At 59.0% G+C, this 236,508-nt stretch overlaps 16 protein-coding genes, 3 long non-coding RNA genes and 1 other non-coding gene across 89 annotated transcripts; 10 read left to right on the top strand and 10 right to left on the bottom strand.

Annotated features, from left to right (window-relative positions):
- The first annotated feature begins 6,887 nt into the window (after positions 1–6,887).
- SCT (secretin) lies at positions 6,888–8,026 on the top strand. Its single transcript, XM_049713582.1, has 4 exons — positions 6,888–7,286; positions 7,381–7,482; positions 7,563–7,655; positions 7,872–8,026. Exons 1-4 carry the CDS (start codon positions 7,201–7,203, stop codon positions 7,993–7,995), a joined length of 405 nt encoding a protein of 134 aa, XP_049569539.1. The 5' UTR covers positions 6,888–7,200; the 3' UTR covers positions 7,996–8,026.
- Positions 8,027–9,472: 1,446 nt separating this feature from the next.
- On the top strand, positions 9,473–15,392 carry CDHR5 (cadherin related family member 5). Its single transcript, XM_049713581.1, has 14 exons — positions 9,473–9,781; positions 10,142–10,192; positions 11,335–11,427; positions 11,561–11,662; positions 11,748–11,858; positions 11,961–12,131; positions 12,471–12,561; positions 12,700–12,797; positions 12,905–13,105; positions 13,210–13,323; positions 13,400–13,484; positions 13,571–13,879; positions 14,395–14,585; positions 14,857–15,392. The coding sequence occupies exons 1-14, from the start codon at positions 9,473–9,475 to the stop codon at positions 15,292–15,294; spliced, it is 2,364 nt and encodes a 787-aa protein (XP_049569538.1). The 3' UTR covers positions 15,295–15,392.
- Positions 15,393–16,426: 1,034 nt separating this feature from the next.
- On the top strand, positions 16,427–19,680 carry IRF7 (interferon regulatory factor 7). 4 transcript variants are annotated; one of them, XM_033402652.2, is made up of 9 exons: positions 16,427–16,578; positions 16,766–17,084; positions 17,172–17,334; positions 17,429–17,636; positions 17,955–18,016; positions 18,117–18,321; positions 18,651–19,178; positions 19,257–19,375; positions 19,465–19,680. In XM_033402652.2, exons 2-9 carry the CDS (start codon positions 17,065–17,067, stop codon positions 19,630–19,632), a joined length of 1,473 nt encoding a protein of 490 aa, XP_033258543.1. In that variant the 5' UTR covers positions 16,427–16,578; positions 16,766–17,064; the 3' UTR covers positions 19,633–19,680. The 4 variants fall into 4 exon arrangements, with proteins under 4 accessions (XP_033258543.1, XP_033258544.1, XP_033258542.1 ...); XM_033402653.2 differs by having other exon boundaries at positions 16,479–16,578; positions 16,703–17,084; XM_033402651.2 differs by lacking the exon at positions 16,427–16,578 and having other exon boundaries at positions 16,615–17,084.
- Positions 19,681–20,203: 523 nt separating this feature from the next.
- PHRF1 (PHD and ring finger domains 1) lies at positions 20,204–48,398 on the bottom strand. 30 transcript variants are annotated; one of them, XM_049713556.1, is made up of 20 exons: positions 48,057–48,398; positions 46,079–46,159; positions 44,360–44,475; positions 43,963–44,061; positions 40,282–40,496; positions 39,223–39,306; positions 37,498–37,616; positions 31,235–31,404; positions 30,573–30,699; positions 27,857–28,053; positions 27,068–27,195; positions 26,442–26,623; positions 25,930–26,049; positions 25,245–25,399; positions 24,589–24,646; positions 22,064–24,309; positions 21,684–21,829; positions 21,211–21,486; positions 20,982–21,110; positions 20,204–20,556 (listed from the first exon to the last, which is right to left on the bottom strand). In XM_049713556.1, the coding sequence occupies exons 1-20, from the start codon at positions 48,248–48,250 to the stop codon at positions 20,413–20,415; spliced, it is 4,986 nt and encodes a 1,661-aa protein (XP_049569513.1). In that variant the 5' UTR covers positions 48,251–48,398; the 3' UTR covers positions 20,204–20,412. The 30 variants fall into 30 exon arrangements, 28 of the variants coding, with proteins under 28 accessions (XP_049569513.1, XP_033258523.2, XP_033258525.2 ...); XM_033402632.2 differs by lacking the exon at positions 27,857–28,053 and adding an exon at positions 31,678–31,775 and having other exon boundaries at positions 22,064–24,646; positions 31,235–31,410; XM_033402634.2 differs by lacking the exon at positions 27,857–28,053 and adding an exon at positions 31,678–31,775 and having other exon boundaries at positions 22,064–24,646; positions 25,930–26,046; positions 31,235–31,410.
- Positions 48,399–48,595: 197 nt separating this feature from the next.
- On the top strand, positions 48,596–51,005 carry LOC125965199 (uncharacterized). 2 transcript variants are annotated; one of them, XR_007478807.1, is made up of 2 exons: positions 48,596–49,656; positions 50,234–51,005. It is a non-coding gene; the product is annotated as an uncharacterized LOC125965199 (long non-coding RNA). The 2 variants fall into 2 exon arrangements; XR_007478808.1 differs by having other exon boundaries at positions 49,944–51,005.
- Positions 51,006–55,832: 4,827 nt separating this feature from the next.
- RASSF7 (Ras association domain family member 7) lies at positions 55,833–58,661 on the bottom strand. Of its 2 annotated transcripts, XM_012536095.3 has the most exons (6): positions 58,460–58,661; positions 57,765–57,895; positions 56,893–57,605; positions 56,604–56,732; positions 56,446–56,527; positions 55,833–56,363 (listed from the first exon to the last, which is right to left on the bottom strand). In XM_012536095.3, exons 2-6 carry the CDS (start codon positions 57,886–57,888, stop codon positions 56,332–56,334), a joined length of 1,080 nt encoding a protein of 359 aa, XP_012391549.1. In that variant the 5' UTR covers positions 57,889–57,895; positions 58,460–58,661; the 3' UTR covers positions 55,833–56,331. The 2 variants fall into 2 exon arrangements, with proteins under 2 accessions (XP_012391549.1, XP_033258560.1); XM_033402669.2 differs by lacking the exon at positions 58,460–58,661 and having other exon boundaries at positions 57,765–58,447.
- Positions 58,662–59,449: 788 nt separating this feature from the next.
- LMNTD2 (lamin tail domain containing 2) lies at positions 59,450–65,228 on the top strand. 4 transcript variants are annotated; one of them, XM_033402657.2, is made up of 12 exons: positions 59,450–61,145; positions 61,549–61,633; positions 61,745–61,900; positions 62,208–62,279; positions 62,362–62,450; positions 62,740–63,035; positions 63,453–63,564; positions 63,680–63,869; positions 63,962–64,081; positions 64,213–64,362; positions 64,605–64,732; positions 64,958–65,228. In XM_033402657.2, exons 1-12 carry the CDS (start codon positions 60,847–60,849, stop codon positions 65,196–65,198), a joined length of 1,938 nt encoding a protein of 645 aa, XP_033258548.1. In that variant the 5' UTR covers positions 59,450–60,846; the 3' UTR covers positions 65,199–65,228. The 4 variants fall into 4 exon arrangements, with proteins under 4 accessions (XP_033258548.1, XP_033258552.1, XP_033258553.1 ...); XM_033402662.2 differs by having other exon boundaries at positions 59,452–61,145; positions 64,824–64,993; XM_033402656.2 differs by having other exon boundaries at positions 59,453–61,145; positions 64,166–64,362; positions 64,824–65,227.
- LRRC56 (leucine rich repeat containing 56) lies at positions 65,185–83,273 on the bottom strand. Of its 8 annotated transcripts, XM_004278156.3 has the most exons (13): positions 82,983–83,273; positions 81,139–81,209; positions 80,512–80,702; positions 78,370–78,457; positions 77,805–77,865; positions 69,971–70,067; positions 69,701–69,901; positions 68,734–68,917; positions 68,151–68,327; positions 68,008–68,072; positions 67,764–67,906; positions 67,417–67,550; positions 65,185–66,136 (listed from the first exon to the last, which is right to left on the bottom strand). In XM_004278156.3, exons 3-13 carry the CDS (start codon positions 80,686–80,688, stop codon positions 65,844–65,846), a joined length of 1,620 nt encoding a protein of 539 aa, XP_004278204.1. In that variant the 5' UTR covers positions 80,689–80,702; positions 81,139–81,209; positions 82,983–83,273; the 3' UTR covers positions 65,185–65,843. The 8 variants fall into 8 exon arrangements, with proteins under 8 accessions (XP_004278204.1, XP_033258554.1, XP_033258557.1 ...); XM_033402663.2 differs by having other exon boundaries at positions 69,701–70,067; XM_033402666.2 differs by lacking the exon at positions 69,701–69,901.
- On the bottom strand, positions 82,239–85,405 carry LOC105748423 (translation initiation factor IF-2-like). The gene is made up of 6 exons (XM_012536053.1): positions 85,310–85,405; positions 84,547–85,265; positions 84,050–84,148; positions 83,278–83,452; positions 82,983–83,094; positions 82,239–82,321 (listed from the first exon to the last, which is right to left on the bottom strand). The coding sequence occupies exons 1-6, from the start codon at positions 85,403–85,405 to the stop codon at positions 82,239–82,241; spliced, it is 1,284 nt and encodes a 427-aa protein (XP_012391507.1).
- Positions 83,300–87,999, top strand: HRAS (HRas proto-oncogene, GTPase). Of its 9 annotated transcripts, none has more exons than XM_049713577.1 (6): positions 83,300–83,374; positions 86,355–86,516; positions 86,684–86,862; positions 86,953–87,112; positions 87,208–87,284; positions 87,634–87,999. In XM_049713577.1, exons 2-6 carry the CDS (start codon positions 86,406–86,408, stop codon positions 87,695–87,697), a joined length of 591 nt encoding a protein of 196 aa, XP_049569534.1. In that variant the 5' UTR covers positions 83,300–83,374; positions 86,355–86,405; the 3' UTR covers positions 87,698–87,999. The 9 variants fall into 9 exon arrangements, with proteins under 9 accessions (XP_049569534.1, XP_049569533.1, XP_049569530.1 ...); XM_049713576.1 differs by lacking the exon at positions 83,300–83,374 and adding an exon at positions 83,450–83,753; XM_049713573.1 differs by lacking the exon at positions 83,300–83,374 and adding an exon at positions 83,747–85,161.
- Positions 88,000–95,928: 7,929 nt separating this feature from the next.
- LOC117195942 (uncharacterized) lies at positions 95,929–100,203 on the top strand. Its single transcript, XR_004475879.2, has 3 exons — positions 95,929–96,069; positions 97,645–99,555; positions 99,999–100,203. It is a non-coding gene; the product is annotated as an uncharacterized LOC117195942 (long non-coding RNA).
- A 21,772-nt stretch (positions 100,204–121,975) lies between these two features.
- LOC117195941 (uncharacterized) lies at positions 121,976–124,496 on the bottom strand. Of its 2 annotated transcripts, none has more exons than XR_004475878.2 (2): positions 124,107–124,496; positions 121,976–122,454 (listed from the first exon to the last, which is right to left on the bottom strand). It is a non-coding gene; the product is annotated as an uncharacterized LOC117195941 (long non-coding RNA). The 2 variants fall into 2 exon arrangements; XR_007478806.1 differs by lacking the exon at positions 124,107–124,496 and adding an exon at positions 123,184–123,321.
- On the top strand, positions 122,514–130,881 carry RNH1 (ribonuclease/angiogenin inhibitor 1). 4 transcript variants are annotated; one of them, XM_033402682.2, is made up of 11 exons: positions 122,514–122,983; positions 125,187–125,272; positions 125,431–125,536; positions 128,108–128,278; positions 128,516–128,686; positions 129,135–129,305; positions 129,386–129,556; positions 129,649–129,819; positions 130,082–130,252; positions 130,414–130,584; positions 130,674–130,881. In XM_033402682.2, the coding sequence occupies exons 1-11, from the start codon at positions 122,787–122,789 to the stop codon at positions 130,759–130,761; spliced, it is 1,674 nt and encodes a 557-aa protein (XP_033258573.1). In that variant the 5' UTR covers positions 122,514–122,786; the 3' UTR covers positions 130,762–130,881. The 4 variants fall into 4 exon arrangements, with proteins under 4 accessions (XP_033258573.1, XP_004278153.1, XP_033258575.1 ...); XM_033402684.2 differs by lacking the exon at positions 122,514–122,983 and adding an exon at positions 123,043–123,303 and having other exon boundaries at positions 125,187–125,300; XM_004278105.4 differs by lacking the exon at positions 125,187–125,272 and having other exon boundaries at positions 122,848–122,983.
- On the bottom strand, positions 130,832–160,595 carry PTDSS2 (phosphatidylserine synthase 2). Of its 5 annotated transcripts, none has more exons than XR_007478801.1 (12): positions 160,251–160,595; positions 152,959–153,060; positions 145,662–145,744; positions 141,341–141,408; positions 135,665–135,799; positions 135,374–135,424; positions 134,494–134,607; positions 134,247–134,365; positions 133,541–133,873; positions 133,263–133,448; positions 132,525–133,142; positions 130,832–132,008 (listed from the first exon to the last, which is right to left on the bottom strand). XR_007478801.1 is itself a non-coding variant. In XM_004278157.4 (12 exons), the coding sequence occupies exons 1-12, from the start codon at positions 160,430–160,432 to the stop codon at positions 132,983–132,985; spliced, it is 1,461 nt and encodes a 486-aa protein (XP_004278205.1). In that variant the 5' UTR covers positions 160,433–160,594; the 3' UTR covers positions 132,372–132,982. The 5 variants fall into 5 exon arrangements, 2 of the variants coding, with proteins under 2 accessions (XP_004278205.1, XP_033258579.1); XR_007478802.1 differs by having other exon boundaries at positions 130,832–131,507; XR_007478803.1 differs by having other exon boundaries at positions 130,832–131,342.
- Positions 160,596–171,524: 10,929 nt separating this feature from the next.
- Positions 171,525–188,829, top strand: ANO9 (anoctamin 9). Its single transcript, XM_049714369.1, is given in 26 exon segments — positions 171,525–172,312; positions 172,522–172,596; positions 173,851–173,925; positions 174,035–174,160; positions 174,350–174,495; positions 175,625–175,671; positions 175,786–175,844; positions 175,926–175,999; positions 176,234–176,368; positions 176,772–176,868; positions 177,002–177,062; positions 177,149–177,231; positions 177,364–177,410; positions 177,412–177,454; positions 177,544–177,684; positions 177,687–177,707; positions 177,793–177,829; positions 178,061–178,172; positions 185,989–186,046; positions 186,147–186,244; positions 186,387–186,514; positions 186,589–186,741; positions 187,472–187,619; positions 188,171–188,272; positions 188,344–188,437; positions 188,557–188,829. Coding segments are annotated over 25 exon segments (2,367 nt in total). The 5' UTR covers positions 171,525–172,312; positions 172,522–172,587.
- On the bottom strand, positions 183,143–191,215 carry LOC117195903 (uncharacterized). Its single transcript, XM_049713410.1, has 3 exons — positions 191,090–191,215; positions 186,126–190,839; positions 183,143–185,468 (listed from the first exon to the last, which is right to left on the bottom strand). Exons 1-2 carry the CDS (start codon positions 191,213–191,215, stop codon positions 189,886–189,888), a joined length of 1,080 nt encoding a protein of 359 aa, XP_049569367.1. The 3' UTR covers positions 183,143–185,468; positions 186,126–189,885.
- Positions 189,524–198,118, top strand: SIGIRR (single Ig and TIR domain containing). 8 transcript variants are annotated; one of them, XM_049714367.1, is made up of 10 exons: positions 189,524–189,647; positions 193,838–193,997; positions 194,873–195,071; positions 195,581–195,714; positions 195,814–195,954; positions 196,352–196,495; positions 196,785–196,887; positions 196,952–197,102; positions 197,291–197,480; positions 197,780–198,118. In XM_049714367.1, the coding sequence occupies exons 2-10, from the start codon at positions 193,991–193,993 to the stop codon at positions 197,941–197,943; spliced, it is 1,233 nt and encodes a 410-aa protein (XP_049570324.1). In that variant the 5' UTR covers positions 189,524–189,647; positions 193,838–193,990; the 3' UTR covers positions 197,944–198,118. The 8 variants fall into 8 exon arrangements, with proteins under 8 accessions (XP_049570324.1, XP_049570320.1, XP_049570321.1 ...); XM_049714363.1 differs by having other exon boundaries at positions 189,571–189,697; XM_049714364.1 differs by having other exon boundaries at positions 189,571–189,697; positions 192,750–193,997.
- Positions 198,119–198,988: 870 nt separating this feature from the next.
- On the bottom strand, positions 198,989–208,091 carry PKP3 (plakophilin 3). Of its 2 annotated transcripts, none has more exons than XM_033402693.2 (14): positions 207,383–208,091; positions 205,908–206,133; positions 203,656–203,732; positions 202,919–203,550; positions 202,707–202,830; positions 202,092–202,296; positions 201,628–201,802; positions 201,093–201,210; positions 200,848–201,018; positions 200,580–200,765; positions 200,131–200,284; positions 199,726–199,918; positions 199,542–199,629; positions 198,989–199,371 (listed from the first exon to the last, which is right to left on the bottom strand). In XM_033402693.2, the coding sequence occupies exons 1-14, from the start codon at positions 207,461–207,463 to the stop codon at positions 199,336–199,338; spliced, it is 2,466 nt and encodes an 821-aa protein (XP_033258584.1). In that variant the 5' UTR covers positions 207,464–208,091; the 3' UTR covers positions 198,989–199,335. The 2 variants fall into 2 exon arrangements, with proteins under 2 accessions (XP_033258584.1, XP_004278155.1); XM_004278107.4 differs by having other exon boundaries at positions 205,908–206,103; positions 207,383–208,086.
- A 3,378-nt stretch (positions 208,092–211,469) lies between these two features.
- Positions 211,470–211,542, bottom strand: TRNAG-CCC (transfer RNA glycine (anticodon CCC)). Its single transcript has one exon. It is a non-coding gene; the product is annotated as a tRNA-Gly (tRNA).
- Positions 211,543–214,391: 2,849 nt separating this feature from the next.
- Positions 214,392–226,703, bottom strand: B4GALNT4 (beta-1,4-N-acetyl-galactosaminyltransferase 4). Of its 2 annotated transcripts, none has more exons than XM_004278159.3 (20): positions 226,298–226,699; positions 223,261–223,364; positions 222,789–222,884; positions 222,614–222,709; positions 222,448–222,538; positions 222,271–222,371; positions 222,039–222,106; positions 221,767–221,845; positions 220,500–220,566; positions 220,233–220,367; positions 220,036–220,145; positions 219,817–219,917; positions 219,639–219,739; positions 218,667–219,558; positions 216,543–216,844; positions 216,222–216,375; positions 216,025–216,097; positions 215,771–215,924; positions 215,328–215,454; positions 214,392–214,856 (listed from the first exon to the last, which is right to left on the bottom strand). In XM_004278159.3, the coding sequence occupies exons 1-20, from the start codon at positions 226,446–226,448 to the stop codon at positions 214,733–214,735; spliced, it is 3,126 nt and encodes a 1,041-aa protein (XP_004278207.1). In that variant the 5' UTR covers positions 226,449–226,699; the 3' UTR covers positions 214,392–214,732. The 2 variants fall into 2 exon arrangements, with proteins under 2 accessions (XP_004278207.1, XP_033258587.1); XM_033402696.2 differs by having other exon boundaries at positions 214,836–214,944; positions 226,298–226,703.
- Positions 226,704–236,508: the final 9,805 nt, after the last annotated feature.

The raw sequence follows: 236,508 nt of genomic DNA, 5'->3' as shown, positions 1-236,508 counted from the left end.
AATATTGTTTTCTCTCCATAGAACTGCCTTTGAACTTTTGTCCAAAAGCACTTGATCATATTTGTGTGGGGCTATTTCTTGACTTCTATTCAGTTCCATTATCCAGGTGTCTTTCCTTTCAACAATAGTACAGTCTTGATTATTGTGGCTTTATAGTAAGTCATGATATCAGGTGGTGTGGGTCCTCTAAAGTTGTTCTTTCACAAAATTGTTTTGACTACTCGAGTTCCCTTGTATGTATGAATTTTAGAATCAGCTTGTCTATATCTACAAGAAAGTCCTGCTGGGAAGTTGACTGGGGGAAATTGACATCTTAACAATATTGAGTCTTCCAATTCATGAATATAGTATATCTCTCCATTTATTTAGATATTCCTTGATTTCTTTCATCAGTATTTTGTACTTTTCAGCATACAGATCCTGCACATATTTTGTAAGATTTGTACCTAAGTATTTCATGTTTTCTGGTACGATTGTAAATGGTAGTTAAAAAATTTTTGGTTTCCAGTTGTTCATTGCCAATGAGCAGAAACAGTTTTGTATATTGACCTTGTATCTTTTTTTTTTTTTTTTTTTTTGCGGTACGCGGGCCTCTCACTGTTGTGGCCTCTCCCGTTGCAGAGCACAGGCTCCGGACGCGCAGGCTCAGCGGCCATGGCTCACGGGCCCAGCCGCTCCGCGGCATGTGGGATCTTCCCGGACCGGGGCACGAACCCGCGTCCCCTGCATCGGCAGGTGGATTCTCAGCCACTGCACCACCAGGGAAGCCCGAACTTGTATCTTTTGATGTTGCTAAACTCACTATTAGTTCAAGGATTTTTTTTTTCCTTTGGTTTTCTTCAGGATTTCTGCATAGATAATGATCTTGTTCATGAATAGAGACAATTTTATTTCTTCTTTTCTTATCTGGATGACTTTTCTGTCTTTCTTTTTCTTTCTTTCTTCCACTGTAGTTGATTTACAATACTGTGTTATTTTCAGGTTTACAGCAAAGTGATATATCTATATAATCATAGATTTAAATGTAAAACCTAAAACTATAAAAAATTTGGAAGAAAAGATGGGAGAAAATCTTTGTGACAAGGGGTTAGGCAAAGAGTTTTAGACATGACACCAAAAGCATGGATTTACAAATGAAAAAAATAGATAAACTGGACTTCACTAAAATTAAAAACTTTCAGTCATAGGATGGAAGAAAATATCACCAAATTGCATTTCTAGCAAATGACTTGTGTGCAAAATACATAAAGAACTCTCAAAGCTCAACAGTAATGATACTACAGGAAAGAAAACTGCAGATGCGTATCCCTTATAAATATACATATAAAACTCTTCGACAAAATATGATCAAGCCAAATCCAGCAGCACTTTTTAAAGGATTATACACTATGACCAAATGGGGATTTATCCCAGGAATGCAAGGGTGATTCAACAGACAAAACTCAATCAATGTAATACATCACATTAATAGAACGGAGGAATAAATTTAATCATCTCAGTTGATGCAGAAAAGTGCATTTGATGAAATCCAACACACTTTCATGATAAAAAGACTCAATAAACTAGGAATAGAAAGAAATTTCCTCAACACGATCAAGGCCATATATGAAAAACACAAAACATCATACTCAGTGATGAGACTGAAACCTTTCCCTTGAGATCAGGAAAAAGACAAGGATACCCAACTTCGTTGCTTCTATACAACATGTCCTGGAAGTTCTAGCCAGAGCAACTGGGCAAGAAAAAGAAATAAAAGTCACCCAAAATCGGAGAGAAAAAAGTAAAACTATTTCTATTTGCAGATAGCATGATCTTATGTATAGAAAATACATAAGGAAGGAAAAAAAAGGAAAGAAAAAAAAAAACCTGTTAGAGCTAACAAACAAATTCAACAAAGTTTCAGGATATAAGATTGACATATAAGAATCAGTTATATTTCTATACATTAGCAATGAACAATCCAAAAATGAAATTAAGAAAGTAATTCATTTGAAATAGCATCAAAAAGAATAAAATACTTAGTAAAAAATTTAACCAAGAAGGTGAAAGACTTGTACACTGAAAACCAGAAAACATTGCTGGAAGAGATTAAAGAAGGCATAAATAAGTCAATCTAATGTTCATGGACTGGAAGATTTAATATTGTTAAGATGACTTTTCTCACCAAATGATCCCCAGATTCAATACACTCCCAGGTGAAACTCCAGTGACTTTTTTTTTAAGAAATCCAAAACTAAAATTCATATGGAATTGCAAAGAAACCCAAATAACCAAAGCATTCTTGAAAAGGAAAAAACAAAGTTGGCACAGTTGCTGATTCCAAAAATTGCTACAAAACTACAGGAATCAAAACAATATGATACTGGTGATAAGGACAGACATAAACATCAATGGAATAGAATTGAGGGTTCAGATATAAACCCATACATCTGTGATCAATTGATATTCTTTTTAAAAAATATTTATTTATTTATTTTTGGCTGCATCAGGTCTTAGTTGCAGCACACAGGATCTTTTGTTGTGGCGCACAGGCTTCTCTCTAGTTGTGGCGTGTTGGTGTGATCAATTGACTTTTTTTTTTTTTTTTTTTAATGCAGTACGCGGGCCTCTCACTGTTGTGGCCTCTCCCGTTGCGGAGCACAGGCTCCGGACGCGCAGGCTCAGTGGCCACGGCTCACGGGCCCAGCCGCTCCGCGGCATGTGGGATCTTCCCAGACGGGGGCACGAACCCGCGTCCCCTGCATCGGCAGGTGGACTCTCAACCACTGCGCCACCAGGGAATCCCTCAATTGACTTTTAACAGGGGTGTCAAGACTATTTAATAGGGAAAGAAGAGTTTCTTCAATACATGGCATTGGAACAACTGGACATCCACATGCAAAACAATGAAGTTCAATCCTTACCTCACACCACATACAAAACTTAAAATGAATCAAAGTCTAAAATATTTGATCTAAAACTATACAACTGGGAATTCCCTGGCTGTCCAGTGGTGAGGACTCTGTTCTCTCACTGCCGTGGGCCTGGGTTCGATCCTGGTTGGGAACATAAGATCCCACAAGCTGCATGGTATGGTGGAAAAACAAGAGTCTTACAAGAAAAATAATAAAAATTAAAATAAACCTATAAAAATCTTAGAAGAAAGTATAGGGGCAAATCTTCATGACCTTGGATTTGCAATGGTTTCCAAAGAAGGTACACAAATGACCAAGAAGCACGTGAAAGATGCCCTCCGTCACTCATCATTGGGGAATCACGATTCGGAAGCACAATTTCATAGAATTCTAAAATTGATCTAACAATTTGATGAAGTTTTCATTAGTCTCCTAACAGTATCTTTCTGTAAACCTTGACAAGTAGATCCTAGAATTTATATGGAAATGCAGAGGGTCAAAAATTGCTAAAACACTCTTGAAGAAAAACAAGGTGAACAGATTTGATCTGTCAGCTATGAAGACTTATAAAAGTACCGTAACTAAGATAGTGAAGTAGTTGAGGCATTGTGGCTAAGACAGTATGAAGGATGAGAAAATCAGGCTGATGGCATATAACAGGGAGTGTGGACCTAGACCTAAGACGGTTGGTTCACAGTTACAATGACATTGAAGGGCAGTGGAGAAATATGGTCTTTCAGTAACTAATGCTGGACAACTGGACAGCCGCATAGAAAAAATGAAACTTAGTCACTGCCTAACACCATGTGCAACATAAATTCCAGATCTATATCTGGAACATAAAATAATGATGCTTTGGGAGGTAATATATGGGGTTATCGCCCATATATTATGTTGTTATCTTAATTAAGCAGGAGACAAGAAATAGGAAAGCACTGTAAGTTTCACCATATTAAGAATGTTGTCTCCCTGTGTTCACCAGCCCTAAACTATTTACAGCCTTTTCTCAATCCTGGCCAGTTTCCTGCTTGAAAGACCCTTCTTAGAGCAATTGTGTCCTTATCCCAAAGCCTGATAACGACACCCCTTGAGCCATTCTCAGCCCATGCTCTTTCTGGCTTGCGTTTGTTAACTCAGATTCGTTTGATCATCGACAATTGACAGTCCTTAACTTTTTGAGATATATGCTGAAATCCTTACAGGTAAAATGATACAAGTTCTGAAACCTCCTCCAAAATTAATTTGAAAAAAATAGAGAAAATCAACAGGGATAGATAGGATTTATCATAAATTGTTGAATCTGAGTAACGGTACATGGGCGTTTGTCTACTTTTGTATGTTTATAATTCTCTATAATAAAAAAATTATTTTTTTTCTGGTCCTTAAGAGGGGATGTTCATTAAGGCCACAGAAAGGCTGCACTCTATTACTGTGGGTCCCAGGCTCACAGTGTGAAAGCATCCAGCCAAACATAACCTAAGTCACACTGGAGTTTGCAGTTTTGTGGAAGGCGGGGAAGAGCAGTGTGGTGGGAGATCTGAGAGAAATCATTCTTTTCAATACCTGCCTAGGACACTCCTAATGTCGGACCAAGAGTAGATACAATTAACTTAAACTTGACATTTAAATCTTGGTTAAAACAAACAAACAAAAAAAGAGTAGAGAATACTTTCTGTGCTTTAGTATTCAGAGAATAAAACTGTGTCACAGTGAGAGAAATTCTTCTGCTTCGAAAACGCTCCCTCCTATGTTCTACCGTGAAAAAATAAAGCTGCGGGGCTTCCCCGGTGGCGCAGTGGTTGGGAATCTGCCTGCCGATGCAGGGGACGTGGGTTCGTGCCCCGGTCCGGGAGGATCCCACATGCCGTGGAGCGGCTGGGCCCGTGAGCCGTGGCCGCTGAGCCTGCGCGTCCGGAGCCTGTGCTCCGCAACGGGAGAGGCCACAGCGGCGAGAAGCCCGCGTACCGCAAAATAAATAAATAAATAAATAACGCTGCATATTCTTCCTCAGAAACCTGAATCCTGAAATTGGCCATTATGAGGATCCCACACAGAGAGTGATGTCCGATTAGAGGCCTCAAATAGCTATTCACATACGTTGACTGTTTTCTGTGCGTTTGTAATGAGGACCCAGCCAGGGTTGATGTCCTGGAAATCCCTGGGGCTCTCCCTGAAATCTGTGGGTTGAACGTGGCGTTTAGTCATGTAGCTTGTGTTGTGTGTTTCAGAGTAGGGTCCAAACCAGGCAAGGTGTGAGCGGACCCGTCCATTCCTGCTCCAGTTCCCATCAGGGTCCGGTCCTCGTTACCTGTCGCATTTCAGCATGCAACGCTGAGGCAGCCACACGTGGGTGTGGAGGACACAGGCCAGGACCGTCTCTGGAGAGATTCTGAGCGGCAGAGACAACCGGCGACAGCCATTCAGGCGCGATGGAGACAGCTGGTCACAGAGTCCTCTGTGCCGCGCACATGCGGGACACAGCCCGCCTGTCCTTACCTCGGTTCCATCCGGTCTGTCCTTCTATGCTAGTGACTGCTGGGGACCTCGAGCAGGTGCGACTGAAGTCGCTCAGGGCAGTGGATGTGCCCACAAAGGGCAGCAGGAGGGGGCTCTTTGGGGTGATGGACTTGCTCTGTATCCTGATTGTGGTGGTGGCTACACGGACCATACATGTGTTGAAATTCATTTTTTACAGCATGTTAATTTTTTAGAAGTCAATTTTACTGCATGCAAAAAAATTTTTTTAATAGGAAGATCTTTCCTATGAAGATCTGCCTGGTCACTTAAGTGTTTGAGGTGCTAAGACATCTGACTGGTTAAATAACACTACTCACAATTTTGAGTGTTCTCATGAATGTCATTAATCGATCAATGTTGTTAAAGTTTAGCGGTTTTAATTTGCCAAATTTGTGCAAGAAGAGCCCGCAGCAGCTGTTGCAAATACATGTAGAGAAAACAACAATGAGATACCACGACACACGCCCTGGTGTGAATGCAAAACGGTGCGGCCACTTTGGAAGACAGTCTGCTGCTTTCCTGTAAAGCAGACCATAACCTTACCATGGGATCCAGCAATCGTGGTCCTTGGTGTTTACCCAAAGGAGCTGAAAACTTGTTTCCACACAGAAACCTGCACACAGATGTTTACAGCAGCTTTATTCATAACTGTCAAAACTTGGAAGCAACAAAGATGTCCTTTAATAGGTGAGTGGATAAATAAACTGTGGTCCATTGGACAATGAAATATTATTCAGCACTAAAAAGGAATGAGCTATCAGGCCATGACAAGCCATGGAGGAACCTTAAATGCATATAACTAAGTGAAAGGAGCCAATAAGAAAAGGCCACAGACTGTATGCTTCCAACCTTATGACATTCTGGAAAAGGTAAAACTATGGAGACAGTGAAAAGATCAGGGGTTGATGAAGGAGGGGCGAACAGGTGGCGAGCAGGGGACTTTTAGGGCAGGGCCCTGGGTGGTACTGTCTACAATAGCAGACTCGTGTCATTGTACATTTGTCAAAACCCACAGAATGTACAACACCAAGGTGAACCGTACTGTGAATCATGGGTTTAGTTAATAATAATGTACAATACTGGTTCATCAATTGTAACGAATGTCCCAAACTAATGCCTGGTGCCGGGGAGGCTGGGCACGTGCGTGTGTGAGCTCCCGTACTTTCAGCTCCATTCTTCCCTAACCCTAAAACTGCTCTAAAGAAAGTCTACTAATGATCTTTAAAATGCATATAAAGTTTAACACAAGAACTACTGGCTTATAAGAAATCCACTTACTCGATTTGTAATTTACGTGTAAGGATTTCACGGGTGCTGGTTGTAAATGGCCCGAAGCAGGCTCAGGTCTCCCGCCTCCAAAAATGCACCCAAAGGCCAAGGCGCCCCAGGCCCAGGTCTTGCGCGGCAACAGCCCCCGCCCGCCCCCACCGCCCCCGGCCCACCTGCCCGCCGCTCCCCCGCCGCCCCGCGCCCGGCGACTGGGAAAGGTCACTGCACGGGCCGACACCCCGCAGGTCCCGCCCGCCGCCCCCGCGGGGGTCCCCTTGTCCCCGGGCGCCCGACCCCAGCGGGCCCGCCGAGGGGCGCCGCCGCGGCGGTGGGGGCGGGCGGGCGGCCGGGGCGACAGCTGGGGGGGCGGCCCTGACCTTCCCGCGCGATCGATGGGGCGCGGCTCGGGCGGCGCGGAGCCGGGGCGGCGCCGACCCCCGCCCGCCCCGCTCCCACTCCCGGGCGCCGCTATAAAGGGGCCGCGGCCCGACGGCCGCTCAGCCCCCGCCCGGCGCCCACCATGGCCACTCGGGCCCTGCTGCTGCTGCTACTGCTGCTGCCGCCGCCGCTGCTCCGGGGCTGCGCCGCGCGCCCCGCGCCCCCCAGGTGAGCCCGCGGCCCCGGGCCCCACGCCCGCCCGCCCCCACCCCGCCCCGGCCCTGACCACCCCCCCCCGGCCCCCTCCGCGTCCCCTCCGCAGGGCCCCGCGACACTCGGACGGGACTTTCACCAGCGAGCTCAGCCGCCTGCGGGAGAGCGCGCGGCTGCAGCGGCTGCTGCAGGGCCTGGTGGGGAAGCGCAGGTGAGGGGCGGCGGGATGGGGGTGGACCTGCCAGGGCGCTCCCCAACTCCAGACTAATTCTGACTTGGGGTGGGGAGCAGCGAGCAGGACACAGAGAACAGCACAGCCTGGACCAACTCTGCGGAGGGCCACCTCTGCCTGCTGTGGTCGGACGCGCCCACCCTGCAGGCCTGGTGAGCACCAGCCCCATCCCCCATCCCCCATTCCCTGCCCCATAGCCTCCCTCCCTGGGGCACCCCAGGTCCCGGGCACAACTGGACACAGCAATGGCCCAGGGGTCTGGGAGGGTGAAACTGTCAGCGCTGGTGACCAGAAAAGGCCCAGTTTCGCCGGGTGGGCAGCGGTCTCCAGCACCAAGACCCCAACCCCTAACCTGGCTGTCTCTGCAGGATGCCCCTGAGGCCCCCCGAGGATCAGGCCTGGTCTCCCCAGATGCCTCTTGGACTGAGGGCTGGGGTCATGGTGTCAGAGCCGGCCATCCCTGCTGCTGAGGGGACCCAGAGGAGGCCCTGAGGAAGAAGGAACCTCCCAAGGGGAGCCTGGACAGGGGAGGGGGGCGGAGGAGGGGAGTTTGCAGTTGGCACCAATAAAGGAGCAATTCAGACCCTGGCCCTGTGAGCCCGCTCTGTGCGCCGTCTGGGTACCATCGAGGAAGCTGCTGCAGGGCACAGCTGCCAGAGGGAAGGAGAGACCCATCCTCGGGATTCTAGGACGGTGGCTATGCCCAGCTGCCCTTTCAACCTGGGAAGCCAGCAGGGAGCCTCATCTTTCCGCTTCCTTCTCTCCTGCCCCATCCACTGAGCTCCCTGGAAGCCGCCCGGCACCTCTGGCATCCACACAGCAAACATTCAGGGGCTCTGGGAGATGTCCCCTAGATCCTGCCCCGGGGGGCAGCGGTGAGGGGGCAAGGAGGCTCGGCCAAGCAGGAAGAGGCGACAGGCAGGACCCAGGAGGCCACTCCCCAGTGAAAGGACCTGAGCATGAGTCCTGGCTCCCGGTCCAGGCGTGCAGTCTGGATGGGTGGCTTGACCTCCCGGGGCCTGTGGAGCAGGGCCGGTGATGACACCCCAAGTGCCAGGCTGCAGGAGGCCTTGTAGGACCACGGGCTCAGGGTTGCTCTGCGAAGGTGTTTCAGGCGCGCATGGCCTGGGGCCTGGAGGTGCGAAGGGCTCCACCGGACCCATCACAGCAGCCCCTCCCCCACCCAGTGTCCTCTCCCAGCTGCTGGGCTTAGGGGGCTGAGGAAAGATGGAGGTGGGGCAGTTGGGGGCCTCTGCCATGGGCCCCTCACAAGGATGCCCCTCTGTCGGGGCCCAGGGTCCCCCCCCAGCTGCCAGCTGCCCCGAAGCACTGCCATCCTTGTCACTGTGACCCCGCCCAGCCCCCTGGAAGAAGCTGGCTTGTTTCTGGGACAGGCAGGGGAGTCCCTAGGACGCATATAACCTTTCCCCTCCAGACCTGTCCCCTAAACTCGGGGACAGGAGGTGGGCCCGGAGGGGAACACCTGCGGCCTGAGCCTGAACCTCCCGGGCCGCCTTAGGAGCTGTGCCCACGAGGGTTCTGGCAGAGGGGCCCAGCAGAGGGCCATCCCGGGTTGGGGAGCAAGTACAGCAAACACAGAGGCCCACCCCAGCCCCAGCCCGCCCAGGCCCCCAGTGCCCGCCCACCAGCTCTGGGTTCCTCTGTCTTGGGGTCCGTGGGTTGAGCCCCCGTCAGCCCCTGCATGTGGCCCGGTTCCGGCCGGGTAACCACCTGGTCTGCCCCTCCTGGCAGCCGGCGAGGCCTGGCCGGCGGCCGGCGGAGGCCCCCTTGGTGGAGGCCAGTCCTGCGGTTGGTTGGCGGCAGTCGTTGTAAAGGGTCATAAAGTGGGGCGGCGCCTGGCAGGGGCGAAGGTCGCCCCGGCAGAGACTGCGCCAGCAGCACAGCCACTCAGAGGGTCCCAGACGCCAGACGGGCCCACAGCCTCCCCCGGGGCCGCCCGCCTGCCGAGATGGTGACTTGGGCCCTACTGCTTCCTCTGCTCGTGGCCGTGGCCCAGGCCCAGGGTACTGGGGGCAGTGGCAGAGGGGCGGGGTGGCAGGCAGGGGCCTGGCAGGCACCGACCCTTCCTCTCCAACTTCCAGTCTGCTCTGTGGAAAAGAACTCCTTCGAAGTCAGTGAGAACACGAGTCCCGGGCAGCTACTCCTCAACATCACCGTCCCTGAGGGCCAGCAGGTGACCCTCGGACCCTCGCCCACCCGCTTCGCATTTCGGATCCAGGGGACTCAGCTGTTTCTCAATGTGACCCCGGACTACGAGGTGTGGATGGCGGGCCCAGGGCTGGCTGTGCCCATGGGGTCAGCGGGGGTGGCCGACCCTCCATGGGCCCCAGGCGGCCACCCACACTCTTCCCCAGAGAAGGGCTCTCTGGGGATCTTTGGGTCTCAGTTTGCCCAGGGGGCCTCTCGGGCCCCCAGGCTTGGCTGAGGGCTGGCCGTGAGGGGGTGGGGCCCTCGGGGGACGAAGCTGCCTGGGCCCCGCCGCCCTCTGGACTCAGCATGGGTGACAGGGACCCTTGGCCAGCACCTGCTGCTCTCACCCTCTGTCTCCTCACCTGTGGAATGGGGCGGGGGTTGGGCCAGCTGCCCAGGTGATTCCCACACCTGCCCGCCCCCGCAGGAGAACTCAATGCTGGAAGCAGTCCTGGAGTGCAAGAGGGATGACATTGTGGTGAGTCTGCCCCTCAGACCCCCTCCGGCATCCCCACATCCCCACCCTCCCTGTGATGTCAGAGGGCTCCGGCTTGGACCTCTGTGCCCTGCTCTGCCTGGCCCACGGTCACTCCCTGGCGACCTCACCCAGTGGTGTGTTTCAAGTGTCACCTCTGTGCCGGCAACGCCCACACTTCCCCCAGCCCAGACTGTGCCTCGAGCCGCAGACTCACAAACCCGGCCCCGGACGGACATCACACCCCACAGACACCCCCACCCCGAGATCCAAGGCCCCCCCAAAGGCGCCTCGCCCTGCCAGCTCAGTCCTCACTTCCCCCTCCCCACGCCGGTCCTCCAGCAAATCTGCCGGCTGACTGGGCCTGACACCAGCATCTTCCGCTGGTCCATCTGTTCCCCTCTTGGCCCCGCCCACCCCAGTCCACTCTCCGAATGGCAGGAGAACGATCCCATCCGGTAAAGCAAGCAGCGGTCCCTGCCCTCCCAAATAAAGCGAATAAAGGCCCAGCGGCACGCCGCGCCCCCAGCCCCCCACCCCGGCTGCTCCCTGTCACCTCCTCGGAGAGGCGCCCGCCTCCCTGGCCCCTCGCACCAGTCAGCTCTGTGGTCTCCCTGAGCCCTGTGGGTGCCCCCCGCCCGACGTCACAGCACACCACCCACAAATACCTCAGGATGAGCCTCTAGCGGACAAGGCCGCTTCTTCTTAACGCGGTAGTGTTGTCACGTCCGGAAAAGGCAGGGGCTCCTCAGCAGCGCGGCATCCAACGCCCACACCCCACCAGCTCCAGAGCGGTCGTTCACAGTCTCCTGCCAGCAAGGTCCACCCAGTGCAGCTGGCTGATGTTTCTCTCACGTCTCTTTCAACACATGGTGTCCTGATTTTCCGTGAGACTTATGCTTGAAGAAATTCAATTGTTTTGCCGTTTTCCTCATTTGGGGTTTTGCTGGTTGCGCCCCCAGTGCCTGCGTTATTTTTCTCCAGGGCATTCGCACCTTCTGTGCTTTAAAAAAATTGCTTTCTGTTCCTTGTCCGTAACACCTGCTGGAGCGGGAGCCCCAGGCAGAGAGCTGTCTTGGGAACTGTACCCCAGAGCCTAGAATGAGCTCACGCCGCTGGGCCGGGGACCCCCCTCCCTCCCCCAGGTGACCAGCCTGAGGGTGTTTGTGTCAGTGCTGGATGTCAACGACAACCCGCCCAGGTTCCCCTTTGTAGTCAAGGTCCAAAGGGTGCCAGAGGTGAGTGGAAGGGAGCAGCAGTTCACACCATCTGGGGCATCTGGCACCTGGGATGGGGGGCAGAGGGCTAGTGGCTGGGGGTCTCACCCTGGGGACACGGGCGTGGCCAGACCGACCCCCCTCCGTACCCCAGGACACTAAAGTGAATGCCGTCGTCATCCCCGAGACAGAGCTGAAGGCCCAGGACCTCGACAAAGATGACGTCCTGTTCTACACCCTCCAGGAAGTGACCCCGGTCAGTGCCCCCAGCCCTCCCCTTTGGGTATCCCCACCTCTGCGTGTCCTCCCGGGGTCCCAGGCTGAGTCCCCCACCTCCCTAGGGTGCCAGCGGCTTCTTCTCTTTGGTGGGTGCGAACCGCCCAGAGCTGCGGCTGGACCGGTCACTGGACTTCGACAGGTGGCCGAACATGACCTTCCAACTGCTGGTCCGGGTGAGCAGGCCACTCCCGCCCTCATCCCGGACGCCCACGGCCCCACCCGAGCCGCTCCAGCCACAGGCCCCCAGGCCTGACGGCAGGGCTGCGGTGCTGCAGGACACGCGAGAGGAGAACGTGGAGCCCAGCCACACGGCCACAGCCACCTTGGTCCTGGAGGTGCGGCCCGCCGACCTGCGGGCCCCCTGGTTCCTGCCCTGCACATACTCTGACGGTTTTGTCTGCGTCGAAGCCCAGTACCACGGGGCTGTGCCCACAGGCCACACACTGGTACGGGGGCCGTGGAGGACCAGGGCAGCATGAGCACGGGCCTGGCTGCCATGGGGTCAGAGTGGGTTGTGATTTTCAAGCAAATGTGAACGATTTTTCGTAAACCAATCTTGCCCCACCCCATGGTGGCAAGTGGGACACAGGGCCTCTGAAATTCAAATGAGGAAACAGGGTCCAGCTGTCCTCAGGGCAGAGCCAGCCAGGCCCCTGGGACCCAGTGAGGGACCCCAGGGACCGACCTGGGTCCCTGACTGGCCCCTGGGGCTACTCCAGATCTCCTTGAGGGGAGCGGGAGGGGCACCAGCTCCACGGCGTACCCTCCCCTCCCTGTTCCCGCAGTCAGGACCCCTCATCCTGCATCCTGGGCCCATCTACGCCGTGGACGGGGACCGGGGCATCCATCAGCCCATTGTGTACAGCATCATCAGGGGTGAGTGGGCATCAGCCCCCAACTTCTCTCTCCATGCAACACCCTGACCCCGTCCCCACATGGGCAGAACCAGCTGTGACACTGGGACCTCAGGCCTCCAGAGGGGACTGCGGCCAAACCGTCCTGCCGTCCTCCCAGGAAACGAGGATGGCTCGTTCTCCATTGATGCCAACACAGGCAACCTCACCATGACCAAGAGCATCCCCAGCCCCAAGACCTTCCTTCTGCTGGTCAAGGTGGGTGCCCGCACAGGGCCAGGTCTCCACGGGCCCTTCCTGGGCCCCTGGCTACAGGGCTCACCCTTCAAGGACCTGCTGGTCACTGCGGCCTCTCCAACCCCCAGGGCGAGCAGGCGGATCACGCCAGGTACTCGGTGACCCAGGTCACGGTGGAGGCCCAGGCCGCCAGCGGGAGCCCGCCCCGCTTCCCCCAGAGCCTGTACCGCGGCACCGTGGCGCTCGGCTCTGGGGTGGGCGTGGCCATCAAGGATGCAGCTGCCCCCTCCCAGGCTCTGAGGATCCGGGCCCAGGATCCTGAGTTCCCAGTAGGCACTGCCTGGTCCCTGGGTCTGCCCGGCCTCCTGCCGTGGGGGGGTTGGAGCAGTCTGGGGAGCAGCCTGGGCTCAGGACTCACTGGGGCCACGTCCAGGACCTCAACTCGGCCATCACGTATCGGGTCACCAACAACTCTAACTTCCGGATGGACGGGGAGGCCATGCTGACTGACGCTTCGCTGGTGCACGCCGGGGTCTTCTACGCAGAGGTGAGAGGCGGGCAGCATCTCCGAGGGCCAGGGGTCAAGCTGGAGCCCAGGAGGGACAAGCCCCCTTCCTGCCCAGGTTGAGGCCAGGAACACGGTGACCTCAGGCACAGCGACCACGGTCGTGGAGGTTCAAGTCTCAGAACAGGAACCCGCCCCCACAGGTGAGCCTCCCAGGGACCCCGGGTCGGCTCGGGGAGGGCTTCTTGCTAGGAGGAGTGGCGAGCCTGAGCCCTGGCCCTGGCCCCAGGCCCCCCCCCGTCCCCAGAGACAGCAGGAACAACCAGAGCCTCCAGCGGCACCACGTCGGAAGCCCCTCGGCCCCCTGAGCCCTCTTGGGGGTCCTCCACGACCAGCTCTGGGGGCGACAGCAGCCCGCGCCCCTCCTCAGGCACAACTCTGAGGCCTCCGGCCTCCTCCATGCCTGGGGGGCCCCCCAGTGCGGGAACCAGCCCCTCCTCGCCATCAGCCTCACCCAGTGGGGGCTCAGCACAGACCTCAAAGCCAGGAACCTCTCTGCGAATGTCCCCTGGACCCAGCAGGACCACCCGGCCTACAGGTAGCACCACCATTTACCCTAGTTACCTTCATGCTCTCTGACTCAGGACTCTGGGCGGTCGCTGTGGGGTAGGGTCCACCCCAGGTCGGCCCAGCACGACCATGGGGACCACGAAACCCCAAGGGGGGGTCTGGCAAAGAGACAGGTCCTGGGGGGCCCCAGGAGGTAAGCTAGGGAAGATGTGTGGAGGGTGGGGCAGAGGCCAGACTTAGGATCCAGTGACCCCCCCCAATTCCCAGGGCCATTCAGCCCACGGGCCCCGTGCTACCCTCAGCTCCCTGCCTGGCACGTTGGCCCCCTACCACCCACCTGGAACTGGTGGGCACTGACCCCCTCCCCGCTCCCAGTAGCCCGGCCTATCGGGGCTCCCTGGCGGGGGTCAGTGGCGCCCACTCCTCCAAACGTCATCTCCGGTGGCCAGGCCTAGCCTGCTCTTCGGGTGTCCCGAGCTTGCCCCAGGCTGGCCCGGGAGTGCTTGCGGTGGGACAGCAAGCGGGCAGCGGTGTTGCCAGCAGGGACGCCTGGGACCGGAGGAAGCAGCCCGCCAGTGGGTGGCAGGTCAGATGCAAGCCGCTTCTCGGTGGTGGATATGGCGGCGCTGGGCGGGGTGCTGAGCGCGCTGCTCCTTCTGGCTCTCATCGCCCTCATAGTCCTCGTCCACAAGCACTACGGCCACCGACTCAAGTGCTGCTGTGGCAAAGCGCTGGTGAGGCCCTCGGGGTGGGGGAAAGGACAGGAGAGAGGACGGGGGGCGGTGGAGAAGCGGCAGGATGGAGAGAGAGGCAGCGTGGAGGCCAGGAGTCCATCCGGGAGATGCAGGGCAGAGGTGAGGAGGGACGGGGCATACACACCATAGCCCACAGATGGGGGGAAGGGCAGAGAGAGGCAGAGCGTCTAGCCGCCTGTCTCTGGGGGAACAGGGGTGGTCTGAGCCCAGGCCTGGTCTGGTTGATTGCTGGTTCCCGCCTGCCCCCCAGGAGCCCCAGCCCCAAGGCTTTGACAACCAGGCCTTCCTCAACAACCCCGACGAGGCCAGCTGGGCGCCGGCTCCTAGCCCCTCATCCAGTCCCGTCCCGCCGGCTCCCCCAGAGCCTGCACCCCCAGAACCCAAGCCCCCCAGTCCGGAGACCCTCCGCCGAGTCGCCGAGTCCCCTACGGTGGCCTTGGATGGGGACGGCCCGGCCGCTGTGAGGTCCATCCTGACCAAGGAGCGGCGGCCTGAGGGTGGCTACAAGGCGGTGTGGTTCGGCGAGGACATCGGGGCCGAGGCCGACGTGGTGGTCCTCAACACGCCTGCCTCGGAAGTGGACGGTGCTGGCGACGAGGGCAGCGAGGGCAGCGGCGACGAGGGCGCAGAGGCGGGCCTGCGCGGGGGTGCCCAGGACGCGCCTCGCTCCGACTCCGTCTACCTCTAGTGTGGCCGCCCCTCCTCTCCCGGCGAGTCTGGGTCACTGCAGTCGGCTTGGTGGCTCTCCCCCGACTCCATTGCGCAGAATAAAGTGACATTTTCGGATCTGCTGGGACGTGTGGGGTCTGCCCCAAGGGGCTGCCAGTGGGGGCTGTCAGGACGTGGTCCATTTGCTCCCGCCCTGCACTGAGTCCTCCTCAGAGGGACCGCCAGGGGCGCCGTGGGGGCGGAGAGGGGTGGGCGGGGTCGTTCCCTGCCCAGAGCACTGGGTGCCATTTCCCGTAAACCACCTGCTGCGCCCGCGGGGCTTCCCAGGCTCGGTGCCAGCTGGTGGCCAGGAATTTCCTCTCCTTGTCTAACCACAGCTGACCCAACACAGAGATTCTTCCCCTGGGGGAGGCAGAGGAGCCACCTGAGGACACTCATTTGGGAGAGCATGGGCCCGGGGACCTTCCAGGGGCTCACACTCCTGCGTCTGTGGGCTACAGTGAGGGCAGTAAACACGCTGGGGTGCCCTCGGAGGCACGTGGTCCAGGTGGCTGGGCTGTGACGGGCGGTGCGGGGTGGAGGCGGGTGGTTTGGCCCAGTGTGACAGTGGCCTGCAGGCCCTGGGCCCCGGGCAGCAGGTGGGGCCAGTGGGTGCACAGGACAGAGGCTGTGGACGCGACCCAGAGCCACGGAGTTGGGGACCGAGCCCCCTCCACTGGCTTCCTCAGGGGCGACCCTCAGTCAGGACTTCAGCCCCGACCACCGCCACTGTCCCTTATGCATCACTGGCGTTTTTTCCTCACGAAAAGGCATTTCCGATTCCTTTCCAAATATTTTAATCTCGATAGTATTTGAGTATTCTTGCCTGGACAACTGTCACTGGTAAGAACCCAAAGAGCACAGCTGCATTTCCTCCCACGCACCCCCCTCACCCGCTCGTCCGCTCAGGAACCTGACTGGTTTTATTTCCGATCCCGGGGTCCCCAGCTTATCCCACTGCTTCTCCCACCACGTTGGTTGCTGGCGCCCCAGCCCCCCGCAGCGCTGGGTGAGGGAGGGCAGCGGCTGGACTCCGAAGGGGCTGTGCCCTGCGGCAGCCAGGACCCCAGTGCCGCCCCCGCCCGCGGGAGCACGTGACTTCCCCGGCCCCGGCCCCGCCTCCGGCCCCCGCCACCATAAAAGCGCTTGCTCCGGAGCCCCAGCGGAGCCGAAATTTCCCGCGCCGGCGGTGCCACTACCAGGTACTCGGGACTCCCAACCCACGCGGAGCGAGAAAGGCAGCGACGGCCGCGTCGGACCCCAGGTTCGCTCCGCGGAGCAGTGACCAGGAGGGGGCGGGCAGAGCGGGTGACGGCGAGGGGCATGGGTCCGGAACTGGGGGACCTGGAGGCGGAGATCGCGGTGACGCGCGGGGTGGGGCGGGTTAGGTTTCGTTTTCCCGCAGCGCGCGGTTTCGTTTTCCTACGGCCGTTCCCGTCGCGCCCCCGCAGGGCCCAGCCCGGACGCCGGCTCGACACCTGTGGCCCCTCGTGTGCCCGAGGCCCCGCCGCATCTGTAGCCACACCCATCGCCTCCTTGGCCAGGACTCACCTGGGCAACACCGTGGCCAGAAGTCCTCAACTTCCATCTGTGATCCCAACACTTGGGACCCCAACACCCGGGACTACCTGCGGAGACTCACGCGGAACCCTCCTCTCACCTGCGCTATCCCCCGACTGCCCCCGCGACCCCAGCCCTCGCCGCGGAGGGCGCGCCGCTCTCTCTACGCCCAGCCCTTGCGGAGGGAGCAATGGCCGTGGCTCCCGACGGGTGAGCCCGCCGCGCTGCCCGCTGCCGACCCCACCCACGCCCCCGGTGGCCCGCGCGCGCCCTGACGCCCGGCTGCTCCGCCCGCAGGGGGACCCCGCGCGTGCTCTTCGGAGACTGGCTTCTGGGCGAGGTCAGCAGCGGCCGCTACGAGGGACTACGGTGGCTGGACGCGGCCCGAACGCGCTTCCGCGTGCCCTGGAAGCACTTTTCGCGGAAGGACCTGGGAGAGGCCGACTCGCGCATCTTCAAGGTGGGACCCCAGCCCCGCCCGGGGCGGGGGAGGGCCGGTCCAGGCCCAGGCCCGAGTGTCCGGTCCGCGTAATCCACTCAGTCTCTCTCCCCAGGCCTGGGCTGTAGCCCGCGGCAGGTGGCCTCTCCGCAGCAGCGCAGGTGCCCGGCCTACCGCTGAGAGTGCGCTCCGAGCTTCCTGGAAAACCAACTTCCGCTGCGCGCTGCACTGTACGCGGCGCTTCGTGATGTTGCAAGACAACTCGGGGGACCCTACCGACCCTCATAAGGTGTACATGGTCACCCCCGGGCCGGCATGCGGAGGTGAGGAGGCCACGGCAGGGCTGCCGGCAGGGAGACTTGGCTCTGTCCTGGGAGCAGCCGCTGGGTCGGATTTTCGGTTTTAGAAAACTGGCATGAGAGAGGCTGGTGCCAGATTGCTGGGGGATGGCGGGGCCGGGGTGAGGGCGTGTGGCGCGGCTAGCGGGGACTGGGGATTGCTGGGAGGAAGCTCATGGGCCTGTTGGGATCAGTGAAGGAGAAGTGCGGTTGAGCTTTGAGGAGCTGCCCAGGGATTCACACCTAGGTGTCCCACTCCAGAGTCACAAATCCAGTGTTCCCCCAACCCTAATTCTCCCTCAGAAAGCCCAAGCATTATTAGCCAGGGGGAGGACAAGGCCCTTGAAGATGCCCCACCTACAAGGGTAAGGTCACTGCCCTCTTGGATTCCACCTTGGGGCTGCCCCCTCTCACTGGGCTGGGGAGCTGCTGAGTTATGCTGGGACTGTCTGTCCTCTCCTGCAGGATGGGCTTCTGGGGCCATACCTGGCAGCAGATGCTGGCGAGAGGCTGGGGCATGGGCTGGCCGGGCTGAGCCCTGAGCCCTGTGCCCCAAGCCCAGCTGGAGATGCTGGGGACCTATTGATCCAGGCTCTGCAGCAGAGCTGCCTGGAGGACCATGTGCTGAAAGCTGCGTGTGGGGTGGAGCCGATAGCCCCTGGGGCTCCTGGTGAGGGGCTGTTGGAGGGGGATGCTCTGCCCTGCAGAATTCTGTGTGCCAAGGGGAGGAACAGGCAGGACAGCAGAGTCTCCGGGGAGAGAGGGCTCGGGGGAGGGGGGTGCCCAGCAGGGACGGTGCTGGCCAGAGGTGGGCCACCATCCCTGCTGGGCACAGCTGAGCCTCCTCAGGTCCAGAGCTCCCTGCTTGGGAGTTGTGCCCGCCACAGTAAATGTGGCGCCCCAGCCCCAGGCCCAGGTGACAGGAGCTAGGGGACATGTGGAAGGAAATGGGAGGAGCTGGCGGCTCGGGTGCCAGCTCAGGCCTGCCTTCCTCTCCAGACACAGGCCCACCCCCAGCCCCCTGGCAGCCGCGAGAGGCGGAGCCCCGCACCACAGCCTCCCCCAGTGCCTGCACCCTGATGGCAGGGCATCTACACGTGGCTGGTCCCACCTGCTCACAGCTCGGTCTGCACACACTGCCCAGCTTGGGGGCCCTGGACTTGACCATCACGTACAAGGGCCGAACAGTGCTGCGGGAGGTGGTGGGGCGCCCGAGCTGTGTGCTCCTGTATGGCCCCCCCGATGTAGGTGGTGGGGCTTCAGAGCACCAGCGAGTAGCCTTTCCTAGCCCCGCCGAGCTGCCCGACCAGAAGCAGCTCCACTACACAGAGAAGCTGCTGCAGCACGTAGCCCCCGGCCTACAGCTGGAACTCCGGGGTCTCAGGCTGTGGGCCCGGCGCCTGGGCAAGTGTAAGGTCTATTGGGAGGTGGGAGGGCCCCTGGGCTCGGCCAGCTCCTCCACCCCCGCCCGCCTGCTGCCCCGGAACTGCGACACCCCCATCTTTGACTTCAGCACCTTCTTCCAAGGTCAGTGATGCACCTGCCCTGGGGCTGAGGGCCTCCCCGCCTCCCCCCACCCCCCCTCACCAAAGCCCTGTCCTGCAGAACTGGGGGAGTTTGAGGCCTGCCGGCGCCGGGGCTCCCCTCACTACACCATCTATCTGGGCTTTGGGCAGGACCTGTCAGTGGGAAGGCCCAAGGAGAAGAGCCTGGTCCTGGTGAAGGTGAGGTGGAGGGTCCCTGGGGTGGGGGTGGGGGGAGGGAGGGAGGCTGCACACAGCCCTCCCCCCACCTGACCGCGCCCTCCCCACAGTTGGAGCCATGGCTGTGCCGGGCATACCTGGAGGGCGTGCAGCGCGAAGGCGCGTCCTCTCTGGACAGCGGCAGCCTCAGCCTCTGCCTGTCCAGCTCCAACAGCCTCTATGATGACCTGGAGCACTTCCTGGAGCACTTCCTGATGGAGGCGGAGCAGCCCGGCTAGGCTGGGTCCCCAACCCCTCCCAATCTAATAAAAAGATCCCAAGAACCAGTGCTGGTGTCCTGACCAGGGGCAGGCTTGAGACTGAGGCTTGGGAGGGGCACTGTGGATGCGAGGTTCACCCCACTTCACGGGAAGCCCGTGACTTGTGGGCCCAGGAAGGGAGCCCCCTGCCCCGCCCACGTTGGCCTCCTGTGCACACCCGTTCTCCTGACTTCACAGTGAAAAAACTCAGGGCATGCTTTAGAGCCAACAAACTGCTCCAAGAGCGCAAGGGCCCCTCAGGACACGTGTTCCCCAGAGGGGGCAGCACCTGGGGCCCCTCTGCCGTGAACAGGGCTGCCCATCTGTGCTGCGCCCAAGGCCTGTCCCTGGCCTTCGAGACCCGCCAACACTGCTGTGCCTGGGAGGTGGCGGACCTAAGTGAAAACCCGAGCGATTACTTATAAAACACAACGAGCAGACGAGGGAATCCTGGGACCAGATGGTTGCCCGTGGGAGAAGCGCCACCTGCCCGCCCGCCTTTGGTTTCTCATCACCAAAGGCTTCGCCTTTCAAGTACTGAGCCAATCAAGACATTTCTAAAGATAATCCGTTTTTGATAAATTAGAACACAATGGGAACAGTGTGTGTCTATAATATACATATAAAAGTCCAGTTTTAAACTGTGAGCAAGACAGGTGCACAGACCACGTGCGATCACAGGAACCCTGGAAACGGGAGGGCAAGTGGCCCGGAGTTTTCTGCTTCGGCTACTCCAGCCAGAAGGGCCCCGGGCAAGCCTCAGCCCTCGGCACCCTGGGCAGGCGGCTCCTCACCGGCCTCGGCCCGCCGGTGTCTGCGCATATGCCTGTACTTGTCCACGTAGGCCTTCACCAGGTTGCCCACCTTCACGGGGTTGATCTCCCCACTCTTGCTGTGGCAGATCTGGGGGAGTGGGGCACAGTTACCCGGATGTCCCTGCAAACCCGCGTGGTCAGGGATCATGGGGATGGAGCGCTGGGGAGCACGCCATGAGGGACAGCAGGCAGCCTGACGTGCGCCTGCCTGCTCTGCCCCCCTTAAGGGCTGCTGAGGGTCCCACTGAGATCAGCTGGCATGTCCATCTCTCATGTCCATCTCTCAGGGTCTCACTTCCTACCCATGAGCTGGGTTAAACATCTTGTGTCATTTAGCCTCTTTAACTAAAGTCACGAGGACACAGTCGTAAGCCCCTCACAAACACCAGCATTTTATACCCCCGAAGCATCAATGAGGCGTGGCTACAACTGGCCTGAAGCTGCGCCCAGGATGTGGCCGAGCGACCCTGGGGCCGGAGCCCCTCTCTCTGGGCTCACGGACCCCACACCCACCTTCTGCACGGCCTTGCGCAGAATGTCCTTGTACTCGTCCTTTGTCACCTCCCTCTTCTGGTAGAAGGGCTTGATGGCCAGCTTCACCTCCTCCACAGCCCGCTCCTGCACGTGCAGCTTCTTCATGTACTAGGGGGGAGGACACTTGTGAGACCACTGGCCCCTGGCTTCCCACCCACCCACCCACCCACCTGCGCCAGTCCCTGGAGGAAGGAGGGGCGGGACTCACCTCCTCGTTCTTGGTCTTCTCCGAGGCTGGCCTGGGAGCAGCTGTTCTCTCCTCGGAGCTGTTGGCAGCGGCGGTGGTCACAGTGGCAGCATGACCAGCCGGCTCTGAGGCTGCAGTCAGGACGGTGGGCACCGGGGCCGGGCTCTGGGCCACCCCGCAGCCCATCAGGGGCAGGCTCCCCTGCAAGAGGAACTGGACCGCGGGCTGGCTGACAGGTGCGTATGGTGGGACACTCGAAGGCAGAGCCGGGGTGGGGGGCAGGTTCAGGCTCTGTACCTGGGCGAGAGCACAGCCCGCTTAGCCCCTGCAGAGCTCGGTGCCCCAGTGCCCAAGGCAACGTGCTCCCAACCCCCACTCCCGAACCACTAAAAGCCCCGGCAGAAAGGGGCTGGTGCATGAGGCCCTCAGCCCCAACCCGGCCCAGCTTGAGTGGCCTGAGCCCAACGCCACATCCCTGCAGGCCAGGCGCCCACCTGAGAAGGGTCAGCATCAGGAAAGCCAGGCTCTGGAAGCACATAACCAGGGGGAGGGGGCTCAGAGAAGGGAGCCTGCTGGAACGCAGCCACGGGGCCCGCGTCCTCGGTTTCCCGGGGCTTCTGCGGCCTGTGAAGCGGCGTCCCTGAGGGCCAACACAGGGGGGTGGGTGCTCTGTGGCCACGCCAGAAGGCTGTTTCCTGGCTGGAAAATTCCAGAAAAGCATCCCAGCAGCAAGGACCACAGGTCAGGCCGTGGCCATCTCCCTGCATGACCAAGGAGGCCCGTGAGCCATCCAGGGAGAAGACTCCGTGGTGGTCGCTCTGAGCCATCCTCGTATCCCACCCCATTGCCCCACCCCGCCCAAGCGCCTACTCACGCAGGCCTCTGTCCTCAGCCGGGGCACCGCTCTCCACCTCCTGGAGGTCCCAGGTGACTCTCTTCACCAGCGCCTTAACCCGCAGCAGGGGGTTCTGAGAGGGACCCTCCTCCTTCCCCGCAGGCGCCCCGCCCATGGCTTGGCCTCCCAGAGCGCAGGGAGCTGTGGCTGCCTCGGCCGCGTCCTGCTGGAGCAAGTGCTCCTCTCGAGGGCCCTCCATCCTGGGCAGGGGCTGCGCCACATCTTCACCGTGGATCCGAGACACCTCCCTGCGGATGATGGCCACGGCCAGGCCAGCGTCATGCTGCTGGCCAGCCGGGGGCCCAGTGGGCTTGGGCAAGAGGCCTCGCTCTGGGGAGGAGTCCGTGCTCTCCGGGGAGGGCGGGGAGCTCATGTCATCAAGCTGCATGAAGATGGCTTCGTTCGAAAAGTCCTCGAAGAGGTGCCCCGCCTCCACGGAGTCACCGTAATCCAGATCCTCAAGGGGGTACTCGGCTGGCACCTCCAGGACTGGGGGGACCTTTGTGGGGGGCTTGTCGGCCTCGGACCCCTCCAGCAAGGCGTCTGTTCCTGCCAAGGCCAGGGGCCTGGCCGGGGGCTCCCTGTCCGGCCTGGGCTCCCCCTGGGGAAGGGGTGCCGGAGAAGCCTCTTTCGGAGCCAACTTCCTCTCCGGGGGGCGGGGCCGTGGGCGCTTCTCACGGGACCGAGGCCGCCGGTGCTCCCGGGGCCTGTGCTCGGGGCTGGGTGACCTGGACCTACGCCGCCTCCTCTCCCAGGAGCCTCGCCTGTCTCGGAGCCGCGCGGCACTCTCCCTGTCGGGCCGCTCCCTCCTCTCCCAGGGGTGCCTGGGCCTCCGGGCTCTCTCCAGGCTGCTGTGGGGTGAGCACTCCCTCCCCCGAGACCGGGACCCCGACCTCCGCCTCTTCTTCCTCCTGCCCTCGCGATGCTCGTGGGAGGAGCTGCCGGGGCTGCCGGAGCGGGAGCGGGACCTCCGCCGGCCTCGGCCCCAGGAGCCCCTCCTTCTCTCCCTGCTCTTGTCCTTGGCCTTCCTCCGCTTGGTGCGCTCGCGGCTGCTGGAGCGGTCGCTGGAAGACCTCCGATCCCGGGCCTTGGGCCGGTGCCTCTTGGCCTGGTCCTCACCTGCCGGTGGCGACGCAGACCGCGAGCTCCTGTCCCCCGAGTGCGACGAGCGGGACCCTGAGCGGGCCCTTCGGTGCTCCCTGGTGGCGACCCTCGGCCTCTGGGCTTTCTTCCCACCGCGGGAGCTGGACCTGGAGCGGGAACGGGTGGGGGACCGCAGCTCCACGACCCTGTGGGTGGTCGCGGGCAGGGCGTCCGGACTGGGTGGGGCGTCCGGCTCCACCGCAGTCACACAAGTCACCGTCCGCCCCTCTGAGCCAAAGGAGATGCGGGGTGGTGGGTCCTCGTCCCCCCAGGGCTCTGGTGGGGACGGCCTCTGTGCTTGTGCCACGGGCTCCTCCTCGCCCTGGAGCTCGGGCAGGCTGCAGGGCCCCTGGGGGGGCTCGGGCTCCTTCCCCATCCCGGTCTGCACCGTGTAGGAGGTGACGCAGCGCACGGGCGGCAGCACGGGGGCCTTGGGGCTGTCAATGGAGATGGTGCGCGTGATCTCAGAGGGCAGGAGGCCAGAGCCCGGGTGCTCGGGGCTGCTGCTGGCCGAGCTGGAGTCAGAGCCCGTGGGGTTGAAGGGGTCATAGATCTCGCTCTTGAGCTGCTTCGTCTTCCTGACGGAGAAGAGGGGCACAGGGCTCTCTCTTCTCTGCACCTTGCTGTCCACAGGCCGGAACGTGTTGCAGAAGCCGGGGCTGAGGACTCTGCCGGAATGGGCTGTGTTCCCAGGAATGTTGATCCTGAAGCTCTCAAAGGTGGAGCCGACACCCTTCCCCCGGGAGGGGCCCAGCGGGGCAGGGGGCTGGGGGCCGCCCCCCGAGCGCGTGCTGGGCTCCTGAGCGCCCCTGCTGCTGGGCTCACCCTCCGCCCTGGCGCCACAGCCAGGCTGCCCGGGGCCCTCCCTGCCCGTCAGCCGGCTGATGCAGGAGCTGGGAATCTCGACTCTCTGCCCGCCGGCAGGGACCTCGCCCACCCGCCTGTCGTCTCTCCTGATCTTTGGTATCCTGGGGAGCTCGGAGATGTCCGTCCTCCTGGGAGCTGGTCTCGGGGCCTGTCCCAGCACCGTGCTCTCGGAAGGCGAGTTAGAGCTACCATTCGAGGTCTTCAATGCCGCAGACCTAAGAGGCGGAGGGTGCTTGCTGTCGCCGTTAAATCGGGGGCCGTCACTTTGTTTTAAGCTGGGTCCGCTCACGCTGGACAAGGTCTGAGCCTGGCCTGACTGAAGGGTCACCAAGGAGTCCAGTCTCACAGCTGCCCCCAACGTGAGCGCAGGGACATGGGCGGGGGTGGGCGGGGCCGGGGGTGTGCCTGGGGTAGCCCTGCCTGGACAGCTGGACCCCAAGCTCTCTGGCCCGCTTCCTGACTGAGTCTCTCTGGGCTGCAGGCAGGCCCCAGACCCGGCGCCTTCTGCCCCTCTGGATGGACCAACTGAGTTTCGCTGAAAAGAAACTGGCGCTAAAAGACAAAAGGCAAACAGCCATCAGTCCCCACCCCCATCCTTAAAAAGCCCCACCCTTCTCAGAACACCCTCAGAACACTCCCAACGGTTACAGGGCACAGGGACGGGGCTGGAGGCTCGCTCTGCTGCTGCCCACCAGCCCCTTCTGCTTCATACACTATCTTCACGCTATCTGTGGATCAGAAGGAGCCTGAGCCCGTGATGGACACTTGAAAACAGGGTAGCACCCCAGTCTACCAATGACCACGCCCATGCAGCCTACCCTGCCCTCCATGGCCAGATCCCCCAGGCCCGAATCCCGCTGGGGCCCAGATCCGTGGAGAGGGCTCCACGCTGGTTCCTGGGGCTGTGAGAACAGACGGCAGCTGCTGACAGCAAGGAGGGCCTGTGGGCTGCCTGGTAACTCCCCCAACAGATGTGTTATCAGAAAGCGATGGGACAGGCATCTTCAGTCCCTCAGCACCCTCACCTACACTCGGAAGCAAACCCTAGAACCGCTGGGTCACACCACACGACTGTCCCTGGAGGAACGCGTGTCCCCATCTCCAGGCGCGCAGAGGTGGGGACGGCGGGCCGTGCGCAGAGGCTCCTCACCTGCCCTCTTGGCGCTGAGGGAGCCATCGCGGTGGATGACGATGTCGGCGCCGTTCATCATCAGGAAGCTCTGGCCCGACAGGATGCTTCCCAGCAGGTCAGGGCCGGGGTCTGCATCCACTTCCGGCTGGGGCGCCATGGCGGGAGCGCTCCTCCTGCAGGGCAGACCCGGGGCAGGCCCAGCGGTCATGGCCCTCCTGCCCACGTGCCTCCACACCCAGGCAGCAGGCAGTGTTCCCGAGGGGAGGGGTGAGACCCACCCGGCAGCTCGGACTAAAGGAAGATGGGGTGGGGGGGGTGGAGTCGTCCGAGGCTTTGGCCCCGGCTCCACTCACTGACAGGCAGGAGCTCGTGAGCAACGCCGACTGGTAGAGTTGGTTAAGTCTTTCTTTTGGAGGGTCAAACAGAGAAAAAGCTTGGCTCCCTGCCCGGCCCCTCCCTGCTGTGGGTTCTGCAGCAGAGCTAGGCACACGGAGGCAGCCTCTGGGGTTGTCACCTCATCCCTGTGCCCTTGGCTTGGGACTGGCCGCAGCACTTCCTCAACCAAGAGCCAGAGGACAGGCCACAGGAGAGGCCGTGGGTGCCAGGTGGCAGAGCGCCAGCCCAACATGGAGCCTGCGGTCCTTGTACGCCTGGGGACCCACCCCGCACCACCGCCCCGGCCATCCTGTCCCCCAGGACACACCTGGAGAGCCCCATGGAGACGGGCCTGGCCACAGGCTGGTGCGACCGCAGGGCTGACCGGGACAGGATCCTCCTCTTGATGCTCAGAGGGGAAGCAGGGCTCGGAGATGCCTCTTCACTGCTGGAGGAGGACACATGCCAAAGGGCACGGGGTGACCCTGCACATCGAGGCCCAGGGAGCCACCCCCCAACCTCTCAGCAGCGCGTGGCACAGGCGGGCTCAGCACTACCCCCACGGCAGCCCTTGTGACTCAACAATGAACCCAGGCCCCGTGCAGCGGTTTTCTGTCAGCAGCTGCCCGAGTCTCTGAGCGGGGACGGGGTGGGGGACAGGCGTGTGAGTTAGATCTTTCTCCAAATTAGGGGACGAGTAGGTACAGAATTCTGAGAACAACTCGGAAGCAGGAATTTCACAAATGCGAATTCTGAGGGTGAGCCATGCCTCCACCAGGAGCGACATGCCCACGGGCCTAGGAAAAGAGTGAGCCCCGCCAGCTCCCCCTCTGCAGTCACCTGTCGAAGGGGTCCAGCTCATAAGGGTCTCCAAACAGGGAGAGAGAGGCTGCCCCGATGTCTGCACGCATCAGCCCCAGAGAGGGGTCTGCAGGCTTGTACACCGAGGGGATGCAGGCTCCATGGGCTGGCCTGCGGAGGCCCAGCGTCCGTGCGATGCGGGAACGAGCGGTGGCTTCGTTCTGAACCCAGGGGACAGAGGGAGAAACACTGATCCACAGGGCTGAAATCTACAGCCTCCATTCCAACTAGGAATCCGCAGCACCAAACACGGCCGACCGAGTAGCCCAGTCCTGCAGCCTGAGGGTCACGTGTACTCATCACACGTGAGGACCCCGCCTGGGCCTCACCCCCACCCGGCTCACACCGGATGCCGGCACCCCAGGGAACAAGCGCCCTGACGGGTTGTAGCCCAGCCCCTTGCGCCCCCCGCGGTCCCAGGAGCCGCTCTGCGGGGCCCAGAACACATCTTGTCTCAGCCCCACCTTCAGTCCGTGCTGCAGAAACGTGCCTATTTATCTGTGAACCTCTAAGTAATTATAAAAAAAGGGTCCTTCTACGACTCCCACTATCTACCCACACACAGGACTGAAGCTCGCCCAGCGTGATCCCCCATCCGACGCTACCTTTATCTTCTTCCCTTTACTCTTCTTCACGCGGCCCTGGCGTTTCCTGGACCTCGTCCCCGAGCTCCTGCTCTTCACAGATGATCTGGACTGGGTTTTCTTTCTTCCCGACACTTTCCTCCGTCTTCCTACAAAGAGCACATTGACAGCGCACACTTCACTGTGCGCCCCACCCCAGGTGTCCCCCCCCCAAGACCCAGCGGATGACAAGTGTCCATCCCGGCCTGGGGCCTTCCTCTTTTTATTTTTTTTTTGTTATAGGGTTTTACATACTTCGCCACAGAGGAGGGGAGGGGGAAGGCAGTGCAAAGCAAAAACAGAGTAGGTCTGAGCCTACTTTGATTTGTAGACCTCATTATTAGAACCAGCAGATTATTTTACACAATTATGAAACAAAATTAAATTAGAAAACACAAACCCTAATAATCAAAAGTAAAAGGAAACACTGGCTCCCAGCTCTGTATCCACTTGGTGGTCTCACCCCGGAGAAGCACTCTCCCAGAGGCCTGGAAACAGACGACCTCACGGTACGTGTCCAGTAAAACGTATCCTGAGGATTACATTGCAAACCCAGCAGCGTTCCGTCCCCCTCAGCCACCCTGGGGCGCTACGGGCTGACTGGGGACGAGCCATGGCAGCCACAGGGCGCCCTAGTTCTGTGATGCTCCAGCACCCCCGAACTCTCAGGAACCCCAGCACAGAAACAGCAGGTTCCGAGAAGACGTGTGCTGTTAAAGCACTTCCGCTACACTTGAATCTGTGATCTCGCGATGAAGCTAAAAGCCCTACCTGATCTCCACTGAAGGATGCTACAAGCAGCTCGGGGGTTCTGAGAACTGCTCAACAAAGGAAACAGACGGAGGCGCCAGCGAGCCCGTGCTGTCCACGGAAACTGCACTCCTGGAAGCAGCCCGTCAGGAGGAAGCCTCTCCTTCACCTCCTCCGTCACTTCATGGATCTGAGACCTGAGCCCCGGGGCTGCCTGACTGTGAACAGAGAGCCTGGCGGAGCTGCCCGCTGGGAGGACCCCCAACCCCAACCCAAGCAACCCTTCAAACACCCCACCAACCCAACGAAACGCCCACCTGCACCTGAGCCAGCCTCGGGGCTCCAGCCGCCCAGCCGGAGCAGGTGAGACCTGCCCGCGAGGGATGCGCCAGGATAGGAGACCCCGCATCAACCCCAGTCAAGAGGACACAGAGACACTTAACAGGCAGCCACTAGTGCAACACAGACCTCCTTTGGCTTGAGATGCAAGTAAACTATTTTTTTAAAATTCCATCACAATTTGTGACACAATTAGAACTTTCAACACCGACCAGCTATTCCACCGTGCTGCGCAATTATTGCTCATCTCCTTGGGTGTAACAACGGCCTCATTGTTAAATCAAAAGAGAGACTCCCTCTTCCAGAAACATATTGTGAGACACTCAGAGGTAAAATGAGGATCTGCTTCAAAATAACAGAGGGGGAGGGGGTGGAGAGAGACGAAGCAGCCCCGGCCAGGAGTCGCTAGGCCATGGCAAGACGGTCACAGGGTGCTGTTCCGGTCTCCCTGCGCTTCCACAGTGTGACTACGTCTGTAAAAAGTGCGAAACATTGGGCTTCTCTGGTGGTGCAGTGGTTAAGAATCTGCCTGCCAATGCAGGGGACCAGGGTTCGAGCCCTGGTCCGGGAAGATCCCACATGCCGCGGAGCAACTAAGCCTGTGCGCCACAACTACTGAGCCTGCACTCTAGAGCCCGTGAGCCACAACTACTGAAGCCCGCGCGCCTAGAGCCCGTGCTCCGCAACAAGAGAAGCCACCGCAATGAGAAGCCTGCGCACCGCAACAAAGAGTAGCCTCCGCTCGCCACAACTAGAGAAAGCCCGCGCGCAGCAATGAAGACCCAAAGCTGCCAATAAATTAATTAAATAAATAATTTTTTTAAAAAAAGTGTGAAATATTCACAGCAAAGATGTAACAGCCAAGCGTGGGGGCCACTCGGGACAAAGGGAGAAGTGAGCCCGTCTCTCCAGGAGCTGTAGCACCTCCAGCTCTTATCCTGGGACGGGTCTGTGAAATGCAAGGGAGCAACTGCTGGGACTGAGAAGTGAGACCCTGGACATGAGAGGAGATCCAGACAGAAAATACGAGAAGCAAAACCTCTCTCATCCTGAACTTCAAGGCAGTGATCAGCGTGACCTCGGGGTACAGCTCCTGGCTCCATCCACTACACGGGGTTGCGAACCAGGACCGCCCGCCGGCGGCCCTCGGGTGTCTTCTCTGTGCTCAGCTCTTCGGGGGCGAGGGCTCTCCGGGAGCACATATGCGCTCGGCACCTGGCGGGGCCACGCAGGGCAGCGGAACCTGACACACACACGCCCGCTGGGGGTGGGGAGGACGAGCGTGGGCAAGAACGCGGCGCAGCTACAACGCACACGTTGCTGATGGGAGTGCAGGGGGTGAGTCACCTCCAACACACGTTCACTGGTTGCACCAACTAGTCTACTGCTCTCTACCGACCCAGAGCAGCGGAAACACCTGCCTGCAGGAAAGATACTCACAGCAGCTTCATTACAGAGCCAACCCAAATGCCCGGCACAGGCAGGTGGACAAGCTGGGGTGGTTCGTGCCGTGGCATGTTCCTCACCAATAAACAGAAATTAACCCCAGACACCCACTACACAGGCCCCCAATCACTCTGCTGAGCAACAAACCAGAGCACACACTCAAGACCTCATGAGTGAGAACCGAGGATGGCACAGCTAGCGCCAACGACAGGACGGCAGGTGCCTGGAGGGGCTGCCTGGGGAGTGGGGGCAGCGGCTGGAAGCCTCGTCGGTCTCACCGGGAACCATATGCCCAGAGTGGGTGTGCTCATCACAGAAAACGCATGTCTCAATAATGTTGATTTTTAAAAGACCACAGATTCAGCAACCCGCTGAAAGAAACAGGAAACCACATCTACTGGTTTAAATGAATAGTCAAGGAGAAAAAGGAAAGCTCTTCTTTGGAGAATTCCAACCCATGAATATAAATGGAGCACAGACCCAGAAATCGCCGAGGATGTTAAACTGGGGTGAAAGCTTCTCCCCAGGCAGGGATGTCGACTACCAAAGAAAAATGGAACTTACTGGGACAAAATTCCCGAGACTAACACAGAAAAGGACTAGAAAACGTGAACAGCGCCCAAACCAGCAAAGACACTGAATTAATCATTTTAGCTGTTCCCACCCAGAAAAGCCAGGCATGGGGCTTCACCTGTGTGTTGCCCAATTTAGAGAAAACATCGCGAATCTTCCACAAGGTCCTTGGGGACTCTTCCCCGATCAACTTCGGGGAGGCTGTGTCACCCTGATGCACATGCAGGGCGCTGCTGCATAAACAGCACCCTGGGGGGTTCAGAGGGAAGGACCAGACCCAGACCCCTGGGCCTGCAGGGCCTTCTGCGCGATGGTCTGCGGAAACCAGGCTACAGGAATGGCAGCCACCACTGGAAGCCAGAGACCGAGCCAGGCCTACCTGCTTTCCTCCTCCGACGGGCAGGGGCTCGCGGCCCGGGGTGCTGGTACACAGCTGTGCTCAGACCAGCGGCCACAGCTTCGATGGTCTCGTCCAGCAGAGGAGACATGAGGTACCTCGGGACGTGCTGCACAGCACGGGACGGCGCTGGTCAGGGGGGCCGGAGCCGCCTCAGGCCCCTTGAGGGAGCCCCAAGGAGCCCCCTGAGCCCCCGGGAGGCTGGACGCCTCAGCCTGGCAGCAGCAGACATCAGGCAGGCTGCTGGGGGCTCCCCAAGGGCCCAGTGGGAAGTGGGGTCTGGGAAGGCCTCCCGAGGAGCAGGCCGGGCAAGGATGCAGAACAAGAAGGGCTTGCGGGCCTCAGAGTGGAGGGCGGAGTGCCAGGAGGGACTGTGGGCATCTGTGGTGGGGTCCCGGGACCACGTTCCCCATGAAGTCCTCTCAGCTCCTCTCAGTTCAGTACTACGGCCTTGGCAGGTGACAGCTGCAAGGCAGGGGACCCCCGGCAGCTTCCACGATGCACCCACGGGCCGGGCCACCGACCACTGGCCGGACCCGACTGTCCAGCACCCCCAGGGCCAGTTCTCCACTGCTGCCGCCGCCTCAGGCCCACTTGGCTTTGTTCCCTGCACATGGCCAGGATGCGAGGCCACCAGCACCCACCTGGATCCTCCTGGCTGTGGAGATCCGGTTCCGGTTCACCGTCGCTCGGACCCTCTCGCTCTGCCGTGTCCTGGCGATGGCCCGGGTCCTCCCTGCGTGTGGCTGAAGCCGGCTGGTGGTGGGCACTACGTCGGCCAAGAGCAGGGAAACCTCCTCCTCGCTCACGGGACCTGCGTCTTGGAAGAAAACACCCTGGGCTGACGTGCACTCCGCTGAGCCCTGGCCCTGGTAGGAGGACTCTGGGAAACGGGGCACAGGGGGTGTCTCCCTGGAGCTTGGGCTCCTAGACCCCCATCAGCCAACCCCCTGTCTCCAGCCCGTGCCCCGCCCAAAGAGTGCAACCGAAAGCCGCCCCTGCTGGAGAGCCGGACGCGATCTCCCTGGGACGAGGGGCCGGCCCCACAGGAAGGGTCCGGACCACCTGAGGGGGGGCAGTGTGTTACCCGCAGCAGGGGCGGCCCCGGCGGCAGCACATTCCGGACAGAACCACTCGTCCACTGGCACCTCCTGGAGAGGGGGGTCCAAACACTCCATGTGGTACCTAGGAAACGAGACGGTGTCCCCAGCCTCACTGTCCCAGCCAAGCGAGCCCTATGACAGGTCTCCTGACAACACACCCTGCTGTGATCTCGTGGCCCCCCAATCCACGTGTGGAAGCCCTAACCCCGCAACGTGACGGCACCTGGAGACGGCCTGTGGGGGTGATGAAGGTTAAGTGAAGTCATGAGGGCGGGGCCCTGACCGACACAGCGCCCCCTCCCCGACCGTGAGCTCTGCCAGGACTGACTTGGATGCCCCCACCCGAGGCCAAGGGGGAGTCCGCCTGCTCAGAGGGCCTGCGCGCTTGGAGCTGCAGACACCTGTCTTCTCACTCTCCCACCGGCATTCTGGGTGGACGGACCCCCACCGCAGGCTTCTGGGCATCTCTGCCCTCCAAGGGGACCCTGACGGCCGCCGAACTCTCCCCAGGGGACGTACCATCTGGAGGGACAGAGCTAAGAGAGCGGCAGCTGGACCCTGACGGCGGCGGGGTGGCAGCCACCATCCTGGGAGGCCAGTCTCCGAGGAACTAACACCCCGCACGGCAGCGCCACCCAACAGCGTCTGCTCTTCAGCTGCTGGAGGAGCCACCGCTGGCGTGGGCCGCCGGTGCCGGAACCCTCCAAACTCCATCCCAGTGTCCGAGATGGCGCCGAGCCAGGCCAGGTGGAAACCAGCACCGAGCCCACACTGAACACCCGAGCCCAGGCTGGACTCGGCTTTGAAACCCAGAACAGCCCCATGATCGCCCAGTAGGACCGGCCTGCAGCGCTCACTTGAGCACAAGGATGACCTCCTCCCACTGGGAGAGCCACAGCCATGCGGCACAGAGAGGTCCTCCCTCGAGAATAAATACCGCTACATAAAACACAAATGGGGGAACTCCATGGAGGTCCAGTGGTTAGGACTTGGCAATTTCACTGCCAGGGTCCGGGTTCAATCCCTGGTCGGGGAACTAAGATCCCAAAAGCCACGAAGCACGGCCAAAAACAAAACCAAGGCAAAACCCCCCACAAATAATCTGTACCTTGCTTCATATAACAGTGAAAGAACCTGGCATATTCATGTATCTATGGACAGGCTTGTGAGTTACTCATTTAAAAATGAGTAACAGGGCTTCCCAGGTGGCACAGTGGTTAAGAATCCGCCTGCCAATGCAGGGGACACAGGTTCGAGCCCTGGTCTGGGAAGATCCCACATGCTGCAGAGCAACTAAGCCCGTGCGCCACAACTGCTGAGCCTGCGCCCTAGAGCCCGCGAGCCACAACTACTGAAGCCTGTGCTCTAGAGCCCGTGCTCCGCAACAAGAGAAGCCACCGCAATGAGAAGCCCGCGCACCGCAACGAAGAGTAGCCCCCACTCGCCGCAACTAGAGAAAATCCACGCACAGCAACCAAGACCCAACACAGCCAAAAATAAACAAATAAATAAATTTATATTAAAAAAAATTTCAGTTGCAGCTCCCATTATTAAAGAAAAATGAGTAACAGTGATCTTAGACTTGTAGACTTGTGACTTTAGTTGAAAGACTTAACTGTAAGAAAATTTAGCTAAGGGCAAATATTAGCAGTGAGGATATTCAGAAGCATACGAATCACTATATTTTTTATCAGTTTTAATGTTTTAGGTCTATCACAATTTTTATGTACTTGTTTTATCTGTTAAATTCAAGCACATAAAAAAACAAATAAGTTCATAAATATACTTTACAACAAAAAATATTTTTGCAGAAGTTGCAAAAATCCCCAAGTCACTGTTAAAACTACTAAAATTGGGGCTTCCCTGGTGGCGCAGTGGTTGAGAGTCCGCCTGCTGATGCAGGGGACACAGGTTTGTGCCCCAGTCCAGGAAGATCCCACATGCCGTGGAGCGGCTGGGCCTGTGAGCCATGGCCGCTAAGCCTGTGCGTCTGGAGCCTGTGCTCCGCAACGGGAGAGGCCACAACAGTGAGAGGCCCGCGTACTGCAAAAACAAACAAACAAAACACTACTAAAATTGAAACAATTTTTTTTTTGGCCACACCACACGGCATGTGGGATCTTAGATCCCTGACTAGGGATTGAACCTGACCCCCTGCACTGGAAATGTGGAGTCTTAACCAGTGGACCACCAGGGAACTCCCTGAAACAGAACCTGATATAAAGAATTAACATAATCAAGGATTGTAGGCTCAGACAAGGCAATCCCAAGAAAGAACTGAGCTGGAGGTATCACCCTCCCTGACTTCAGACTATGCTACAAAGCTACCGTAATCAAAACAGTACAATACTGGCTCAAAAACATACACACAGAAAAATGAAACACAAAAGAGAGCCCAGAAATAAACCTACACTTACATGGTCAATTAATCTACAACAGAGGAGGCAAGAATATACAATTGAAGAAAGACAGTCTCTCCAATAAGTGGTGCTGGGAAAGCTGGACAGCTTCACGTAAAAGAATGAAATTAGGATACTTTCTCACACTATATACAACAATAAACTCAAAATGGATTAAAGACCTAAACGTAAGACTGGAAACTATAAAACTCCTAAAAGAAAACAATAACAAAACACTCTTTGACATAAGTCACAGCAATATTTTTGGGGATCTGTCTCTCAAAGCAAAGGAAATAAAAGCAAAAATAAACAAATGGGACCTAATTAAACTTTAAATCTTAACTTTTGCACAGCAAAGGAAACACTGACAAAACGAAAAGACTTCCTGAATGGAAGAAAATATTTGCAAACTACATGACCAACAAGGGAGCAACATCCAAAATATATCAACAGCTCATACAACTCAATATCAAAAAAAGTGATTAAAACATGGGCAAAAGACCGCAGACATTTTTCCAAAGAAGACATACAGATGGCCAAAAGGCACATGAAAAGATGTTCAACATTGCTAATCATCAGAGAAATGCAAATCAAAACCACAATGAGACAACACATCACACCTGTCTGAATGGTTTTCGTCAAAAAGGCCACAAATAGGGCTTCCCTGGTGGCGCAGTGGTTGAGGGTCCGCCTGCCGATGCAGGGGACACGGGTTTGTGCCCCGGTCCAGGAAGGTCCCACATGCCACAGAGCAGCTAGGCCCGTGAGCCATGGCAGCTGAGCCTGCGTGTCCGAAGCCTGTGCTCCGCAGCGGGAGAGGCCACAACAGTGAGAGGCCCGCGTACCGCAAAAAAAAAAAAAGGACCACAAATAACAAATGTTGGCGAGGACGTGCAGAAAAGGGAGCTCTCTTGCACTGTTGGCGGGACTGTAAATTGGTGCAGCTGCCACGGAGAGCAGTATGGAGGTTCCTGAAGAAACTAAAAATAGAACTACCATATGATCCAGCACTTCCACTCCTGGGTACTTAACTAAAGAAAATGAAAACACTAATTCAAAAAGATACATGCACTCCAGTGTTCACAGCATTATTCACAAAAGCCAAGATATGGAAGTAACCCAAGTGCCCATGAACAGACAAATGGATAAAGAAGATGTGGTGTACACAAACACACACCCTCAGCCATAAAAAAGACTGCAATTCTGCCATTTGCAAAAACATGAATGGACCTGGAGAGTGTTACATTTAGTGAAATAAGTCAAAAGAGAAAAACAAATACTCTACGTTATCGCTTATATGTGTAACGTAGAAATGAAACAAACCACCGTATATAATAAAACAGAAACAGACTCAAATATAGAGAACAAAGTAGTGATTAACAGTCAGTAGAGGGGAGTCGGGGAGCAAGACAGGGGTATGGGTGGGATTAAGAGATACAAGCTACTCTGTATATAACAAAGTACAAGAATACACTGCACCGCACAGAGAAGTAGAGCCAATATTTTATAATAACTTTAAATAGAGCATAACTGATAAAAATTTTGAATCACTGTGTTGTACACCTGAAACTAATATAACTCTATAAACCAATTATACCTCAATTTAAAAAAAAATGCATGCTATGTTCCACTCAATTTTGTTATGAACCTAAAATTGCTCTGAAAGATAAAATCTATTAAAAAAAAAAAAAGGACTGTAGGCTCCATTTAAAAGCTTAAGGGTGTGTGGGGGCTTCCCTGGTGGCACAGTGGTTGAGAATCTGCCTGCCAATGCAGGGGACAGAGGTTCGAGCCCTGGTCTGGGAGGATCCCACATGCCGCGGAGCAACTAGGCCCGTGAGCCACAACTACTGAGCCTGCGCGTCTGGAGCCTTGTTGCTCCGCAACCAGAGAGGCCGCGATAGTGAGAGGCCCGCGTACCGTGATGAAGAGTGGCCCCCACTCACCGCAACTAGAGAAAGCCCTCGCACAGAAACGAAGACCCAACACAGCCAAAAATAAACAAATAAATATTAAAAGAAAAAAAAACAAAAAACGCTTAAGGGGGGAACTCCCTGGCAGTCCAGTAGTTAGGACTCGGTGCTTTCACTGCTGAGGGCCCGGGTTCAATCCCTGGTCAGGAAACTAAGATCCCACAAGCCATGCAGCAAGGCAAAAAGGAAAGGAAAAAAAAAGGGAAAAAAGCTTAAGAGAAAATCGAGGCTTTGTGAGTGAAAGCTCCGACAGCCTCATCCAGGGCTCCCCAGCGTCCTCAAGGCCACTGGAAGGCACACAAGCTCGTCTGGCACAGGGAACCCAGGCCAAGAAGGCAAGGCTGGTGACGAGGGCCAGGCCAGGCCAAGGGGTGTGGCGGCCAGTACCAGGCCTCTCCTCCCCACCACGTGTGGGCTCTCAGGCAGCATCCAGCTGTCCCAGGCCCCTCCTTCTCAGGCCCCGAGCAGCCACCATCACTGGGGAAAAGGGTGCAGTCTGCGTGTGAGCAGCGTTCTGAATGCTGCCACCCCCGTGGCCCCACTCGGTCATGGAGTGTGACAGCAAGAGCCGTGAGCTGGACACACGGGTCTGCAGGACACCCAAGGCTCTGCTTCTGCCCTCTAGCCCCAGACCGACAACAGGCTAGAGGGGACCCGCTCAGACATGGCCAACTTCCGGGACTCCAAAGGGGCAAGGAGCAGCAAGGTCAGGCAACCGTGTCACCAAACACGGATGCAGGCTGAGACTGGTGAGAAAGGAGGGAGGAACGCATTGCATTCTCAGCTGTGTGAGCACCGAGGGCGGGGCTCGGAGGAAGGTGGGAGATGCTGCCAGGCCCGGGGAGGGTGACCTGCTGTCTCAGTGCAGGGAGGTGGCAGGTAGTGGGCCCCGGTGGGCAGCCCAGGAAGTGTCTGCATTGGGACAAGCACAGGCCCCACAGGCGCCCGTCCTCCAGGGCTTGTGCTGCTCCAGCACAAGGAAAGGGCCTGACGAGAAGCAGGGGACCCAATGGTGTTGCAGAATGACAATGAAAGGGGCTCCACGGACACAGGGGTGGCTGGCAGCCTGGCTGGAAGCGCGTCCCACTGTCCTGCCGTGTGAAGCTGCCCCGGCCCCTGGCCTCGCACAAAGGGTGGGTCCTGCTCGTGTCCGCCCCCGGCCCAGCCAGCCCACGCCCCCATTTCTTGCCTCTCCCCCTCGTCCTGAGATACTAGGTACATCTCTGCAAGCGGCCTCAGGATATCATCTGGAAACAGGTGGAGGATATAAACAACGATGGGGGGGGGACGAAGCATGCGGAGCCCAGGACGCAGCAGATGACCCTCGAGGGGCAGGTGGCGCTGAGCACAAACACAGCTGGGCAGGTCCCTCTAGCGGGTCAACAAGACCAGCTCTGAGCCGAGCTCAGGGCACCCAACGGGAGGGGCTCACCCAGCGTCGCAGCCGTCGCAGAGCAGCAGACGGTCCTCCCGGTCGCTCCTGCCGCACACCCCACAGAAGGTCGGGTCTTCATCGTCATCCTCCCCAAGCCTGGCGCTCTCCACTGGGATCTGGGGACAGGACAGCGTGCTCAGCACATGGCAAGAGGGACCCAAATCCCAGAGCCGTTTATATCACGGTTTGCAACGGACCCAGAGCAGATTCACACGGGCTCCATGGGCCCAAAGCTTCTGAATTAACAAGCACCAGTGACTTTTATGTTTTCTAACCATCTCAGGGTAGTTAGCCCTGAGAAAAAAAACGATTCAACAGAAAAAGTCTGACCCACGGAAGGGCTCCAGAGCGGAGTGGCAGGTGAGACAGCCAAACATGAGGGCTACGTTGCACGGACCACGCGGGTGGAGAACAGGGAAGCGCCGGGCTCTCGTCCCCCGAGAACTGTCCCAGGACCAAGCAAAGCACAGAAACGTGACTGCCAAATGACACTCAAACATGTGCTGCCCCACGACGATCACAGCTACTCCTCATCGCTGCCGCCAGCCCGAGCCACCTCAACAGGCTGCCTCGGTCTCCTGCCCATGAGTCCCACTGAGAAACAGCCTCTGCAGCTCACTTCCCCACGGGTGACTCGCCTGAGCCACACTCTCTGCCTTTGTTCCTGCACCAGCCAGGGACTCGGGACCCTCCCGCGGCCTCCTGGACTCTGTGCTGGGTCTGAGCCGCTCTCAGATCTCCTCCAATTGGACCTGCTGGCGTGTAAGTGGGCCCTTCACCCACCTCCCCTTCCCACACAGGAGGCGCTCGGGGCCAAGGACTCAAGAGGCAGGCACTCAAGGAAACAGAGCTTGCCTGCGGGGAAAATGCCGGCGCTCCCCAGAGACCTCGGGCAGAAGAGCAAAGCGCCCGGGGCAGGCCACAGGAGGCTCCACCAGCAGGACGGGACGGGAGCTGCCGGCCCCGACCAAGACTCCAGGAGAAGTCTGCTCACCCAGAGCCGGAGTCCTCACACATCCCTGGCCCCGCAAATAAAAAGGCACATGTGCGGCTGTAAGCCTCGCTGAGAAGACGTAAGGCAAATCTCTACGAGTCTCTCTTTTTCTTCTTTTTGGCAGAGCCGTGTGGCTTGCAGGAACTTCCCCGACCAAGGACTGAACCCAGGCCATGGCAGTGAAAGCGAGGAAGCCTAACCACTAGGCCACCAGGGAACTCCCTCAACAAGTCTTTCTAATGCTGCTCCTCAACAGAAGTCGACGTATGGAGGCCTCCCAGTCCCCAAACAGCAGGTGAGCAAAAGCACGCTTTTAAGAGCAAGGAAAACACCTTGTCCCCAGCCCTCATGCTCCTGCCACGCGCCTTCCCAAGTCTGGTCCTGAGAGAGCTGGCCCCCTCTCCCAGGGCTGGGGTCCACACCCTGACCTTCCCTGCCTGCTGTGGCTGCCGTGGCTCAAGAGGAGAGAAGCTCGGAGATGCAGAAAAGGCGTGTGGGAGTGGAGAGGAGGAAGTCTGGGAAACCGCTCCCATGCAGAGCCCAGGCTGGCCGGGCACACAGCACCACCTCCAGCACCGGGTTTCACGTTCATGGCCGCAAACGGCCTTTTAGTCGATTTCTAAAACACACGTAACTAATACTTCAGGAAAGCAACTTGCCTTTTGAAGGCATGTTTTCCCATGAGATGGGGACCAATGTAATACACAAAAGGGGGCGCCTACACTTACCTTCTTCAAGATTTTACCGCCAAATTGAGCTCGAATACAAATACATTTAAATATAGTTCGATCAACTGGACAGGAATTGGCATTCTGTAAGAAAGAAAAATCATACTTCAACCTTATAGAATCACTTTCACTATTAATACCATCTGAAAATAATTTCATTTAGAAGTCAAGACTTCCTTTTACATTAAAAATCTAATTTGCAGAATGCCTGTGTAGGCTAGGCCCTGTGCTAGACGGCTGGGGATACAGCAGTGAAGAAAAGAGACAGAAATCAAATCCCTGCCACGTGGAGCGGTTCTCTTGGAGGGCCAGTCAGTGCTAAGAAGACAAGAGGAGGGCAAGGGGTGGCAGGACAGCTGGGTTACTGGCCAGCAAGCAGGGGGCAGAGGAGAAGAGGCTGGGTGCTTGAGGCAACGCCGTTACTGTCACCCTCGCTGGGTAAGGGCAGGCACAGTGCGGCGAGGCCGGCCGCGTTCCCGGGGTCCGAGTTGGTGAGGGTGGGAATAGAAAAGAATCAGGCAGGGCCGCTGGTCCTCGAGGACGGTGAAAGGCACGGGGCTGTGGGCCACGCGTCCTTTGACTCATTACTTCTTTGAGGTTTTTCACAAAGTTCAGAAAGTAGGGAGGGGGCAGTGCTTCTAAAGCTCACCCTGCAACACTGCACCATCTGGTGAACCCCATGTGCTTTTACTGCTAATCACACGACTCAGGCTTTCCTGGGTCTATGAGATGACCCCTCAGCATGGGAGCACCGGCCAACTCGGCCTGAGCAGGCTGCCCCTGGGCCACTAAGGATTTCTGGTTCCCGAGGGGCACCGGCCCATAAACAACCCTCCTGATCCAGCGCTCCATGAGCATATCACCCCACAGTGAGCTTCACCAACCACCCCGAGGGCCTAGAGCTCGAACGAAGCAGAGATCAAGCTCGGACACCACCTGGGGCTCCAACTCCTGTTATAGAGCAGAGACCCAGACCCTTGAGAGGCCGGCCACAGGCTGGGTCACACACACACAGAGGCTAGCCTGAAGGGAGGAAGTGCCCGAAGAGAAGCCACGCACCTTGGACCACTCCACGATGCAATCGAGGCAGAAGTAGTGGGCACAGTTCTCGGGTGTCCCCACAGCCTGGTCCCTGAAAGCATTAAGACAGATCGGGCAGCTCTCCGAATCATCATCAGAGTTAAATGCACCGCTGGCTTCCAGCGCCCCCCGAGTAGCCGCTGCTGCTGCTAACGTGTCCACATCGTCGCCGTCTTCTTCGGAATCCTCGGAACCTTGACAAAGAGGCAATGTTACAAGTCCACAAACCGGAGTACAGGAGGCATGCAGGCCGCAGCCGCACTCGGGTGAGCAGGGTCCCGAATCCCACACACGAGGGACAGACCCGCTCCTGCGGCCCCACCAGGACAGATGTCACCGGGCATTTTAACCCGAAGCTGCTTCCAAGCTCAGGGGACACCAGCCCCACCCCCCCAACTTGGAGCCGAATCAGAACCCTCACGAGGCAGGCAGCCTCCCGGGGCCAACCCGCCTCTCGGCTCAGTGCAGTGGCCTCCAGAGGGCGCCACGTGCCGTCAACACCCTTCTCAAAACAGTGTCAGTGAGCCACGGCCCTCAGGAAAGGCCTCTCCTACAGGTCTTTCATTTTTCTTGCTTCAGGGATTAGAGAGCATAAATTCCTAACCCAGCAAGCTGGCCACAACAGTCCTGATCAATTTCTGAAAGCTTCTGAAGCTGGGGTTAGGCCAGCAGAAAAGGAAGGAGACACTTTCAGTTCACCAAGGCAGCGTCAACAGGTGCATTAGTTTTCTCTCCCCACTGAACTCCACTGAAATAACGCTACTTCACATGGACAGGAGAAGCAGGCTAGGGGTGTGGCAGGCAGGGTTCTTACACACCCCCGAGACCCCGCTGTCTCAAGGCAAAGGGAAACTAGAACATAACCAAATGAGCTCTTTAAAAGTAGTTTTCTCTGGCTGGTTGTAGAACGTTGCGGCCTATCCACTGAGGGGTGACTCCCAGGAGCTGAGTGACGACGGCCTCCCCTGGCAGCCGGCCAGAGACAGGACTGGAGCCCCATGCCCGCAGGGATCTGAAATCTGCTGACAAGCCGTGACCTTGGGGAGCACCCTGAGCCTCAGACGGGAACGGCAGCCCTGTGACCCCTTGATGTCAGTCGGGTGAGAACCAAGCAGAGGACCAGCCACCGGTGTCTGGACTACAGACCCATGGAACCACTGAGCACGCGGTTCTCAGCTGCTGTGTTCATGACAATCTGTTACAAACCAAGAGAAAACTAACAAAACTGGTGTCCACAAAATTTTGGAGAATGACTTTGCTCAGCTTCCTGCTTGGCTAAGGGCGTGGAGGCTGGAGGATCTGGTTCTTCCTCCGGAATTCCAGAAGGCTCAGGAACTGAAGGGAAGGCAGAGAGCTGGCCATCTGAGGGCCACCTGACCCCTCCGCGGTGTCCCACCCACGGAGGACGCCTTTGAAGTGCCTGAGGGGCAGCGACCACCAACGGAGAGGCGGCTAAAGACACAGGCAGGTGCCAAGACCCTGGGCCACCCGCCTCCCCACCCCGTCTCAGGGGCGGCCGGACCAGGCCCCAACCAGACGAAGGACCAGGCCAAAGGAGGTGCAGACATGGGTGCCAGCCCGGCGTGGCAGCTGGCAGCACAGCACGCCTGGGAACCCAGTGCAGGTGAGGGCACGGCTCACACGAGGAGGGCAGGACCACACTGGAAAGAGCTGGGAGCAACTGAGATGAGGCCGAGTAGGGAGGGGCTGCGAGCTGAGCAGACCAGGACGCATGTGCACCGCCTGGAGAGCGGGCTGAGGCAGCGGGTCAGAGTCCCAAGTCCTCATGTTTCGTCCTAAGACTTGAACAGATAATACCTATCTAAAGTTGAAAACTTAGCAAACAGCGACACAAGCAAATGACTTTCAGGAATCAACACTAGCGCAGGAAAAGCAAAAAGATGAGTAGAAAGAGCTGCGGAAAGAAGGGGGACGTGGCAGATACCAGGCCCGTAAGGATGCAGGTAACTCCCTTTGAAGACACTACGTTTGAGATCTCTTAAATTCTCACCAGCCAGAGATACGCTCCCTGCCTGTGAGTTTCACTGACCGGCGCGGAAAACTAGGGGTGTCTGGTGGAGTCTTACTGCCCATCAGCTATGGCCGTAGCCTCCAGGTGCCTGCCCGCCACTGGGCACCTCCTCATCACCTGCGGGCCTGCTGGGCACTGGGCTCTACGCCAGCTGTCCCTGCACGGCACTCCCCACCAGCCCATGTCCCCCATTACCCGGCTAACCCTCCTGCCCTTCAGATCACAGCTTAGATGTGTCTTTCTGGAAGCTTCTCCTCACCAGCCCAGGCCCACAGGGGCTGAGGCCTCCCCATTCCCATGATGTCCCCATAAACACATTCTTGGCATCTATCACCTGACCTAACTGCTCCTTTACACCGTTGTCTCTGCTGCTAGGCAGTTAGCTCGGGCAGAGAGCCCCGGCTGGGCTCCTGCCTGCCCTCCAGCCTGCAGCCCCCGTCCTCTGGCCTCCAGTAGAGCCTCAAACCTCTGCTCGAGGGATGAAGTGACAAAGACCTGATGTCCTCTGCCTCCAGCCTGGTCAAGGCCACATGCCTGTGCCCAAGCCCCAAGCCCATCTGCAGAAACAAGCGAAGAGCCACAACGTGACCTGCAAACTCAGCACAGAACTTCACGTGCCTGCACAGAAGTCAAAATCTAACTCTGGAAGAATATGTCACCAACACACGCGCAGTAGCAAACTCACACTGATGTGCTGTGTCAGTGCTCTTCCTTCACAAGCACTGTCCCACACGTGAGGGGTTACCTTTCTGAAACATTCTAATGTTCATAAACACAGGAGTCCAAGGACTGTGATAAAAAGACTAGGCAGATGCTTCAGGACCACACACGTCCTGAGTGGACGGCTGTTGTCAGAAGGAAAAGAGCCGTAAGTCAAGCTTCCAAAGCCCGGTGCCACATGGGGAGGGGGCTGAGCGCACCTCCCTCTGAGGGGCTGGGACAAGGCAGTCCAGCCTGGGGACCCCACAGGACACGTACCAGCCAGGATGCCCGGGAAGGCCAGGGAAGGAGGTGCCGTGAGGTCCTCAGGCGGCACTATCTCCCCGTGCAGGAGTTCAGAGGCACAAACGTCAAGTGATGTAAACATCCTGGGAATTTCTTAATAAAGTCATTCCGTGCATCTGCCAGTTCTCTCAGGGGTTCCATCAACAGCGAGAGAAGGAGCCACAGGAGGCACCGCCATCCTGCCCAGGTGGTCCCTGGGGTCAGGTGGCTCCCTGGTCAGGTGGTCCTAGGTCCCGGCAAACCTCGGCTCATGCTACCCCTGCCCTGCAGCAGGGGCTGGGGGCCTGCTCTGCCCGCAGGTCCAGTCCTGCGTTCTCCCTGGCAACGCCCTTCGCACTGCTCCCTGTTCTCAGGCATTTTAACCTCCTGCCGCCACCAAGGAAGACACCTACCCACTGTGCCATCAGCCCAACTACATCAATGCGAGCCAGCTTCCCAGCTGAAGACGAGCCCCACTGCAGGGGACTGCCAGACTGCTGTGCTAGGGAGTTTCACCCCCAGTGTTCACAGCCCCAGGTGGCCAGCGCGGTTAAGACAGCAACTTCAACAAGGCTGTTTTATAACAGCAATCCCTGTCACGAGAGAGGGGACACGCGGGGCCGCTCGAACGTCAGCGTTCTCACCAGATCCGTCTTCCAGGTGCCCCTCCTCGTCGTCGCCATCACTGTGCTCAGTGCACGTGTCGTCCTCAGAGCCCCCACTGTGGGCATCACTGCTGTCTTCTAGATGGACAGGTAAACACAGGCCCGGGGGGCAGCGTCATGGCTGAGGCAGGTTGGAAGATGCACAGAGGTGTTCAGAGGACACCTGCCCACAGGGCGCCCAGCGCTGCCCCCAGGGATGGGGGGGTGGGGCCGCATGGGGACGTGGGGAGGGAAAAGCAGCATCTTTTGCTCAATTTACATCTGTATTGATTGCATTAAAAATAAACACCAAACAATGTGCCGCTTGTGCACTTGAAAAGCAAAGCATGAACACTTGCTCCCCAGCTCCGTGTGGAGCGGCGGGAGGGCGGCTCACCAGCATCGCTGGTCAGGGCGGCAGGACGGAGTCTCGGGTGGCCATCGGGCCCCGGGCTTCGGTCCACAAGCTCGTCCAGGCTGTCGTCATCCATTGCTGGACATTGGAGTTCAGCTCTGAAAGAAACCAGGGTCAAGTAATTTCCCGCTGTCCCAAACGTTACGTAAAGCTCCCTGCCGAGAGCAATAGTCACTCTCTACACGTCACGTCCTGGTGACACGTGTCCACCCGTAGCACAGGAGATATATAATACGCTCAAAACTGTGCATACACACAAAAGAGACTGGCTCCTATCTACAGAGCCACGTTCAAAGTCAGATCCCAATTTATAACGAACCTAACTGAGCCTCAGACTGGCCACCTTCTTGTTCAGTCAGGCACCTACCACACCTCAACACTCCCCAGGTACCACGAGGCCAGGCTTGAAGGAAATGGCTTATCACAAGCTGAGGCAAAGCAGCGCTTTCAATGGGGGATGGTCACCAGAAGGCCCCGGTGCCAAGCAGGGCCCTCTCCCTGCACTCCCCTGGCACCTCCCTCTCAGCCCTGGCTGGCCAGCCCAGGCTCCACGCACCTGACTATAGCTGGGAGGCCAAGGTACCAGCTGACGTTCCTCTGACCTCGCCCCAGTGCATCCACAGGGCACCGCCAAGTCACCTGACTGCCCGGGGGCAGCACGGGGCCACAAGGAGCAGAGGTCAGGTTCTGCCTCTTGGCTGCCAAGTCCACCTGCTCTTGGGCTCCTGATCTCCAAGTGGGGATGCCTGTCGTGCCTACTCTGCAAGGCCACTGCCAGGATAACACAGAAGATCTAGACCAATGACCTCACAGACATAGTGGGACACAATTACCCTCCCACACCAGGGCCTCTGACTTTGGTCTCCAAATAAGGGCTCCTTTCCCATCAGTGCTACTCACTTCCCAAGTGACCCCGAGAGGAAACACCTCAATGACACACAGTGAGGAAACACTGCCCCCATCCAGGTGGCACAGTGTGCTTCCAACCAAGTCCAGTCTACATGGTCAAAGGAAAGGGGTCACAGGAAAGACCGGAAGGCAGAGGCACAAAGCAAGAACCAGGCGCAGGGGGTTAGGCTGACAGCAGCGTGCCCAGAAGCCAGGAAAGGCTCTCATTCCTGGATCCTACATGCAGGCTTCTCTCCCGTGGGCTGTGGGCCACACACTGTGTATGACACATGCATCACAGAAACAAGGGAACGGGCTGTCACTACCACCATTGTACAGATGCTCCCAAAGAATGATCCCCTGATGGGGCTGAGGCCAGGTTCAGACCCCAGAACGCCTCACTTCCCATACAAAGCCCGATTCTGGGACGATGCTTTCTAAAATAGTGAGGGCATGTTAATGTCATGAAACTGCCACATGATGCTTCTACTGCAAACAGGCAACTGAAATTTTTAACCCCTGAAAGCCACCACCTTTCTTCTACCTAACATGCCAAGGTTAAGAAAATCAGCAACAGTCCTACTCAACTTAAGGGTCTGCACCCCACTTCTTGGTGAGTCAGCAACACAGCAGGGACCTTCCCTGTCCTGTACCCACGTCCTGACCATGTCTTCTGCTGGAGACGCACAGACCATGGTGCCACTGTCCGTCCACCTTTCCCCTGAGCATGATGGCTGCAGCCCATTGCAGGTAAGAAGACCTATTATCCTCTGGCTATAGCTGTCATTCTGGGACACCTGCTCTCATACTTACCCTGCCCCTACTGTGTGCAGCACGGGTCCTGCCCTGGAGAAGCACAGCCTATGAAGGAGGTAAATACTCACACCCAGGAACCTACCGAGGAAAAAAATCAGAAAATGTAACCCCCCAAAGAGACGACAGAGCACAGCCAGGGACAGTTCACACGCAAAAGGTCAAAAGCACAAACAAATAACCCCTGGCCTCTCCCTTGGTGACTGAGACCTAGGCCTGCCTGCCAGGGGCAGTGGCAGGGCCTGGCTCAGAGAGCTGTAGGAGGTCAGTGCGGCCACGATGGGGTCTGGCTTGCCTGAGACACCAACTCCGGAATCAGGATGACTGACTCCCCGTGTCCCTGCACCTGTGGGGATCAGTCCCGAGAGCCCTGTGCTTCTCCATCACAGCTGCGAGGAGAACCTCCAGGCCTCCCGACAGCCCTCCCTTCCTGCATCATCGTACACAGTAACTTCTGGCAGCGCCCAGGGAAAAGAGCCGGCTAGCCTCTGAAGGTGCTTTCCAGGGCAAGTGCTGTGCGACCACGAAGGAAGAGACCACCGTTAGCAAGCCCCGGGCCCCCCCTTCCTCTGTAAGGAACCCTGCACTCAGAACACTGTGCGAGTGGGACCCTGGCTTAGCACCTACTGGCCCCACCAGCAGCCCCAGCTCAGACACGCCTGCTCAGATCCACCATCCCCACCTCTGTTCATCTGTCCCAGACCAATGGCCAGGAAGCCCTTTCTGCGGGAAAGCCCACAGCCCCCCGGCTGCTGGCCGCCTTCGGCAGCGCCCGCAGCACCGTGGTGCTCCTGCCGAGCCTTCAGATTTAAGGGAACCTGGGGAAAAATTTAAACCAGAAAGAGTATTTCCCTCTCTTTTCAAATTCAGGGACTCAAAGCACCTGCAATCCCAACCATCACTAAGGAACCAAAAGACCTTCCGGTATGGTCACCGGCAGCTATGCCAGGACCAGAACCTGACTGCCCATCACCAGGCCCTGAGCAAGCCTGCCCGGTCCAACGTCTCATACGGGGCCAACTCTCAACTTTCATTCATCGTCTGCCACAAAGGATACAAGACCTCGAAACTGTAAACTGCAACGGAAGTCAAAAAGCTAGGGCCCAGCAAGGTCTTGGCAGGGTTGAGACAGATACCAAGAGTCCATGCTGGGAGGCTGCTAAGAGAACCAAAGCCAGGCTGGCCCTGTCACGGCCTTGCCACCAGCCTAGCGCAAAAAAAGGAACCAGCTGTTGTCATTCTGACACAACATTCTTCTCCTAAGAAAAAATACTGAGTGGTCCAGGGAGAGGGAAGGTGTGCTATGTCCCAAGTCAAACCTCACTTCAGCCTCAGGTTCTGTCCAAGTGACCACTGGCCAAAATGTGGCTCACAGGCTGACTACCATCTTGCTGCTGCTGCAGAAACAAGATAAGTATATAAAAGCCAAAGTTGACAAAAATGTAAAACAATCCTTGTTATTAAAAAAAAAAACATGGGCCAGGAATCAGGGCTAGGGTTAACACAGTGCCCTGGCTCCGCACTCAGGAGCTGTGTGACGTTGGCAAGTTACTTAACCTCTCCGGGCTCCATTCTATGTATGTAAAACAGGAAGGCCAATACCTAGTCCCGAGAGACTGCTGTGACGACTACGTGAGTTAAAGAACGGGAAACCATCCCGTCAACCAAACAGGCCTGTCGAAACACTGGCGAAGCCAATGAAAGCAAAGACGACCAGGAGCTGGAAACGAGTTAGCAAACGGTCACACTTCGCTCTAGGAAGGCGCCCCCCCGGAAACCCGCCTGCAAGCCCGGGGCCTCCCAGCCTCTGCGCGAGGCCTCCCGCGCCCGCAGGCGGTCACCGCCGCCCGCCAGCCCGGGGCCAGTGCGGCGCAGGCCTCGCACCGCTGGGCAGGCCGCAGACAAAGCGCGAGGCGCCCGGGGCGGCCCTCCGGCCGGGGCGCAACAGACACCCGGGAAGCTGCGGCCCAGCACGTACCCGGAACCTCGCGCCCCGCCGGCCGCTACCGGGCGCTCGCCGCCACTGCCGCAGCCGCCGCCCAAACGAGAACCACGACTAGGCCCGAACGCCGCCGCCACAGCCGCCGCCGCCGCCGCCGCCGCCGCCGCCGCCGCCACAGCCGCCGCCGCCGCCGCCGCCGCCGCCGCGCGCTCCTCGACCCGGAAGTGCATGGAGCCGGCTTCCGGGGTCCTTCCACCCCGCCCTTGGCGGAAACCACTGGGACCAGGGAGGGGAAGAAAGGCCTGAGGTGGAAGAGAGAGCCGCTCCCTGAGCTTGGGGATCTCGAGGCTTTGGAAACACTGTTTAATGCGTTATCACAGTCCAAAGAGACAAGCTGCTTGGAAGAACTTGAGGTTTCTAAGTTCCTGCCTTTGGGCTGTTATGGGACTGCCCCTCCGTCGGGAAGCTGGCACAGTCCGACCCTCCGCCCGTCGCCCAGGGCGAATGGGAGCGGAAGCCTGGCACACCTAGGGTCCCGCCCCCAGCCAGGGTCCCGCCCCGTGCGATGGCCCCGCCCCCAACCCGGGTCCGGCTCCACGCGGCGCCCCCGCCCCGCCCTCCCGCCACCCCCCTCCCATCCCTCAGATGTCAAGCGTGAGCTGCGGAGAGCCGTGCCGGGACGGCCTGGTGGCGCTCCAGGGACGAGCAGCTTTGTGCCGTCCGTTCACTCCGACCAAACACTGATGGACCCTCTGCTCGGGCTCCGCCAGGCGCTGAGCACAGCGAGGACGATTCCCCAGTCCCGTGTCCCATCTTGTCCAGACACAATAAACAATGAACGTTGCGAATCACTGCGCCGCGTGGTGTGTGAGAAGCTGATTCGTGCTCTGATAAAAAGGGCAGAGTCCGGGGCTCCGGAGGCAGGAGGACTGGCCAGTGGTAGTTAGCGGGTGAGACGTGATAGCGGAGGGAGCAGCCGTGGGGAGAGCTCGGAGAAGCTGCCGGGACCACAGAAGGGAGGCCCGCGAAGTGGGCCCGGGCGGGGAGCGGCACGGGAGGGTCCTGAGCAGGGTGACAGGCGCTGGCTGATAGGATCCCCCGGGCGGGAGCGGGTGAACAGAATGGAGCAGCGGGGGCGGGCCCGGGGGACCAGTGGGGAGGCCTCTTTGGCCAACCCCCCTTCAGGGACCCCCGTGGTGCCGGCTGGGGTGGGGCAGCGCAGGTGCGGGAAGCGATCCGCTCCTGGTAGATTATGAAGACAGAAGCGAGGGGGGCGCGGTTGTTGAGGAGTTGGATGTGAGATGCCAGGTAAAAGGGGAAACCAGGAAGGGTTCCTGGAAGCCAGGGGAAGAAGGCGCATCCAGGAGGACGCCTGTGTGGAGCGAGGTGGGAGTCACCGGTGACCCGGAGGATAGCAGCGCTGGGGGGCGGGGCAGCTGGAGGCGGTTTAACGAGAAGGCGAGCTGAGTGACGGCCGGCGAGCACCAAGCGGGAAACAAAAGTGGAGGCAGCTGGGAAGAAGGCCACCGAGACAAGGTTGTTTTGTTTTTTCTTTTTACGAGGGGAGAAATAACCCGCGTGTTTACAGGATCCGGAAAGGACTTTGCAGAAAGGAAGAATGGATGGTGCCAGAGAGGTGAGGGACTCTGGAGGGAATCTTCTCTGTGGGCGTGTGTGTGTGTGTGTGTGTGTGTGTGTGTGTGTGTGGCGCTGGCACAGCATAGTACCTCTTGGGTGTCACCCAGGCCAGGTACCCAAATCCGGACACTTTAGCTCTCAGCGTAAGTATGGATCTTGTGACCTCGGAAGAGTTTCTCAATCCCTCTGTGCCTCGTTGGCTATAAAATAGTGATGTGGAGGGCTGGATGGGTGGGGTCCAGCATGCTAAACACCCTGCACCAGACACCTTCCCCTCCCTCTCAGCTTGGTCTCAGCCAGTGTCGGCCCTTCTGCACACACATGCCTACCTGCCAAAGACCACTAGATATGAGGACACCGCCCAGCAGAGGATCCCAAATCTGGGTGGGTGGGAGCACGCCACTAAAGCTCCTGGGAAGGAATTGGACAAGCAGCTTGGAGCCCCCTTGGAGCGGGATCAGCCCCTCCTACCCTCATCTGCAGCTGCTCTTGGGGCCTGCTGGAAGATTGTCATAATAAACACATGCAGGGCTTCCCTGGTGGCGCAGTGGTTAGGAATCCGCCTGCCAATGCAGGGGACACGGGTTCAAGCCCTGGTCTGGGAAGATCCCACATGCCGCGGAGCAACTAAGTCCATGCACCACAACTACTGAGCCCGCGTGCCACAACTACTGAAGCCTGCACGCCTAGAGGCCATGCTCCGCAACAAGAGAAGCCACCGCAATGAGAAGACCGCACACCGCAACGAAGAGTAACCCCCACTCGCCACAACTAGAGAAAGCACGCACGCAGCAACGAAGACCCAACGCAGCCAAAAACAAATAAATAAAAAAAGAGAGAGAGAGAGAAAAACCTGTACCTTGCAGCCCTCACTGGGCCCTGGTGCATGCTGGCACACCCTACTCCTGCCCCTCGCAGGCCCAGGCAGGCCCAGACACAGGATGCATGCTCCTCTCCTCGTGTGCACAGGAGGGTGGAGCTGGACAGGGAGCTCCCTTGGTTCTGTCCAGCCCAGGTCAGCCCCGTCCCCTGCCATCAGTCCTGCACAAACACACAGGGCCAGAGCCGGGGAAAGGAAACAGGCAGGGCTGTGATCCCTAACTTAGGAAGGCAGGTGTATCAGTGTCCTAGGGCAGCCACAACAAATGACCACAGACTGGGGGGCTTAAAACCACAAATTTCTTCTCTCACAGTCCAGGAGGCCAGAAGTCCAAAATCTAGGTTGACAGCTGTGCTTTCTCTGAAATCTGTAGAGGGAATCCTTTGTTTCCGCTTCTGGTTTTTGGTCCTTCAGTCTTCCGTGGCTTATGGCAGCATCACCCCAATCTCTGCCTCGGTCTTCTTATGGCCTTCCTCCCTGTGTGCCTGTACCTTTCTTAAAAGCACACTTGTCTTTGGATTTAGGACCCACTCAGATAATCCAGGATGACCTCATCAAGCTGCAAAGACCCTTTTTCCAAGTAAGGTAACATTCACAGGGTCTAGGCATTTGGATATAACATAACTTTTTGAGGTACCACCATTCAGTACACTTCAGAGGGTGATAAAGGGTGCATTTGGAACCAGCAGGACTGAGGGGGCACTGCTGGAGGTCGTTCCAGCAGGGCAAGGCAGGAACTGGGAGTCACCCTGATTTCTGGCCTGTCCCTGTCCCCGAATCCCAGACTTCTCCCCTCCAAACCTCTGCCTGTCTGCCCGCCCCAATCACGCCCAGTCCTGAAGGTGCAGGCCCTGCCCACAGGGGGCCACACCCAACACCCTGCACTTGAACTTCTATACTCAGGCTTCATGCTCCCAAGGTCCCAGGCAGGGTCAGATGTCTCCCTGGAGGCCCACACTCGGCCACCTGGGCAACACTTTTGAAGGAAGAAATGAAATGACCAAGATGGTGGGAAGGGTGCAGGAGGGGCCCACACTGGTTTTGTGGCAACTGGTGGGCTCCGGGGAGGACAAGAGTGGGGTAGTGAGCTGGGGGGCAGGAGGGCTGCAGGAGAGCAGCCAGGGTGGCTGATGCTGGGGAGGTACTGTCCCTGGGCCAAGTCGGGGGCAGAGGGGCCCTTTGTAGCTGCCTGGAGCAGGGAGAATGGGGTCCTCCAGGGAGGGCCAGGCTCTGAGGCAGGTGCCAGAGACTCTGGTTGACTTGAGGGAGGTGGGCAAACGGGAGAGTTCTTGCTTACTTTGGAGGGGACACAAAGGTCTTAAGAGGACCTTAACCCTAACCCTAACTCTCCAGACTGGATGGTGGAGAACAGGAGGGGCTCGGGCACCTCTCTGCCTGATTAGGGGTCCGGATGACCCATGATTCTGCCTCAGGGAGGCTGCGAGGGGAGTGTGAAGAGAAGGGGCCAGGGCCACGACTCCCCTGGCTGCCACCTTGGGGCTACACCAGAAATGGATGACTCCAGGTCTGAAACGCTCCGTTCCCTTGGTTTCTACAATTTTCAATGCCCGGACAGGACAGGTCAGAGGACGGGGGCAAGCTGCCGAGGGCCCTGCGCTCCGTGCCGTGGCCCCTCCGGACAGGAGTGACCAGGAGTCCCCAGGGCCGGCCCGCGGGTGTCGCGGGTCAAACCAGGCAGAAGCGGAGCCCCCTCAACGCCAGCCAGGCCGCCCCGGAGTGGGTGCAGGAGGCGCAGCCAGTAGGTGGTCGCGAGGGCACGGGCCGGCTTACGTGTGCCGGAGCCCGGCCTTCCCGGGGAGGGGCCCGGCTCGCGCGGGCCGGGGGTGCTGAAGCGCCCGGGCTGTTCCACCGCCGGGGCCGGCGTGGGTAGCGCCTCGGGTCGTACCAACCGCACCGGCCGGCGGGGGAGCTGCCCCGGGCGCCAGGCGGCGACGCGGCGCCCGCTGGCCCCGCCCGGCAGGTGGCGGCCCCGCCCAGAGGCCGACGTGCGGAGAGGAACGCGCCGGCCGCGCCCGCGAGGCGCCGCGCGACGGTGGGCGTGGCGTCCCGTCCCCGGCTCTCACACAGTGGCTGCGGCGCGGCAGGGCGGGCCCGGCTCGGCCGGCCATTGGCTGCGGGACCTGTACATTTGCATACGGGCCGGGCGCGGAGTGCGGAGCCGGCGGGGGCGCGAGGGGGCCGCGGCCGCCGCCGAAGTTGGGCAGAAAGCCGGCGACGGCCCCGTGCCGGGGTCGCAGGTGACGCGCGAGGGGTCCCAGGCCGGCGGGCGGGAGCTCGGACCGGGCAAGGGCAGCGGGATCGGACAGCCAAGTTGGAGGGGAGGGAAGGGTCGGGGGCTCGGGACGACCCTTCCGCCCGCACGGCGGTCCCTCCAGGCGCAGGGCAGCCACTGCCCACCGCACACTGCGCTGCTCCGGACCCACTGTGCGTGTGACAGCGGCTGATCTGTCTCTGGGCTGCGCGACCGCCCCGTCCCCTCTGTGACCCTGCAGGGCAGGGGACGGACACATCGGGTCAGAGGGCGCGCGCCAAGGCGGGTGGTGGGCAAAGGCGCCCCGTGGACTGGGTGTGCTTTTCTGCGACCAGCAGTGGGCTGAGGGAAAACGGGGGGCATTCAGGGAACTTCGCTGTCCTCCGCACGAGGAGGCTCAGGTTGGACCAGATGCCCTCTTGGAGGGAACTCTCTTTTCCTTGTGTGTCTCAGGGTGTCAGGATGTGCAGGGTTCCTGGGACGGCCTTCCCGATGTCGCCAAGCTTAAGGCAGTCCTGGGCAGGCACGGGTGCCGGGGTTCGAGCCTTGGACGTTGGAACAAGGACCTCCAGAACCAGCCTCTTGAGGGCTACCTCTGAGGACTTCCTTGAGGACAGTGGTGACAGATTTGACTTTTCTGTGCACTCTGCCACTTCAGCGAGACCGCTAAGGGAGGCGGGGCTCTGAAGACCCTTTTGTGGCACCCCTGACACACCCTCCCAGGGGCGGGGGCTCCTGGAGGCCCGCTTTCCTGTTAGGGATTCTTGAGTTCACCGTGAAAATCCTATGGTTGTGGAGCCGGCCCAGAGCAGCCTCTGGGCCTGCAGACGCCAGGAGGCCAGCAGCAGGCTCTGTCCCCTCTCCCAGGTGGTGGGGGCTGATGGCTGGGGCAGCCTGGGGGGAGGTAGGCTTAGTCGGGGCCTTGTGTGGACTCGGACTCCCCTTTGGAGGGACCCTGTCCTAACTGATGGTCGATGTGGTGTGCTGAGTGTCACACCCAGCAGGCTTGGCAGGGCCAGGTTCTGCAGGTGGCAGGGAGGCTGTTGGTGGCTTTGGGGCTGAGAACCAGCAGAGCTGATTTGCTGCCACTGGGTGATGACTTACTCTGGGCAGCCGTCTGTGAACCCTGGTGTTCTCAGCCAGCCCTGGAGGGCCCTGCTGTGCGGGGCGGGGGGCAAGCAGGAACTCTGAGGCCAGTCGGGGCACCAGTGCCTTCCCCCCAACCCAGTCTGGCCCTGCGGAGCGACAGTGAGGATAGCTGCCCGGTACTCACAGCAGGCAGGGTCCTGCCCTGCCATCCACTGGTTTGATGGGAGCTGGGCCTTTCCTCACCTCAGCACATTTCACATCATTGTTTTCAAAGTACAGTTTAAAACTCAAAAGTAAACTTTTCAGCAACTCAAGGATTTGCTTAGTGATCTGAAGCACTTCTGGCAACTTTCGGGGGGTGTGGAATTTTGTTCACCTGGAACAGCCTCAGAGGAAGGTTCTGCCTGAGGACCCTCTCTGAGCTGGAGAAGAGGGCTGTCAGCATCCTCAGAGGCAGCCTCAGGCCAGGGGCAGGTCCCTGCCAGTGACTTCAGAAGGAACGGGTGTTCCCTGAAAACAGACACGGAGACCAGGGGGCTTAAGTACGCCCAGTTCTGTGTCTGCCGCCCTTTGGGGAGTGGGGAAGCCCACGACACTAGGAAGGGCATGGGCTGGTCCTCCCCTTTCCCCTGTGTGTGTAGGGTGGTCCCTGGATAGCACCTGGCCTTGCCCTCTGCTGGCCTACGTGCTCAGCTTGGGAGATGACGCCGTGCTAAGGCTCAGGGCTGGTGCCCAGCGGCCCATCCAATCCTCTGGAGCACAGGTGGGGGCTACAGGTGAAGGGAGCAGGCCCCTCAGACAGTCCCCAGTCCTCCCACCCAGGGCAAGGCCTTACTGGCCCGTGCACTCCAGGCTGCACCCTGTGTGGCCTGTGCTTGGCCCTATCTGGAGTCACAGGTCAGGCAGGCGTGTGGACAGGTGAGGGGATGTGCTGGGGGCTCCACAGAGGAAGCCAGGGCCAGATCCCTTTTGCCACCAGGCCCGTGCAGCCACTCCCATCCCTGCTGCAGCTCAGGCAGGAAGTACCGGCTCCTGGTTACTCCCATAAGCTGTGCGCTTGGTGGTTTCCTTGTTCCTTGCACTCAGGACTTCACGTCCCCTACTGTCGGCCCCAAAGGAAGTGGGGAATGCCAGGCCCGGCTCAGGGGCCACCCCAGAAGAAGGCTGAGTCCATCCCAAAGTTGCCCGCCCCCAAACTAAGCACGAAGACCCCTGTGATCTAGGCTGTCCCGTCCCCTGTTCCTCAATACACGTGGCTGCACCCAAGCCTCAGAGCCCCCCAGGTTCTGACCGGCAGAGCTCTCCCATCCCAGCCACAGCTCTCTGAGCTGGGAGCCTGTGGCCCAGCCCAGGACCAGGGCTGTGATTTGGACCTCGCCCTGCCCCAATTTCAAGGCTGCAGGCATGCAGCTGAGGCTTCATGCCCACCTGGGGAGTGGAGGTGGGAGGCACACCCTCCAGGGGCCAGCAAAGCTCCCTGGGCCTCGCAGACCCAGGAGTCCCCACAAGCTCTGAGACTCAGGAAACCTGATGGACGGGTCTGGCGTGTCCTTGAGTCCTCATATCCAGGAGCCACCCCAGAGCGGGCAGCGACCCAGGTCAGTGCTGAGGCTGCTTCAGGCGCCCGCCGCCGCCGCCGCCGCCGCCGCCGCCGCCGCCGCCGCCGCCGCCGCCGCCGCCGCCGCCGCCGCCGCCGCCGCCGCCGCCGCCGCCGCCGCCGCCCCCCCGCACAGCAACAGGGAAGGGCCACCCCCCCAGGGGGTGGGTGGACACAGCAGCCTGAAATGTGAGCCCCTGGGAGCTCCGGCTTTAGACCAACTGATGACTGGTCCCTGGGAAACCCCCATCTCAGGATCTTTGGCTGCTGCCAGCCCCAGGCAGCTCAGGGGACTACGCAGGGACCCCACAGACCCAGCCCATTGCAGCCTTGGGACACACTTAAGCCACGTGGGGCAGTTTATTGAGGTTTTAGTGTCGGGGTAGGAAGGCAGCACACACACGTGTGTGCACGCACCTGCACACACACGGACGTGGGGAAGGATGCCTCCCACACGCAAGCGCATACCTACAGGCTGAACACAGGGTGGTCCGTGCACCTCTCTTCCCCAGCAAGGAGCTGTGGCCTTTGGGGCCTAGTGATTTCTGGGCTGGCCATGCCCCGTGCTTCTCCAGGGGTCTGCGCAGATTTGACAAGGACTAGAGCAAGAGTCCTCAGCCTTCCCCTGCCCACTGCAGCAGAAACCCTAGGGCTCCAAGGAGTCCCATCTCAGACCCAGGGTACCAGGGCTTCCCACTGCATGGTGGAAGGAGTCCTCTGTGACCCCGAGCTCGCCTTCTGTCATCCAGGCTGGGCTGGCCTTGGCTGCCCTTGCTCATGTCATCAGAGCCCAGGGCTGGGCTGGCACTGGACGTCCACTCTGGGGCGAGAGCTGCTACCTCCAGGAGTTCTGCCTCATGGGGGTGACTGTGGGGAAGACATGGGCTGAGAGGGCTGCGGGGGCCACAGAAGGACCTCATCCCACCCAGAGTGGGGGAGACAGACATACTCTCTGGGCTCAGGCTGGACACGAGGGCTGGACTCGGGGGGGCTCCCAGCAGGGGCTCTTCTCTGGACGGAGGCAGAAGATCCTGTGGGAAGAGCGGGTCAGCATGGAGCTGGGCTGGGCCTCCCGCCAACCTGGCCACCCTCCAGAACCGCTCTGACCTGCGTGCCAGGGGGAGCCCCGTCCGGCCGTGGGGACGGGGACAGTGCAGCCCCCGTCTGCCGGATGAACTGCTGCAGGTTACACTGACGCAGCTCCCGGTTCAGCTCCTCCAGCTCCTGGGCCTGGGCCTAGGGCACACGGGACCCTCAGAGGCACACGGGACCCTCAGAGGCGCACGGCCATGGAGCCGCACGGCCTCATGCTCTCCCTCGTCTGATCCTGAGACCAACACCCAAATCCACCCTGCGATGGAGGAACTGGCAGGGGTGCGGGGTCCAGCGGGCTCACCTGCAGGGCGTGCTCAGCAGCCTCCAGAGCCCTGCCCACCAGGGCAAGGCTGCCCTGCACCTCCACACTCTGCCGCTCCTGGGCGGCCAGGTCCTGGCGCAGGCGTTCTGCGACAGACGCTGTGGGTGAGGGGGGCCCAGGGGCCTCTGCGGCCATAAGTAACTCGGCCTCCAGGGCGCGGGTCTGGGCGTCCAGGGCCTGCAGCCGAGCGGCATGCTCAGCCGTGGCCGCGCTCAGCGCCTGCAGGCGGGCCTGCCCCTCGTGCTCCCGGGCCTGCTCCCGCCGCAGCTCCTGCTCCCAGAAGGCCTCCTGGCCCAGCTCCGCTGCGTTCCTGCGCACCCTTCGCTCCAAGCCCTGCAGGTCTGCGCAGCAGCCCGGCATTGGTGCTACGGGACCCACAGGCTCGGGGGGTACAGGGTCGGGGGCCAGCCCAGGGAACCCCAGGCTGAAGGCCAGCGCTTTGCAGGGCTCACGGTCCAGTGCTGGTCGAGGCTTTGGGGGAAGGCTAGCTCGGATTGGGCAGCGCTCAGGGGGAGGGCAGCTGTCTGAGGAGGGCCTCCCAGCGAGGCTGGGTCCTGTCCGCCTCAGGACAAACTGGACATCGCTGGCAAACTGTCCACAGGTCGCCTGCGCACCCACGGGACACTCCTGGGGTAGCAGCTGCCGTTCCTTCTCTCTGAGACGCTGCACAAGCACGAAGCGGCCTGTCTGGCCTGGAGTAGGGGGGAGGGGTCAGTCAGTCCACATCCCTTACCGTCTGTCCACCTGGCTTGTGCAGTTGGGGGCAGGCAAGAGGGATCAGCAGCAGCCCCACCCTCCTCGGGGCACCCCAGGTGCACCTGCTGGGCCCATCCGTGCTTCAGGGGACTCACCTATCGCTTGGGCCAGTGCGATGACCACTTCCTGACAGGTGGTCTGCTCTGAAACCCCACAGACCACACGCTGGATGCCATCCACCCACACCTTCAGCTCCATGGCCGCCAGCCCTGAGAGCATCCCTGTCCTGCAGGGAGGGTGAAGGCCACAGGGTCAGGCTCTGCCTGGCCCCAACACAGCCTGGCCCCGCTCTTCCTCCTTGAGGCCTGCCCCTCACCCCCTGAACTGGCTCAGGACTGCTGCCCCTCAGCGTCTGCTGCCCAGCCCCACCTGCAGGCCGCGCATTCCTGGGGGTGGGGTAGCAAAGACCAGTGCCCCCCAAAGGGGGAACCAGTGTGCCCTCCCGCAGCGCTCGGAGGCTTCCCCACTTCCCAGCCTGCTCTCGCCCCGCCCCACTCCCGGAACAAGGCAAATCATTAACCAGACCCAGCCACCTGGCTCGGAGGGTACAGCCCCTCCCGCGGGGCGTCCGCCCGCAGACCTCGGCCCTCCAGACCCACCGCACCCGGCACGGGCGGCCCCTCCCCACTCCCGCCCGTCCCCGCGATCGCCGCGAGGCCGCTGTCCCCGCCCGGGGCGGGTGCAGGTGCGGCGCGGCCCCCACGCCGGCCTGGCTTGCGCCCCTCCGTCGGAATCGCCGTCCGGGGCCGCTCCCTGCGCTCTGGAAGTTCCGGGACCCGGCGCAGCTCACCTGGACGCTCGCCTGCCTCCGGAATCCGGACGCGAACTGGCTGCTGCCAGGCGCCGGGCGCCGCCGCAACCTGCCGCCTACAGCGCCGCGGGAGCGCCCCGGCCCGCCACCCCATTGGCCCACGGCCGGAGAGCCCCGCCCCACACACTTCCATTGGCTCCGCGGCGCGCACTGCCCGCCCCATGCCGACGCCCATTAGCCACCTACTCTGAGCCTCGCCCCTGGCCCTCCCCATTGGCTCCCCGTCCGTCCCGCCCCCGGCGGCGCCCAGGTGTGGGCGGGGCTCCGGGGAGCAGCGGGGCGGACAGAGCCCGGGTCCACGCACGCCCCAAGCCCGAAAGCAACACGGAAGCGCGTCCCAGACCGCGGTGGCAGGCGGCGCGTGGGGCAGGTGCCTGGCCGCGCTCCACGATTGAGTTCCGCAGAAGCCGCCCAGTCTGAGGAGCCTCCTGCCTAGGGAGGGGGCGCCGGCCTGGGACCCCACGAGCCCGGCCTGCGCCTAGCGGAGCCGCGGAGCCAGAACTGCCCCTCCCCCGGCCTGATGGGCCCGCGTCGGAACGCACAGGGGTCGGGGGCTCTTAGCGGGAGGCAGTGGAGCTGGTTGCCCGCTGCACCTCTCTGGCTGCTGCCGGGCTGACAATCCTGGTGGGTGAGGGGGCCGCCCAGAGGTTGCCTGGGACAAAGGCCCTGGACTCTTTGAGGTTCCTTCCCCTCACCCTTTCCTGCCCTCAGTGGGGCCCAATGCCTGCCCAAGCTGTGGACACGCTCCTGCACCAGGCCAGTCCTGCTCTCCTGCCAGGAGACCCCAAGCCAGCGCAGCAGCCAGGGCCCCTCGTAGCCTCAATGCTATCTGTGTGGCCCAGCGGCAAGGGCATCCAGAGGCTGTACTCGCCCAATCAGACGGCCACGGGCGGGGGTGGGGTGGGGGGTGGTGTCCTCCCTCCCACCACAAGCCCTACCAAGAGCAAAAGCTGAAAGTCTGAATGAATGAATGGTGAAGGAATGAAGGTGGGGTGGGAGTGGGGCAAATACTGGAGGGCGTGAGTCTAATGGGCCAGGTCTGGGGCCTCACTTTTGTCCAGAGGCGCGGGTGAGGGGACCATTGTCATCGTTATATAAGTGTCCCCAGGCCTCCCTGCAGTTGCTCAGTGGTGGAGGTGGATGGGGGAAGGGGAAGGGGAGGCTTCTCTCTCGGTCAGGTAAATGGGCACCAGCCGCTATGGGCACAGAGGCCGTAGGAGGAACTCAGGAGGGGTTCCACTGCTGGTTAGAGCTCAGCAAGCCCCTCCGCCAGGTTCTCCGAGCTCTCACCTGCCTCTCCCTCCTCCCCGGTCAGCTCAGGCCCCAGTGAGGGCCACATTCTCACGAAGGCTGTCCTGCTGGCCTGTGGACACACTCACAGGGCAGCAATGCCACCAATACCCACTGATCACCATGGTCAGGCTGGGGAGGGACGGTGGGAACCTGCCCCAGGGTCGGTTGGAGGTGTTGGGCTGCGCTGGGGACCATGGCAGACCCTACTGGTCACTCTGTGTCCTCTGGGCCTGCGGAGGTTAGCTGGGCTGTAGCTCAGCCTCTCACAGCTTCTCCTTCAGGCTGGACAAGGAGGGGGCCCAGGGTCCACTCAGGGCCCTGGTCTGGGGTCTCCCTGGAGACTCCTGGTAACAAACGGCCCCTCCCCTTCTGGGTGCTGGTATCCATGGCAACACTGTAGAGCCTTTCTCTCCCCAGGCCTGCTTGGATTTCAGGCCTCAGGTGAGTGTTGGCGGGAGGGCCCTGGGTCTGAGGGGGACAGGGACATCACCGGCAAAGGACTAGCACCTTTGGGGACACTTGCACTAGGCTGGGGGGCAGGATTACAGCTCCTGGAGGGCAAGGGTGACTGGGGGGAGATGACAAGGAATGTGTGAACACCCAAGTGATATGGTGCCAGGGGTGGGGGTGACCTGCTGCCCTGGCCTGGTGAGAAACACGCAGGTGTGGACACCCACGTGACTGGCAGTGTGCTGTCCTGTGGGGCAGACACACACACACACACACACACACACACACACACACACACACACACACACACACACACACACACACACACACACCTTCTTGGAGAGTGACGCCCTGTGAGCCAGCGGTACCATCTCGGGGCTGCCATACACACGCACGTGCGCTGGCCATGTAAGGAGAGCCCTGCAGGGGTGCCCACACACGGGACCCAGGGCAGCCCTACCATCCTTCCTCTGAGCTCCCTCAACATCAAGAATGGACCCTGAGTCTTGTCAGGAGGCTGAAGATGCCGAGGAAAAGGCTTTCCCATCCCTGGTGGACCGAGAACTGGTCAGCGGCCACGTGGGGCCCCCAGCCAGCGCCTCTCCTGACCGTGGGGCTCCCGCATGCCCTCAGGACACCAAGCCCAGCTCCACCAGGATGGTCTCCTCTGTCAACCCGCAGTAAGGAGGGGAGGGGGGAGGTCAGCCGCTTGGGCCAGGCCAGCCAGAGAGCAGGGCCTGATCAAGTGGAAGGAGCGCTGGCCTTTCAGGTCTGCCCCGGAGTCTCTGGACCCCCGCACTCTGCGGCTGCTGTGGAGGCAGCGAGAACTGGAGATCCAGGCCCTGCGGTGGGCGATCGAGAACCACCGGGAGGCCCGACACTGCCGTATCCTGCAGGAAGTGGCTGGGCTTCCAGCTGAGAGGTCAGCAGCATATACTGCTGGTCCCCCGCCTGCCCAGTCCCCGTGCTGACCCTAACTCCGAGTTCATGTCTGACTCCAAAGTCCACTGCCAAGATCGCAGCCCTGACCCTGGCCCTGATCTTCGCCTCTAGCCCCTGTCCTTACCTGGTCCTGATCCCCCACCCCAGCCCTGAAGAAGTTAATATACTGTAAAGCCACCCAGACCCTAATCCCGAACATGTCTGTGGGTGCTGAACCCAACCTGGACGCCACCTCCAGCCCAGACCTCTTCAGGGCCTGACCTGGCCTGGCCCAGTTGCACTCTGTGCCCTCAGGCCCCTAATGACAGTGAAGAGGAGCCCCTCCTTCTCTCCTTGGCTGCCGACCCAGAGGTGGGGGCTGCTGAGATTGCCCTTTCCCCCAGGAGCTCGTGCAGCCGGAAGCTCTTGCAAAACCAGGTCCAAAAGCTGACTCTGGAGTTGGAAGAGCAGAAGGGACAGGCCCAGCTGGTGAGGGGCAGGTGGGATCAGGGAGTGGGGTGCGGACGGGGGGCGGAGGGGGCAGGCAGGGGTTGGCCTTGGCCGGCAGGGTCTGCAGAAGGCCCCGCCCTCCCTGAACAGGAGAAGGCACACCTGGAGGAGCGGCTGCTGCAGACCAGAAACACGCTGCGGCAGCTGGAGGCAGAGTTGCAGGCCTTGCAGAAGTCCTGCCTCCTGCAGCTGGCCCGCTCCTCCTGGGTGGGCCGCATGCTGCGGTCTTCCACGGGCAGTGTGGAGGTGAGTCGGGCCTCTGGGCACCCCCGCCCCCCAAGTCCGCCCTCCTCGGTCTTCCCTCCGACAGCTAGCATGTCCCCTTGAGACTGGCGCTTCCGCCGCGGGTCCCTGGGCTGCCTGGGAGGCCTGCCCCCCTCAGGCTGCCTCTGGAACCAGGACCGAGGCCTGGGGCAGGGAGGAGCTACAAGCCCTGTAGTCCCTGACACCTGGTACTTAGCAAGTGTGTGCCTCAGGCACTGGGGAGGTCAGAGGGGAGAGTGACCTTGGGCAGAGGGGAGCGCTTCCCCCCAGCCTGCTGCCCCTTGTGCAGGTGGTGACGGCAGAGACCCTGATGGACCCCAGTGACCTCTCTGAGAACGATCGGCCCCCCACTGCTGAGGAGGTAAGCGAGGCCCTCCAGGTGTGTTCTTGGCTCTGCAGTCCTGCGGGAGGGTCAGGTCATGTGCTTCTTGCTCCCTGGCCAGGGTTTCCGGCTGGAGAGTGTGGACTGGAACAGCGTCGCCCACCGGTACCCCAACCTCTTCACCAACCTCGAGTCCAGCTCAGATCAACAGTAACTGCACTGGGTGGGGACTCCCTAGGGGGGAGGGGAGGGGAGGGCTTGCCTTGGTTGGTATGGACCAAACTCCAAGTTCCACCCCTTAGTGTCCCTGGACAGGTCACTTAGAAGGGAAAGGGCTCTGGGGCCATATCTGTCCAGCCATGAGCCCTTTGCCCAGGCTGGATCCTAGGGGCTGGGGCCACAACTTGGTGTGCCCTGCCCTCCTTATGGAGGCTGGATGGGGGCAGGGCTGGGGTCCACGAGCTGAAGCCACGGGCAGCGAGCTGATCTTGGCCTGCAGGCACCCCTGGGCCCCGCCGCTCCCGGAGCTCCCACCAGCCACACAGCCTGACCAGTGGAACTCAGAGCTGTACTGCCGGCAGAGTGAGCATCGTCTCAAGAGCGTCGAGTGGAGCTCCCTGCCCCTGGTGGGCACCAGCAGCTCCGGGGGTGCCGACTCTGAGTCCAGCAGCTGCCTGCTGGCTGCACGTTACCATGTGCAGAAAGTGACAGAGGACCCTCTCCAGGCGCCAGGCCACATTGCTGAGCAGAAGGGGGCACAGAGCCTCTGCGGGGACAGTCGAGCAACATGGGAAGGTGGAGTGGGCGGGGCTCCCCTGGTTTCTCCCCCTCCCACCCCCGCGGGACTGTGATCTCTGCCCAAAGTCCTAAAGGGTGTCCCCCACCCTCTGGGCTTTCACAGTAGCCCAGTTTGAGGCAGTTGGGGCCTTTCCAGCCACATCCCTAGGGGTTAAGGTGGTCTTGGAGGACGGCTGCCACCGCCTTTGCGCTCTGGCCTGAATCCACATCCCCCCACGCCCCAGCAAGTACTGCCAGGCGCTCCTCTGCTTCGCGCAGCCTCCTGGGTCCAGCCGTCTCCCCTTTCTGCGATCCGACCCTCACCTCATTGCTGCTCCTCTCCCACGTGGAGCCTCAGGGCGCAGTGGGCCAGGTCTGGCCTCACCGGAGATGTCCCCAGTGGACCCTCCATATTGGGGTTCCCCTCCTGGACAGGCCGCCTCTCCCTGGATCTCCGGAAAACCCACTCGGACAGGCAGGGCAAGAATGGCCAGGAGCCTGAGTCCCGTGCGGATCCCCACCCCCGGCATTACGGGCGCTGTCCAAGGTGAGGACGGGAGGCAGCTCCGAGCGCAAGGGCGGGAGCAGGTCTCCTAGCGGGACCACGGTGGGAGGGGCCCGAACGTCTCGGCACAGCTCCCCTGCCCGCGCTCCCGCCCCAGCCCCACGGGCTCCTGCCTGAAGATCATGGCGGTGAGCCACCGCCGGGGGTTCGTGCGCATCCTCAACCAGTCGCTGGAGGAGACGGCCGACCTGGGTGGCTTCGTGCTGCAGCAGCTGGTGCGCGACTTCCCCGTGTGCATGTACCGCTTCCCGCCCAGCACGCTGCTGGAGCCAAGGCAACACATCACGGTGCGCCCTGCTCCCCGCGCCCCTCGCGGCCCCGCCCCGGCCCCCCCGCCGCCGGCCCCTCACCCCTCACTGGCCGCCGACGCCGTCCCCAGGTGTGGGGCGAGGCGCCCAGCAGCACCAAGCGGCAGCCACCCTTCTCCTTGGGCCAGGAGCCCGTCCACTTCCACTCCAGCCGGGGCTGCGTGACCCTCCTCCTGAACCCCCAAGGCGAGGTCAGTGCGGGTCCCAGCGGGGGTGGTGGGAAGGGCGGGCTTTGCGGGGTGGAGGTGACCACCGTGTCCCCCACGGCCCCGCAGGTCCTCAGCGAGCACCAGGCCGCTCACTGCGTGACCCCCGTGTGCAGGATCTTCGCCGACAACACCGACTTGTCCATCGACCGTTTCCCGCTCTCAGAGGCCCGGCCCGGTGCCGACCTCGCGGAGCGGCAGCCCCTGCCTCGACCCCCGCGCAAGGGTCGGGTGCAGGAGGCCCGGGCCGGGCGCCGGAGGCCGGGGTGAGAACCTCGGGTCCCCCAGTCCGTACCTTCTCCCCAGGCCCAGACTCGACAAAGACCCCAGACCCCCTGCTAGGACTGTCCCCCACCTCCCCAGGGCCCGCCCTTGCCAGGACCACCCGCCAGCTATTCAGGACACCCCTCAGGTCCTCCACCTCCCCTGGCCCCGTCCCCTCCGGAACCACCCCTTCCCGCGGACAGGCTCTGTCTCTCACGAGCCCCCTCACCGCCCTTCCCCCCAGGACGCGGGTTCAGTTGCCCCGCCTGAGCACCAGAAAGCTCCTCCGCCAGCGAGAGGTGCCAGGGCGGCCCGAGGGCGCCGCCGAGACCCACCCAGAGCTCCTGCCCTCCAGCCCCATCCCCGTCCCCGGTGAGTGCGCAGCAGGGAGGGACGTGGAGGGAGGGGCGGACAGCGAGAAGGGGGCGGCCGGCCGACCCCACACCCTCACTGTCCCGCGCAGAGGCCGCGCTGGGCCTCGAGGACTGCCAGGCTAGGAAGGAACACAAGGTCCGGGTGAGTGCTGGCGCGGGCGTCCGGGCAGCCCCCGCCCCGCCCCGGCCCCGCCCTGCGGCCACTCAGGCTCCGCCCCCCCAGGTGGGCCGGAAGAGCGTGGACCGCGGCTGTCCGATGGTGGCGCTGTCGGTGCAGAGCACGGCCGAGAGCAGGTTCGGCTTCCGCTTCCTCAGCTGCCCGCCCATCACCGCGGACTCGCGCTGGCCGGTGTAGGGCCGGGCGGGGCGGCGGCAGCGGCGCCTGTGCTCCCGCGTCTCCACGACGGTGGCTGCGGGGCGGGGCGGGGAGAAAACGCCGGAGACAGGCGGTGCCAGCTGCATAGTTTATTGAACCAACGCCGCCTACCAAGTAAACCGCATTTCTGTACACCTGGGAGTCGAAAATGATTCGCTTGGTTTCCGGGTATCCGGCCCCAAGAGGAGGGAGCTGGCCACCCCATCCCCGCGCGGGGAACCCCACAAGTCCACCAGGGATGGGAGGCGTGGTCGCACCCTGGTTGGCCTAGGGCAAAAGCCTCTGCTCGGGACCACGGCAACCCAAGGGTGGCTCAGAGCCCTGGGGCGGCTGGAGGGCTGGCCAGGGGATGGCCAGGGCCCAGCTACAGCCACCTCGGCCTGGGCCCAGTCTGCTCTCTTCCAGGCCTGCTCCTCCAGGGGAGGCCAGGCCACACGGAAGAGGTGGGCAGCTGGGCCAGCGGTGGTGAGTTGGACCATCCTCTTCTGGGCTTTCCCTCTTCCCACCCTTGGTGGTCCCAACTCCTAACTTCCCTCTACCAAGAGGGTCCTCTCCTGTACCAGGCTCAATTCCCACCCCCCAACACACCCGCCCAGGTCCTCTGGCTTCTGTGAGGCCAGAGTTCACACGGGGGCTCCCACGATCGCCCTGGGGCCCTTGCCTACCGCCCGGGCCAGCCTGGCAGTGGGTAGTGGTGTACACTAGGGGTGGGGCTGGGCTGGGGCGATGAGGTTCAGGTGCGGCATGCACTGGAGGCTGGGGGTCTGCCTGCTGGATCTGGTGCTGGCTTTGGGCCTGGACAGCCTTCGGCTCGAGGGCTGGGGCCTGAGGCCACCTCTAGGGCTCTCAGAGCAGTCACTGCAGCCAGCCCCTGACCCAGGCCAGGCCCCAGACTACCCAGGGCTCTGAGGTGACGCCCCCGAAACTGCAGATCTGTGGACCCCCAGGAGCTGCTGCCCCTGTCAGATGGCATGAGGGACTTGGGAGGAGAGGGGGTCAGGTTGTAGCCCAGGGTCCTGGAAGGCTCTGGAAAAGAAGGAAAAAGACGGCATGTCAGACAAGGGCCCCCAAGGAGTCACTTGGGGCGGTCACCATGGGCAGGGCTGCAGTGTCCACTGTGGCTCCTCCCCTTAGCCCTTCACCCCCCCCCCAAGGCAGCACCCCACTGCCCCACTTCCTGTGCTTCCCAGGGAAGCTGTGGCCCCTCGGCCCTGTGACCTCTGACCTTTGCTTGAGCTGGACCCACCTCTGGGGAAGTCTGGGCTCTAGCTTTGGGTCACTGGGTCCTGTCCCCTAGGGCATGCTCACAGGCTGGTGGCCCTGGGGCAGTTCCCAAACCTCCCCTACAGAGCGAGGCCCTGGCACCTACCTGAGGGCAGGCTGGGTGGGTGTGTCCGTGGTCACCCAGAGCCCACCCGGCCCCGGACTGTAGTAGGAGGTCCTGGCACCCCTTTGTCCCTCACTGCCTGTCACCCCTCCAGCCACTCCTCCTGGCTGCCTGCCTGCTCCCCCTCCACCTTTCCACCCCTCCTGGCTGTCTCATGGCCCACCTTCCCCAGCCCCTCCCCGCAAGCCGCAGCCAGCACAGGAAGTGCAGGGCTTTGACCTGCCCTATCCCTGCTCCACCCTGGCTTCCTTGATGCGCACCCGCCCCCAGTGCCACGCCACCCCGGAGGGTCATTGGGCCAATCTTGCAGCCTACATTCTGTGGCCCCTGCTTACAACGCCCCCTCCCCGGGTTTGCCCACCCAGCTGTTCTGCCAGTCGGGTCAGACCCTTCCTCCAGGAAGCCTCCCTGGGGCCTGCTGGGTGAGGGGTCTCTCTGCCTTAAGGCCCTGCATTTGCTCCTTTCAGCCATGGTCACTCTGAAGCCAGTGTCCCTGAGGGAGGGCCTCGCCTGGCTTAATTCTGTGTCCCGAGCCCAGCACAGGCCCTGTCTGCAGAGGAAGGGCAGTCCCCCTCCCCGCCTTGGTCTCCTGCCCATCTGGTGGCCTTGCTCCCTTGGCTGGCCTTGTGCCATGCTCCCCGCAGGACTTCTGGTGGGTCTGTCCTGCTTGCTGTCCCGGCCCCTCACTGCCCCCACCCCTGGGGACACTTGCTCTTTCATCCAGGACCCCTCTGGCCGCTGCTCACACTGCGCTTCTCTGGAGGGCCTTCTCTCTCTCTCTCATCTAGCCCCGGTGGCCACATGGTCCCATGGGCTCAGGGGAGGGGGACTTGGGGTTGGAACCCCTTGGTCGTGAGGCCCCACCCCCAAGAGAGGACCTCCCCGTCCAACCCATCTCAGAGCCGGGGTCGCGCGGTACCTGGGGCCAGGCTCGGGGGGCGGGGGCGAGTCGTGGGCCCAGCCTCGTCCTGCTCTTCCTCAGGGCCCCTCTGTGGGCCCCCAGGGGCGGCAGCCACCTCCTCCCGGGACTCCAGGCACCTACTGGGGAGGGGACTGGGGTGCGGGGAAAGAGAGAGGCTGCAGCCCTGCGCCTCCTTTGGAGCCAGTCCCAGATGAGTGTGGCTCGGGCTGGTGCCCCAGCCTTGGGCTCCCGTGACCAGCCCCTCCAGCCACCAGGAGGACCAGCGAGCACTCAGCTAAGGCAGGTCTCAGCCAGAAGGGACACACAGGGTGGCGGGGCCAGGCTGGGGGGCAGGGAGAACCCACCGCAGGCGCAGCTCCCTCAAGGCCGGAAGGCTGGCCGAGGCCAGGAGGTGGCGGCTGTCTGCAGGGTCAGGCCCTGGCGCGGAGGCCCGGGCGGCCAGGTCTTCGGGCCCGGGAGGCGGCAGCCTCTCTGGGTGCGCCCCAGCCTGGGGAGGGACAGGCTGGTTCAGGGGCACGGCCTTCGGGGAGGTGCTAGGGCAGGCGCCGTCAGGCCGGGGCACGGCCTGCTGGGGGGAGCAGGCTGTACCTGGCACTGGTGCCGGCGCTCCTGCAGGCCTTTGGCGGGGTTTCCACAGAGGACCCGGCCGGCACCTGAAGAAGAGGGTGCGGCTGGGCCTAGTTCGGGGCTGAGGGGCTACAGGCAGCTTCACGCCGAGGTGGGTCGCCTACCGTGGGTGAGGCTGCTGGCGTCGTCCTCTGGGGCTGGGCCCTGGGGAAGAAGGCCTGCAGGCAGGGGGCCCCCGGGGACCAGCAGGGAGCGGGGCCAGGGCCTGGGGGCCCTGCGCTGGGTCTCAGGTGAGCATAGCTCGGGGCTGCGTCTCCAAACGGGGGATCCGTGGGGAGAACCTGCACAACAGTCAAAATCAGAGGTCATCAAAGCCCACGCCAGCCGGCCACCCAGGATCCCCCCAGCTGAACCCTGTCCACGGAGCAGGGCCCCCCACCACCCAGCATCCGTGTGCCCGAGGCCCAGCGCCACCAGGGGGCAGGTTTGGCCCTCCTTTCCCCCTGAGGATGGTTGGGGAGGCCCCCACCAGGGCTGCTCACAGGGAGGGTGTCCTGGCCTGAGGGTGGGTGTGCAGGGCTCTGGGGACGGGGCAGGTCGGGGTGGGTGGAGGGGTTCGTGGCTGAGAAGGGACACGAGGCGGCTCTCCGGCTCTGAGAGACCTGTGGGCGGGGCCAGGGGTGGGGGGGTGGAGCCCTCTCCTGGGGCAGCCCCAGCCCGAGGCCCCTGGACGGCTTCCGTCTGTACCCAGCCCGGGGAGCAGGCTGTCCAGGACGCTGCCCTCCTTGATGGCCTCCTTCACCACGAGCCAGTCGTGGTCCAGCTTCCGGGAGGTCGTCAGGCGTGTGTGTGTGGCCGGCAGCTCATCCAAGACCTGCAGCTGGGGGACGAGCTTCCTGACCTCTGCCCGGTAGTTGTAGCCCTGGGGCACCTGCGGTGGGGGTGGCAGGCCTGAGTCTGGTGGGCCTGTCAGGCCAGCATTGCCCTGTAGCCGCTGCCCCCAGACCTGCTGGGGGGCAGTGCAGGGGAGCTGGGGGTTGGGGATGCCATCTCTCTCTGCCCAGGCGGCCAGGCCAGCCTGGGTCACTCTGGGAGAGCAGGGACTGCAGGGACCCTGGGCTCTTACCCATGCATGATCTCACTCTCTGGGCTCACTGCCAGGGTCCAGGGGTGCCCTCTGGCCTGCGGAGCTGCCCTGAACCCAGAGCTCTGGCCCAGTGGGCGGCCGCTGTGCACAGGCACCATGAGTAGCTGGGCAGGCGTGTGAGCTCTGGGAGTGCACGGGCAGTGCGGGGGTGTGTGCAGCCGCGGGCGGTGTGCACAGACCCCCGGTTTACGAGCAGCGCTGCAGGGGGTGGGGCTGCCTCTGCACGGGGCCTGCGTGGGTGTGTGTATGTGAGCGTGTGTGCTTGTGTACATGACTCTGTGGAGACTGTACAGAACACGCGTGGTTCCCCATGGCGTGTGCACAGACCTCTTGGGGTGTACGCGTGGCCCTTCGGAGTCTGGTCCCGGCCTAGGAGGACAAGCTGGCAGCCGCCGGGCCTCCAGCAACATGGGAATGAGCTCCTAGTGAAGAAGCCCCGGCAACAGGCGGGTGTGCCCTAGGCGTGTGTCCTGGGATCCCCTGCGACCCGGCCGGAGTTCAGGTGGACAAAGCAGTGCCCGGGCCGAGAGGCTGGAGCTACAGAGCGCCTCCCCGCCCGGTGCCCACCTGGTGGGCGGGGCCGGGGCCGGGCCACAGGCATAGCGGGTTGCCCTCCAGGGTGAGCGTGGCCAGCTGCGGGCACAGCTGCAGGTAGCGCAGCTGCCCTGGGTCCTGCACACAGTTGCCCTCCAGGTCCAGCACCTCCAGCTGCTCAAGCAGGCACAGCGGGCTCAGGTCCGAGACGTCGTTGTAGGAAAGGTAGAGCTCCTGGGGGGCACGGGGGGGCTCAGTCAGGGCCCCCCTCCCCCCGCACTCCCCGGAGCGCCGCAGACCCACCTTCAGGGCCGGGAAGGAGCCGATGCCATCCAGGTCAGCCAGGCCGCAGCGAGCCAGCCACAGCACCTGCAGGCGGCCCAGGGAGGTGCCCAGGTCCCTGCAGAGGGTAGGGTTGGCTGGTCAGTGCGGTCCTGGGGCGGAGGGTCATGTCTCGGTGGCCGTGAAGGCCCTGTGCCATGCCTCCTGCCCAGCCGCCACCCACATCTGGCTGTCTCCAGGTTCAGGGACAGCTGTGACTGGCTTGGGTGGCCTCCAGGCCGAGGAAGGGGCTCCAGAGCCCCCGGGCCCCTGTCTTCCCTCCTGGCTGCAGCCGCCTGTCTTGGGCACCTTATCCAACACCTGCAGGGTCCGGGCCTGGCCGCGGGAGCTGCCCTCGTGCTAGACGGCCGCTGCCCGCTGTAGTGGGTGTCCCCTCCCCAGCGGGGTCAGCCGGGGTGTCCTCCCTCCCTCTTTCCTCCCGGCCTTTTTTGTGGATGATTTCCCTGTGTCACAGCCCCTCCCCCTGCCCCCACCTGGGACTTGTTTGTGCCACCCTCCCTTGGCGGCCACTCCCCTGCCAGTGGGCAGGCCGGGGCTCTCCCATCTGCCCCCGACCTCAGTGGGCCCCACCTCTGCCCGCGGGGTCCTCTCAGCCTGGGTGACCCTCGTCTCCTGTCCGGGCACCGGCCCACTGTTGCACATCCTTTCTGTCAGCTTCTGGGATATTCCCTTTTGTATTTTCTCTCCTCGCAGTCTCTGCTCTCATATCTGGAGCTCAGCCTCTCACGTGTGGTCTCTGAGAAGGAGCTTGTTCTCATCCCTTCTCTCTCCCATTTCCATCTCTTTGCCTTTCCTCTGCTTTCTGGGAGATTCCCTTCTCTTCCAACAATGCTGGCAACATTTTTTGTCAGCCCTCATACATTTAATTCCCAAGCGCCCTTCGTTGTTCTCTGATCTTATTTCATGGCATTCTGGTTTTTTTTTTTTTTTTTTTTCTGGTACGTGGGCCTCTCACTGTTGTGGCCTCTCCCATTGCGGAGCACAGGCTCCGGACGCACAGGCTCAGCGGCCATGGCTCACGGGCCCAGCTGCTCCGCGGCATGTGGGATCCTCCCGGACCGGGGCACGAACCCGTGTTCCCTGCATCGGCAGGCAGCCTCTGAACCACTGCGCCACCAGGGAAGCCCTCTGTTTTTGTTTTGAGGGTGCAAAGAAGCCAGTCTTCTTCCGTGTCTCTCAGAACATTCACTGAAGGTGCCTGGACGTTTTACTCCCCTCCTGGCATTGTCTGCTTCCTCTGGGGTCCTGTGGGTTTGTCCTGACTTCCCTTTCATGCTGGGGGTATTATACTATTAATAGCTTCTTGGGCATTCAGATTGGGAGTGAGGGTCTGAAATGCTGCCTGGAAATGCTGACTCACTGGAGATGCTGAGGTGAGGGGCTTCCCTGCGGTGATGAGGTAGCACACGTTGGTCCTTGCTGGCTGCCCTGCCCTCCCTGCCCCGGCTCCAGCAGCTCTGGTCTCCCCATGGTCTTGAATCGCACCTGCACTCTGGTGCCCCTGGTCTTGGCATCTGCTCTTCCTCCTGCTTTGGGGGCTCTGCCTGCTCCCCTGGTCCAAGTGAAGGCGCCTCCTCACCTCTGAGGTGTTCCTGGCCCGCCTCACCTTTCTGCGTCACTGGGGCCCATCTTCCGGTTCACAAATTCCCCTTCGGTTATGTCTCATCCACCGACTAACCTGTATGTTGCGTTTTTTAAGTTTTGTTCTGTTACCGTAATCTCCACCTTTAGTTACAGAGATTCCATGTTTCTCCCCAGTCTACTGCCTTCAATGCATTTTCCAATCATCTTTTAATTGGCTGAAATTTGCGTCTCATGATTCCTTCAAGAGGGGCTAATCAAACTATTTTCCTTAATTTCTTACTCATTCCAAAATGTTGGCTGGGTATGAACTTCTTGATTAATACCGTCTTTCTGCTGGGCTGTGTAGACATCATTCTACTGGCTTCTGGCTTTGAGTGTTTCTATGGAGAAGTCTGAGGAAAACGTCCTTTTTTTTCTCTTCTTAAAGGAAGACTTGATCTCTTTCCTTGGCTGCCCCCAATATGATCTGTGTCTTGAAGTCCAGGAACTTTATTAGGATACGTTTCAGGGTTGCCAATTCAGTTTCAGTTTTTTATTTCAATCTGTAGATGAAAGTTTTCTTTTATGTCTGACAAGTTTTCTTTATCCTTTAAACAACTGTTAGGTTCTATTGTTTCTCTTCACTTCTGTAAAGATTACAATTCTGCACATGCCAAACCTCTGCTAGTTGCCCTTCAGGATTCTTTTTTATTTTCTTTTATTTTAAAAAATTATTTAATTTTTGGCTGCATTGGGTCTTTGTTGCTGCATGTGGGCTTTTCTCTAGTTGCGGTGAGTGGGGCTTCTCTGTTGCGGTGAGTGGGCTTCTCATTGCGGTGGTTTCTTTTGTTGTGGAGCACGGGTTTTAGGCGCATGAGCTTCAGTAGTTGCAGCATGTGGGCTGAGTAGTTGTGGCTCACGGGCTCCAGAGAGCAGACTTAGTAGTTGTGGCGCACGGGCTTAGTTGCTCCGCAGCATGTGGGATCTTCCCGGACCAGGGCTGGAACCCGTGCCCCCTGCATTGGCAGGTGGATTCTTAACCACTGCGCCACCAGAGAAGCCCTAGAAAGTTAGATCTTTAAATATATTTATCAAAAAACTGGAAGGAGTAGAACAATTAAGCTAAGCATTCAGCTCAAGGAGCCAGAAAAAGAACAACAGCAAATAACAAAAGAACATGAAGGAAAGATGTAATCAAGATTAGAACAGAACCAGTAATAACTAGAAAAAACATAGAGAAGATGAACAGAGCCCAGTGCTGATTCTTTAAAAACTTAATAGACAATCCTCTGGCAGGACTGATCAAGGATGAACAGAGGGACAATGCAAATAAATGTATGGAACTTAAAAAGAGGAATAATTATGGCTATAGCAGCAATTTAAAACAACAAAAACCATTATGAACAAACTATATACCAACATTCTTGAAAACTAGACAAAGCTGGTGCCAAAAGAAAGAAAACTAGACTAATAACCACTAAAGAAATTAAACAGTGATTAACACCCCTCGCCCCACCCCCGCCAAGTCCCCGGATCTGGATCAGTTTTAAAAATAAGATCTATCATGGAATAGACAATCTCTATCTTCCACAATAATTTCCTGTACAGGAAGTTTCAAAAAATTAAGCAGTTGAAGAGAACAATAAAAGGGAGGGCCCCGTCTGAGTCAGTCCTTGATTCCAGGACCAGAGAAGTACAAACTGGGGCATTAAAGCACTATCACTCATGAAGACTGATGTGAAAATTGCAAAGCAAATATTATTTTAAGGTTACAGTGATTTAAAAATAACTCATCAAGTAGTGTTACTGCAGGAATGTAAGGATGAATTACCATCACAAAATCTGTCAGTGGAATCCAGTGCATAAATAGACTAAAGGAGAAATATCATTTTATGATCATGTCAATAGATGCAGAGGAACCCAGACACATAACCGTTAAGATCAGGAACAAACCAAGGATGCCTGCTACTGTCATTGCCGCTGTCTAACATCGTACTGGCTAGTAGATCCTGGCCAAAGCAATAAGACAAGAAAAAGGAGCAAGAGGATTTGAGTGAAAGATAGCACTCGTAACTTGCTGATAACATCACCATCAGTATGGAAACCCATCTGAATTAACAAATTATTTGAATTAATAGGACAGTTTGGCAATAATGTTAAATACAAAACAAAGGTACACTATTGCCAGAGGTAATAGACCCATTTATAAAAATCAATTGTTTTATTGATTTAAAAAATCTATTCTAGGAAATCCAAAAAAGAGGGCATACATATATGTATACATATAGCTGATTCACTTTGCTGTACAGTAGAAACTAACACAATATTGTAAAGCAACTATACTCCAATAAAAGTTAATAAAATAAAAATTTTAAAAATCTATTCTAAATCAGCATAGTGTTTCTCTAAATTTGCAACAATCAAACAGAATACAGCAGAATCAGGCCCTCATCCATGATTATAAAAATACTATAAGTATGTGGGAATTAATTCAGTTCTGGTTTCAGGGAGCCCTGCCTTCAGAGGAGGCTGGTGTCCTGCCCTGTCCCAAGTGGCAGCAGGGTGCACAGGTGGGGGTCCTGGTTAGCCCACTCCAATCATAATTCCATTCCCTTGCTAGTGGTTGGTGTAAGAGAGTGTATACATGATACAGTTCTGGCCAAAGAAACACAGAAGAATGCTGGGAACCTTCTTGTTCTTACTGATGGACACAGGAAGGCACATCTCCTGTTATGGGATGAATTGCATCCTCCCCCCGCCCGAAATTCATATGTTGGAGTCCTAACCTTCAGGACCTCAGAATGTGACCTGACGTGGAAACAGGGTCTCTGAAGATGTACTTGGTGGGGGTGGGGTGGGCCCTAATCCAATATGACTGGTGTCCTTACAAAAAGGGGGAATTCGGATCTGGACGCAGGGAGAAGAAGGCCACGTGAGCTGAAGGCAGAGATTGGGGTGAAGAGTCTACAAGCCAAGGAATGTCAAAGGTGGCCAGCAAACCCCCAGGAGCGAGGAGTGAGCTGGGTTCTCCCTCTGGCTCAGAAGGAGATACACCTTGATCTTCACTTGTGGCCTCCAGACCTGAGGGAGTCAGTTTCTGCTGTTCAAGACACCTGGTTCATGGTGCTTTGTTCAGCAACCCTAGAAGACTAGCTACCACACTCCCTCAGCCCACCAACGTGGCTGCAGCAGCCCCAGGCATGGGGATGGGGGCCACATCCTGGGGGGCCACCAGCTGCGTGAGCCACCACCGGGCTACTTGTGTGCCCTCAGAGACAGGGATTCTCACCTGTTCTGTTCCCTGACATATCCTCTGTGCTTAGAACAGGGTTTGCCCCGTGGTCCTTAGGCACTTAAGGGATAAACAATTTCTCACTGCTCAGGCCGGTTGGCTGCAGGTTTCTGTAACTTGCAGCTGAAAGCGTTCTAACCTATAAACTTTACAGAAGAAGTTTAAAGACTCTATTAAAAACATTAAAGCACACATGAATGGAGAGCTATACCATATTCATGGATGTATATAACATAAAAATTAACCCAAATAAGCATGTGCCTTTTTAAAATTCCAAAACAAAACAAAACAAAATCCTGAAAGATAAGGGTGTGTGAAACCCAGCAAACTGATCGTAAAACTCAAATGCAAGAATAAGTGCTCAGGAATAGCTAGGTCAGTTTGGAAAAAGGAAAACTACGAGGAGGGTAACAGATGTTACAGATTAACACAAAGGCGCACCAATGAAGACTGTGATGACGGAGAGCTCCTCACTCCGCCAGCGTGTCCGCGTGGGCCTGGGGTAGACGATGCTGGGAAAACCAACTCACCAGGTGGTGCTAAACAGAACTGGGTCTCCATCTCATATCAGGAGTGGAAGCAACCTCACAGATAAGTAAGATTAAAGACCCCAAACTGAAAAGTGAGACCATAAGTGAATAGAAGAAAAAGAATATCTCCAAGACCTTGAGGTGCAGACAAACCTCCTAAAAAACACCCACAATACCAGCCAGAACTGATGGGCTGGAACAAATCAAAATGAGGGGTTTCTGTTTAAGTGAAAGCCACCATGGTCTGAGATCGCGGGAGGAGGAAGGGTGGAGAGTCTTCAGGGGACACACACACGATTAAGTTGTAGTGAGAACTGTCCCTTCAATCATTTTAATGATCTCCAAGTTAGTTGCTGAGTTTCAGAGATTGTTACTGTGGTTTCCCCACACAGTGGTCCTGGTGAAGGATGCTCTTGTCAGATGCTGGCTGGCCTGGAAACCAGCCCCATCTGTCCTCACGTCAGTGACACTTTCAGGGGCTGAATTCTCTCTCAGCTTCGGATGAAGTGACAGCCATCACATGAAAATTACTTTCCAGTCCTCATAACACTGCCTGACGTTTTAATGTCTTGACTGTCTCTGTCATCAGCTAAGCTGTAATACTACTTCATTGCACTGTCATATTGAATTAGCTTCCTTTTACAAATATTTGTTTACTGTCACTCCGTGGAGATTTGCAAACAACATTTGGCCAAGTTTCAGGATTCGCTAACAGACAACTTAAACATTCCTTACAGTTTTCACTGTCGTTATCAAGGAACAGAACACATGTTTTATATAAATAATGATTTAATTTTTTCTTGGAATTGATTTTTTTTTTGAAATCAAATATTTTGTTTTGTTACAAATGGTAACAAATACTTAATTTTATACCTTCCACTTCTCTTTGTAGTTTCCATCCTTTATATGTTTTCTATATATTTTATTGTTCTTTGAGCTAATTTGTAAGCCTTAATAATGAAGGAGTAAATATGATTTTTTTTGTCTTTGTTAACTTAAAGTATTGACGTCTCTGTCAGAATATTGCTGAACCATGTATAGGTACTAAACGCAATTCTGAGAACCTGCTTTCCAGACCCTTCCTTGCAGGCCCAGGAGCCATGCAGGAGCCGTGGAAGCTGGCATCCGCCTGCTTGCCCCTGCCTACGGGGGCCACGCGGCCTCTGATCTTCTTTGCTTCCACTTCTAGGCTTTCAGGTGTTTTTCAAATTCTTTTTGATGTTTATTCGACAAACAGCAGTACAAATAGGGAAAATCGTGCAAGGCTGCTTAATGAATACCTTTATCATCTCCTCTGGAAATGACTGGATACTTACAGCCCATTTAAAACATCAGGAGAACTTTCTAGAATTGGGACTTGCCTCCCACTGCCCCAAGACGGCTGTCTGGCCGCATAAAACCAGCAGGGCTGGGCTTCCCTTGTGGGGCAGTGGTTAGGAATCCGCCTGCCAATGCAGGGGACGCAGGTTCGAGCCCTGGTCCGGGCGAGTCCCACATGCCGTGGAGCAACTAAGCCCGTGCGCCACAACTGCTGAGCCTGAGCTCTAGAGCCTGTGAGCCACAACTACTGAAGCCCACGTGCCACAACTACTGAGGCCCATGCGCCTACAGCCCGTGCTCCGCAACACGAGAAGCCACCGCAACGAGAAGCCCACGCATCGCAACGAAGAGTGGCCCCCACTTGCCACAACTAGAGAAAGCCCGTGCACAGCAATGAAGACCCAACGCTGCCAAAAATAAATAAATAAAATAAATTTATAAAAACAAACAAACAAAATCCCAGCAGGGTTTTCCTGACACCCATTTTGTTCAAACACCAATAAACTCTGATATTACCTCAGCTTTGTTCTTTCCAGCCCGACGAAGTAAGCAAAAACCTTAATCTGTCCTGATTTTTGCATTTTGTCTTTTAAGCTATTAAGATGCTGTTGTGTTTCACGTGGGGCCTGAGGTCCGGCTGGGCAGTAGCGGCCATGCTCCTCTGCTCGTCTTGCTGCGCTGATGGGGGCCGGCTCAACCCCCAGCTACGGCCCCACCAGCACGGGGACACAGCCCTGGGCTGTGGTGAGGGGTGGGGGGATGCCCCAAATCCAGAAGCTGGTCGGTGATGAGCCGCCCAGGCTCGCGGGTTGGGGGTCCTCTGCCAAAGGTCAGTGGGCGCCTTCCGGGCACCACAGGGAGGTCCCTGGAGACCTCGTCAGCCACAAAACCTGGTGTAACCAGCCTGACCCTGACTGCAGGCTCCGGGTGGCTGGCGTCACCCTCAGCGGGGCCTCCAGCGGGCCAGGGGTGGGCGACGTGACCGGGGTGGGCGTTAGGGCCGGGAGCTGGCGATAGTGGGATGCCCAGGACCCCACCCAGGCCGGCAGCACGCCCTCCCCCGTGACCACCGCGGGGGGTGGACACTCACCTCAGGGAGCCCAGGCAGCTGCCGTTCAGCTTCAGCTGGCTGAGGTTGGGCAGGTGCAGCCCTGTGGGGCCACAGGAAGAGAGGTCAGCGCAGGCCCTGCTGCCCTTGCACCTTCAGAGGCGTCAGCGCCCTTCGGCCCCTGCCGCCCGACGGCTGCTCCGAGGCCCAGGGGCAGCCTTGGGCCACATGCTGTGTCTGAGGCCCGGTTTGAATGACGCAGGCCAGCAGGGGAGGGTGCAGGAGGCACCCCGTGGGGGCAGAGGCACACAGGAGGCCACGGGGCCATGGGACTCTGTGGGGTCTTGCCCCCAGGCCGCTTCCCATGGGGAACTGCAGGCATGGCCAGACCACACACTGGGCTCCAGAGCACAGCCCCCCCAGCCAGTGTCCCAGGCTCCCAGGGCCCCGGGAGAGGGTTATCAGTCCCTGGAGAGCGGGGTGCAGGGCAGGTCTGTGGGTGCAGTGGTCAAAGACCAGATCCTGGTGGGCAGGGCCCGAGCAGGCCGAGCCTTCAAGCACGGCCTGGCCATGACAGTGGAGGGTGTGCATGGGCAGGGGCTCTCACCAAAGTTCCCCAGGCTGTTCTCGTGGGTGTTGACACACAGCTCCAGCACGCTCACCAGTCGGAGGTCATCCACCTGGGCCAGGGCCTGCTGCAGGGGTCGGTGGGGAGTCAGCCCTGAGAGCTGGACAGAAGTCACACACACCCCGCCCCGCCCCCCAGTGAAACTCCTGCTTTTGGCTGCAAGCCTGGAGCAGGTGGCAGGCGTTTCCCTGCCTCACCCATGTTGACTGTGGCCACGATTGGCTCCAGCTGGACGATAAGTGTGATGTGACAGGAGTGGAGATTGTGATCCTGTGTGGCTGGTGGGGCCGTTGCCAGAGAAGGGTGTGACCTGAGGTGTGCTGGTGTCCTAACGAGACCCATGGAACAGACCCAGTGCAGCTTGGGGCCTGGAGCCCAGCTCTGCTCAGCATGGCCGAGCCCCAGCCTCCTTCAAACTCATGGACGGTACACCTGCACTGTAAGCTGATGAGTTTGGGGGTTGTTCGTTACGTAGCATCACTATAGCAATAGCTGACTCATACAAAACTTGGGATCTAGGTGCAGCTCCAATAGCTACCATAACACAAATGATGAAATGATGTGACACTGGATGGGAACTGGTGGGGGGCGTGTGACGTGAGTGTTACTGAAGCTGGAAAGATGGAGACCCAGGTCATGTGACAATGGAATTTTTGGTAAAAGGGTCTCCTGTAGTAACCTGGATGGCAGAAGACACACACAATGAACCTGTGATGGGGGTGGAGAGGTGCCAGGCAATTGTGGGCAGAGTGAGCTGGCCACAGTTCACTGCATTTGATGAGGTTTTACACAAGGCAGAGTTCAGAGCTGGTGGAGAGAGCCCAGGGGTCCTGGAACTCGTGGCTTGGAAAATAAAATGGCTTCTCAGCTCAAACCAGTAAAAGAAGAAATGAAGAAGGGCTTGGAGTTAGGATGACTCAGTAAGACTCAGCCTCAGGGAGAAACCAGTTGCCACATGCTGACTACATGCGAGAGGGTCTGGGAGGACAGAGGCCTGAGACCCCCGGTTCCAGTGACCGAGGGAAATGCTTCAGCAGCCACGCTTTGGCATGGTGGGCACTGGACTCAAATATGTTAGGAAGCAAGGGTGGTCCTGGGGTGCTTGGGCCACGCTCACACAGGCAGGCTCTCTCCCCAGCCAGGAGCTGGGTGGGGGAGGGGGAGGTCCCAGGGTGGACGGAGTAGCTCTGATCAAGGCGTGTCCCCAGCACCCAGCCCGTGCAGCAGCGGGGGCCGGTGGCCTGACGTGACGGGTCCACGCTGGACCAGGACCCTGGGTACTGTGGGCGCTGCAGGCCTGGCTGGAGGGTGGACACACAGGGGCTGCTGGGGGGTGTGGGGAGGGGGCCAGCGGGAGTGTCCTGTCCACCTGCAGTGACCAGACCTCGTGGACCCTTCTCCGAGTTGGTCAGGAAAGTGCGTGGGGACCTCAGGCAGCCAGGCTTCCTTCTGTCGAGTGTTGGTGGGTGCGTCACCCCAGGGTCTCCAAGGGTCCCTCACCTGGCTGCAAGTGTTTGTGCGGGCTGGAGGGGTGCTGGGGAGTGCCTGGCCCTTAGCGTGGCTAATGACGGGCGAGAGCAATGGCCAGAAAGGGAAGGGGTCCGGTCACCAGGAGGTGCAGGGCTGCTCTCTGGGGTCACTGGGCAGGAACCTGCAGGCGAGAGGGCTCTGCAGAACCTGCTGGGCCCCAGTGTGGGGGTGGGAAGCAGCTGCCACCGCACCCCAGGTTTGGGAGAGAGGCTTCAACAACTGCGCCAGATGTGGTCAGTGGGACCCCAGGATGCCCCGCCCTGCAGATGGCCTGCTCCCTCCTCTGCTCATGGCTCCCTGTCTGTGCGCCACGCGCTCGGATGGGCTGTCACCCTGTTTCCCACGGGAATGAGGGGCCTTCTCTCTGGTTCACGGAGGGGTCCCTGGAGCCCAGCGCACGGTAGGGGCTCAGCAAATCTGAGGCTGGGCCTGGCTCGGGCCCTTCTGCGGCCTGAATGCCTGGGGGACGTCTGTGTCACCAAACACCTGGGGTCGGCCCAAGGGTGGAGCAGGCGCAGGGGCCCCAGCGGGCCGAGGGCATCTGTCAGCCATGCGGGCCCCTGCGCCCGAGCCCAGCCCCCCGGCACTCACCAGTCGGGCAGGTGACAGGTGCTCCTCCGGCAGCCGCCCGCTGTGGCTGCCCCCTCGGCTGCCCGGGGCCTTGCTCTGGGGGCGGGGCTTGTGCCGGCCCTGCCAGCTCAGCGCCCGCACTCGGACACTGGCTATGCTTGGCTGAGGCCCGTGGGCTCTGTCCCAGGCCTGGTCCATTCACATCCAACCTGCTGGGTGTAGGCAGAGGGCAAAGCTGCTCAGCCTCTGCTCTTCCTCTGATCCACAGCCCAGCCGAGACCCTGTGCAGCCCTTGATGTACGCATGCACACAGCAAGCCCCCAGAGCCCACCTCTGGCCCGGAGAAGGCTGTAATGGTGAAGCCCCAGCCTGCCCGGGGGCCTTGCCGTCTCCTCCCTCAGCCTGGGCTGGCCTGGGCAGGCCACCCTCCCTGTGCTTCTGCCCATCCTTCAGGGTCCACGCGGGGTGCCAGCTCCGGCCTGCCCTCTGAGGCCCCGTGTAGGCCGGGGAGGGGGGCTGCCTCGAGGTCCCGTTTGCGCATTTGCCGCTGTAACCAGCAAGCCTGTGCCTCGGGCCTTGTGCTGTGTGTCCTTCTCCACCTGATGGTCTCAGGCACCCCCCCCCCCGTGCCCATTGAGACCCCCTCACCTGGAGGCTGCTTTTTCCCACCGTGGGCCAAACATCTAGGCAAGAGGGCAGCATGTGGCCCCAGGCGGCACCTGCGGGAGAGACAGTCAGGTTGACCTCCTGGCCAGGTCACCATGCTCGAGGGACCTGGGACAGGCTGGGCCAAGGCCACAGGGCCCAGAAGTGAGCAGATGCCAGCCTGGGGGCTGGCCCTTAGGTCCTTTCAACCATCCTGATGGGGCACCTGGCCCGGCTGACTGGAAAGACAGCCATATGGGTGACCGACGCTAGGGTGCCTCTGGGTCCATCCAATGCAAATGCTTGGTCTTCAAATCCCCACTTCCCTCCATCCCCAACTTTACACTCTCCAAAAGGGGTCCCCAGCCTGTTGCTCTGGACCATCCCCTGTGGGCTGGCCTCCCAGGCACCCTGTCCCTCTTGGGCGTTACCCCCAGGGCCACAGGAGGTGGTCCACCTGCACCAGGCTCACCTGGCGTTGCTCCTTAAAGACACAGACGCCTGTGCCTGGCCCCAGACCCTGGAATCATCTCTGAGGGTAGAGCCAGAAGTCTGTATGGAAATCCTGGCTTCTTCCCTCCACCTTGGATCAGGGCCTCGCCAACCCCTACCCCTGTGCTCCCTCCCGACCTTCCTGGACTTACTACCTGATAAGACCGACCCCCTTCTACAGCCCTCAGTTCAGTTGAGTGAGTGCCTTGCCTGAGACAGCAAGTGAGCTCTGTGTGGGCAGGACACTCACCTGCCATGTCCAGTGTGCAGAACAGGGGCTCAAGAATATCCCCCAAAATCAGTGAATGTGGCAGATGCAGCTTCTGGCCACTGTTCTTGTCTATCACCCCCTGTGGATGGTCAAGATTCATCCTCCCTGGGGCGGGGGTGATCAGCTAGCCTTTGACAGAGAGGGTGGGAGGGAGTGCTGGGCCTTGGGACAAGCTGCCCGGGCTCCACGTGCCCTTGTCTGGAAAATGACCACACACCAAGGACCCAAGGAGGTGAAGGCCATGCAGGGGAGCCTCACGAAGAGCCTCACGGAATTTCTGGCCAGGATTTCTTTCCGAAAGTTCCTCTGCTGCCTGCCTTTCTCCGGCTGGTGAACGGCCCTAAGCCTCAAAGGAGGACCCCAGCACCAGGTCCCCTAGGAAGATGCTGCCCCCACCTACCCCAGGGCTGCTAGCCTTGGGCTCTGGGAAAGGGATGGGCTGGCCAGACTGTGGCCTGGGACGCCAGTGGGCCACTCTCTTCCCTTTGTGCCTGAGAACAGCTGACCTGAGGTCCTGCCCATGACTAGGCCCAGAGTATGGGTCTAGATTAGCCAAAGGTCTTGGTGTCCAAGGAGCAGGGCCTGGGTTGGAGGCTGAGGTTCCCATTGAGACACTATCCCTTCACATCTACTCACTGGCCTGGAGCCGTCCACACTGTTCATGGCCCTGATCCCATCCTGCCCTGCCACTCCATGAGTCCCCGAAGTTGGAAATGTGGTGGCCTTTCTCTCTCCACGGCCCAGACTAACACCAGCTCCTGGCCGGGCTCATCACCTCTCTGGGTCCCCTCCACCTGCTATCCCTTCTGAGGGTAGGGCCTCTCCCCTCCTAGGTCCCCATCATGGAAACTCCCAGAGTGGGTCCCTAGGCAGGGCTTGGGGTCCCTCCTGTCCCGGTGACCACGAGACCCTTAGCAGGGCCAGGGGTTGTGGGATGGGCCCCCAGGGGACCAGATCTGACAATTGGGGCATCACTGGGACCTCACTGTCTTTCTGCTCCATCCGCGGCCTCAGTTTCCCCCCCGACACGGGAGGAGACAGCGAGGCCTGAGGCCCCGGACCCAAAGGCGCGCTCGGCTCTCACCTGAGGGGTCGGCCCCGGTGCCCCAGCCTCGGGGGCTTGGTCCCGGGCGCCCTCCTTCGCCAGGCGCTCTCTTCGACTTGGGGTTGTTCTCCCGGCCGCGGGGTTGAGGGGCCTGGGCGCCAAGGCAACGGGGGCGGGGCCTTCTCTGAATCTGCAAATATTCATGAGCCGCGGGAATCTTCCAGCTCCGCGAGGCCGAGCCACGCCCCCTAGCAACGGTTGCTAGGGCGGGCGGGAGGGCGGGCGGGGCGGCGGCCAACCAGATTGGGAGGTTCGCGCGTGTCCCGCCCCGCACGCGCGGGAGCGCCCCTGGGGCCGGTAGGCCAGCTGGGGAGGTGAGACGCGGTCGAGACGGCGGGGCGCAGGCAGGCCAGGTGTCGGCTTCCGCAAAGGTGGTCTGGGGTGGAGACTCGCGCCCACCTTTCTCAGGTGGTAGGCGCCCGTGTCGGGTCGTCCCTGAGGCCAAGGCCCTGCGGGATTTAAAGGAAGCGCTTTGGGAAAGGACCCTCAGAAGACGAGGGAAATGCAGACCTGGACTCCTGGAGGGGAGTCCAGAGTGTCCGCGCCGGCGAGAGGCGCCGTCACCCGTTTTCACTTATCCGCCTTTACTTCGCGTCTACGCGCGTCAGGCGCGAGCCGGGCTTCGTCGTGGCCGCGGCGCAGTGCGCGGGACGGCCAACCGGACACAGCCACGGCACGTGGGGTCGGCGCCGTGCCTGGGGCGGGGGCGGCCCCCCCCAGGGGCCCGCCGAGGTCAAGGCTTGCAGTGGGGTGAGCTCCTGGGGAATAGCACGGAGCCGGCACGGGAGGGGGCCGAACGGCGCGGAAGGGGTAGGAATGGAAGGGGGTGCCGGCTGAGCAGAGGGGGAGGTTTGGCCTTACGTGTAATGCACCATTCTTTCTTATAAACAAGGAGAATGTGTTTATGCGTTACTTTGAAATTTTTTTAAATGTTAAATCATGTACTTCTGAGAATCTCTAAAGGAGATACAATGTGCATATTTATGCTTGGGGTGGGGGAGTCTTCAACCCCCTATGGCAGCTTTTGGGTTGGATTTCCTGGGTACCGTTTGGGCCTCAGGGTGAGCTCCTGCAGGGCTGGGCTCCGGGCTTTGGGGAAGCTGGGTGGACGGGTAGTCTGCAGGGCCTGCCGAAGTTGGGGGAAGCTGGAGATCAGGGAGCGCGGGACAAGGGCCCTCTGCGGAGCTCGGGGCGGGGCTGCGCACTACGTAAGTGAAAAACAAGACCCCCCGCACTGGGTAAAAAGATTGAGCCGGACTCGCTGCTCTGCGGGCTCAGACGTCCCCGCCCAGCCGAGGCGCCCTGCGCCGCCTGGCCCTGGGCGCATGGCTGAGCCGCGCCCAAGGACCCCGCCGAACCTGCCAGGCGTCCTGGGAGCCGGGAGGAGCCCCTTCCGAAGCCACCTGCACCTGACCCGCGTCCCGGCAGCCCCTCCGCTTTTCCCCGGCCTCGGGTCCGGGGGAGTCTGCGGTGCTGACCCCGCGGGCTCCACCCTCCCTGAGGCTCAGCCCTCGGGCTGTCCCCTCCGCTCCGGAACCCCTACGGTGTGCTGCGCGGCACGGCGCAGGGACGGCCTAGGGGGGCGTGGGCGCAGCTGTGCGCGCCGTGAAGGTGCCCAGGGGCCCGGCGCTGGGCTCTAGGAGCGGCGCAGGGGCTCGAGTCGGACATCGGCGACCCCGCCCCAGTCCACACCCGGCCGCGGACCCGCTTCGCCGCGGGGTCTCTATCATCCCGCGAGTCCCGCCTGTTCCCGGGAGAGTCCTGGCAGTTTCCGGAGAAGTTGTCTCCCCCGGACCCCGTCCCTAGCGGAGCCAACCCCTCAGGCCGCGGCCCACGAGGCCCAGCCGGGCGGGAACCGCCCTCCGCGCAGCTCCCGGAAGCCCCGCCCGGCCGAGGCCTCTGACGGGCGGGCCTCTCGGCCAACCGGGGTGGGGCAGAGCGGGGCCCGGCGCGCGCGGCCAATGGCAGGCTGTGCCGGGCTGACGGACGGGCGCGGGGCGGGGCGTGCGCGGCCCGGTCGGGTGTCCGCCGCCCGCAGCCCGAGCCGCACCCGCCGCGGACGGAGCCCATGCGCCGGGCGAGCCAAGTGCCCCGACCCCAGCCCCCGCCGCCGCCCCCGCCCCGGCCCCGGCCCCGGGGGCAGTCGTGCCAGTGAGCGGTGAGTGCGGCGGGGGCGGCGAGGGCCGGGCCGGGCGGGGGGCCTGCTGTCCTCGCAGGGCGCGCGGGGGCGCAGGTGAGCCGCGGGCGGCGGCGGGCGGGGCGCTGCGGCGGGAGTTGCGGGCGGCGGCTGGTCCGCTCTGCCTCACCCAGGCCAACCCCTTCGGCTCCGTGTCCCGGGCCCTGTCTTCCGGGGCCCCACAAGTGCACTGGGTGTCCCCGAGCGGAGGCCCGCCCGTGACCATGGCGCTAGGCGGGGTCTCCCACCCGCCAGAGACCCAAGGACCCCTGCGAAGAGCTCGGGCACCGGGCGGCCATCACATACACCAGACGAATCTGAGGTTTAGGAAGTCACTGCCCACTGTCCCCACAAGGGCATCCCTTCTTTAAACGTCACAAATTGGGGGCACCCCAGCTAGGGGCCTTGGCCCCAAGCCTTTTTCCTTTCTCACCTGTCTCCTTATTTCCACACCTCCTTTGGGTCTTTTCCTGTGATCGGCTTCTGCTTCCTGGAGCCCTGGTCCCCTGCTCACCTCCTCACCTTCCTTATGCTCTCCAAAGTTCTTCTGGCAGTGGGGCCCCGTGGGTTTCCCTTTATTTTTCCTTTATGTGGATTTTTTCTTTGGAGCGTAGCCCGAACCTGCCAAGGCAGGGGTACTTTCTGTCTGCTCGTTATCGTGTGCCTGGAGCAGTACCTGGCATGCAGTAGGTGCTCAGTGAATACTTGTCAAATGCACCAGCATGCCCGGGGGTGGGGGGGCCTGGAGCTGGTTGTCGGCTGCCACCAGCCTGTCCGGGCACGCTGCTGTGCCCGCCACCGTGGCAAGGCCTGTTCTCATGGGGGCGCTGGTAACGTCAGCCCACGGCGCTTCCAGTTCAGGCTTCTTGCCTACCCAGCAGCTTCTAATTCGGGTGCATGCTTGGGAGACGCTCTCAGCTGTCAGCCCTGCCTCTGGGGGACCGGCTCCCTGCTTCTCTCACACAGTCATTAAATGCAGCTGGAGGCAGGACCCCCCTCCCACCTCTGGGCTGGAGGTGCCACAGGTGAGCGGCTGGGCCACCATTCTGGCTGCCGCCCCTGTTACCTGGATGTCCAGGCCCAGAGGGCAGGCTGGGCCTGGGCAGGCTGGGCCAGGCAGCTCAGCGGGCCTGCCCTGCGTGGTCTGGCCGTGCTGAGTGCCGCTTCCTCGGCAGGTGGGACAGGCGACCACTGCAGTGCCTTGTGCTGTGGTCCTTTGAGGAGCAATGACGGAGTATAAGCTCGTGGTGGTGGGCGCTGGAGGCGTGGGGAAGAGCGCCCTGACCATCCAGCTCATTCAGAACCACTTTGTGGATGAGTACGACCCCACCATAGAGGTGAGCTGGCCCGGCCCCTGTCCACAGCCTGGCTCCTGGCGCGGGCTCGTCTTCTACCCGCTCTGCAGGAAGGGGTCTCTTCGTCGTAGGTCCTGGGGGGCACGAGGGGAGCGAGGGAGGGTCCCGTCCCCGGAGGGCCTGCTGTCTCTAAGCAGTGTCCTCCCCAGGACTCCTACCGGAAGCAAGTGGTCATCGATGGGGAGACGTGCCTGTTGGACATCCTGGACACGGCGGGCCAGGAGGAGTACAGCGCCATGCGGGACCAGTACATGCGCACCGGGGAGGGCTTCCTTTGTGTGTTTGCCATCAACAACGCCAAGTCCTTCGAGGACATCCACCAGTATAGGTGAGCTGCCCGCGAGCCCTCAGGGGCCTCCTGTCCTCCCTCAGGGGCCGCGGGCAGCCTGCCCGCCAGCTCACGCCTTCCCCCTTGCAGGGAGCAGATCAAACGGGTGAAGGACTCGGATGACGTGCCCATGGTGCTGGTGGGGAACAAGTGTGACCTGGCCGCGCGCACCGTGGAGTCTCGGCAGGCCCAGGACCTCGCCCGCAGCTACGGCATCCCCTACATCGAGACGTCGGCCAAGACGCGCCAGGTGAGCAGGCCCCCGGCCCCCGCAGCCAGCCAGGGCCCCGCCCCACCCCGCCCGGGAGCCGCACTCACTGCCCCCTCTCCCTTGACGCAGGGCAGCCGCTCTGGCTCTGGCTCCAGCTCCGGGACCCTCTGGGACCCTCCGGGACCCCCGTGACCCAGCAGCCCCTCTCGCTGTAAGTCTTCCCGGATGGCAGGGCAGCGAGGGAGGCCAGGGCCCGGGTCTGGGCCGACACAGCTCCCGGGGGAGGTGGAGGTCCCCGGAGAGAGCTGCCCTGAGCCAGACCGGAGCGGTGACCCTGGGGCCCCCACCCCTGTGCCCCCAGATTGCCCCACGGGTCCTGGTCAGCCCCAGCCCCTCAGTGGGCCGTGGGGGAGCTGCTGAGGACAGGCCTCCACGGGGTGGCCCCTGGGGCCGGAGAGGAGCAGGGTCCAGCTCCCCGTGTGCGGGGTGGGGTGAAGGGGCTGGGGTTCTGCTCGAGGCCGAGGCAGTGGTCCCCCCCTGAGCTGGCCTCCTCTTCCCAGGGCGTGGAGGATGCCTTCTACACGCTGGTGCGCGAGATCCGGCAGCACAAGGTGCGCAAGCTGAGCCCGCCTGACGAGGGTGGCCCGGGCTGCCTGAGCTGCAGGTGCCTGCTCTCCTGACAGCGGCATGGGTGCGGGCTGTGGAGGTGCCGGATGAGACGCGGGCTGAGGATGCAGGGAAGGAAGGAAGTGCTGCCAGAGCCTGGCCAGCCCAGGTCGGTGGACAGAGTGACCGCGGGCCTCCCGGGACGCTTTGCACAGACTGTCGTGAACTGACGCCGGCGGCCCCCAGTTGTCACTCTCCTCCAGCCCCGTCCTGGCCCACTGGGCACAGGCTGAGTCGCAGTAAATTATTTCATGTCTTGACCCTGGCATTTGGCTGAGGTCGGGAGGCTGCGGTGCGAGTGACGCCCCAGGAGGCATGCGGGAACCTCAGCTTCGTGCAGCCGGCAGCTTCTCTGCCTCTGGGGGCCCCAGGTGCGTCCTCCGGAGACCTCTGGGTGCTGTGAGAACCAGCCCGTCTACCACTTAGCACACGAAAATTTATTCACCTTTAACCGGCAAGAGGGGAAACTGAGACCAAAGACTGTCCCTTCCCTGGGAGGGAGGCCTTCACAGGGAATGGCTGGGGGGCGGGGAGCTTCTTCGGACTCCCGGTGGGGTCGATTCTCCTGAGTTTTGGGGACCCTGGAAGGCAGTAACTGACTTTGGCAGAGGGAGGAACACAGCCTGTCGGGTCCAGTGGCACCCTCTGCTCTGCCCCGTGGGGACCAGGTGGCTGCGTGGGGTCCAGCGTTTCGCTGGCCCTGCCTCCTTATGTGTGTGAGGGTGGCCCGCTGGCCCCTGCCGTCCCCTCGTTGGAGGTGGCCTGTTGCTCCCAGGGCCACCTCAGGTCACCAAAGCGGCCTGTGGTGCCCATCCAGGCCCCAGGTGGCCACATCCAGCTCCGAGAGGGCTCACCTTGCCTTGGGCAGAGCTCTGGACTGGCCAGGGCGGGCCCTTTAGTCATCATTCCAACTGTCGGGGTGCTCACAGCGCCCCTGCCTTCCCGGGGCCCAAGTCAGGCCAGGCCAGGCGCTTCTGGGTCAGGGCCTTGTGCTGTGTGAGGGGGTCCTGTCCTCAAGGAAGGCCAGCGTGAAGAAGTAGGGCGTGTCACTGTGCTCACAGTCACCTTGTTCTCTGGAGGCCCCTGAATGTCCAGCTTCCTCGTGGACGCAGAGGTTGGGGGTTGTGGGGACGTGCGGGGCTTGCTCTTGGGGCACTGCCCCGGCCCCATCGCGGCCGTGCTGGTCACTGCCCCAGGAGGGGTGCTGGTCACTGCCCCAGGAGGGGTGCTGGCTGCAGTCGTCACAGGGCAGGAGGGGTGTCGTGGGCCTGGAAGTGCTCTCTTCAGTGGGCTGGGCAGAGCCAGTGGCTGGGACCTCAGTGGGTTTGCAGGGCCGTGCCTGTCGTGTGGCCCTGCGGGTGGCCCAGGCAGGTGTTGAAGCAGAGAGTACCCAGCATTCCGGCTCAGAGCCGATGTCTGGGGGCCACTTGCCTGTGGCCTCGTGGTTCACTGAGAGGCTCGGGAGGGAATTCCATCACTGTGGCTGCACCCGATCCTGAGGACTGTCCTGGGCTGGGGACAGGCAGGCCAGACTCGGAGCCTCCGGGGCCCCCAGCGGGAGGCCTGAGGCCGTGGCCCCCTCGTGCCACTGCTCCTTGGCTTTCAGGATGGCCGGGCCGGGCGAGGGGCTGGGCTGCTCGTGCTGGGCAGGTGGGCCAGGGAGAGCCAGCCCATCTTCTCCGGGGAGCGTCTTGATGCTGGGAGGGGTAAGGAGAGGCCTGGGGGCTGGGGCAGGTCGCTCCAGGCCCAGGGGCCTCGTGGGGAACTCTTCAGGTTTTGCTGGAAATGTACAGACCAGGTCAGCTTCTCGACCAGGCCGTTCGGCCTGCGCAGGATGGGCCGGTGGGACCCTGCATGGCGGCCCCAGCCCAACACTGAAAACAGCTCTCCAGGCTGCTGACCCCTGGCTGTCCTGATGCCCAGCCCTGGCCTGGTCGGCCGAGTCTTAGAGCAGAAGAGCAGATGGATGGGGGTGAGGAGGAAGGCCTGGGGCTCGCCCCACCGCTCACTGCCCCAGAGGGTGACTCCGGAGGAGACTGCTGCTCAGTGCCCCTGAGGGAAGCAGGTCCCACTTCGTCCTGCGTAGCTTGGCCATCGAGGCCTGCAGCTGCCTGAGCACCACGTCGTCCTCCAGGGCCCAGGCCCGGGACAGCGTGTCCTGCAGGAACTCCTGCAGGCCTTCCAGGGGCAGCTTCAGGAGGCGTTCTGGGGGTGCGGATGCCATCAGGCCAGCGGGGGCCCCACCGGGAAGACTCAGCTCCCCACCCTGGGGCACCTCCCGTGGGCGGCGGCTGTGTTCCGCTGGGCACCACACCTGTAGGTCTGCTGTGCCCGGGAGAGCCATGGGCAGGGCCACTGCCAAGGGCGTGCTCCGGAGGGCGGCCTCTGGGCTCCTGTGTTGGCCAGCCTGCCTCCTCTGCAGCCTGCACACCACGCTCGGGGACCTTAAGGACTGTGTACACCATGGCCGTCGGCATGTGCTTGCTCTCCAGGATGTAGGCATCCCAGAGCTTCAGGGTCAGCGCAAAGGGGGTCTGTGGGGACAGCAGGCCCAGGAGGGGCAGCTTGAGCAGGGCACGGTGGTGGTCCCAGCACAGGGTAAGAACCCGCCACCGGCCTCCGGCCCCTGCAGTCGCCCGGGCTGCATCAGACAAGCTCCTGCAGCTCCTCATCTGGTGGGGCTCGTCCCGGTGGGGCCGTGGCTCCTGGACTCAAGGTCCTGAGGATCTGGCCAGCACGACCCCTAGTCTGGGGGCAACAGAGCCTGTCCACGCTCGGTGGGAACACCGCAGTGGAGCAGAACGCTGGCTTGCCCACCCCCGGGCTGACCCAGCCTTCTGATGGCAGCCAAAGCAGAAACGGCTGGGACTTCGAGATGCCCTGCGCCCACCAGGAGGGCTCTGGGCTGCTCCTGGACGCCCCGCGGGAGGGGCATGGCATGTCTGGGGTGTGGGGCTGGGTCCTCCCCAGGCATCAGGAGGGGTCAGGGAGCACCTCTGGGACTCAGCCTCCTGGGCAGCCTTGCCCGGTCGACGGAGCACTGCAAGAACCACCGGATGGTGTCAGTGCCCGTGGACGTCTGCTCCTCACCCTGATGGAGGGCACGGGCTCGGGGCCTGCGTGCTCGGCTGGAAACGCGCTCGCCGCTCACCCCCCCACCCCCCCTCGGGAGAAGGAGAATGAAGCCTGAATCACTGGATGGTGTCAGTGCCCGTGGATGTCTGCTCCTCATCCTGATGGAGGGCACGGGCTCGGGGCCTGCGTGCTCGGCTGGAAACGCGCTCGCCGCTCACCCCCCCCAACCCCCGCCTCGGGAGAAGGAGAATGAAGCCTGAACCACTGGATGGTGTCAGCGCCCGTGGATGTCTGCTCCTCATCCTGATGGAGGGCACGGGCGCAGGGCCTGCGTGCTCGTCAATGCCCGTGGACGTCTGCTCCTCAGCCTGATGGAGGGCACGGGCGCAGGACCTGCGTGCTCGTCAATGCCCGTGGATGTCTGCTCCTCATCCTGATGGAGGGCACAGGCTCGGGGCCTGCGTGCTCGGCTGGAAATGAGCTCGCCGCTCACCCCCCCCAACCCCCCCTCGGGAGAAGGAGAATGAAGCCTGCAGGAGGCCAAGCCCCTGCGGTGGCTGTGGGACGGCGCCTCTGTGCGGGGGCGGGGGCGATGCATCTACTCACCAGGTGTCCTTGCAGCTGGGGGAGGGCTCTGCCTAGAATGTGCTCTTCGTGGGCCTGGAGTCTCAGCAGTTTTGGGAACCCCGGGATGGAGAAGCCCGAGGAGCCCCCGGACCCCCACAAATCAGAGCCGTGTCCAGCGAGGGTGGAGTACCGCAGGCGCCCCCGGCGGTGACCCCAGCGTGCAGGGCCCTCCTGAGCCCTGGCTGGACACGCCCTTCCCAGGCAGGACAGCCTGTGAGGCCGGGGCGGCCAGGGCAGAGGCCCTGCTCCCGGAGGCCCAGCTTGGCTGGCACCCTGGGCTGAGGGGTGGGCAGGCGTCCGGCCCTGGCGCTTGCCCTGGCCGCAGCAGGGGGTGGGGGACCCGGTACAGAGGGACAGGGAGTGCAGCCCACGGGGTGGGTGACGGGGGTGTGCCTGGCCCTCTCCTAGGCTTGGCAGCCAGGCTGGGGGCACGGGAGGGGGTGTTGCTGCCGCCGGGGCTTCGTCTGGCCGTGGGCTCGGAGGGTGCTGGGGGGTGGCAGGTGTGAGGCAGAAGGACCAGCAGGGAAGGGAGAGTTGCCTGGACGAGGCCGGGATTGAGGGCCGTGGCTCTAGGACCCAGAGGGCAGCACGGGGAGCCCGTGCCCTTCGCTGATGGGGACATAGACTGGGCCCAGGTCCCCGCCAGCCCACTGCTGGGGGAGCTCTGCAGGGAGACCCCTGGCCCTGATGCACTCCAGCTGTCCTCGGTGGTCACCTACCATGCATGGCATGTTTCTCGTCAGTCATCAGCTGGACCAGCGCCCAGAAGGCGTCCTCCTCACCCAGGAACGTCAGCAGGATCGCCACGACCTGGCTTATGCCCTGGCAGTGTCCACCTCTTGCAAGAGCCAGATGTGCATGGAGGACCCACCTGGAGGCCTCTTCTGCCCCCTCCACACTACCGCCTCAGCTCCTGGATGGGCTCCCGCCTGGCCGAGCTCACACTGCCCTGGAGGGGCCCCCTGAGATGCCCTGTGGGCTGGAGAGCCCCTGAGCAAGCTAGGCGCCAGCACCACAGCAGCCCCAAGCCGGAGGCTCTGGGCGCCGTCCTGGGTCCCCTTTCCCAGACGAGGCGAGGGAGGCGATGGGGCCCGGCACAGTCTGGAGGTCCTGCCGTGAGGTCAGGCTTGGGGGGCCTGACCTGGGAGAGCACAAGGCCAGGGGGCTGGCCCAAGACCCCACTGTGGGCAGCCCGTGGGGTCCTCTCAGCTGGTATTCCTCGAGGGAATGTTCTGGAAAGAGCAGGTAGAGCAGAGCTGCCTCCCTGGGGGCCCCACAAGAGTTCTGATTACTGGGAACCTTCATCCCTGCCAAGTTTCTGATTAATAATACAGCATTTTTAGGATCAAAACTCGAGTTTCAGGGGTAAAGTCTACATGCAATGAAATATAAATATCCCAGGTGTACAGTTTGACAAGTTTTTATTTTCTTTATTTTTTCTGTTGGCACACATCACAGTTCAGTCTCGGGGATGTACAGCCCCTTGGGTTTTCACACACGGGCGGGGCCGCCGCATCCGTGCTCCGGCCTAAGATCCCACCCCGTTAGCCCTGGCGGCCGCTGACCCTCCCCCTCCCGGGGCTGTGCTTTTTCCAGAACGCCCTGTGAGTGGAATCACATGTGGGTCTGGATTCCTTCACTTGGCAAAATATGTCTAAGACTCATCCATGCTGTTGAGTGAATCAATAGCTTCTTCCTTTGTGTTCCTGAATTAAAGTCCATTTCATGGAATCCCCCAGTTTATCCATTCCCTTGATGAAGATGATCTTGGTTGCTTCCAGTTTTTAACGATCACGAACAGAGCAGTGAATATTGCATGCAGGTTTTATGTGGGTTTAAGTTTTCAGCTCATTTGGGTAAATACCAAGGAGCATCATTGCTGATCACATGGTGAGAGTATATGTAGTGGGGTTTTTTTGACTGCATTGGGTCTTCATTGCTGCAGCACGTGGGCCCTAGAGCACACGGGCTTCAGTAGTTGTGGCTCGTGGGCTCTAGAGTGCAGGATCAGTAGTTGTGGTGCACAGGCTTAGTTGCTCCGCGGCATGTGGGATCTTCCTGGGCCAGGGATGGAACCCGTGTCCCCTGCATTGGCAGGTGGATTCTTAACCACTGCGCCACCAGGGAAGTCCCAATATGTGTAGTTTTGTAAGAAACCACCCAACTGTCCCCCACAGTGGCTACACCATTTGCATCCCCACCAGTGCTGGATGAGAGTTCCTGTTGCTTCACATCCTTACCAGCACTTTGGTTCTTATTCTGCCTGAGTCCTTAATTAGATATATGATTGGCAAATATTTTCTCCCACTCTGTAGCTTTTTCATTCTTTTAACAGTGTCTTTTGCAGAATGAAAGTTTTACATTTAGATATAGTTCTTTCTCTCATAGGTGTCTTCTGTCTCACCTAACCGGCCTCTTTCCCAGTGTCCATGGCCTCACCCCATCCTGGCGTTCTGGTTTTCTAATGCAACAAGTGAGTTGCCCTGCAAACAAGCCAGAGGTTTAAGATGGAACCAGAAGTTGGGACACAGCCGTGTTTCCTCATTTGTGTATCCAGTAGGCTGTGTTCTCAGACAGCAGTGGCTGGGCCTGAAGCCTAAGATATTTACGATGTGGTGCATTATAGGAAACCTCCCTGATTCTGTGCCCAGGCCTGCAGATGGGCAGGGGTGGTGGGTTGGTGGGGCCCACCAGGCTTATCCTCACACCCTGGGCTCCTGTCTGCGTGAGGCCTGCAGCCTGGGGGCTGTGGGGTGTTGGAGGTTCTGAGGGCCAGTGGCGGCTGACTCGCCCTGGGCCCGGCCTTGGAGGTCAGCAGAGACACAGCCACGCTCCGGGGCGAGGCAGGCATGGGGCTTCCCAGCTTCGGGCCCGTGGAGTCTCCTCGGTAGAGGAATCTTGTCATGAGAGGAGCGTGGGAGGTCCAGGGCGACCACTCGGGCAGCACAGCCCACGCCTGCCTTGATGCTCCCGGCGCCGTCTTGGCCAGACCCCTCTTCTCTCCGGGGTCAGGGCTCTGAAGAGCATCTCTTGGTCCAGAGCGAGCTTGATCTGTTGGCTATTCATGTACGCTCCGAACCTGTCACGGCAGAACCTGCTCTCCTGCCCACCCACAAGGTCTCCCCGGCCGGCAGGGTCTTTGCGCCATACCCAGTTACCCAGATTGGAACAGGTTGTTCAGAAAGGAGTGAAGCGTTGGGAGACCCGGTATTAGGGCTCCCACTAGGGCTGGATATTAGGGGATTACAGTAAATGCTTCAGGTGTAGCAACAGGGTCAAGGGCACGCATAAGAATCCCTGTGTCTTCGTGTCCCGTCCCGTCCCCACCCCCCACCCCCCCCGCAAAATCCCACTCAGCTTTGTGATCTTAGTTCCCCAACCAAGGATCAAACCCTGGCGCTCGGCAGTGAAGGTGCCGAGTCCTAACCATTGGACCGCCAGGGAGTTCCCAAGAATCCAGTTTTTTTTGTTTGTTTTTTTTTTTGCGGTACGCGGGCCTCTCACTGTTGTGGCCTCTCCCGTTGCGGAGCACAGGCTCCGGACGCGCAGGCTCAGCGGCCATGGCTCACGGGCCCAGCCGCTCCGGGGCATGTGGGACCTTCCCGGACCAGGGCACGAACCCGCGTCCCCTGCATCGGCAGGCGGACTCTCAACCACTGCGCCACCAGGGAAGCCCAAGAATCCCTGCTTTTAAAATGCATACTGAGAACCTAGGGACGGGGTGAGGCCAGACATCTTGGGTTCTCTGTAAAACACCTGTGCTGGTCAAGTGTGTGGTGAACGCAGGACACAGGACAGGACAGTGTCGCTAGTGTTGGACCTGGGTGATGGAATTTGGGGGTTCGTCACACTTTTAAAAAATAAATGATGGAAATTGTCTAAAAGAGCAGAAATATATAACTAAAAACATCAAGATGGGGCGTCATTTTGACCCCGCCGACCCGCATTCGTTCCATTCGTTCCCCTGGGCTCGGGTCCAGCCTGGTCTCTGGTGCCTGGAGCCCCTCACCTCCCGCGGGGCCCTCTGGGGCCTGTTGAGCCAGTCCAGACCGGTCCCCACTCTCCCCGCGCGCCCCCCGCCCCGTGCCCCACACCGCCGCCCTCGTTCCTCACGTGCCCACTCGCGCCCCCTCGAGGCTCAGGCGGCACCGCCAGGCCGGGGGCCGGGCACCCGCCATCCCAGCTTCAGACCCAGGCCCACGCCTCCCCCCGCGGGGCCCCGGGGACCCACTTGATGCCGTAGCGCTCCCGGAACATGATGCGGTTTCGGAAGGCGCGGTTCCCACCCAGGTCGATCTGCTTTAGGTCCTGGGAGTAAAGCCGGGCCTGCGGTTTCGGGCTCTGTGGGCGGGGCCAAGGGGCGGGGCAGGCGTCAGGCGGAGCCCGGACCCACGACCACCACCGCCGGACAGAGCGCGCGCTGCGAGGAGGCCGGCGGGAGCTGAGCTGTTTCTGCAGAAGCCTCACTGTGTGCATTTCTGAAGCCAGGGCGGGTCACGAGTGACGCCCACGTCCAAGGTCCAGACCCCCGCCCTTTAGGGAGGCACCGTCCAGGCCAGCTGGACCCCTCCTCCGCCCGCTGCATGCGGCCTCCCAGGATGACAGCGCCCCAGGGAGGCGGCTCCCAGGTGCGTGGGGAGGCGGAGAGGGCGGTTGGGCCTCTGTTCCTTGACCCCCGCCGGAGTCCCACCGCCAACAGGCGGGGACACGAGGGGTGAGGCGGGGCGAGGCGGGGCAAGGCGAGGACAGTAAGGGCGGCTCACTGCCTTGTTTCCCAAGAGTGAATCTGGCACCAGCCCGACTCAGGGTCCCCGGGGACGGGGACGGGAGGGCTGCTGGGGGCTCGGGCTCCCAACAGCCAGACGCTAAAACAGCCCATGAGGAATGCAGAGCCCCGCGGCCCTGACACCCCCCCTTCTCAGACCCCTGGTTAAGAAGGCGAAAAACATATCCTTGGGGCTCCCCTTAGGCCTAACAGACATGCATGTTTCCCGTTTCAGAACTCTTTATGTTCATACGGAGGGACATTCTTGATCTCTGTATGTATCTGCCCTGTTTCCGGGGGCCCTTTGAGAGCTTCCGGACTGAGCGTGACGCTGGCTGTGGTCCCACAGTTAGTGGGTGTCCGCCACATTCTTAGCCTCGTAGGTTACCCGTCCTTGGGTTGCTTGTGGAAGCATGACCACTGTCACATTTCCCCTACTGGTCTTACTTGGTCTGGGTACACAGAGCGCCCTCCCCGGGCAATGTGACCTGGGGGTACCCTCGGTGGAGAGGGGGTGCTGGGCGGTGGGAACAGGCCAGGTGTAGGGACCTCTCTGGGGCGATGGGAAAAGACCTGCTTCTTGTCCGGATTCAGTCCTTCTGTTCAGCTGAATGCAGGCCTGTCGTTCATCTGGTTTGGCTTTGCTTTCTCCTTTCATGGCTTCTGTGGGTGTCTCCTTGCTCTTTTCCCCCTGGTTTCTATCCCTTGCTGTGTGACTCTGTCCCCCCAACTGTCTAGGAGGGCTTAGTTTGATTCCAGGTGGCATGTGTCCGTATCTGGACACAGTGTCTGCACTAGGCCAAGTGGGATGGGCAGCAGGGGGGTGGGTGGGGCCTTCCAGGCAGGTGGGCCTCGGGGCCTGCAAGCCTGGGAGGTGCCAGGAAAGTGCTGGGGATGGGCAAGGGGTCCCTGAGGCCCAGCCCCCCAAGCTCCTGATGTCCTGGCCTGTTGGTGCGGCCCCCGCACAGGTGGAGGGGCCATACCTGGTCGTCCCTTTAAAAAAAAAAAAAAACTTATTTATTTATTTTTGGCTGCATTGGGTCTTCGTTGCTGCGTGCAGGCTTTCTCTAGCTGTGGTGAGCGGGGTCTACTCTTCGTTGTGGTGCGCGGGTCCTTGTTGCAGTGGCTTCTCTTGTGGAGCACGGGCTGTAGGCGCACGGGCTTTAGTAGTTGTGGCATGCAGGCTCAGTAGTTGTGGCTCGCGGCTCTAGAGTGCAGGTTCAGTGGCTGTGGCGCACGCGCTTAGTTGCTCCACAGCATGTGGGATCTTCCTGGACCAGGGCTTGAACCCATGTCCCCTGCATTGGCAGGCGGATTCTTAACCACTGCACCACCAGGGTAGCCCTGGTATTTCCCTTTGTTCTCCACCTTCACCTTCTCCATGTCCAACAGCAGAGACCATACCTGACCTTGCACCTGTGGGGGGATTCCTTTGTAGACCCGCCGGCGCTTCTCCGGGAGAGAAGCCAGCTGTGAGACAGGCGCAGGGGATGCCAAGGAGGAGAGAGAGCGAGAGGCGTCTGGAGGATGCTCCGGAGGGGCTGGGTCTGCCGCAAGTAAGAGCGGGCCGTGGCCCCGCTGCTCCCTTCCTGCGGGGTCCCCGGCTGGGCTGGCTGCGGCCCTGGCATCGGACTCTCCCCGGGCCTTGTGGGGCACCCAGCCCAGCACCCTTCAGGGTCAGGATGCTCAGCTTGCTACCTTCTCGCCACCCTGGTATTTACTCCAATCCCTCAGCATCTTCACCCACTTGTCAGCTCGCCCGATCTCCTGGGCTTTTTGCTGGAAAATGGGAAATGGTGGTGCTGGCCCAGCTGCCAGCTTCCTAGGGTGGCCCTGATGGGCGTGACCTCAAAAGGGCCAGGAAAGGCGCAGACCCCTCAGCCCGAGGACCCCTTGACGGCTCTGGGGTCAGGGCGGCAGGGAACCGAAGCTGCACCCACGACGTCCTCCCCCCTCCCGCCGGTGCAGCATGGATGGCTCTTACCCTCGCTGAGTGGGTGCTGCAGCCGCTGATGCTGAGGCCCTGGGTGCTGAGGCTACGCAGCTCCCCTGACTGGAAGGCAAGAGAAGCAGAGCGTGAGGACCTGCACCCGGCCGGGTGCCCAGAAGGCCCCACCTGCCCCCATCAACCCCCAGGTGTCAGCCCAGGAGACTGCGGAGGGGAGGGCTGACCCCAGGAGGGTGCTGGCTCAGGGATGGGCTGCGTCCCACAGCAGCCCCAGGAGGTGCCCCACCTCCTGCCGATGCTGGTCACCCGCTCTGTTCCATGCCCTCCCGGCCCCTGCCCTGCTGGAGCGCAGAGGCCCCCGCTCAGGGCTCTCAGGTGAGTTGCTCCCCAGGGCCTCACCCTGCTCCAGAGTGGATGCCTCCGTCCAGGTGAGTCACTCCCCAGGGCCTCACCCTGCTCCAGAGTGGACGCCACCGTCCAGGTGAGTCGCTCCCCAGGGCCTCACCCTGCTCCAGAGTGGACGCCTCCGTCCAGGAGCCCAGCACCCTTAGCCCTGCTGCAGACCAGCTCCGTCCAGGTACATGCATGTCTTCTCCTCTCTCCCCCACCGTGGCCCGGCCCGGCCTTCTACCCCGAGTCTCCTCCCAGCCCCAGACCGAGGGGTCAGGTCGTCTTCAGCTGCAAACTCCGCCTGCGTCTGTCTCCTTCCCGTGAGCTTCTGAGGCCGGTCCTGCCTGCTCCCCCTGCCCGTCCCTCCAGCGCCTGAGGCCACACCTCTCACTGTCCTCCGGGCCAGAGCCTCGGAGACCTGTGGGCCAGGCGCGCCTCACCCTGTGGCCACGCTCTGCAGAGTCTGCTAACCAGGCTGAGCCTCCCTCTGACCTCGGAGGCAGAGGCCAGGGCCAGGCATGGAGGCCACGCGGCTGAGGCCCAGGCCTGGACCAGCGCCCAGCCCTGCCCCCGCCGCCTCCCCGAGTCCTCTCAGCTCCAGCCCAGTGCAGACCCTGACCCGCCGTGGCCACCAGGGGTCGAGGCCCTGAGCTGGGGCGATGGGTCCCGCCTCCAGAGAGGTCTTTCTGCAAAAGGAAACCTGCCCCGAGATGGGAAGGAGGGGCATCCTGATGCCTCATGGCAGAAAACGTAGCCTGTCGGCAACTTTGTACAGCGAGCGGTCAGCATCTTCCCCGGGTTCCACTGGAGCCCCTGCCTGGCCCTGAAACCCACAGAGGCCAGAGGTGTGGCCAAAGGAGGGGCAGAACACCTCCCCTGCCCTGCGTCCCAGGAGCACAGCACGAGACCCACCTGCCCGAGTGGGAGCTGCTCGTACCTGGCTAGGATCCTGCCTGGGCCACCTGGTCCCACTGGCTGTGACCGCCACCCAGGCCATACCCGCCCCTCCGGGTGAGGATACCCACCTGGGTTCCGCCTTCTCAGCCTTGGCCGGGATCCCCGCCTGGAACATAACTGTTCCTGCTGCTGTGGCTCCCACTGGGCCGCACCTGCGCATACCTGGCAATGGGCCCCACCTGGGCCTCACCCGCCCCTCCTTGGCTCTGATCCCACCAGGGACATATCTGCTTCTGCTGGCTGTGCTTCCCCACCTGTGCTTCCCCACCTGGGCCTCACCTGCTGCTGGTGACTACGATCCTTACCGGGGCTGTACCTGCTCCGACTGGTGACGATACCCACTTGGGCCTCACCTGATCTACCTGCTCTGATCCCCGCCGGGCCTCACCTGCCTGTCCTTGGCTCTGATACCTGCCTGGGCTGCACCTGCTCTTCGTGTTCACCGTCTGCCGGGGTCTCACCTACTTGTGTTTGGCTGTTATTTCTGCTCGTTCCAGGGCCAGCAGGGTCTCCGGCTTCTCCATGTGCGACGCTGCAAGACAAAAATATCCAAATATCCCAGTGTGCTAAAGAGCTTCAGAGAGCCAGCAAGTTGAAGTTGGCTCCTTGTCGGCAGCTCCCCCGTCTGTCTGATGAGGGGAGAAAACCACGCCGCCGGGGTGGCGGGTCATGGCTCGCACCCACACCTCGTAACACTTACTTCCGCTTCCAGACTCCCCTCCGAGCCGCCTGGGAAACCCTGTCACAGTGAGGTGATGAGGGGCAAGCAGGGGGCCAGGAGGCCCAGGCGAAGTGCTGAGCTGCGCAGTGAGCTGCGATCCTGGCCTTGGGCGCTGAGGAAGGGAGAGGGTGGCTGCCGGCTGCAGAGGGGCTCCTGCGGGAATCACAGTTTGCTCGAGCACCAGAAGCACGAGCAACACGGGACTTCCCTGGCGGTCCAGCGGTTAGGACTCTGTGCTTCTACTGCAGGGGCACGGGTTCCATCCCTGGTCGGGGAACTAAGATCTCACATGCTGCATAGCATGGCCACACACACAACAAATAAACAAGTAAAAAGGCACGAGCAACAGAAAAAAATTGATAAACTGGACTTTATCAACACGAAAAACTTCTGTGCTTCAAATGACACCATCAAGAAAGTGAAAAGACACACAATGAATAAAAAGATTTGTGAATCACCTATCTGATAAGGGGCCTAGTATACAGAATATATAAAAACTCCGAACTCAATCAAAAGAAGTAGACCAATTAGAAAATGGACAGAGGACATAGATAGACCTTTCTCTGAAGTCTACCCAGCTTCAGAGACAAGGCCACAGGACACACCACTCCTCACCCACGGAATGGCTATCACCAGTAACACAAGGATGCAGAGAAATTAGAACCCTCCTGTATTGCGGACAGGAAATACTGATCCGGGCTACAACATGGATGGAGATGATGCTCAGTGAAAGAAATTGGATACAAGAGACCACAGTGATCCCATTGATCTGAAACGTCCAGCATCGCCAGATCCGTAGAGACAGAAACTCGACCAGTGGTCTCCAGGGCTGGGGGAGGGGCTGGGGGGTTCTCTGCTGACGGATACGAGACTTTGTTACGAGGTGGTGAAATGTGGACACAGTGGTGACGGTTGCACAACTTTGTAAATACTCTGAAAACCACTGATCGGTGTATTTTAACAGCTAAATTTAGTGATGTGTGAATTGAAGAAAAAGAGCTCTCTGAGCCCGATTCCCCACAGTCTCAGCCCCAGGAGACCCTGAAGGTGGCAGGGGCGCTCCTGGTCAAGGGCGGCCCTGGGTTCCTGCCCACTAGGCTCCTCCCAGGACCGGGCGCCCACCCAGGATGGCCCCACTCGGGAAGCAGAGCAGGGACTGGGGACCGGGGGTCTCTAGGACGAGATGCTCACACCTACTCCAGCTGACTGAACTCAAAGCTGGTGCTGGCTGGTGAATCAGCTCAGACGACACCGCAGCTGATCAGGAGGGTGTGGCTTGGGGAGAGGAGGACATGTTTGACCTCAGGCAGCCTCTGTGCTGCTGAGACCGTCTCTAGGTCCACAATTCTGAACAAGGCGATGGGGGAAGGGCCTCACGGTCCCCATTCACGCAGAGGGACCCACTCGTTCCTGGACACTTGCAGAAGGCCCAGCCCATCGGGAACACGGCTGGGATGTGTTGGGCCAGTGACACGTCAAGAGGACTTGGGACAGGGCACTGCTCAGGATGAGGCCCTGTGTCCCAGCCCGGCCCACAGCCCGAACACAAACGTCCTCACCTGGCAGTGCCCCTGATCTGGGGCACGATGGACAGGGTACTTCGAGGACGCAGGGCACAAGCACAGGGCTTGGAGAGGGCGCCGGGCTGTGGGGCTTCCGAAGCTCTGAGCACCTCCCCGCACCCTGCCCTGCTCCGCTCGCCTCCCCTCCATCCACACGCCTCCCCTCCCCTCCCTCGCACCCCTAGCCTTCACCCTTCACCTCCTCCTGCACCCTCCCCTCCTGCCCGCTTCTTGCATCCCTTCTCCATCCTTCCTCCTCCTCTGTCCCCACTGGCCACTCGCCTCCACCCTTCCTTCCGCATTCTCCCCATTTCCCGACACCCAGACCTACTCCTCAGCCACTCAGCCACTCTCCCCTACTGCTCCTGCGTCCCACCGCCCTCCATCTTTCCTGTCCTTCCCCCTCTTCCTGTCTTACCTCCTCCTCCCTCCGTCACCCTGCATGCACCTCCCCACTGGCTCCGTCTTCTATCTGTCTCCCCCTGCTCTTCCTCCCGCATCCTCTCTACCCCCTCCTGCTGTCCTTCCTCCTCCTCTGGGCCAGGTGTCTAAGCTCTGACCTCGGGCTCCTCACGTGGACACGGGCACCTCTGGCAGCAGCCCTCCCCCCACGGAGGCAGAAGGGGCTGCAGGGGCCTGGCCCAGGGTCAGTGGGGTGGGGTCCGAGTCAGCTTGGCTGGAGCCAGAGAGGACGGAGGCACCCACCCATGGGCCTCTGTCCCCACTGTGGCCACAAGAGACGAGGTGATGCTTACCCATCTGACCTCTTGCTGCTGGGAGATGTGCCTCCTCGATGGAAATGCACCCAGGGACGGGGCAGGAGAGATGGAGCTGGGCAGGTGAGGGTCAGAGAAGGTCAGGGACCCCGGGGGCCTCCAAACACCTACGGACACGAAGAAGAGTGGGTGCCAGGCAGCGGGTGGAACTGTGGGGTCACTGCCATTCCAACCCACAATGGGCCTCACGTCATTGGTCAGGGTTGGCACTGAGCCCTTTACCTCTAAGGGGTCTTGCCTTTGGAGGAGGGTCTTGTCACCAGGCAGGGGAATGTGACCAGGGTCAGGTGGATTCGGGCAGGTGCTGGCTTCTGGCACACGGACCCTCAGGACCAGCCCGTCCCCAATCCCTGAGCACATTCCCCCATCCCTCACCCTGCTGGCTACCAGTGCCAGGTGGCTACTTATGCCCACCCTAAGCCTTCGCAGTCTGAGTTAAATCCCTATAGCGTTTTCCACCCAGGCCTCAGCCAGCTTCTTTGAGGTTCTCTGGGTCTGACGGCCACATCAGAGGCTCACCTGGGTACAACCTTTATAGGTACCTGCACCCTAAACAAATACAGACGCTCTGGACTGGCCTGGAGCCCCTGGCTCACACCCCCTGCTCTTCCTCCCGCATCCTCTCTACCCCCTCCTGCTGTCCTTCCTCCTCCTCTGGGCCAGGTGTCTAAGCTCTGACCTTGGGCTCCTCACATGGACACGGGCACCTCTGGCAGCAGCCCTCCCCCCACAGACCGATTACGTGGCTGGATGCGCCCGGCCCATGGTCAATGCTGGGGGGTCAGCGTCGTCTTGGCCGCATCCCAGGAAGGATGGAACCGCCCATCTGGTGACCTCTACCCCCAACGTGGCCACAAGGGACGAGGGTGCAGGTGATGCTCACCTTTCCGGCCTCTCAACTGCTGGAGCGGCGCCTGGTCTCTACAGATGGACTGCGGTCGGGTCGGGCGAGGGTCAGAGCAGGTCAGAGACCACGAGGGCTCCCAACTGCCTATGGACACGAAGCACAGTGGGTGCCGGGCAGCAGGCAGAACTGCAGTGTCGCTGCCCGGGTCAGAGGTCAGGATCAGAACCGAGCCCTTTACCTCAAAGGTCTCTTGCCTTTGGGGGAGGGTCCTGTCACCATGCAGGTCTCAGCCGGGAGGCCTGGCCCTCTCCCGCCATCCCTTGGCCCATCCTCATGGAGTCCAGCCAAGCCGCCTCCAGATGGTCCTGTATCACAGTTATCCACTCCCCCTCCCACAGCATCACTGAGTGTCTTTTTCATTTACCAGTCTTCAAAGTCTTCATGATTACCTTCGAGGTGTGTCTGCTGTTAATGGCTGTGAATGTGCATTTCGTGGGTCCATCAGGATGTTATTGAAGTCCCGCACTGACGGGCACTCATGCTTTTCAGATCTGACAAATGCAGCCGGAGGGCTCCAAGCTCATGCTCTTCCCACCTGGAAACGACGCTGTCTGTCCCCTCCGTGCTCTTTGAGAAAATATTTGCAAATGAAGCAACTGACAAAGGATTAATCTCCAAAATTTACAAGCAGCTCATGCAGCTCAATAACAAAAAAACAAACAACCCAATCTAAAAGTGAGCAGAAGACCTAAACAGACATTTCTCCAAAGAAGATATACAGATTGCCAACAAACACATGAAAGAATGCGCGACATCATTAATCATTAGAGAAATGCAAATCAAAACTACAGTGAGATATCATCTCACACCGGTTAGCATGGCCATCAAAAAATCTACAAACAATAAATGCTGGAGAGAGTGTGGAGAAAAGGGAACACTCTTGCACTGCTGCTGGGAATGGGAATTGGTACAGCCACTATGGAGAACAGTATGGAGGTTCCTTAAAAAACTACAAATAGAACTACCATATGACCCAGCAATCCCACTACTGGGCATATACCCTGAGAAAACCATAATTCAAAAAGAGTCATGTACCAAAATGTTCACTGCAGCTCTATTTACAATAGCCAGGAGATGGAAACAACCTAAGTGTCCATCATCAGATGAACGGATAAAGAAGATGTGACACATATATACAATGGAATATTAGCCATAAAAAGAAACGAAATTGAGTTATTTATAATGAGGTGGATAGACCTAGAGTCTGTCATACAGAGTGAAGTAAGTCAGAAAGAGAAAGACAAATACCGTATGCTAACACATATATATGGAATTTAAGAAAAAAAATGTCACGAAGAACCTAGGGGTAAGACAGGAATAAAGACACAGACCTACTAGAGAACGGACTTGAGGATGTGGGGAGGGGGAAGGGTAAGCTGGGACAAAGCGAGAGAGTGGCACGGACATATATACACTACCAAACGTAAGGTAGATAGCTAGTGGGAAGCAGCCGCGTAGCACAGGGAAATCAGCTCGGTGCTTTGTGACCACCTAGAGGGGTGGGATAGGGAGGGTGGGAGGGAGGGAGATGCAAGAGGGAAGAGATATGGGAACATATGTATATGTATAACTGATTCACTTTGTTATAAAGCAGAAACTAGCACACCATTGTAAAGCAATTATACTCCAATAAAGATGTAAAAACAAACAACAACAACAACAAAAAAACCCATACATTTGGAAACATCTCTAAATAGTTCATGGGTCTAAGAAGAAATCATAATGGAAATTAGAAATACTTAGACGTGACAATACCAACAGGCACAGGAAGGCAGCTAAAGTGTATTTCAGGAGAAATGCAGAGTCTTTACGTGTTTTAATGGAGTCACAGGAGACACTGGAAATCCGTGAGCCGCTCATGGACTCGGGAGGCTGGACGCAGAGCAGGGCAGAGCCTCGGGGTGGAGGGAAGAGGATGAAGGAGGACACAGGAGGGCCCGGGGCTGGTCCTTCCAAAGGCCTGGAGCCCACGAGCTTATCCACCGGCAAGCACTCAGCTTGGGGACCCACGGTGCGGGGACAGCCCCCGAGAGCACGGGAAGGAGGCTGCGCGTCTCCTCACCTGAGCTGCAGGGCCTGGAGGGCCGAGGCGAGAGCTGTGCCCGGGCGTCCGGGGACGCAGCCCATCTGGAGCTCCTCGCCGCCGCGGGGCGGCCTGTCCTCACAGTTGGTTTCCGCTGAGCTCATCACAAGCTGCGTGGACGTCTGCGTGTGATGCCACCAGGTGGCTGGACACTGGGGTTCTGGAGAGAGTGCGGGGGGCTGGATTTCAGGGAGGCTTTGCAAAGAGGTTATTTTTAAACTACAAGAGAGGACCCCAAGGGCCAGGCGGCCGCGGGGGGGTGCGGCCGGGGTCAGGGCTGCTGAGGAGGGGTGTTGGCGAGGAGAGGGGTGGGGGGGACGAGGGTGCAAGCCGGGGAAGGTCCAGAGGTGCAGAGGCTCCCTTCCGCCTGCTCGGTCCCTCCCAGAGGTGCCAGCATGGGCAGGAGGCCCAAGCTCCCACGTGGCAATTTCCCCGCCCAGCTTCCTGAGTCTGCTCCCTGCCGGGGTCACAGCTACAGCCAGGACAGCAGGTCCCGAGGAGATGCCTGCTGCTTCTCAACCCCTAAAACCAAGTCTAAGAGAAGCGAAGATCTCCGTGACCATCCATCCCTTCAGAGTTTCTGGTACCTGGGAAGTCCAAAGTGCCAATTAAACCAAAGGAACTCCGTCCGAGACCCCAGAGCTCTGAGGTGAGTGCGTCGCCCTGCCAGGCACCGTGTGCCACCTATCGTGGCCCTGGCGAGAGTCCAGGAACCTGGTGCCTCAAGTGTGTGAGACCCAACGAGGACAGCCCAGGCCCCAGGCACTCTCACCCCGCGTCCAGAGGCTCGGCTGCGACTGTACGAGTACCCCCCCAGGTCACACTCTAAAGGGACAGAGTCACAAAAGAAGACTCCCTCTGCCGCCACATCTCCTGTCTCCGTCCGTCTGTCTCTCTCCATCTGTCTCTGTCTCTCTCCGTCTATCTTGAACTCCGCCAGCTGCTGGACTGAGCCCAGGTCACTCACTCTGGCCGTCAAGCCCTCATTACCTGGTCCCATGGTGCCACATCCAATTTCACTGTCCGTTCCCATCCGTGGAGCTAGCTGCATCGTTGTCACTGCCGGTAAGGACCCGCCCTGTGTCGTAAATGACGCTCGATGCCATGTCTGAGTCATGTGAGGTGGGCCTCAGCTCACCTCCCAGCCGATGCCCCGGGGGCCTGACTGGACGCGTGAGCCTTTCCCCTGGGGCTGCAGTGGGACCAGGAGTTTGCTTTCTCTGCTCCCTTCAGGGCAGCCCTATGAGTTCTAGCTGCTTCCATAAGGCAAGGAAAAGCAGACCGATTGGGAAGGAAGAAATAAAGCTCCCTCTTTGCATAGGACATGGCTGACTGTAGGAAATCTCAGCGTATCAACAAAAGCACGTGTAGAAGGACAGAGTGGGCTCAACAAACCCACACATGCGTCAGCAGGCGCCTCCGTGCTCATAATGATCAGTCATCGCGTGGAAACCAAATGAAGACACCACCCCGGCTATAGTGACGCCCTGGAAAATAAGACACTTAGGACTGAACGTAACAAAATGTGGACAGAACTGCATGCTGAAAACTACAGAATGCTGATAAAAGAAATCAAAAGCCCAAATAAACAGAGAGACAGCATGTTCGTGGATTGGGCGACAACGTGGTAACCGTGCCAGCTCTCCCAACTTGTGTTCCGCCAAAGACCCTGCTGAGCGGATGAAAATATTTGCAAGCACATAACCCAACGAAGGGTTAGTTCCAGAACACAGAGAGAGCTCCGGAGACTCAACAGTAAAGCAGATATTCCAGTTAGGGAGCGGGCAAAAGACACAGCTGGACACCTCCCTGAAGATGGGCACAGCTGGCGAAGAAGCTCGAGGAAAGACGCCCATGTCATCAGCCGTGAGGGAAGGCAGCTCAGAGCCACACGAGATGCCCTCCACAGCCATCAGACTGGCTAAGGTAAAACAGGGACCGCGGCCCGGGGACAGGAACCTGCAAGCCCCACCCCAGCCCCGGAGCAGCCTGGCGGCTTCTCACTGGTTGAACACGACCCAGCGTCCATCCCAGGGAAATGAGAGCACAACGTTTACAGCAGCCTGGCTCCCAACAGCCCCTGAGTGGGGACGAGGCGCACACGTGGTCCAGCCCCGCCACCGCCCTGTCGTCGGCAGTAGGGGGGTGACAGCCGCAACACAGCAGCGACTCGAACCAGCCCCGGCATATGCGTTCAGCACCCCTGTCCCCTCCTTGCCCTGGAGGCTCCGCTTTGTGGACAGGATGCCCGCGGCGCTCCCCGGAGGCACGGTCTCCGGGAGCTCCCCTGTGGGGCTGTGTTCTCACAGGCCTGTCTGGGGACAGAGGAGCCCCGTCCTGCCTGCACATGACACACTTCCCAGCGTCCGTCCTCTTCTCTTTATAACTTTTCTCTACAGATCTTAACTTCCCACTGGTTGACACAGAATTTTGGAGACAAGTACTAATACAGTCTGAGGAATAAAAGACTTCATTCTAGACCACGTTCCCGACCGAGTTCTAGACCTCTTTAAACCACGTCTTGGCAAACAGCTGCCCAAGTGTCCTGTTTTGGAGGTAATCGCGGGCACACGGACTCCTAGTCCTTCAGTGCTGGCCACCGGCCAGACTCACTGGCCACATGGTCATGTCCTCAAACAGTGAAATAGGAGGAAAAAGACTGTCTCTCCTCCCAGGTTCTGTGTTTATAAAACCCAGCGTCCACAGCAGATATCCAACACTGACGCCTGCAGTTCTGAGGCAGAAGTAAGTCAGGCTGAGCCAGGCGCTCAAGACAAGTTTTCTATTTATAGCCTCCTGGAGAAGAGCAATGTCTCCAAAGTGAGCCGTTAGGGAAACGCGGGCTGGGAGGTCCTGAATGGCCGCAAAAGAGTGGCCCCCGAGCGGCCCTCCGTCCTGAGGTCTGGGAGCAGAGCCTCGGGCCCTCCGTCCTGAGGTCCGGGAGCAGAGCAGCCCCCAGCAGCCTGCCCAGGACGGGACGTCCGCTTCCGGGCACGGCGAGGCCGCCGCGTGCAGGACCGGCGCCCGGGGACACAAGGAGCTTTTCTCAAGTGCTCCACTGGCTCTGGTGGCCACTCTGCTCTCCAGGCGGCCTCCAGACCTCTCCTTGTGCTGCTGGTGGCCGTCCCCGCGCCCCGTCCACAGGGGGCCCTGTGCTGCCTCTCGTGGACCCTCAGCCACGTGGCGCCTTCCTGTGGGCTCCCCCTGCCACCCCGCGCCCGGGACGCCATGACACCCTAAGTGTCCCTCATTCCGCTACATTTATTAACCACCTGCTATTATGTGTCCAGACCCACTGACTATGGAAACAGAGGGGGTTTTAGTCTAAAAGACCCTGTTCCTCTTAAAGGCCTCAGGGCATTTGGGCAGAACCAAGGCCCTTGTGGTTGGAGCAGACCCCACCTGGCAGGCCCCGGAGGGCACCACGGCCTGAGGTCTGACCACCTAGGAGGAGTGGGCAGGCCCCCTGGGCTCCCGATGCCCCCCCATCCCCACCCCCACCTGCACCCGCAATGTCCTCGAGCCAGGGGCCGCCATGCCTCAGTGCCCACTGAGACCCTGGGCGCCCCTGACCAGCACCTGCCCAGTTCTTGTCTTCCCCATCAGTTCCCGTTACAAGTGCCCACCCATACATGTGCATTTGCAGATACGCCCAAGTGTGATCTTTCCTGTGGTTTTAAAACCACGGCCTTGGGACTTCCCTGGCGGTCCAGTGGTTAAGACTCTGAGCTCTCGCCGCCGAGGGCCTGGGTTTGATCCCTGGTCAGGGAACTAAGATCCCACAAGCCGCACGAGGCGCAGCCAAAAAAAACCAAACCACAAAAAACCCCACGGCCTCTGCCTTTCCATTCTGTGGCTCCACACGGTGGCTTCTCCCACCTCTGCAGCAGGACCCCCTCCAAGAAAGCCCGTGAGGTGGTGTCTTATTTCTCCTGACCCACCGCCTGCATCTGCGTAGGATTCCCCTCGAGCCCGCTGCGCTTGGCCTGTGCGCACACTGGTTGCCGCTGGTTCATTACACGGCTCTTTACTACACACGGCTCTGCCCCCTCCTCACCCGGGCAGCTTCCCTGTTGCGTTCTCAGAGCGTAGAGCTTGGGGTCAGCCTCACGCGGTTCCGGGGCCATGCTAGTGGATGTCCAGTACACTCTCTGCACGGCCATCCCTGTGGCCCCGCGTTTCTGCCACCGCAGGCACAGCTAAACCCTTCTCCCTGCACCCTCAGCATGGATGCTCCTTTCTGTGGGATGGCCCAATTCCCCGGAGAGAAAGTTCTAGGTCAAAGATCATATATCATTTCAATTTTGCCAGATGCTGTCAGACTGCTTTCCAAACAACTATCCCTCTTGACAGTGCTACTAACATTAGGATACATATTTTTGCCTTTGATGGAGTTTGCTTTTCATGTCAGATCTATCAACTCCTTACCTAACTCCATGCTAGTAAGATTTTCTCCTATGTTTTAATCTAAACATTTTATATTTTTAGATTTTATGTTTAGACCTGTGGCCCATTTAAAGTTAATCTTTGCATAAGTTATACGGTTTAGATCAAAATTCTTTTCTTTTTCCACATCAGTATCCAGTTGCTCCCACACTATTTATTGAAAAGACGATTCTTTCTCTGCTGAACTGCCTTTGTACCCTTGTCAAAATCAGTTCGCCAAAGGAGTGAGGGCCTATTTCTGGGCTCTAATCTGCTCTGTCCGTCCGTGTGTCTATCCTTCACCCATACCACACTGTCTTCATTACTGCAACTTCAGAGTGAGTTTTTAGGTTGGGTAATGTGATTCTCACACTTTATTCTTCTTTTTCAAAATTGTTTAAGCTATTCTCGTTTTTTCCATCTGTACATGTAAATTTTAGAATCAGCTTGTCTCTGTCTACAAAAAGTCTTGCTGGAATTGTGGTTGGAATTGTAATTAATCTGTAGATCAGCTTAAGGAGAACTGATATCTTTACTATGTTGAGTCTTTCCATTCATGAACATGGTATGCTTCTCCATTTATTTGTCTTAAAATTCTTCCTTCATATGTATAACTGAATCACTGTGCTGTACACCTGAAACTAACACAATATTGTAAATCAACTATACTTCAATTTTTAACATTAAAAAAAATAATTCTAAAAAGCTAAAAAAAATTCTTCCTTCAGGATTTTGTAGTTTTCAACATACAGATCCAGTGCATGTTTTCTGGAGATTTATACCTAGTACTTGATTTCTGGCGCTACTGTAAATGTTATTTTAAAATTTTCTGGTTTCTAATTATGATCTTTCTGTTGCGATCCTGCATGCTAAGACCTTACCAAACTTGTGAATTAGTTCTACAAGTTTTTCTTTCAGAGTCCTTGGAATTTTCTACACAGATAATCAGATCGTCAGTGAATAAAGACAGTTTTATTTCTTCCCTCCCAATCTCTGTATTTTTATCTCCTTTTCACTGGGGTCGCTAAGACTTCCAGTATGATGTTGAATAAGGATGTTAAGAGTAGATTTCTTTGTTTTGTTCCTAATTTCAGGGGGAATATGTCCAGTTTTTGCCATTACATGTGATGTAAGCTGTAGGTTTTTGTAGATGACCCTTATTTGGTTGAGGACGTTCCCCTCTGTTCCATTTTACTGAGAGTTTTTATCATGAATGGGTGTTGGATTTTGTCAAATGCTTTTTTCACATCAATTGACATGGCGTGTGATCTTTTTCTTTAGACCATTAACATGATGAATTGTAATGACAGATTTCAACTAAAGAAGCAATTTTGCATTGCCAGGATAAATCCCAGTTAGTTGTGATGCATTATTCTTTATATATATTACAGGATTTGATTTGATTATATTTTGTTGAAGATTTTTGCAGTTGGCTTATGAGGGCTATTATCTGTAATTTTCTTTTTCTTTTTGGCATTCTTAGGTGTGGGGCTCAGGATAATGCTGCTCTCAAAATGCGAGTTCAGACATATTCCCTCCTGTTCTGTTTTTCTGGAAGAGACTGCATAGTATTATTGTTATTTCTTCTTTAAATATTTGGTAGAATTTGCCATTGAAACCATCTGGGCCTGGAGATTTCTTTTTCAGTAAGTGTAACTACGAATTCATTTTTTTTATGGTCACAGGACTGTGATATCGTGATTTATAATAAATATATATTTTGGTCTTCATCCCAAACCCCTTAGAATTTCCTAAGGGCAACGGGAGCATCTTTTGTTACAATATTTGGTCTTCTGGCCTCAGTCCCTGAAATCCCTCAGAGCCACGAAGTGAAATGGGTGTCTTGTTATTCATAACAAGTCTCTTTCCACCACTACTGGGTTTATGGTAAGAGGTGACTATTGGAAATCCCCTAAGGATGGGGATATTTTTGCCAGGGGAACCGACCATAATTAGAGGGTTGGAGCCTTCATGAAAACCCAAAAGGAGTGTGTTCAGAGAGCTGCCAGGTTGGTGAACCAGAAAGCTTCCACGGGCCAGGCCCTAAACTCCGCAGGGACAGAAACTCCTGTATTGGGAACCCTTCCAACCCTTCCAAACCTCGCCTTATATACATATCTCTCCATCTGGCTGTTCATTCATATCCTTTAATATCCCTTATAATAAACCCGCGATCTAGTAAGTAAACTGGATTCCTGAATTCTGTGAGCCGCTCTAGCAAGTGAATCCAACCAGAGGAGGGGGTCGTGGGAACCTCCAATCTGTAGTCAGTTCGTCAGAAGCACAGGTGAACCTGGATTGGCGGCTGAAGTGGTGTCAGTCTTGTGGGACTGAGCCCTTAACCTGTGGAAGCTGGTGCTATCTCCAGGCTGACAGAGTCAGAATTCAGTTAAACTTGTGGGACACCTGGTCTGTGAGAACCAAGTCTTTGGTGGCGTGAAAAACACACACACCCTAAGGACTACCCCAGCTATCCAGTTTATCTTGAGTGAGTTTTTTCAGTTTGTAGTTTTGGAAGAATTGGTGCATTTCATCTAAGTTGTCAAATTTGTGTGTGTGTGAGTTGTCTGTGGTGTTTCCTTCTTATCCTTTTCATGTCTTTGAGGCTTGTAGTGATACCCTCTCTTTCCTGATATTGGTAAAATATGTCCTTTCTTTTATTCTTGTCTGTATTGTTAGAGATTTATCAATATTTTGGTATTTTCAAAGAACCAGCTTTTGGTTTTACTGATTTTTCTCTGCTATTGTCAATTTTGTTGATATATATGCTTATTTTATTATTTCTTTCCTTCTGCTTGCTTTGGGTTTATTTTTATTTTTTGGTCATCATTGTAGTTTCTTAAGGTGGATGCTTAGTTAATTCATTTGAGACCAATCTTCTTTTGTTATGTAGGCTTTTAGTGCTATAAATTTCCCTGTAAACACTGCCTTATCTGCAGCCCATAAATTTTTACATTTTATTTAGTTCAAAATACATTCTAATTTCCCCTGAGACTTCCTCTTTGACCTATGAACTATTTAGAAGTGAACAGGTTAATTTCTAAGTGTTTGGAGAATTTCATGGTATCTTTCTGTTAGCAATTTCTAGCTTAATACAATTATGTCATACTACGTGTATGTTTTCAATTTTTTTTTTTTTTTTTTTTTTTTGCGGTACGCGGGCCTCTCACTGTTGCGGCCTCTCCCGCTGCGGAGCACAGGCTCCGGACGCGCAGGCTCAGCGGCCATGGCTCACGGGCCCCGCCGCTCCGTGGCATGTGGGATCTTCCCGGACCGGGGCACGAACCCGTGTCCCCTGCATCGGCAGGTGGACTCTCAACCACGATTTAACACTTTTTTATATCATTGGTATTTATAACGTGTTATTGGTTATGCCCATGCATTTTTGAATCATTGTAAATTTGGGAAGTGCTCTGTCAAGTTTCTTCCATGTACGAGGAGCTCCCACTTTCCTGTGAAGTGACGAGTCTTTGAAGATCTTCAAGGATCTGTGGACAAGGCGCTCTGAGCCATCAAGGCCGTCAAGGCCCTCGTGGTGCCACGGCCTCACTCCTCCTCGTGATCAGATCTGGGAGGAAACCACAACTCTTCTCTTCATTCTCCTGTCTCCGTTAATTGAATCACCTGACAATTCAAGAGCCTGTCCGTGACTTCTACTTGACACGGTCTCTTCCTCTTAATGAACGGTGTGATCTCAACATTCTTCTGTTGTATTTCGTGCCTCAATGTCTGAATATTTTCTGTTGATTTCAATGCTCATCTCCAGCACTTTTGTTTCATATTTCAGTATTTAAAATTTCCCCCAGTTCTTTAACAAGTAAATTTAAGGTGGGGGACTTCCCTGGCTGGTCCAGTGGTTAAGACTCCGTGCTTCCAGTGCAGGGGGTGCGGGTTCGATCCTGGGTCGGGGAACTAATATCCCACATGCCACATGGCACAGCCAAAACATAAATAAATAAATAAATAAATAAATAAATTTAAGGTGGCAAAAGTCAATGTCCTTCATATTTGTGCAAATCAGGAAGATATAATTTTTTACTGATATTGAAATATTGCAAAACATCTGTCCAAATGCAGTTAAGATGGCATATTCCTAACTCAGCTCTTCCACAGCCAGATGCCAGGTGATGCCCGCAGCTGCCTGTGCTCCATGCCACAGGGGGCGCATAATAGGGAGATACTGGAGTGGGAAGAGGCTGATTGAGTTAAAATGCTTTGTTCTGACAAATCTTACAACACATGTTGAAGAAACCCACTGCTAGGGTCCTTCCTGACGCCTGGAGGGGCTCAGGTGAGTGAGGGGTGCCAGGCTCCGCACTAAGTTGGCACCTCCCCCAGCCCCCGGCCCTCGGCAGCTGACCCTGACCCCCTAAGGAGCTTTCCTTTACCTGGTTGACCATGAAGGTGGGAATCTGTCCAGGGTCGGCCCTGGGCCTCCTCCCCACGGCTTTAAACACCCACCAGGTTGCCATGGCCTCCCTCCACTCAGGCATCTCAAAGCTGTCAATAAATCCCCGGGTGTCTCATGGGCACCCCCAAATCCACATCACCGAAATAACTCCTCCCACTGCAAGGTGGTCTTTCCTCAGCCCACCCCCGCATAAGCTGCCCTACTGTGTGCTCAGCTACTGAGGCTGACGCCGGAGTGACCCCTCCTCTCATGCCAACAGCCAGCCTGTCACCACGCTCGTCAACTATGCCTTCAGAGCACCGTGACTCCTGCCCTTCTCTTCCCACTGGACACCCTGGCCTGACCACCTCCACAATTACCCCTGATGGGTCTCCTGCTCTCGGGATAGAACCTAAGCCCTGCTCCAGGGGCCATGAGGCCATCCACACAACTTGCCGGAACTAAGGGGGCTCCCAGGTGCTGGGGGCTCTGAGGGGAGGGGGGACTGCGGGGGCTGGGGGGGCTCCGGGGGAACAGGTGTGCGCCTCGAAGTCCGTGTTGGGGGAATGCAGGAGAGGGAGTCTTGCTCCACTCGGCTACTCCTCCTTTCTGCCTCGGGCCGTGGGCCTGTGGTGGAGCTTCCATGGCCATCCTACAGCTGCCCCAGCCCTGAGCTACTACGGCAGCATAGATGGTGTCCACCTCTGACCTAGATGAGGATGCTAAACGCCCCTCTGGGTAAGCCTCTGTGCAGTGGGCATTCTGTGATGTCAGCCGCAGTTCAGGATCTGGCCGGTGTGAAGGCAGAACATGAGCCTCAGAGAGCACTGCCCCCCATTCTGCCAACGCTGCCGCACCACTAATTCCCTTGTGCTCAGACGGCCAGTCAATTTAGCCAATTCCTCCTCTTCCCCCAGATGGGCTCCCTTGCCCCGCCCCCCCATCACGTGAGGTCATTCTGGACACTTCCTGCGCCTCCACCTCCGGCCCCTCCCACAGCGCCCCTTCCAGGGAGCCCCAGCCACCCCACACCTGGCTCCGCCTCCCTCCCCTCCTCCTTCCCACCCAATGCCAATTTGGGGGGCTGCCCTGATCCCCCACGTGGCCCCCTAACTGACCTTCATCACGGCCATGCTGCACCTGGAGCCCAGAGTGGTCTCTGTGCCACTGAATAAGTGGGCAAGTGGTATCTCAGAGCATATCTCATTTCAGTTAAAAAAGTAAGTCAATGTAATATTTCTCACACATTGGTGTCATTAACAGCTCCAGTAAATCCTTGTGTCTCTTTTCTAGTCTTCTCCCCAAGAGGGCAGGGTATCTCAGCCTGCATACCTGGTGTCTATGCTGAGTTGCTAACTCTAAATCAGGAACTCCTACATGCAAAGATAATGTGGTCATATCTATTCTCAGGAATATTTCTGTGCTTCCCAAGGGCTTGGAGTATAAACCCAAGTACAGGTTGCATTTCATACTCTTGAAAAGAGGGAGGTGGCCCCATTTCCTGGGATGGTGGAATAGAGGGTTCAGGTCAACCCTCTGCTGAGAAGTAAAGAGCTGGGAACAGTATCAAGACAAAACCCATACACCTCTTAGAACTCCTACCAAGACAGTGAGGAATTGTGGGGCTAAGACCCAGAAGAGGGCTCAGTCTGAGAGACGAGTCACCAGGAGTGTCTGTTGATTTGGAGACAGCAGCTGTGAGGCTGAAAAGCTGATCAAAACTTGCTACAGAGCCCAGGGGCTGTGGTAAGAAGGGTGGCCAGTGAACCCTTCAGGTTTGGGTTGGACCCTGGAAGAGCTATACACTAGAGCCAGAGTGAGCAGGAAAGAGATACGCCCCTGTAAGAAGCAAAGCTCAGCTTCAAGCGATCCCAACCTGTCAGGATGAAGGTGACCTGACGATTGCCTGTGCTCCTAGCCTGGCAGTCTGCTCCAACAGAAGATAATATCATCAGTGTGTCATCCAATCATCAAGTTCTTTATGATTTCTTACATATAAAATGTGCAACACTCAATCGAAAGTAACCAGGCATTATCAGGAAATAAGATGTGATGAAGAAGAACAGGCAATAGAAACAGACCCAACAGAGGTGCAGATAATGGAGCTATTAGACAAGGACTTTAAAAGAAATACACTTGGACTTCCCTCGTGGTGCAGTGGTTAAGAATCCTCCTGACAATGCAGGGGACAAGGGTTCGAGCCCTGGTCCGGGAAGATTCCACATGCCGCGGAGCAACTAAGCCCATGCACCAAAGCTACTGAGCCTGCGAGCCACAACTACTGATGCTGCATGCCACAACTACTGAAGCTTGTGTGCCTAGAGCCTGTGCTCCGCAATGAGAAGCTACCTCAATGAAGAGTAGCCCTCGCTCGCCGCAACTAGAGAAAAGCCCACACACAGCAACAAAGACCCAACACAGCCAAAAATAAATAAATAAATTTATTATTAAAAAAAAAAAGAAATACATTTAATGTACTCAAGGAGCAAAAGGCAAGATTAACAGATGTGGGGAGGGGGAGACCTGGAAACAAAAACAAACAAATGAAAATTCTAAAAGAAATAAATAGAATAACTAAATTTAAGGACTCAATGGATAGTTTTGACAGCAGATCTAAAGATAAAGAGAGAATCGGTGAACCAGAAGGCAGGTCAAAAGAAATTATGTAGACCGAAACAGAGTCAAAGGATATAAAATCTAATAAAAAGCATAAGAGACATGTGGGTACAGTGGAAAGATCAAGCATATTTATTATTTATTTATTTATTTAAATAAATAAATTGGGTTGGGTCCTCATTGCTGCGCGCGGGCTTTCTGTAGTTGCGGCGAGCGGAGGGCTACTCTTCATTGCAGTGCGTGGGCTTCTCATCGTGCTGGCTTCTCTTGTTGTGGAGCATGGGCTCTAGGCGCATGGGCTTCAGTAGTTGTGACATATGGGCTCAGTAGTTGTGGCTCGCAGGCTCAGTAGTTGTGGCAAACGGGCTTAGTCGCTCTGTGGCATGTGGGATCTTCCTGGACCAGGGCTTGAACCCGTGTCCCCTGCATTGGCAGGCGGATTCTTAACCACTGAGCCACCAGGGAAGCCCTCAAGCATATATTTAATTGATTCTAGATGAAGAGCAGAGAGTGAGGCATCCAAAATATCTGAAGAAATAAGAGCTGAGACTTTCCTGAAACTGATGAAAGATATCAAGCTACAGATTCTAGAAGCACAGTGAGGAACAAAAAGGATAAATACAGGGAAAAACACATCCAGGCACAGTATAGTAAACCTGCTGACTGAGAATAAAGAGGAAAGCTTTAAAGTACCCAGGAAGACATGTCATCTTCAAAGGAGTGACAATAAGAGTGACAGAAAGTATGGAAACCAGAAGACAATGGAATAACATCCTCAGAATGCTAACAGAAATAAATGCCAACCTATACATCTATACCCAGTGAAAATGTCCCTGAAAAATAAAGAATGCACAGAAAAATTTTCAGAGAAACAAAACCTGGCAGAATCCAGTTTCCTGGTTTCACCAGGAAACCCATAGCAAATGAAATACTAGGTGTTCTCCATGGAGAAAAAAAAAAAAAAGTGACCCCAGATAGAAGTTTGAAAATGCTAGGATTGAAGAGGGACCGAGTTTGATCCCTGGTTGGAGCACTAACATCCCGCAGCCATGCAGGAAAGAGAGAAAGGAAGGAAGGAAGGAAGGAAGAAAAGGACTCAACCAGGTGAATCAGGTAAGTTCAAAAATAACAAGAATGACATAACTTCCAGTGAATCCCAAAGGGCCCCCCACTGTGGCCAGCACATGCATGGTGGTAAACTGCACCCTCAACTTTGGGGGGTGTCTCAAAATTGACAAATACGGGTGAGAAAATGAGGGGAAAGGCACTTCCAGACCTTCCTTCCCCTCCTCAGGTGTTTTACTCAGCTTTCAATTTTATGTCCTTTGGCTGGGCACCACTTGTTTCATTCAGTCTGTGGACACCTGGCCACACCCCTCACCAGCTCCAGTCCCCGCAGGTAACCCTCTCTGGCCTGGTGCAGATAATGGAGCTATTAGACAAGGACTTTAAAAGAAATACACTTGGACTTCCCTGGTGGCGCAGTCCTTCCCCTCCCGAGTTTCCTTCCATCAGGGATTTCTGTCTGCTCTACTCACTGTTGAATCCTCAGCAGCTACAACACAGCCAGGCACACAGGAGTTACTAAATATTTACGAAGAAATGCATTTAGGTGAGGCACGAATTGTTAACATTCATTGACAGTATTAGATGAATGAAACATCACCTATAGATTACAAACGTTGCCTTAATTAACAGAGTTGCCACTTTCTTCTGAAACCAACTGTCTGTGTCTGTGTCTGACTCTCCAGCTCTAGTTGTCGGTGCTCGCAGAATCCTGACACTCAGACTTTGCTCCAAGTCAGAGAACCGACCCGCTGCACGCCACGTTAATGTCACGGCCCGGGCCCTGCTAGGCCTCATCCTCACCGGGTCCGACTTTCGAGGCCCACCTACGGCACGCGCGGGTCCGCCCATCAGTTTCAGCCGGGCTGGAGGCGGTGAAGGCACCTTGGGGACCACCGCTGGCCCCGCCCCACCCGCAGGCCCGCCCCTGTCCGCAGGTCCGCCCCTGTCCGCCCGCCCACAGGCCCCGCCCCTAGAGGCCCCGCCCACCTCCTGCTGCCGCGCCGCAGCGAGGCCCCGCCCCACCGCTGGTCCTGACACCGCCCCCCCGGTCGGAAGTAGGCCGTCTCCCTCCCGGTCAACAGGCCACGGACAGTTCGTTGTCGTGTCTAGGTCAGTCACTCCCTAGGTCCATCATCGGGTGGGCCAAACAGACGGCCGACCAGTCCGGGGTCAGTCCTTACCGGCGCCGGTCTTGGTCGGGCCGCGCGTGGACGCACGCCGGGCGCCACTGAGGCCACGCAGCCCGGGGAGACGCGCGCTCGCCAGCGTGGGGCGAGGGGTCCCCTGGGCGGGGGTCAGCCCCACTCCTTGGGCCTGTGGGGCGGGTCCTGTCGGGGGCGGGTCCAGTGAGGCGGGTCCGCGCGGGCCGAGGCCGCGGCACCGCCCAGGGAACGTCGGCGCGCTCCGATGACGTCAGGGCGTCCGAGTTCGCCTCTGCGTGTGCGCGCCGCCGCCGGCCGTCCTCCCGGGGCACTCTAGGACCTCCGGCGCGGGGCGCTGGTTCTGCGCCTGCGTGGCCTGCGTCCTGGTGGTCCGCTCTTTGGCGCCGAGCAATCTACACCAGCAAGGGCTGGCTCAGCCAGACTTTCCTTCTCAAATTGAGTAACCCCCGACCTTATTCCCCAAAAGAACCGATCCCCAGGAAGGACAGACAGCCCTGGCAGAGAGCACTCGACCGGGTGGCGCCCATAGGGTGCTGGGCCTTGGGATGGCCATGTGTCCGCCCTGCAGTTCTGTCCCGTTAGGTCACCCGAGTGACCCGGGGGAGCTGGGTGGGCAGCTCCTGTGGGAAAGAGGACATAAGTGGGACAGCACCTCGAGGGCCGCGAGTTCGGGTTGTCACAAGGTCTGGCTGAGACAGTCTAAATGTCAGCTTGTGGAGATTGGTTGAGTAGATTGAATACACTCGAACGGTGACACACAGTGTGCCCACTAAAGGTTAGCTTCCATACATATCTATTCACGTACGTGTGTATTCGTGTATACATATCTATTCTTAGATGAGAAATATAGCAGCTCCCTAATGCATTAGTTTCTTACTGCTACTGTAGTGAGTTGCTACAGACTAGATATTTTACAATTCTGGAGGTCAGAAGTCAGAAATGGGCCTAAGGGGGTTAAAAATCAACGTATCCACAGAATGGTTCCTTCCAGAGGCTCCAGGGGAGAATCTAGTTCTTGGCCTTTTCTAGCTTCTAGAGGCTGATTGTCTCCATCTTCAAAGCGCAGCCACTCCAACCTCTGCTTCCATTGTCACTTCCTCTCTGATTTTGACCCTTTTGCCTCTCTTTTAAGGACCCTCAGGATTACATTGGGCCTATCCAAGTAATCAAGGACAGTACCCCCATCTCAAGATTCTTAACTTTGTCATATCTGCAGAGACCCCTTTGCCATCTATGGTAACTATTGACAGGTTTGGGGATTAGGACGTGGTCATCTTTGGGGGCCATTATTCTGCCTACTATTGCTTATATTTCATTTTTATTTTTAAAACTGTGTATTGTATGTACAGGAGGAGCAGGGGCAGATACACAGATGTCAGATCATTTGTCTCTGGAAGATGGGCATTCTTGGGCCTTTTTTTTTTATCTCTTTTGGTTTTTCTACAAAAAGCACATACTGCTCCTGTGATAAAAATCATGTTAAAGTTGGTTGGCATGCCAGTGCACCCAGAGGCCTCTTTCTGCCCCCTCCCCTCTCCCTGCTGCATCCTCACCCACCCCAGCCTGCAGGAGTTTCTGCCAGAAACCCAGCACCACGCTCATCCTCCTGCATCAGGGTGGGGGAGAGCTGCGCACTGTCTTCACTCGACAACTTGTCAACTTGCACTTGCTCTGCGGGAGCTCATGGTGTCGGGCGGGGGTGGGTGTCTGTGCCTTGGGGGCCCAAACCTGCGAAGCCACTGGTCTCTCCAGGACCCCTGGCCCCACGTTGGTGGCCCTGACCCCTTACAAACTACACAAGCAAGGACTGGCCCCGCCGGATATTCTCCCCAAGTTGAGTAACCCTTCCTTTATTCCCACAACGAACCAGCCCCCAGGCAACTGGTCAGCTCCCTGAGGTTCCTTTGTTAAATTTAGAGATCTTGGTTGGTTTCAATAACTGACCATCTGGGCCACATGTGCTTTTCTCTTCTGCTGCTGTAAATTCCAGCTCTGATGTTTTTTTGTTTTTTTTTTGTTTTTTTTTTTGCTGTACCCGGGACTCTCACTGTTGTGGCCTATCCTGTTGCGGAGCACAGGCTCCGGACGCGCAGGCTCAGCGGCCATGGCTCACGGGCCTAGCTGTTCTGCGGTGTGTGGGATCTTCCCGGACCGGGGCATGAACCCGTGTCCCCTGCATCGGCAGGCGGACTCCCAACCACTGCACCACCAGGGAAGCCCCAGCTCTGATGTTTTAAGTTTACCAATAGTGAGCCTGCGAAACCCTAGGCCGCCAACCTTGACTCCAGTTAAAGCAGAACCCTAGCCGCCTGCCCCCAACCCCCCGCCCCCTCCCCACCTCGCTCTGTGGCCCCAGGTATGCCATGTGCATTCCAACACATGTGAGTAATAAACCTTTTTTTTTTCCCAAAGCTTCCTAATGGTCTTTGTTGAAGGCTGCCTTGCAATCACAAGGGCAAGTCCAGCCACGACACTGGTTATGGCTAGGCCAAGAGGGGCGCAAAACAGGTGTGTTATGAAGCCTTTAACCATCTTCCTACTGGTAGACATTTAGATTGTTTCCAGGTTTGGACAGTTGCAAAATGCTGCAAAAAGACATTTTGAACATGTCTCCTAAGCTCATGCATGAATATTCCTCTTGATCGATACACAGAAATGCAGGGGTGTGTAGTGTTTTACATAAGCCAGATGCCACGCTTGTTACCTGAAAGACGTTTCGCCTTGTGGTGAGTGTTGAGCCAAAAGACACAGCCAAGCCACAGATCTGGAAAGGAAGGGTTTATTTCTGGCTGCAAGTAAGGGGAACACTGGGGATCTTCTCCAAAGCAGTGTCTCCCCGCAGAGTCCTGGGTTCATTTGATTGAAGTCAGGAGGGTCAGAAAAGGTCATCTTCACCCCTTAGATTCCGGTAGGTCTGGTGGTTGCGGCTTCAGGCTAATCGTCACCATTGAAACAGAACCGGGAGTCTTTACAACTGGAACATTATTTTTGCTGTTGTTACTTCTCTTCTCTGATTACAGTCGTTTGTTTCTGCGTTCTTTTGTTCCCTTAAGATCATCAATTACTGAGACCTGTTCAAGGGCAAAGCATTGTGGCCCAGCTTAGATCACAAAACGGCTTAGGCCTAAAAATGGCTTCTGTTAAGAAAGCCATGCCTGGTTCTCTCTCCCAGGAAACCTACCGTATCTGCTTACACACTGACGCATTTCATCACAGCCAAGACAGATAGTTTCCATCTTTTCCTGTGTGGCAGCAAAAAGAAGTGTCTCAGATATTCGATTTCTGTGCTTTGGGAAACTCCCACGTCCTGCCTGCTGGTGGGAGGGCGCAGAGAAAGCCCCGACGGCCTCTGTCTCCTTGGGGGTGGTCGGGGCTCCCCGCGCCTGCGCCCGCATCTCCGCCTGACGCCCCCTCCCCGCAAGGTGGCCTGCCCCCGTTCTGGGCGACAAAGTGGAAAATCAAACTGGGACGTCAACTTTTACCCCAGAGTTCAGCGGAAAGCGGCGAAGGCTTAGCTGTGGGCGCTGGCTCGGCGCGCGTCTCAGGAAAAGACCCGGGGCCAAGCCGGGGAGGGATGGAGGGATGTCGGGCGGGCCCTTCCCAGGGTCTAGTGTCCTCCAGCCGGGGTTCGGTGGGCGAGGGCGACCTGGCGCGGGGCTCTGGGCCCGCCCGGCCCCCACTCTCCAAGGCCCCGCCCCAGGACGTGACCCCACCCCCTGCCCGGGCGGAAGACGCAGCTCTGCTCTCTGGTCTGCGGTGGAGGCCCAAGAGGTGAGGTCCGGGGTCGGGACAGAGCGGGAGCGGGCCGGCGAGGGGGGCGCGGCGTTTTGGGGGTCCCCCAGCCGCTGACCGCGTGGCGGACGGTCCCCGGACCCGAGAAAGTGCGGGGGCCGGGGGCGCGGGGAGCCCTCTCCGCGCTTCTGAGCGGCCCGCCTCTCCCTGGAGAGGCCCCGGCCCGACCCCGCGCTGACCTCCGACCCCCGGACACATGCGGAGCCTCGGGCAGGCGTGGAGGGCGGCGGCGGCGGCGGGCTGCTCCGCGCGGACCCCGGCGCGCCCCTGCCTCCCGCCACCCCCCGCGCCTCGCAGAGGTAACCAAGCTGCGCCGGTAGCGGGGGGCGGGCCGCGGGCACCGCTCCAGGGAAGGCCCGGGCCGGATGCTGAGGCGGAGAAGACGCAACTCCTGGCTTCCGGCGCGGTCTTGCGCAGCGCCCTGTCCCCGCACTTGGAAGCATTAATTAGGGGCCGTTGTTGAGATCCTGGATCCGCAACTTGGGGCCTGGGGAGCAGCCCAGCTGGTGGGGGTCCTGATTGCCAGGGAGGCCGTGGGCCGGACATGTGCTTGTTCCTGTCCAGATCAGGCACCGTAACTGGGGGCTTGTGAGGAAGGCTGTACACGCGGCATCTTTGCGGGATGTTAACACTTTTACATGGGTTCTCAAAGGGATCCGTGTCCTCTGGAGGCTAAGACGCCCGCAGGCCAACCAAAGGGATACTCTGGGTCTAGTCAAGTCTGGGGGCTTGGGGGGCGCAGCTGCCAGGTATCAGTTTCCTACTCTGGAGAGGCGAGTCCCCTAATGTCACACTGGATTCTGGGAGGGAGCAGCCGGGGGGAGCGGTGTCGGGGCTGGAGATCCTCAGGGGCCCCGCCCCCTGATCCCTCTCTCGCGATGACTGAGGGTTCTGAGTCAGGGTTTGGGTGGCCACACCCTGGGCTGGGGGTGGGTGGCAGGCCTGGTTTTGCTCACGTGCTCTGGCCAGTGGGCTGGGCGGTCTCTCCCTGGGATGGCCCTTCCCTGGGATGGTACGGGAAGTGGCCAGTTACCCGCGCCCTCGCCTCAGTTTCTTAGTAGGCCCCTCTGCTGGGACATGAACACGCGAATCCGAATCTTACCTGATCATTGGCACCAGGGGCCTCCCAGGAGGAATGTACCTAGAGCCTTTGCCTGGGCTGGCCCTCCTCCCCGCTGTGGGCTCGAACCAGCCGGGGCCCGGCAGGGGGCATGCCCTCTTCAGCAAGGCCGGGGCTGTGCCAGGCACGGACACAAACATGAGTGAAGCATTGTTCTCAGGAATCTGGGGGTTTCGGGGAACCGGGAACCTCACATGGGTCTGAGTCATCCTGTCTCCAGAGACCTGGAAAGGCATGGCTTCCAGGCGTGGGTGTTTACTGAACTTCCTGTTGCTCTTGACTGAAAGCCCGCTCCCTGCCCCACTCCCGGGCACCCCCCAGCTCACGGCTGCCGCTGGGTTCCTCTCCTGCTGGCCCCGCCTTCAGGGCCACAGTCGGCACCCGCCCGGGGCTCTGGTTACTCATTTGTTCAGGCGCTGTGTGTGGCCCTGGTGAGGCTTCAGGGCCTGTGACCTCCCATCCCAGACCTGCTGGCCAGAGGCCTCCCTCTTTTCTCAGCCTGCTTGGTGGACTGGCTTCTTTGTGGGCTGGTCCCTGGGCTGAGCCGGGGTTGGGCAGAGGACGTGCCCTGTCCAGAGTCCCAGGCCCAGAAGGGGCTCATGGAAACAGGCGCCCCGGGCGGCCACCCATGAAGGCACCATCCGGCGCGCAGGTCGCTGGACCTGGGGTCCCCGCCCCGCCTTCTCTGTCCTGGCCAGGGCGCTTGTGGCTGGTACCCCTCAGGAACTGCCGGCTGACCACCTGACAGGGCTGCTTCAGGGCAGTGAGGCCTCAGGTGCTGGCATCCTGGGTGCGTCTGGCTTTGTGGATGCCGGCCAGGTGGGGCTGTGCGCTGCCTTCCTGTTCTCGGAGGGGAGAAGTCACAGATTGGGGCCCCTGCGCCCTCCTGGCTGGGGTCTGCACACTGTCCGGGCCCACAGGCGCCACCTCTCCCCGCCCCCCGCCACCTGTCCTTGCTGGCAAGGCAGAGGCAGGGCTTCGGGCGGTGAGCGCCGGTCTCCCCTTCCTCGGGTGGGAGGTGCCCAGGAGGCTGGGGGGTGAGAGCGGCCTCTGTCCCCGCAGCCACGTCCCCCAGCTCTGCGGTCCGTGGCAGTCTTTGCCCGGGAGCCCTCTCCCATTTCTGCTTCTGGAGGCTGACGTGGATAAAGGTGCTGAAGAAGGGAAACAAAGCAGGCGGTGAGGCTGTGGCTTCTCCTGGAATGTCCCCTGGGGTCCTGTTTGGACGTCTTCCGTCCACTGGATCTCTGGCCTGTCAGACCTTGAGAGTTTGGCTGAAATCCTCTCCTTCTCCCCTGCCTGTGTCTAGGCAACACCTCGCCTCCCACCATGAAGCTCGACATCCAGTGTGAGCAGCTGAGTGACGCCCGGTGGACAGAGCTCCTGCCTCTGATCCAGCAGTACGAGGTGGTCAGGTAGGACCAGCCGTGCCTGCGTCCCCGGGGTCATCACCCCGCAGGGGGTGAGGGGTGCTCCCAGGTCACTTCACTTACAGAAGCGTGATGTAAATTTTGTATGATTTTCACGTGGCATAAAATGTGACTCCTTTTGTATTTTGTTCCAACCGTTTGAATGTAAACCCATTCTGGCCCAGGCCTGGTGGGCAGAGCAACCTGGCCCAGGGTCTCCTCCGCTCGTCCCCTTCCCCTGGAAATGCAGTCACCACAGCCGGCTCTTGTGGGCACTGCCTGTCCTCTGCCCCTGCTGGGCTGCGGGCTGGGAATCCAAGTCCAGGCTGACTTCTGCTGTTGAGGCCCTCAAACCCGCAGGTTCCTCAGGGCTCACGAGCAAGAGATGAGTGCCTGCCTGCTTTTTTTTTTTTTGGATTTAAAAATATTTTATTTTTGAATAGGTAAGACATATGGTACAAAATCAAAAAGACACAAAAGGGAATACAGTGAAAAGTCTTACTCCTGTGCCCAGTCCACTCTGTTGCCCTCTGCATCAACTACCCTTGTTTCTAAGAATTTAGCCCCCAGGTATAATTCCGTAGATATAATGTGAAATAACATATGCACAAGAATGTTCATTACAGCATTATTTTTAATAGCAAAAGATAGGAAACAATGGAAATATCCATTAATAGGGGACTGATTAAATCAGTTATGATATATCTGTTCAGTGGAGAAGTATACGGTTATAAAATAGCATGAGACAGCCCTTGATGTGCAAGTGTGTATTAAGTAAAAAAAGTGCAGAACAGCATGCACAGTATGCCATTTGTGTTTCTAATACAAGGAAGCATGTGTATACGCGTGAGTATCTTGGGAAGGGCCAGCAGGAAGGCGAGGGCTGGGAGGAAGAGCAGTGGGAACAGCGTTTAAGAAGGTGCAGTGCCCGAAGGGTACACTGAGGAATGGTGAGCTCTCCGAAGTACGGCATGTGCGGCGGAGCGGCAAGGGCGAGGTTAGCAGATTTCCAATTCTCTTCCCCTCGGTTTTAGACAAATAGCAATAGCAGTGTAGGCTTCACTTTGTTGTATAACCTTCCTTTTTCCCTTAATCTATTTTGGAAATCTTACCCAGGCATTTAGAGCCACTTTTTTTTCTTATTAGGGCTCCAAAGCAATTAATTGCTTCTAACCTTTTGTTATTATAAACAATGCTATAATAAATAGCTTCTTACATGTGTCATTTTACTTTTTTTTTTTAACACCTTCATTGGAGTATAATTGCTTTACAGTTTCTGCTTTATAACAAAGTGAATCAGTTGTACATATATATATGTTCCCATATCTCTTCCCTCTTGCGTCTCCCTCCCTCCCACCCTCCCTATCCCACCCCTCTGGGTGGTCACAAAGCACCGAGCTGATCTCCCTGTGCTATGCGGCTGCTTCCCACTAGCTATCGGTTTTACGTTTGGTAGTGTATATATGTCCATGCCACTCTCTCACTTTGTCACAGCTTACCCTTCCCCTCCCTGTGTCCTCAAGTCCCTGCTTATCTTTCTTCTTTTGAACTTACTTGAAATAGTTTTATGGAATAGTTTTATGGAAGGTTTATGGAAGAGTCACAAAGACAGTGCAGGGTCCCCCGTGCCCCGTCGCCTGGGGCGCTGGTCAAAGCGAAGAGCCCAACACGGCCGCCTTGACTCATGTCACTGGCTTTTCCGTGCGTGTCCTCTCCTGTTCCCGGCTCGTGCGGGACCCGCCACGGCATCATCGCCACGTCTCCACGGCCCCTCCTGTCTGTGATGGTCCCTCCGTCCCGCCTTGTCCTTGGCCGCCTGCCTCTGGGGTCCGCTCACTCGGGCTCAGGTGAAAGGGCCTCTGGCGTCTTCTCAGGGTCGAGTCACACGTTTTGGCCACAGACAACACAGAAATGACGTTGTGTCCTGCCTGGCGTATCGTATCGTGGGAGGTGTTGTCACAGCGGTGCCATGTGGTCACCCCTAATGGTCGCCGTGACCACCTGATGCGGGTGCCTGCCACTTCTCGGCGTGACACCCCTTCAGACTCTGCTCACGTCCTGTTTCTGCTCGGACTTTTTGCCTGTTGATCGTCGCAGCTGTTGGTGGGTTTTTGGCCTGAAGTGTTCCTGGGACTCTGCCTCACTGGGGTTTTTAATTTTTTCATTCCTTCCACATTTATCACTTGTCATTCTCTGAGGAAGAGCTGGCTTTCCTTCCACCTGTATTGACTCAGTGGTTCACTTAATCGGTGGACGTGATCCTGGGTCAGGGTTTGGCACGTTCCACGCTGGCCTCTCCGAGCCTCTTCAGCCGGGCTCTGCCCTCGAGCTGCCGCCTCCAGGTTTGGTTTCTCTCCTGGGGGTGGAGGGGCACTTGTGCCCCCTGACCGTGTCCCGGGGAAGATGCGGAGATACGCGTCCATATAGGTGCCAGTATCTTAACAGTTTTTACGAGACGATCCACGCGCTTTTTCTCTTTCATTTTAAGATGTGTTGGTTGTGACCCACCTCGTCGAGTTCTTGGCCCAAGAATGGGTCACAACCTGCTGTGTGAAGTGACTGAGTGTCTGTCTGCAGGCTGGACGACTGTGGCCTCACGGAGGCGCGGTGCAAGGACATCGGTTCCGCGCTCCGGGCCAACCCCTCCCTGACGGAGCTCAGCCTCCGCACCAATGAGCTGGGCGACGGCGGCGTGCACCTGGTGCTCCAGGGCCTGCAGAGCCCCACCTGCAAGATCCAGAAGCTCAGGTGAGCCGTGCCGGTCACTCCTGGGCTCTGGGCCCTGAGGCACACCTGAGCCCTCTCGCGGCCCCCACCCCGCATCTCCTCCTGCAAGGCCGGCTGCCTGGCCTCCCCCGTGGGGATGTGTGTGGTGGCGGCAGTTCTGTGTCCGCCTTGCTTGGGCTCCGGCAGATGGAGGGTGGCTCGTCTTGCGTGGGAGCCGCAGCCGGCTCGTGGGGCCCGCTGACGGCCACGTGTGTCCAGCCTCCAGAACTGCTGCCTGACGGAGGCCGGCTGCGGGGTCCTGCCCGGCGTGCTGCGCTCCCTGTCCACCCTGCGGGAGCTGCACCTCAGCGACAACCCGCTGGGTGACGCCGGCCTGCAGCTGCTCTGCGAGGGGCTCCTGGACCCGCAGTGCCACCTGGAGAAGCTGCAGTGAGTGTGCACCCCACCCGGGGCCCTGAGGTGCCCGCACCCACCCGTCCCCTGGGTTTCGGCTGTCTGCCCTGGGCAAGCCCCCTCCCCAGCTCATCGGCTGCAGGGAGCTTCGAGGAGGGGCTCTTCCCTGAGGCTGGGGTTGTGGCCTCTGAAAGCAGCTGGCAGCTGGCCTGTGACCCCGAGTGAGCACACAGACGGGGTCAGCCACAGAGGGAGGAAGCCAAGCCGGAAAGCCCCAGCTCGGGCTGGGTGTCTTTCTCCTGGGTCTCTGGGCACCCGCCACCCAGGGAGATGGCCCCTCGGCCACTGCCGTGCTGTCACCACCAGGCAGCCGTCCGGTCTCCGCAGGCCTCACGGCTGGGGTGGGAAAGGAGACCCAGACCGGTGCCCCCTGGGCCAAGCCGCATTCCTGCGGCCGAGGGGCTGACTGCCCGCCCGCCCCCAGGCTGGAGTACTGCAACCTGACGGCCGCGGCCTGTGAGCCCCTGGCCGCGGTGCTCAGGGCCACACGGGACCTGAAGGAGCTCATGGTGAGCAATAATGACATGGGCGAGGCTGGCATCCGGGAGCTGTGCCGGGGCCTGGCGGACTCCGCCTGCCAGTTGGAGGCACTCAAGTAAGCTCCGGGCTGGGGCTGGGGGGCAGGGCGGGGGCTGGGGGGGGCGCCCCAGCTCCTAGCGCCTCTCGTGCCCCCAGGCTGGAGAACTGCGGCCTCACTCCGGCCAACTGTAAGGACCTGTGTGGCATCGTGGCCTCCCAGGCCTCGCTGAACGAGCTGGACCTGGGCAGCAACCCGCTGGGCGATGCAGGCATCGCGGAGCTGTGCCCTGGGCTGCTGAGCCCCGGCTCCCAGCTCAAGACCCTCTGGTGAGCTGGCCTCCGGCTGGGCAGACAAAAACTTGGGGGTGGCAGGACGCGTTGGGAGCCTCTCTGTGCTGACGGGGGACTCACCTCTGTAGGCTCTGGGAGTGTGACATCACCGCCAGTGGCTGCAGAGACCTCTGCCGCATCCTCCAGGCCAAGGAGACCCTGAAGGAGCTGAGTCTGGCGGGCAACAGTCTGGGTGACGAGAGCGCCCGGCTGCTGTGCGACAGCCTGCTGCAGCCGGGCTGCCAGCTGGAGTCCCTGTGGTGAGGGGGCCGCGTGGCACCAGGGGATGGGAGGGCCCATGCAGAGGATCCTGGGTGGCCCGGGGGGGCCAGCGCCGGGGGCTGGCGAGGTGCAGGTGCCCTCGGGGGGCGGGGGGGGTGTGTGCGCCGAGGTGGAGCCACTGAAGACAGGCAGAGACTCGGTGGCGGGGGCGGGGCGCTGGCGCTCAGATCCCCAGGGCCCTCCTGGGGCACCCCAGTGGCGTGGGCCACGGTGGCCCCAGTCCCCGTCTGCCGCCCGCAGGGTGAAGTCCTGCAGCCTCACGGCCGCCTGCTGCCACCACTTCGGCTCGATGCTGACCCAGAACAAGCGTCTCCTGGAGCTGCAGCTGAGCAACAACCAGCTGGGCGACTCGGGCGTCCAAGCCCTGTGCCAGGCCCTGTGCCAGCCCGGCGCCACACTGAGGGTGCTCTGGTGAGCCTGCTCGGGGGGCGCCCCGTCCGCCCGGGCTGAGGGTGGGGACAGCTAAGACTCAAACCTGCCCCCTCGCGCTCCATGATCAGGGCCTGGGCCCTGGTTGCACAGCCACCTGGGGGCGCACCCTCCACCTGACCTCGGCCCTGCCCTCCGCCCAGGCTGGGGGACTGTGACGTGACAGACGGCGCCTGTGGAGGCCTGGCCTCGCTCCTGCTGACCAATCGCAGCCTGCGCGAGCTGGACCTGAGCAACAACGGCCTGGGTGACCCCGGCGTCCTGCAGCTGCTGGGCAGCCTGGAGCAGCCCGGCTGCGCCCTGGAGCAGCTGGTGTGAGTGGCCCTGGGGTGCGGGGGACAGGCGAGGCACACGGGGCGGGGTGGGGGGTGTTGCTGCTACCTCACCCCCTCCCCCCCTGCAGCCTGTACGACATCTACTGGACGGAGGTCGTGGAGGAGCGCCTGCGGACCCTGGAGGGGAGCAAGCCCGGCCTGCGGATCATCTCCTGACGCCCCTCCCCAGACGGCCCTCCTCCCACGAGGAGTCCTGGCTTTAACCGAGAGAAGAGCTTAAATCAGCTTATTTTTGGGAGAGCATTTTAGGCACTTTATTAAAACGCTTTTCTGGCAGGAGGGGTCTTTGTCTGTTCTCGTGGTCCCCACGAGGCTCTGGTGTCAAGGGGGTGATGTTTTCGTGAGCACCACAGACGTAGCAGCCTTAGGCAAGTCAAGTCGGGGGTCCGGGCCTGGTGGCGGCTGCGCCCAGCGGGGTCCTCCGTGGGGGTCCGGTCTGAGCTCCCCAGGTGCTGGCGGGGTCCTGCTCCTTGCGGCCTCGTAGGCCACCCCGTCCTACAGGCCTTCCCTGCCTCAGGTCTGTGAGGACGGCATCCCGCCTGCACTAAGGGGCACCAGAACGTGGCCCCTGGCCTCGGGGCCTGGCTCACCTTGGCCAGCAGCGTTGGTCATTGGCTGGCAGCGTGCTCGGACCTCCTGTGTGTGGGCCGGAAAGCCCGGCTGGGAGCTGCTCCCAGGGCCTGGCCGAGCCTGCCGACGGCTGGCTCCCGAGTGCTCTCCTGGTGGAGGCTGGAGCCCTGTGGACGTAAGGGCAGGGTCTGCTCCGTCTCACTGGCCTCGTCTGGCCGTGGGCGGACAGCGTAGGGGTGACCTGTCCTGAGCAGCACGATCAAGGTGTGACACTGGGCAGCTTTCAGAGGGTCGGCGCCTGGGCAGTAACTTCCTGCCATCACGACGAAGCCCTGAAGGTACCCAGGGCCCCCAGAAGAGAGCAGGATTTGTGGAGGACTGGGTGGACCCGGGAGACGCTCCAGGGGAACCTGCACCCACCGTGGGCCAGAAACCGCTCGTGGGGGCCACGCCTGGGACCAGTGAGCAACACGGGCCTCCAGCCCTGCAGGGAGAGCACAGGCCACAGGAATGAGGTAATCTGGGACCAGAGCGACTGAACCCTGTGACGCCGAGAACCCCGGGTGGAGGTGGGCAGACAGGACGCTTGGTGTCTCCGCAGTGTTGGGACAGGCGTCGGCCCTAAACCCAGATCAAAGGTGACACTCGGACAGCAGCAGGTGGGGTGGGGCACACTGAGGCCCCGGGTCACACCCCTGACGTGAGGAAGCCCACGGAAGCCAGAGGCTGAGAAACTCAGCTCAACAGCACAACGCAAGAGCAGAGGGTGGGGTGGGGGCACAGGCACGCCGCTGTCCGTCCTCACAACCGCCGCCCTAGGTTTGAAATTCTCCCTAGAAATAGTTACGGGAAAATAAACTAAGGAAACAAGTCCACCACCAAGGCCCTGGCGCTCTGAGAGGCCCTGCCCTTGGGAAGGTCGGGAGTGTCACCCTTGCTCGGAAATCAGGGCGCTTCCCTTCGCCGGTGCGTGTGAAGCCTGAAGACAGTGTGCCGTCACCCACACCCCGCCCAGAACTAGCTCCCTGGGACCGGCCCGAGGGGCGGATGCAGCAGGAGGCGCCGGGGGGCCGGCGACCCTCGTGCCCTCTGGTCGTCTGCCAGGATAGGTGTCCAGCCCAAGTGGCTCCCAGCTGCCCTCTGGGCGGCACAGGGTGGGGCAGGGGCCAGGGGCAGCGAGGAGCTGCGGAGCTGCAGGCCGTCACCGTGGCTTTTATTTGTTCTGTTTGCTCGTGGGGGTGACCTCAACCCTGGGCCACAGAGACCCTCCCTCACGACCCACCCTCCTGACGGCGGGCACCAGGCCTTGGAGTCTCTGAGTCGATGTGCGGGCAGCCCTGTGCACGCACCTCCAGGTTGGAGGGTCAGATGGAAGCTCCCGAGGAAGCGGATCTGCCCTTTCCCAGCCACGCCAGGGCGTCCCTGGACGACTGTCCTTCACACGTGCCGCCAGAAGGTCGTGGGGGACCGGCGGGGCCCAGGGAGCGGAGAGGGGCACCGAGACGCTGCTGCCTGGGCTGGGCCGTCTGGGCACCAAGGCTCGGGGTGGCCAAGGCGGCAGGCTGACGGCACAGAAGGGGGACCAGCCGGCCCAGGGCGAGCCCCAGGGCCTCAGGAGCACACGTGCACACACACACGCACCGACACGTGTGCACACACCACACACACGCGCGCGCCCCACCCCACCGTGCACGCGGGAGAAAAGGGAGATAGAACCTTGAGGGCTGAGGCCTGCTGGAAGGCTCCTGGCGGGAACCGCAGAGGGCGGAGGGCGCCGGGCCTGGGCTCTGCAGGCCCAGCCACAGCGTCAGTGCGGTGCTGGCACCCCCTCCCTCTCGGCCTCCTCGGGCCCCGAGGGGTCGTCGGGCCCTGGTGGGCGCCCGTCCACGCTGCCGTCCGCCCTGCCCTGGTCGTCCCTGCCCTGCTGCTTCTGCCGCCGTGTCTCCTTGTACCTCAGGGTGATGTCCCTGGGGACAGCGGGGGCTGCGTCACCACTGGCTGGCCCACGGAGGTCCCTGGACACTGCCCCGCAGGGGAGCTCAGAGCCTGGGGTGGGCAGGCAGGACCACCGGGGCCACGGCGCTCACCGCAGGAAGAAGCGCCAGACGGTCCAGGTGAGGGCGAGCACGGAGCCGAGCGTCCAGCACTGGGCGATGTAGAAGGGCAGGGACAGCGTGAGCGTGTGCGGGTCGTACTTCACCACGATGAGCAGCTCCGTGACGGTGATGGCCGCCACCAGCCAGGCCTGCTGGCCCAGCTTCTTGTGGAGCTTCCTGCAGAGGGAGGCGGGTGCAGGGGTGAGGCTCGAGAGCGCCCCGCCCCTGCGCCCCCCCCTCCACGGCCCAGGCCCCACCCTGGCCCTCACGGGTCGTCCATGAAGTCGTAGATCTCCCGCATGGCCACGCCGCCCACGTTGACAAAGAAGACTAGCCGCAGGAGGACCAGGTAGTGCTCGGGGGGCATCCACAGCACAAACTTCAGGTAGAAGGTGTTCAGCTCTGCCAAGAGAAACTGGGGGCAGAGGAGGGTGGAGGGCGCCCGGGGCGGGGAGGGCAGGGGCATGCAGGAGGCCACAGGCCTTACCACCAGGATGATGCCGCACACAGCCAGCCAGCGGCGCAGGCTGGAGGCTGGCTTCCACTCGAAGCGGACCCAGCTGTAGGGCGTGAACTGGAAGACGATCCTCTTCATCTTGCCCCTGGAACCGCGGCCCGTCAGCCCAGGGCAACGCCCACCAGGCACACTCGACCCCGGCCCGCGCCACCCACCCCCCGGCCCCCCAGGTCTTTTCCTGGACTGTTTCTCTACTTCTTCACAGAGGGAGGCGGCTGGGAAGGGACGATCCCGAGAAGGGCCAGCAGGGAGTAAGAGAAGCCGGCTGGATGGGGACGGGCTGACGTCCCGGCCGCCACGAGGGCAGCACCCAGGGTCACATCCTCGGTGGAGTTTACAGAGGCAAGATCCTCGCCTGTAGCACCTCACGAAAGGACCTCGCGGGGGGTGGGGGGGGGCCTGCAGGCCCCACACTGGGGTCAAGGCCTGTGCGGAGCAGGGCTGCTCTCTAGACGTACTTGTAGGTCGGAATGTTCCAGAGGCCCTGCCACTTGTACGTCTTTAGGGACAGCCACTCGAGAGTCTTCATGCCGCAGTAGATGCCCAGCCCGTTGCAGACGAGCACGTCCATGATCCACTGGGGGCGGGAGCCAGGTGGGAGGGAGGTGGGTGCCACAGGCCCCCAGGTCGCACGGCCCTGGCTGAGGGGACCCCGTGCTGCCCGCCGCCCCCCGCTGTGGCCGGGACGCAGAGGGCGGCACTTACGTGGTCCCACCAGCACTCGCTGAAGTTGGGCAGCTGATGCTCCAGGCTGTACTCCAGGAACTCAAACATCACACTCACGATCGTGCACATCCACCAGTCACGGATCATCAGGGTCTGCGGGCCGCCAGGACGTCAGCCCCCAGGGCGGGATCCCCCAAGGACAGCCCGCCCCTACCCCCGCCCCACTGCCCTCAGGCGGGGCACGGCGGCAGGGCAGCTGTGGCTCCAGCCGCCCCAAGTTAAGACTTTGAGGGCTCCCCTGGTGGTGCAGTGGTTAAGAATCCACCTGCCAATGCAGGGGACACGGGTTCGAGCCCTGGTCCGGGAAGATCCCACATGCTGCGGAGCACCTAAGCCCGTGCGCCACAGCTACTGAGCCTGTGCTCTAGAGCCCGCGAGCCACAACTACTGAAGCCCGCGTGCCTAGAGCCCGTGCTCCGCTACAAGAGAAGCCACCGCAACAAGAAGCCCGCGCACCGCAACGAAGAGCAGCCCCCGCTCGCCACAACTAGAGGAAGCCCGCGTGCAGCAACGAAGACCCAACGCAGCCAAAAATAAATAAATTAAATAAATAAATTTATTAAAAAAAAAAAAAGACTTTGAGGCAACTTGCAGGTATGTCGACGACTCGTGTGTCCGGGCCTGAGGATGCCCAGGGCTGGGTGGGATGGGGGCCGGGGGCCCCCCGTGGGTCTCTCCCCTTTGCTCTCCAGCGGCCACCGCAACGCCCAGGACACGCAAGGTTGGGTCAGGCACCCCCCCCAGCTCGGCAGCCCGCCTGTCCTGCACCGCGGCCGCAACCCACCGCACGGCTGGAAAATGGCCCAGAGTTCAGGGCGGCTCCGAAACCAGGTACCCCGCCCAACGAGGAGGTGCCTACCTTCAGGTACCAGCCGATGAAGTGTGCGGGCACAAAGCCGTCCAGCTTGTCCTGTGGGGCACAGAGGCAGGCCTCACGCTCGGTCCACCATCGTGAGCTGGGAAGGGGCCCTGCCGCAGCCAGAGGCATCCCCGCGTGTGGGCGGCATGGCCCCTGGTACCCTCATCCCATCCAGTCCAGAGTGACTCGGGTCCCAGAAGCATCCATGCCTGGGGCAGCGCCGAGCTTCCCGCGTGGGAGGTGGTGGGGCCCCCATGTCATGAGGCCGGCCGTCCCCCTCCGGGCACCTACCCAGACATTGTGGAAGGGGTCAGTCTTGTTGTCGGCATCATAGATGAGGCAGTTTCCCCCGTAGTCCCTCTCCGGCAGCGGGACCCCCAACCTGGGGTCTACATACTTCAGAAACTGGCGGCCGTCCTGGACGGTCTGCAAGGGCGGCGGCATGTCAGTGGGGCAGGGTTTGGGGTGCGCAGACAGCACCCACCAACCGCGAGGGGAAGCACTGTCTCGGCATCGCCCCCACTTCAGCCGGGCAGAGCGGGGATGTGCCAAGTCCGAGGATGTCCTCACGCCCCCATGGGACCCCAGGACAACACCACGTGGCGTCGCAGGGGCACCTCCCGTGGGAAGGTGCTCAGATCACCAGTCTCCCCACCTCTCCTCCCTACGTCCGGTTCGGGGTCCAGACCCCACACCGAGGAACAGCACAGTGGGACACGCTTCTCCAGGCGGCGCCCGGACAGCCTCTCCCAGACGCCAGCGTTAGCCAAACAGCCCTCCAGCCTCGGCACAAAGTGGGCTTTTGGGGGCGCACCCTGGCAGAAGAGGACCCCCCCCATTCCTCCCTTCAGGCCCCCGCTGGCTGCCAGCTGGGGCCTTTGGTCCACAGGAGGCACCCTGGGACACCCGTCATCAGGACCCTGTCCCCTCGCTCCTGCCCCGAGTACCAGCGAAAGGGCACAGCGGGGAAGAGGCTCTAGGCTGGGGTGACGAGACGCGGTCCGTGGGGTGTGTGGACAGATGACACTCAGACCTGCATCTTGTCACATGACTGAGGTGACACCACGAACAACTGAACCCTCCCCGCCACGTGTGCCCTGGTCACACGGGATCTGAGGGCGACACCGCTGTGTTCCTGAGTCAGGATGGCCCCACGGGCTCTGCTCCGGAGCCAGGTCAGTAGGGGCTCAGATCCCTGGACACTCAACCCTCAGAGAAGCGGAAAACAGCACTGTAACGAGTCTCTGTCTCAGGGCATCTGAGGGCTGACGTGACCCAAGGAAGTCAGCTGCGGTCCCAGCTGAGAGCTTGTCACCCAAGCCCAGAGGGCCAGACCATGAACTTCCACTCCAGCAAAGGCCAGGGAGGCCGACTGACCCCTCGTGACATGGCTCTGGGAGAGGACAGCAGCCTGGGCAGGGGGGCCTCCCAGAACCGGCCATTTATGTCTGCAGACTCACTGGTCAGGACCCACAGGGCTCCGCGCTGCTGGCCGAGAGAGCCCACATCTCGGTTCCTAAGAGCATTCATTCTCCAATAAAGGAACCAGGCTCCCTGGAGAAATGGCAGATTCCAAGATGGGCTTGGAATGTCTTCTAGCACCAGAAAGGAGGGAGGTGCTCAGAAACCCAAAACAAAACGCCAAGAACCCACGTAGGTGGGGTATGGGAAAGCTCCCAGCAGCGAGGCTGGGACGGCGGGAGCAACAAATCGAGCACTGAATTGCAACCCGAAGGGTAGCGCAGACACCTGCCCGCGAGTCTGCGCTGACGCAAGGGATGAGCGAGCACGCCAGTGAGCCAGAGAGCAGAGACAGCCTCCCACACAGAAGGTTTCCCATCGGATTACGGAGCTGCCTCCGCGCACTCCGCAGGGGGCCTCCCTCCCGAGGGCGAGGCGTGGAGGGGACCCGACAGACACACCTCTGCCAGGGGGTCGGGGTCAGCACCGACGGTCAGAATCATGTGTCAAATCACGACAGAAACACCAGACAAACCCCCAGCAACCCTGATACCAAAATCAGAAAAAGACATTCCAGGCAAACTACAGGCAGTGTCTCTTATGAACATGGATGCAACAATCCTCAACAGAATACCAGCAAAGTGAATCCAGCAGCGTATACAGAAGGCCACACACCACGGCCAAGCGGGCTTCATCCCAGGAATGCTAAGCTGGTTCAAAATGAGAAAATGAATCAACACAAAACGTCACGTTAATAAAGGGAAAAAACCACGTGATCATCTCATTTCATGCAGAAAAGCATCCAACCAACAAAATCTAATACCCTCTCATGAAAAAAACACTCAACAAATTAGGAAGAGTGGAACTTCCTCCATTGACAAGGGGCATCTGGTGAGGGCTGAGGGCTCCCCGCTAAGAAGTGGGGGACAGTGTGAGGCCAGGGACGGACGGACAGACAGACACTCAGGTTGGAAAGGAAGAAGTGAACTCCCCCTATTCCTGCACAGAGACCCCCTCAGGAACCCCCCGAACAGCAGCAGAGCTGTGGGAACGAGTGAGTAGGCACAGAGGACCCAGACCGACAGAGCAAGCAGGCTGCGTGTCCAGATGCCAGTGACCAGCAGACCAACACGAAATCAAGACAGTCCCACTCAGGACAGCATCAGAAAGAGTGAGATACTCAGGAATACACTTAACAAAGGAAGTGCAAACATACACTCCGAAAACCACACAACGTTGCTGAGAGAAATGAAAGACCCACGTGAGGGGAGGGTCCTGTGCTGCAGAGGAGGGGAAAACCTGAGAGGAAGTGTGGGTTTTAGTTAATAATGATTAACTGTAACAAATGTGTCATATTAGTGTAAGATGTTCATAACAGGAGACCCTGGGTGAAGAAACTCTCTGCACTAACTTCACAATCCTGTAAATGTGTCTTAAAATAAGAAGTTTATTTTAAATAAATAAAACAAAACATGAACCATTTAAAAAAATCAACCAGAACAAAAGCTGATCTCCCAAAAAGACATACAAACATCCAACAAGCACATGAGAAGATAGGAAAATGCAAATCAAAACCACATCAGGGGCTCCCCTGGTGGTGCAGCGGTTAGGAATCCGCCTGCCAACACGGGGGACACAGGTTTGAGCCCTGGTCCGGGAGGATCCCACATGCTGCGGAGCAACTAAGCCTGTGCGCCACAACTACTGAGCCTGCGCTCTAGAGCCCGCGAGCCACAACTACTGAGCCCACGTGCCACAGATACTGAGCCTGTGCACCTACAGCCCGTGCTCCGCAGCAAGAGAAGCCACGGCAATGAGAAGCCCGCGCACCGCAATGAAGAGTAGCCCCTGCTCGCCACAACCAGAGAAAGCCTGTGCGCAGCAACAAAGACCCAACGCAGCCAGAAATAAATAAATAAATTTATTTTTTTAAAAAAAGAAGGAAAACCACGAGATATTTTACCACTTCACCACCCCGCCCCCCCCAAAAGGAAAATAACAAGTGTTGGTGAGAATATGGAGAAATTGGAAGCCTGGGCACTGTTGGAGGGACTGTAAAATGAGTACAGCCGCTGTGCAGAATAGTCTGGCGCTCCTCTAAAGGTTAAACAGTTACTCAGCAATCCCACTTGTAGGCATGTCCTCAAAGGAATGGAAAGCAGGGACTGGAACAGATACTCGCACACCCACGTTCACAGTCACCAAAAGGTGGAGGCAACCCAAGTGTCCATCCCTTTGAGTGGATACACAAAATGTGGTTTAAACACACACTGGAACATTACTCAGCCTTAAAAAGGAAGGAACTTGTGACACAGGCTACACAGGGTGAGCCTCGGGGACATCACGCCCAGCGAAATAAGCCAGTCACAGAAGGACGAATCCCGTCTGATTCCACTCACGTGGGGTCCCTGCAGGAGTCCCATCCACAGAGACGGGAAGCAGACGGTGGGGCCCGGGGCTGGGGGAGGGGAGGGGAGTGAGTGTTCATGGGGACAGAGCGTCCGTTCGGGAAGACGGAACGTTCTGGGGATGAAGGTGGGGAAGGTAACACGACCATGTGAATGTGCTTCGTGCCCCGCCCTGTGCGCCAAGAGATGGCTGAGATGGTAAATTTTATGTTATGTTTTTTACTGTAGTTAAAAAATACTTTTAATTAAATACACTGCAATAAAACCAAAAAAACTGCACAGTATTCTACATACACATGTGTGTGTGCACACATGCATGTCAAACTGAACTGTGACAAACTCTGTGGAGTGCATTGATATCAATTTCCTGGTTTGATACTGTCTTTTATATATATATATGTATACTTTAAATTAAAGTATAGTTGACTTACAATATTATGCTAGTTTCAGGTACACATACTGTCCTACATTTGTGCAAAATACTGAGGGCCTGGGTGAAGCAACACAGGACCGACCTGTATAATCTGTTCACAACTTCCTGTGAATCTACAATCGTTCCAAAACAAAATGTAAAAAGAAATTCAACATGAATAAGCAATCTCAGTGTAAAATATAAAAGCAGGTAGGTTTTAAAAGGAAGTATAGGAGAAAATCTTAATAAATTGGTGTTGGACAAAGAAGTCTTAGATATGACATCAAAAACACAAAAAGAAGAGACATAAGGACCGCCACTGCTAAAGAACGAAGGCCCAGCACATCCAGCAAAGGACCTTGTAACCAGCACTAAATAAAAAGCTGTCATAACTCAACACTACAAAAACAAACCACCCGATTTTTAAAAAGGGCAAAAAATAAACACTTCACCGAGGAGGATGTTTGTTTCATGGCTCATATATGCAGGAGAGGTTGGTCAACATCGTCAGCCACTCCAGAAATGCAATGAAATCCATGAGACACCGGCTAAAATACAAGACCCTGGTGATGGCAAGTACTGCCAAGGATGAGAGAGGGTGCTGGCGTGACACAGCTGCCCTGGGCGTGAGACACCTAACCTATGACGCAGGAGTCCCTCCAGAGTGTTCACCCTCAAGAAATGAAAGCTCAGGTCCACACAAGAGCCTGTACCTGAGGCTCAGAGCAGCTCCACGCACATCTGCCCCAAACCAGACACAACCTCAGTGAATGGACAGATGGCGGTCCCTCCACCAGGAACCCCATCCACGATAAAGAGGACTGGCTGTAGGTGCGCACGGCTTGGTTGAGTTTCAGAGGCAGTGAAGGCCACGCTCTGCACAACTCCACTCACACGAGACTTTCCAAGAGACAAATGGCGGTGACTCAGGGACAGATGGTGGCTGCGAGGCCAGTGCGAGGCCAGGGCCACGGAGGTGGCACCCGAGGGGGGCTGGGGCTCTGTGCCTAACTGTGGTGTCCACACAAACACAAACAGGTGTTACAGCTCCCAGCCCTGCACGCCTACCCGAAATGCAAACCTTCCCACGCGACGCTCAATCACTCAGCTATCGCTGACTGTTTTGAGATGTGAATACTGAAGACCACCCTCAAAGGCGAGCTCCATAAGTCCAGCAGAACAGGAGTATCAGTCAGACAGATGTTAGCGGCAACAAATCCTGATCCAAGATTTACTGAGGAGCTAAGTTTCCAACCTCCACCCCAACCCCCTTGCAGAACGTGTGACAGAGGGAGAAAAGCACACGAAGCCACAGCCGGGCACCCGCAAAACCAGAAGCGAGGCCCATGGCGACTGGGCCCGGGCCCACTGCCCACTCAGAGCGCCTGTGCTGCGGGGTCAGGGGCGCCCCCTGCGAGGGGCTCAGCCCCGCTCAGATCTGGAGCGCCCGCCAGGCGTCCACATCTGAACCCATCGTCCCCCGGCCACGCGGCAGCTGCGCCCAGAGGTCCAGGCCCGCTGAGAATGGAGACCCTGCCGCAGGCGATGGCTGGCGCCTTCCCACCCTACAGCCCCTGCCCCCTTCGGGTGGGGTCCAGCCTCCTACCAGAGCCCTGGGGGCTGATACGCAGAGCGTTCTGTGCCACCTCCACTTTCACAGTTCACCCAACCAAGAGACCCGCTTACCTGGAAGAGTATAAAGATGAGCACCAGCTCGTAGACCACACTGACGCAGAGCCAAAACCTCCAGTAGGCTGTACAGACACGGAGAACACAGCGGCATCAGGGGGCGCCGCCCTGCGGCCCGCGGCCCCGCCCCACACAGCTCCCGCGCGCGGCCTCTGCTCGGGGCCCTCAGGTCCCTGGGAGAGACTTCAGAAGCAAGCTCGAACTCAGGGCTGAGCACAGTTTCTCTCTGACTGTTCTTCCTTCCTTCCCTTCCATTCCCGTCCCTAATCTTTCCCGCAGCACAGAAGGCCCGCAAACCACCAGATTCGAGCAGTGACAGCAAACATCCTTGTCTTGTGTTTCCTAGGTATGCTTCTAACCTCCATCAAGTAAGTTTGCAGGGTTTTGGTGGCTACCTTTCGTCACGTTAAGCGAACCTTTTAATTCCAGTATGTTGTGTTTCTATTTTGTACTCAGTTTTCTGAGTACAAAACTTTATTCTTCTGCATTTACGAGGATCCATTTTTTCTTTAGTGTTAATGTGATGAATGAAATTAACGCATTTCCCAACATTAAACCATCTCTGAATTCCTGGGATGCCAATTTGTTTTAGGAAACTGTCTTAAGTTTCAATCAGCACTTCTGTCCCTCCGGTGACTACACGTGGCGGTTCTATATTATATACTTTAAAGTTGCTGAGAGAGTTGATCTTAGATGTTCTCACCACACACACACACACACACAAAAAAAGTTGAGATTACATGAGATGACAGAGGGGTTAACTAACCATACTGGAGTATGCAATACACATGTATCAAATCATCACACGGTACACCTTAAACTTATGTTACGTGTCAATCCTATCTCAATAAAGGTGGAAAAAAGAACGAACATGTCCCTCAGAACCCCTCTCACTGGCCGGGACTCCTCTCTCTCACCATCTGCTTTCCATACTCTCAAGTCCCTGGGGGATGAGATAACAGGAAGGGGAAGGTCTAGAACTGTCCTAAAAGCCAACGGTAACTTCTATCTTGCAAGAATCTTCAGAATCCTGTTTAATAAATGCCTAAGGGCACTTCCCTGGTGGCGCAGTGGTAAAGAATCTGCCTGCCGATGCAGGGGACATGGGTTGGATCCCTGGTCCGGGAAGATCCCACATGCCACAGAGCAACTAAGCCCGTGCGCCACAACTACTGAGGCTGCGCTCTAGAGCCTGCGAGCCACAACTACTGAAGCCCACCTGCCCCAGAGCCCACGTGCCACAAATACCGAGGCCACGTGCTGCAACTACTGAAGCCCACGGACCACAACTACTGAAGCCTGTGCGCCTAGAGCCCGTGCTCCGCAACGAGAAGCCCGCGTGCCGCAACGAAGAGTAGCCCCCGCTCGCCGCAACTAGAGAAAGCCCGTGCGCAGCAACGAAGACCCAACGCAGCTAAAAAACAAATAAATAAATAATAAAATAAATAATAAGATATCTGCTTACCCTATGCTTATGCCTGTAAAGAAAAAATAAACCACCAGCCTACTTTTAAAAGCTAATTCACCTTGAATTAAAAAAACAAGCCGTGCTCACAAACTGGAGACACACGGCTTGGCCACGGCTCTTCCACAGCTATTCCAGGATCTGTGACAGCACCACGTGCTCTCCCGCCCCCGCTTCAGTGCAGACCCAGGGTACAGGCAGCCGGACAGGTGAGTGGCAGGGGTGCGGGGCCTGTTGTGCCAGAAGAGGGTGAGAACTGCACACACGCCAGGCTCCGGGGCCAGCCCGGCACCCTCAGGCCTTGGGCCTAACCCGCTTGCCGGGGGAAAAACCGCCCCGGAGACTGACGAGAATCCAGCCTCGCACGGGCAGGAAATACAAACGTGGCTGAGTTCTTGGGAAGGTGGGCTAACGTGTTCCGAGACAACGGACGTAAACAGCCGAGGTGACAGGCTTATTCTTCGTGCCCTTGAAGACAGGAAAAACCTGGAAAATTCTCCCTGGTTCAAGGCTGCAGCAGCAGGTCGAGGGCTGTGGAGCAGGGACTTGGGGCGGCCGAGTGTGGCTGCCCAGCTGCGGGGACGGCCGCCTCCTCCCATGAAGGCTGCGCTGTCCCTGCCCCAGCCACCCCCACTCTGCTCAGACTCCCCACCACTAGAACCCCGCAGAGCCCACCAGGACCCAGGCCTGCCGCCCCCAAGTGGCCAGCGGGTCCTCGCCCCTCCCCACGGCCAGGGTCCCCACACCCTGCTGCAGCTACGGCTCTCCGCCAGCCACCCCGGAGGCTCCTGAGCACGGGCTGCCCTGCTCCCAGACCCGCACTCGTATCTTCTTCCCGAGCAGCAGCTCCGGCCACCTCAGCAGCACCTGCAACGTCCTCGTCTACTCCAGCTTCTGCAGGGAGCCGCTCACGAGGGCAAGGGGGCCTCTTTAGTGGCAGCCCCAGCTGGAGCTGCAGCCAACTCGTTTGCAAATAAAGCAACGCCCCACACAGGTCGGCTGTCTGCTCCCCCTGTGGCTACCTGAGCCGGGCCCAGAGGAGGGCGGGAGGCACGCAGAGACCCCAGGGCGCCTCCTCTGTGGAGTCCGTTCCTGCCAGTGTGCACACGTAACCTGATTTGAGAGGCTGAGGACCTCCTGCCAACTACCAGGTGAACAAGCCACCTGGACGGTGCTCTGGGGCAGGTCCCCCCGTGAACTAAGCCGAGACTGGCAGAGAAACAGGGTGTGCGCACAGCAACCAAACTCAGGAAAGGCAGAGCCACGCTCAGAACGTCAGCTCGGAAACTGCGGCACTGCCCGCTCCAGAGGGGCAGCCGGCCTGACACTCACACCGCTCAGAGCCGCACGTGGAGCTTTCCTGAAGCTGAAGCCCCGGGATGACGCGGGCAGGGCCCTGTCTGTCCTGCTCGCGGCTCGTCCAGGGCCGGGTGCCCACGAGAACTTCGCTGCGCCCCCACCCACCGACAGCCTCTGGGGAGCTTCCGGCAGCTCCTGTTCTCCCTTCCAAGTCTGTCGGACAAGCACTGAACACACCTGGTTTCTCACTGTGACTCTGGTGGTTCTGACACTTCAGCTCACTTTTCCGTTGCTCTGGTTAAGAGTCCACGCCCTTCTGAGGCAAGATTGGACGGGCCCACACCAGTGGAGACGGTGGAGAAGGTCCTGCAGCCCCTCCCCATCCCCCAGTGGGGACCGTGCCCTTCGGCTCAGGAAGCTCACGCTGCCCCGGGGGCAGGGACCATACAGGCTTCACCCAGCACCAACGTCCCCACCAGGCATTGAGGGGGCAGAGCCCCCGGGGGCCTCGCTCACAACCCCTGGCTCGCTGGCCCCTGAACAGATACGCCCCTTCTAGGGGGCAACTGGGTAGCACCCATCAGGAGCCCCAAATGCTCATGCCCTTCATCTGCTACGCCCCCTGGACCTTTGGTCCCATGGATAATCAGACAGGTACACAAAAGTGTACATGTGGAAATTCACTACAGCCTGGTGTATTGCCACGAAATTGGAAACCCCCAAGTATACGATCATACAGGACTGGTTAAGTCAACGGCAGTACATTCAAATGATGATAAACAAGGAGCCATCAAAAGTCCAGTTCTCAAATGAAAAATTAACAAGGGTATGCATGTGTTAAGCCTGAGGTGAATACTGCATGATACAAAACCACACATACAGTATGATCCCAACTTCTGTTTTTACACCTGTGTACGTATACACGCATACACACTCATTAAATCTTAACGGTGGTTATTTTCCTTATTTTAAATATTTAAAAATACTTTATTTAAAAATACTTTATGTATTTTCCAAATTTTCTATGATAAATACACACCCTTAATAAGATAGAAACTCGTTACTAAATTGAGACCCTTCAGGAAAACTCACCACCCCTGCCCCAGAGCCGGCCCCTCGGGGAGGCTGGAGCCCGGACAGGCTGGAGCCCCTCCAGCTGTGAGGGGATGTCCCAGGGGTTGCCAGAAGGCCCCACGACTCCGGGGTGGGTGGGGTGGCTGCGGATGGCGCCCTGTGAGCCTCCCAACAGCGGGGGGGCACAACCACCAGCTCGAGGCCACACCAAGAGCACTGGACTGCCCCGGGCGCCTCCGCCTGCAGGGAGACCCCTCTGACTAGCACAGAGAGGGCAGGGACAGGGGAGGAGAGGGGGCAGGGTCGGGTCCCCGGGGGCTAGCGCCCAAAGAGGAGGGGCTTCGAGGTGGCGGTGAAGCCAGCCAGCCGGGAGGGGCCCCAGGGGGGACGGGACACTCACACGCAGCAGCACAGACACAGAGTGACCCTCAGAACACCACGGCCACACGGGCACACACGGAGAAAGAAATGGCAAGTTACCTGGATGAGGTCTGGAAAATGGCCCGTCTTTAGCTTGTGTGACTCCAAAACATAAGAAAACCAAAATACTGGCCACAATACCTCTGCAAATAAAGAACAAACAGCCCTCAGTGTGCGGAAGCGCCAAGCTCCGGGTCGGCTCCTCCCCGGCGGGAGGTGGGAGGGACCCCCGGGCGCCCACCACGGGGACGGCCCCTGACCCCGGTTAGGGCAGAGCAGAGGCTCGGCCGCAGAGAGGCTGGCGGCCCAGCACTGCTGCCCTGGCCCCAGAGGCAGCACCAACCCGGGGAGAAGGCCCTGCCACTGGGCTGTGTCACGTGTACCGTCAAGAGCCACGTCACTAAGACGTGTGGCACATTAAAAACACACAAACAAAAAGCCCCTAAAATTCCATACAGGATGATTCAGAGCTCACTAAAGCCCTAAGATGGAAAGGTATTATTAGGATCAAATGGTTTCCCACTCCAACAAGGCTGGGGCCCCACTAGTAGCTCTTTCGTCCTGTGGGGCCACCGTATCCAGTCCCAGCAGGAACCCACCAGGAAACAGAGTGAAAGCCACGCAGACACACACGGCACCCCTGCCCACGACAGAGGAGCAAGGCGGGCCCAGCTCACCCCGCCCGTGGGGGACTGTCACGCCACAAGGGTTCACAGTCTTGCGTTCGCAGGCCTGGGTGACTGCACATGAAGCTGCCGTGCACGGACGCACTTCTCACGGGACGCCTGAGGCCGCCGTCCCCAGAAGCAGGTCTGAGGATGCAAAGCCCTGTCCCTGGCACTCAGCGGTGGGGTGGGGTGCAGGTGAGGCTGCCCTGGGGGCAACGGTCACCCTTCCAGGGTCTGGTGAAAGGGCCGCTAGACACCCTCCTGCCCCAAAGGGAATGATGTGGGAAAATCTGTCACCCAGAAGGACTTTTAGAGGAAAGCAAATAAATTACACTTTAAAATAATCTTTTAATTTTAGAACAGAAAAGTTACAAAGACAGTACAGAATTTCCCACACTCCGTGAGCGTGGGACAGCTGTCACAGTCAGTGAACCAAGACTGATCCAGTAACTGAAGTCCACAGTTTTTTCTTTCAGATTTCTTTACTTTCTACCTAAAGTCCTTTTCCTATTCCAGGACCCCATCCAGGGCTCCACATGACAGTCCTCAAGTCTCCTTAGGCTCCTCTGGCCTGTGGCAGGTTCTCAGACTGGCCCTGTTCTGATGACCTGGACAGTTTTGAGGAACACCGGCCAGGTATTTTGTGGAATGCCCCTTAATGAACGCTGTCTTTTTTATTAGATCAGGGCTGTTTATGATTAGATCAGGGCTGTAGGATTTTTGGAAGTGAGATCACAGATGTTAAGGACCATCTTCACATCATATCAAGGGTACACACCATCAACACGATTCTGATTGTTGGTGCCGACCCTGACCCCCAGGCAGAGGTGTGTCTGTCGGGTCCCCTCCACACCTCGCCTTCGGGAGGGAGCCCCCCCCCCCCCCCCCGCACAGCTGGCAGGGAGCAGCTCCGCAACCTGATGGGAAACCTTCTGTGCAGGAGGTTTGTCTCTGCTCCCCGATTCACTAATGTGTTCGGTCATTTCTTACATCAGCCCAGAGTTGTGGGTGCCTACGTTACACGCTGGGTTATAATTCAATACTTGACTGATATCGGTGCTCACACTGTTCCAGCTTTGGCCACAAGGAGCTTTCATTCGGCTCCTGTACTGCTTTGACACGCCCCATCTTTGTGGAGGTTTGTATTCTTGTTTCTGAGCACCTCCCTCCTTTCTGGTGCTAGAAGACGCTCCAGGCCCATCTTGGGGGTTCCCTGTCGCAGCCCTGGAATCGGCCATTTGTCCAGGGAGCCTGGTTCCTTTGCTGGAGAACGAATGCTCTTAGGAACCAAGATCTGGGGCCCGTGTACTCCTTGCCTCTGGGCCCTCTCGGCTGACAGAGCAACAAGATACGTGTGTGCCAACCTTGCATACACACACGTTACAAATATTCCTGTGTGTAACCACCTGTCTCTACATTAAACGAACGTGAGTTCTCACTGACGTCTCCAACCAGCATCTGTTATCCAAGATCATTCTCCCCTTGGTCGCCTGTAACCTCCCACTCCTCTGGGGTGAGAATCCCGGCCCCCACCATCCGTGTACTTTCCTGTTCAATCCCAGCGCACGTGTACAGCAGGGACACGGCTGTTGACTCATGCCCCACGGGAAACAACTTCACCACGAGAGCCCAGTGCTGTGTGCACGTCCCTTGCCTTCAGGCCTACAGACCCCACTCGTTTCCAAAGTGACTCAGGTCAGCACCTTTTGTAGGTTCTCCTGTCACAGTCTGCATTCCTTCCTGGGGTCCTCCACCTCTTAAACGACTTTTTTTTTTTTTTTTAATTTATTTATTTTTGGCTGCGTTGGGTCTTCGTTGCTGCACGAACGCTTTCTCTAGTTGCGGCGAGTGGGGGCTACTCTTCATTGTGGTGCCTGGGCTTCTCATTGCAGTGGCTTCTCTTGCTGCAGGGTACGAGTTCTAGGCGCGCGGGCTTCAGTAGTTGTGGCTCGCGGGCTCTAGAGTGCAGGCTCAGAAGTTGTGGCGCACGGGCTTAGTTGCTCCGTGGCATGTGGGATCTTCCTGGACCAGGGCTCAAACCCGTGTCCCCTGCATTGGCAGAAGGATTCTTAACCACTGCACCACCAGGGAAGCCCCTAAATGATTTTTAAAATTTGCATACTTAGGTTTACTCTTTGTGTTGTTCAGTCCTATGGGTTTTGACAAACACACAGCGTCCTGCATTCACCATTACAATATCAACAGAACAGTTTCAAGAGCCTAAAAAAATCTCACACTCCATCCATTCATTCTCCCCCTGCCCCGGAAACCACTGATCTTCTTACCATCACATAGTTTTTGCCTTTTCCAGAACGTCACAGCATTGGACTCATACAGTATGTAGCCTTTTCAGGCTGGCTTCTTTCCCTCAACAATATGCATTTAAGCTTCGTCTCTGTCTCCATGGCTTGATAGCTCTTTTCTGTTTATTACTTAATGATATTCCATTGCATGAAGGTACCAGTTTGTTTACCCATTCACCCACTAAGGACATTTCGGTGGCTTCCGAGTTTTGGTGATTGTGAACAAAGCCGCTACAAACGTCCCTGTTTGGGTGTGGACTTAAGTTTTCAGCTCCTCTGGGTAAATACCAAGGCGCACAGCTGCTGGATTCTGTTTAGTTCTCTGAGGGAGTCTCCAACTGTCTTCCAAAGCGGCTGCCCCATTCATGTTCCTGCCGGTGATGGATGAGAGTTCCTGTTGCTCAGTCCTCGCCAGCGCCCGCTGTTGCCGTGTTTTCAATCCTGGCCGCTCGAGCAGGTGTGTAGTGGCGTCTCCAAGCTGATGCATGGCGCTGAGCGCGTCCTTTCACGCACTTGTGTCCTCTTTGGTGTCCGTCCAGACCTTCTGCCCGGCTGGGAACTGTGCTGCTGGTTTTCCTCCCGCTGAGCTTCAAGAGCTCTCTGCACAGTGAACACAATACTTCATCAGACGCGTATTTGGCAAACATTTCCCACCAGCCTGTGGCTTGTCTTTTCTTTGTTATGTTTTGCAGAGCAGAAGTTTTTAATTTTAATCAAGTCCGACTTATCAGTTTTTTCTTCTATGCATCATGCTTTTGGTGTTCTATCTAAAAAGTCATTGGGACTTCCCTGGCGGTCCAGTGGTTAGGTCTACTGGTTAAGACTCCACACTTCCACTGCAGGGAGCGCGGGTTTGATCCCTGGTCAGGGAACTAAGATCCCACATGCGTCACGGCGAGGCCAAAAAAAAAAAAAGGCATCATCAAACTCAAGGTCACCAGATTTTCTCCCACGTTTTCTTCAAGTTTTATAGTTTTCTATTTTCTATTTAGGTCTATAATCCATTTCGAATTCATTATTGTGAAAAGTGTAAGGTCTGTACCTAGATTATTTTGTTGAAAATTCTCCTTTCTCCGCTGACTTGCCTTTGCTCCTCTTTGCACGGGGCTACTTCTGGGCTCTCTACTTGTCCAGCCTCTGCCAGCACCATTGTCCTGACCACCACTGCACAGCTTTACGGTCAGGCCTCTGCCTCTGTGCTTCAGTACTGTGAATGCATTATATTTCTACACATTACAAATATGCAAAATATTTTATATTGTACATGTATTGATTTATTTACACATTTACACATGCACATGTGTATATATATGTAAACATCCCAATGTCACCAACAGACAATGGATCAAGGAACTGTGGCGTGTCCACACGGTGGACCACCCCTTGGCAATGGACCAGGATGACCGCTGACAGACACGGCAACGTGGGTGTCACAAAACCATCATGCCGAGTGGGAGGGGCCAGACACAAGGGCGCATGCTGGATGACACTGTACAACAGGCAAGAAGGGCCTGTGGGGACAGATCGGTGGTAGCCTGTGGCCAGCAGGGCAGACTAACCGCGGCCCTCAGAGGAAACTCAGCGCGTACCTCCACCTAGTTGTGGCACGTGGATAAGCCACACGTTTTAATTGCGTGCATGTTATACTAAATGACACAGCAATAAAGCTGGCCTAGGAAGAAAAATCTACTCCCTTGAAGTGACAGAACTTGTTAGATCCGCAATGACACACAAGGTGAAATTGAAAGCTCAAGGGAACGAACCAATTTCCTAGATTTTTAACAACGTAAATATTAAATTAAAAAAAAAGCCGTAACCTTTGGGAAGTATTTTACGTATACAAAACCTTCCCCTGAGAGCATCAAAAGCTCTGACATAATAAAAATCAGCAGCCCAGCGGCCTCCCGAGACCGGGGGGACCTCATCACAGCCCAGGCAGATGTGCTGACGCGGGGGGCAGGCTGTGGGCCCCTCTGGGGTCCACGGGGGTGAGAGTGGACTCAGCAGAAATGAACCCACACACGTATGTGACTGTCCCTGGAAGAAGCCGCAGAGCCTCAGACAGGTGAGGGCGGGGCTCCAGGCTCCTAGAAGTAGGCTCCAGGCACCGCCAGCAGCCGTACAGGGCCAGGAGGGCAGCTCCTCTGTGCCCCTGCCTTCCCCCGGCCCCGCCTTCAATGAAATCACACAGGGGACCCCAGGGAGGGGACCCAGGTGGCCCTCTCGGTGGCACCTTCTGGGCTCACTGTGCCAACCTTGCTCGGGCAGAAACAGCTCAGGAGAAAGGCCAGTGCAGGAAGAAGAGGTGGGGAAGCACCCACCCGGCTCCACAGCTGCTGTCCCGGACGAGGCCAACAAGCCCCCTCGACGTTGGGGGTCTGAGTCCCTGGGCCCCTGGGTGCAGGGCAGGGCCCAGGGCAGCAAGGCTTTGTGACTCGCCTGGGCCCCTGCCTCGGGAGGCAACCCGGGACACGCTGCTGGGCCCACTCTTGCTGGGGGGGGGCCCGCTCGTCCTTGTGACTGGTCTTGCCCTGTGACGTCCCAACTGCTCATCTCTAGCCCAACTTCACAGCCACGTGAGAACACCTCTTCAGTGTGACCAAGCTCTACCTTTTTGATCCTCCCTGCCTGGCTGTGCCCAGCAGACGCTGCAAACTCTCCATAACCACGTGCTGGCAAACAAATGCACAGGAAAGGCCAGGTTCCAGCTGGAAACCCCCTTGAGGCAGATGTGGGGCTCCGTCTCCAGGTCCACAGGCCCAGCATCCCCCTCAGAGACCCACCCAGAGGGGCCCAAAGAGCAGCCCAGCTCCCTCCTCTGCTCTGGGCTCCACGACCCCTGCTGCCAGGCCTGCGCCTTACAGGGGAGGGTAACACACACCTCCTGGTGTCCTGGACCCAGGCGTCTACACCACAGTCCAGGCGGAGGGTTGGACCCCAAGGGTGAAGGTGTACGAGCCCAGCCCACCACCCAAAGCTGACCAATGGTCTCCTGCCACCTCTGGGCTCCGGATGCCGCCCTCCACCTCTGTCCCTGCCTGGCCTCCTCTAGCTGTCCCACCACAGCAGGTGGAGCCTGGGCCCCAGGATCAGAACAGCAACAGGGGCTTCATGGCACCAGAGAGGGAGAGGTGAGTCCGTCCAGCGTAGAAAGTGCACAGAAACGAGTTCTGAAACCAGCTAGTCTTCCCCACGCGCTTCTGAGACTGGCTCCAGAACCCATGGGATTCAGGCAAAGGACACAAACCTACCAGCTGGTCTATTTCTGGAGAGAATACTGGAAAGACAGTCTACCCACTTCCTGCCCTGCAGGAGGAGATGGCCCACCAGACTCCTAAAGCCAGTTTAAAAGTTTCAAAAAGTCTTCTAGTCAACAGAGTGTAGAAGAATGGTGCTAGCTGGTGGGCACCACCCCTGGCCTCACAGAAAGCCCAGCCACTCACATTCACGGTCACTGTGAGACTGTGATTTAGAGCAAGAAATACGTATTTGGTCTTCATCTGTTTCAGGCCAGAGCTCCTAAAACCCCTGGTATTGCCCAAGCGCTGAGGGCTAGAAAGGTATCTTTTGTTATGTTAACGAGGTGACTTTTGGACCCCACCTCCGGATGGGAGCTGGTTGCCAGGGGGCCAAGCAGACGACTGGAGGGCTGGTCTGGAACTCTCCGTCCTACCCCCAGACCCCTGGGAAGGGGTAAAGATTAAGTCAATCGCCAGTGGCCAGTGATTTAATCAATCACGCCATGTGAGGAGGGCCTCCCTAAACCCCAGCAGCACGAGGGTTCAGAGCCCCCAGGCTGGTGACCGCGTGGACGCTCTGCGTCCCATCCCCACACCTTGCCCTACGCATCTCTCCCATCTAGCTGTTCCTCCATCTTTCTATGAAAAAACCTTTGATAATAAATAAGTAAAATGCTTCTCTGAGTTCTTTGAGCCGCCCTAGCAAATTAATTGCACCCAAGGAGGAGGCGGTGGGAACCTATGGTTTACAGCCCGTCAGGTGACGACCGCTCTTGCGACTGGGGTCTAAGTGGGGAGGGGATGAAGTCTGGCCGGACCGAGCCCGGGACCGTGGGGCCTGGCACTGCCTGGGATGGTGTCAGAACTGAGCTGACCTGCGGCACACTCAGGTGGGGCCTGGGGTACTGAGGGTGGGATGTGTGGGGAAGCCGCCCCATCGGAACTGACCTGAACCCCTTCAGACCCCTCCCTGGAGCCGCCACAGCACCTTCTGGTTTCTCGCGCGCAAATGCAGCATGAGCAGGGGTCCCACGGGAGCCGTGCTGTCGATCCCAGGGATGGGGACGGGCAGAAGAGGGGCTGAAAGTGCACACAGCACTCAGAGACCCCGCCAGCCGCGTGGAGCGAGGCTGGGCCGGGCCGGTACCTCTTGGTGTTGTAGGCCGTGTCCCGCGGTGTCTCTTCCAGCAGTGTCACGTAGCCCAGCACGCAGGTGAGGATGAAGAGCACGCTCAGGGTGTGGGCCCGCCTGCAACGCAAACAGCCCGCGTCGGTGCACGGAAAGCACGCGTGGGACCGCGGCGCCACGGGCCGCCAGAGGAGCGAGCTCGGCCCTCGACCTCCAGCTCAAAATCCCCCGAGCGCCAGCTACGGCTGCGTGACTCCCAGACGGTGCTGTGCTGGCGCGGCGGCCCGTTCGGGCGGGGAGAGTGGACGGCGCGTTGGCTCGAGGCGTCCCGGGCAGGTGGCTCTGCTTCAGAGGGACCAGGCGGCCGGTTAAGTGGGCTCCGGGCACCGAGCAAGATCGCCCCGAGACCAACCTCGTGACTCATGAAGTGACCACGGCTGAGAGATTCGCCGGGATGACAGCGGAGCACTGGCGGCAGAGAGAGGCCCCAGGGCCGGAGCAAGAAGAGCGCGGGCCGGCCACAGCCGCCGGCCCAGAAGACCGGGCAGAGAGATGGCTGCCCGGTGGGGTTGAGACATGGGCTCCCCGCTTCCGCCTGCCCACCCTGGCTGGGCCTCCAGAGCCCCGATGTGGGAAAGGGGCGGCGCTCGGCAGGCAGCGGGAGGCCTCTCCTGGAACCAGGGCCCACGACAAGTCCAGCACCAGACCGCACGCCGCCCAGTCACATACCCGCCCGGGCCCCTCTGTGCTGAACAACTGCCTGCAGAGGGGGAAGAGGCCCAGCTTCCGTGTCCGTGGAGAGACGATGCAGCCCTGCATTTCTAAACGAGGGCACCTCCAGCCTTGAAGGGCACCCTGAAGACGAGTGAACAAACACACGAAAAGCATCGAGCCCAGTACTGGCCTCCTGTCAAAACTCCGTGAAACACGCAGTGAAGAAACGAAAAAGCCAGCCACCAGCCAGGAGAAAACACTGATGACACGTACACCCGACAAAGGCCTTTGTACCCAGAACACACAGAGAGCTCTTACAGCTCAACGATAAAGACGATCTCCCGAAACACGAACGAAAGACTGAACACACACGTCAAAGAAAAAGATCAACAAATGGCCAATACCACACGAAAAGATGGGCAGCATCCCTGGTCGTCGTGGGAGCAGACATGCAGCATGGCCGTCAGCAGCGCCTGCCCCGGGACGGGATCACGGACGGCACGAGTGCCTTCGAGGAAGGGTCCTCGCGAGGACGCGGAGCCACCAACACACACGTTCCAGGTGGGGCTGCAAAAGGGTGCAGCCGCTTTGAAAAAGCTTCCCAGTTTTTTACAAAGTTAAACAGAGTCTATCACCCAAGCCAGCCATTCCTTCCAAGTGTTTACTTGTGAAAAATGAAAGCATATGTCCATTCAAAGACTTGTACGTGGACGTTAACCCCATGCTGACAGCCAGGCATGAAAGCAACCTGCTGTCTGTTTCCACCGACAAGACTCACAAGAGGTGGCGATAGAGCATGGATGGCAGATTGGCGGGGGAGGTGCTAGGGCAGCAGCTTCCAAGATGATGGAATGTCCTGCATCCCTACCCCAGTGGTGGGCACCATGTGTAAGGCGCTGGAGTGTGGATATGGACCCTCAAGTGGGTGTGTGTCATGGAAAGCAATCGTACCTTGATTCAAGTAATTTTCTAAAAAGCAAGAGTGGAGCTGCATGAGATTAGACTGGCGCTAGAGACCTGGACCATAGCTAGAGCCCATCCCGACGTCCGGCAGACCAGCCCTCTTCTCCATCCCGATTATTCTTGCATATTTACTCTCCCATCTTAACTGTGACATCAGTCTGACAGCTGCCACAAATAATTCTAGTAGGATTCTAATTGGAACTGCACTGAATTTTTTTTTTTTTTTTTTGCGGTACGCGGGCCTCTAACTGTTGTGGCCTCTCCCGCTGCGGAGCACAGGCTCCGGACGCGCAGGCTCAGCAGCCATGGCTCACGGGCCCAGCCGCTCCGCCGCATGTGGGATCTTCCCGGACCGGGGCACGAACCCGCGTCCCCTGCATCGGCAGGCGGACTCTCAACCACTGCGCCACCAGGGAAGCCCTGAACTGAATTTATAAATTAGCCCTGGAAGAACCGATGAGTCACAACTAGATGAGAGTTCCCCATCCACAAGACAATGAGTATCTCTCCATCTATTCAGGTGTTACGCCCTTCACTTAAATTTTATTTTCTTTGTGAAAACAAAAACAGTCATGTTCAGATAAGTTAGCTGCAAGTAAAGAAAGCAGAGAGCACATTCTTTTGCCATATTTCACAATACTGGCATTTAAAACTATTGGAAGTGAAAAAAACTCCTATTTTAACTATTTTCATAAAATTCAATGTTAACATATTCACATTTGAGTCCTAGGCCATGAGGGAACTTCAGGAAAATCTCAGCCTTTCAGCTGAACTCTGTATAGTAAACATTTCAGTGCCCGAGAGATCTGTGGAATAATTACAGCACACAGACTACATTATAAGGTCCTACCTTAGACCTTCACTCCTAAGGTTCTCTGGATGTGGTGACCTAGAAACTGATCCTCTGCTGGACATTAGCCAACACCTACACACAGAGGGACTCAGCTGCCTCTCCTGGGTCTAGGACATGGCCCACCCTTCCCACCCCAGAGGGGACATCAGATTTTAGCAGGGAGAACAAGAGTCACTGAGAACCCACCAGGGACCGAGGGCATCTGGATTATGAGGGTGACAACGGTAAGTCACGGGCCTCTCTGTCACCTTGGCCCCTGAGGCTGGTCAGAGCTATAAACGGCAATGTCAGGGTCACGCAGCTCGGTGGTGAGGGTCTGGGGTCTGAGCCCTGCTCAGGATGCCTCTAGCACACCTGTGTCACCTCATAAACCCTCGCCGTGAGGTGATGAGACCCAGGGCCAGTGGGCCTAAGTGACACAGACACTAAGCGGCGCAGAGCAGCTACCAGGTGCCAACAAACCCCAATCCTGTCTCCCTGAGCTGTCGTTCCAACACAGCAAGACACACAGAGGGCTGGGTATGGAGTCAACGAAGCGGGGTGGGGTGGGGTGCAGAATTAGGGAGGGCCTCACGCAGGACACCTGGGGACGCAGGTCCAGGCCAGCAACGCGAGAGCAAAGGGCTGAGGGGCCACCATGGCTGGAGGAGGGGGTCCCGCCCTGGGAGGCCCGGACTCACGTCGGTGGGGCAAGAGCCGCTGCAGAGCCCAGAGCAGACGGGGCTGCCTCGCGACCCTCCAGGGCGGGCAGGAGATGCTGGGAGTGGCTGGTCTGGATCTGCCCAGAAGGTACAGCTGACGTGCTGGACGGGACGTGGAGCCCAAGCCGGCCGAGCGTGACTGAGCAGAACCGCTCAGGGCCGGCGGGGTTCAGCTCCAGGCCTGTGTAGACGTGCCTGGCGGGCCGTGGGCGGAGCCACGGGACAGCACCCTTGGCAGGCAGGCCGGCAGGCAGGCCTGGTCCCCTGAGCTCCAGAATGCCCACTGCCTGCCCCAAGAGGCAGAGTCACGCCTTCCCTGGTGAGCATTTCCAGAGGAAAAAAGCAAAAAACAGGCATAAAGTCAGAAATCAGGATGTGAGAATTGGTCCCAAAGGCCCCTGCTTTCAGCCGCCACAGCACAGACTCCTCACCAGGCTTCTCTTCAGCTCAAACACCAAGTCTGAGCTCCGATTTCGCCTCAGAAACCACGGAGGCCAGAGGAAGGGGGACAAAATTTGTAAAGCAGCGAAAGAAAAGAAATGTTAAACCAGGATCCCACGTACAGCAAAAACACCCTTGAGAAACGAAGGTGAACTAAACATTCATGGATGGAGGAAGAAGTAGAGAATCCGGTGCCGGCAGACCTGCTCTAAAAGAATCACTCGCTCCAGGAAGGTCTCCAGACGGAAGGGAAGTGAGACTAGAAGGAAACTAGGTGGCCAGGAAGCAAGACGGAGCCGCTGAGATGGGAAGGCTGGGCAGATCAGGTACTGTCCTCACGAACACTGTGTGACGGGGACCACCAGAGCCCAAGGGGAGAGGCCAGACGGATTGAGATGGACTTGATGTGGCAAAGCGACGATGCTGGGCTGGAAAAGCTCTGCATGTTCACTGTGGCCACAGAGATGTGATAAAAACAACAGGTCGGTGGCGCAGGACAGCAGGGAAGATTCCATGTCCCTCTCGGAGGCCAGAGCTGGGCAACGACCTCTTGCTCCTAGTTCCCGGTGCCCAGGAAGACAAATGCACCGTTTGGTTGAGTGACTAACAGATGACGTGGGGATCCAGGCACAGGGAAAGATGGGTCGTAAATCCTGTGACTCCAGCCACTGGGCCAGGGTGAGGGCATGAAGACAGCAGGCTCCCTGCCACGGCGAGCGGAAAATACCCAGTTGTCAGCCCCTGTCTAGAGGTGACCATACTCATAGGCCGAGCGGGCAGGGAGGCAGCCTGCCAAACCAATCAGAGAAGGTACAAAGATGTGGCTGCGAGACTGAGTGCACAGCGGCGGCTTGGCCAGGTAACGTCAAGACCAGAAGGCCTGTCCCAGGCCTGCGAGAGGCACCTGGGGCCACCGACCCTCCTGGCCTGCTGACCAGCAAGACCAAAAAGGCACCAGCTGGCAAGTCATGCTGCCCTGATGTGGGCGAAGCTGGCAAACCCCAACACACACTGACTGAGGTACGTGGGGCGTCTAAGATCTACCCCGCAGATCCTCACAGCTACTGTGAGACGTGTTGCTGACAGCAGAGCCCGCGCTCACCAAACGCTCAATGCTGTAAGATGTGAGCATGCAGTGAGCATTTCCAAAATGTCACAGCCATCCACCTTGCCCCTGACTCGAAGCGTGGTGACCCAACGGCGATTCACCTATCTTCCACCTATAGGTGGCTACGTCCAGAGGCACCCGTCGGGGCACTGGGTCTCCGAGAGCGTCCAGACAATTTTCAGACAAATTGAGCTGCCGCATCTTTGCACTGTGTCTGCTGTCCTGAACGTTTCCACCAGGTGTTCCCCGATAAAGACAACCACGACTGGCAGAAGAGGTGGTGTCTGTGCCACCGCAGACCCCAGCGGTCCTCTTGCCCCTTCCCCGAGGTCCAGTTTGGGGCAGCCCAGCCTTGGGCTCCACAGCTGAATCCTAATTCCATACTCTGTGGCTGACAAATAATGACAAAGAAACTCACAATCCTCATACATGGCCCCCAAGAAGCCCAAGCTCCTTTTGGAAACGAAAACTGTAAAAACAAGGTTTTGAACATGCAAGAGTTCTTTCAAATAATTTTGGAACATACAGTCGTTTCCACAAATACATACTTTTTAGTCTTTAGGTTAATTTTTTGGTAACATCCATTTAATAAAACTCCCTAAAACTCAAAATAAAGAGTTCTTAAAATCCCAGCACAGCAAGTCAATGATGAGAGACTCAGAAAAAGGTAAGTGGCTGGGCCCTACAAGTAAAAATAAGTCATTCTCGCCAGGTGAGCATCTGGTTACCTGCCTTGAGGAAACGTGAAGCTTCTTCCCCTGCACAGGTGAGGGCAGAGGCCCGGGACGCAGCAACAACCACACACGCCAGCAGCCCACACACCTGCGGTGCAGAGGCTGCAGACACCCGCCCAGGAGGCCGGTACCCGGAACTGGCAGCCCCGCGGCACGCCCTCCTGGCTCCATCAGGCCTCCCCACAAGTGAGCGCAGCTACGGCAGGCCTTTCTGTGTCCCCGTGGGCAGGGACCCGTGGGCCGCTGCTCTGTGCTTCTAAAGAAACCCGCACGTGCCCTCGTTACCCTCTGGCTTCTGTGAGCACCGCTCAGCACCCCCTTGGCCAACATGCTGAGCCTTCTGAGGCTCCAGTCTTGTGCCAGAACCTAAGTTTCTTGTTTAGTTCTCTGTTGTATCCCCTAGAACAGCAACTGGCACCCCCAAAATATGCACTGAATGAATGGGAAAGGAAAGCAAGCCTGGCCACCACTCCAGAACCTCAGTCTCCCTCCTGTGGTCACCAGCCGGGCTGTCGGAGGACGGTGCCCTCTGTCCTCAAGTCTGAAGGGGCCCTGTCCCCAGAGCAGGAGACGCCTGGTCCACTCACAGAATGTCTCTAGCTCTGGGGCCACACCCCCGCCGAGGAGGGCACCCCACCCCTCTCCCCCTCCCCCTGGCTCCAGGCCACTGGAGCACAGTATCTTCCCAGAGCAGGGCTGGGTGGCCACCCCCAGCAGCTGCCCACACCCACAGGGAAGATCCCGACCTCGCTAGATGCAGGGATGCCTCCCCCACCACATCCGCTTCCCTGTCTCTCCCGAGTCAGATACAAGCAAGACACCAGTGGCCCCACGTGCACCTCCCCTGAGGTTTCCAGCTGTGTGGCACCTCGCCGACTGTCCAGTGGCTCCATCAGGCTCTCCTCCTTTCCTGATCGCATTTTCTCTGCGGTCCCAGGCTCCCTCTCTGAGGAGCTGCTTCCACATGGCATCCTTGCTGCCTACATGTCTGTCTCTCCCATGAGCTCTCTTGGCACCAAAGCCACAAATGTCCCCAGGGCCTACCACGGGATACAACTTTAGGTGGCCGTGAACTGAACAGCATGGAACGGCCACAGCCCTCCTCTCAAGAAGCACACTTTCTAGCGTATGGGGTTTGTGCCTCTAAGAAGCAAGGAAAGAGAAGCTCAGACTGGCGAAGGGTAGCCCAAGGTCACTGAGCCACCAGGTGCACGAGCCACACCTGGGACCTGTTGGTCCAAGACTGCTTTCCTGGACCCTCAAACGCAGAAGTGCCCAACTCGGCCTAAAGCAACATCATGAACCCTTCCAACTCTGCTCCTGGCGGCCCCTCCCTCCCTGACCCCCGCGAAGGTAGACTAGAGGGCAGCCTGATGCCGAGGCTTGGCCGGGACCGAAATGCACAGGGGTCAAAGGGTTGGCCTGGCGAGGAGCCACTAAAGAGAGGAAGAGCCTTCCTCTACACTCGTTCGCTCAGCTCCTGGCGCGGAGTAAGGTGTCCATATTACCGCCACGTGCCGGGGAAGGAGACGATCATTTCACACGGCATCAGCACCGTCAGCGAAAGGGATCACGACGGAGGGCAGGAAAAGCCTTTCTGAGGTGACTTCGGAGATAAATCCTCCCAGGATAGGGGTCAGGGGGCAGAGATGAGGGGCTGGACCACCGGGGAGGCCGGGTCGGGGCTGCAGCAGCAAGGGGCCGGTCCCGGGGTCCTGCGGGCACCCCCAACCCGCACGACGTGGCCACGCCCCTCGCGACCCCAGCCGGCACTGAAGCGAACCACCGTCCCTCACCAGAAGAAGGTGTTGGTGCCGTCGTCGTAGACCTCTGACTCGGTGCTGCGGCGGCCAGCGGCCGGCCCGCTCGCTCGGCCCGCGGCCGCGCCGTCCAGCGGCTCCTCCAGCGAGGCCTTGCCCACGGGCACAGGGGACCCCGGCCGCGGCCCCTCGGCACCCTTGCGCTCACCCCTCCGCATGACGCCCCGACCCCAGCAGCTCTGCCCCGCGCCTTGACCCCACCCACCAGAGTCACCGCGAGACCGCGCGAAGAGCGCCGGGAAAGGGTCGCGGCGCTCGCTCCGCAGGGTCTCCAGAGAGCAGAGGCGGGGGGCGGCAAGAAAAGGGCGGGCGGTGCATTGTGGGACCTGTAGTCCGAGCGCCTGGGCTCGAGGCATGCTGGGATTCGTAGTCCCCAATGTCGTGCGTTAGAGGCAGTGCTTGCTGGGAGGGATGCCGCCTGGTTGCTAGGTAACCAGCGCGGCAAAGTTGCGGGAAGAGCGAGGTCTCCCTATACTGCTGGGGCGCCCGGGCTGCCCCAGACCCTCCTCGCCCGCGGTCTTCCCCGAGCTCCGCCCAGACCCTCCTCCCCAGGCGGCCTGCCCCGCCGGCGCGCCACCAGCACTCCCCCTTTCTCAACACCCTGGGCCCAGGCTTGTTCTCCCCAGTCTCCATTCGGAGCTCCAGACTCCAGCCTGTAGAGTCCTCTTCATGGCCGGAGAGTAGTTCTTAAGAAAGTAGTAGACATGCTGATCTTGGTTGACTCAAATTATTAATGTAGACAGAGCCCCCTGCAAAAACATTTAGCTCTGACCCATTTGAAAAAGTCCGGCAGGACTTGCCTGGTGGCACAGTGGTTAAGAATCCGCCTGCCAATGCAGGGGACACGGGTTCAAGCCCTGGTCTGGGAAGATCCCACATGCCGCAGAGCAACTAAGCCCATGTGCCACAACTACTGAGGCTGCGCTCTAAAGTCCGCGAGCTACAACTACTGAAGCCCGCACGCCTAGAGCTTGTGCTCCGCAACGAGAAGCCACCACAAGGAGAATCCTGCTCACCGCAATGAAGAGTAGCCACCACTTGCCGCTACTAGAGAAAGCCTGCGCGCAGCAACGAAGACCCAACGCAGCCAAAAATAAAAAATAAATAAAATTAAATTAAAAAAGTCCGGCAGCTGCTCAAAGGGTGAAACAGAGAGTTACCATGTGACCCAGCAATTCGTATATACTCAAGAAATGAAAACATATGTCCATGCAGAACTGTACATGGATATTGTCACCTTTAATAATAAAATAGCCAGTTATTTCACCAGCAAAGGCAGGCTTATTCAGGAATAGCAGAGGAATTGCAGCTCAATATCTCTGACCCCTGGTGGACCACTGGCAAATCCAGAGAACAAGGAGGGGGAACGTGCTATTATAGGGAAAAAAGGGAGCTGGGAGGGGCTGTGATATCCAGAGCCCATTGGAGGAGCTGGGGGTCCAAAGTAAGGAGGCTTCCCATGGACTGGGCCACTGCAGTCTCTGATTGGCTGGGCTGCCGTGGGAGGAGAGAAGTTTCCTTCCTCCGGCTGGGTGGTCCGTAGAGATGCCTTCCTTTCGGAGGTGTAGTGGGGGGGGTTCTATTTCTGTTTGCATTACCAATGAAAATAAATATACCATTCGTTTTGTTTAATTTTAGAACTGCAGTCCTCCAATTTAATCTTAAGAAAAACGAGTTTGGGGAGATCAAAAGTTTCCCATAATGGCCATTGTAATTCTGGATTACTTTGGCCCACTTAGTTAAAAAATAGTCATGTAGGGCGGTCCCTAGATTTTAAACATGAAACCAGCTGGAGTCCCCAAAGGAGAGCTGCCCTCAGAGCATTTAGATGGCCAGGATCCCATTTCCCTAAGTCCTCCTGAAAACCCAAGAAAGTTGGTAGAGTCCTAACCCAGATTCCAAAGGGAATAAAACAAAACTCTTAGATCCCAATTAGCTCAGTCCCCAAAAGAGAACCTTGCTACCGTGCACTCCAGAAAACAGCTGAGTACTCACCAAGGATGAAACCACACCCCTGAAAGGACAAAGCCTCTGTCCTGAATAAAGTTGGAGAGCTCAAAACGCAAAAAGAGCAGAGCTCAGAATCCGAGAGGAGACTCACCAAACCAAAAGCTGGTGGCGACTCACAGAAGCAATAAGCACAAAGGGCTTGGTGCAATGCCTCAGTCAATTTCATCCCTTGGGGTTTGCCTCCAGACCCCACTACTGACACCACATGTGTCCACTTCAATAATATAAATACCTAGTTATTTTACTAGCAAAAGTGAGTTTATTCAGGAATAGCAGAGAAATTGCAATTTGAGATACGTGAACCATGGTGGACCACAGGCAAATACAGAGAACAAGGAGAGGGAACTTGCTTTTATAGGGAAAAGGGGGATTGGAAGGGGCTTTGATAGAGTCCACTGGAGGAGCTGGGGGGTCCAAAGTAAGGAGGCTTCCCATAGGTTGGGCCACTGCAGTCTCTGATTGGCTGCAATCAGAGTGAAGCAGAGAGAAGTTTTCTTCTTTCTGCTAGGTAGTTAATAGAGATGCCTTCCTGTCAGAGGTGTAGGGGGACATCTCTTACTGTTTGGGGGTCATTGAGGATGCATTGAGGGCATGAGAGCTTCCCCTACAGGCCTGTCCCCACTCCAGCTTTAGCTGGTTTCTTTAATTAGTTCCACAATGTTCATAGCAGCGTAATTCATAATAACCAAAGGGGAAGCAACTTAATGTCCACCAACTGAGGAATGCAAGCAAAAAAATGTGGTATATCCATACAATGGAAAATTATTCAACTGTAAAAAGGAATGAAGTTTTGACACATGCTACAACATGCGTTGTACATTATGCCTGAAAACTTTGTGCTACCTGAAAGAAGTCAGTCACAGAAGCCTATATACTGGGCCTCCCTGGTGGCGCAGGGGCTAAGAATCCGCCTGCCAATGCAGGAGACACGGGTTCGAGCCCTGCTCCGGGAGATCCCACATGCCGCGGAGCAACAAAGCCCGTGCGCCACAACTACTGAGCCTGTGCTCTACAGCCCGTGCTCTGCAACAAGAGAAGCCACCGCAATGAGAAGCCCGCGCACTGCAATGAAGAGTAAGTAGCCCCCCGCTCGCCACAACCAGAGAAAGCCCGCACGCAGCAATGAAGACCCAACGCAACCAAAAATAAACAAACAAATAAATAAATTTTTTGAAAAAAGACTATATACTGTATGCTCCACTTATATGAGATGTCAATAGGCCAGAACAGGCAAATCATGGACACAGAATAGTGGTCACCACAGGCTGGGAAGGGAATGTGGAGTGACTGCTCAAGGGTACTGGGCTCCTTTTCAGGGACATGAAAATATTCTAAAATTGACTGTGGTGATGGTTGCATGTATCTATAAGTATACTAAAAACTACTGAACTGTTCACTCTAAATGCAGAGAGTTCCCAACAGCTTCACAAATGGTACCTGTTGTGATCTTTATACCCCCAGGTTCTATTTTTATCTCTGGCTTAAAGAGGAGAAACTGAGGCACAGAAAGGTTGGTAACCCACTGGCCCAGCCTGTTCTTCCCCTGGAGCCTCTCCCCTGAAGCCCTGCACTCTGCAGAGACCCCTGCACCTGCAGCTTTGCTCCTGGGACCTGACGTCTGGGTCTCACCTCCGCCTAGTCCCATGACGCTTCACCCTGGACACCTTGAAGCCCCCTCACCCCTCCCACTGCGAGACTTGGAGACAGGCCAGAGGGGGAGGGGCAGGGCATCTGCAAGGCCCACCACACTTTGTGGCCCAGGTGGCCGGGTGGCAGGTGTGAAAATTAACAAAAGGAAACCTCATTTAAAATGGAGTCGGGAAACCCTGAAGGGGGAGCTCTCACACACACGTACCTTACTTTACATTCCTGGGCAGGAAGAAGCTTGCTTTACTACCCAGCAGAGGAAGGAAGTTTTTCTCCTTGCCCGGCAATAGCCAGCCAGAGAGAAGCTACCACCACTCAGCACACGAGAACCCATCACCACCCTGAGCTTTTCTCCATGGACTTCTGGTTCAAAGCAGCCCCTCCCAATAAAGTAACAGCTCCTCTCCTTTGTTCTCCAGTCTTGCCTGTGGTTGGCCATAGTCTGTGTTTCCTGAACAGCAGTTCCTCTGCCATTCCCAAATAAACTCATTTTGCTAGTGAAATAACTGGTTATTTCGTTTTAAGGTTGACACAGGTGTGAGGAGTTAGCAGAACAGCTTTGAGGACATGGCCCGCTGCGGTTCTGAGAACCTGTGGGGCTGCCCCTGGGACCCCATGTGGGGAGGGTGCAGAGGCCGTGACCTTCCTCAGCCAGGGCGGTGACTGTGGGAAGCCTCAGCACACTGGAGCAATTCAGGGGCTTTGACAGTGGCCAATTCTGGCCTTGCTCAGGGATTGCTGGTGTCCTGAGGCCACACCTCAAAGAACCAGGTCAAAGGTTACATGGGAGTGGCCTGGTCTCAGATCCCAAGGTTTCCTTAGGCCTGCAGGACACATTTATGGTGGTAAATGGTGAAAATATTGGCAGAAATGCTTTCCAAAAACATTCTTGCAAGGAAGGCAGAGAAAAAGTTGCGAATTTGTAAAAGAACCATGGCTATCCTTTTCCACTGGAGTGGAAAACCTGCAAAGGTGAAGGGTTCCATAGAACTCTGCCCGCCACTCGCACACCTGCCGCCTGGGAGTTTTATCAGGGTTGATGGAAGGATCTGGGACAACAGGGCTGTAAACTCAGCCAAGAACAGCTCTCTGCTCCCTGAGAAAGAAAACAGGGGACTTTCCTGGTGGCACAGTGGTTAAGACTCCACGCTCCCAATGCAGGGGGCCCGGGTTGGATCCCTGGTCAGGGAACTAGATCCCACATGCATGCCGCAACTAAGGAGCCCGTGAGCCTCAACTAAGGAGCATGCCTGCCGCAACTAAGACCTGGTGCAACCAAATAAAAATAAATGAATAAATAAACAAATAAATGGCATTCACTATTTAAAAAAAAAAAAGAAAGAAAACAGGAGCTGCTGAAATTTAAGGCCCAGAGGCATTGGTGGGGAGCAGCAGGGAGACAGAAGTGTTCCTGGGGTGAGGACATCAGGGGCCTGGGTCCCCACCCCAATGCCATCCTGGTGTGACAGGCACGGGCCAGCTTCCTGCAGACCGGAGGAGCAGAGGCCCAACCTGGGGGAGGGGTCTCTCCTGCAGGGGCCTGAGGCCAGCGAGGTCTATGGCCCAAGAGAGGCTCCGTCAGCCAAAGAAGCCAGAGGGGGGTGGGGTGCCTGGGACCAGCCTGGAGAGGACTCGGGAGACCCCAACCTCAGCCGCCCTGCCTGTGCTGCCTCCGAGGAGCAGCCTCAGAAAGACCCCAGAGCGTCTTCGGCCACATCCAGGCCACTGGGGTTGGGAGGACAGATTCCCCCGGTGAGGATGAGCCTGGGGCACTCTTGGTAGACTTGTCATTCTGACCTCTTCCTGGGGGAGGCGCCCTAGAGACAGCGGGAATGGGGGGCCTGCGTCCTGCTGCACTTTGGCAGTAGGATTCACAGGGGAGGAGCTGGAGGCCCATGTGCACCTCGACTGGAGTTCTCCGCCCAAAACAGGGCAGGGTCAGCCTGCGGACAGCCGGGGTGGCCAGGCCACACTGCCTGAAGGGGTGCGGCTTCTTCACAAGATGTACTCGAAACCAAGGCAGAGAGTGAGGCTGAGTCTGAACAAAGTTCCTAATAATAGACTTTAATATGACAACAAAGTGCATTTAATAATATAAAGTTTATAAAAGTGATGTGTGTCAAAGCAAACTGTAGGAAGAAAAGCACAATTCCACCATCCGCACGCAAATATGAATATCAAATATAAAAACTACTCTCCTGGGGCTTCCCTGGTGGCGCAGTGGTTGAGTCTGCCTGCCGATGCAGGGGACACGGGTTCGTGCCCCGGTCCGGGAAGATCCCACATGCCGCGGAGCAGCTGGGCCCGTAAGCCATGGCCGCTGAGCCTGCGCGTCCGGAGCCTGTGCTCCGCAACGGGAGAGGCCACAACAGTGAGAGGCCCGCGTGCCGCTAAGAAAGAAAAAAAAACAAAACAAAACTACTCTCCTGGTATTTTAATGCATTTTAACTTAGTTGAGATAAAGAAATGTATATATGTTTACAATCTATGTTTTTTTCACTTAACAGTATAACATAAGCATTTTCCTATGCTGTCATAAACTCTTTGAAAGCGTCATTTTTAATGACTGCTTAATCAGCATATGAATATACCGTGTTTGCTCAGACATTTCCCTATTATTGATAATCCAGGTGGTTTATAATTTTTGCCTCAAAGGATATAGTAATACATATTTTCAATATTTTGGAGTTTTTCTTAGGATAGTTTAGAAAACGTTAATTAATGGACTGAAGTATAAACAATTTTTAAGGCTTTAGATTCTTATTGCTGGACTGCTTTCCGAAAGGGCCGCACCCATTTCCTCTCCAGATAGGACTAGATGAGACCTGCCCTTTCCATCCTTCACTGAGAGTAGGGGAGCTTCCACTGTGGGGCGAGGCCAGGGCTCCTCTTCCCGCGCCGCTCCGCCCCCGGGCTGGAGATGCTACGCTGCCTTCGCCCAAGGGGCCAAGGTGCAAGAGGCTCTTGGGCAGCGAGGCTGCTGGATATAATTTAGGTTCCCTCAGACCCTTGGAAGGTGGGAAAGAGAAGAAGCAGTGTTTCTGTGGCATTAAAAGTGGGAATGCCAAATAAAGACATTGAAAAAGGGAGCAGCTGTGTAGACACTTGGGGGGACCTAGTGGACTCTTTTCACAGAATGAAAGTGCAAATGCAGACTGTCCTGAGCAGGTTGAGCTGGAGACTGGGGGGAGATGGAGAGTCCAGGAGACGGCTGGTCATAGGGATCTTGAGTTTGGATTACTCATGCTCAGAATCTCTTGCTGACTCTGTTTCCTGAGCTCTAACACAGCGTTTGAGGCCCTCTCACCTGTGGCAGAGGCTGCTGGGTGCCCCCAGGGTCCATCTACCTTCTCCCTTAGGAAAAATGATCATACTTCCCGTGCTTCCTTGCAGTAAGGTGTGGCCAGGTGACTGGCCAGGTGACTAACCACATGCAGGATGGAATACCCCTCCTTCATCCTTTGCTCTTCCTGCTGTCTGGAATGTGGATGTGACGCCTGGAGCTTGATCAGCCACTTTGAACTATGTGATGGGTCCACGCGCTTTCGGTGACAGAGCAACAAGTTAATAACCAGGCGTCTGGTAGGACCGCCTCCAGATGTCATTTATGGGAGAGAGAAGTAAACGGGCTTGTTTAAGCTGCTACTGTTTGAGGTTTCCATCACACCAACCTCAATGCATTTGTCCAGATTTGCTCCATCAGAGTTGCACAGCTTCTGTGCTGCCAGTTCACTCTCTTGTCTTTGCCACTTCGTAGTTCAGTCCCCGCTGCTGTCACAGCCTGCCATGGGGTCCCGCAAACAGAAGTGTGGGTGGGGCCATGTTATCCCTGCGGGAACCTAGAGCAAACATGTCAACCATGGGTCTACACTGCAGGTTTGCCTGGGCTGCACAATGCTGTATCGTGACATCGTGGGTGCCCCCTGTGACACTATGGGTGCCCCCTGCTCTCCTCCAGCTGCCCCCATACTGCTCAGTGTCTCCACCTGTCTTCCCTCCTGGCTCCTGCCCTGTGTCCTCAGCTTCCCAGCAGCTGTCAGAGCCTGGATACCCCACCTCCCTATCCTGCAGGACAGTCCCTCTCAGGTGGCCCAGAGCCTCCTCCAGCTGCTGCCCGCTGGACCACAGGATGTCGTAGAACTGCCCTCTCAGTCCTTCATTCCCCACCCAGCCCAGCCAGCCACCTGTCCTCAGGACCCCAAGGGCTCCCCTCCCCCAGCTGGCGTCCACAGAGCAGGGGCTCAGGGAGCTGATTGTTTCTTGCTGGGGTTTGTCTCATCTTCAGTCCTCTGGGCCCCAGTTTCTCCTCTAAGGGAATCAACACTAGACTTGAAAGGGTCAGAGGTTGGGTGCTCTGGAAGGGCCTGGGGAAGGTGCGTCCTGGGGTCAGGGAGAGTGAAGGCGAGCAGGGAGCTGCGGTCATCATCGGGGAGGGCTCCCCTCCGCCTACCGGATGCCAGTCTAACCCCGTAGCGGAGGGGACACTCCCCTCTGCAGGTGAGGCCTCGGGCCTCGGGGCGGGGGCGGGCGCGACGGCGGCGTCCCCAGGAAGGTGCCCCAGGTCCGGGGGACTGGGGAGAGGGTGTGCCTTCTGGCCCGCGGGCCACTAGCTCCTCCCCGACGGCGCCGGGCGGCACAGGGGCCTGAGGAGGGAGGGGAGAGTCGCGCACGGAAGTCGGGAAGGAGCGCCGGGCGGCTTCGCAGCCACACTCGGGTTCCCACCGGCGCTGGGACTGCCGGTCCCTCCGACCCCTCCGAGCGCGGCGCCCAGCACCGCCACCAGCGTGCGGGTGAGTCCGCTCCGAGCCACGCCCACCCGGACGGGGTCCGAGCCGAGGCCCCTCCGGCCGGCCCTGCCCCCTCACCTGGAGGGTGCCTGGGGCGGCCGCGGGTGGGGTTCTGCCCAGCCCCGGCCGCGGGGAGGCTGGCCGGGCTGGGATTGGGGCGGGACAGAGGAGGGCGGCCCTTCGAGAGTGAAGGGCGTACGCGGGGAGGGCAAGTCCACCCCCTGGGCCCCGAGCCGGGGTTCTTGGGTCCCTCCGGCCCGGCTCTCACACTCACACAGAGTGTGCGGGAAGGCATATCCACCCCTGGGCCCTGAGCCAGGAGGAAGACCCCAGACCTGCCGCTCTGCCCTGAGGGGAGGGGCTGTGGTCTCTAGGGTGGGCTGACCTGGGGATGGGGAGTCCCAGGGTGGCCAGCTGGGTCCTTGGCTCCCTGGGGGTTCTGCCTAGGCAGGGGTGGGAGCCCGCCGAGGGCTACTGGATTCTGATTCTGGGGGCAGAGCAGGAGGCCGTGGGGGCCCTGGGGAGGTAGGCGGGAACATCCTGGAAAGACTTCCTTCCTTCCCTCCCCAGGGAAGAGGTCGGTCTCCGGGGCGGGGGCCAGCCCTTGGGCAGCTGGCGGGGACCCGTGCTGAAGTGGAGAAGGAAAGCGGCCTCCCACTCAGCCCCCTCAGGGCGCTCCCAGGTGTGGGCCAAGCAGGCGGCCTCTCACTCTGCCCCTGCCCTTCCAGAGCCAGCTCTGGAGCCCCGGCTGCTAAGGCTGGCATGTGGGCATACGCTGGCCTGACCCCGAGCTCCCCTGGCTGCCCCTTCCTCCCATGCCAGCCCTGTGCTGGGGTGGAAGGGAGGCGGGGCTGGCAAGGGTGGGTGGGGAGGAAGCCCCTGGTTTGACTGAGGCAAGAGAATCAACCCTTGGAGAAAGACTGATGCACACGGCAGAGAACTCTGTGGCCCCAGCTGGATCTGAGCACACCCTTCCCTGCTCCAGTCCCTTCCATGGCTCCCTGCTGCCCCCAGCTGAAGTCCAGGCTCCCCAGCCGCTGAGAGGCCCTCTGGTCTGGCTTCTGCTAACCCCCAGTCTCACCTCCCGGCAGCTCCCTTCTTGCCCTTTATGCTTCTGCAGAGCTGAAGTGCTGAGTACCGAGTCCCTGGGAGGTAGCACTGAGCCCCTGGACACCAGTTGCCCGCTGCCCCTCGGGGCCTGTCCACACCACAAGGGCAAGCTCCCCTGCCAAGTAGGCACCTGCTCTCCGGGCCCGTGTCCACTTACACTACGCACCCGCCGTGAGGGCTGCACACAGAGCAAGCTGTGTCTGGGGGTGGATGACCGGACACATGAGACAGAGGGATGGCAGAAGGGAGTGGGTAGGCAGATGACAGGACTCGGAAGATGAGTCAGAGGAGGAAGCAGGGGCTTCCCCGGCGGTCCAGTGGCTATAGGACTCCTCGCTTCCACTGCAGGGGGTGCAGGTTCGATCCCTGGTTGGGGAACTAAGATCCCACATGCGAGGGGGTACGGCCAGGGGAAGGGGGCTGGGAAGGGAAGATGAGGAAGCAGAGCCAGCAGGTGGGGCATCCACTGGGGGGGTGGGGTCAGAGGCCGGACGAGCGAGGGCGGGCCTCTCCCTGTTCATGCTGGGCAGTGGGGCAGGAGGGTGCGGAGTGCCGGCAGGGCTGTGGTGTGACCCTTGGCGTGAGACGGGCCGTGGAGAGTGACGGAGGCCCACGTGTGCCACATGCAGCTGGGGTGATGTCACACGGGTGCTCCCCGTAGCCCACAGGGCCAGGACTGCTGGGAGCTGGGTGGCAGTCGCATTCGCCTCTCCGGTGACCTGGAGGCTGGCCTGGGAAGGGACAGACAGGGGCAGGACTCGCCCAGCTCTGGCTCCCAAGGCTGGGAAGGTCTCCCGGGAGCTGCAGCATCATAAGAAGTTTCCTCTTGCGGAGCCAGCGGGTGAGCCCGCTGGGACTCCAGTCTGTACCAAGCCCTGGGTGCATGGCCTGCAGGGGTGGGGGCTGGAAGGCCGAAGGGAGGACAACAGAGAGCCGGGTGCCCAGAGCCTGCCCCCCGTCCAAGTGCAGGGACTTGCTGGGGGTCTGCACATGGCAGGGCTGGGATCCCTGAGGCCAAGAGTGCCAGGGTAGCCCCTGTAGGAACCCTGCAGGAGCCCTGGGGATTGGGAGCCTGATGGGCACACATGGCTTCCTGGGGGTGGGGTCTGATAGACAGGGATGCAGGGGCCCCAGACACCTCACTTCGGGTGCACCAAGCAGTCTGGTTGGCTGGACGTGGGGGTGACTTCAGGTGGACCTGGTTCCCATCTGTGAAGGCCTCTTTCCCTGGAGGACAGGTGGACAGATGGACAGCCTGATGCTGGAGGCTGTGTCTGTGACCACGGCCCAGAGAGGGGCCTTGCATGTGGCAGGTGGCCTGGGGATGGGGCTGGGGAGCCCAGAGTGTACAGGAAGCTGATGCTCAGGACCTGGTCCCTTTGCGGCTGTGGGGTGTGGGGTGGCTAGACCAGGGCTGGGCAGGGGGCACTCAGACCTGGCCGCTCCTGTGACTGCTCGCCCATTGCCCAGGGGTGACCAGGGCAACCCTGAGGGGTGCATGTACCTTTGCCCTCGGTGGGGGGTGTCTCCCTGTCCAGTGGCCCGAATCAATGGTGGGGGTCAGTGCCCGCAGGACACCTCTGGTCCAGATCACACACCATCCTCCAGGGAAGGTTGCGTTCCCCTTTTCCAAGAGGCTCTGGGTAATGTCCCAAAGCTGTGTGATGTCTCTGGGGAGGGAGGGCTGTCTGGGACCCCAGAGCTGCACCAAGTCCAGCAGCTCAGTTCTGGCGCCGCCTGAGGGCCAGCCTCCCGCTGTCGTCTTGGCGGGTCCCTCACGGGCAGTCTTCCCCAGGCTCCCTCCTGCTGCCTCCTGCCAGGGTGGCTTCCCTGTGCCGTCCCTCCCCGTGCTGGGGTCCCGTCTTCCCGTTCTTCAGCCTCAGGCCGGTGCTCATGTGAGGGAGTCTCTCCTTTCAGCCTCTGTGGGACTGTCCACCAGGGACCCTGGAAGGGTCCTCCTGCAGGAGGTCCCGGGCCTGGGGAGAGGTGGGGCGAGCCCTCATCTTGGGTCTGAAGTCAAGCACGTGAGGATCCGTTTCACTTACGAATTTGTCCAACATGACACTTAGCCCCTAAGGCGGGCAAGTCAGAACCTGCTGTTTGCTCACTGGGAGTAAATGAAGCCTAAAGACCCCCCTCCACTCCCCGCCCCGCCCCCCCACCAACCTGGATGCCAATCCCAGAACCCTCCACTCCACTTGTGCAGTTTTTACAGGTCTGTGAGTTTTCGTAAAGAGTCACAAAGACGGTGCAGGGTCCCCCGTGCCCCGTCGCCTGGGGCGCTGGTCAAAGCTAAGAGCCCAACACGGCCGCCTTGACTCATGTCACTGGCTTTTCCGTGCGTGTCCTCTCCTGTTCCCGGCTCGTGCGGGACCCGCCACGGCATCATCGCCACGTCTCCACAGCCCCTCCTGTCTGTGATGGTCCCTCCGTCCCGCCTTGTCCTTGGCCGCCTGCCTCTGGGGTCCGCTCACTCGGGCTCAGGTGAAAGGGCCTCCGGCGTCTTCTGCTGAGATGGGACTATAGGGGTTTTAGGGTGGGATCACGTACTATCGCATCACATGCTGTCAGGAGGTCCCCGACATCTCAATTACATCACCGTGACCTTGACCTTCATCACCTGGGTGGGGGGCATCTGCCAGGTTTCTCCTCTGTAGGGTGACTCCTTTTCCCTTTCACGCTTCCTTCATTAGTCACTGAGTCCAGCCCACCCTCGAGAGGGCGGAGTCTGCACCATCCTCCGGAGGCAGTAGCATAGGATGTGTGAGGTTTGTTAATGCTGCCGCAACAGTTAACAAAGAATCGGGGAGACTCAGGGGCTCGGCACCATCCGCTTCCCCCTTAAGGTTCTGCCCGCTGGTTTTAGTGTCCGTCCGTCTGTCCGGGACGTGCCTGCAGCAGTCGCTCCTGCACAGTTCTCACTGGACTTACTTTTAGGAAACTCAGTACCGTGTCACACTGGTCCCCAACGCCCTGCGTGCAGTGGTGGCCCTCATGTTCCTGTTGTGTGTGCTGATAGCACAGTATTTTCATCCATCTGCCTACCGATGGGAATTTGGGTTATTTCCACAATTCTGATATGAAATGTGCTGCTGTGAGCACCCTTGTCTGTCTCCAAAGGTGGCTGGCCCGGGGTGTAGTGTCTGGGACGGTCAACTTAGTTTCCCAAGTTCCAGCACCAATGTGTGAGCCACAGCAACACATGGGGATTCTGCTGAGTCACCGGGCTTTTTTTTTTTTTGACGTATAGTTGACTTACAACATTATAGTAGTTTCAGGTGATTTACAATATTATATTACATTCAATATTTTTATAGATCACCCGGGCTTTTTTTTTTTTAATATTTATTTATTTATTATTTATTTTGGCTGCTCTGGGTCTTAGCTGCAGCAGATGGGATCTTCATTGCGGCATGTGGGATTTAGTTGTGGCATGCATGTGGGATCTAGTTCCCGGAGCAGGGATCGGACCCGGGCCCCCTGCACTGGGAGCGTGGAGGCTTAGCCACTGGACCACCAGGGAAGTCCCACCCAGGCTTTTTTTTTGGGGGGGGGGCGCACCAAGCGGCATTGGGGATCTCAGTTCCCCGACCAGGGATTGAACCTGGGCCACGGCTGTGAAAGCACTGCATCCTAAACACTAGACAGCCAGGGAACTCCCACACCTGTGTTTTTAGAGCTGTCTGGCCGTAAAATGTTGGCTACCAAATGGTGGAAGGTGGTGCCTCTTGGTCACCTGGCCTGCGTTTCCAGATGGTTCCCTAGCTCCATGGTTTCAGCTTCTGAGTGCCCCTCTTTTGTGAAGTGTGCCCACTTTAAACTGGGCTGTCTGCCTTTTCTTATGAATTCTGGGAGCTCTTTGTATAGATTTCCAAACCAGCCTCTGCCGGCCGCTTGTGCTGTAGCCTCGGTGCACGCACTTAGCCCCACCCGGAACTACCCCTTTGCTACCAGAGCACCCAGCCCAGGAGGTGCTTGTCTGCTGCAATGAGCCCCATCCTCCGTCTGCTCTTCACCCCCAGGGAGAAGAGAGCCTCCGGATCCTGGTGGGGACCGAAGGGGACAGCCCCCTGCAGATGGACATCAATACCACTGAGGTGAGTCTCTGCTTGAGTCTCTCCTGGGCTTGGTCCCACCTACTGCCCCATGGCCCGCACCTGGCCCACCCTGGTCCCCAGTCCCAGTCCCCACACCTCTTGCTTCTAGACTGAGGCCTCCGAGCCATGGGACTATGTCGTTGTGGCTGATCACTGCACCCAGAGAAACCCCAGGCAGGTCCAGCGGCAGCAGCAGTTCCTGGAAGAGCTCGAGAGGAAGGGCTTCTGCTACAGGGTGGGCGGGCTGAGGGCCTCGCCTGGGCGCAGGGGTCACGTGGGACTGGGCGGATCCCGGGGAGGTGTCTGGGGAGGTGGGCTGAGGCCTCGTGCAGGAGAAGGATACGAGGGGATAGGCCATTGGCTTTGGATGAAGGGGAGGGTCCCAATGTGGAGTAGAGGGTCCCATGCTGTCCCCCACCCTCAGGCGAGGGAGGACCAGGCGAAGGTGTTCTTTGGGATCCGAGCTGACAACCGGGTCTTTGACCGGTACCGCAGACTTCTCATGGAGCCCGAGGCTACCGCCCCCAGAGGGGAGCTGGCCAGGCCAACTTCCATCCCAGCCACCACCAGGTGAGAGGCTGGCCCAGAGTGGGGCCAGGAGGACCCCTGCCCGCCCACATGCCGGTCCAGACAGGCAGCAAGGCTCCCAGGAGTGGTCCCAGGGTGGAGGGCCCAGGGGGCAAGGGTCTGTGAGTCAGTTTCCATGTCTGTAATACGGGAAAATGACAGTTCTCACCTCTTGGAGTGTTTGAAGGTTACATGTGACTATGTCCCCCAGATGCAGAATAGAAACCAGCCTTAAAGGGTGGGCAGAATTTGGAGAGGCTGAGAGGATCCTCCCAGCTGTCCCTCCTAGGCTCTGAGGTCATCTCCCTGGATTCACATCCTGACTTCTTTCCTCCAGACCAAATGCCCCTCCCTGGACATCTATCCCCTGCTTCCCAGGCATCCAACACCTCCTCTCTCTCCAAGCACCTGCTTCTCTCCACCCCGATCCTCTAGGCCTCCAAGCCAGCCCACCTGCCCTCCCCACAGCCCTCCTCCATCATCTTCCTGGCTCCAGCCCCGGCCCCCTGAACTCATCTGGGGCCCGATCAGGGAGACTAGTGAAGAACACTCCTGGAATTTGGATACGAGGCAGTGGAGGGGGGCTTCCTGTGAACACAGAAGGACTGGCCGGTCTTGGGAGGACACATGAATAGAGGCATCTTGATGGGGCCTGAGAGGAGCAGGCTGTGGGGAGTCCCCTGGACACTCAGGGGGACTGTATAGTCAGATGCCTGAATGTGCCGCTTCCTGGCTGTGTGGCCTTGACCAAATTACTCACTCTCTCTGAGCTTCAGTCGCCCCATAGGCAAAATGGCTCACAGGGGTGCAAAGAGGATTTGTGCACATAAAGAGTGTGCTCTCGACGTGTGGGGGCTCCAGGTGGGACGGGTGATTGGAGGTGGGAGGTCTGGGAGGGATCTGGGAGAGACTACTGCAGGGCTGAGCATCGGGGCCCTGGGAAGAGAGAGACCACCCTGAGGGAGGCCCACCTTGGAACCATGGCACAGCTAGACCCTGGGAGGATTTAAGGAGGTGGGCTCCCAGAGGAGTCCTGGATTCTGGGCTCTGGTCAGGTGGTCTGGGGGCTCTGCTAGGACACAGAGGACCTGGCCAGATAGAGGGCCATCCTGAGCCAGCTCTTGTGTTCCAGAATCCAAATTGTCAACTTTGTGCTGAACAGCAAGATGGCAGCTGGTGGTAAGGACTGGATGGCAGCAGCCCACCAGGAGGGGCAGTCACACGGGGAGAACGGGACAGGGTCCTCCCTCACCCCTCACTCCCTTCTGACCCGAGAATCCCTGTGGCCACCAGACACGCTCCAGGATTTGGTGAAGGATGGGGTCTTTGAGGCCGTGTTTCCCCTACACAAGGTGAGTGGTGGGCCGGCTGGGAGAGGACCTGAGGGCAGGACCTGAGGCAAGAAGCTCTCACCGTCTGTCGCCTGTGCTCAGGGGGAGGAAGACCTAAAGAAGAAATGGGCCTGGTGGAGAAACATGTTCCAAGAGCAGCCAATTGGTGACATCAGGTACTACTGCCCCCCGCGGACACACCTGCGCCCCCGCAGGCAGGCTGCGCCCCCCGCGGTTATACCCACGCCTCCAGCAAACTGCTGTGCGGACTCCCATTTAGACACACGTTTAGATGCCCTCAGTCCAGACGCTCCTTGCCCGCCCCCGCATGTGGCATGCCTCACCCCGGCGTTGGCGGTGGACGGTCACCCCTGCTGGGAGTGGCCCTGACGGGACGGCTGTGCCCCTAGGAACTACTTCGGTGAGAAGGTGGCGCTGTACTTCGCCTGGCTCGGCTGGTACACCTACATGCTGGTGCCCGCCGCGGTGGTGGGCCTCATCATCTTCCTGAGCGGGTTTGCCCATTTCGAAGCCAGCCAGATCAGGTGGGGCGGAGTCAGGCAAGGGACGGGACTGGGGGGTCAGGGAAGGGGCAGGACCGGGGTGGGGGAGGTCACGGAAGGGGCGGGGTTAGGGCGGGGTCGTGAAAGGGAGGGACTGAGGGTGGGGAGGAGTCAGGGAATGAGCGGGACAGGGGTGTGTAGGGTCATGGAGGGGGCGGGGTTGGGGTGGAGTCACGTAAGGGGGTGGGACTGAGGGGGGCTGGGTGGAGTCAGAAAGGGGGCGTGACTGGGGTGGGGTCGTGGAGGGGCGGGGTCGTGAAGGGGCGGGACTGAGGGTGGGGCGGAGTCAGGGAAGGGGCGGCCTGGGGCGGGGGCGGGGTCCCCCAGGGGCCACAGGAGGGGCCACAGGTAAGCGCCGCCGACAACCCGGTCCCTGCACCCCCAGCAGGGAAATCTGTGATGCCCACGACGTCTACATGTGCCCTCGCGGCCACCACAGCCCCAGGTACCAGCGGCTCTCAGAAACCTGCGCCTTCGCCAAGGTTTGCGCCGGGGGGGGGGGTGGGGGGGGTGGGGGGGGTGGGCACTGCGGCTGCTCGCCCGCGGGGAAGAGGGCCCAGGGGGTCCTCCCAGGGAAGGGAAGGCCGCCCCAGCCCCACGCGCCGCTCTCCCCAGCTCACCCACCTCTTCGACAACGAGGGCACCGTGCTGTTCGCCGTGTTCACGGCGCTGTGGGGTGAGTCGCTGCGGCACCTGGGGGGCAGCCGAGCTCCACACGCAGCGGGGACACGCCGTGAGGCCTCTGCTTTCTCCCGGCTGCAGCCACCGTGTTCCTGGAGTTGTGGAAGCGGGAGCGAGTCCGTGTGGTCCTGCAATGGGACCTGTACGGGTGGGACGAGGACCAGGTGAGGCTGAGCCAGGTGACCAGGCCCAGGGCCCACACGAGTCTGCTGTGTCTGAGTGGGTCCCCATGTATGAGTCGCGGTTCCCGTGGGTGAGGAGTCCCGTGTCTCAGGCGTGTCCGTTGCCGTCCACAGGAGGAAATGGTGCTGGGGCTCATTGCCTGCCCTGACTACCAGCCCCGGCTACGCGCGGAGTACCGTTATCCTCCTGCTGTCTCTGTTGATGGTACTCCTGGCGCGCCCCTGGTGGGGCTGGAGAGCAGGTGGGGCGGCCCCCGGAGGCCTGCCCATCCTGGCCTCCCCGACCCCCGCCAGATCTGCCTGATGATAGGCATGGCCCACGTCCTGGTGATCTGCCGCGTCCTGGTCGCTGCCCTTTTCAGCTCCGCCTTGCCCTTCCTGGGAGAGCAGGTGACCACGGCCGTGGTGGTGACCGGGGCCCTGGTTCACTATGTGAGAGCATCCTCGTCATGACCAAGGCAGGGGTCGGGGCAGGGCGAGGGTGCCGGTGGGGGTGCGGCTCTGCTGAGGTCCGAGGTGAGCCCTCCGTCTCCCCTCCCACAGATCAACAAATATGTGGCACTGAAGCTTTGTGACTTTGGTGAGAGGAGGGCCCCCCTGAGCCCCTCTCTGGCTACTGGAGGGAGGATTCAGGGCGGGGATCTTGGAGCCCTGGGGTGGGGGAAGGGGGCCTACGAGAGGGCAGGGGCTCGCACCTGGGAGACAGGTGGGGGTTGCAGGTGTCCCTGAGTTGTCAGGATAGGGACAGGCTGGGCGCGGGCTGTCATCGGGGTGAAGGATGGGGGAGGGACGGCCCCACATCTCATTCCAGAGAAGCCCAGGACCTTCTCAGAGCGAGAGAGCAAGTTCACCATCAAGTTCTTCACTGTGTAGTTCTTTGCTCACTTCTCCTCCCTTATCTACATCGCCTTCATCCTGGGCAGGTAAGGGCCACCTGCTCCCACATGCCTCCCTCTAACTCCTTTCTCCCCACCTTGAAAATAGAAATACCTGTTCTTTTTAATTTTTAAAGAAAATCATGCTCAGAACACGTGGAAACCCAGTAAAGAAATATGTGAAGGAAGCCCACAGCGAACCCCCAACTGTCCAATCCTCGTCCTCAGAGATGACACTGTAACTGTTTGTTGGGTCTTCCCAAACTTTTTCACACATTTAAGTACACACACATACACCTATTGACATGAGTGATTTTGTCGCGTAAATAATTGTATCTGCCTTACACTGAAAACGTACTATGGGCGTTTTCCAGGTCTGCATGGGCGGTGAGGCTTTGCTTTTACAAACATACTATGGGCGTTCTTTTGTGGGATGCCCTTGCATTTATTTAACCACTTCAGTTGGTGGACATTCGGGTTAATTCCAGTTTTGAGGTTTATACATGAAGCTGCAGTGGGCATCCCATGGAACACACATGCACGTGCACATGCACACACTTCCCCTCACCTTCCTAATTAATGAAATGAACATTTTTCGTTCAATCAACATATCTTTTCTTGTCTTTTCTGAAGAAAATAATTCCTCTATGTGTTCTCTATGTTTGTTCAAATGTTGTAAGTTACACATATACTGCCAATTAATCCCAAACTCTCTAGCAGAACTTTATTTATTTGCAAAATTTATTTATTCAGTTATTTATTTATTTTTGGCTGCGTTGGGTCTTCAATGCTGCGTGCGGGCTTTCTCTAGTTGTGGCGAGTGGGGGCTACTCTTTGTTGAGGTACCCGGGCTTCTCATTTCTCATTGCGGTGGCTTCTCTTGTTGCTGAGCACGGGCTCTAGGCGTGCAGGCTTCAGTAGTTGCGGCACACGGGCTCGGTAGTTTTGGCTCGTGGGCTCTAGAGCGCAGGCTCAGTAGTTGTGGCGCACGGGCTTAGTTGCTCCATGGCATGTGGGATCTTCCCGGACCAGGGTTCAAACCCGTGTCCCCGGCACTGGCAGGTGGATTTTTAACCACTGCGCCACCAGGGAAGTCCCTCTAGAAGAACTTTAGAAGAAACCAACTCCTGCCAGTATGTTCAAAGACATCATGAGGTCCTTGGAGACGCCCTCGTGGCATCTGTCCCCTTCTCTTGGGGCTGTGCTTGGCCCTTTCATCCTGGGAAGCCCCTCACTCTCTGCCGTGTAGGATCCCAAGTTTTCCAGTGGCTTCCTGTGAAAGGGTACATGGGAAATCATATGTGCTGAGTTTCCTCTTTATTGGGGGCCTGACTGAGCGTCTGCTGGAGAAAGAGTTCTAAGTTGGATATGGTTTTCCTCAGACTTCTGGAGGGTATTTTGGTTTCCGGCTTCCAGCGTTCTGTTCCGCAAGTCTGGCGTTAGTGTTCTTCCAACTCTCTGTGCATCTTCTCACTGTCCCCCGTCTTCTGGAATTTCTCAGCCGTGTGACTTGGTGGGTCTTTTTCAGTCGACGTGCTTCGGTAATTCACATCTCTCTCCTCCACACGCCAGCTTTCCTCTCTCTGCCGGCTGATTTCCACCATCACACAAACATGCTGTCACAGATCTTTCCGGAAGTCTTCTCATCGGCGAACCTGGTTTCTGGTTCTCCCGCCTCGCACTTCTGCCTCCCTGGTACTCTCACTGCCTCCTGGCGCTGACCTTTGCTCTCCTGCTGACCTCGGAACGTTGCCTGGCCCCGAACCCTGGTCCCTCAGACTCTGCTCTTCCCTTGCTCCCCCTCCATAGCCGTTGCCACCCAGGACGTGACGCGCATTTATTTGTTCACTGTCTCTCTCAGAAATGGCAGCTCCCCAGGGCGGAGGGTAGGGCGCTTGTCCTTTGCTGAATGCTCAGCTCCTGCAGCCGGCCACGCGTGCAGAATCAATGCTGGTCAAATGGAAAGAAATTACCGGGTACTCACTGGGCCTGGAGCCTCAGGGCCTTCAGTTTTGAGAGATTTTCTCATGTACCTGATAGTCTCCTGCTTCAGCTCCCTCTCCTCCCTTCTGAGGAATTCTTTTTGTTTGGAAATTGGACCTTCTGAATTGATCATCTACTTTTCTTGGCTTTTTTTCTCCCATTCTGTTCCAGTTTCTTGGAGTTTTTCTCAGCTGTTTTCCAACCCTTCTACTGAACGTTTCGCTTCTGCTTATGTTCTCATTTCAGAGCACTCCTTTTGACATGTGCAGATTCTTCACAGCCCCCTCTTCATGTCACCTGGACACCAGGGCTTTTCTTTTCTGAGGGTGTGGCCTCTCTTTTTCCCTTCTACTCTGGCATTTCTTCTGTTCCTTTCGAGTTTCTTTGATGCTCTTTCTTTGATTGGTCTCTGATTCTGGTGTTAGAGACCCCCCCCCCCCCCCGCCTTAGATGTCTTTTATTCTTGGCCACCTGTCCGTAATTGAGAAAGGCGTGTGCCAGTGGCTTTGCTCTGGACTATGTGTCTCCTGTCGGGACCTCTTGCTGTGTCGGTTCCTGAAGGGGAATCCCTGGTCTCCTGCCTGGAGGCAGAAGGATGCCCGTCAGTATGCTGGGAGCCCAGCTGGGGAAGGGACACTGTGGGGTCTCAGTGTCCATTGGCCCAACCCTGCGATCTGAATCTTTGGTTGTTCAACCCCCTAGAAATGTCTTTGTCTTCTTGTGTGTGTGTCTCTTGTGTGTGTGGGGGGGTGGATTAGGGGTTGGATAGGAGGCCCAGAGGTTCAGCCGGGCCTGCCTCCCATCCAGTGGGTGCTCCCAAGCTACCAGAGGTGCCCAAGTCCTGGGGTGTTCCAGGCTCTTGGGCAGGGTTGTGTTGCTATTCAGACGTCTTCCCTGCAGGCTTAGATCCAGCCTGATGTCTCAAGTGGGCTGCAGGCCTCCCCAGTTCCCTTCCATCTCCGAGGTGATGCCTGGCAGTGGGTGTGGGCAGCCAGCCATTTTAACTGGGAGTCGGCAGTGCACATTTAAATTGAGAGACATTGCTAAAGCACCCTCCAAAAATGCTGTGCTGACTCACAAAGCCACACACTGTGTACGTGACTGCACACTCCACGTTGGTCTGATGAACAAAGACCTTAAAGGTGCGTTATTAAAACCTATTAGTGAGAATCCAGCATCTTTCCAGATATTTTTTGGCCATTAAGTTTCTTTTCCTATAAGTTGTTCATATCATCTGAGCATTTTTATAACATCAAGGTCAAGTGGATTCTCTTCTGACTCATCATGTCACATTTTACTGTGCTTATCTGACCGTTTCTTTGTTGTGCAGCTCTTTATTTTTCCTGTTGTTTTTAATTGCCTTTTTTCCTCCTTGCCTGTCTTTATCTTATCAAGGTTATCCAGCCTCTCCATGTCAAACTGCCTATTGCATGGAGTCTCTTTTCTCCCAGAGACCCTCCAGTCTCCCCACACTGGGCTGGTGGCGCTCCGTGCCTCCTGCATACCTGTCTCCCTGGGACTTCAATCTGCTGCTTTCCTGGGTTAGGGCCGTCATTTCCTGGACTCCCAAGCCTCCTTCTTTCTCGATTTTTGCTTTCATTTATTTTGAGAAGGTATATCGGGGAGGCAAACTCTGAATTCATTATGTCTAAAGGTGTCATGTTCTACTGTTGCACAAGATTGGCACGGCTGGGTATAGAAATCTAACTTCAGAACACTTTTCCCTTCTAGAACTTTAAAGACATTGCTCCGTTGTCTTTGAACATGCAAAATGGATGATAAGAAATGTGCAGAAAATCTGATTTTTGTTTCTTCCTAGTTGACCTAGAAGCTTTAGGATCTTCTCTTTAAACAGGGGAACAATCTAGGGTGGGTCTTTTCTTCACGCACTGTGCTGGGCAATTGTTGGCACCTTCCGATGAAACAGCCCGTGTCCTGCTTAGGCTCACTACGTTTTCTTCTGTTTTTCCTTAGGTTGTTTTTAATTTTTATTGGAGTATATGGTTGGTTTACAATGTTGTGTTAGCCTCCACTGCACAACAAAATGAATCAGCCATACACATACAGATACCCCGTCCCTTTTGGACTTCCCTCCCATTTAGGTCACCACAGTGCATTGGGGAGAGTTCCCTGTGCTCTGCACTATGTTCCCATCAGCTGTCTATTTTATACATAGTGTCGATAATGCGTATGTGTCAGTCCCAGTCTCCCAGTTTCTCCCACCCCACCCCTTTCCCCCTTGGTATCCATACATTTGTTCTCTACGTCTGTGTCTCTGTTTCTGCTTTGCATATAAGATCACCTATACCATTTTTCTAGATTCCACATATATGTGTTATCATATGATGTTTTTCTCTTTCTGACTTACTTCACTCTGTGTGCCACTCTCTAGGTCCATCCACGTCTCCACAAATGACTGCATTTCATTCCTTTTTGTGGCTGAGTACTTTTCCATTGTATGTATGTACCACATCTTCTTTATCCATTCCTCTGTTGATGGACATTTAGGTTGCTTCCGTGTCCTGGCTATTGTAAATAGTGCTGCTGTGAACATTGGGGTGCATGTGTTTTTTTGAATTGTGGTTTTCTCTGGGTATATGCCCAGTAGTGGGATTGTTGGTTCAGGTGGTAGTTTTATTTTTAGTTTTTTTTGGTTTTTTCTTTTCTTTTCTTTTTTTTTTTTTTTTTGCGGTACGTGGGCCTCTCACTGTTGTGGCCTCTCCCGCCGCGGAGCACAGGCTCCGGACGCGCAGGCTCAGCGGCCGTGGCTCACGGGCCCAGCCGCTCCGCGGCACGTGGGATCCTCCCAGACCGGGGCACGAACCCGTGTCCCCTGCATGGGCAGGCGGACTCTCAACCACTGCGCCACCAGGGAAGCCCTAGTTTTTTTTGGTTTTTTTCCTTAGGTTTTTAAAAATATTTTTTTCCCCTCTGCTGTCTATGGAATGCCTGGTCCTCTTGGGTTTCTTATCTTTTTCTCTCATATATTCCATCTCTGTGTCTTTACATTCCACATCTGGAAAGATTTCCTTCACTTTGTCTTTTTGCCTTTTTTTTTTTTAATGTTTGTTTATTTATTTATTTGGCTACACTGGGTTTTAGTTGTGGCATGTGGGATCTTTAGTTGCAGCATGCGAACTCTTAGTTGCGGCATGTGGGATCTAGTTCCCTGACCAGGGATTGAACCCAGGCCCCCTGCATTGGGAATGTGGAGTCTTAGCCACTGGACCACTAGGGAAGTCCCTGTTTTCTTTTTTTAAGTTTAACAGTTAAAGTCTTAATTTCCAGGAGGGTTTTTATTTTTTTATCCTTTTATTTTTTTAAAGTGTCCTTTTCTTGTTTCCACAGATACAGTACTTTCTTGAGGATATCAATGTTCTTTTTTCCCCTTAAGTTCTCATCTGTTTCCTCATTATCTCATTTCCTAAAGGGTCCATCTTCCTGTTCCTTTATTGTAGTCCTTCTCTTTTGTACAGCTGGTTTTCCTCGTGCCTGAAGATTTGTAGCTGTCCATTCATACTGAAGAACGAAGGACTGAGTAGGTTTTCCCTGGCAGGATGGGATATGTCTTTATAATAACTCACGTCTGCTGACACTCACCCGTTCTATCCTAAGGGCCTCACATTCATCAGCTCTAATCTGCACAACAGCCCTATGGGGTAGGGACTCTCTAAACCCCATTTCACAGATGAGTAGACCGAGGCACAGAAAGGTTAAGTCGCACAGTCAGCAGGCGGTGGGGCAGATGGAAGCCTGAGTCTGGCGCCTTTCGTGTACTGGCCCTGCATGTGGCATCCCTGGGAGGAGAGGGCAGGAGCCTGTGCAGCCACTCGTGTTTCTCTGGAGGCGGTTCCTGTTTCGTCACGAAGGTTATCAGTGTGTCTGTTTATAGTTCCTGTTTTTCATGCCGTGCTCAAAAAGGCCTCCCCTCCTCAACATTAAAAACATGTTCAGGGGCTTCCCTGGTGGTGCAGTGGTTCAGAGTCCGCCTGCCAATGCAGGGGACGCGAGTTCGTGCCCCGGTCCGGGAGGATCCCACATGCCGCGGAGCGGCTGGGCCCGTGAGCCATGGCCGCTGAGCCTTGCGTCCGGAGCAAGACAAAAAAAACCAAAAAAAACGTTCAGCTGTGATTTCCCTTAGATGCTTATGGTTTCAACATCTTAAACATTTAAATCTTTGATTCACAAGGAATTTGTTTTGCTGCAGGCGGCAAAGGAGGGAAGCCTGTTTTGTTGTTTTCCAAGTGACAGCCAGTTGTCCCCAAACCATTTGTTGACTGTTCCATCGCCACCACCACCCTTCTGTCACACAGTAAGTTCCATCATGCACTTGACTGTTTTGGTGCTCCGTGGATTCTGATGACTCTGGTCTAGTTCCATCATGCACTTGACTGTTTTGGCGCTCCGTGGATTCTGATGACTCTGGTCTAGTTCCATCATGCACTTGACTGTTTTGGCGCTCCGTGGATTCTGATGACTCTGGTCTAGTACATTTCTGTGTCATTACTACTGTAATGCTTTCCTGTCAGATAGGTCTGGCGTTAATTTTCTTTTTCTCTTCTTTTTCACTTTTCCTTTTCTGTAGTTATTTACGTGTTTATTCTTCTAGGTGAACTTTAATGTTTGTCAAACTCCATCAAAATTCTGTGGGATTTAGCTTAAGACTGCAGTGAAATTATACATTCTTTTAGGGAGAATTGACATAGATACTGTATTAATTTTCGGTTGCTGACCACACTTAGTGGCTTTAAACAACACACATTACATACAGTTCTCGAGGCCAAGAGTCCAAAATGGGTCTCACTGGGCTAAAATCAGGGTGTCAGCAGGGCTGTGTTCTGTCTGCAGGCCCTCAGGGAGAGCCCACACTCTTGTTTTTTTCAGCTTCTAGAGGCTGCCTGGCCCGCTCCGTCCTGTGTCTGCAAAGCCAGTGGTGTCAGGCTGGGTCCTTCTCATCCTGCCATCTCTCTGGCTCTCCCTCTTACTCATTTAAGGACTCTGGTGATTACAGTGGGCACACCCAGATAATCCAGGATTCTCTCTCCATTTTAAGGTCAGCTGATTAGCAACCTTAATACCACCTGCCATGTCAGATAACATTATTCACAGGTTCCAGGAATTAGGATGTGGTATCTTTGGGGGCCTGACATTCCACCTGTCACAAAAATACAAGCGTAAGTTTTTCTATCGAAGAACAAGTTTCCTCTATTCAAGTCTTGTTTTAATGTTCTTTAGCTGTGTTATAGTTTTCTTCTTATGGGTCCCCCATATTTCCTGTGAATTTCACTCTGTTTTATAGTTTTTGCCGCTATCTGCGACAGATATGTCCTCCTGCTACATTTCTCAGTGGTTTTGTTGCACCTAGGAAAGCAAAAGGGAGTTGAGCTTGATATCAATTTTATATCCACTCTGAGCATTTTTCAGATTTACCTGCCCAATCGTTCAGTTGATTTATTTTGGTTTCCCAGATATATAATCGTATTTTCTACAACAAGTTTTTCCTTTGCAAAGTTACACCATTCTGGAATAGTAGTTGTCATGAACTGTAGTAACAGGAGTGCTTGTAGGACTTCACCGTTGAGCATAATAAGCCCAACGTTTGGTTAAATATACCTTTTTTATCATGGAAATCAGGTGATTTAAACACAAAGTAGCCCTGTGTGCACAGTTACCTGGGGAGAAACTGAGGCCCCTCCTCACAGCCTTTCCTGAGCCTGTGAACAGCTGAGAGGTCCCTGGCGGTCCTGCGCGCACGCAGGCCTGTCTGGGTTAGCCTCTGCTCACCTGTGGGGCGGGTCTCCTTCCTTCCCCTCCAGGCCCCACTGCTCCCCGACTCCCACTCCTGTCCTGCCCCCTCTCTCAGCCTCGCTGCCCTTCCCAGGATCAACGGTAACCCCGGGAAGTTGGTGCGCCTGGCAGGGCTGTGGAAGCTGGAGGTGGTCAGTCTGTCCGGAGGCCTTACTGCCCTCTTCCTGAACTGCCCCAACCCCCTGATCACCCCCAGGCCCCGTGCCTGACCTCTCACCCTCGCCCCCGCAGTGCCATCTCAGCGGCTGCATGACGGACCTGTTCGTGCAGGTGGCCATCATCATGGGTCTGAAACAAACGCTCAGCAACTGCATGGAGTACCTGGGCCCGTGAGGACCACCCTCCCTCCCGGGGCGCCACTCTCACCACAGGGAGCCCCTGAACCCACAGGACCCCACCTCCCAGAGCCAGCAGTCCCGAGGGGTCCTCAGCCCCCCTCCCCGTCCCCCACCCGGTCCTCCTCGCTCGCAGATGCCTGGCCCACAAGTGTCGCTCGATGCGAGCCACGTCCCAGGACCCCGAGCTGAGGCACTGGCGGCGCAACTACCGCCTGAACCCGGTCAACACCTTCAGCCTGTTCGAGGAGTTCATGGAGATGAGTACGCAGGGCGGGGCTGCTGGGCGGAGGGGCGGGCACCGCGCAGGGGCCCACGGTGACGACCCCCACCCCCAGGGATCCAGTAGGGCTTCACCACCATCTTCGTGGCCGCCTTCCCGCTTGCCCTGCTGCTGGCGCTCTTCAGCAACCTCGTGGAGATCTGCCTGGACGCCATCAAGATGGTCCAGGTGCAGCGGCGCCTGGTGCCCCGCAAGGCCAAGGACATCAGTCAGGGGCCCGACGGGGCGGCCTGAGGGCGGGCGCTCCAGCCATGGGGGCATGAGCCGCGAGGCGCGCTGGGGCCACGCCAGTCCCCTTGAAACCACCGCTCTGAGCCATGGGGGCAGGGCTCAGGCCCCAGGAAGAGGCGGGGCTGGCAGGCACCTCGCAGGCCTTTCCCCCCCAGGGGTCCCATTGAAGGGCCAGCTGCCGCCCTGCGGAGGCCGTGCAGAACGGCTTGACTCTCAGGGAGCTGAGGGAGAGGGGTCCAGCAGCTGGGCACAGGGACTGAGAGCAGGTGGCCTTAGTCACCTTGACTGGCCTCGCTGAGGTGGACAGGTGTCAGGGATGAAGCCAGGAGTTGTGGCGTTGGACATAGGCAGTGGGAGAGAGAAGTGTGAGGGAGACTTGGGACCAGGTTAAGGGGGTCTGCCCTGGGGAGGGGACCCAGGAGGTGGAGCAGGCCTGGGGGCAGCCGAAAGTTTCAGGCATAAGATGGGGGGCGGAGACCTGAGCCCCTCCCTGTCCACGTCAAGAAGAGGGGTGCAGGAGAGTGGAGGCTGCTCTCTGTTGGCCCTGGCCCAGGTCTTCCTCATCAGGGACCTGGCCCTGCGGCTGCCACAAGCAGAGACACGATGAGGCCCTTGACCATCCAGGCTCCCAGCTTCAGGGGATCACCAGAGGTGGGGGGGCAGGGGGCGGGGAGACAGTGCAGGCCTCACCCCCTGCCATGGCCCAGGGACCTGGCTGCAGGTGCTGGCGATAATCGGCGTGCTGGCCGTCACTGCCGACGGGATGGTCATCGCCTTCACATCTGAGTTCATCCCCCGAGTGGTGTACAAGTACTGCTATGGCCCGTGCCGACAGGGGGCCCACCCTGCAGTCGAGTAAGGGGACACCGCCACACAGACCCTGTCCAGAGACCCCTGGGAAACTGGCCCAACCATGGCCCAGCCCCAGGGGACCCCAGGGAAGGGCTCAATGCTAACAGTATTGCCTGGGGTGGGCTGCCCTCCCACAGCAACCTGCAGACCCTGAGTGGACCCCGGGAGTGCTGACTGGGACCCCAGTAGGGGATTAACGTCCCAGAACCAGCTGTTTTCTGAGCAAGTGATACTGGAATGGCTCCCCTTCCAAAGGCAGACCCTTAGTGGTCTGCATGCTGTCCTCATCCAGTTCCTCCAGCCCTGCAGGGGGGCAGGTCTCCAGGGGTAGGTCTCCCCCAGGAAGGCTGGCAAGGAAGCCTCGGCCCCTGGCAAGGAAGGCAGGTGGTGGCCTTCAGCCTCCCCCAGGGGCTCCTCTCCCATGTACAGAGACGAAGGAGGGGGGTCTGCACTGTGGCCCACCCTGATGGCCCCCACCAGGCAGGGGTCGGTTACAAGCCAGCACCCCAGAAGCCTGAAGGGACCACACCAAACTCCTCTCCCCCTCCCCCCAGCTGCCTCACGGGCTACGTCAACCACAGCCTGTCCGTGTTCTACACCAAGGACTCCCAGAATCCTGTTGAAATAGAGGGCTCAGAGAATGTGACTGAGTGCAGGTTTGGACCCCCATCCCCTGTGAGCACCCTCTGAACTCCTGACTCCTGACCTCAGGTGCTCCCCACCCCAGGGACTGGGACTGTGGCACCGCTCAGAACTCCAACTTCACTGAGCAGCCCTGGTTCCTCCTGGCCGTCCGTCTGACCTTCCTCATCCTCTTCGAGGTGAGCCAACACTGGGGACAGGCCCCAGGGCGGGGCAGCTCTCTGCAGCCCTCCCTGGGCCCCTGCCCCCTAAAGTCCCTGCTCAGCGCACCTTGACCTCCCCACTCTGGCCCTCCCAGCACGTGGCCTCATGCGTCAAGCTCATTGCTGGCTGGTTTGTGCCTGATGTGCCTCGGTGGGTGAAGAATGAAGTCCTGAAGAGGAAGCACCAGAGACTTGGGGAGGCGGGGCTGCCGGGGCCTGGCCCCGAGTCCCGAAGTACCAGAGACTCCGGCCGAGAGCACAGACATGGAGCAGGCCCGGAGCCGGTCAAGAGGCCAAGTTGCAGAGCTGCTGCCACCACCGCCCACCCCAGCCCTGGCTGTGTGTGTGTGTGGGCGGGCTTTAATTAGACCCGCGTATATGTGGGGGTCCTGGGAGCCCCTGTATGTTTGGGGTGTCTGTGAGCTGCACACCTGTCCATGGTCTGGGAGGCCTGTTCCACCTGTGAGGGCTCAGGCTTGGTACTGCCTGACTTGAACTCTGAGTGACCCCTGTCACCCAGAGAACCGGGGCGGGGTTGGGGGGGGGAACAGTGCAGGCCTGTCCTGTCTTCTCACGCCGTCTCGACAGGAAAACTGGCCCAGTTTCCTGGGCCCCAGATCCTGCCCCACCCCACTGGCTCCCCTCAACCAGCAGAGTTTTCTCTAATAAAATAAAACTGCTTTGTGTTAATTTCTGGGCTTCTGGCCGATTACGTCTGCCCTCAGGGCTAGCTGGGAAACTGAGGCCGTGACGGAGAGAGGCCCGGAATGTGGTAGCCTCCGCCCCGCTCTGGTTTTCCGTGGGCTTCCAAGTGAGGGGTGCCTTACAGAGGTCACAGAGGTCTTACCCTCCCTGCACCTCGGGTTTAGGAGCGGGAGTCAAGGCAGGCTTCCTAGAGGAAGACAAAGAGCTTGGGAGGAGGAGCAGAACCGCAGCAGGTGCTCCTGGGGACGGTGGAATTTCCGAGGAGTTCCTGGGGCACCGAGACTCTCGGGGCTGGTCGGGCCGGTTTGGCCTCTGCCCCCAGGCGCGGCGGCCGCGGCTCCAGGGGGCCGAGCGCAGGACCGTCTTGAACACCAGCCTGAGGCTCGAAGCAGGACAGTTGGGTCCGCCCTCGCCCCGGCTGCTGGGCGGGGCTGCACCTGCTACCGTCGCTGGGGCTGTCGCCGCTGCGCACCTGGCCCAGGTGAGCCGCTCCACCCTCGCGGCCGCGCAAGCCCCGGGTCTTGTCAGCAGGTGAGTGCCGATCGCGGCTCCTACCTGCGGAGGTGAGTGGAGGTCGCCGGCTCCCGGGAGCCAGAACCGGGCCTGGAGCTTGGGGGGCCGAGGCGCCTTTTGCCCCGGGGAGCCTCTGGGCCGTGGCGGGTGCGGTTCCGCAGGAAGCGCCTCGGAGCCGAGCCCGTTGCCCGCGTCGCCCGGAAGCCTCAGCTCACCCTCGTTCCGGCCCCTCCGGCCTTGCGGGGGCGAGGGCCGCTCTTCCCGCTCCGCCCGACTTGGCCCTCGGCCAGGAGAGGGAAGAGGAGCGCCGAGGCGCTGAGGGACCCCGCCTCCGCCCCAAAGTCCGAGCCCAGCCCCGAGGCCTCCCAGAGCGCCGGGGGCGGACGGAGAAACCTGCTGGAGCCGCTGCGCACCTGTGTCCGGGCGGTGCTACAGCCGTCCGCGCACCCCGCCCTTCCGTGCGCGCCCCCGACCTGCCCGTCCCCGCGCCCCCCAAATGTGCGCGCCCTGCCTGGCTCACCCCACCCGGAGGAAGGGGGTACTAACGCCCCTCCGGGAAGGCGGAGCGCGGGTGTGGGGTGTGTGGCGGGCCCGGGGGTGCAGGAGGGGGCCTCTCGGCTCGCGGGGCCACAGGGCTTTGTGCAAGTTCTTTCCTTCGGGACAGACGTCCGGGGATGAAGCACGCGCCAGGCGCAGAGGGGCCGCCGGTCCCAGATGAGGGGGAGTCGCTCAGAGACTGGGGTGCTGAGCAGCAAATCAGATGGCTGGGCGCCTGGGGACAAGGCGCGGGCGCGCGCCCGGCGGCCAGGCCGACGCCGAGGCTCCGGGGAGGCGGAGAGCCAGCGTGAGGCCGGCGGGTGGGAGGGGCTAGGGCTTCCTAGGAACCGCGCGGGTGCAGCCGAGCGCGGTGGGCGGTGCAGGGGGCGGGCTCGGATTCGGAAGGGCTGTTCTCGAGAGTGCCTGAGGCGACGTGGGGTTTTTCTGCTCACTTTGTGGAGTGGGCCTGGGGGACAAGGGAGGGTGAGGGTGGGCGTTAGCAAAGGGTGGACGGGCGCCCAGTCGCGGCTGTGAGGTGGTGGTGCGGGTGGGCATGCCGAGAGGCAGGCAGTCTGGCAGGAGCTTTGAAAGGCAGCAAAGCAGGTGGGGACACCAGGGAGAACCTAGCTCTTTGCCTCCTGCCTGGGCTCTCCCGGGCAGGTCACTGACTGCTGGCGGCCACCAGCCTGTCCATCAGGTGCTTACGCTGTTCACTCAGCCTCAGGGCCCACTGGGGCTCCTTGGAGGAGCTGCGGCTCGGTGGGGAAGGCGTGCAGTCAGGACTTCTTCCAGTTCTATTGGACCCTGAGCCCAAGATGCACCATCGTCCAAGGGTCTTGGAGGCCACGGGGGGGCGGGCGTTGTGCAGGGTGCCTTGGACAGGGTCAGATTAAGGATGTAGGAAAGCTGACGCTGCAGTGAGGATGCTCTGCCCCTGGAGGGTGAGGGCAGGGACAGGGACCACAGGGGACCCTGCCCGATTGCTATGAGCAGCGCCATCAGCCACCAGTGCTGGGCCCTGAGTTCCAGGTCAGTCCGGGATGGTGGTGCAGGGGGGTCTGTTGTGACTCCAGGAGATGTCGGCTCTCCACCACCTGGGCTCAGAGCTGGGAGCCTCGCTGAGGCCTCCTGTTCGCTCCCTTATCTAGAAGAGGGGGCTTAAGGTCCATGTGATACCCCAGCCTCCTTGTAACTGCTCACCATTTGGGGGCTACACCTGGGAGGTGGGCAGGGAGGGGGCCAGAGAGCCCTGTTCAAGGGCCCGTTATTGGTGAGAGTTTCCACAGGAGCCCCACCCATCACCCTGGCAGGTCAGAGGTCAGAGATACATCGGGGCTGCTCACTGGGGCCCGGGGAGCTACGTGGAGACACCCGCCCCCCGCCCTGTCTCCTGGGTGTTGGGACCATAGGGAGTGTCCGGGAAGCAGGCCATACTGCCCAGCTCCTCAGGTGTGTGCAGGACGGCCCTGACTGGGGGTCCGCTGGCCAGGACCCCCACATATCACCGTGGCCCCCAGCCCTTCTGCCACCTCCCCGCTCACCCAGGCCTGGCCTTGGGAAGGGAAGGACGGTGCCGGTGCCGGTGCCCGGGTGGGCTGGGGCGGGCCCTAGAGGAAGGAGCTGCTTGACTCAGAGTTACAGGAAGAGTGGGGCAGGCGGGGCTGGCGGGGAGAACCACCAACTGCCCGCCCGCCCGCCAGCCCGCTGGGGAGGAGGGTGGGTGCCTGGGTGGGGTTTAGGTTGAGGAGAGGATGTGACTGCAAAGCCAGGAAGCTACGGGGAAAGTTCTTATTAAAACGCACAAACAAAAGCCAGGTCCTCGCCGTGCTTGGCGATGCGTCTGGGGCAGCCGTGGTGATTTGGACTGGGCCGGGGGCCCAGCCGAGCAAACAGTTTGCTTCCAAGCACACGTGAATGACCTCAGTGACGGACATCCCCTCCTCAGGAGGAAAGAGCTGGAACCAGGTGACTTCGTGTTCTCGCTGCTCAGCGTGAGCCTGTGTTCTCGTCCTTGGATGCCTTTTCCGGCCTGAGCCCTCTCCTCGAAATCAGGCCTGGCTGAGGGGAGGCCCGCAAAGCACGTGGCTTGCGTGTGCACGTGTGTGCGTGGTGCGTGTGTGCCAGTGAGAGAGCAAGGGGTGATGGGAGGCTGAGGGTGGGTGTGAGGTGCAGTGTGTGTGGTGTGGGGTGTGCCAGGTGTGTGGACTGCCAGAGTGTCGGAGGTGTGGGGAGTGTGCACGTGCAGGCATGTGTGGGGCGTGCAGGGGGCGGTCGTACAACACAGAGACGATACAGAGGACGGGGAGGGTTGCAGCGGAGGGTGTGCAGGGGGACACCTGTCGCCTGGCCATGTGGTTTGGCCTGAATTTCCAGGAGGGTCCGAGGTTGCCTTTCCAGGGGTAGGAGGTCTTCTGAGGTTACAGAGGCCAAGGGGCCACTGTAGGAGTTGCCCTGGGACCCGCTGGGCTGGGGGAGGGGGCGTGAGCCGCCCAGCCTCCCATAGCCCTCAGTGGGCTTGTCCTCCTGCTTCAAGGGCCTTCCCAGGACTGCCCTCCACTCCAAAGGACTTCTGGAAGGACCCTCCGCACCAGCCCCCCGGGAACGAGCCTGCCGCTCCACCGATTTCTGAGGAAATTCCAGCCCAGCCAAACCAGGGGCTTCCAGCTGATCACGGGGCCACATCGGGTCACCCGTGCCGAAGGAATGGGGGGCAGGCTAAGACTCGTCCCTGCAAAGCCTCAGGGGCCCTACGGGTGGGGGGAGGGCCTGAAGGAGCCGGGGCCCTGGTGTGTCCACTTAGCAGGGAGCAGGGGGAGGACTAGGTGCCCAGTAAATACCCGCTGGGCACCAGGGAGGAGGTGCCCAGGGCCCGGCTGCCAAGGAGTCTTCCTCAAAGGCTCTGCCACTGGGGCTTCGTGCCCCGCCGTTCAGCCCAGGTCACTGGAGAGCTTTTTGGGTCAAGAGGCGTGTGGCTGCTGCCAGTCTGGCCGGGAGTGGTCCCAGACCCCGCGGAGGAGAGAAAGGTCACCGTGGGCGGGTGGGGGCTTCCCTTGGACAACTATACGGACAGTGTGGACAAAAGTGTCTGGGTCTGAAGATGACAAATGGGTGGAGGTGCCAGCACAGGACCCAGAAGGAGGGCTGCCCCGTGAGACCAGCCTGACCCCCCGCTCACCCCTCCTGCCTCGACACCTCGGCCCAGTGCAGCCTCAAGTGCAGGGTTCACGCGTGCGTGGTGCACCCAGGACGGCGTCCAGAACAAAACCCCATGGCTGGGAGCGAGGCTCAGTCAGGCAGCCCAGCACTCGAGAACCCCGAGCCCCCCGGAGCCTCGGTACAGGCTGAGTGCGGCTGTACTGCAGCCCCCCTGCCTGTGGGTGGCAGCCCTGTCCCAGGGGACCTGGGAACGAGGCCAACTCCTGGGCTCACGAGGTGTGCCGGGAGTGCTGTCCCACCCTGGGCTGTCACCGCGTCCCTGGGGCAGATGACGTGCAGTCTAGGCTGTGCCTGGTGCTCTGGGGCCTCCACGCGGCAGCTGGGGCAGAGGCAGTGCTTCAGTGGCCAGAGTTACACGTTAACTTATCCTGTTCTTGTTTAACTTGCTTCCGGGGATGGCGGCAGCCTCTGACCCATCCTGGTGCCCTGACTGACTGGCCACAAGGACAGAGAGTGAATCCTGCCCAGCCCTTGAGGGATCAGTCTGCTCGGCCAAGGAGCCCCGGGGAGCCGTGGGTGGCACCAGTGTCCAGCCTGCCTTGAGGCCCCGGCCAGACCATGGCAGGTAGACGGCCAGAGAGGGATGGGCATGGGCTCCACTCCCACCTCCTGCCCCTCAGGCTGGCTCCACGCTGCAGTGTGGCCTGGCCTCTCTGCTTGGCCTCAAGCCAGGGGTACAAAGACCTCTGTTTGCCCCTCCCCTATGGCCCGGGGTCCTGAGCCCATGGTTAGGATGGGCCCACACCGTCTCCTGCCCAAGGCCTCTAGACCAGGCTCGTGGGGGTCAGTAAAGCCCAGGGATACTGGGAGTGGGCGCGGTGGGCGGCCATGGGGGGTGGGCTGCTGGGAGACCACACTACCAAGATGATGGCAGGCTTCTATGACTACCGGCTCCGGCTCATCACCCCAATTAAAAGATCTTGGTGAGGTGAGAAGGCTTGCCTGTAGCCAGGAGTAGAGGGTCCTGGAACCCCCAGCTCCCATACCAGGTGGAAGGTGCTGACGCCCAACCCCTGACTCCCCCAAACCACTGGTGTCCAGCAGAGGGGCCGGGGCCTGGGCATCAGAGCAGTGGGCGACAGGTGCACACAGGAAATGTGTGCTGGCTCACGTCCTGGGTAGACAGGCAGCTAGGCGGGCCCTGCTGAGCTGGAGGGCGGTGCTGGGCCAGCTCAGCCATGACTCCGTGCTAACATCTTCTCTGGGGACGGGCAGCCACATCTGGGGCAGGCAGAACACATACGAACCGGCTGCTGCTGGGGTTAGATGTGCCAAATGCCAGGCCCTGTCCCCTGTGGGACGTGTGGACAGACGTGATGCAGTTACCAAGCAGCACATGCCACTGGCCACCGTGGTTTTCTCCTGGCCCACAGACCATCTGTGGACAGTGGGAGGCTGGAATCGTGGGCACAGCTAACCCACTCGGTCCTCTCTCTGCAGGAGCCTGCGACAGGGCCCCTGACTTCCTCTCCCCATCTGGAAACCAGGTCCTGTGGCCTGCCCTGGGCAGTGTGGTCACTCTGAACTGCACGGCCTCAGTGGTCTCTGGGCCCCACTGCCCCTTGCCCTCGGTCCAGTGGCTGAGAGATGGGCTGCTGCTGGGCAATGGAAGCCACTATGACCTCCATGAGGACTCCTGGTAAGAGATGAGGGTGTCCAGGGTCAGGTGACCACGCTGGATATACCCCGCCCCCCCAGTGGCCTCTCTGACCTACATCCTGGTCTGTAATGACCTGGACATGGGCTGGGGAGTGACTGGCCAGACATGCCATGGGCAGAGTGCCACTCTGGACGCACACTAAGAGTCAGTGACTGCAGGGACAGATGGCCCCTCTAGACACTCACCTTGTAGACCACCCAGGGCCATGGGTGCCAGCAGAGTCCTACAGCCTGAATTACTCACTGACCAACGGGCCAAGCCTAGGATCTGAGGACCCCCAGGACCCAGACCCAGGATTAGGGTGACTGTCCCAAAAGAGATCCACACCCCCTTCATGTTCTGGCCATTTCTCTTAGCTTATGGCCCAAGGACTGCCCAGGAGGCCCAAATCTGCAGCCTCTCTGGGTGAGTCCCAGACAAGTGGGGCTCTGGGGCATCCGGTGATGCTGTCGAGCCCCAGGTGAGGGGGTGGGGCCTGGTCTCCCCAGGGTCAAGGCCAACTGGTCAGAGGTGCTTGTGTCCAGTGTCCTGGGGATCAACCTGACCAGTACTGAAGACTTCAGGACCTTCACCTGCTCCGTCCAGAACATCAGCTCCTCTTCCTTCACTCTTTGGAGAGCTGGTGAGTGGGGTCCAGTGGGGCAGAAGTTAGGAGGGAGGCCTGGGGAGCCTTTAGGCTTGGAGGGTGCTGGGCTGGCTCAGTCAGTGGCTCTGTCCCCAGGCCTGGCTGGACACGTGGCCGCGGTGCTGGCCTCACTTCTGGTCCTGCTGGTCCTGCTGCTGGCAGCGCTGCTATACGCGAAGTGTCGACTCAATGTACTGCTCTGGTACCAAGACACGTATGGGGAGGTGGAGATGAACGGTGCGTGGGGCGCGGATGCATGGGGAGGCGGAGTCAGCCACGGGGCCTCCCTAGGCTCAGCTCTGGGTGGGGGGGATTGGCTCTGGAGGTGGGGGCGAGGAGGCATCCGTCCCTGGAGGGCACTGGAGAGATCCCAGTCCAGGAAAGGGGGGTGTCTCTGTGCAGCCCAGGAGGGCACAGGGCCGGCAGAAGGGGGCCACGGTAGCCTGGTTCCAGGGCTCCACTCGGAATCCTGTGCTGAGGAGGGGTCTAAGCGGGGCCCGGGGCCGAGATCTGCTGGATCTGCGTCTGGGGGGCTGGCCTGGACCCTGGGGCACAAGGGGGTAGGTTTAGGCGGCCCCGAGGGTGGCAAGCCTAGGCCTGGAAAGCGGCCGCGCTGACCCGCCGCCGTCCGCAGACGGGAAGCTCTACGACGCCTACGTCTCCTACAGCGACAGCCCCGAGGACCGGAAGTTCGTGAACTTCATCCTGAAGCCGCAGCTGGAGCGGCGTCGGGGTTACAAGCTCTTTCTGGACGACCGCGACCTCCTGCCTCGCGCGGGTACGGCGGCGCCCTGCCCTTTTCCGCTCGGGCCCAGCCCCGATGCGGGGCGCAGGCCCCGCCCCTGTTCCGGCCCAGACCCCGCCTTTCCAGGGCCACGCCCCTCAAAGCCCGCCTCCTCCCCGTGCAGGGCCCAGCCCCATCTCTACTTGGGCCCCGCCCCTGTTCCGGCCCAGATCCCGCCTTCCTAGGGCCACGCCCCCTCGGGTCCTCCTCAGGCCTAGGCTAGGGCCCCGCCCCTTCTAGGGCCCCGTCCGCACCGCCCCCGCCGATGCCCGGGTTCCCGCAGAGCCGTCGGCCGACCTCCTGGTGAACCTGAGCCGCTGCCGGCGCCTCGTCGTGGTGTTGTCCGACGCCTTCCTCGGCCGGGCCTGGTGCAGTCACAGCTTCCGGTGGGTCCCGCGCGGGGCTGGGTGGGCCCCAACTGCGCCCCCCCTGACTGTGCCGCCCTCGCAGGGAGGGCCTGTGCCGGCTGCTGGAGCTCACGCGCAGACCCATCTTCATCACTTTCGAGGGCCAGCGGCGCGACCCCGCACACCCTGCGCTCCGCCTGCTGCGCCAGCATCGCCACCTGGTGACCCTGCTGCTCTGGAGGCCCGGTTCCGTGGTGCGGAGGGGCAGGGGGCGGGGAGGGAGGGGGCTTGTGGATGGGAGCCCGTGGGTGGAGGTGCCATGATCAGCCGCCCAGAGGAGTGGGCTCTTTGGGGCCAAGGAGACCAGGGTCTTTCCGTGTTGGCACCCCCTCACCCCCCCCCAGTTGTTCACGCTCGCTAACTGCCCCACCTTGGCCTCCAGACACCTTCCTCCGATTTTTGGAAAGAGCTACAGTTGGCATTGCCACGGAAGGTGCAGTACAGAGCGATGGAGGGAGACCCCCAGACCCGGCTGCAGGATGACAAGGACCCCATGCTGATTGTGCGAGGCCGGGTCCCAGAGGGTCGGACCCTGGACCCGGAGCTGGACCCTGACCCTGAGGGGGACTTGGGTATGCCCACCGGCCCCACCCCTGACCCTGAGAAGCTCAGCCTGAGTTGGAGGGGGGCTGCATAAGGTGGAGCCCCAAAAAGGGTCCAGGTGGCAGGGACTGCTCCCTGCAGCCCGTGGATGGGCTTAATTCCCAGCACCTCCCACTGCCTCTTTCCATGAAGGTGGTCGGGCCCGGGGCCTGACTGGGAACCTCCAGGATCTCAAATGCCACCATGCAGGAGGGGCAGCAGGGAGTGACCCTGGCAGAAGGCAGGCTGTGGGCGGCCCAGCCTCAGGCCTGGCGGTACCCCTCCCCAGGTGTACGAGGGCCTGTCTTTGGGGAGCCAGCAGCTCCACCGCATGCAAGTGGGGTCTCGCTTGGAGAGGGCCAAGGCAGTGAAGTGGATGTGTCGGACCTTGGCTCGCGAAACTACAGTGCCCGCACGGACTTCTACTGCCTGGTGTCGGAGGATGACGTGTAGCCCCTGCCCCGTGGAGCAGCAGGTTCACCAGGGACAGCTGGGGCAGGGCTGGGGTGGGTTTTTTTCCCACTCAGCAGGACCACGAGCCCTGTCTACCTGCAGCCTTGGGACCTCGGGGAAGGAGAGTGGGCCCAGCGACCCTCCTCGTGCCAGAAATAAAGTCCTTTGGAATCCCGCCCAGGTCTCGGCCTCTCCTCCCCTGGGGCAGGAAGGGGGTGTGCAGTGTTCTGAGCGAACACCCCACCCCTCACTTCCGTCTCAGGCACTCCAGGGCCCTGGATCCCTTCCTTTTCTCGCTCCATGGCCACCTGGTCACCGCACCTGGGTGTTCCCTCAAGCCCACCCTCTCCCCATCCTCCTCCGTCCTGAGCCAGCTGAGGCGTGTCTCTTGCAGCGGCCTCCTCAGGTCTCCCTGCTTGGGGCCGTGACTGTTCCCAGTCCCACTGTGATCCAGACAGTCCCTGGGGGGCAGGCCCCTTAGAGACTTCAGGTTCTGAGCTTTGCAGAAAAAGCCTGTTGTTGTAAAAAATGTCAGTGGGAACTTTACAACCAACGGGCCTGGCTTGGTGAGATGGAGAGGTCCCAGAACCTACTGGACCCCAAGCCTCAGACAGCATGAGTATACCTATCAGGGCACCTCCAGGCCCAGGATGGCAGGGCAGGGAGAGGTGTTGGATGCATCTGCCGCGTGAGCACAGCCCGGCAGGGCAGCACCGAGGCCAGTAGGAGTCACAGCTGCCCCAGAAGTGCTTGTTCCTCTACACACCAGGTCCCCAGCTCTGCTGCTTCTGCATCTCACTTGGCTTGAGGCTGCCTCTGCTGTTTGCCCCATCTCCTCCATTCTCTCCGCCAGCTCTCCTGCTGCTGGACACGCCCTCCTCCCTGTCCTGGGTCCCCTGACCTGGAGAGGCCTGTGTATGGGCCCAGGGGGGAGTGTCCTAAGGGGCAGGCATGGTTGCAGGCATGGTTGCTCTTGGAGACATTGCTGAGTCCTTGGGTCCGACCCCCAAGTCTGACCAACCAAAGAAGCATGAGGGGCTGTGGCTGCTGTGTTCACGGCCACCTTTATTCCCATTGCTGGCTGTCCCGAGGCACTGCTGGGCCACAGCCAGAGCCACCTCTGCCAGTGTGACCTGGCCACCACCCCACGCATCAGAGCAGCCTCAAGCCCTGCCCCACCCCCTGCCCTGCAGAAGCCAATTCCCCAGCCGCAAGCCCCTGTCCCCTCCCCCGTGGCCCAGGCCTTCAAGTTGCACGTGGATGGGGCTCCAGCGAGAGCCCCTGGGCCGTCATCAACCTTCTCCTCCAGGCCAGCTGGCGAGCAGCCCTGAGCTGAGCCCTTCCCTCGGAGGCGGGTCCCATCGCACGCTCCTTCTCCAAGGGAGGCTTCGCCTACGGGCCCAGGAAGTCTTCCTTTCGGTAGCCCTTCTGCGGCGGAGAGGGGCCTGGAGTCAGGGCGCTGCTGCTCTGCATCCCGCCCCCCAGGCCCCTGGTCTTATGGGTGCCCTGGGCCACGTGGGTTTCCGTGTCCTTCCCTGCCGTCCCGTGCCCGCGCCCCACGCTCGCAGCCCCGCCTGCCCTGGGCCGCGGGAACATACCGCCCGGAAGTCCCGGTGGAGCTTGTTGTACTGCCACAGGTTGGCCAGGAGGCTGGAGGCTGCCCGGGAGGACTTCTCACTGTCAGGGCTGGGGGGTAGGGGGCAGGGGTCAGTGGGGTGACAGGTTTGGCCAGGAGGCAGGGCGAGCTGGGGGGCGGGGGGGGCGCGGGGCTCGGGCCCTCACCTGTCCCGCGTCTTCTTGATGAAGAACAGTTTGTGGAGCCCGTCGAAGTAGAGCAGGTCTCGGGCGGCCACGGGACTGGCCACCAGCAGGTTGTTGAGGATGGCTATGATGTTCACCAGCACGTCGGCCGGGGGAGAGTTCTCAGCCGGGCTGCCGGGCAGCTTCTCTATCAGGTGGCTCACCACCTTGGTGGCTGCCAGCAGGTGGGGGTGGTCAGTCTCCATTGCCCGCCCCCTGCCCCGCCCCCTCGGCGCCTGCCATTCCCTGCGCCCCCTCGGCGCCTGTCTGTCCACCAGCTCTGGCTTCCCAGAAGCCGGCCGGAGAAGCAGCAGTACAGACAGAGTCCAGGCACGCGCCCGGCCCCCAGGGGAGGCAGAACCCAGGCCTCGGGACGGCTGGACTCACACAGCTCATCCTTGTTCGTGGCATTCCGAGACAGGTTTCGGATGAGGCCGGTCAGCGAGCGCAGCTGGTGGTGGTCAGCCGTCCGAACTCGGTCCAGCAGCGGGTTCAGGATGCGTTCCTGCTCCAGAGCCAGCCGGCTCAGCACGCCCGCCCACTGCCGGCAGGAGAGGGGCTGGTGAGAATGGGTGCTGGTGCCCCGTGGAGGCCCCGGGTCTGCTCCCTCCTGGCCCAACCCTCCCGGCACCTTCCTTAAACTCAGTGCAGACCCCGGGGGCCGAGGTGGCATCCTCCAGCCGCATCCTGCCTGCCTTCCTCTCTCGCTCTGAAGTTCTGGCCCCCCGATGCACCATAAAGTCCGGGAGAGCGGGCTCCTGTCCCCCGTTCACCCCTTGCGTCCCCAGTGCCTCGCGCCCCAGCGCGTGGCCAGGTGTGGTCCCAGGCCACCTCACCCTGCGGTCGCCTGCGGTGATGTTCTGCAGCGCGCCGGCAGCCGCTTCCGTCGTGTGCCGGTTGAGCTCACAGCGCTGCAGCAGCCGGTTGTACAGCGCCACGACCTGGGGGCTCCACAGCCACTCCAGGCCCTTGGGGTCCTTAGACACCTCGGCGAAGGTGAGTGCGTCGGCCGTGAGGGACAGCTGGGCAGGAGGGCGTGGAGGTCAGCCGAGGTCACCCGGGATCCCTGCTTCCGCCCGCCCCCCTGCCCAGGCCCGCACCCACCTCTCGGAGCCGCCGGCTCTGTGGCGTGAAGCAGCCCACTGCCTCGCCTGGCAGCGCCCCTGCCGTATCCCGGCGGCCTCGGCCCTCCAGCCGCTGCAGGGCCGACGGTGGCATCTCGTCGTACAGGCGGTAGGACAGGTTCCTGAGCACGCACACGGCGTTCTCCACGCTCTGTGGACAGAGGGCGGACCTCGGTCAGAGCAGGCTGGAGCCCCTCGGGCCCCGGGGCACTGGCTGAGCCTCACCTTATCCTCGCACTTGCCCACGTCCAGGGCGTGGTTGATATAGGTGACCAGGGAGTCCACGAGCCCGTGGCACTCACGCATCTTCTGGCGAGTGGCCTGGGAGGCCGAGCTGAGGTTCCTTTGGATGGAGGCAGATCAGAGACCCCCACTGGGACCAGAGGCAGAGCCCACCCCTCAGGGACCCACCCAATGCTGAGATCCTGAGCACCAATCCCCTCCTCCCCCGAGCTGGGCTCTGCCCCTCGGCACCTCCGCATGCCCATCCCCCATCCACTTCTCAAAGTGTCCGGGGCTCCGGGGAGATTATAAATATCAGATCAAATCCCTGATTTAAAGAAATTTGAGCCTGCAGCCCCCAGTCTGTTGACGTCTGGCCGGGGGCCACACCTGGCGGCCCGTTCCACTCCCGCGTCAGCGCCTCTGCCTCTCTGTCCACTTCTCCCAGACCCCCACCCCCGGTGGCCCCGCCTTGTCATTCAGATCTCAGATCCTAACGCCCCTTCTCTGGGCCTCCCCTGCCTGCTGCCCGTCGCACCTGAGGAAGCCCGTGGCGTTGTAGAAGATCTCCGCTTCCGAGGCGTTCTGCTGGGTGAGGAGCGGTCCCCTGGCCCCTGAGAAGGGGCTCAGCACCAGGTCTGTGAGCTGCTCCAGCGTGTCTCGGGCCAGACGGTCCTTCAGGTGGTCACTGGAGGACAAGTTCCACAGGATCCCTGTGGCAGGTGGGGCGAGGCCGTGGTCAGGGACGGCCCTCCAGCCCCTCTGCCTCTTCCGGGGACGGTGCCCAGGGCCCCGCCTGGCACTTCGAGCCTCACCCAAGAGCCTCGCTGGGGAGAGCCTGAGTGTGACGTGTAGGGTCACGGGGCCGCAACAGCGCAGAGAGGAGGACGCTTGGGGACACGGGGCCTGGGGCTGGAGTCCAACTCCAAAGAGACATGCCACAGGGATGGCCGTGGGGACCGAGGGAAGGGTGGCAGAGTGGCGGGCGGGGAGCAGGGCCACCTGTGACATTCTTGCGCAGCTCGTCGTCCTGCTCACGCAGCGAACGCAGCAGCTCGAATATGCCGTTCTCCTCCACCAGGGCCAGCTTGTTGTCCGCGTTGTCGTAGACAAGGTTGCGCATGGCGCCCGTGGCGTGGCGCTGCACCTCCTGGTTGGCGTGGTTGAAGAGCTTCACCAGCCTAGCCACAGCTTGCAGGCTGCGGGCCTGTGGGCATAGCCACACGGGTGTTAGCGCTTGTGCACACGCTGCATAGGTATGTGCAAACGTATGCAGGTGTATATGGATGTGTGAGTACATATGCAGGTGTATGGAGATGTATGCGGAGGTGTGCAGAAACATGCAGATGTGTGCAAGTGTGTGCAGGTATGTGCAGGTATATGGAGACGTGTGCATACACATACAGGTGTATGGAGATGTATGCAGGTGTGTGCAGAAGCGTGCAGGTGTATTCAGATTTGTGCAAGTCAGTCCCTCCTGCTCCTCCTCTGCTGCGGAGGCCCTGGGCAGATGGGGTCTGCCCAGGCAGCTTGGGGATCAGTGAGGGGTGGTCAGGGACCAGACAGAGGACAGTGAGTGAAGGGGGGCCCGTGAGGGTGGTAAGCAGGGGTGGTCACCTGCTTCTTGGCTGCTGTGTCACTGTAGCACTTGTGCTGAATGTAGGCTGCTCCCAGCACCTGCAGGTTGGGATCTGAGGCCATGAGGTACTTGACTGCCGAGGGCAGGTCAATGTCATCAAAGCTGCGGAGAAAAGAGGCAGGTCAGGCTGAGCCTGGGGACAGGCCAGGGTTAGGGCAGAAGCCCCCTTCCCGAGCCAGGCCCAGCTCACCCGCTGCTGAGCCTCTGCAAAGTGCGGTGGCCACCGTAGCTGTCCAGCCCACGCGTGTCCGGCAGGTGGCCCGAGTTGCCCAGGCTGAGGCTGAGGCTGCGCACAGATGGCGCCCGGGTCACGGGCTCCAGGACGCCCCCTGGCACTCCCCCAGCTGCCACACGGCTGCGGTGGCCGCTCTGGAACCGCTGCAGGGTCCGCACGGCGGGGGCACGGATGGTCCGGCTGGGCGGCCCCTCGGCAGCCTCCAGCCAGCCCAGGCCCCCAGCCCGGCCAGAGCTGGAGCTGGCCCGGCGCTCAGAGGCAGAGGCCCTGTAGGGGGAGGCGGCCGCCGGCTCCAGCCACTCCTCCACCACTCCGTAGCGGTCATCCGGGCCCCCGGCCCCCAGGCTGAGCGAGTGCAGGGACAAGGTGTCGTGATCCGCCCAGCTCCCCACCCCGCCACGCTCGTGGAAGGACGTGGGCCGGGTGGGCGGGGGCGCGGCGGGCCAGGCACCCCCATACCCTGCGGCACCAAGGGCGCTGCCCCTGCTCTGGGCTGAGCTCAGCCTTCGGCCGGAGCTCAGGTCCACGACCGAGCGGGAAGACCAGGAGACAGGGCTGCAGGCAGGCCTGGCGATGGGCCGGAAGGTCTGTGGGGCAGGGAGGGGAGGGCAGTGAGGGCCGCTGGGCTTCCTGACGCTGGAGCCCCCAGAGCCCCCAGAACCTCCCTCACGGGACTCCGGGCTGTCACTCACCGAGGTGTCCCCGCTCCGGCCCTGGGAGCGGGAGCTGAAACCGGCCTGCAAGGTGTGGTACTGAGCCCGGCACGCACCTGCGGACAGGGACAGCGCAGCCTGGCTGGGCCGATGGCAAGGCACTGGCCTCCTGCCTCCCCTCCTGCCCTGAGCCCTGGTGGGGAGGCCAGTGGACTCTGGCGCAGGTACCTTGGCTTCCGGTCCCTGCCGTCACCTTGTCATCCCTCCCACAGCCCCCGTCCCTTCCAGCTGTGCCCCTCAGCGGGGGACGGATGTGCTCACCCTGCTGACCTCCCGGCTACCTAGTGTGCCAGGGCCTCCTTCCTCAGCTCCCCGATCCCTGCCAGGGCACAACGCCTGGCCACTGCCCCCAGGAAGCCACACTGACCTCCCGGGAGCCCATCCTGTGCTGTTGGTCACTCGCCGCGGACACAGTCTCCCTGGACCAGTGCCCTGAGGCGCAGTGCCCTGACCCACCTGGCCGAGCCACACCCACCCCTAGCCACACACAAGCCGGGGGCACCGGCGCCAGCCCACCTAAATGGCGAGTGGACAGACGGGCAGGTGGATGGAAGGTGGAGGGTGGAGCGATGGGGGGAGGGCGGGTTGGACCATCGGAAGGATGGGTTGGATGAGCAGACTGACTGGTGTGTGACTGGTGTGTGAAGGGGTATCTAAGCCGGGAGGATGGATGCTGAAGGGACAACTGAATGAATATGTGGATGACAGGTGGCGCGGTGTGGTTGGTCGGGTGTATAGGAAGAGCTGAGAACACCCGGAGAAGAGTTGGGCAAAGGTCAAACCAAGGCAGAGCAGTGGGAACGGACTGGGGGGCGCATCACCTGGGCAATGCCAGGGGCGGGGTCTTTGGGTTGGGGGGGTATTCCTGGAGTGGTCAGCCTCTGCTAGAGCCCCTGCTGTGGTCACACCTGGAGGGGGAAGAGTCCCATCCCCCGAAGGCCAGGGTAGAGTGACTAGGCTGAAGGGATTCAGGGTGAGGGTGAAGGGAAGGAGGGGCCTTGGACCCTCCCACAACCTCTGCCTCAGTTAGGTCTGGGGGGACTCCCCCACCCAGCACGCTCCCCAGACAGGCCCTGGTTAATGAGGCTTCTGGGCAGGGGCTATTAACCCTTTGACGCTAGTGAGGCCCGGCCTTGAGGGGGCACGGCCCCCACCCCCAAATTCTAATCCTCTTTCCCCTAATTAACCCCTCCCTGCTCCCTCCTCTACCCCATGACCCCTGGGCACCCAACTTGGCCACCAGCAAGGCTGAGGCCCAGGGAGGGGAGGACGCAGGAATCCAGCCAGCCCTGGCGGCCCCTGTGCTGGCTGAGCCGCTTATCCCCCGACCAGCAGCTGGTGGCCAGCACTGGGAAGGGCCCTCTGGAGATCACGCGAGCCACCGTGGAGCGGGGTCTTGGCCCCGGACATCCTGGAGGCTCCTCTTACTGTCTGACCTTGGTCCCTGCGGCTGCAGCTGGCAAGGGAGGAAGTGGCATTTCTAGAAGTGCCCTGAACTCGCTGCACACACTCATGCACACACACATACACACTCACGTACACCCGTGCACGTGCCCCATGCACGAACCGGGGTTCCTACACAGGGAGCTGCCTGGCCCTGAGGGGCATTCCCCCACCCGCTGCTCTCATGGAGAGTATCCGGGTCACCCCAGCAGGGCCTCCCCCCCGCAATTCCGCAGGGAGACCCTGGCCCAGACAGGCCGTGGCTCTCCTCCAGGAGTCCCAGACCCCGCCCCTCACCTTTCTGTCTGCTTATTCCTGTGGGGCATGGGGGGTGGACGCTACAGTCTGGGCGTCTGTGTCTCTGCGTTTGTGTCTCCAGGGGAGTGACGTGTGTGTCTGCGTGTCTCTGAGACCGTGTGTGAGCCCGTGGGGTGTGGGACCGGACGCGTGCGTGTTCCGGGTTTGCCGACAGAGACAGACCTGGCCGGCCACATGCCACTTCTCCCGTGCCCCCCCTGGGGGGGTGGGAGGCTCAGGGCCCGGTGGGCAGGTGAGGCCCAACCCGACTTGCAGGGAGGACCCCGGGGTCCCTGCCAGGAGGTGGAGGCCTCACCTCTGGCTTCTCCCACGCCTGCAGGGGTAGGGCGGTGACTCAAGGCGGGCCTGGGTGAGTCAGGGAGCTGAGTCCGGAGTGGCCCCACCGCGGCCTCTGGCCCTCGCACCACCATGCCTGCTGGGGCCACCTCCACCCGCCACCCACCGTGGGCACCCGGCCAGCGTCTGCCTACCTGTGGCCGCCCTGGCCGCGCCGTCGGGCTGGGCCGGCCCGTTCTGCCAAGGCTGCTGCCCCAGCTGCAGGAGGCGAGCGCGGACCTGCTCCTGGACACGAGCTGCACGCAGCCTCTCGGCCTCTGGCCCTTCGGTGCCCCGGCGGTCCAACTGTAGGTCCGAGGGCAGCGCCAGGGAGCACACACCCATCTCGGGCTGCAGGGCCGACAGTAGGAAGTTACCGTCCTGCATGGCGGCAGGCACGGGGGCCGGGATTTGTCTCCGCTGTCTCTTCCCGCGCGGCCCTGTCCCCGAAGTCCCCTCCCCGCTGGCTTTGCCCAGGGCTGGCCCGGAGACCGACCCCGCCCAGCCCTGAGCTCAGCTAGGGGCGGGGACACCTGGGCCAGGTGGGAGGGAGGGGCCCCGCTTAAGGTGGAATTTGGGCGGAAGAACAGGCCCTGCGTGACCAGGCACTGCAGCCATGGTTGGAGTGAGGCCTAGCAGGGGTCAAGTGCTAAGGGACAGCGTTGAGGATAGAAGGCTTGGAGTGGAGCTTCAGGGTGGAAAGGGGCTCTATGGGGCCCTCGTCCTGGTCCTTGGTGCCCAAGAGACCCCAGAAGCAAGAGGCGAGACGGGCCCACCCCAGGCTCATGACCCTCCAGACCTCCGTCCTGCAGACTCCGGAAGTGCTCCCAGCACCCCCACCCCCACCCCGGCCTCTGCAGAGCCCTCCAAGGGGCTGGCTAGCCCTCCTGGGCTCCCGCCCCCTGTGGAGGTGGGAGGCCTCTCCCAAGTCATGAGTCAAGGCTCAGCTCAGCAGGCGCAGGCGGGGCTGCCCCAGGGGGTTGACTCAGAGGGGCCCTCCTGCCCTGGCTGGGGGCTCAGGATCTGGCGTGCTCCAGGGAGAGCCCAGGAGTCCAGCCGAGCAGGGTCGGAGTTGTGTGGGGAGGGGAGGCCCAGCAGTCGGAGGTGGGAGGGGAAGGGCCAGGCTTAGCAGCGCTCGCCCCAAGAAGGTCTCCCTGGAGCGCCACCGCCAGCTGGACCGGCAGGCTCCAAGGCCTCCCGGGTAGGCCTGGCTTGGATCCAGGACAGACCCCTGGCAGACTGAGTGGGGGCTGAGCCCAGGAGGGCTGGAGGGGTGTGGGCTGAGTGGCCTCATGTACCTCCTGGGTTCCCCTGGAAAAGTCGTCCTGGGGCCATCCTCACAGGCCTTCCCTCCCATGGGAGGCCCTGACCCTGGGCCCTGGCCCCCTGAAGGCAGGGGACGTGAGCCCCAGGTGGGAATGGTGGCTGGGGGCAGTGGCCTGGGGGTGAGGCGGGGTCGAGGTCAGAAGGCAGCCCTAGGGGTGAGGTCAGTGCTGGGGAGGGGACTGGGGGTGGGAGTCAGAGGTGAACGTTGGGGGTGAGAGAGGGAGGGGAGGGTCCCCGGAAAGGACAAGGTGAACCCTGGGGTGGAGCCTCCCGGCTCAGGGGATGTGCACAGTGGGCGACCTACCCTTCTGGTGGTCCAGATACTGCCAGCCCCCGGGCTCATCCCAGAGGCCTCTGCTGCCGGCTGAGGAGTCCTGGGCTGCATCCTGGGCCCAGCACTGCCGTCAGGGCCTCAGTGTGGGACAGGACTGCCGGGGCACCGGGAGGGCGGAGTGGGAACGCCCGCACGCCCAGCGAGCTCATCAGACCGGTTGCTTCCCTGGGAAATGTGTTTTGTGTGGAGAAATCCCGGGATACAAGTTTGTACAGCGCTGAGTGTGCCTGGAGGCCCGCCCTTCACTCGAGTCCGCCTGGGCCCACCTGGCAGGGCAGCGGGCCTCGAGGGGCAGACTGCAGGTGGGGTCCAGAGGCCCTGGGTGGTGGGACAGGGCCGCAGAGGGATGGAAGGGGCTTTGGTGGGGTCGGAGCCGCGCGATGGAGAGGAGGCGCCAGGCAGATACCCCCTAGGTCCGGTTTTCCACAGCCTGCGGGGCTTCCCCCTCCTCTCGGCAGGGAGGGCTGCGGGGGCCCCCAGGCTGTGCAGAGCCTGCCTGAGGACCTGTGGACCCCTCCACCTCCCCACCTCGGATCTCCTGCCTTTGTGGCTCAGTGCCCAGGGAAACCCTGGGGATCCCGGGCGAGACTTCTCTAACCACTGCAGGGCCTGAGGGACTGGCTGTGGCTTGGAACCTGTGTCCATGTGAAGCTCAGAGCCCAGTCCAACCCCTGCGACCAGCCTTCTGCTCCGTCCTCCCTGAGAGCCCCCTCTTCCTGGAGCCGGTGTGTAGGGAGAGAGCACGAGAAGGATTTTGTGCCGGCTTGAGGGTGAACTTCCTGGGGGAGGGGACTCTGTGGCAGATGGGGGAAGATTCACCCAGGGAGCTTAGAGAACAGGCGGTAGGTCCTGGGAGTCTGCGTTGGTGCACTTTCGGGTTTGAGATCCCGGGACCTGAGGGCCTGCAAGGGTGAGTGATGCTCTTACTTGGGAGGTGGGGGGATGGGGGAGCCTGGACTCTGCCCTGGGGCCTGGGAAGGAAGGGCTACGGGGGCCCAAGAGGGGCAGGTTAGCATTTACAACCCCGACAGCTTAGAGGTCGGGCTGGGGTATTTACTGGAGGCGGGGGACCCCAGGCAGTTGTTACAAAAGTCTCTGGAGGAGGGGTAGCGGATGGGGGGCGATATGGGGTGGTTTTCAGGTACGAGGGCCAGAGTAGGGGGCGGGTGGAAGGGCGGACGCCCTCCTAGTGCTGGCTTTGGTGACCTGAGAGGCGCTCACTGTGAAGGGGCTAGGGGCTGCCCGGTGTGTGCGGCCGGAGCTGGAGGAGGGGTACAGAGGGCGCCCCACCCCACCTCTGTGGGGAGTCTGGAGTGGGGCTATTGGGGGCAGGAATGGAAGAGAAAAGCTTGAAGATGTAGACAGCAAAATAATATTCAAAACAAGATTCAGGAGCGCGCTGGAGCACAGAGAAGTTAGGTAGATTGTCCGGGGCCACGGAGCCTGCAGGGAGCGGGATGGATCAGCGCGAGGGCGCGTACCAGGCGTGAGGGCTCCAGCCGTGCGCGTCCCGGCGTTTCCTGTCAGCAAACTCGCGAGCGTTCCCACGTCCCGAGGGCTGGGCTCCCGCCAAACCCAGCCCAGCCCAGCCCAGGGTTAGGGTTAGGGTTAGGGTCCCTCCTCCATGAACCCTACCTGGACTTGCGCATCGGGCGCTGCCCCGGATCCCCCTGGGGCGGGGCATCCTCTGCGCCCCCTGGCGCCTCGCCCCTTTGGCGGGGAAGGTCGCCAAGGGTTACAGCCCCACCGCCACCCGTCCACCCCCTCCCCTCAGGTCTTCCGTCCACCTTGCCGGTTCTGCGCTCTTCCATGCGCTGGCGCTGCTCCGGGGCAGGTGTGTGACCAAGACAGACGCAGCTTCTCGCGGGAGCGCTCCTTCTGGGGTCGCGGGGTTGGGGGGACACAGACAGCGGCCCGCACGTAATGATGCTGGTCTGGGTGGCGGGGCAGCTGAGGGCCTCTGGGACAGAGGGGGCGCCTTGCAGAGGCCCCAGAGAGGACCCTAAAGGGAACGGGGTGGCCGGAGCCCATGGTTGGGGGTGCTGCAGCAGGGGAGGAGGATGAATTGACTAAGGGGAGGGCCCCAGGGCGGGGAGGGTGGAGAGAAAGCTGCGTCGCGTCCCTGGAGGGGTGCAGGATGGTGCTTCCTCCCTCCTGAGGCCCGTCTCGGGCCCTGGAGAAACTCGTCACCACCCATGGGCACTGTTTGCGAGGGCTCGGCGGTGGAGGCTGGGTGGTGGGTGCTCTGTTTGCATTCTGTCCTTAATCTACACAGGAGCGCCGGGAGGCAGAGCTGCGACGCGGCTCCATTTCACAGACCGGCAAACAAGTTCCCCAGGCGAAATAAGCTTCCACGAGTTACGAAGCAAGTGAGGGTGCGTAGGGAAAGGTCTCCCTGAGCGGGACAGGGCTGAGCTTGGGGACTGGCGCTGGCTGGTGGGTGGGCGTCTTGGTAGTAGTCCCCCAGCTAGGTCTGGGCCGCTTTCTCCACTGAGGGTAAGAGGGCGTTCGTTTGCCTTCCTCCCGGTGGTTTAGCTTTAGTCTTGTTCTCAAAGGGGTTCCCGCTCCCCTGGGCCCTTTCCCATCGCTGCCTGAGGAGCCCTTTGCTCTCACCATCTGCTCCGCTCCGAGACCTGCTGTTGCCTTTTTGGTTGAACAGCATCAGAGGTGGGTAACCCTTCAGGCTCCAGCTTCCTTTCCCGAAGGACCTCCGTCCCCTGGAGCTGTCAGAACCGGCCCAACCCGGGGGCCGGGGGTGGGGTGGGGGGCAACCAGGATCTTGTCGGTGTCTGGATTTTGGCCATTCTTATAGGTGTGTAGAGGTATCTCGTTCTTTTATCATATGCATTTCTCCAATGACATAGGATGTGGAGCATCTTCCCATGTGCTCATTTGCCATCTGTATTTCTTCTCTGGTGAGGGGTCTATTAATGTCATTTGACCATTTTTCAGTTGGGTTACTCATTTTATTGTTGAGTTTTAAGAGTTCTTTCTATATTTTGGATAACAGTCATTTCTCAGATGTGTCTTTTGCAAATATTTTCTCTTAGTCTGCGATTTATCTTCTCATTCTTTTGACATTGTCTTTTGCAGAGAAGAGGTTTTTCATTTTAATGAAGTTCTGCTTATCAATTCTCTCTTTCATGGATCAGCCTTTGGTGTTGTGTCCACAGAGTCATCAGCACACCCAAGGTCATCTAGGTTTTCTCCTGTGCTCTCTTCTAGGAATTTTACAGTTTTGTGTTTTACATTTCGGTCTATGATTGATCTTGAGTTATTTTTTGTAAAGGGTGTAAGGTCTGGGTCTAGATTCATTTTTTGCATGTGGATGTCCAGTTGTACCAGCACCATTTGTTGAAAAGACCATCTTTGCTCCATTGTATTGCCTTCGCTTCTTTGTCAAAGATCAGTTGACTGCATTTATGTGGGTCTATTTCTGAGCTCTCTACTCTGCCCCACTCATCTATTTTGTCTGATCTTTTGCGCATACCACACTGTCTCGATTGCTGTAGCTCTATAGTAAGCCTTGAAGTTGGATACTATCAGTCTTCCAAGTTTATTCTTCTTGAATATTATGTTGGCTATTCTGGGTCTTTTGCCTCTCCAGAAAAGAATCAATTAGTTGATTGGTGGGGGTTTTGATTAGGATTGCATTGAATCTATAGATCAAGTTGGGAAAAACTGACATCGTGACAATATTGAGTCTTCCCATCCATCAACATGGACTATCTCGCCATTGATTTAGGTCTTTGATTTCTTTCATCACAGTTTTGTAGTTTTCCTCATATAGATCTTATACATATTTTGTTAGATTTTAACCTAAGTATTTATTTATTTATTTTGGTGCTAATGTAAATGGTATTGTGTTTTAAATTTCAAATTCCAATAGTTCATTGCTAGTATATAGGAAAGCAATTGACTTCTGTATATTAACCTTGTATCCTGCAACCTTGCTATAACTGATTATTATTATTTTTAAATATTTATTTATTTTGGCTGTGCCAGGTCTTAGCTGCGGCATGCGGACTCTTAGTTGCAGCATGCGTGCGGGATCTAGTTCCCTGACCAGGGATCGAACCTGGGCCCTCTGCATTGGGAGCGCAGAATCTTACCCACTGGACCATCAGGGAAGTCCTTATAATTGATTATTAGTTCCAGAAGTTTCTTTTTTTTTTTTCTTTTCTTTTCCTTTTTTTTGGCTAATTCTTTTGGATTTTCTCCATAGATGATTATGTCATCTGCAAACTAAAACAATGTTTCTTCCTCCTCAATCTGTATACTTTTTATTTCCTTTTCTTGTCTTGTTGCGTTAACTAGTACTTCCAGTATAATATTGAAAAGATGTGATGAGAAGTGTTTATCATTGATTTCTAAAAATGTCTTCAAATGTCACCTCGGACCTCCTCCCCTTCCCCATCTGTGTCCTTGGCAGCCTCATCAGCACCTCAGGGCTTTGCTGGGATGTCACCTTCTCAGGTCAGGCTTTTTCTTTAATAAAAATTTTGCCCATATTTTCTTCTAGAATTTTTTTTTTTAATTTTTGGCTGCGTTGGGTCTTTGTTGCTGCGAGCGGGCTTTCTCTAGTTGTGGCGAGCAGGGCCTACTCTTTGTTGTGGTGCGCAGGCTTCTCATTGTGGTGGCTCCCCTTGTTGTGGAGCATGGGCTCTAGATGTGCGGGCTTCAGTACTTGTGGCACGTGGGCTCAGTAGTTGTGGCACACGGGCTTAGTTCCTCCGCGGCATGTGGGATCTTCCCGGACCAGGGCTCGAACCCGTGTCCCCTGCACTGGCAGGCGGATTCTTTAACCACCGCACCACCAGGGAAGCCTGGTCAGGCTTTTTCTGACCACTGTTTACAGTGGCAGCCACGCTCAGACTCGCTATTCTCTTTCCGGCTTTACTTTTCTTTACAAGCGCTGCCACCAGCTGATATACCGGATATGGCTTTACCGTGTCTGTCGTCTGCTTCTCCTCACGCTTCACTAGAATGTAAGTTCTACGAGGCAGGGATTCTTGTCTGTTTTGTTCACCACTTCTTCCACAGTGTCTGGCACATAGTGGGTGCTCAATAAACAGTTGTTAAAGTGGATTAATAAATTATGGTATACGTATAGTCCACATTAGATGAAATGTTGTCTGACATTTTTTTCTGCTTCCAGAGGTAGTTATTTTTCTGATGTGCATGCTTCCCCTACCTGTTACACTCCCCCCGCCCCAATTTTTGGAAGTATATATTCTTTTTTTTTTTTGCGGTACACGGGCCTCTCACTGTTGCGGCCTCTCCCGTTGCGGAGCACAGGCTCCGGACGCGCAGGCTCAGCGGCCATGGCTCACGGGCCCAGCCGCTTCGCGGCATGTGGGATCCTCCCGGACCAGGGCACGAACCCGCGTCCCCTGCATCGGCAGGCGGACTCTCAACCACTGTGCCACCAGGGAAGCCCTGGAGTATATATTCTTAATTCCAGTGCTAGTTCTTTTCTTGTTACTAACATCTGTATCTGGGGATCATTTCTTCCGAACTAGATACTTAGGGAGGAGTGGGCAGTATGAGCTGGGGCATCTGGTAACTTCTGAGTAGGTGTGTGGCAGGTTAGCTGTGTCCTCCACCCTGCGGGCACCAGCAGGACTCACGTCACGAGTGACTTAGTGTTCACAGACACCCGCGGGCTGCCCTGGTCAGCAGCCACAGAGCTGAATGCCCCGGGCCATCTCTAGGGTCTTCTCAGGGCCCGACTGGAGTGTCCATCTGGTTTCTCTTTCCCTGAAATCCTCCCTGCTGCCCTGTGTTCATGGCAAGGTGAACCTTGCGAGGATTGTGTGGAGTGCTGGGCGGACGTGCTGCCTTCCCACAGAATGAGGCAGTACAGAGTAAAAGCCCCAAAGATGTCCATGCCCTAATGCCCAGAACCTGTGGCTGTCACCTCCACGGCAAGACGGACTTCGCAGATTAAGTAAAGGATGTTGCTTGGGATGGAGCGATTATCCTCGGTTATGTGGGTGGGTCCAGGGTCATCCCAGGGGTCCTTATAAGAGGGAGGCAGGAGGGTCAGAGCCAGAGAAGGAGATGTGATGATGGTAGTAGAGGTGTGAGAGAGACAGGGAGAGTGATATGAAAATGGTAAGCTGCTGGCTTTGAGGATGGAGGAAGAGGTCATGAGCAAGGAAGTCCAGGTGGCCTCCAGGAGCTGGGGAAGGAGGGAAGCAGATTCAGTCCTAAAGGCCCCAGAAGGGGCGCAAGCCTGTGGAAACCTCGATTTTAGGACTTCCGACCTCCAGAGCCATAAGACAGGAAATTCCATTTTGTTTGTGGAAATCTGTTACAGCAGCTGCAAGGAACTCGTATGGGCAGGCACGCCCAGTGCCAGGCAGAGCACTGGCCTCCCTGCCGTGACTGGGACCCCAGGGAAGGGGGGGCCCTCGACAGCATCATGCAGCCCGTCTGACTCTCCAGAGGGCTCCTGACCCCGGACTTCCACGAGACAAGTCAAGCAAACCCCCCGTTGTGTTTAAACCAGCGTGCATTGGGCTTTCCATTTATGGCAACTGAGTCCTAACTATACCCCAACCTGGTTGTAGCATGTCACCCGCCACCCCGGGGTGCCTAGTGTTCCCACATCCTTGAGGGTGGCGCAGGACTGACATCCAAGGTCTGTTTTCACAACAAAGGGGACTAAGCAGACGGTCGCAGGTGGAAAGGCCTCATGCCACGCTGGTGACTGGCGGCTCCACGCACAGGGTGGTGAGGAAAGGTCCCCAACCCCCTTGCCTCCAGGGCCCGATACAGAAGCTCAAAGGGAAAGTGCGGGAAGAGGTGAGTGGTCTCGAGGGTGGAAAAGGTGCGGTCAGCACGGCGGCTGCAGCTCAGGTCAGGAAAGGGAGTCAGCAGCAGGCAGTGCCCAGGGCCACTGCAGGTGCAGGGTCTCTTGCTGCCGCCCAGGCCCACCTCTGCCCTCCCAAGAGAACCAGGCCCAGAGGATGAGTCAGAACTAAAAAAAATATTTCATTTCATTCTGAATAAAAAACGGAACAGACAGAACTCTTGGAAATCCTGAAACAATGTCATTGCTACGGCAAAATTTCACAGAAATCATCGCACAGGGCGTGGGGGGCAAGCCCAGGCCCCGCCGGCTACGACGGCCGCCTCTCTGGGGGGGGGGCGGCCACAGAGGGGGCAGCAGCCTGGGGGGCCAGAGAGGGGCAGGCACGGGTGGTGGCTGTGCCCCCGGATGAGCCCCGCTGGGTCCCCAGGGTCCAGGCTCAGAGCCTGGCCTCCAGCTGCCACGGCAGGACAGCAGCCGGGGCTGGGAGGGGTCGCTGGTCCTCAAGGGGCCTCCTTGCGGGCGGCCTTGCGGCTGTGCACGCCCCACATCCCGCGCTTGGAGTGGAAGTGGTGGTAGAAGTTCCGCACTCGGAGCCGCTCCACCTCCAGCCCTGCCTGCAGGACCCTGGGTGGGGAGGGCGAGTCAGGGCTGCCCCTCGGCCCAGAGGACCTTTGGGGGGTGATCCAGACTGGGGGTACGGGGGTGAATGGGGCTGCAGGGGGAGGGCATGCCTGTCAGGGCTGCCCCTAGACTACAGAACCCTGGGTGTGGGCTGGAATGGAAGAGCTCACGCCCCTGGTCCAGGGCCTGGGGTGTCAGGGCTTCCACTACTGTCCAAGCCCAGCAAGAGGAGAGGGACCCAGGAGAGGCCTGCAGGGTCTGGGGGCAGAGCTGGTTCAAGGGCTTCCCTGAGTCTGTAGGATCCTGGAGCTGAGAAGGGGTTTAGGGGAGTGGGGTGGGGTCCAAGGAGCTCTCTAGGCCTAGATCTGGGGGTCGGAGGGGGAGGAAAGCAGAGTCCCGTCAGCACGTGAGGCCCCTCCCACCCACAGGCGGAGGATGTGGAAGTCGCAGTCTCCGCTGGGGGGAGGTGGTCACCTGTCCAAAAGTTCCCAGTCCTCGCCTCCCCACTGGTCCCGGAACTCCTCGGTGTTCATGCCTCCAACGCGGTCGAAGTCGGACTTGTAGATCCCAAAGAGGCCGAAGCCGTTCACCTCCCAGTAACCTGGCGGGGATGGGGTGCCCTTCAGACGCCAGGTCCTGCAAGCCCTTCCTCAGGAGGGCTCTTGGGGTCACTCCAATGTGTTGGTCATAACCTGGGAGGCCTGTGCATGACTTGGGTGTTGGAGAAGGTTCCTAGGGGCTGAGCATGGTCCTGGGCACTCTGGGGGTCCTAGAGGCCACAAGGAGTCCTAGGCGTTATAAGGGGCATTGATGGGGCCCTAGGCCTCCCTTGCGGGTTGGGAGGCCCCCGGGGGCCTGGGTTTTGCCCTGGCATGGGTGGGACCCCTGACGTTACCGAGGGGCATTCAGGGCATTACCGTGAGGGTCCCCTGGCGAGCTCCCGCAGCCCAGCCGCATGACCACAGGCGCAAAGGCCAGCTTGCCCTCCACGCAGTGCTTGCGGATGCCATCCAGGATGCTGGGGGGGAAGTGGATGTGCAGGTCGCAGAGGAAAACGATGCTGCTGGCATCCTGGAGACAGCGGGGAGGTCTGAGCCTCGCCCTCTCCTCCGGAAGGGCCCCCCCCACCCCCCATCTCATTCTCTCCACCCACACCATCCTGCCCACGCACCTCCACCGCGGCCACTCCAGCTTGCAACCCCGCGGAGCGCTCAAAGTTCCCGCTTCGCCTTAGGTATTGGTATCTGGGGGAGGAAGGGGATATGGGGTGGGAAGTCATAGCCACCCGTTTCTGGGGCAGGAAAACCCATGCCTGTCCGGGAGGAGGGAAGCTGCACCTGGCCCGCCCCGGGAGGTGGGGGCCGTTACCTGGGCAGTGGCGCCGCGCGGAGGGCCCTCTCCACATCCATGTCATCGCTCTCAAAGTCCACCAGGATGACACTGAAGCGAGAGTCCCCTGTACGGATGTGCAGCGCAGCCATGTCTGCCAGGAACTGTACCACCCAGCGCGCCTGGTTCTTCACTGGAGGAGGATGGGGATACTGAACCCACCTGGACCCGACCTGGCGGTACCCTGCCCAGGACCGGTGGCACTCCCCCCCTCCCCATAAGGCCTGCTGGACAAGGCCCCCCACCCCCCACCCCCCCACAACCCCAGGTGGCTGGCCGGCCAGCCCCACTCCCACGCACCTGGCACGATGAAGTGCACCATCACATCCTGGCGCCAGGCCAGGCGCAGTGGCCGGCACAGCTCCGGGCGGCCATCGGGGTGCACGGAGGCGGCTGGGGAGACAGCTGGAGCGGGCTCAGGACTCTCCCTGTCTCCATCTGTGTCACCGGCACGTACCCGGGGCAGGCGCAGGAAGACGTACTCAGACAGGCGCAGCCGGCGCCCACCGCGCTCCTGGAGCTCCAGCTCCAGGAGGAAACGGCTTCCCCGCGCCGAGTCCCGGCGCTTCTCCACGTTCACGATGCGCAGAAGAGCGTACCGCCTGCGGGGCGGGACCCAGTCAGCCCCCTCGGGCTCCGAGGCTGCGCCCACGACTCCAACCCCATTCTTCCCACAAGCCGCCCCCAGCCGCAGAAACGAGGTGGCCACTCAGGTGACTTGGGGTGGGGTGCCGCACGCCCCCCGTCCCCCACCACACCACAAGGCCTGCTGGGGAGCTCCCTTCTCAGAAGGCAGGCCCACACACCGGGGCTCCCTCTCCGTGGGGCAGCCCACAAGGGAGGCGTCCCCAAGCCCAGGCCAGTCCTCTCCTCGGTGCCACCACCCCTGTCCACAGCTGCACGCTCAGAAACCTTCAGGGGCGCCCACGGCCCACAGGCCGAGGCTCAGACGTCTGAATTCTAAGCCGGTAAACGGTGTCTACCTTGTGGCCTCAATACCCCGTCAGGTTAGATACGCAAGCTGCCTCTTCCCGTGGGGTCTTTGCCCTACGTGTCCCCTGCCTGGATGCTCACCCCAGGCTCCCCGCCCTCCTCTCCAAGGTCCTGGGTGCCTCCTCTGAGAAGCCTCATTTTTGCCCCCCCAGCACCAGCGCAGGGGCTGCCCTGATCTCTGGGGAAGAAGCCTCCGGGCCTTCCGCCGCTGGCTCTTCCCCAGCCCTGGCCTGGGAAGATAGGGCCCTGCCTTTGACTAGGTCACTCTCCCTTCTGCCGCACGTCCCCCCCGTCCACCTTTGCAGCCAGTATCCCTCACCCTCGGAGCCTACCGGTGTGACCTCCCAGGGGTCTAGATTCCTCCCTTCACCCCCTGCCCATCCCCACCATGCTCTCAAGTATCAGGGACTTTCTGCCCCAAACGCTCTGGGTCTGTGCTCTCATTCCTTGGGGCCACCCACACCCTTGCACGGCTCAGGGAAGGTGGGGCTGCAGCCATGACCTTTCTGCTGGACAGGCCCCCTCATGCCCATGGGACGATGAGCTGCTCTCAGGAAGCTCAGAGCCAAGCGCAGGCTTGCCTTCTCAGCCACCTAGAATCAATCTACCCCAGCCCCTGCCAAGGGTCCAGGCCATCCCATTGCTGCCCTGGACCAAGCCTGTCAGTCATGGGCTCCCCCTTCCACCCCCTCCTCTCCAACACAGCCACATGCTTGTCTATGAACCAGATGGGCCAAACCTGCGTCCTGCTCCAAATTGTGTGTATCGGAGGCAAGAAGAATGACTCCTGCACCTGGCCTTCAAGGCCCATGAGGCCTGTCCTCTGCCCACCAGCCTCCTGGCCAGCCTTTGCCTGTCTCTGAAGGTCCTGCCCCTACTTAAGGACTCAGCACAGCTCTGAGAACCCCTCAGGGCCTCCCCTCAGGTCAAATTGGGGCCTCCACTCTCCAACCCCCATACCTGCTTGGGGTGGAGACAAGACTGGATTCCTGGGGCCTGGGGGAGACCAGAAGGGCCAGTGGGGCAGGAACCCTGAGCCCTCCCCTGAGGACCAAGACCCCAGCCAGCGAGGTGCCAGTGGGGAGAGGGATCCAGGGGTTCTTAGCTTGACCTTCGTGCGTGTCTCTATCTGGAAGAGACCTGGGTGGCTCAGATCCATCCTCAGGTCCAGGTCCAAGGTAATAGGTGTGGGGTTTGGAGGTGCAGGACAAGGGAGCCAGCCCTGGGTGATGGGAGAAAGGCTCCTAGCACAGGACGGGGGCCCTGAGAGGTAAGGGGCCCCAGAAGGGTGAGAAGACACTTCCGGGGGGGCGGGGGGGGGGAGGGGGGCGTGTACCATTCCCAGAGCAGTGCCCCATTAAACCCTGGGGAAGTCTGAGAGTCCCATGGAGGCCAAGGCCGTCCATTTCCATGCGCGCCCCTCCCTCGTACCCTCCATGGCGCGTGTTGAGACGCTCCATGTACTGAGCCACCACGTCCACGGCCTCGGCCTCCTGCAGCTGCAGATTCCCCGACACATTGCAGCGCAGGTCGTTCCAGTCCGAGCGCAGCACCTCGAAGTCCACGCTGCCCACGCTGAACGTGCGCTGCCAGTTGACAGCGTCCTCCCGCCAGCGGCCGCGCACCGCACCGGCCTTCTCTTCGCTGTCCTCCAACGCAGCCTCTTCGCCCTGCGCCCCTTCCTCGTCGTCCCCTTCCTCCTCTTCCTCATTCTCCCCGGGCACCTGGGACAAGCTCAGGAAGGAGGTCACGGGCTGCGCTTCGGACGAATAGTTCGAGTCCGTGGTGGGGGCCGTGAGTCCCGGCTCGCGTGCCTGGCCCTCTCGGCTCCCCTGGGTGGTCGGCGCCGGGGCCGGGGGCCTCAGCTTTGCAGCCTGGGGGCCGCCGGTCCTGCGGCCTCGAGCCCGGGGTGGGCGTGGGCGCGCGCGCAGCTGCACCCTGGGTAGGGGTCTGGGGCGCAGGAAGACGCCAGGGAAAGGTGGCCGGGGAGGGCCGCGTGGGCTGAGCGGTGCCGGGGCCTGGGGCGGGACCCGCAGTCCCGGCCGCACCCGCGTGACATACACCTTCGGGGGCCGCTCGGCCGCGGCTGCTGGGCGGGGGGGAGGTGCACGTCCCCAGAAGAGGGGAAGGGGGCGGGCGGCCCAGCTCAGCGCCCGTGAGCGCCGGGGGGTCGGCCGGCCCAGGGGGGCGGGAGGCGTTGGCAGGGCGGGAGTGGCCGGGGCCTCGGTGGGGGCCGCGAGCCGGCGGCCGCCCTGCATTCCGGGCGCCTCGGTGGGCTCCAGACCGTCGAGCAGCTCCCCATCGTCCTCGTCGTCCAGGAAGTCTGTGGGCAGCGCGGGTGGGGTGAGCTGCTGCGCCAGGGCGGGCCCAGCTGAGGGGGCGGGGGGCGCGGGGGGCACTCACCGTCTGGGTTGAGGAAGAGGAAGGCTCGGCGCTGCACCTCCTCTTCTTCGTCTTCCTCCCCCTCCTCCCGGTCCATCTTCATGTATTTGTAGAACCCAAACCTGGGGCAGGGGCGGGGCGTCAGAGACCAGGCTCGGCCGAGGCCCCGCCCATTCTTCCTTGGGCACCACCCACCCACCTTTCCAGATACAGCGGCGACTCGCGGTAGAAGCACTTGTTGTCCGTCTCCATGTGAGTCAGGCGTGTGTGGTCATTGGGATAAACGAAGGACAGGTACACCTGGGGCGGGCAGAGGGCTCAGGTTGGGGCGTCTTCCAGAGGGCCTGGAGGAGGCTCCGGGGACCCTGGGAAGAGGGAGGCCTGGGTCTCAGGGAAGACCTTGGTGAGGGGCACTTACAAACTGCAGTCCCTGGTATCTTGCGATGGGAAAGTCCTTGACGACGTAGGTGGGGGCGTAGGTGCAGGGCTCCAGCACATTCTCCAGACTCCAGGGCTCCACCCGAGGCGCTACGGGAGGCGTGGTCACATTGTGACCTGGAACCCCTGCCCTGCCCCACCCCGCCCCCCACCCCACCCCGGGGGTCCTCCTCTCACTGAGGAAGAAGGTGTCTCGGGGATCGGGCCGCAGCATGTCAGCTCTGGGCTCCTCCTGCAGCAGGCGCCCCCCAACGTGGCTGGCTGGAGACTGGGGCACGTGGGCCACGTGGTCCATCTTCAGGGCTGACTCATCTAGGGGCAGAGGATGTGTGGGGACCCCAGGAGTTCCTAGAGATCCCTCCTCACCCATATCCAGACACCACCCCAAAGAGACCGCCCATCAGGAGCCCTCCCCTTTCCCCACAGAGGCACTGGGCTCCGCACCTGTATACAGGGAGATGTGAGCAGAGCCTATGACCTCGAACTTCAGACCCGGCAGGAAGGCTCGCCACTGGGGGTTGGAGAGGGTGGTCAGGGCCAAAGGATGGGGGTCAAGGTGGGAACACAGCTGGGTCAGGGAGGAGTGAATCTTCCCTGACGTGGGGCTGGGGAACTAGTAGGGGCAACCCCTTCACGGACGCAGGAAGCTTGGGGTGGGGGGGGTGGATGGGAGAGCAGTCCTGAGAAGGCACAGCAGGGAAGCTGGAGAGGCCTAGAAGGCTGGGGTCCCTGGAGGCAGGTGAGGATGCCTTTCCTGACACCCTGGGTGCTTCCGGACCTTCTGGTTATGGCCTCTGCCCCCACCTCCCCCCGGTTCTGCAGACACTGCCCTTCTGGAGGTCAGAGCTGGCCCCCCAGCTCCCCGCTGGACCTCCCCATCCCCACTTCCCCCACTTCTGTGGCTGTGCCTTCCCAGTCTCCCTTGCAGACTCTCCCTCCCCCACCGCTCTCATGTTGGGCTTCCTGGGGGCTGTCCCAGGCCCTCTTCCCTTCCCAGCTCATCCTGGGCCCTTAGTCACTCCCCCGGCTTCCACAAGATCACCCCAAATCTGCATCTGCAGTCTGGGCCCTCTGCTAAGCTGAGCTGGGGTGATACCCACCACACACAAACTAGACACCTGCAACCTCCCACCACCCCCTAGCCCACCCTGGTCATCACCCCACACCCAGCCAGGCTCAGGCTCTCAGTCGCTGGGCATCTCCCCCCGCCGCCCCCCCACCCTCCCCCGGACCTTCCACTTCTTCTATTCCCACCTCCCTGGTTCAGGGACCGATGGATGGCCACCCACGAAAATTCCTCCCAACAGGCAGTGGCCAGAGGGTTTTCCCTGAAATGCAGATCCAGTTGCCTCATCCTTAGGAGGAAGCCCTGCTGGATCTGGCCACCAGACTGCTTGGAGTTCCAGAAGACTCCAGGTGGTTCCATTCCTCTGCTGTTCTCGAGACCTGGAATTCATCTTTGCACCCCAGATTCTCTCCCCACTGGTCTCCCTGTGAACGTCTCTCAGCTCTCGAGAATCCGCTCAAGGGTCGCTTCCTCTGTGAGCACAAGCCCCGCCCCTGAGCACCTGCTTTGTCAGCTAGATGGGAAGCTTTTCTGGGGGGGGCGGGCGGGGTCCACATCGTTGTCCTGCGGGGAGTGGCCGGAAAGAGGAGGGCAGGGCAGGGGAGGTGGGGTCTCCAGAAGCCCTCAGAGGGCAGCCGCACTCACGCCCACTTCCACGTGGTCCGAGCCGCGGTCATCCTGCTTGTGCAGTAGCTCAAAGTAGTACCTCCGGGAGGCCATGAGCCTGGGGACAGGAGGAGTGAGGGGGCGGGCCCGCCGTGCCCCAGAAGCCCCAAACAGATGGGGAGCCTACAGGAGGCGGGGCTTGAGGGGGCAGCATAGCAACAGCGGCTTCACGCATGCACGTGTCACCCAGTCCTCACACACAGACGCACACACGGGTACGCACTCATGCACACACTCCCACAGTCACTCACCGCCTGGGCTTGGACACCTGGGAGCTGAACTTGGTGAATTCTCCAGGTGCTGTCCACTCCGAACCAGTCTGGAGGGTAACAGAGAAGGGGCAGGGGGCTCACCCTCTCCTTGGGGCACCAGCCCCATCCAGTCCCCACTCCTGAGAAGCTGGAGGGGACAGGTGACCAAGCCGCAGGAGGCCCACGAAGACAAGGGGTGTGGATGGAGGGGCTGGGCTGCGCGTGGGGGTACCTTGCCCACAAAGGCCACCAGCTGGGCACCCGCCGGGCTCTCGGTTGGGCTCAGCCAGAACTCAGAGTTGTCATCCGAAGCCACGGAGAACTGGACATCTCCTAGGCCACAGGACAGGGCTCAGGGGTCGGTGGGGGCTTCATGACACCCTGCCCCCCAACACCCCCGTCCCCGCACCATCTCTCGCCGGGTGGATGAAGCCGAAAATCCGGAGGCCGTAGTTCTTCCACTTGGGGGACACAGCCAGCTTCTTCACGGTGGTGCGAGTCTGGGGGGGCAGCGGCCTCTGATGTCAAGGCCCCCGCCCACCTGCGGGCCAGCCGCCCCCCACCCCAGCACTCACATGAGGGAAGAGCGGGAAGTGCAAGTTCCTCCTCAGATGGCCCACGGCGCCCCCGCACCAGTCCTCGAACACGTGCAGGTTCACCTGCCCCTTGTACTGGGGGTGGGAGGAGGGCTTACCTTCTGCACAGCTGCCCCCGGCCCTCCCCAAGGCCGAGCCGCTGAGCAGAGCTCACCTCCTCCCGCCACGAGGGCGCCTGACGGGTGAGGTTGAGCGACAGTGGCCTTCCAGCCCCCCAGGGAAACAGCGCGTCTGGGTCCCGACCTTCGGGCTACGGGAGAGAAGGGGCACCAGGGTCAAAGCTGAGGAACGTGAGGGCAGGAAGAAGCCCCACAGCCACACGCACGCGCACCAGACACAGCGCGCGACACAGCCCGCCACACCCGCCGGCTCACTTCACAGAGATCCCTTCCACGTGCAGCCACGAAGCCCTGACTCCATCACGCCCCGGCCGTGCACACCCACCCGAGCAGACCCTTGGCCACCCCACGTGCACCAGATGCGTCCACCCAGGCTGGGGCCACGCTCCATGGTGGAGCACAGTGTGCTGCTGTGTCCTCACGGCCTACAGGTCCTGAGGCCACCAGCACAGGACTGGCCTTGGGTCTCGTGTGTGCTGTGGTGTTCTTCCCCGCAGCCCTGCTCACCACCCGCTCCTCCTCACGGCTCTCGCTGGAGTCCTCTGCCCTCTGTGTGGACAGTGCAGCCCGGATGCCCCGGCCATCTGTCACACCGCTCAGCTTCTCACCATCTGTGGGCGGCACATGAGGCGGGGCTGGGGTCCAGGCTCTCCAAGGCCACAGCCCCTGCCGCTGGGGTCAGCTGGGGTCAGGATGGCCGGTGGTGTCTCCACTGAAGCCCTCCCTCCCCACGTCTGCCCCTTCATGCTACCTGATGCCCCACCCTACAGCTGGAAGTGCTCTCGGCTGGGCCCTTCTCCCACATCCCACCTCCGTGGGGACGGCCCCTGCCTGAGTCCCCCACCTGGCTTTTCCCAGCCCCCACTGGCATGAGGGAGCAGTTATGTGTGTGCACATGCTAGCACATATGCTTGCACACACACACCCGTGGGGCTGTTGTCATCAGTGACTCTGCCTCCAGGAAGGCCCCCAGGATTGCTCTGTGCCCTCAGCACTTTTCCTGTGTGCTGGAGTGTTTGGTGTCTGACTCCTTTACCAGAACTGAGAGCCAAAGGTTAGTGCTGGAGTTTGTTGTCAGGTGAGCTGGCACTGTGGTCTTGAGGCTACGCCAGCCCCAGCCCATGGCACGTGTGCCACCTGCTGCCCTTGAGGCCAGGGCTCAGGACCAAAGGAGCCCTGGTACCCACCTGGGCAGAGGAGGGATTGGCACTCTGGTCCAGCTTCCAGAGGACATGGGGCCAAGGCGGCCCCGGAGGGAGACTGTCCCCCTGCGGATCCCTTCTGTGGACACCTCTAGAGCTTGGCACCCCCCTAACTCCCCACGCCTGGGGCAGACCACCTCCACACCCCTGCCTCCCTCTGCTTCCCAGACCTCCTCCCTAAGCTGTGGGCCTGGGGTTCCATACCCTGGGATCTGAGCCTCCGAAGGCAAGGCTTCACTGTGCGCCACGTCTGCCTCCCCTGGTGCTCCCATCCGGGGACCCCCCGTCCAGGAACCCCTCTCCTCCAGGGCCAAGCCTGGCCTTCAAAGTCTATGCCCGTCCCTCGATCCAGACCCCAAGAGCTAGATTCCCGGACTGACACAGTTGGCCTGGGCCCTTTCTCTGGGGGAGGGGGCTGCCTGCGGTCTCGTGCCTGTGAGGCTCCGGTGGTGCCTGCCCACTTGCTTCTCCCCCCCAATCACTGTCACCTGTCCAGCTGGGAGGTGAGCCCCTAACAGGCTCCCGGCCAAATCCCCACAGCCTGGCCCTGATGCTCCCTGCCCACAAAGGTAACTCTGTGGGTACTGGGAACCTTCCACAGTGGGGTCCCAAGCCAGGATGCCATCACTGTCCTGCAGGGGCTGAGCCCCAGCACAGCGAGATCCACACGGGCCTCCTGCCTCCTGGCTGCCAGCACCTCTGCCTGCATAGGCTGCTGGACCCCGGGAAGGTAGCCTTTCTGGTGGGAGTGAACACAGTGCTGACAGGACAGTCAGAAGGGCCTCAGACATGTCCAGCTGCTCAGCTTCCCACAAGCCCTGCCCTGGTGGGAGCCCAGGTAGCGGGACAGGAGGCGGGGCTGCAGCCCCAGGGGCGAGAGCCCCGGCTGGGTCTGCTCCTGGCAGGAGCTGCTTGAGGGTTTGATCTTCCATAACCTTGAACAGCTCCTGCCCACCGAGGAGCAGCAAGGACAGCTTCCTCGCTGGTCCAGCTGAGAGCAGAGGAGGCCTCAGAAGTGGGGTTCCCACACCTCCGCCCCCTCGCGGTTGCCGAGTTAGGCTCCCCGGCTGCCTGGGAAGTCAGGCTAGGGAGGGCTGTGGTTGCTCAGAAAACACAGGGCAGCTGAGCAGGAGGCTGGTCACGTCTGTGTCACTGGGTCACGCTCCGGGGTCCTGCCTTATTTGATGGTAGCTGGGGGGCCTCTATGAGGGACTGAACAGTGCTGGGGGCCCCTAGAGGGTGTGGTAGCTGTGAGATGCGTGGACTCTGGGGGTGGGGTGGGGTGGGACAAGCCTGTGACCCCTGGCCTGGGGTGTCTGTGGTGCCAGCTGTGGGGCTGAACAGGGAACTCTGGACCCCTTGGTGGGGTGGCCCAGGACTTCATGGGGCAAGATCATGGTTCTGAGTCTTTGGGAAGCAAGATTCTCACCACCCATCCTAAGGACACCTCTCTTCCTTGAGAAGGGCCAGGAGCAGCTTGGCTGGGACCATCCCTGCCCTGAGGTGCTTCCTTCTCTCTCTCATCACCGCCCCCCCGCCCCCCCCCCAGCACTCTACTCCTCCTCTTCCAAGTGTGTGTCAAAAGTCACCACCTCCAAGAGGCCCTCTGGGATCCCCCTAGCTAAAGTGGCAGGACTCCTCCCCAGCTCTTCCCCACATCGCTCACCAGGACCTGATTTGCGGGTTCACTGTCTGTCCCCACTAGAGCGTGAGCTCGAGGAGCCTGGGAGAGTTCACTCCAGGCCGTTCGGTGCTCCCCAAGCTGGATCCCTATCCCCACGCCTCACCCCGCCTCAACACACAAGCGTCTCAGTCCCTGATCACAGGTTTACCTAGGGCACCTCCTCCAGGAAGCGTTCCAACTGCAAGGGTCAGCTCCCTCCCGCCAGTCCCCTCTCTCTCCGTCCTGAGGTTGGGTCTCTGCCCCTCCCCAGCAGATGCGAAAACCGAGGCTCTGCTAAGCAGGCACGTGTCGGAGGCGCAGCCAGACTTGGCCTCTCGGAAATCCCAGCATGCAGGGCCCGGTAGCGGAGATCTCCCCAGGAGCCCACCGTTAACCCCGTCACTCACTACCCGCTCCAGGCCAGACCCCGGCATCCGCCGGGGTTCGGGGACGCTCCCCAAGAGGGTCGCGCACGTCACTGCTGACGTCATCGGCGTTCTGGCCGGGCTGAGCCGAACCGCGCCCCCTGCCCCAATGTCGCCGAGCTGGGAAGGGCGGACGGGGTCTCCGGGCGGGTCTGACCCACGCCGAGGCCTGGGCGCAATGGGAGGGCCCGGGACCCGCGTTGCTCGCGACCCTCACCGCCCCCCGCCCCCAGGGCGCGCGCCCCCTCCCGTACCTCGCCCGTAGCCCAGCCGCTGGCGCAGCGCGCGGCCCTGGCGCACCAGGCTCAGGTGCACGTACGTGAGCCACGCGGCGCAGGTGAGCAGCAGCAGCAAAAGCAGCAGCTTGATCTGTTTGCGGATCTTCTTCACCGGGAACCACGGCATCGCGGCCGTCTCCGCCCCGGGCCGCGCTCAGCGGCGCCGCCGCGGCCCCCCGCTCCAGCGCGCCCCGCGCCGCGTCCCCCGGCCCTGCATGGCCCTTTGTCCGCCGCCCGCGGCCCCAGGGTGCGGCCGCGGCCCCGGGCTGCCCTTGGCCGAGGGCACGGGGTGGGCGGCGGAGCTGCCGCCGGCGGTGTCCCCGCCCGGCCCCGCCTGGCCGCTCGGGCTCCAAGCTCCTGGGGGCCTCGGCGGGACGGAGCAGCAGCCACGCTGCGGTGCTACCCACCGTGAAACGGGCCCGGCCACCGCGCCGCGCGAGCCAATCCGGGCCCGGCCAGCCTGAGGGGAGCCAATCCACGGCGCGGGGGGCGGGGCCGGAGGGTTCGGGTGTGCCCGCCGCTGGTCTCCACGCAACGCGCGCGCATCCACCTGGGCGCGCCGGCCCGCGCAGCGCGGGGACGCGGGGTCCTGGGGTTGCGGAGGACCCGGGATGCGGTGTATGGGGAGGTGTGAAGAACCGGGGACAGGGGTCAAGGGGCAGAGAATGCACGAGACAAGGAGTGGTGCATAGGACCGGGGGACATAGGGACTCGGGGTCACGGGGTGTAGTGATGGAGGCCGCGGGAGGAGCAGGCTATGGGTCGGGGGACAGTGGGGACACGGAGAACAAGGGTGTAGGGACGCGTGATGGGGAGACACTAGGAGCTTGGGGAACGTGAGGGGAAGGATGCGGGCAGCCTGGGCTTGCAGTTGGAGTAAGCCTCCTGCTAAGAATGCGGCCAGGAGGAATGGGGCTCAGACAACGTGGGAAGAAGAAAAAGGAAGTTTGGGGGAGAGACATAGTGGGGTAGGTGATGATGGTGGGTCAGGGGGGCTGGAGGCGCGTGGGTGCACAGGATCCATGCAGGCAAGACTGAGGAGGGTCTCAAAAGCACCTGGCTTCACCCTGAGGGGCATGCGCAGCCACCAGAGGACTTAGCGTAGAGGGCCAGGGTCTGAGCTGGCTGCCAGGCGGACAGCGGCAGCGGAGGGGCGAGCTGGCGGCCTCCACTGAGGGCAGGGTGAAGATGGAGAGGAGGTGCCCCGGCTGTCTGGAAGGGGGCGGGAGGGAACGTAGCCCTCCTGTTTCTGACCTGAGCCTGGGGTCCAAGGTGTGGCTCTTGCTGAGCTGGAGGTGGGAGGGGAGTGTGGGCCGATGCTGAACTTTGCCCACTTGGTTCCCATTCCTGCCTGGGCCACTGCCACCTCTGCCTGCCCTGTCGTCTCCTCCAGCCCTCCCTCTGCCCAGCTGCCCGGCTGACTCCTCTCTCTGTCCCTTCCTCCATCTGTTAAAGTTTTCTGTTATTGTGTAATGAGCCACCCAGCATCAGGGTTGTAAAGCAACTGTTAGTTAAGCTCCTGGAGTCTGTGGTTCGGGACTTTTGACGGGGCCCCGCAGGACAGCTCTCCTCTGCCCCAGGATGTCTTGGGCCTCAGGTGGGAAGACGTGACCAGCTGGGGGCGGCGACTCCGGTGGCTGGGCTGGACTCACCGGGAGACTTCTGCACCCTCGTGTCAGGGCCTTGGCAGGGACGGTTGGGCTTGGCCAGGATGATTAACCAGAGCACCAGGGTACGGCCACTCCAGGGCAGCGGCCTCTGGGCTCCAGCAAGCAGGGCAAAGCACCTGGAGAGTCACGGCATGCCAATTCTGCCACACGCTGTCATAGGCCACCCAGCCTTGAGAGGAGGGGACGTGGACCCCACCTCATCTTGGCAAGATCATCCAGGAAGTTGCAGTCTTAACACGGCCACACTACCCTTTTTTCCCTTTTATTTTGACCTCGGGGCATAGAATCAAGTTGGCCACTTTCCGCCGTTCTGTCGATCTGTCATCTGTCCTGTGAGCAACACCTACATCTCTTCAAACCTTCCCCCACCCCATTCTTGTTTTTTCCCCTCCTCCAATCCCCTTTCCATGTCCATGTTATCTGCACATTCATTAAGATATACATCACATCGTGTGTATTTTAAACATATATCAATAGTTTTGTGCTGTAAATCTCATTGTGTCTCTCCAGACCTCATATATACAAATGTATATCTCCATGTTGCCGTGTGTGCACTGCTTTCCCTCTGCCCCCTGGTCCTCCACCATGTGCCCATTCAGCCAATAGATACCTGGGGTCCTTGTGAGCCAGAGACTTAAGGGGCACAGTATCTAACAAGGCAGATACGGTCCCTTCTTTCATGGAGTTTCTATTTTCCTAGGCAAAGGCACACGTGAGCAAACAATAGTTTCCAGTGGTGATAAGTGCTGTGAAGACAATAAAGCACGATGATGGCCTAGAGAGAGGAGGGGGAGGGTTTCTTCTTCCTCTTTTTTTTTTTTCAAATGTTGGGTTTTTAAATTTTATTTAATTAATTTATTTATTTTGGCTGCGTTGGGTCTTCATTGCTGCACGGGCTTTTCTCTAGTTGCAGCGAGCGGGGGGCTACTCTTCATTGCGGTGCGCGGGCTTCTCATTGCGGTGGCTTCTTTTGTTGTGGAGCACAGGCTCTAGGCACGTGGACTTCAGTAGTTGTGACACGCGGGCTCAGTAGTTGTGGCTCGTGGGCTCTAGAGCGCAGGCTCAGTAGTTGTGGCACACGGGCTTTGTTGCTCTGTGGCATGTGGGATCTTCCCGGACCAGGGATCAAACCCGTGTCCCCTGCATTGATTCTTAGCCACTGCACCACCAGGGAGGTCCAGGGGGAGCGTTTCTTCTGCTAGAGTGATCACTAGAGGTTCACTGTTTTGGGAAGTGACATCTGATCTGAAACATAAACGAAATCTTTAGAAAGCAAGCATCAGAAAGTGGGTGCCAGGGACTTCCCCGGTGGTGCAGTGGTTAAGGCTCTGCGCTTCCAATGCAGGGGATGCGGGTTCGATTGCTGGTCAGGGAACTAAGATCCCACATGCCGCAGCAGCACGGCCAAAATAGGTAAATAAATAAATATGTCGATTGTCTTTAAAAATGCGAAAAAAAAAGAAAGCTACTTGAACGTTAAAAAAAAAGGAAAGTGTGTGCCAGGAGGAAAGTGTTGGGGACACTGTTGCCTGGGAGGCCCCAGAAGGTCTCTCTCGGCCTGGAGGCCAGCAGGTGGATGAAGGGCAGGGGGCAGAGAGTGGGTGAGAGGCAGGCTGCCTCTGCTGGACGCGGCTGCTCCGTCAGCGACCACGTGTGGCCACGACAGCCTTTTCAGAGAGTAGCAGCCACCACCCACTGCTGTGTCTCCAACTTCACACAAGTTCCTCTTTTGCCCAACTCTGACCCAAACCATACAGGGAAGGGGATCTTGGGAAATGTATTCCCAGCTTAGCAACAGAATCCCTCGCAGAGAGGCTCCTTGGCAACTCGGCACACACACACTTCTACTATTTATTTATTTATTTTTTGGCTGCTTTGGGTCTTTGTTGCTGCGCGTGGGCTTTCTCTTGTTGCAGCAAGCAGGGGCTACTCTTCTTTGCGGTGAGCGGGCTTCTCATTGCGGTGGCTTCTCTTGTTGTGGAGCATGGGCTCTAGGCACGTGGGCTTCTGTAGTTGCAGCATGTGGGCTCATTAGTTACGGCACGTGGGCCGTAGAGCGCGTGGGCTTCAGTAGTTGTGGCATGTGGGCTCAGTAGTTGTGGCACACAGGCTTAGTTGTTCTGCGGCATGTGGGATCTTCCCGGACCAGGGATCAAACCCATGTCCCCTGCATTGACAGGCGGATTCTTAACCACTGCGCTACGAGGGAAGTCCCACACACTTCTACTTTAAACCATTCTTAACTTCCAAATAAAAACAAAGGCAAAATTATGCTTCTGCTTAATATGATGCAAGTATCCTGGCTAAAAAGAGGCTAATCTCTCCAGAAGAGACTGATGGACGTTTCACATCACTTTATCCATCTTTGGGTGGTACTGACTCTAACTGAACAATATGTTCTCTTTAAGAATGTTGAACACTTGAACACTCTCAGAGAGAGTGTGTGAGCATTCATAACAAACACTGGGATGTGAGGTCAGCTATTGTTAACATACGTTAGACAGAAGGGGTGGGAGAGGAACAGGGAGGAAGGAGGGCGGGTGGAACTGGTACAGGTGTACCTCGCGTGAAGGTAAGGATGAGGTTCTCGTTACTACGGCAGCCACATGGCGGTAGCCGGCTCCTGCGTCCCCTGCGCACTCCACGTCCCCGTGTCCCCAGCCACCACCTCAGCTGCTCATGGCTCTTTGTCTGATGGAGTGACCCCAAGGGTCTATGCCTGTTTTGGGTGGTTCTAGTTTTCTGTTGGTGTTTACTCCAGGGCCAAGGGGCACTCAGAGACACCCTGGAGTGTCTCCTGCCTTCCAGACGTCGCCTGCTTACCCAGCTCTGTCATGAAAGCTCAGCCCCCCTCTATGACCGTCATCCCCGCCGGCGCAGTGAGCTTCTGTCGATGCCCTGGTGTGAAGAGCCCCCAGTGGCCAGGTGGCTGTCAGCTGCAGTCTGACATATGCCCCCTGGTGGATGTGCTCTAGGGCTTGCCCGGGACTGAGGGGATTCTAGGATGTGGGACTCTCAGCTTTAAACCTAGGAAAGTCCTGGCAAACCAAGATAGCTAGTCACCGTAATGCACCCCTCCCTTGGAATCTGAGGCCACTGGACAAGCAGAGCCCAGAGTTGCAGGGATGGGAAGCAAACATTTCACTGGTGGACCCTTTGGGTTAGTAGAACACTGCTATTCCTATCTCTTGAGAGCTGGTACCGTGGACCTTGGCTGTGCGAGACCCCGTAGGTTGCTGATTGAGAGCATTAACCCATCTCCATAGTCACGTCTCACAAAGGCCATTCCACCCTCTGTCCACCGTTCTACCAGGCTGGCTGCTTCGGGGAGACGGGAACATGCAGGACCGGTGGACTCCATGAGCATGGGCCCACTGATGCAGTTTACCTGCCGTGAGGTGAGTGGCTGGTCGGGAGTCGTGCCGCGTGGAGGATGGCATAGGTGGATGCAGCTTTCTGTGAGCCCACGGGGAGCGGTTCTGGCAGAAGCACTGCAGGCAGGGAAGTGTCTGTTCTCGGACGAACGAGGCGCTGCCCCCAAGCCGCTGCCCCTGGGAGGGGAGAGGGGCTAGTGCTGGTCTCTGCGTCTGGCAGTTGGGCTCTCGGCAGTGACAGCAGCCGGCTAAGCCCTGGTGGGCGGATGTCCAAGTTGTGACGCCGTGCAGAGCCTCCCATCCCCCGCCTCGGCCACTTGGCTCATAGACCGACTGGCCAAGGGCGAGAGGTGCCGGGGCAAGAGGCTGACGTGCCCTCAGAATGGCCACCTTGTCCTCCTGATGCTAAGGCCCTCCTCAGCTAAGGCAGCACTCGTGCGACACAAATTCTTTATACTTTGTTCACACCCAGAGAAGTCCGTGTGCATACTTTTCCCCAGACGTCCTCGTCACCAGTTTTCCAATCACATCCCTTCCTAGTGTCCGAGCATCCAGCCAGCTGGAGAGCTAGTCACTGCCCGTCCCCAGGGTAGGTCTCCGCCTCTTACCTCGTCCTGCAAGGCGGCATGAACAGCCAGGGCACTGCTTGTCCCTCTCTGAGGGCTCACCCTCATCTCTGTCCTGCAACCCCCTGACCGTCCACGTCTGGGCAAGGCCCGCAGCCCTGTCTGTAACCAGGCCTGAGCTCCTTCCTTCTCAGGCACCTGGTCATCGGGAAGCCCCGCGAAGCCTTGCTGCAGGTTGGGAGGGCTGAGGCGATGCGACGGCTACCTGGTCACGCTCGTTCATGACTCTCATGTGACTTCCTTGGGCCTCCGGGACCTGCTTGAGAGCAATCACATACACGCCACTTCCACTGACAGGGCACCGCTGTGCGCCCGGCCATTCAGCTCGGGGGTCACACACCCGCCCACGACGGCAGCTCTGGCGGTATAATAACCGCGGCTCATGGCCGAGCGCGTGGTACCCAGGCGGTTATCTTCAGAACGTGGCAGAGCTCTGTGACACCGCGGGGCCACACTCAGGCACCTCGGGCTCTGCTGGGTGGTGCGGCCCCTATGGCAGGGTGACCTGCTGCCGGGCTGCCTCTTCTCTGAGCCTCTCAGCTCCGGGGTCAGAGTGGTACAGCCACACGGGGTGAAAGTCACCTCCCGGGAGCAAGACACATCAGGCATCAGGCCTCTTTCTTCCTGGTCGAAGGCACTGCACGCAGCCACTTGCCTGCGACTTGGGGAGGGATGTCTAGGTGTGCACTGGGCTGCTGGACCCCTAGGCATTTCAGAGATGGCCTGGGCTTTTTGTGGAGTTTACCTTGCACTCTGGTGTATGTTTGTCCTACTGAGGGTAGTTGCTACGTTCTGGTCATCGAGTTCGAACAACATGGCATCACCCATGGAAGGACCAGTGCGGCAGCTGTGGGAGGGACCAGTGGGCCAGGTCCCCAGGGACTTGGTGTGACGTGGGGTTGCTGTCTCTGAGGGAAGGCTGTGGAGGGGTGTTGCTGCCTCTTGAAAGCCGGCTCTTCCGACAGTCTCTACTAGCCGGGATGGAAAGACCCATCGCTCGATGGCTGGGCTCCCGGCTGGGAACTAGTGGGGCTTTGCTTCAGCAACGAAAGCACGTCAGGAACAGCAGCTGCGGTTGGAGTTGCCACCTGACTAGCTTTGCGGTCATTATCTGTCGTCTGCTGCACAGGCCCAGTAGGAGAGGGCTGTGCTGGGAGTCCCCCTCCTGGGCCCTAGGTCCTTGCCGTGGCACCGACCTCTGCACTCCCGTCGGGGAGGCCTCACTGCTTTGCTTCACTATCTTTCTTGGACCAGGAGGTCCTGGCGGCTTCCCCTCCGCCTTCCCCACATAATAGCCCTCCCTCGGCGGGACAGGAAACCAGCATGGGTTCTGCCAGCTGCTGCGTGTACCCACTCCGATGACTGCATTCTGGAACGGGGGCTGACCACACATGGGTCCAGGGGCCCCTGGACCCACCGTTAGATAGACATGACCCAAACATTGTGGATCACCTGAGCGCCGTAAGCCGCTGCTCTGACTGGTGGTCACAGGGGTGGTTTGGGTACCCTGAGAAGCCTGAGGTTTTGCTTCCCCATCCTCAGACACCTGGTAAGTGTCCCTGAGGGGCCTCAGAGGAAGGCGCGGAGGAAGATTCACAGTACCTTTTTGGTCGAGTGACAAGGTCCTTCCTCAAGGGCATGGGCCTCACCCTCATCCAAGGAGGCTTTGGGTCTGTGGACCAGCTCAGCCCGGGAAATTGGTCGGGGGTCTGTGGCTTTCTGTCACGGTGATTTAAGTCAGGCTTCTTGTCATGGACTGAACGTTTGTGTCCCCCCTCCCCAAATTCACATGCTGAAACCCTAACCCCCAATGTGATGGCGTTTGGAGATGGGCTTTGGGGAGGTAACTAGGGTTAGATGAGGCCATGAGGGTGGGGCCCTGGTCTGATGGGGTTAATGCCCTTACAGGGAGACACCAGAGACCTCACGCGCTCTCCACGCACACCCCAAGGAAAGCCCGTGTGCACACGGAGGTGACAGCCACCTGCAGCCAGGAAGAGGGTCTCACCAGATGCTGACCACACTGGCTCCCTGATCTTGGACTTCCAGCCTCCAGGGCTGCAAGGAAACAAATGTTTGTTTATGAACAAATTGGACTTAACGGTGCTCTCGGAACGGGACTCTTTCGTGTGGAGCAGACTTACTGTATGGGTTTGAAGGATGAAGACAATAGAGGTAAAAGACCCTTTTCATCGCACCGTGTCCAGGGTACATAGTATCAACGTAACTTATGGCTGTTGACGCTGCCTGTGATCACCTGGCCGAGGTGTGCTTGTCAGGCTTCTCTGCTGAAAAATTACTCCCCCTCCCCCTTCCATCGTGTGCTTTCGGGGAGGAGGTCCCCATGCACAGCCTGCATTAAGGGTGGGGGGAGTCCAGCTCTCCCCGCTGTGGGGTGGAGTGTTCACAGAATTTATCTGGAATTCTCAGCATGGGAGATTTGCCTCTTCTCCATTTATGAATTTGTTCCATCATGTATGTCAGTGTGATCACATGGATACGTATTTTATGCTTTGGGTTATGGTACAATATTACTTTGTTGATTTTGTTTCTCAAGTTATTCCAGCTCTGGCTGCTGGGAACTCTGTCAGTTGGCTCCTGTGTCCCTTTGACTCACCCCATCTTCGTGTTTTTTGTTTTGTTTTTTTTGAGCACCTCCTTACCTTCCGGCTACAAGATGCTCCAGGCTCATCCTGTATATTTCTAGTTCCAGTCCTAGGGTCAGCCATTTCTTCAAGGAATTCTGGTTCCTTCCTTTTGTTAGAGAATGGTCTTAGAAACCCAGATCTGGGAGATAGATGTGTTCATTGCTGCTGCGGTCTTGTTTCTTTGTGCCCCCTCAGCAGACAAAGCAAAGAAATATATGTGCGTGCCAACCTTGCATACACACACGTTACAAATATTCCTGTGTGTAACCACCTGTCTCTACATTAAACGAACGTGAGTTCTCACTGACGTCTCCAACCAGCATCTGTTATCCACGGATCAGTCTCCCCTTGGTCGCCTGTAACCTCCCACTCCTCCGGGGTGAGAATCCTGGCCCCCACCATCCATGTACTTTCCTGTTCAGTCCCAGCGCACGTGTACAGCAGGGACACATGGGAAACAACTTCACCACTAGAGCCCAGTGCTGTGTGCACACCCTTTGGCTTCAGGCCCACAGAGCCCACTCGTTTCCAGAGTGACTGAGGTCAGCACCTTTCATCCGGCCCCTCTGTGAGGGGGCTTCACACACTGTAAGGCAGGTACATTCTCCTGTCACAGTCTGCATTCCTTCCTGGGGTTATTTGTTTTCTTATCACTGAGTTTTAAGAGTTCCTTGTTTATTTTGGACACAATCCTATATTGAATATATATTTTGGAAATATTTTCTCCTAATCTATGGCTTGTCTTTTCATTGTCTTTACAGTATATTTAGCAGAGCAGAATTTAAAAATTTTAATAAAGTCCAACTAATCAATTTTTTTCTTTCAGGGGCTGTGCTTATGTTGTTGTAGCTAAAAAATCATCACCAAATCCAAGCTCACCTAGATTTTCTCTTATGTTATCTTCTAGAAGATTTATAGTTTTGGTCTATGATAAATTTTTAGTTAATTCTTGTGAAAAGTATAAGATCTGTGTCTAGAGTCATTTTTTGGCCTATAGATGTCCACTTGTTCCAGGAAGTTTGTTGAGAAGACTATCTTTCTCCGTCATATTGCCTTTGCTCATTTATCAAAGATCTGTTGACTGTATTTGTATGGATCTATTTCTGGACTCTATTCTGTTCCATTGATCTATTTATCTCGTCTTTTGCCAAAACCAGGCTGTCTCAATTACTGCAGCTTTGTAATAAGTCACATAGCATCACTCCTCCAACTTTGTCATTCCTTTCAGCATGATGTTGGCTAGTCTGGATTTTTGCCTTTTCCTATAATCTTTAGAATCAGTTTGTCAATATCAACAAAATAACTTGCTGGGATTTTGACTGGGATTGCATTGAATCTATAGGTCAAGTTGGGAAGAAATGACATCTTAACAATACTGAGTTCCTATCAGTGAACATGGAATATCTCTCCCTTATTTAGATCTTTGATTTCATTCATCAAAGTTTTGTAGTTTTCCTTATGTGGATCCTGTACATATTTTTTTCTTTTAGATTTATACCTAAGTATTTAATTTTCTAGGGTGCTAATGTAAATGGTACTGTGCTTTGAATGTCAAATTTCCATTGTTCAATGTAAAATAGATAGCTAGTGGGAAGCAGTCGCATAGCACAGGGAGATCAGCTCGGTGTTTTGTGACCAGCTAGAGGGGTGGGATAGGGAGGGTGGGAGGGAGGGAGACGCAAGAGGGAAGAGATATGGGAACATATGTATATGTATAACTGATTCACTTTGTTATAAAGCAGAAACTAACACACCATTGTAAAGCAATTATACTCCAATAAAAATGTTAAAAAAAATTTCCACTGTTCATTGCTAGTATATAGGAAAGCGATGTACTTTTGTACATTAATAACCCTGTAATAATTGCTT

Source organism: Orcinus orca, chromosome 8, assembly GCF_937001465.1.
Source record: "Orcinus orca chromosome 8, mOrcOrc1.1, whole genome shotgun sequence".
Lineage (NCBI taxonomy): Eukaryota > Metazoa > Chordata > Mammalia > Artiodactyla > Delphinidae > Orcinus > Orcinus orca.
Note: the sequence above shows the minus strand (reverse complement) of the source record. Positions and strands in the feature narration are given on the sequence as shown.

Excerpts from the sequence above, each read along its gene's own strand:
- B4GALNT4 (XM_004278159.3), bottom strand. The coding sequence starts at position 226,448 with ATGCCGTGGTTCCCGGTGAAGAAGATCCGCAAACAGATCAAGCTGCTG. Across the intron at positions 222,372-222,447 it reads CATCCACCCGGCGAGAGATG|GAGATGTCCAGTTCTCCGTG; the intron begins GTGCGGGGACGG and ends CCTGTGGCCTAG. Across the intron at positions 222,107-222,270 it reads TGGTGGCCTTTGTGGGCAAG|ACTGGTTCGGAGTGGACAGC; the intron begins GTACCCCCACGC and ends GTTACCCTCCAG.
- LOC117195903 (XM_049713410.1), bottom strand. The coding sequence starts at position 191,215 with ATGGCGCTGCTCATAGCAATCGGGCAGGGTCCCCTGTGGTCCCTGTCC. Across the intron at positions 190,840-191,089 it reads TTAATCTGACCCTGTCCAAG|GTTCTCCCTGGTGTCCCCAC; the intron begins GCACCCTGCACA and ends GCAAAGAGCTAG.
- SCT (XM_049713582.1), top strand. The coding sequence starts at position 7,201 with ATGGCCACTCGGGCCCTGCTGCTGCTGCTACTGCTGCTGCCGCCGCCG. Across the intron at positions 7,287-7,380 it reads GCGCGCCCCGCGCCCCCCAG|GGCCCCGCGACACTCGGACG; the intron begins GTGAGCCCGCGG and ends TCCCCTCCGCAG. Across the intron at positions 7,656-7,871 it reads GCGCCCACCCTGCAGGCCTG|GATGCCCCTGAGGCCCCCCG; the intron begins GTGAGCACCAGC and ends CTGTCTCTGCAG.
- PTDSS2 (XM_033402688.2), bottom strand. The coding sequence starts at position 160,432 with ATGCGGAGGGGTGAGCGCAAGGGTGCCGAGGGGCCGCGGCCGGGGTCC. Across the intron at positions 145,745-152,958 it reads ACGGCCTACAACACCAAGAG|AGGTATTGTGGCCAGTATTT; the intron begins GTACCGGCCCGG and ends CTTTATTTGCAG. Across the intron at positions 133,449-133,540 it reads TACGACTTCATGGACGACCC|GAAGCTCCACAAGAAGCTGG; the intron begins GTGAGGGCCAGG and ends CTCCCTCTGCAG.
- LMNTD2 (XM_033402656.2), top strand. The coding sequence starts at position 60,847 with ATGCCCTCAGGACACCAAGCCCAGCTCCACCAGGATGGTCTCCTCTGT. Across the intron at positions 64,082-64,165 it reads TCCTGAACCCCCAAGGCGAG|GTCCTCAGCGAGCACCAGGC; the intron begins GTCAGTGCGGGT and ends ACGGCCCCGCAG. Across the intron at positions 64,733-64,823 it reads CAGCCCCATCCCCGTCCCCG|AGGCCGCGCTGGGCCTCGAG; the intron begins GTGAGTGCGCAG and ends TGTCCCGCGCAG.
- RNH1 (XM_033402682.2), top strand. The coding sequence starts at position 122,787 with ATGGAGGGATGTCGGGCGGGCCCTTCCCAGGGTCTAGTGTCCTCCAGC. Across the intron at positions 128,279-128,515 it reads TGCAAGATCCAGAAGCTCAG|CCTCCAGAACTGCTGCCTGA; the intron begins GTGAGCCGTGCC and ends ACGTGTGTCCAG. Across the intron at positions 129,306-129,385 it reads TGCCAGTTGGAGGCACTCAA|GCTGGAGAACTGCGGCCTCA; the intron begins GTAAGCTCCGGG and ends TCGTGCCCCCAG.
- HRAS (XM_049713577.1), top strand. The coding sequence starts at position 86,406 with ATGACGGAGTATAAGCTCGTGGTGGTGGGCGCTGGAGGCGTGGGGAAG. Across the intron at positions 86,517-86,683 it reads AGTACGACCCCACCATAGAG|GACTCCTACCGGAAGCAAGT; the intron begins GTGAGCTGGCCC and ends TGTCCTCCCCAG. Across the intron at positions 87,285-87,633 it reads ACCCAGCAGCCCCTCTCGCT|GGCGTGGAGGATGCCTTCTA; the intron begins GTAAGTCTTCCC and ends TCCTCTTCCCAG.
- LRRC56 (XM_033402663.2), bottom strand. The coding sequence starts at position 80,688 with ATGGACCAGGCCTGGGACAGAGCCCACGGGCCTCAGCCAAGCATAGCC. Across the intron at positions 70,068-77,804 it reads AGCTGCCTGGGCTCCCTGAG|GGACCTGGGCACCTCCCTGG; the intron begins GTGAGTGTCCAC and ends TACCCTCTGCAG. Across the intron at positions 68,918-69,700 it reads GCCCCGGCCCCGCCCACCAG|GTGCCCCAGGGCTACAACTA; the intron begins GTGGGCACCGGG and ends CCCCCACCGCAG.
- SIGIRR (XM_049714367.1), top strand. Across the intron at positions 196,888-196,951 it reads TGGTGCAGTCACAGCTTCCG|GGAGGGCCTGTGCCGGCTGC; the intron begins GTGGGTCCCGCG and ends CCGCCCTCGCAG. Across the intron at positions 197,481-197,779 it reads TGACCCTGAGGGGGACTTGG|GTGTACGAGGGCCTGTCTTT; the intron begins GTATGCCCACCG and ends ACCCCTCCCCAG.
- PKP3 (XM_033402693.2), bottom strand. The coding sequence starts at position 207,463 with ATGCAGCCCAGGACTCCTCAGCCGGCAGCAGAGGCCTCTGGGATGAGC. Across the intron at positions 201,211-201,627 it reads AACGCCACGGGCTTCCTCAG|GAACCTCAGCTCGGCCTCCC; the intron begins GTGCGACGGGCA and ends CTCCATCCAAAG. Across the intron at positions 199,372-199,541 it reads TCCACCGGGACTTCCGGGCG|AAGGGCTACCGAAAGGAAGA; the intron begins GTATGTTCCCGC and ends TCTCCGCCGCAG.
- LOC105748423 (XM_012536053.1), bottom strand. The coding sequence starts at position 85,405 with ATGGTCACGGGCGGGCCTCCGCTCGGGGACACCCAGTGCACTTGTGGG. Across the intron at positions 85,266-85,309 it reads AGCCGAAGGGGTTGGCCTGG|CGCCCCGCCCGCCGCCGCCC; the intron begins GTGAGGCAGAGC and ends CTCCCGCCGCAG. Across the intron at positions 82,322-82,982 it reads CACCGGGGCCGACCCCTCAG|AGCCCAAGGCTAGCAGCCCT; the intron begins GTGAGAGCCGAG and ends TCCCTTTCCCAG.
- IRF7 (XM_033402652.2), top strand. The coding sequence starts at position 17,065 with ATGGCCGTGGCTCCCGACGG. Across the intron at positions 17,085-17,171 it reads ATGGCCGTGGCTCCCGACGG|GGGGACCCCGCGCGTGCTCT; the intron begins GTGAGCCCGCCG and ends CTCCGCCCGCAG. Across the intron at positions 17,335-17,428 it reads CCGACTCGCGCATCTTCAAG|GCCTGGGCTGTAGCCCGCGG; the intron begins GTGGGACCCCAG and ends CTCTCTCCCCAG.
- RASSF7 (XM_012536095.3), bottom strand. The coding sequence starts at position 57,888 with ATGCTCTCAGGGCTGGCGGCCATGGAGCTGAAGGTGTGGGTGGATGGC. Across the intron at positions 56,528-56,603 it reads GGGCTCCCCCTGGCACGCAG|GATCTTCTGCCTCCGTCCAG; the intron begins GTCAGAGCGGTT and ends CTCTTCCCACAG. Across the intron at positions 56,364-56,445 it reads GTCCAGCCTGAGCCCAGAGA|TCACCCCCATGAGGCAGAAC; the intron begins GTATGTCTGTCT and ends TCTTCCCCACAG.
- CDHR5 (XM_049713581.1), top strand. The coding sequence starts at position 9,473 with ATGGTGACTTGGGCCCTACTGCTTCCTCTGCTCGTGGCCGTGGCCCAG. Across the intron at positions 12,562-12,699 it reads TGTGTACAGCATCATCAGGG|GAAACGAGGATGGCTCGTTC; the intron begins GTGAGTGGGCAT and ends CCGTCCTCCCAG. Across the intron at positions 12,798-12,904 it reads CCTTCCTTCTGCTGGTCAAG|GGCGAGCAGGCGGATCACGC; the intron begins GTGGGTGCCCGC and ends TCCAACCCCCAG.
- PHRF1 (XM_049713545.1), bottom strand. The coding sequence starts at position 48,250 with ATGCACTTCCGGGTCGAGGAGCGCGCGGCGGCGGCGGCGGCGGCGGCG. Across the intron at positions 21,830-22,063 it reads GGCTGAGGACAGAGGCCTGC|GGACGCCGCTTCACAGGCCG; the intron begins GTGAGTAGGCGC and ends GTTGGCCCTCAG. Across the intron at positions 20,557-20,981 it reads TGCGCAAGGCCGTGCAGAAG|ATCTGCCACAGCAAGAGTGG; the intron begins GTGGGTGTGGGG and ends CCACTCCCCCAG.